The sequence below is a fragment of the Tinamus guttatus genome, unplaced genomic scaffold (genome assembly GCF_059628265.1).
Source record: "Tinamus guttatus ecotype Peru unplaced genomic scaffold, ASM5962826v1 Tinamus_guttatus_pri_ptg000286l, whole genome shotgun sequence".
Classification (NCBI taxonomy): domain Eukaryota; kingdom Metazoa; phylum Chordata; class Aves; order Tinamiformes; family Tinamidae; genus Tinamus; species Tinamus guttatus.
This window is the reverse complement of record NW_028288820.1, coordinates 1,415,230-1,703,587: the sequence shown is the minus strand read 5'-3', so window position 1 is coordinate 1,703,587 and position 288,358 is coordinate 1,415,230.

Sequence of the window (288,358 nt, the reverse complement as noted above, 5' to 3'; positions counted from 1 at the left end):
GCATCTAAAAGTGTGTGTGGGGGATAGATTTTGTGTGTGTGTGTGGTTTTTTTTTTTTTTTTTTTTTTTCTCCTGTTTTTTTGAACTGTGTTTTACTCTTCAGGCTTGTGCTTCTGTGGAAAAATAAAAGTGTTCTTACTGCTTTCTTTCTTAATTTTCTCTTGATCCCTTGGGATAGGGTAGTGAAGTGGTGTATCTTGTTTACTTGTTTTCTTCCCTTGAGCTGTATCTGTAGTTGAGGAGGAGGGGAAGGAGAGAGATGTTAACTCTTCCAGGATCATGTTATAAAACAGTTTTCTGTAGTGCAATAGAAATGACAGGGCATTTTGGACAGTTTGGGCAAATTTAACTTGTCTACAGTTTTTATGTAAGGAAGCTCAGCAAGGAAAGAACAGGTTACACTGTAGGGACAGGTAAATGTAGTTTCTATCTTGAGGTAGGGAGTCCTGTACATAACCCTGCAGCTGGGTAACATGCTAGATTGCAACAGTTAGACCCTTAATGCTTTATATATACACTAGCCTGATATTGCTAGTAGTACCATCAAGCCTAATATGTTGTTTTCCCATCTTGTATCTTTTACCTTATCCAAAGTTTAGCCCCATAGTTGAATTTGAAGTCTGGAAATACAGACCTAGAAGTTTATTTGGACTTTACAAAACTTTTCTCATTAAGTTAGAATTGATAGCGAAGGATATTCTCTCGGCGTATAGTTTTGTTATGGCCTTTTTTATGCAACTATGCTGCATTAGTATGTATACACCCTGATACTCAGGTTAACTTATCTTTTAAATCCGAATTGTGTATAGGAATTCAACATAAACACTTGTTGAAAAAGATTTCATCCAAGCAATGGATGAATCTCAATCTCTTAGAGAGCAAGAAAGTCCATTTTTCCCTATTCTTTATTCTCATTCATAAATCGCTTCGACCCAACTTGCTGTATCAGTCTACATTAATTTCAATATTCTTGCCTTCCATCAAGAAACAATACAGAATGGTATTGCAGTTTTGTGGGCTTGAACACACCAATAATTTATTTCCTTTAGTGGTCAGAATGACATTCAGCTCTGTGCTATGCTTAGTGCAATGTAAGGAAAGTAACAAGATGCCATTTCTATGGGAAGAACCCCAAGTCTTTCGAACGACTGCACATGTAGACAGGACTAAGCAAGACCCAACTTTCAGAATCTTTGAAGATCTGAGGCCTTTCATGTTGCTTTCACAGAGCTTTTTGTTTTTTTGGTGGCTTGGTGTAGTTCAATGCCAGCTTTACACACTTGAAATTAGGAGAAGAATCTGCTTAAGTGCATGAAGTTGATGTAGTCTGGACACACCTTTGTTTGCACAGGGATTTTATAGGGATTTGACTTGCTAGTACAAAGTATTGTAGTATGGCCCCCAGACTGGCTCAGGGTGTTAATGTGTGTAAGTTGCTACTCTTGCTGTTGCCAACGGCCCCAGTAGTTCTTCCTTGTTGTCCAGCCACTACCTCAGTTGAGCTGTTTCTGCAGCTGGACCGTAACATTTGCCCAGGTTGAACCGGGTGCAAAAGGACTGAGCTGGCCGGGATCTTCCCATGCCAGCCTTGCTGCCGGGTAAATTTAGTTGTTGCGTCAAGGAATCTCCCTGCTGGTGTTGTGGGGCTGGGACTCGTTTAACAGCCTGTAGTTGCAGGTGACTGCAAATGGGTCCAGTTGCTCACTAGTGAAGTCCTGCAGGGGAAAACTGAGGAAGGGGGGTGGGAAGCTCTTAAACCTCCACCCTATTTGGAGTTCAAGCAAAACAGTGGCTCTTTTGTTTCTGTTGCTGCTTTTCTCTGTTTGAAGGACTAATATTCTTACTTCAGGTAGATAATAATCCTGGCATTTTGTGTTTGCTAGACTCACAGAAGAAAAACACCAACTCTGCTTCATTTTTTGTTTTTCCTTTACAGATGAGAACTGAGAAGCTTTTCTTTGCCGTTCTCATGCTGATACGTTTTGCAAGTTAACGCTTGTGCCGTAATCCCCGGCAGTTTGCTTGGTTTGTAAATCACGACCACACCTTGCTTGAGATCCTGCCCCTGTCCAAAAGCAAAACAGGATCCTCTTTGGGAGGGCAGTTCCTCGCCAAGCTGCAGCTTGCCCCGCTGCCGCAAGCGTCGTGGGGCACGCGAGGGAGCCAAGCGGCCCGGGCCTGGGAGCAGCCGCAGCACCAGGCCTCGCTCCGTAGCAACGGCAGCGCGGTCGCTACGGAGCGGATAATTAGAGGAGTCTGTTAATCTCCAAGTGCCTACAGCTAGGCCTGTTCAAAGCGAGCAGCCTTTTGAAGCTCGTACCTCAAACTGTAGCGAAGGTGCTTAGCTGGAAATGTGTGAGCAGAGCTGCTTCTACACCTTGTCTCGGGGCTGTTATCTAGTGCAAAGAAGTTTGCCTTGTTGTGTAGGGTTAATGTGGAGGCTCGTCATCCAAGGCAAGTGATGGCAAGAAGGTAGCAGCGGCAGTGCAAAGTTGAAATCCAATGGAAAGCGACAGCAAGCACTCTCAACACAAAGTCGTGTGATTGCCTGTTTCCAGTTATGGAAAGAGACGCAACATCTGATTTGACCATAACTTTTATTGTCAGTAAACCTTAATCCAGCTCTTCATTACTTCAGTGAGTTTACAGTGAGCTTAGTGCAGCTGGGATGCGTTAGAATACTTTTACTGGAATCCCTACAGCCCAATTTACTCTAAGCTATAACTCTTCCTTCTCTTCTCGCTTCTTACAACTTGTGGCATGGAAGCAGACTTGCTGCGTTTATTCATCTAGGTCCATGGAGCTGTTTATCAAGACAATAGAGTAAGTCGATCTGCAGGTTACACAATATGAACCATAAAAGCTGATTTCATTAGCCTAGCGGCTGGCTACCTAGAGGATCAGTGGGCGGAAGTCTGATCGCAATCTAACAAAGCTGCTGTGGAATTGTTAGACAATAGAAAATGAAGGTTAAAGGTATTAAAGACCATGGAAACAATTTCAGAGATGAGTTTGGGAAGAATATAAAATAACAAAAAGCATTCTGTGTGATAAGACATTTCTATATCTGATCATATTATGAAATAGACAAAAAATGCCCTACCAGCGAGGGAAAGTAAAGCCAGAAATGGCTCAGATGGAAGGGAGAAAAACTCCCTAATTGAAACTACTCACAAGAAAAACTCTTTTTAGTCACCATATTTCTAGAGGGATAAAAGCTCCAGATAAATGAAAAACTTTTCCTCTCTGGTCTCTCAGTAAGCAGTAGAAGCTTGAAAGTCAAGGGCCAAAACTGGGGATCAGAATTAGAGATTTCAGGGCTTTCCAAGAGGAGCTTAGCTAAGCATGGGTTTCATTATCTGAATAATAAAACAAAATCTTGTAAATTGGAGACCCAAATCCATATATATATATATATATATATATATTTGCCATATGCAGTCTGATTTCTCCCTTTCTAAGGTAAGGCGATGTACGAAGTGACCATATACTTAAAAAAAAAAAAAAAACCTGCAACTATGAATAAATAAGTATCTACTTCCACAGAGAAGTAAAGCCCATATACTGCAGCATAGCCCCAAAGAAAGAAAGGAAAAAAAAAAAAAAGTGATGCAGAGAGTTGATGTCATTTTCCTGTAAAGGTTTTAGTCAAAGTATCAACTTTTTTTTTGTTTTTGTATTATTACTATATCAAGATGGGTTTTTATTTATTTATTGATTTAAGTGAAGTGGACACTTATTGCCGATGGGCTGCAGTTAAGTGTTGCTGTTTCTGAATACCCAATAGGCTGCATTACTAGGTGTTTGATGGGTGAGAACAACCTGGTTTCATGGAGAGTGTGAAAATTAGTTAGAATAATCACCCCAATGATTTTTAGCTCTGCTCTAATGCAGTGAGGGAACCTAACAAATGCAGAACAAATCTGTGGTATCACTTCTGTGTGTGTGTAATCAGTAGTTGTGTGTAATTTCTTTTCCTGTTTTCAGTTCCAACTCATAGGCAAGTTATGATACTCCAAGTACTTATTTTGAATGTGGTGTTGAGACCAACTCTTTATTTGGTCACTCTGTCTATATATTCCTGTTGTTTATCACTTCTAAGGAATCTCCATAGAAAAGCCTGAACATGCAAAAATACTCAAATTCTAATTAAAAATAAATCTATATTCATTAGTAGTGAGACTGAGCAAGTGTTCCTTTAGAAATGGAAACAAAAACACATAGCTGCATATCTAAAATGGTACTGTTTTGAATCTAGGCTTGAAAACAAATATTCAGACATTTTGCACTCAGGCAGTTATCCTGATATTTGTTCTGTTGCTGACAAAACCAAAAATCATTATCCAAAGAAGAAAAAGTTCACCAGGAGGTGTTCAGAGTAGTCTTTGGAAAAGTTCTCTAGTTTGGTCAAGGCACTTGCCAAATTTCATTTTTTGTTTGCATTTAAGAAGCAGAACTCAGTAAACAAGTGTCCAAGTACCTGTGATTGACATTAGAACAGAGAGCAATGGAAGACATGATATATATCTATATATATATTTCCCCCATGATGGAAAAGGCTGACTAATATTATGGCCCTCTACAGTAAAAGAAGGAAATGTAATTCCCTGATGAAAATCAGCTTATTCTTTTTTTCCTCTCTACAATATTAGGAAAACAAATGTTGCATTTAAATGCCACTGTACAGATGAACTCTGAAGAAAACTTAAGTTTTCTTAAGCATTATTAGGAATACAAATATGGGGAGTTGTCAGTAGTAAATGTTAGAAATAATAGAAATTATTGGCAATGTTTACCTATCTAATATCGTTTTCCTTGGAACATTATTTGTTTTCTTTATGAAAACTTATGAAAACTGTAATACTATTATCAAATTGTAGTACCATTTTTGAGGAAGATACTCCTTAAATGTGAAGTCCCAACTATATTCTTTTTTCCACACCAGTGCTGGTATAATATTGTGTGTGTGTGGTTATCTTGTGAAAGAAAACTGGTGAATATATTTGGCTGTGAATGAGCTTGTGTGTGTTTGAATGTATGGAGTGCCCATTTTGTTTTACTTTTTTCTTTAGACAGACCTGTGTCCCGAGTACCTTGTAGGGTGACCACACAGCTTTGCTGCAAAGCTGAGGAAGGCAGACCAAGCAACTTCACTTAGAGAAACAGGAGGATCTTGAGCATTCCTGCCGTTGGATGTAGAACTTTATTTTCAACCTTCCTGGCATTCTCCTTCTGAAGAAAGATGCATGGATTAATTCCAACATGATTCTGCTGTGTATTAAAATTGAAAAGTAGCAGTATCTGCATCTGGGTGTTATTGACAGACTTGTGGCCATTCATCTTAAAGAAGGATTTTTGCTTGCTTTTGGTTGAAAATATACTTCTTTACCACATTCATGGTGCTTCAGGATTTGATGGAGACATGAATGTTGCTCCAACTGAGCTCTAAGACTTGAGAAGAAACATGCAAGCTATAAAGCTCTTAAAGACAAGTCAAGTAAGACACGGGGCAAGAAACCCTGTGTGTGTGTGTGTGTGTGTGTGTGTGACAAAATCGACAATCACCTTTTTTTTTTTTTTTTAAGAGAAAATGTCTATAGTCAGCTTGCTTAGCTGAGGATCAAGTGGTAAATGGCTGTATTGGGACTAATACAGCAGGGACAATTTGATAGAGGTCTTACCAAGATGTTCCTATGGAGAGAGAGAATTGGCGGTGGACAAGTTTGGCCTTCAAAATTAATAGTGTCTCTTTGGGGTGGATCCATGAGAAAGGAGAGATCTTTTGGCAGACTAGCCAATGGCCATGACTACTGGGATAATCTGTCTGTGGTGGCTGGGAAGTGTCATGAGCTTTACTCTGAAAAGAACAGGCCTGAGCAATCATAGACTTTGCAAATATTGTTCTTTGTGGATCTTGGCTAAAGAGGTGTTTTTTTTTTTTTTTTTTTTTTTTGAAGGATAGATGTACATATTAGAAACACTTTGGCTATTCAAATGCTGTCCAGATGGTGAAATTGTTCTTAGTTTTCTCTCCTTTATGATTGTCCCTTAAAACAATCAGTTCTGCCCAGGCAACTAGGCATCAATAATACTGTTTTTCTTGCCTCTTGACGGATTCCTGATGGGAACATGGGTGACGCAGTAATGAACTTCTCTCCAAAAATCCAGTAGAGAGCAAGAGAGGAGTGTGGATGAAGTCTGTTTGGCTTCAACTTGGGCTATCTGATGTTGATGTAATTTGCTTTCTAGATTGTTCCAGAGATTAAGTCAAGTTATGTTTATGACAGCTGGTCAGTCTTGGCAGTGTGTGATTTATTTATTTATTTTTTTATTTCAAATCTCATAACCCTGTGAAACTATTTCTGTGCTGTGGTTATTTATCACTTGCTGTTGGCTTCATTTTGATTCACAGGAGGTTGTGCTGGGATCACAGTCATCCCCACCAGCTTTCAAGGCTGTGCAGTTTCTTATCGTTACATAAATGAATGTATGCGACTCCAAAGCGCATATAGCTTGGACACACCTGTAGTTTCTAAGCACTGAAGTAGTAATTCAGTGATCATGATAATGCCCTGTGAGCTGGACCTGTACCAAGAGTGGAGGTCTCTGAATTCCTAAACATGGCAGAAGGTCATACGGGGAGTGCAGAGTACCTGTAAGCTGGTAGTAAATCCTTCTATTGCCCTTGAAGTTGTCCTGTCTGGAGGAGGTACCTCACAGAAAGGAGTAATGCTGTCTGGTGTGGGAGACGACCACAGAAAAGCCATTGTAATATTTCTTTCTAGCTTTTATATATATATATATGTGTGTGTATATATATATACACACACACACACACACATATATTTTAAAAAACTAGCTTACTACCAAACCATAACTTGATCAGATACAGCTTGTCCTTCACAGATGGTTTTAGAAGAGACCTTAACTAAAAAGCTGTTCCGGCTTAGAGCATGACTTCATAAAGCCACTTTTTGTCATAGTTTTATTTCTTTTTAATACCAGCTTTTGTTTTTAATTTTATTTTTTAATTCCCCACTCTTCTAAGATTGAGGAATTATTTAGAATAAATCGCTATTTTTATAGAGCAATGTTAACTTCATTTTCACAGCTTAAAAATCTAGACTTTTCTAAATATGAAGGAAATAAAATGACTTAACTATGAATAATAAAAAAAAAAATCAGGAGCTCTGGCTATGGTTCAGGTGCTTTGCCAAGTGACCTAGCTTGAAAAAATATGGCTTTATTGCCAAGGAAAAAGCAGCTCATTTATGAAGATGAAATGAAAAGGCTTCTAAAAACCCAATATTAAAGGATGGTGCCAAATACAGTTTTGGCCAGCATGTAAATAACACCCTGAAATCTGGTCTGAGACCAGTTTTGGACTTCTGCTGCTGTCACTTGCTACCTTGATCACAAACTGTATGTCTTGGACTTTTTTCTGTTTGTTCCATTTCCTCTTCTCTGCATTCCCTCTCATTGCAAAAATAAACGTGTACATTTATATATATATACATATATATATATATACACACACACACACACACATCATCAATTATATAATGTTTAGATAGCCAAATTAATTTTCATATTATATCCTGAAGGTGGAAAATGTAGAGTTGTGCTTCTTATTTATTTGAAATACTCTGTAGATTTTTCTCGTTAAGACAAAATTTTAATATATGGACAGTATTTGTAACACATTTCCTACTCATAATTACTAATTAAGTCAGCACTCTAGTAGCAAACAAGTTACATATTTTTTTTTCTTTTTTCATTTGGATGCGTAGTTTTGAAAATGGAGTCTAAAAATTTTAAGATCATTTTTAAAATCTTAAAATCATGAGCAGTATTACTCTGTGCATTTAAACTTAAAAGGAGGAAGCTTTTATTGACTGAAATTATGAGAGGAATTAGCTTTAAAATTTAAGCAGCATATACAAGAATCCTTAAGGTATAAATAAGAATGTGAATGCTTACATATTTGGTGATAACACTTTGGTTGAAAACTTGGCCCACCAATATACTGGTGAGGAAATGGAGCCTTGTGTTAAAGTGCTGCATTTTATCTTTAGTGGGACTGGTGTGTAGCAGTGATTTAACTCCACCTGACTGCAAAACTGACATCAGTGTCTGCCTGAAGAGATTTTTCGGAAGTGCTTCCATGCATTTGCATGTAGGGTGAAATGCAAACTAATACACTAATATATCTACTACTTTCAGCTGAAAGGTTTTTACATTGTTATATAATCCTAACTTTGTTTTTCGAAATACTGGAGGTGACTATTTAAAGGATTGTCATCACTTAAAAAAACAATCAAAAAACCTATACACACACATACCCCCTGAAGGAAAAAGTTTAAGGACAAGGCGGTTCTTCTGTATGAGGTTAGGAAGCTCATCACAATGATGCAGAAGTAGCAACTGATTTCTTTCTTTCTTTCTTTCTTTCTTTTTTTCTTTTTTTTTTAAATCAAGATTTGGAGCAAGTTTATAAGGCATATAAGTAAAAGGATTGAATTGGAAAAAACAACTTGGTTCAGATCAAAGGATTTTTTTTTCTTGTGGAAACCAAGTCCTATAAGTGTTTTAATATGAATTTTTTTATTTGTTTTGAGATGTTTTGGAACAAGGGTACCTTGGATTTCTCATGGGAGAGCGAGCTGGTTGTGCTGCTTGACTGCATGGAAGCTCCACTATGATTTTTCAAAACATAGAGGAGGTCAACCAGTGCTTCAGACATTTTTGTCCAGGAGCCTTACCATCAATTTCTATAATATTATTGCCTCATTTGGCGTTTTCAACAATCTTCAACAGAAATGAGTTAATTGGCCTTCTCCTGTTCTAATTTTAAGACTAACTGGGGATTTGGGTTATTCAGAGTGGATTTGGTGTATCCACTATTTAGCCTGGCAAAATGTTCCCTGAAGATATAGGGCTGCATGGCCAAAAAGGATCATCTTCAAGCAGAAACTAGAAAAAAAATAGCCAAGAAATGAAATTCTAAAATAGTACTCCAAATATTGCAGCGGAAGTGAGGAACTTGGCTTATTTGAAGTTGGCGTAGTTGGTGAAAAGAATTACAGGACAGAAGTAGCATAATTTTAGGCTCAGAAATACTTGAATATCCCCAAGGAAAGTCCCCAAGATACAGCGGATTGACCTGCCAGAAGTTATTCCTTTGCTGCTCTCCGAGTTGTGTCAGTTTAACTTCGTACTTGAGATGTTTTGCCTATCACCTGAGGAGAGCAGGAAGAGGAGGATTCCCTGTCCTCCTGGTGCTTGGCTAAGCTCTGAGTTCTGCTGGTTGAAGTTTTTGGCTTCTCTTAAGTGTGGGCTGCAGCTAGATGGGGAATTTCAGTAGCATGAAGGAAGGAGCAAGTTCTGAAATGTCTGACTGACGTAAGGAAGAAAGGGCTAAACTGACTTTAGAAATGACTTTCTTCCAATTCAGATTGAAGCTGTGTCTTGTAGTAATATTTTTTTCCCCCTTCATCATTGGCCTTCAGTAGATTTGTGGTGGTTTGCTTTGTTTTTGTTTGGCTAATTTTCTGGATCCTACAAATAGCAATCTCTTCCATTTATACTTCTGCTTCCTTGAGAATTCCTGCTGTCTTTGAGGCTTTTTGCATTCATGTATAAAGTCGTAAACTAGGTGAATTTTATTTGTTTGTTGTCTTCCAGGAGATGGAAATATTCTGTGGTGGTTTTGGAATAGCTTCTGAGGACTCTTTTTGGAATAAGCATCATGTTCCACAGGTGTTGGGTTTAATCCGGGTGATTTTTGGACTACTTTAAGTCCCTGAGTGTTAAGGATTGTTCAGCTCATTTTGCAGTGTCTTAATGATTGAGCTTATTGATTGAGATGTGTTCTTAATTCTCATGAAATTATTCTACTCAATATGAAATGCTGCAAACTGTCATCAAGGCAAACTTCAATTTTCTTGCAAATGATGATGCAAGTCGTTATCTGAGAGACTAATCTAGCTTCTAAAAGCCAATGAATATCAAAGCACTGATTTGGAATAGTTTAAGAATTGCTTATGATTTTTGATTTATAAAGAAATATCCCTCCCAAATTTATTTTACAAATCAAAATGGATTTAAATCTTTTTTTTTTATCAAATCAGGTAATTGCTTTATCTTTTTCAAGACCTAGTCATTTGCTGAGTTTTCCTTCTTTTGTAATACCTGACCATGCATAGACCATTCTTTCTTTTTGTGTAATTCTTGAGTGATATAAAATATAAAATGATACCACTATTTTTAGTTACAGCTGTAATTAATTATGAGTAAAATGGGCATTTCTGATGTTGCCAAACTTTTAGAACACTTTTAGTGGTAGAAATAATAACTAAGCATATTCAAATCCACACCTTCTGACCAAGGTGTGTGGTGTATGTTGTTTTTTCTTTTTTTAATATATGAATAGATGTGTCCAGGTTTGAAATTGTCTTCTCTGAAATCACTTATTGTTTGATAGGAGGTATAATAAACTTGGAGTGAGTTACACTGAAGTCTGAGGATGCCAGTACCAATTATTTGATATCTACACTTATTCTTTTGTTAAAGTTTTTTCATGATGATTTTGGAGTTTGTAAAAACAAATGACCACATATTGCTATTTATATATATATATGTGTGTGTGTGTGTGTATATATATATTTACTGCTTAATGCCCCTACTATTTCACAAGAATTTGACTTTTTTTAGTATTTGGGTTGTCCAGTAAGCGCATAGCCCAAATTAAGGGCAGTTCCGATGATGTACTGGGAAGCCTGTTTTTGCAAAGAAGGTTATAGGAAGCCTGCTGGTCTCACTCCCTGCCTTTTACTGTAGGATCCAATAACGCACCCTCTTAACTCACAGCTGATCCATCACGCACTTGAGAAGGCAGGGTGAACAAGTGAGCCCCTGATAGACTTGACATGCGTTGCTTGATTTTATTGTTACTTGTGTTTATTTTTTACTCTCATCCAGAAGTTATACTTGTGTTGGAGTTTCTCTCCATGTACTAAAATGGCCTGTAGTCAAATTCTCTCTTGTGCACCTGTGATCCAGGTGAATGGAGCATGTGCAGAAAGGTGCACAAGGACTTAACTGTGCAATCCATCCTCAAAGGGAGGTAATGTGCTCTCTGAGATGTGTCTATGGATCCCTGCTGCGTGTTTAATAATTGGGTTTAAACCTGTATAGGTGCTACTGACTTTACACATCTCTCTTCCTTTGCAGGGGAGCCTTCCCTTCAGTTTCCCTGGAAGTGTTTGGTGATCTGGAGGATATTCCTCAAAAGTCTAATATTTGGCCAGTGTACTGAACAGCATAAAATAGGTTCCACTTTCTAGGAAGAAAGAATTCTAATTCTACTCCAGAGTGTTCTTCAAAGAAAGTAAATGTTCTTTGGTAGCAGCTATTTATTTAAATGCTGTCTATTTAAATGACTGCAACTGTTGTTGCTGGGGAGGGAAGGACTTTCCGCATGTTTCTGCGGGCAGATGAGGGTTCAGGTGCCCTAGAGAGGGAATTCTGACACGTGAGTGGGAATGCTTTTACTTTGGCCTCTGATAACCAGCACAAAAATCTGAGAGACCATCCAGATACAAACTAAGATAGTAAAGAGAACAGACCATTAGAAAAGAGGAAGTGCTTGATACTAGGCAGTACTGAAAAGAGATCTGTGCTTAAGTATCTAAGAGTAAGTAAATGCCTGGGTTGCTGGTGATAAAAATGTGCTGTTACCTCTTGTATTCATTCTTGTGCTTTATTTCTAAATTCGTTAAAACTCTAAGGAACACTTTGTATTTTCTGGTGAACCCTTCCTGTGGTATCTGTACAATGGGGCAGGAGGAGGAGAAAGGAAGGGGTATCTGAGACCCTTGTGAACGATGCTGCTTGTGAGCTTAGTCCTGAGTGCACCTGTAATCTGGTATGGAGATACAGAGTACTCCCAGCTGCATGCAGTCGTAGTAGATAAACCAGGCTTAACATAAGCAAGTGCTGAATTCCTTACATCTGTCTGGGGCTTTTGCCTCTGATATTGATGTACTAGTGTCCTACATCTAGGAGCCTAAGGTTTCTCACCTTCTGGCATTTTATCACATAGGTTCAGACCAAGGAACACACTTAAGTCCCACATCCTCTTTGCAGTCTCCCTGCTAAATTTGCATTGTTTCCCACTGGTTATAAATGGCTTTTCATTCAAAGACTGATTACATAAAAATGTGAGGCAGTCTGACACCACAGTTCTCTCGGCCATTGCAGCCTTATAATCTGTCAGCCCGTCTCAGTTTTGACATGATTTGCCATAAGAAGATGGACTTGAAAGAAGGCTGAAGGCAAGGAGTAAATTTATTTCTGCTTTTTAGCAGAAAGCTCCTTAGGATTTCTGATGCTGGAGGGAGATGGTAACAAGGTGATTTGCTGATGTGCCTTGGTAGAAGAGCCTGAAGTTTCTCTTTGTGGAAGAGTGTCTAGTGCTAGGAGAGTCTCTCAGCTTGTAGGACGTCAAACACTTCAATAAAAATGAAAATTAGCTGCAGAAACCTGGGCTTGTGTTCTCTGACAATGATGCTGGGTTCCTGAACTTCTATGAGGAGTAAAGGGTGGTATTGGATACTGCTGGAGAAAATGTTATTAAAATCCTTTGATTTTTAAATTGAGTGCATGCTTTATTTGATTAGTGTCAACTCCAGAAAAAATATTCATAACTTCATTCAACCTCTTAGCTTCTAAGGGCAAAATGACTTACTTCTAGCATCCATGCATGACAATTAACTTTAAAATCTGAATAGATGGCATTTCCTAGTAGTGTGTGTCCTCATGGGATGCAGCAAGAATTTTCCTTCTCCTGTTGATCTCTTCCTCTGTGCTCAGCTACAGTGTTCATGCAGACAGATATTATGAGGTTTGATTAAAAGATGAAGCTCCATGAGGTGAATTGGAAAACCTGTGCCTGGGAGAAGCCTGAGCCCTTTGAAGGCTGGTGTTAAATGGTGTTAAATGCCCTCTTACTCTAACCTCTGCAAAAACTGAGCAACTCCAGGATGCAACAGCATCGTGAGCATCTTGCTGTCATGTCAGTGCAAAAAGACTGGTTAATTTTCTGTCATATGAGCAAATACACGGTGCTGGCTTTTGTTTTGGGAGCTTGGCAGCTTTAGTGCGCACAGCCTAAACTTTAGGATCTGAATTGGTTTTATATTTTCATTTCAATAGCTCTAGTGGAGCTATTCCTCGCTTAGACCGGTGCAAGTGAGTACTATAAAACTTTATAACAACTAGCATATATTTTACAGAGAGAAAACAACAGAATATCATTAAATGACATAATGCAGAGGCTGTAATGTTAAAAGGAGCTGTGCGACAATATAAATATAAAATTTAAAGTTGTACTGGCAGTTACTTTTAGAGGATTTTCTTTCTGACACTTCATATAAATCACATGGAAAAAAAATCTGGCATTTAAAATGATAGTAAATATTAGTCTTCTAAAACTTCCCACTTATTTCATCATATAGGTTTTTTCCACCCTGTCAAAATAAATTGTAATAGCTACAAGTCTGAAAAATCTTCAAAGTGAAAATGGAAAAACAAGCTCAACCAGCCAACCTTCCTTTCTTTCCTCCCTCCACTCCCAAGCACAACAGAGCTAAGCAATTTTTCAAAAGGCAGAGGATGTTTCTGGAACTATACCATGGACGCATATTATAAATAGCTGTGTCTCTTCCAGCAATCACACTTCTGGCCTGCTGAAGCTGCAGCACAGCCTTGCCGAAGGAGCAGACAGTTGCAAAAATGACCTTTAATTGTACAGGAATAAAATAGCTCTGCAACAATTAATAAAAATGCACAAATGAAGAGCGTGGCAGCAGGGGGTGAAAAGAAAGCAGTGTTTAAGTTAATTATTTCAGCCTCAGAACATCTCCTGGTCAGTCATTAGGATAAGAATAAGACTGGCTAGGCAGACACCTTTTATGCAAAACTATCCTCTAAGTTTGTAGTATGTTTAATGCTGTCTATATCTTTGTGCTTGTATTTGAGTTTGCCGAGCTTTCAGATATGTGTAAAGGGTTCTTATGTTTGCATACACTGCATTTAACAGTGCTATCAGCAAGTCTTCACATGAAAGTAAAATCTTTCAAATTCAGCAGTTGCGTTTTCCCATTCAAGAGATGCTGTTATTTTAGCCTTGTGTTTGTAATGCCTGGAGGAGCTTTGTGCCAACACCTCTATTGTAACCTGCCCCACCTACTGTGTGTTTTATAACTTGGCTCTAAAATGCTCCTCTGAGTTGAAACTTGTCATGGAAAACCTCAGCTTAAAAAAAGAAAAAAAACCTTCTATTTTCCCATTGAAGGATTCCTTTGACTTCTAGGAGAATTTTTATTTTATTTTTTATTTCTAATTCAAGAATATCAAGCAGTTGGCCTGTGGAATGGACATGGTGTCTATGACGTTGTGGCCTATAAGCATTCGCTAAATGCAGAATCTAAATGGAATAAAAGGAAATCTGTTGCAACCGCAGTGACCAGAGAGAATGTAAAAGTGAAGATGTGTTTCAATTTGCAACAGTATAAAAGCACTGAAAAAGTCTGAATGTGCTAATAACAATTTATTTATAATAAACCTGGGCAGTTTGTTTAGAAGGCAGATATCATTTAAATGGTGTAATAAGTTATTCTGTTTAGTTTTGGGTGAATTTCTATGAAGCTAAACTGAATCTCAGAAGGCAATGAAGAAAAAGTAGAAATCTGAGTCTGGAATAAGAGGAGAAATAGGGAGATGACAGAGGAAGTGGAGGGAAATGGGGAACCCTGCAGTATTTCATTTGTCCTTTCGTGCCAAATGCCGTGTTTGCTCCAGCTGCCGCTTACTGCGTGCGTGGGGATTCTCCTCTCCACAGCCCTGGCCTGCGGCTGGGAGGGGAGCTCTCTGATAGGAGTGTGACCGAGGAGGGTGTCTGCAGCTCCGGGGCGCTTGCGCTGGCCCCTTACATTGTGGCTTTAGGCCCTGAGGTGGTGGATGTAGTACTGGCACTTCCCTGGCATATAGAAACGTTCTCTTCCTTTCTGGAGTTGCAGTTGACAAGAACGTAAAATAACGTTGGGGCAGGGTTGGCTCACGGGCAGAGTTACGACCTACCCGCCTTGCATCCCTGCACAGAGAAAGATCTGAACTTGAGTGTCTAGCTGGAATATTGTCTCCTGAATCCCAATGCCCCATATTCCATAACAATGGAATACCTTTTCTTTTTTTTTTTTTTGACCTAATTTCAGTTCTGCTCTGGGTTTAGTAAATTAGTTGACTCAATGTTTAAGCTAATCATAACTTGCCTGTAAGCTCTGCTTTCCTGTGAGATACCTGAGTGACGCTTTTAAAAGTTTTAAGAGGCACTTTTTCACTTGGCACATCTTTAGCTTCTGTTTTTATGTGTGGTTTTCAACTGTGTTCTAGAACATACAAATGGAAATTGGTTATTTCATAGCTCCTGTAATTTCCAAGTTAATACTTTATTGTTGCACAATGACCTGACCTCATTCTCTCCTTGCAAGTGCAGTGCGAACCAGAAGTTACTCCCTACGTTTCTCTCTTGACAGTATCTGTGACCAAGTGCAGCATTGTCTGGGGAAGCTCATGCTTTTGCACTATGCAGCTCTCTGACTTAGTTTTTAAACAACCTAAAGCAATAGGAAGAGAGGAAAAAGAGAAAACGGGACAGTCCAGAGAAAATTGTTGGTACAGTGGCCAACAGTTATTATCACTTTTTTATGGGCACTAATGAGCGTGAAGATGCAGTTTCTAGGACATATGTTACTCATGGCTCATGTATGGCATAAGTGTTAAGTAAAGTCACAAATAGTTCAGGTTTACTTTTGTTTCCTTGCATTGGGCGTGACTTTATATCTAGCTACTCCATAGGTGTGCCATAGAAATGGAAAACAGGCTTTTTATTTTGGGAAGAATGCATGTACCTAACTCTAGCATTTTCCACCCCCCCTTTTAAAGCTGAAATCCATGTCCATCGCAAAAGCAGAGCTCTACTGTCTTCAGAAGTGTGAATGTGTGTGTGGCATCAGCAGTCAGTTCTGTTTCCTGAATATTTGGAAGCCAAATAAATCTCTATTACCCAAGTAGCTGTTGCCTATATATATTGTTTTATAGATCTGAAGGAGTGGATGTATCCAGTGACGTGTTGAGAGCACCTAGGGTAGTCAATCCCATTTTAAAGAAAAAGGCACAAGGGCATGGAAGGTATCAACACCTTTTGAAAGACTTCAGTAAGACCTGGGATCTTGTAGGTGGTGATGTGAAGGAACAAAATCCGCAATGCCAAATGATCTTTGCCGTGATCATGCATTTTCCCTTTCCCTTATTCTCTTCCTTCCTAACTTTAAAATGCTTAAATGCTTCAGAGAGTCGCTGAAAAAGAGGGGCACATGGCTTATATTGTCTTCAGGGTGCCAAACCTTACGCAGTTATTTACACTTTTGAGGTGCCCTTCTCACCCTTTCCTTGTGTTGCCAGCACTGAGGTTACTCTGAACGTGTGGTGGATTAGTACGAGTTCATACCGTGCGCGTTTGTCTGCTAGAATAACATGTTGCTCTACTTACCAGAAGGGAGGAATTAGATGAGCTCTGATGATAAAGGCATCTGATGCTGTCAGAGTAATTAGTTGTCTGTCTTCTGGTGCGCTGTTCAGTATTTGTCAGTGGTTCAGGCATCTCTCCCACTTTCTTGGGTCCCAATGAAAAGTAAGAACAAGGAAAGTGTGGTATTTTGTTCCTACTCTCCTTTCAGTCTCCAATGTCTTCAGCTTATTTTCACTTTCTAAATCTACTATAATTTATCTAGTTAGAGAATATAACAGTCCTCTCTTCCACATACCTGTGCACTCTCCCCTATAACCCACATAAACCTTTTGTGCACACCCTATCCTTTGGCAGGGCATTCCACAGATCTCTTATCTGTTGCTTAAGGAACCCCTTCCTTATGTTTCTTTAACCCGATGCCTGTTTAGCATCATTTGCCACCCGTGACTCATACTGGAACAGAAGTAAACTATCAATCTTGCTTTATTAGACTTGTGAATTTTGTGGATCTCCATCGTATCTCACAGTAAGTTACCTCTCTTCCATGGTGAAATACCCCAGGCTACACATTTGCCCCTCTGTTTCATCTTGTTGCTCTTCCACGAACATTTCCTGGTACTAATATATTTGGAAAGAGGACCAAAAAGGCTTATGATACAGTTGAGATTTTTTTTTTTTTGATTTCAAATTTACAGCTTAAAGCATAATAGTTTTGTTCTCCGTTCTTTTACTAGAGTTTCCTAATGTTTAATTTGGTATATTTATTAAAGCCTTGAGATCAGGCCTTTAAAATTTGAGTTGATGTTTTCATTAAACACAATTCAGTGAACTTTTCCTGCCAGTGGTCTGTAGATTGATTGTTTTATTTATTTATTTTTTTAAAAAGAAAACTACTTTTCACTATTTCTTTTTTTCTTGGTGCCATTTTACTGCCCAGACACCTATTCTTTCTGCAGCTACTCACTTTGTGTGCATACTCGTATTGCCAGCAGTTTTGTCACTTTACTGCTCACTCCTTTTTCCAAGTCACCTACAAATAGATTGTAGGAACTGGACTGTTCAGTTCAACACAGATCTCTGGCTAATTCTATGCTCTTTTTCTTGTTTTAGGAAAAACGTATAATATTGACCAATTTGTTAAATTTCTTTAGAAGACTTTGAGAAAGATGTTAAATGTCTTTGTAAGGTCAAATAGGTGTAAATTTGCTGTATTTTTCATCAGTTGTGTGTTTGCCCCTTTGGCCACCTTCAGTAAGTTTGTAAGGCAGTCTTTCCCTCTTTAGGAAAACTATATAAGCTTTTACTGAATGAAGAAGGATGAGTGGACACTTCTTTGTCCAATACTAATATATGCCCAAACATTGACTCTGCCTAATACAAATAACTGCAGGCTTACAGATCTTTATTTACCATTCTGATCTCACACTTGCTTTTTACTTCTAGGGTTTCACTCCCATTCCCCCTTTTCTTAGACATGTTCAAGAGTAGTTTAAGAAACTGGAATATAAAGAGTATCATTTTTGTCAAGGGCAAAAATTACACAAATAATGCCCTGGAGGCTTGACGGCTTGCCAAAATCTGAGCTGAGAATGTACTGGAATCATTCATGTCATATGCAAAAACACAAACATTGTCACCCTGTTTTTCTTGCCATCTTCAGCAGCAGGAAATTTTATACTAACATTATAGACTCGTTATAGCCTGTCTTCTCCCTCACTGTGCTTATTTTACTGTTTTTAAAGCTCATTCTTTAGGTATGCCAAATAGCATTCGCACCAGCATGTGTATTTTGATAAAGGGGCACTTTACAAATTGCTAGGGCTGCCAGTCACATGTAACAGTTGGAACAACTTTTCTTGTTCAACTGCAGTGACCGTATGCCTTTGGAAGTCAGCTTACTGTTCTGTTCCATGCAAGGAAGTGAGTATTTTTCATTTAATTGAACTACTAGGAGTGACAGAAAGAACAAGGGTAGATTAGTAATTCTGGTTGCTTTCCATAGCAGGAGTCTGGTAGAACTTCTTGAAAATGTGGCTTACTGTATCAGCTGGTGGGCAGGAAAGGAGATGGTGATAAAACTTATTAGGGGAGGATTTCTTTTTCAGAACTGGGCTAGGACCACAGCAGCTACGTAGAAGTGGTCAGGATGGGCATGTGACTGTAATAGCCCAAACCTTTATTAACAAAAGATATGCTGAAGGTTTCACAGCTTGAAGCTTTTCTTGAAGAAAGGCAAAGAAAAAAAACATATGAAGAAGAGACTATGAAATTATTCCGTTTTTTCTTTCATTTTGTCTTTAACAAAAAAGCATTAGTTGTAGGACAATCCTTAATAGAATGAAGCGATAGAAGCGAAAGCTGGAGTAAGGAAAGAGTTGTTTTCTAACAATATGCATTGTTATTGTTGTTGTGGTGTCTTTTGATGGTTGCTTTTAAGGAGCTGTGTGGGAGATGGAGGGGAAGTAAGGCAGACCTGTGGAACTGTTATTTACAAAAGGACGCTGGAACAAATTATTGCTCTGTGTTTGCAAAGTAACAGTTTTGGAAATAGTGACTGACACTGTTCTTCCCCACCCCCAAATATACTGTATAATGGACAAAGTGAAGCTATTAGCTGTTGTGAAATATTTTAAATTTGACAATCCTATCCTTACACGACCATATTCTCCTCACCAAATTAAGGAAATACGGATGCTAGTATCTGTATCTGCATCTATTGGGGGAAGGGTGAGATGGGGTCCCTAAAACAACTTCTAGTGCTTAAGCTCTCAGCCTGAGACAGTAGGTTAGACCTCACCTATTCTGAACTCTGATTTAATAAATGATCTAGGTGGTTGGAATGAAGAAGATATGAGCTAACTGGATGGCAACTCTTGGACCAGGATGGTTGGTCTTGAAAACTCAGAATGGTTGGTCTTGAAAAATCAGAGTAGAAGTCTGAAATGAGATGAAACTCTAACAGAGATGCACAGCTATTTCTGCTTAGGGTGAGATGGGTGAAAGGAGAAATGGGAGACTAGCTTTTCCATAACAGCAATATGAAAAAAAAGAACGGCAGAAGAGGATCTGTGGTTTATGTTTGATGTTAAGTGTGAGTTAACAATAAGGGCTGTGGAAACATGACAAATATACATGACGGAAAAATAACAGGGTACCATATGTGAGATGAGGAATTGATTATCTCTCTTATAGTGCTGGCTACAAAATCTCAGCTGGAGCCAGTATTTTAAGATTTGTAGACCAATTGCCAAGAGTCTAGAGATGAAGATCAGTAATGAACGCACTGGAAAACATGAGCAATGAGGAAAGACTGAGGCCTAGAAAAGATCAAGACTAAACAAATTGTCAGGGATGGATTAGCATTGTGCTTAAGTGAAAGAGCAGAGGTAGGTGGTTTCTCCATGTATTTGTAGCTCTGCATTTCAATAATGATAACTTTTGGACTTGTGATAGGCCCTTATTGCAGGAGCTGCTTGAACAGAACAACAGGTTCCATATAAGAAGAAAGAGGAGGAGGAGGGACAAAAATCAAGTAGTCAACACTGATTTTACTGCATAACCTTGAATAAGAAGTAGGAATGAGACTCATTTAACTTCTCAGGCACAAAAAAAAATTTCTTTTTGTGCCCAAAATCCCCTAAATAAGGGATGATAAGTGTCTATTAGGTCTTGCAGTTGATGTTAAAATGGCAACTTGAAAACACAGATACACTGTGCAGGACCTTCCCTCCCCCCATTTAAAACTAGACCTTAGTGTTAGTTTCTTCCTCGGCCACCATCACCATCAACCATCCTCTCTGCTGCCCACAGCAATTTTGGAAAGTCCTGCATGCAGGATGTAATTCCAGATGGTCCCATGCAAACAGTCTGTTCAAATGTGTGAATTTCTAGTGTTGAAATAAAAATGCGAAGCAAACACTCCCAAGTATATTACACTTTTACATCTCCTCAATTGCATTATTGGTCTTTGTCCTTTGAAGTAATATGCAGATTCTTTTGGTAGCACCACATAGTAAAGAATAAACTTGGCCCCACTGTAATAAGTATCAAATTCTTCCATAATTGTTTCTAATAAAATGTAAAGATGAGGAAGTTCTAAAAATGAGACTTCTAAATCGCTGAACATCACGCACTGTTTTATATATAGATAGATGTGAAACTGAGGATGAGGCATGTTTTGTCTTAACTCCTACTGTTCCTCCTCATCCCTGTATGTCTTTGTGTAAATAGAAATAGCACAAGATACAGAAATATTTTAGAATTTCTCCACAAGTATGTAAAAATCTCAGTAAACTTAATATTCTGAGACCAAGTGGGCTATTTTTGCAGCTGGAGTGCGAGATTTCCTGAAATGTTGCTGGAATGTCACTTTGCGGAGGCCTGACTCTCAGACTAAATACCACATCAGTGAGCTATGGCAGAAGTGAAGTGTAGCTCCCAAGGTGCGAGTGGTTGAGAGTTGCTTGAGAATTTTTATGTTTGGAAGTAGTTATGGAAAACGGTTATATTCATGGGGGGAAGGGGAGAGTAGGGAAATGTCATTGCTGAAGGACTGAAGATGGGATACATGGATAATGGGCAGAGCCCCAAATCCATGATACAGGCCCTTGTGCATCTTGTATATCCTCGCTTTCCCTGATGCATTTGCAGCAGTCATCTTAAAAGCAAGTGAACTTTCAGTACAAATATGCTGCGACTTGAGCATGAAGCCTGAATGTAGGCAAGGTCTGTGCCTCTAATGATGTTGTCTTTGAGCAGGATTAACGGCCAGGTGGCAAGGAAAAATAAAATATATTGGATGCAACACATGTTCCTCAAACCAACAGCCAGAAAACTGCAAATCAGGGGACAATAATTGGGAATATGTGATGAACCAATTTAATGCTCGGACCAAGACACTCTACTTGTTTTACTGAGCAAAACAATGAAACAGCTGCAGCTTTAACTGCAGGCCAGAAGTTGAGGGGAAACAAATCAGCAAAACTTCTAAGTTTTTTGATGACCTACAGAAGATCTCCTCAACCATCTAGTGAAGGGTGGAGTAGATATTTTGGAGTTCTACTTCACTTAATGAAACTTGTCAATGAGAAACAAGCACTCAGAAATTAGCAGAAGAAGCCTTATCCCTGACCTACAGCTTTGCTTTATTTTAAATTCTTAACATAGTTTTGTTACTGTAATTATTAAATAGTGGAGGTGAAAAAATTCGTAGCAATAATAAATTGCAGAGGAAAAAGGACTGTATTTTGAGTAATCATGCTTTTTTTTTTTTTTTTTTAATTAAAATAGCAAAGCCAAGTTAAGGGGCTTGAGCACAGGAATTTGCATGCACCGAACAAATCCACATAAGGATCCTGGAAATGTTTTACAGCTGTAAGTTCAATTCAATACTGTACCATTTCTCTATATAGAGAATTATTCTTCCTGATTCTCAGATGGTGTCATCTTCAGTTCCTTAGCTCCCAGATTAGTGACTGGAAGTTCTTAGGCATGTTATTCATGTGGATTCCAGTGCCTTAAGTCCTTAAGGGGACACATGTGCAGAAATGCAAGATCTCAGTAGAAACTTGCTGTAGAGAAGGGGGAGGGAAAAAAGGAAAACAAAAACAAAAGAACAATAACAAAAACACTACCCTTCAAACTCAAAAGCTACCGCTCCAGTCAACACTCCTTAGATCTAAGATGCAGGTCTTGTTCCTTTTCCTGTAATACCTGCAAAATCATAATTTTTTCTTTCTTTTTTTAGGAGCATGAATGTATTTACAAAGGCTGGTATGTAGGTGGTGCTTAAGATAAAATTGTTGTGCTATCCAGCACTAATTCTCTTGTCTGGCATAATCTTTTGATCTTTGAAAGCAATGTTCCCTGGTCATTTTACCTTGGATTTTCAAAGATTCAGAGTTCCCTTGTTAGTGCATAGAATGAGGATTAAAATGTTCCCAAACATCAATGTGTTTAGGTAACAATTTTTTATTTGTGTAACCTTAATTACCATTATTTTTGCCTTTCTTTTATATTGTTTTCCACTGTCTCTGGTGTATGAGTCAGAATTAGATTAGATGTTTGATCTGTTTTATGCCTTTCAGGGCATATAGTGAAAAAGATGAATGCAACTTTTATATGTATTTATTTGGTTTTCTTGAAAGATTTACTAAGAGGTATTTTAAGTAGGAAGTTTTTCACTTATTGGTAGGAAAGAATGTGATGGGAATTTTAAATAGGTTTTAAAACCAGTTGGGGAACTCGTGGAATCCATCTGTTGCATCTAGTAAGTTTGAGATACGCCAACTGGATGTTCTTGAAAGGTTCAAGATGGCTCATCTCTCTAGGCTGGGAGAGAGTGACCTCATAAATGAAAGATGTTTTTGCTATATAATGGATTTCTGAAGTGTATAGGATTGCTCATGAATTATCGCTTTGTAGAAGACTGCATGTAATCCTTCCAAAATCTTATTTTCTGAAGTCTTCTGCCATTTGGAATCCTTACTTATGTTTATAGAAAGTTTAGGCTTTTTATCATAGAAATAATTTCCTGTCTTACCCACTACTGTTTGTACACATGCATCCATAAGCATGAATGCTAAAGACATTGGAATAGAAACATACGCTTTTTTCTCTATTTCTGGTGGAGTATTTGGACAGGGGAAAGTAAGGAAATTCCTTAACCATTTCAAAGCCTTCTCAGTGTATGTGTGCAAGCTTTGGTCTACTGCTTTCCTAGAACTGGAACCATTCAAGGGGCTGCAGTCAACAGGAACAACTAAGGGCAGCTTTAACAAGAACTGTTACTCAGTGCTCAAGTTAGATTATACTTCATTACAGAAGAAGTTTCTTTCAGATGTTTTAAAATCCTTTGTTTAGGTTCCGAGAAGAACTAGAAGTTAAACACTGGATCTATTTTGCCCTAGGAATTGCGTTATGAAATTTTGGGGTCTGTGAAAAGCATTTAAAATGACGTTTGAATTTTTGTAGGGTGCAGATCCTAAGTTCCATCTGTGACACTACTCAGTGTGTTTCCTGGCTTACAAAGTTCTCCTTGGCAATGAGTTTCTAGTGAATTTCTCTTCTGAATTTTCAATGCGTAGTTGTCTTGCATTTATACTCCTGAAGGCCCCTTTTTTTTTTTTTTTTTTTTTTAAACATCACCTCGTGACTCTCTGGATACTGGCCAATTTCCTTTCACTTATATACTAGATCTATACAGGGGCGTTTGTCTCAATGCTGGGCATCCTGCATTTTTGGCCTGATTCCCCAAACTGGTATTAAGGCTATCTATGCAAGACTATTCTTGTAAACATGAAAAATGAAACTGTCTGTGTCTGTCACGTAATGAAACAAATGCTTTTTTTTTTTTTTTTTTCTTCTGCCTGGGTAGCATGTTTGCCCTCTCTTTGGAAATAGCTGCTGTGTTAATGGCTGCCTAAAATTCCCATGTTCTTTCTAACGACGGGGTAATTCTCCCTTACTGCTCCTATGCTTTGCAATCCAAATGCTGTTTTAAAACCATACTAATCTCACCAGAGTTTACATTAAACTGGAGGGATCCTTATTTAGATGTTAACATGCAACATATGGGTGAAGAGAAGATTTGTCTTGATCCAGTTCTGTTTGGGTATTGAAATTTATTCAGTATGTGACTGCAGTTCATAAGGCTTTTATTTAGGCTTTAAAAACCCTCTGTATAAACAGAGTGTTGTTTACTCTTAAAAAGCATTTCAAGCATGTTAGGTGAGACTGTCTTGTTGACCTGTATTCATCTGGCTCATTAGGTTCCCATAACAATATATCAGACATCAATTAAGTCAGTAAGTGTGCCTACAGCATTTTACCTTGGAAACATGTTAAGTGCTGTATAAGCTGTGGGTCTTCCTTAAATAGTGGAATTAATAAAACTACAAAGAACTCTTTTAATTGTAGGTAAGACATTGCCTTCAGGTTATTCAGTCTTCCCTCTTGCCCATCTCCCCCTACCTCTTATCTTTGTGACTCACACTTCTATAAAACTTTGATTCCTTTTATTTGTTCTTTTGAATATAAACATGCACACAAGTGCTTAATTTGTTAAAAGCCCTTGAAGTTCATACTGTTTGCTCAAAACTAGGAAACTGGCTGAAAAAATAGAAAAATGAAATTAGAGTCCAGCAGCGATTATGCTTCAATACTCATGTTTATGATTGCTCTTAGAATACCTAGTGAATTTGCATATTGTGATTTATGACTAAAATGCTTTTCTAGGACAAGGCAGTGATGTATGTAAATACAGAGATGCTTGAGAGAGAAGAAACTGCAGCAAATGTAGTTAGGCTTATAACTCCATCCAAAAGATCCGGTCTGGATTGCAAAACCATGACTTTGGGTTGGGGAGGACTGTTCTTTCCTGTTAGCAGTAAGCAATCAGCAATTGGTCTGATTTCAAGAAATCTGCTTGGTATCATTTGTGCAACAGATTGCTTTCTGAAGACTTGGGAACAGAACAGCAAAGATCCCTTCTAAAAACAGAAGCGGGGAGATGCAGCTCAGAGGTGGATGGTGCTAGGTGTAGGGTTGAAGCATACCAAGGGCTCTAGCAGGGGAACACAACTACTAGTCCATAAAACTGTAACCTGCACTGTGGAGGTGACAAGATAAAGTCCATAGAGAAAAATACAAGGCAACTTTTCTGTTAACAAGCTCAGGAGGAACCTGAAACCGTGTGTGTGTCCAGGACAGTGGGATAAGAGCTGTCCTTCACCAGCGTGCACAAATGTCGCTGACCTGACTCAGCAATAGCATTTTCTGAGGCTTACACTCTTCCTTCTCCTCGCTACCATTGCTCCAAAGTTGTCGTTGTACAACGGATTTCGGTACTTGCATGGCTAACACGCTGGTTTCTAATGGTGATGTAGGGGGAGAGCCAAATGCTAAGTGCAAGCTGGATTTGAATTTTCAGAAAGCTTTTCCACAGAAATGAGTGCAGCGTGTTTGCTACCAGTTCCTCATGGGCGGTTACACCTGGATAATCTGTGCACGCTGATGTGTTTACCAGCTGGTGTTGATCAACATGTTTGCAACCCCAATCTGTGGGAACATCTGATACCGTGATTCCATCTGTGCAACAGTGAGGTAACCATCCTGCATAACACATTTTCTTTTAGGAGAAATGAGTGTTATAAAAGATAAGAGGTTAGTTCAATTAAACAAAAGTTGAAATTAAATGCTAGTTACATTTCTTCCTTGTGGACATGGAAAATGGCTGCAATTTCCCCTTTGTGCAACTCTAGCTTACAGGGTTAAGATTTCTTTTTCCCTCCAATCATTCTTTAAAATCCAAACTTAAACAGCTAAAACTTACCTCTCTACACCAAAACAAACTTATTTTTTCTTTTGTTTGCTTGTTTTCTGAAAGTGATTAAAGAACAAGGTATTAAAAAAACCTGAATGATTGAGAAGGTTGAATGCCTTAGAATGCACTTACACCATGAGGAAGATGCAAAGAAAGGCAGGTTACTGGCTGGATGGCAGAGCTCAGAGGGTGGTGATCAGCGGCACAGCCTAGTTGGAGGCCTGGAGCTAGCGGGGTCCCCCAGGGGTCAGTCCTTGGTCCAGTCCTGTTCAATTTATTCATCAATGACCTGGATGAGGGCACAGAGTGCTCCCTCAGCAAGTTTGCTGATGATACCAAACTGGGAGGAGTAGCTGATACCCTAGAGGGCTGCGCTGCCATCCAGAGGGACCTGGACAGACTGGACAACTGGGCGGTGAAAAACCTCATGCAATTCAACAAGGCCAAGTGCAAGGCTCTGCACCTGGGAAGGAATAACCCCAGACACCAGTACAGGCTGGGGACCAACCTTCTGGAGAGCAGCTCTGCAGAGAAAGACCTGGGTGTCATGGTGGATGACAAGTTGACCATGAGGCAGCAGTGTGCCCTCGTGGCCAAGAAGGCCAATGGGATCCTGGGCTGCATTAAGAAGAGAGTCTCCAGCAGGTCGAGGGAGGTGATCCTGCCCCTCTACTCAGCCCTGGTGAGGCCACATCTGGAGTATTGTGTCCAGTTCTGGGCTCCACAGTACAAGAGGGATGTGGAGCTGCTGGAGAGAGTCCAGCACAGGGCCACAAGGATGATCAGGGGCCTGGAACATCTGCCCTATGAGGAGAGGCTGAGGGAGCTGGGCCTGTTCAGCCTGGAGAAGAGAAGGCTGAGAGGGGATCTGATCAGGGTATATAAGTACCTCAAGGGAGGCAGTGAGGAGGATGGTGCTGGTCTCTTTTCAGTGGTGGCCACTGACAGAACTAGAGGTAATGGCCACAAACTGAAGCACCAAAAGTTCCACAGGAACTTAAGGAAAAATTTCTTGACAGTGAGGGTGACAGAGCCCTGGAACAGGCTGCCCAGAGAGGTTGTGGAGTCTCCTTCTCTGGAGATCTTCCAAACCCGCTTGGACGCAGTCCTGTGCCACGTGCTCTAGGTGACCCTGTGTGTGCAGGTGGGTTGGACTAGATGACCTCTAGAGGTCCCTTCCAACCTTAAGCATTCTATGATTCTATGATCTATATTATGCTGTAACAATAGGGAGAAATTTTCTTGTAGAGACTATGCAAACACAAGCAATGTTAGCCTGCTTTCATATAGAGAACTCTTGAGCTTTATGTGGGCAGCAGGGTTTAAAATAAGAAAAAAATCCATCTTGAAGATTTAAGTTCACTTTGCTCTAGATGTTTTTCAGAAGTAAGCATATACATGAATATATTTGTAATGCAGTTCTGGAACAGTAAGCAGACACTAAAGGTGAAATTTAGCGTAGTTATGCAGTTGGGTGTCTGGACCAGACATCTGTTTCAGCGAAGCTCTGAGTGGCATTGGCGTGCCTGAGTCTTCAGCAGCTGTTATTGGAGCAGACTGAACTTTGCTTTAGCTCATACTAATTGCTTTGGTGTAAAAACCTTGAAAACGCAGGCAAAGATTTGAAAACCTAGGAGGCCCATTAACCAAGTTGTTCTTCCTGTGTCTTCCCCTGCAACTTTTGTAAGTCAAACCATGTCTAGTCATTCTTTACAACTAGAGTTTAATCTTTGTAGTCTTCTCAGGACAACACAAGCTCCCTTCTGTGGTCAGGCTATACGACTAATACAGTGAAAAACCTGCTCTGAGGGACTTGAAGATCTGACACTTTAATTGGGAGTATTTTTCCCTGCAGCAAGTGTTTTGGTCATTAAATAAAGGTGTAAATAAAACACTTTTAATCCAAAATCAGAATTTCATATTTGCTTGCTTTTGTTGGAAAATATAAGCTTTGATCAGAAAAGTCAACAATGACTTCTATGTGTTGCAGTTGGGGTGTTTGATGTGCTTGTTTTTATGCTTGTTCATCATCCCTAGCTGGGTTAAGTTTCTTAAAATTAAAAACAGTCATTCCATTCTGCATAATAGATCATAGTAGATGTATTCCCCTGTAAGAAACTGATTTGTTATCACTTCACAAGAACTTCCGTTGAGTGTGTTGGAGTTGGGATAAATGCATTTTTTCCCCCTGCATACTTTGCATGATTTTGGGGGAGGTGGAGGAGTGTGAGGAGGTAGCTGCTGTATGAAAATAAGAATCACTGAAACACAGTTTTCCTGTTAAATCTCATCCCCTTCTGCTCCAGTGCCGCACTGTTGGAAAACTTTTCTCAAGATGTAGGTTTGATGTAATTAGTCTAATTGGCTTTCCTTAGGTCCTGCTGTAGTATAACTATGCAAAGACTTTGTGAAAGGCTCCCCAGCAGGACTGCACCCTTGCTTTGATAGGTTTGTCAAAGGATATGCTGAAAAGCAAGTGTTGGTCGAACCTTTCTGAAGCAGAGATGGCCTCATAATTGAAGACTTTGCCTTATTGCTTGCAGAAGTTGTTGGTGATTTAAGCATAGTCCGTTGGGCTAATTAGTAGTCTTTGGACAGAAAAATGATGACTTTTTCAGTGCTTGAAGCGTTGAATGAGTGAAAAAAGTTGTCCTGGAGAAGCAGAAAGAGAAATTTCTTTGGCTCAGGGGAGCACAGTCTTTTTTCCTACTGACCAATTAAAGTCTCATGTGTTTTGAGAATAATGGTTAAATGTGGATTTTAGTGGCATGAGGAAGTGACCTCATATATATGTCAAGTGCGTGAATTAAGATACTCATAATGGTCTAGGTATATTAAAAGCAGCACCTAGTCTGAAAGAAAACAGTAACATAGCCACTAAATTATCTCTCCAAATTTATGTCTAAACATATCTAAATACAACACCAGCACATACCCCAAATAAGACTCGAAAGTCTTTTGCTTTTCTTCTCAAGAAGTAACTTATGCAAAGCTATTGGTATAACTGGTATCTTTTGAAAGCGTAGTTAGTGTTTAGCTGCAGAAAGTCATTTGATTTCTGCTATAGAGCAAATTATTTAACTAAAATATCAAGTCAGTGAATCATAATCAAATTTCAGATCCTTACAAAGTAATGCAATTAGAAGAGGGAAAGCTGAAAAATCTGTGGAGATCATCAACATGTTTGGATTCTTTAGGCTGGTGATTTGGGGAAGCTTTGCCAAAGGGTAAAGAGATGACCTTAAGCAAGGTGTAATCAGTGGGGATATTTTATCCTAAACATAGCCCTATTTTATCATGACCATAGAGCTTAATGAGAGTTGGAGGTTGTAGGAAAATAAGGCAATATAAGACAGAAATGACATACTAGAGGACAAGCATTGCAATATCTTGAAAGCTAAGAGTACAGAAGATGATCACTGTTCTGGCAATGCTGTTAAAAGAACAAAAATGAAGTAGAAATGTGGGAAAGAAAAGATTTCGTAAGGGAAGCTGAGAGAGCAGCAGAACAGATTCAGTTAGTTGCTTCTTCAGGAATCTCTTCTACCTGTATTAAGAATGAATCAATATTTTTGCTTAAAATTCTGCTGAGATTAATTTTGGCTGGAATGGAGCAATTACTTTTGCAAGGGAGGAGGGAACAGATGGACCCAGAGAGTGTCTCATCTTTCATGCCTGTACAGCATCTTTTTTATTTTTGTTTGCTGAAAGCATTAAAAAAAATACCTCTGGCAGTTTCTCCATTTCCTTTGGCTTTCAAGTCTATAGACATATTCAAACTGCAAGAGGGGATGGGGAACCTAGCCAGGTGGAAAGTCTATTCATCACCTAGTCAGTGGTGGAAAATATTGAATGATCAAATGAAAGTGTCTTAAAATAACATGAACACAGAGACAGAAAAATCTGCCAAAGGAAGGAATTTGTGTTAAATAAAACTTACAGTTTCCCTGTCCAGTCCCACTAAGCCTCCAACCTTCAGTAGAAGGCAGTATAAGTATGACCCACAGCTATAATTTTTTTTACTATTACCTTTTATAGTAGTTAGATATTTTGAAATAATTTTATCTGAAAATAATTCACTTTGGATAATTATGGAAAAAACCTTTTTTTGTGTATGTATGTTTGTCTTCATGTAGGTTAATATAGACTGAAGTTTCCAAGTTTCATACTCAGGGAGAAAAATTGTTTGCTTTCATTCTTGTAAATAAAAATAAGCTCTGTAAATTACTGAATAAGATATGAGTCCTATCAACTTCACGAGCCAAAATAACAGTGGGAAAATTTTGTCATTAAAATAAAGAAACTTCAGATCCAAGTGGATATTGCAAGTGATGTGTCAACTATGAAGCTTTATAAATCTGCAGGAATAAAGGGAATATGATCAGTCTTACTATGATCTCGTTTCTTCCCCTGGCCCACCCTTCCTTATAACCTGGAAAAGACCAGGTGGGTTCTTAAGTGCAACTTCCACATAGGAATCTCTCTCATAATCTTCCTTGTCTACTGTACATTCATGAACTGAGAAATAGTGCCTGCTAATAAAGACTTCTGTGTTTTAAACCATCCTGGGGTTTTGAAAAGTGTTCCAAACATATCTGCTAGAAGCTTCTAATATTTTGCTGGCAGTTGATGTGTTTAATTATTTTTTATTTTATTTAACTAAATTTATATGCTAGGTAACCATGCCTTGTTTGATAAGTGCCAAAAGTTGAATCCAAGGTGCCTTAATCACTAGGGGGCTAGGTCCCAGCATTAGTTAAAAATGATTAATTGGTTTACAGGAATGTTTATACAAACATAAAACTCGTAATAAATTTAGATAACATTTCCATATGGGCAAACTAACAGTGGCTTCAACAGATGCTGCTACATTCTGGGCAGTTGTCTTAGAGTGGTGATAACTGGCAATGTTCTTTAGGAGATGGTGGGGTTTAAGATATAATCCATTCTCAGAGAAGCAGGTACAGACAACAGACACAGACAAGAAAATGCTGTTGTGAACATGTAAATGCTACCTAATACTGTATTAGGATTTAAACTTAAGGCCCAGGCTTCAGTAAGAGCTTAACTTGTTGTGTTGTATTGCATTGTTTAGGTACTTAAATGCAAAATATTGGTGATGGCTGAGAGGAAAAGAATAAATCTAAAGTCTTGAAATCAATGAAGAGGGAGTATTTTGAATGACAGGTTTGGTTGGTGCACTCTGAATTGGAAAAACTTTTTTTTTCCTCCTTCTAAAGTAAAAAGACACTTTGACCAAATAGTGTTGTCAAAATATTTGAAAAGTTTCTCCCTTCATTCCAACACTAACCCACAAAAATCCAGAGTGAAAATGGAGGATAATCTGTAAAAGCTTTTAGGATCACTTAGCAGAACTCTTGTTCTCTGGCCAGTTCTCAAAATAAATAAAACTGCCTTTTAGCATCACTGTCTAATAGACTAAGTACATATAGAAATAATGCCACATGTTTGCATTTGTTAGTTGTACAGATGCCATTCATGAGCCAATTCTATTTGCAAACAAATAAGAATAGTGGTTTTGAACAATCCCAAGTGCTTAAATGAAAAACATATTTTTTCTTTTGCCTAGCCAAGGCAGGTTTGTTTTCTATGTGTGTGAACTCTTGAGAGCACGAACTGATCTGGAAAAGGTTGTACAATGCTGTCCTGCTTGGTTGCAAGGTTCTTAAGCACTGCTGTGATGATGCAAATAAAAATGTACTAGCAACACCCTGATATCACTTAGAGAAACAGAGGCTGTAAACTCTACAGACATCGCTGCCAATATAGAAATGGTTGCGTGACTATTCTCTGTAAGGAGAAGAGCTCACTGTTTTCAAATGTTCTTGCCTGTTCGCAATGTCTAATGACATATATACTCTGAATCTGGAACTTAACAGTTGTAACTGAGCTCAAACTCAAATGACTTCATCAGTTTCATGTCAGATACCTCTTGACCTTGTACCCAGGCAGAGACACTTTTATCTGACTTTACTGTTTAGCTACCTGAGGATCTTTCTCATAATGTTCTCAGTCTTGAGTCCAACAAGTGTACTTGAATTATTTGCCTTCCTTGATGAAAAGCAAGAGTGTTGATTGGAAGAGCAGAGAGCTGATTGGAACAAGCAATATAGAAAAATTGTTTTCTGCATACTTGAGGGAGAAATTTACACTTCCTGAAGTAGATCTGGTTTCTGTGTAGCCTGGAAAGCAGCACCTTGCAGCATTAGAGTAGTGTGAAAGTACCTTTTAGCTGATGAAGAAAAAAGTGAAGAAAGTGCTACTGTAATTTGCTGAATTAGCAGGAAGTGGTTTAAAACAGATAAGTGTCACTTGAATAATGACTTATTATGAGTAGTAGTATATTGTAAGAATATACATTATGTGATATTGATACAGCTTTTTCTTTCTTTTTTGTTGGTTTTATTTTGTTTGTTTCTGCCAAATCTTGCTTTGCATTTATATCAGAATTTTGACCCTTAAAAATACAAAAAATAGAGATTTTAGTTTAAAAATCCTCTCTTTCTAGAAATATGCAAGATGACTAGGCCCCTCTGGCAGTCCACAAGTCCACAAGTTGCAGTCTTCACAATTTCCTGTAATGTGGTGGTGATATGACAGCAGGCAGCCTGGAGAATAGGCACAGCTTCCTGGAGAACAGACTCAGCTTCCCAGAGATAGGAAAAAAATCCAGCAGAGAGAAAAGAATTCAGGAGCAAATTCAATGAGATGGATTATAAAAAGCAAGAGTCTTAATAGAATTATGCCTGTTTGCTTAATTCCTAGCTAACCAAGGTTGGATGGTTGAGGGTAAACTCAAATGAATGAGAGTTAAACACTGCTGCTAGTCCATTTTTGAACTTCAGGATCAGATCCACCACAACATAATGGGTTTATCCTCTCATGTCTGAGATGTTGTGTACTAAACAGTAATTACTGAATAAATGAAGTCTAGCAGATTTGTTGAACATAATGCAAACAAAGTGTGTGGCTGTAGATGCTCTGCTAGGGTTTGGAAAGTCTTGTGAGTTCTGTATGTTAAACGGACTAATCGGCAAGGTACTTGTATCTTGCTAGTATTCTAGGAGTATTCTGCAGAATTTGGGCAGAATATAACTATCAGCTCTTCAGATGAACAAAATTACAATATTGGCTAATGTCCAGCTGCAGAATTGATATGCAGCAAAGGCTTGGGAAGCTGGCCTTGGCAGTAGCTTAGTAGGATGGTGAATCAAAACAAGGATCCTGTAAATCTTAACGTGAAGAGCTGAAGGATTAGGGTAGGACATAGTGATTCGTGATTTCGCAGGTTGTTATTGTGTGCTTGGGGTTTTCAAATGCCTTGCATACTGTATGGATTGCAATTTGGCCTATTGTTAGGGGGAAGAGTGTTCCTAACTTTGGTAATGGCAAACTAAGAAAACCCTAGCAGTGTTTGCAAGAGGAAAACAGAAATGGAGCCCAGTGGTTGCACTTGACAAAAGAGGGTATGACTACCACGCTTGCCAAGAGCTTTGAGTACACACAGACTTCCTTGTGGGTGTCCCAGCTCGCCAAAATACAGTTGTTAGCATCAGAAGTCATAATGTTCACCATTAACGTTAGCTTTCTCCAGTGCCACAAGCGAAGGCAGCTTTATTTCTGTTAGGATGGTTGCTCATGTATATGGTAATCAAATCATGCGATGGTTTTATTGATCATCTGAACAACTTTTAAAAAGTGCTACATGGATGACTTGCCTGCTCCTGCACAATATACCTCAAGTATGGACAGCTCGGTTGTGTCCTTGTGTGTCCAAGGATCATCCAAGTCCAGTATTGTGCTCCAAGCAATGATCAATAATGTGTGCCTCAAAGGGCAAAAATACAGCGGAGACATATGGTCACGCTGACCTAATGGTGTTTCTGAAAGCAGTGAGCTTTGACTCAAACTCTTCAACCAGGAAGTCATTACTTTGTGTTGCCAACAGCCACTGATAATTTTTTTTTTATACATTGGTTTTTGAACAAATGAATGTATTTATGGTAAGGAGAGATCCACACCTTAATTACATGTCTTGTGGAAGAAGTACTTTTGTCTTCATTCTAGCCTGGTCATTGCCACATTTACCAGATTCTGTAATTCTTGTAATGGAAAAAACACAGCGAATATTCATTCTCTGTTAAGGTTGATTCAGTTAGTTAGTGTACACTTTTAGTAACAGAGTACACCTCTCAGTTTATCTTTGCTAGTCCTATTAGATCTTTTTTGAAATGAAGTAATCAAAAGCTATACTTTTCTCTTATAAGTATAGAGCCACAAATTAACATATGTATACTTCTCAAGTTGTGCTGTTTGTCCTCACAGACTACTAAATGCTCAAAAGTGTGAGTATTCTTTAAATATAAAGACATTGTGCATAAGCAAGAGTGTTTTCGCAGTCTATTTTGTTATTGCTGTTGGTTCTACAGACGCTCTCCCAAAAAAAAGCAGAATTTTGAGTTCTGTATCCCGTGGGCAAAAGCAGATCTCTGATTTTAGAGGACGTAGCTCTGAATTTAATATGACTTGTAGCTAGCAGAGTACAGGCAGGCCAAGCTTTTGCTACTTTGTTGGGTGGCAGTGGATTTGCTTCTACTGAAGCTGATGAGTATTTCATAAATATTTCAAAATGAGGAAGACTGGATGTAAGCTTCAGAATATGAGTCTTTCTAATAGAACTTTTTTGTTCTATAAAATCATCTTCTGTGTCCTTCTCTTTTCTCAGTTTAAGACAATAGGTATCTTTTACAGTCAGGTAGGTTCTCACAGGAATATATAGTCCCTCTTACACTCCTAGCACTAGTGCAGGCAACTTTTACCAAAGATTGTGGTGAGCTTGGCAGCATGTGTGTTTGCAGTGTGTGTGTTTTTTTATTATTTTTTTTATTGTGTTTCTCTGCAACCCTAGTTGTGCTACATTTTGGTAGTAAATGAGAGTTTGCAAAAGATTAGTATGAACTTTATTAAACTATCTGAAAAATCAAATGATGTACTGGAAGTTGATAAAGTGGGCTCTCCCTCTTCAATAAGCATGAAATACTAGGCCTCTTCAGAGAAGTGGTCATCCTGCACGAAGATGAGTGGCTAAGGTGGAAAGACTTCTTTAGGGGTTGTCCATATTCTTATTTGATGATAGGGAGAAAGAGCAGCCAATACTTGCTTCGAGGAAACCGGTATTTGAGAGTATTGTTGTTTGTATTCTGGATGATCTGTGAGTTGTGATGTGTTTTAAGCAGCTCACTTTTCGAGAACTTTTCATGGATTCTAATAGATTTCCTGTTAAATAAGGTTCACATAGACTAAGATCAAGGTCCATGTATAGCCAGTACCCTTTTGAACAAGAGACATAACTAGTTTCTATTCTCCCCTAAATTTGAAAAATAGGGCTTGTGTTTCTAAAGAAATGATACATGAGCTGCAAGCTCAGAATAAGATGCTATGATTTCTATATTTGCAGATATCCTGTTTTCCTCTTGGTTTACAAAGAAAACTCAGTGTTGCAGGAACTGCACACTGGGATGTACTGGGCTAATACAAATTTAACTGAAGCCAAGAATGTACCGGTTTGGCTCTAAAGAGAGCAGTAGGCAGCCAAGGACATTTGGAAGGCCAAATTGAAACTAATACATTGAGCTTACTATATGGTACAAAATACAGTAATAATTATAGATGGAAATTTTATTATGCCTATCCTGTCTTCGTATCTTCTTCTAACAGGCTGCTTTTTAGGTGTCAGAAAAGGGTGACAATAACTTAGTGTGACACAAAATATACATTCTGCTTTTCTAGAAACAGCTTTAATTTCCTGTCATTGCTTCCCTGTCTTTTAGCCAGAATTGACTGTATGGCTCTGGTTTGCCCTGGTCAGGATGTGGGCAGAGCTAAATCCAACATACAGATTGACCTAAAAAAGTTATATTGGCATTAAGAGAGAGTAAATAAGCAGTCTATTTTGCAGCCTCGGTAGGAATTAGATTTTTTTTTTTTAAGTTGTTTATCTGCTTTTGTAATAACACAGCATACCTTGATTTCTTCAGAAGATGATTATTTCTAATATGGCTGTTTTGGTAATATCTCACTTGTTGTCATCATCACTGTTAGCCTCTCACCTTAAGGGCAACAAAATCTACCTCCAAAAGGGGTGTGTGTGTGGTTTTTTTTTTTTTTTTTAATAAAAAAAAAGTTCAGCTAAAATGTTTGCATTAACACAGTCTGGCTTCAAAATTTCATCTGACTCTTTAAAGTTATATTCTATAAGGTGCTAAAAATCTTACTTGCTGCCAGTATTGCATTCTAGAATACAAAAGATCTTCAAAGTCCATAATGGTCCCCCAAAAGGTGTTTGTTTAATTTACTTGATGCTCCCTATTTTGAAGCATGTACAGTCATGCAGAAATGAGTACTTAGCTTACTCTTGAATAACTCCATTTATATTTTCACCAAACTACTTAGTCTACCTCATTCAATTTCATTTTTTTCTTTTTCTGTCCTTTGGAAGATCCTTGTGTTCTTACTATTTTTTTCTTCCTCTCTTACCTATTCTTTTTCTCTTTATGCTTGCTTCTTGTCATGCCCGATTTAAAAACATCTGACTTAAATGTTCAAGTTTTGATAGCAAGTCTGTCTTTAATTTTTCTTTTTTTGTGGAATGCTGTAACTACTTTTTTATGTTTAGCATCCAAGAAAAGTTGTGTTGAAAGCTTTCATGAGAAACTATTTTTTATGGAATATGAGTTTTGATCAGGATTTTTTTTTTTTTTGATATAAGGTTTCTACTTTGGAATGTCAGCTTTTCATTGCAGATATGAAAGGGAGAAAAAAAGTGCTTAATGTGGAGCTTGGAAGTCTCTTAGTTTGAAAAATGAAAATTTCCATGTAGTTGTGATGACGTGGGTAATGACCTTCCTGCTCTGCTGGCATGCACTTTGCCAGCACATCCTCCAAGGTGAAGTGCTCCCAAAGAAGCATGAGGAGGGTGTGCAGCAATGTAGGAATTGTACAGTGGTGACTTGTTAACAAAGCACTTCTCTCCCAGTGCAGCAAAAAGCATACAGAAATCTCATTAGGTGCTATGTATTGGGAGGAAAGTCCTTTGCTATCAAAACAAGGTACCACTGGAGGAAAAAGAAAGCGAGTGTAGACCGCTCTAGCCAAGGAGTTCTCCTTTCCTTTTCATTTCTTGCCAGTCCAACTATGTTGTGACCTGCCTAGAACCAAGGAACACCAGGAAAAAGCTTGTTATGATAGGTCCAATGTTACCACTTGAAAATAGATTATGCAGATGTGTAACCTCAAACTCTGCACACAATTTGCAATGGTAAGGTGGAAAATTCAAGTTAGGACAGCTGCTCTTCAAGCTGCAACAGTTGTTACGGAGGGGGGGAAAAAAATACAAACAAGCCTCCATGGGAGGCTTGGGAGGTATTTGCTATTTGTTTGCTAATATCGCATTTTTAAATCTAATTGTTATTTAAATCAAAAATATTGTTTAAATCTACCAAGTTTGGGTTTTTTGAAAGTTTCTTCATTGCTGATTTGTTAGGAGCCGATAAGAACGATGCTAAGTGTTTCTGAAAATCCTATTAGCAGTCTAGGGTTCTGTGTCTTCACTAATTCTGTGTCTCCTAATTCTGCTCAAATAGAGCTGCAAAATGTATTTCCCTGTGGACTTTGGGAAACCGGAACTGCAGTGTTCGAACTTCACAAAGCTGATTCAGTGTGTAATCAGAATATTTTTATAGGAATTTTGAGCAGTGATGCTCGTCCATGAACAACAACAACATGCTGCAGTTGGACTAAATTCCTGATCATGTCTTATTTGCTCCTTCGTTCACATGGAACTTCTGTGAATCTGCAGAACCCAAAAATGTCAGCGAATCGGCCAGGAGTAACTGCATGTATTTTCACTAGAAATTCTAATACACATTAACCCTTAATTACCTTGCTCTCCCTTAAAGACAAAAATTAGGTGATATGCAAGCATAGTTGTATCCCACAGCTTCATGCGTGTTTTGGTGATTGACATTTCCAGTGAAATTGGGAGCAGAGCTGCTTCAGCGATAAGCTGTGCCTGTCAGGATTTGCAGGTGCACGATAAATGGCTGACTCCCAAACATTCAATGCAGATTGCCCCTGCTTTCTCAAGAGGGTAATTACGGATTAATACATTTCCTTTAAGAAATGTAAGTACTTAAAAACAACCCTATTTCCTATGCTTCTTTATTAGGCATCAAACAAACAAACAAACAAAAACCCCCAAAACCCAAGATACTACCTTGCTTAAGAAGATGCCTATTTTGCTTAAAAGTGTATACCTTGCTTAAGACTTCAGTCTAGTTCTTGGGCCTGGACCATGCAGGAATATGGGGCAACTCTTGGGATCAGTGTTTTGGTGCTCAGCACAATGCTCTGCAGTGAGGGCTTGGGTGCTCGCTAAGCCCATCTCCGAATTAAGTTCTGCTCACATGAAAGTCAGTCAATCAAATAGTTTCTGCCATTTGACTTCTCACAGGCAGAGTTGATCTGCTTTTAATTAGTCCTCTGCCCTTTCAATCCATGTCCCCACTAAGTCTCCTGGAGACCTGGAATGGTGCATGCTGTGAGTAACAGGGTTTTCCAAATAGTGCAGTATCACATTGATTCCAGGCTTCTGTAGCTGTGTTGCAAACTCACTTTTCCCATGAACTGATTTGAAAATCCTTCATATACTTGTCTTCTTTCCTGCCTTCACCTTTCAAAGTGAAAGGTTTTTGGAGATTTGCTGTTTGTGTGGAAGGATGAGGAGCGAAGATTAACGCTAGAATATTGCTTGCTTTCATAATATGCAATAGAATGTAAACTTGCAATGCAAATTTTGTGGTGTTTGTTTCCAGAGCTCAAGCGAACTCATTTTAAAAGGGTGTCTGTTCAGATCTGGCATGCCTGGATTTATTTAGCTCATGTAATTACTTTAAACAGGAACTATATGGATAATCATCCTGTGATATTCAGTGATAAGAAATTCGAGTTGCGTATAGCACAGTGTATATTTATGCATGTATGCGTAGCAAAGTGTGTGTATATTATCTGTAGATGTGGAATAAACTCTAGAGAACTGAACTAATAGGTACCAACTGTGAGATTTTGTTAAACATGCACTTAACACATGTAAATGCTCTGTCTGGCAATCATGCCAATTGCCACAGTAACGTGCAATGAGTAGAGAAGGATTCTGTGGTAACTGCAACCCACAGTGCTTTGATGAAACTTCTAGTATGAATTTGCTTTCATGTCAGAAAATTCTGTACTGACAGAAATTCCTGAAATATCAGTAGGAACGTAGCCCTTAATGAATCTTTGTAAACTCCTTCCCCCCCACCCCACTTTCCTTCGTATCTTCTTATCTCCTTTGATTATGCGTATAGGAGCCAGGTGCATTAAACTTGTGCAGGTTTGTGTACTCACAGAGAAGGTCTTGCTTGTTGCTGTTGCTAAACTCATGGTTTTCAAGGTTAAGATTTGTCCAAAATTGCTTTTTTTTTTTTTTTTTTTTTTTAAAAAGCAGGCCCTGTAAGAATCCTGTCAAGGGACTGTCACATACAGAACCCTTTTAAAGCTTTGTATATAAATGAAGCATATAGTGTGTTTTCTTTCTATTGAATTTTTCTGATTTCATAAAATTGAGGCAACTATATCCTTAGCATCCTTGGGCTTCTCTGAAAACTCCTGTAAGCAAAAAATATGAAAACCCTGCATTTGTAAGCAGAAAATAGATAGCAAGTGCCTGAAATTTTTCCTCCAAAAGCTGCAAATGGGGAAAAAAAAAGTTTGCTTTCCTTTTTCCCAAGAAAAGTAATAAGAGCTCAGAAAAATGCCTATTGTTCATATGCGGCTATTTAAACGTAGCTCCTGTCTTTAGGGGAAGTCTGTGCTAAATTGTTAACAACAGTTTTGGAAGTCACGTTGGAGTCTGTGAAATCACCCTGCAGGGTAGGGGAAGGGATTGGAGATGCCTCCTTCTCCTGTGCTTTGCAGACAGACTAGTAAATATTTCTGTTTTGAGCTGGCTCAGTGCCTGCCCTAACAAGAGGAGGATGTGAAGGGGAGGGCAACATAGAGGAGCTTTCCCTTCATGTCTTTCCAAATAGGTCTGCGCCCAAGTGAAGATTTGTCTTTTCCTAAATATTTTGCTTGTCTGTTTCAATGGTGTCTCTCTATTGGTCCAGACAATTTTAAAATATAAAGCCAGAAAGGGTACAGTCTGTCTTTTCTAATGGTATCTTAGCTTTGGTGCTAGCAAATAAGATACAAGGATGAACATTTCTGGGATCAAGTGTTTGTCAAACCAATGTTTTGCTTTATTATTACTTATAATGCATCTAATCAAATGTATGGTCATAAAAGTGGGAGGAAATGCTTTTTTTTTTTTTTTTTTTCTTCCTGGCTCTCATATTGAACTCTGTGCTGATGAAGGGAAAAGCACAATATTTAAGTTCTGTTTTGAAGTTTTAAGGCAGTGTCTTAGCCTAAATTCCCAAAAATGTATATGCAATTTTTTTTTTATGACAAAAGAAAACTTCATGTTCTTGCAGATGTTATGAAAGTGGAACATGGCTTTTTCTCTTTGCCTTTTTTCTTGCAATGCTGTGCTTTCAAATGAGTATATTCTGCTTTTGTGATAACTTCAAATCAAAAATATGGTTCTGATTTTTACTGTCAATTCTATCCATTTTTAGCAGCAGTCTGGTAAATAACATTGGCTGCCAAGCTTAGGTGGAGCCCTCTGAACTGCTCCCTGGCACTCCGAAGAACTCCTTAAGCCTCCGTTATCTGTTGCTGACAGCTGAAAGAGGAAAAAACTGCAGCCCTCACATTCTTACTGAGGCTGCAGTACTAAATCTTTTGGAGGCCTAATTTAGCATGCCTGAGCTTGGAGACGCTGCTCTGGAACTTGCATTAATGTGCTGTGGAGGAAGAAGTGATGCTGTCACTTCTCAATATAGTGGGGTTCTCTAGCAGGGTGTTGGTTTTGTTCTGTGGGGGTGCGTGTGTTCTGTGTGTGTGTGCTGTGTATTTTCTTTTCCCCTTGATTAGTTTTAGTTTCTCCTCTCCCCTCCTCCTTTTGACCTAAGTTTTAGCAGTAGGAGTCTGCTTACTCCTCTGAAGGAGAACGTAACTGCTGCCTCTGGGTCAGGAGGCTGGAAGTAGCTGTATCAATCAGCTCCTCTAACTTCTTGTAGGACATGGGGCACAAAATTTTGCTAAGCATAAAACCCACCTGGCTGAAGGACCCATCATTCACCACTTCCTGGACAGCCTGTTCCAATGCTTCTGCACTCTTCCTGCCTAGAAATTCTTCCTAATGTCTAACCCGAACCTCCCCTGGTGCAGCCTGAGGCCATTTCCACTATTACCTAGCAGACAATAAATGGGAATTATCTGGCCAAAACTAGAAATGTGTGACTGCAACAAGAACTCTGCGTATGTACGTGTATTGTGTGTGTGTGCATATATACGGGGGTGGTATGTATGTATATATATATAGAGAGAAAGAGACAGCCAGATATATGGGGAGGAAGAGAGATTGCATCGCGTGTGTTATATAAGCACACAGAGGTGGTGTCTCCCTGACACGGGACTATTTTTCTGTATGATTTTTTTCCATGCACATTAATGACGTGCAACATGGTATTGTATATGGAGAACAAAAGCTAATAACTGGTTATTTTGAAGTGGCTGTTTTTCTGAAAATTCTCTTGCCATGGGAATTGGATGTAGTTGTGGAAAAGAGATTAGACTGCAGTGAGGCACTGTGCAAAGCTTTATGTGTAGAAACTGTAGCGTTTAATGAATCATATAGTTTCATAATAGTATTGTGTGTGTGAGAATAAACCCCAAATGGCGGGAGATCCATAACTGCCATTGAGTGCAGCAAATGTTTGCTGTCCATATAAACCTCAAGCTGGAACAAACCATTCAAACACATGAGTCTTATTCAGCTCTGATGCTTCTAACTGGCTGTTTATGCAAAATCGAGCAACTGCAGCCAGATTGTATACAATATTCACGGAGTTTTATTATCAGAGGCAAATACTACAAAGCTTCCTCCCCTACAAAGTCTCTGGCTAGTAAGATGTCCTCCAAAATACCTTGCAAATTTCAACCAGTTGCTACAAGATTATGAAAGCCTTGAGGCAGTGAACAAAGTTGTAAGTGAGCACCTTCTGCAGTTGGTTCACTCAAACCCTGTGAAGTGCAATATCTGGGGAAGAATATTGGGTTATCTGTTTTCTGTTGATAGCTCATCCATCATCATGAAGAGGTTTAACAAGATGGGGGAAAAATCATATTTGACTAGTATGCATATATGCGAGGAAGGGGGTGGATTAAGTTTTGAGTGAGACTTTCTTTTTGTCTCTTACCATAAATGTCTATATTGTTGTTCTGGAAATTTCTTAATTGTTATAGCGTAAGTAACCCGTAAAACTAACTGTTTTACACAGTGTTTAGTGTATTCCTGAAAATCAGCTCTAGTCCCTGAGATATTATATGAATTTCTCTAGGGGCTAAAAACTTGAAAGTTGCTGGTTTAGAGACTTTGCTCAGGATACCCAGAAAAGTGAGAAGTTGCATGGAAGAATTGAAATAAAAAGATAAAAGCATAGCTCCCTAGACTCTGGAAGACCTCATAAGGCAGTTGATGTCTGCCTAAAAGTCCTGTTTCAGCCAGTATTGTCGTATCAGCTAAAATGTGCCGTGGGTCAGTAAGTTACCTGTCTCTTCCAAAGTCAGCAAGGTAAAACATCTTCCTTTGGATAGTACCTTCTGCCTTTCACAAGATTACAATGATTTCTGTGTATTCCTGCTCCAAAGTGTTAAGTCATGTCTCATGATTGTATTGCATGATGAAAACATCACCAGTGATCAATAATTCTCTAACTTGTGCTCTCATCTTAGTAGTCCCTCGAGGGAGTATGGCCCCAAGGATGAAATATGTGTCCCAGAATTGAACCTTGCTTTAAAAAAGGCAATCCTTAGTATGGTATACGTGAATTCAAAATATTGGAGAAGCTTGAATTTCCTTAAGGTGGCATGGTGACGTCCTGTCCTGGGAAGGAGAATAAAACCTCTACTGATCTCAGTAAATAACCCAGTTTTACATGTGGGCCACAAATGAGAGTGTAGGATGAAGATTGCTTGAATTCTATAAACTAGAAAGGACAACTCTCTTTTGGGTTAGCTTTCTTTACTGACTTGAAATTGTCATAGAGAATTTTAAGTAATCATGATATAGTTTAGCTACAATAATTGGGATAGATGTAAGCCAAGTCCTGTAAGGCATCTGATTTCCTTTAGCTGTTGTCCTTTAGATATTTGTGCACATTGATGTTTTGTTTGCAAAGCTACAAATAAATATGACTAGAGAAGCTTGTGTGTGTGTTTTTTTGTTTTGTTTTGTTTTGTTTTTTTCTCTTTTTTGAAGTCTTTCATTTACTTGCATTGCAAAGAAAGGGACTCGCTGCTTATGTGTTTGAAGATTGATACGCTGTTTGGATTCTGCCACTCAAAGAAGATATATGATAACTTAGGGAAAGTGTAAATAAAACAGAAATCTTTCAACACAGAGATAAGTAAAAGCAGATGTGGAGAAGACCAGCAGTCAAGACTGAATTTACAAGCTGCTCATTACTGATGTACAGAAAACTGTTGTGGGTTGAGCAGCGTAGGCAAAATGCTTTGAGTCAATCTGGGACTAATGGGATGCATGGAATAAATTATGCTGCTTCAAAGGATCCATGGCACCTATGACTGCAAGGCCCCCTCGGGATGGAAGGATTGGTAGCACTGCAGGTATCTCCATAAACGGATGATGTTGGCTCATCGCTGAGAAGTGGCGTGCACTGGTAGGGCATTTCTGCTTGTCGTTTTAGCATAGTGCCCTTGAAATGGATTTCACGTGAACAGCAGTAGTTGGATAGCACTTCTTTTGTATCCAGTGGCTACACAGCCCTTTTTTTTTTTTTCAGTTGCTGTACTGTTTTATGCAGTCATTAAAGTAAACCTGACCTAGAAGCTGTAGAAAAACAAAGCTGGAAGTGTTGTTGGATCTGATTCTTTACTATTGTTTACAACATAAAGTATACTACTTGATGTAGCTCCTCCTTACAAGTTAAATTTCTCCAGGTAGGTTTTGGAAAGGTCTGAAGAAAGACAAATTCTTCTTTGTAAAACTTACTTCCAGCCTGAGCTTACATATGGACAGTCTTTACCCATTTGTTCTTGAGCGACTACTGTTCATCTTAGACTACTTCCCCCAACCCTGATTGTCCCCCTCTCCACAATGAGTTTATAGTTAGTAATCATGGTTCTTCCAAGTCTCTGTTTTGCCACCATTAGCACACCAAGCTCTCTAAGCCTTTTTGCATGAAACACTCTTACTTCCTAAAGCATCCAATTAAATATTTTTCTAAAATAGTCCCATTCTGAAGTAGTTGCTCTTGAACATGACACTGTTATTTGGCTGCCTTGATGAGTCTTGTGGGTGTTTTGTAATATAACAATACATTCTATCTCTATTATGAAATCATTACAATTCTTGTTTCTTGCACTGTGATACAGATTTCCATACCTATCTGATCACAAACCATTACCTTTGCCTCCTTCTAATGCACTATATAAATAGATGCTTTTAGATACAGGCATTCTGTAACTCCATGGCTTTGAATACTGAGCCACTGGAGTTAATCTGTTAATCTTTACAGCCAGTTTTCCTCTATGAAACCATCACCTTCTACGATACCTTTAAATTTATATCAACAACATATTTCTTTGATGCATCTCCAGTGTTTAGAGTCCTTAGATAATTTGAAAGGTTGAGGAATTCTGCTACTGATATCTTTCAATGCTTTCTGGGTCCACATATTCTTTAGCCTTGTTCTAAAGCTGGAGTACTGTCAAAGTGATTAGCAGGTCAGATGACGTCTGCCCTTCTCTAAACATGAGTTTGCTATTCTCTCTTTTGCCACTGCTGGCTGAAAGACTTGATACGTATCCTAGCTATTGAACTTCTGATTTAACGAACTAATGCTATTTTCAGATACCCGTCTTCTCCCTATCTGTCTCTGGATTACTACTTTGAGTACCTCTTCAACATAAAAAAACCTCATTTCTGTTAGTATCACCGTATGATTTGGTTGCAATGTCCAGCAGAATTTTAGTAGGATGACACTTGTGCACATTGCATAGGTTCTTCCATTTGATCTGAGCATTTTGCTTGATTTGTGTGCAAGAAACTTATACTTTTCTGTAACATGGAGCTGTAGCACCTGCATTGAAGTACTGTCCCCTGATCACGTTCCATGGCCATGACGGTCTTCAAAACCCATCCAGAAAAAGTGTTTGTGGTAAAGATGAAGCAACCCTTTCCTTCCCTCTTGTAAGGTGGATAGAAGAAAAGAAACATCTCTTAGAGGGCTTCAGGGGCAGCTGTGAACAGAACAGAGTGAAGCAGCATCAAAGGGATTTAAAGTAAATGGCTGTTCTCTCTCTTACTATCATGCATGAACCATTTTTGACCTGACCAGTTTCTTCATACAATAATTTAAATGCATGTACATAAAAAGAAATGGGTTATCCATTCTCATACAGTAGTAATATCTATTTGGAGCTTTGTCTGTAATTTGATACTTCTTGTAGTGATTGTTGTTGAAAGCAAGTTAGAGATGATTATATAGGCCCTAACTTCTGCATGTGTACATCAGTTATATACATTGTATTGTGAATAGCTCATGGGTTCATGTGGGTAGAGGGATGTTTATCCATAGTCATCAGTGCTTTTATTAAATGAAGTCCTTTTGCTTCATGCAATACTTTTTTGAATGTTCTTTTTCACTAAAGATTCCTGGTTTTGCCTTTTGACTATTTGCCGTTTTAAGGAATGTGGCTGGGGCTGTGGAATACCGTTATAGTATATTTGGTAGCTTAACTGCAATCTTCCACTTGTGTTTTTGTTTTCGTTTGGAGAGAAAAAACCCTTTCCTCACTGAATAGAGACTTCCACTCCAGGCCTCTTTGCTTTGAAAAGTGGGAGAGTGTGTTTTATTTTTGCCTTGAGGAGGAGGGGGTGGGGTATGAAAGATAACGAAGCTGTGTTGTAGCCTACTAGTTCCAAAAATGATAAAATGTGAAAAAATAGCAGGCTTGTTCCAGGGTTGTGCAATCAAAATAGGTTTTTGTGCTGGAAAAATAAAAAGAGACTATGCAAAACATTCCTGAAATAATTTATGCTGAGTTCAAGTCTAAAACCAGAGGTATAATAGCATATTATGTGTACTTCTGGCATTCTGTTTTTAAATCAACAAAATAAGCTTAACTTTTGTACTCCACTCAGAGTGCACTTTGCTGTCAAATTTATGGATCTACCAGTCTTCCTGTGTCCCATTTTTAAATTTGTAAGGCTTTTTATTTTTTTATTTTTTATTTAGTGTCACCTACTCAGTAGTAATCATATACCCGTATTAGTGGTATGCTATGACTTATTAGCATTTACTCATTGACCTATCAGGTTCTTTTATATGTATTTCTCTGGTTGTGGAGGAGTTGTCTGGGTGCCACACTCACAAATACAAGCATTCACAAGCCTCCCCTTTTCTTGCTAATTAATGTTTTTCAGTTTATGCTTATTTATGACAACTACTTTACCTTGTGGTAACCTAGCCAAGAGATGCTTTGGATAAGGAAACTTATTGCTGTACTCTTTTTTTCCTCTGTTCTTACCCTCTACACTGAATCCAGAAGTATTTTGTTGTTGTAAAAGATATTCTATCATACTCTATTTGAAGTAATCGCATTGTGACTTCCTGCTTCCTTCAAATAATTAAACAAAAAAAAAAGTGAGAGAAGGTTTTACGTTCAGGTTTTGGGTTTCTTCATTCCGTTTCATTTACAAATAAAGAAAAAGAGCTGCCCATAATCCGAGACAATTTCCCGAATGACCTGTTCGTTATCAAATGTTCAACACTTTTTTTTCCTTAACTTTGGAAAACAACTTCCACAGTTTTGCTGCCTTGATCAATAATTAGTCCATATATGCTAAATTCCATATCTAAGTTATAGTTTAAAAAAGTCTCTGAATTAAATCTAATTGGCTAAAATTAGAAGCAACTGAAGTCTTTACTGTTATCACAAAGGCCTTTTTTATTATTAATCACAGCAAACAGTTTGCCTTGGTACAGCATGCTGAGCAATGCCATGCACAAGGCTACTTCTTCACCCAGAGAGTCTGCGAGAGGTTACAAATACATGGTGTTGAGGAGAGTATTGAAAACCTTCAGAAAGACAGCTAGATCCATGGGAGATCAAGCTGGATTTCTCTGCTTCAAAATTTACAAATAAAGACTTGCAAGTGAGCTACGCTACACAGGGCAGACCAGGCTTTTGTCAAGACCATGAATTCTTTTATGGGCTTTCTGTAAAATATATTACTCTAGCTATATAGATTAAAATAAAGCAATATGGTTTTAAAAATAGAGAATGAATCCCTAAAAGCTTGGGAGAACTTGATATCTTCACTGAGTCAAGCCAATAAAAATCCACGTGATAAGGAGTTTTTGTTATAATCATTAAAAAAGTACTTAGATATTTGTTATCACATTGAGTTTACAAAATAATATTAAAATAGGTCATTATTATTATTCCTCATTCTACATACGAATGAAAACTGAAGCACAAGGTATAAAACTAGTTCAGTATATAGATAAAACAGCAAGAAATATAAATATATTTGTGTATATAAGTGCATGCCTATAATGGAGATGACAAAAAGGAAAAATGAAAAGCATCTTTCATGTGCAAATGATGATACTTTGACTAGTCATTAGATAATTGGGATATTGACAAATTATAACTTGTCCAAAGCCCTTAACCGGCACAAAAATAGATCTGTATTATTATTTCTGTGTTTTTTTTTTTATATATATATATATGGATGCATGTAAATATTCCACATATCTTTTTAATGTGGAAGCTTGCTGAAAATGCCACCGAATCATACTATACACTAACTCATTCTCTGGAAAAGAATGTGTCACCAGTACCTAAAATGAGTACAGTGCTGTAGTGAGCCCGGTTTATTCCCACTCTGACTAATAGAAGATTCATGATTCCTGTTTTGTTTTTGATATATTCTTTTATGTTAGAATGAATTACTGTTTCTTGAAAAACATGCACACAGAATGTGCATTAGTATATGCTTTAGACCTCAAAATCTATTAGTGTTGTGAGAGGGAAGCCTGGAAGACTGGCACCAATAATAGGCATAAAAACATTGGTGTTTAGGCCTGGGCCAAAATGTCATGTGTGACTTGTGAGAGATATAACGTGTGATATCTCTTTCATGCATTAAATGATCACTGACTATTCCTGATATACCAGGCAGTGACACAAGAATGTCTTTCTATGCTTATTTTCATTGGCATCTATCACATTATCATATTAAATTTTAACTCTGTTTCCGATGGGCAAATGTGAAAACATTAAAAAAAAAAAATCTTGAGGTGTAGTGGTGTGGAGAGAGAAGGAACCTGGTGTATTAAAGTTAAACATCAAGATACAAAACTGACTAAATGATTTTGTGCAAGATCACGGCTGCGGGAGGGTACCAAGGTGGCCATTTACCTCCTCGTGTTTCGGAGTTTGGAAATGTTCCTGCTGCACACGAGGGAGGGGGAAGAAGTGTCGAGAGACAGAGAGGGTTGTTAGAGAGGAAGAAAGGATGAAACTTTTGTTCTTTTCTCCCCAACTTCGTTCTTTCCCTCTCGATGCAGTGGACAAAATGCTGTTAAGAATGGCACACAGTAAACTGGTCTTTGGAAGGGGCCTTTAGTTATATCTTGACTCTAGGAGAATGAGCGTAGAAAAATAGTGGTGGGATTTTTGCAGATTCTTGTGGCTGTAATTTGTCCTTTGCTATGGTCTGCTTAATTCTTTCAGTTTATTTAAACACCGCATATGCTGACGTTTATTAAAAGATCAGATGTTGCTGTTGTGATCAATCTTGTGATTGCACCACGTTTGCTGTCTTGGGACCGTTGCTTTACAGTTAAGCAGTGTGTGGTAAATTGCATTAGTTGCTGAGGTCTGAATCACTGTTTGACTTCGATGAGCAACCATTAGCATTAATAGGGAGTGTTTCATATATTCCTAGGAATTAGAAATAATATGTTGCTATTTTTTTGTGCGTGTATGAGTAGCTTTTTAGGTTACACGGGGCAGTGGCACTGGAAATAGATTATCTACTGTTGTTGGCACTTGATATCAGTGGAACTTGTCCTGGGCGAACTGATACTCTGAGACAATTCTGGATAAAGGTTGAGTTATGGGCAAGACAATTTAGGTGTTGCAATCCCCTTTTAAAGGGTTTATAGTAGGTGTGTGGCCTGGCTATGCCAGTTAGCCTCAGGGCCAGAAGATGGGCCATGGTACTGCTGAGGTTCCTGATGCAGATACAACTGTAGAACCATAGAATGGTTAAGGTTGGAAGGGACCTCTAGAGGTCATCTAGTCCAACCCCCCTGCACACACATACACGGGGTCTCCTAGAGCACGTGGCACAGGACTGTGTCCAAGCGGATAAAGGTCATGCATGACATCTTCTAAGAAGTAGTATTTTTATATTATGAAGGCATTTTTTCTTCTTTTCTCTAGCCTATCAGTTTCCTTATTGTTTCTAGATATTTTGCCATCTTATTTCAAGGCGTTTTTTTGAGTTTTGTTTGTTTGTTTTTCTTTTTATTTTCCCCCTTTTTAAGCTATGGGTTTTTTTTTTTTGTCAGTAAAATATCCAGGAGTGAGCGTATAAGGAAAGACTTTAAACATGAGCTGAGTAACTAAACATGTACAAAACAGTCTGCCAAAGACTTCAGATAAGAAGTCTAAATTCCTGTAATAAAATTTACTAATTTGGAAAGTTAATAAAAATTTTTGAATAGTGTGCACACAAACAACTTTGAAGTATGTAGTGTTCCAGATTTGGAAAAAAAAAAAAAATCTATGCATGGAAATTAGAGCCTAGTTCAATTTTGCTAGCTGTTTTACTTGAATTTAGACTTGGCTTCCAAAAGCAACCTTTTTAGGTCAAAAGCATTATAATCAAGGTGAAACTACATTCTAATTCTGTATTCTGAGAAGTCAGGCCCTCAAAATATTGCAGAATTAAAACTTCATCAAAGTGTTATGCGTTTGAAATTCCCTTTACTTCTGCAAAGAAATAAAATAAAAATGTAGGGAAGACATACAAGGCAAACAGTCTGGGTTTTCTTTAGAGCCACTTAAAGACAAAAATATTATTTTTGAGTTCTAAGAGTCCACGTAATGGAAAGAATATTGTACGTCTTGACAAAGCAATGTTTGTGTAGCATGCCAAAGAGGAGATTGTGTTGCGAGCTCAGTGCGCATTTGAAGGGCCAAGTCTACTGGGAGCTTTGGGAAGCCTTATCTAGGCTGGACAGAGGTTGTGGTATGGCTAGTTCCAACCTCTGCTTTCAGTGGACCATCTGAGCATCCAGATACCAGGAATTGAACCACGTTCCACGTTTTCTCCTTGAGGCTAGCTTTAGAAGGCAGGTTAGAGAAGTATATGTGGTGTGAGCAAATGGAGGCCAATTGAATGAGTGAGTGAAATTATTCAACTGTGTAGATGGATGGACTGCATGGACTGCGGAGCTCAGAAAACCTGGATCAACTCTCAAATAATAACATAATATATGAAACTGCCTGGAACTTTTTTGAAACTCAGATTTGTTTTCCTTCAAAAAAGGCATAGTAAAAGCTATATGCTTTTGTGTATCTATGGGAAGAAGGTAAAGACTGAAACCTAATCTTTGGAAAACTTTTCTGCCACAACCCCAATGTAGGCTGGTTGTACACTAAGTGGGGAACTCAGCAAGTGATTATTAGGGTATTAATATTGTGTTGGGGTAGTACTTACGTAAGACTGAGAGGTGTCAGTGACAAGAGCACGCACATGTTAAGATTACTGGTCTGAGTTCATTCTACATTTATTGAGTTACATGATTATATTTCAGTAGAAGGATAACTTATCTTTTTTTTTAAAAAAAAAAAGAAAAAAGAAAAAGAAAATGTCAACTTACTGCCACATTCACATATTTATGATACTGTGGGTGAGACTTAGCTAGAGTTAGATCAGGAAAAAGTAAATTGATATTTTGCACTGAAAGTTGTAGTTCCTTTTAGAAAGTGAAGGTAGGTAGACTAGTGAAGTAAGCTTCAGTTATGGTGAATGAAGCAATTATGTTTTTAACAATTTGCAAGCCACTTATTGATCCATTATTTAGATTCTACTCTGGATTTGCTGTGTAGCATCTCCCTCAATGTGTAATTTATATACTCTACACTATTACAGCATTTCTATGTACTTGGAGTAGGAACTTGCAAGCACTCTTTCTTCTGATGTGTTTCCTTTAGTTTTATACAGCCAACCTATGCATGACAGCAAGAGATGATTACTTACAAACAGTGGAGAAGCAAGATTTAATGAATAGCAGGAAAGTGTTCTTTTTGCTATTAAAAAAAAAAAAATTCATGTTAGAGGCCTAACACTGGAATGATGGAAAATATACAGCATCCTGCCTGTATCACATTGTTCTCAGATGTTCCTTATTAGTAGAATCATTTTCCATATCCAAACTTTCTTCTATCCAATGGGGCAAAAAAAAAACAGTATTTCTGCCTTTGTCTTTATGCTCTGAAAAAACTTACTGGCGTGCAGTGATGAATGTATGAATAAGATTTTCAGGATTAAGTCTTTACCACAATGGTCAGAGGAGAACATATATATGTTTTTCTTCGCTATACAACTGTTAGAAAATGGTGATCCTCCTCACGCCCATATGTTAAAACAATTTGGTAAAGTATTATACAGATATTGCAAAATATTTTTTTGAACTTGCACCATGTTTTAGTCTATACAACATATGAGAGATTGAATTATTAGTTGATCTTAGACTTCTGGCTCTTATTTTCCGTATTTTTTTTTCTCACAGTTTTCTTAGTTATTCACTGGCAGTAGAAAAAACAAATGCATACTCATTTAATAATTAAAATGTAATCTGTTTAATCTATTTAAGACTGAATATAGATTAGGTAAAGCATAGAGATTTAAAAACTGCTAAAAAGCCTTGGGTGATACCTTATTTGAGAACTTGCTCAACTCAGTAAAAGATATGTGTCTGATGCTAAATAGGTATGATTTTTTTTTTCTCCCAGACCAGCTAACATATCTTTGAAGTTTTGGATCAGATTTTGCCTTCAGATTAAATTGGTGCAACTCTCTTGCCAGCTTTCTTGAACATTAGTTACTTGGCAGATGCTAGAGTTATTCTGTCTTTTATTTGTGAAGTACCTGGCAAGTTGAGATCTTAATCTGACTGCTGCTCTTAGGCATTGCCACAGTGCAAATACATAAACAGTGACAGAGAAAGTGGTAATGACTCTCCAAAACTGGCTCCCCAGGCATTTGAGAACCATAACTGATCTTAGCTTTATATAAAGGAGTTTATAATATTTTATTTGTCCAAATTGCACTGTAAATCAATCACTGTAAATCAGTAAAACAGTAGCTTCCATTGCTGCTAAGGCCTAGACAAGATGCAGAGATGAAATATGTTACAAGACTTGAAAAACTTGGTTTTTAATGTGATTTTATTTTTAATGTAACTTCGAATATCTTACAAATACCTGTAATGTAGACTTACCAGGTACAGACCTCAAATATGCAAATAGCTTGAGGATATTAAGGAAAAAAGCAAACATATTTTGACAGGGCACTTCTTGTTGGTTATTACTATATATCAGTCATTCAAACTGCACTGTTAATATGGATGTGAATATTACATAATTTGTTAAAAGCTATATAACATCAACCAAATATATCTCTAGTATTGTGATTAAAAAAGTATGTGCTGCTTAAACCCAACTGTGTATTCTTTTTTTTCCCCCTTCATTTAAAAGGGGCTGTAATGTTTATAACTCATAGCACTGTTTATTTGCTAATTTATTGTGTTAATTCTCATTAAATTCTGATATCAAAATGTGTAATATCAAAATAGACTCATGGGCTCTAGATGTCAGTGCTGGAAATTTTGCTTTACCTTAAAAGTAGCGTTAAAATGGAGGTTGTAACGGGAATGTAGACAGTCTTTGGCTGAGTACAGATACCACTGTAATGTGTCAAAAAGTAGAATTTGGAGCATGAGTAACAGAGCTAGAAAGAGGAGATTCCACTCCCTTAGAATGGCATTTGTATGGGTTATCTGTACAGTACAATAGGTGCAGTGTCTTTGCAAGTATTAAATGTGGGAATTGAGTTTTTTTTAAAAAAAAAACATATCAATTTCTGCTTTAGCAATGAAATTTAAGTCAGTTCTGTCCTTAGCAGGCAGCCTTTTTTCTGGCATCCTGAATGATGAGGGCAATTAAGTCCAAGGTATTTGCTAAAACAACAACTTTCCGTCATAAATTGTTGGTCTCCATTTTGCATAGTGACTTGGATCAGTGATGACGCTTGAAATGACAAGTCTGGAAGAATTTGGCCCTGTATGTTTTCTGCAAGAAATACTTGCAGCAAAGGTTGGTGTGGTGCAGTCTGCCTTTCTGATATGTTAGCAGTGGGAGAGGAGGAGAGCCCTGCCTCTGATGTTCTGCTTTGATAGTCTGCCCAAGGCAGGCAAGAGGAGAAACGCATGCACGAGGGAGGACAACCCCTGTGTTGATAAGTAACCAAAACAGATAATAAATTCACATCCAGAGGACCATTCATGACGTGAATATATTCTTAAATCTGTTCTCTCAAGGTATGGTAGTGTATTAAAAGAATCACCCTTGAATAAAGACTATCCAATTGACACGTCATGCCAAGGGTCAGATGACTACAGAAAGAGGGAGGGAGAGAGAAATCAATAATAAAAATGGAACAATGACAAAAGAGGAGAAGGAAGAAAAAAGGGGGGGAAAACTTTTCATAATAAATTGTCAGAAAGTCTTGCTCAGCATACATTGTTTAATAATCCTTTCAAATCATTTACTACTTCATTTAGATATCTTTTAATGACTGTCTCTTGTTAATTATAATTTGTGACAATTGCCACAAGGCAGGTAGCAGTTTAATTAAAACTACAGTTCATTACAGATATCTGTGTGGAATTCAATTTGCCTTGGATTTAACCAGGGGAAAGTACCCAACACCATTTTCGTTAATATGACTTTTGGCTAAAAAAAAAAAAAAAAAAAAAAAAAAAAGTAGCTGTTATTTGAGAAATGTGTCCATCTGTATGTGACATTTTCATATTCACAGTGTGAGTGAAAGACAAGAAGTTAACAGTTTATAAACATCTTATTGATTGAAAATTGAATTATTTTAGTGATTCTTTAAAAATTACCAAAAGAGCAATTGGTGTCAGAAGGCAGACTATTTTCATTTTGTATTTTAAACAATATTTGTAAATAAAAGGTATGGTCCTAATTTCAGACTTACTGTGAAAATATTATCTTTAAAATGTTGGCACTTTGAATCGAATTATTGTTTGACAGCTAACTAAATTTTTAACAGCCATATCATGGTTACTCACAGAAACATCTATAATATTCCTGAATATCAGAAACATACTTGTACTGATGCTGAGACTTACTGTTTGGAAACAGCGGACCAACCTTTCTCCCCCGTGTGACTGGTGGGTATCCCTGCATGCCCCGAGTTAAGCAACATAAGCACTCGTGTTTCGAATATGTAATGCCAAACTAAGTAAACTGGTCTAGGTCCACAGGTAAGCAGTGGACATGACTTGGTGTTCTGTCATGCAGATATGGCACTACTCACAAAGTAATATAGTAAAAACAGATGGAAATATTTTAAGGTGTTTTGCCTTAAATGCACTTACAGCAAAAGAAGAAGGATAATTAGAAAAACTTCCGTATCTAGCAGTGATTAATGAGACTAAACAATCATGTTAGGCGTTCAGCTACTGTTAACATTAGAGCCACAGCTGTTAACATCACAAAAGAATCTACTATAGAGAGACCTGTGGTAAAATCATGATAGTTGGCAGCACTAGCTGATCTTGCTAGTACCATATTTGGAGAGTTTTAGAAAAGCACTGTCTTTTCATTATCAGACTGGCTTTATCCCCTATAAAGCCAATCTAGTACAACTGTTTTTGGAGTTTCACTAGTGAACTAGAGCAAAGAGGCCATGTTTTAAAAATAATAATAAAAAGTAAAATAGACATCTGTGGTACTGCAGTCAAATATAGATCAACAACAAGTACTTAAATTCAAAGATGCTAGTAAGGTTCTATCTTTTTTGAGGTTTTCCTTCCTTCCTGAATGGTTATCTACCTATTTGCTGGGGAAAAGTTGTCTTGGATTTCAGAACCAATTTAATGGTAAATGTGTGAGGTTCAGAATCCCCCGCATTAGATGGAGACTTGGCTTTTATTAGATAGGATGCTCCTTGTACCTTGTATTAAAAAAAAACTCCTGAGGTATGTCAGACTGGCCAAGTAAAAGCTGATACACTTGGTATTACTTGGCTCCCTTTTGAAAATTTGATTCCAGAAATTTATGGAGATGGAAGTTACTGGCCAGGAGTGAAGAAATGATGTGTGTGAAGAGCTCTGGTTCTGTTTGGAGCTACAAGTGGGAATTTTGGAGAATAGGAAAGATGTTGACTGAAGTTGCTGGACCTTAATAGATCAATAAATAGTGTTTAGGAATTGATATTGCTGTTATTTCAAGCTCTTGTTCATTTTGTTGCATATTTTCCGCCCCGCCTCCAATCCCTAAAAACCCACTAAAATGGAGAGAGTGCTTATAAGTAGAGAGTTCAGGTCTACACGACGACCAAAGCTGAGTGTGAGAAGGGAATATGCTGGAGTAGGAAGGATGAATTCCCCATGGATGGTGGCAGCCATCAGGAATGTGGGATCGGTATAGAACTGTACTGAAAGACTTCTTATCTATGAGGTTCTTGGTAGGATAGTAGACATTTTAGGGGGTTGCTTTTCTTACTGAATGTCATAATTGAGTCACAAAATTTTACAATTTCACACTCTGTACTGTGAATCATTACTGATGATTTTTTACTAACGATTTTTTCACTTCTTTCTCATTGAAAAAAAAAACAAATACTAGAAATACTGACAAGCACTTTTCAGCTTTGTATTGTATCTAATTTTGCTCTTATTGCAAGTTTCTTAATCTTCGGTAAGATCAGATTTGGCCAATTAATATGGTAATATAATGTAAAATAACCAGTCTTGGGTGCTTTTTGAAATGATTTCAAAGGAACCTGAGTGGCTTAGAGACTGACTTTCTTTGAATGCTTTTAGAAATATGTAGCATCAATCATGTAATTACATCAGTCAAATAGCTCTTTAAATTATAAAGGAAGCTTCTTAAGTCTATTTTGAGATATACAGAAGTCTGAATATTATGTCTTTTTGAAATTAAAGAGAAATCTCTGGTCAATTATTTGTGCTTAAGGGCCAGACAGGCACAAATAAATGTTAAATTAAAATTTGTATAAATTGTGTTGTGATTTGTCATGAATCAGCTGAGTAATACATAAAATAATGAAAACAAAGCAAATTATCACTTGCTGCTGACCTTTGATCTTGTGTTTTCACTTCATACTCTTATGTCGTGTTAGTTAAAACATGGTTGAATAGTACGTTGTTCGTGAATACTTCCATACTTGATTCGCATTGCAGCACTCCATAATGGCTCACATAATTAAAATAGTTGTTCGGAGCCCATGGATGAGTTGCAGTTCACATGTGATTTTGTTTTCAGGAGCTAATGCCCCAAAGGGGTTACCAGCTGCCTTAGAACCATTTCAAATCAGTTTAATTTGGGATGGAAACAGCTGTGTGCTTTTGACACAGCTTCGATTTCATCCTTTTTCTGCTCACCCTCAGAGCTGTTGGGAGCTTGTTGTCAGTGTCCTAACCGGGGTCTAGTCTCACGGTTTCATTTTGTAATTTCCCAATTGTGTGCCACCAGGCTTTCCTTATCAAGCATGGGCACGTTGCTACCACCCTTGCCCCCAGCTAAATATATGTTAAAAGTTGAGTGGAAATTTTCAAAATAAAGATCTCCGCTTAAAATCTCTTAATGGAGTCCGAAAGGAAAGAGCAGTCCGTCAAACGGGGGTGAGGATGCCTTGGTTCCCTGTCCACGTATGGCAAACTGAGCAACGGCTCGTGCGGCTGCTGCCCTGAACCTTGCCTTTGGGCTCGGACCTGCGCTTAAGCAGACTTGCCCTGCGGCCGAGCACGGGAAACGACAAACTTCAACACAGAATCCCCAAGTATTGAGCTACCTTGAACGGTGTGCGTTTCAGAATATTTTACAGTATATGCAGCTTCAAGGGCTTTTTAGATTGTCGGTTTGGTTTTTCCGTGTTTAGCCATTTCAGAAGTCTGTGAATCCTTTTCTCATAAATGAGAGCAGGGTGCAGATGTTAGATTTGAGGCTGAACACTGGATTTTGTGTTTTTTCCAAGGTCTGTTTGCTCCTGACCCATAGTCTTTAATTTTTCTATTAAACCAAAAAGAACTTTTCTTTGGAAGTGAAATGTTTACTGGAACGTTAAATAAAATGGATCTCTGCATTTTTCCTAGGAAAATATATTTTCAATCCTAAGATTAGCCATAAATTATTCTTTTAAGTTTTCTTTAAAGGCTTATTTAAGCATTAAATTTTAATCCTGACTCTTTGGACAATAATAAAAGCCAGTTTTAGAAAATAAGCAAAATACTATATGTGGCTTATGGCTTTATCATGAAGGAGACTGAATACTCTCTAAGTAGTATCCATTACATTTTGGAAATGGCGTGTCACTGTCAGAATAAGTCAGTATTAGCAAAAATGAAATATTGGGAATGCTGGTCCTTAATTAAATAACTTCTGGAATATCACGTGATTTACGTAATCAGGTAAATCCTTTAATTTTGGATCTGTCATTTGAAAATATCTGTCTGCGCATAAATAGACCTACTTTTTATTTATTTATTTACCCTCTCTCTAGAAACTATAAATTTGCTTCTAAATAGGCTATAACTCGTATTTTATGTTACCAGTTCTGAAGGGTAGAATACATAGTCTTTCAAAGTAGTATTTGCTTCTGCAGCTGATGTTGCCTCGGTTGGAGGATGTGGAATGGGAGGAAAATCAAAACTCAGGCTGGGGAGCATCTCAAGTCAGCCTCTCTGGAGAGGTTGACCTGCCTCAGATTCCCTGTGTGTAAAACATGAACGATTCAGCCCGACTGTGCAAGACTCTTAGATTTCTGTGTGTCCGTGACTTAAAGGTTCTTGCCCAGCACGCTCTGCATGAGCGCCCGTCAGTGGTGTCTTTTACTTCTTGGATCTTTTACTTCTGCCATGGTTAGTTGTTCCATGTGTTCTTGTTTGGATGTCTTTGGTTAAGTGTGGTCTCTCCTCCTGGACTATCTTTAGGATCTCTGTTGTGCAACAACGCATGAAACTGCAAACACCTGGGAAGATTTTCCATGGAACAAGTGTTAGTGCATCAGTGGCCAAACATCTGAATCTCATTGTGAGATTCCCAATGGTCCCTTCAAATGCTGATTAAGGACTTTTTGTGGGGGGGGGGGGGGGGGGGGGGGGGCGGGGGGGATGGATGCATATCTCTCTTGATTATGAAACCTGAGAGGAAAATGGAAGGGAAAGTTTCTGACTGGCAAATAGAACTACCTGCAACCTGGAACTCTTAAAAATGTAAAATATCCACATATATGCACATATTTTTTGAAGAAATATATTCAACTGAAATAACATGTCATTTGTTATAGCAACCAAATAACAGGATTCTGGATATCAGGTTGTCTGTAAATAAATTTGAAATATGAGATAAGGAGTTTGACCCAAGTGACATGCCTTTCAAAGAGCTAACCCAGGTCTCAACATGCGAAAAGCAAAACTGACTTGTGCTGATTCTCCTAAAGTACCACCTTGTCCTACTTTGTTTGCCACAGGAAAGGGATAAACTAGGAGTCTGTCTCTGAAGAGAGATGAAGCAGCCCCAGTTATGTCTGTTCTTTCCCATTCATCACCCTTTCCTCCTTCCTGATCTTTCCCATGTGAGTCCTTGCTGCAACCTATTGCTAGGATCTGGCAATGTAATTGCCACACTTGCCTTACTCTTCTGGAGACATCTGACACATTCGGGCTTCATTACTTCTGGAACATGGTAAATGACTTTGCCCAAAGTGATGTGATTTTTGAAGTGTATGATGGCATATAGAGGAACTGCCTGTCTGTACATTTATTAATTTTCTTAAACTATTTTATTATTTTGACTTTTCCTGAATCAAAATAGGGTTGCATCCTGGGATGTCTTGGTGCTACTCAGCATAGGGAATGTACTGATTTCTTTCTATTTTTTTTCTCTTTTCTTCTAGCTCCATGTAGAGAAATTGGGAGATATAACATATGAGAAATACTTCGCCTGTTTGCTGCTGAGGACTGTCTCCGGTAAGGAGGTAACTCATATAGCTGCCAACCACTGCTATGTCCCACTGGAGTGTCAGACAGCAGCTGGAGCCAATCATGGGTTTTAGCCTTCACTGAAACAGTAATGCTTGAAAGTTTCCATCTGCATATTTTGTTTGCTTAAGTTACAGGAATATATCTTTTTGTTTTTAATAATATTAACACAAGTGTTTGAGCTGGTGAAGCTGAGTATCTAAAGGATTTTTCAAGCCTCTCTAATACAATGTATTAATGTTGAGTTTTCACATTTCAGTCCAAAATAACAAGCAGGATTTTCAATAGTCACTTATGTAATTCATTTATCTGTTAAATGACTTTCTTCAGAAGAACAAATACTTCAGGCATTACTGAGTGCAGATAGGAAATACAGACACCCAAACTTCTATGAAAACGTAAAATACAACCACTTTTCCTTCCTGTTTTTGTCATTACCTGAAAAATGTGTGTGTGTGTGTGTGTATATATATAATAGTTATATAATAGATATATTTAGTGGGGATTATTTAGGAGAGAAATGCTTGCAGAAAGGTTTATGAATATAAATTATAGTTCTTCATGAAGTTAAAGAAAGACCGGAAAAAGGCCTCCCCCTGACACTCCCACCAGTGCTATCTCTGTGTTTTAAACGTATATGCAACTGTTCAAAGCAGAGGAAAAATATATGCAGGTCATAAACTATGCTTTCTATTGACTTTTTTAGGAGCAAAGCCTTAAAGTCTCTCATTGCTGAGGTTTTTGTTAGGAAGTACCGAGGACCAGAAGTGGCCCTGTAGAGTGGAAGAGCGCTGAGGATAGAGTGTGGGTTTCAAGATGTGGCCCTTCAGACTGCCTGCCACGAGGCCCCATGGACCGAGTGGGCCCTGGGCGGCCAAAGGTCTGTCCAGTCCATCTTCCAGTTTAGCTTCAGGTAAAACAGATCGTCTTCATATACTCTTCATATACTCCTCTTCAGAACTCGGTCACAGTATGCAGGGACAGTAGGGAGGTTTGCTTCAAAAGTGTGCTGCTGATCTAAGCTGAAACAGCTATTAGTCTTGGCCATTCAGTGAGAAATAAAAATTCTCTCTGAAACATGAACATTTCATTGCAATATAAATTTTAACTAGCTGAAAAGCTGAAATATAAGAAGGTTTTCTCAGAGGCTTGTGAATTATAATCAGCTAATTGAACTGCAGAATATCCTGACACAGCTGATGTGCAGAAGTTTGGTATATGCTGTAACTTGATTAGAAAATGACTGATTAAAAAAAAAGATACCTAGGTATCCAGAGGTGACTTCTGGGAATTTGGAGCATGCAACTAATAAACCAATTTCACTGAATGAGTCCCGACTTATTAACAGCAGAGTCTCCAGTGTAATTTTGAGTGTGTAGCAAAGTTGTTATTGTTTATAATCCTCTATTATCTTTGCTGGGGTAGAAGAAAGCTGCATTCTTTCTAGAGAAGCTAGAGTAACAGGATAAACTTAAGTAGATTTAGGATGTCACAGCTGAATTGAGTCTTGCCATAGATAGAAGTCAATGGGATATGCTGAGCATGTGACTGGCCCAGGGTGTGAGGGACTTCTCCGAACTTGCACAAGACTTTTTGGGGCAAACATAGAAGTTAGATCCAGATTTTCTGAATCCAAGTCCAGTTTTCAAATCAGAGGAACATCTGTCCTCCCTGTGTTCATGATCCTTCTGGATTTTTGATCTTTTCTTGCATCAGAGACAAGATGGTAGGTCTAGGTACATCTCTGTAGTGCGAGAGCTCTGCATCTGTAATCAGTGTGATGTAGTTTGCAGGGTGAGATGATCCTTACTACAAAGAAAGTTGTAATGCTAGGTTCTTGGTCTGCAGTGTGCACCTTTCCTGATCACCTCCCCAGATTTGCTAAACATGTCAATGTGTATATTGCAATAGGCTTTATGGAGAAATACTAACTTATTGCAGGAGTAAGCTGCATCAACTGTAACACAGTTTAATGATAAAAGAGCCATTGAAATATTTTGCTGGAAAGCCAGACTACTACTGCTTTCAAGCACGTGTTTATAAACTCTTAGTTCTAAGTACAATGGCTGCATTATGAACGTGAACTCAGAAATCGGCAGCTTTCCAAATGGGGTCAGTAGTGAAAAAGGAGCAGCAGCTGAGTCCTGTTTATCAGAGCAGCTTGAGCAGGATGTGCTTTCACATATCTAAATATTTATGTAAACAGATGCACATTAAGCCACTTAGAAATAAATAAGCCTTTCTGAAAATAGAACTCCACAATGACATCAGGAGCTGTTTATCTTCAAGAACTGTGGGAATGGGTTTGAATAACCAAATATTTCATTGAAAAAAATGCAATTAAATTGGCTTCAGATGTAATTCTTTAAGTTTATATGACAGAGACCATCTGACTCTGCTGAGCCTACAGATTTAATAGTAGTATTTTTCCAAAATAAGCCAACATTACCTTATTTTCCAATCTCACAGGCTGTTTGATAGCCTGCCTGCCCTTCAGCATCCCAAGTTGGAGACAGCTGTGTCGGAGCCCAGCTCTGAGGGAGCCAAGGGGTAGACACCGGGGACGGGTTGTGTCCTGCCCCGGCAGCAGTGACTGCAGCGAGGACGTAGCAGGAGCTCCTCTCTCGCTGCCCTGCATATCCGGACAGTGACTCCTTAGGCAAGGGGTGCTTTTGGTACAGCCGTGTAGGAGTGAGGAACTAGAAGACTCTTCCCTACAAGGGCTTTTCTATGGTGTGCTACTTCCATCTCCTTCAGTGCCACTACTAGTAAGACAGTACATCAGACTCAGGGTTTTAGTTGTTTACTCCGTGTTCTTGTACTTAATTTTTTGTGGTGTCTACTTGTGTGTTTTAGTCTATTTTGGCCACCTGTGGGGTTTTTTTGTTACAGTTGGTTGATGCCACAGTTGTACCTCCTGCTACTAGTGCACAACCTTGCACAAGCTCTTAGTGTTTTTGATGAAGAATGATTTGTTTTTTGTTTTGTTATTTATCTATACAGTTTGCCAAACTCCCAAGTTTCAGATATTACCATGGACATCCTTTTGTCCTTCCTCTTCTCTCTGCCCTTCTCCAAAATGCAACACAACCTATCTTCAGATTTCTGTTCCCTCAAGGATCTGCCCATGTTTTCAGATGAAAAGTTAAGACCTATTTATTATAAGCTTGCTCTTCTGTAGTACATAAACAAGATGATTCCAACTCAGACTAAACTCCTTGGAGAGGAGGAGGGTCTGATTTCTTTGGATTTTAATTACATTTTCAGTATGTGATTTCTCCTATTCAACAGCCTTAGTTAAGATTTTTGGTAGGTTTCTGTTCTATTACTGTGATTACAAATCCTGAGGAGTTTTGAACACTTCTAACCCTCTAAAACTTCTTGATTACTCTTATCTCTGAAAACTGCATGTTACAAATGCTAGTAAAAGAAACACTCAGTGGAGCTGCTTGCTGCAAATCTGGGACAAATCTACTCTAGTGGATGCAATAACTGTAAAGCTCCATTAACAGGCTTTTGTGATCTTTCTACGTCAGTAAATGCCAGTTCTTGTTCTGTGTGCTCTGTGAGAAATCTGGTCAAATGGTTAGAGAGTTTGTGGTTGGAAAAGTAGATTAGTTCTGCCCACCCTTGAATAGAAGTTGCCTTGAATAGATTTTCTTTTTCTTTTTCTTTCCTCCTCCATGAAGTTCCATGTTCCTAAAACAAAGTGGGACAATATCTTTGGCTTAGTCTTCTTGCGTCCGATAAATGCATGATGCAGATGCTGCAGTTAGTCAAGTTTGTGTTCTGTGATTATGAAATCCTTGCAGAGATTGGCTCTGGGAGCTTCATTTTGTGACTATGACAAACCTGACAATAGTTCTTTTGGCCAGTATATGGTCATAGAGATTAACTTGTTAAATATTTTATAGCCACTCTGTCTACAGCTGTCTGCAGCTACAGTTCTTATTGAACTTCGTAAGTTTTTGTTTCACTAAGTCTCAGATTCCTCAAGGTCTCTCTGGCTAGAAGCTCTTTCCCAGTTTCTGCTGGTGTTTGAATTCCTGATGGAAAGTCTTACCTTTGTAGTTCAAGAGAATCAAAACAGTTGGTATCCTTTATGTAGGGTTTCTGTTCTAGACAAAAAGTAATCAGTTTCAGAGATGCTCTTTTGTGTCTGTATCCAAGTGATACTTTTCATTGCCATTAAACACCTTTTAGATACATTTTGGAGCTCATGCCAAAGGCTTCTTGAGGAGAGATTCCAAATATTTAGTTATCCGCAGGGACATAGTTGTTTCCCAGGAGAAAGTGATTAAACTTGATGCTCGCAAAAGTGAGAGCTAGATGTTCCTCCTTTTTGATGAAGTTTTCTTACATACCTTCATCCTCATGCTGGTCCCACAAGCATCCTGTGCTGCAGGAATCTGAATCTTTAGAAACATTGCATGCTTTCTGAATGACATTATGTGTTGCAGATAGTTAGGGAACGGCGGCCGGAAGATATCGTGCTGTACGGAAAGATAGGGCCCCTAATAGCCAATAGTGTTTAGTCTATGGTGTAAGCAGACGGATGTGACGTTGTAAACCTAGCTATATAACACCTGGTTACCCATCAATAAACGCCATTTGCCGTCCACCACATTGGTGTCAACTAGCTGATGGCCCGAGTGGTTTGGGGGTGCTCGCCGTGCCATCCCTGAACCAGGTCGCTGCAGCCATTTGAACTGCAACAATTATGCCCACATCCCTCAGAATTTTTTATTCCCTTTTAAATTCTTAAGTGTGTCAGTGTGAACGCTAAATAGATTCCTGGGTGTTGGCTTTTGTTGTTGTTGAACTAGGAAATACTGCACAATATTACGAATTTAAGGTTTAAGACAGCCATTAGGTTTTTCATGGTCATTCAGGAAACTAAAGCCTAAAATGTGTTCTGTAGTTGCATCATCCTCCTGAAATCCTTCTCTTTTGCTGTGTCGACATCTCTGTTTATCTTTTGTTCAGTTTCTTTCAGAACTCTTTGTATCTGCCAATACATCTGGCAAATTCATAGCTTTATCATGTGGGGTGTTTTACCTGCCAAAAGGCGAACAAACATGGGGAAAAATCATTCCAGAGTTTATACTAGATGTCTTCAACTGTAGATAAAAAAGGCAGAAGGGGTTTTTGTAGATTTTGAGGTGTTATTGCTTGTGCTGATTTTTTTTTTTTTTGGTGCTATTTTAGTAGTGACCATTTTGTTTGGTCTGCCTGTTCGTGATGTAGGCTTAAAACATTCATAATAACAAGACTGTTGATCTGTTGTTTAATAGATATTGTGTTTTTGTGTCCTCCACAGAAATCTCTCCAGAGGTCTGATTTGCAAGTCGTGCTACAGGAAAAGATCCAAAGGCCTTTAGAAACATTCCCATAATGACAGTGTAGCTGTCCCCTTGTGCTTCCTTGCCCTCAGGAAGAGGAGTGTGATGTATTTCCATAAAATTTATCCCTTTTGTGCTGCCTTTGATGAACTTGATTTTGCTACTGGGGAGCAAGGAGAAAAGTCTGTGCCCTGGCTTCCTTTTGCTAGTCTCCTCCTCTGTGTAAGGATCTGTGGTCCCAGTGATCTCTTAAAAACTAAACAACAAAAAATACAGTAGGTCAGCCTGGTGCATTTACTGAAATACCTGATGTTATCTGGGGACAATGGTCTTGGAACACCATCCATCCTTCAATCCAGAACACTTAATAAGTGTATATTCTCAGTCTTGCTGCGCTTAGGAAAGGACATGACAATGCTGGACTGCATTTTTGCATTCCAGAATTGTATGCAAGTACTTAAGTATTTAGAAAGTACTGTGCTATTTTTTTGTTAAACACTCAACCAGCTGTACCTTGAGTGAACTTGCTCTGAACCTGCTAACCTTGGCTTCAGAAATGCCTTCCTGTGTGTGGAAATCTTTGCGTTTGAAGGATAAAATACATAAACTGTTTAAGTGGTGTTCGATTTCTTTGAAATGGTTTCTAAGAAACAATTATGGCAGAGAAAATAATTTCTGAGCAATTTTTCTCCTGCTCTCTTTTCATTCGGGCTGCCAGGCACTGCTCATGCTTTGGTTGAGTCCTGTTGGCTTGTGGATTTTTTCATTTTGTGTCCTAATTTCCCGGGTTATATAACGCTCGACTGTGGAACACTAGCCTGCTCATGTAAACCTAAAGGTGTTAGTATCATTTTTGGATACCAGAGCATTTCATCACAAGAGAAATTCCTGGTAAATCATTTTAAAAAATTGGGTGGAGATTTATTGCTCTATTCATTTTTATAGCGTCTTGATCTGGCTTGAGTCACTGGGAAGGAAGCCATAGGTTCTTTGGTACAGAAGCTGTTGAGCAGCCTGTGTGTCGTTGTGCTGAATAACAGCCCTGCACCAACCTAAACAAACCATTTCTCAAGCCCCTGGTGATTTTAGACTTATGAATAGTAATTTCCGCGTCCATCCAATGTAATTATAATAAATGCATGAAATATTTTGAAATAGATGCATTTTCATCTGCTTATGTGCAGTCTGAGCATAATTAAATTACACCTGATGTTTATGATTCATTCTGTGAAGATTTACAAATGATGTTTTTGTGGTATGAGAAATATTTTGAATGTTGCAGTGCTCTCTGAGATGCATTTTGATTATTATTTCCATATGCACAACCCTGGGAGTTTTATTATGCATTTAACTTCCATAGATCATCAGGAATTACTGAAAAACTGTTGCTTGGGCCAGATCTCATTTTCCATAGTCTCATTAAAATATTTTCTGTGGGGCCTTTTTTAATTTTCTATTCTTGCTCTCCTATGGCTTGTTCATGTTGTATGACTCTCACCGCTATTACCTGACAAATTGTGAAAATAAACAGAACCTGAGAAGGGAGATGGAGGAGGTACAGGGTCTTTCTGTCAAACCGATTCATATTTCCTGTGTGAATTTGGGTGAATCACCCAACCTCTGCGTCTGTTTCCACATCTGTACAGCAGGAGGAAATTTCCCAAGGGCTTTATAAAAAAAAGTAATTCGTCTTTGGAAGGTACCCTGGAGTTTTGAAAAGGAAGGGCCTATAGATTCCCAAATCTTATGTATTACTTTGTGATGGCATCAATTAACTTTAGACTTTCCTTGGTCCAAAGTAAGTGCAGGTTACTTTGGACCAAGCTACGTTTGTGCACTGGTACCTTTGTGTCAGTAGCTGTCAATGCTGTTAATTTATGTTTCATTGGACTATGCTATAATCACAAGTCCTCTGCCTCCTCAAAAATGCGAAATGTTATCCACATTATTAATAGAAAGCTTAACTACCAATAAAAAAGTTGTAGAGTAGGGCAAGGAATCTGGATATAGAATAAAAACTGTACAAACATTTACTGTCAAGGTAAATGCTCTCAAGCCTCTTTGGCATTGTTGTCGCTGTGGCTCTACTTCTGGTCATAACTTATTTTTTTCCTATTATTGCTCAATATTTAACTTTTTCCTTTGGGGCCTTTAAGAATAAAAAGAGTCTAATGTTTTCAGAGCAATTCTTAAAGCCTTCTGGATGTCTCTGCCTTTGGCTTCTTTCTGCGTATTTTCCTGGTAATTGTAGTGATGGTTCTGCTTGACCTTATGATCAATAGAAGTCCAGACGTTATCTATGCTGATTATTATTTTCGATCTTTTAGGATCAGTAATTAGAGGAACAAAATGCATTTGCGATTTCTTTCAGCTACATCTGGGAGGTTAGCTAACTCCAAACTTAGCAGAGTGATGACAGAGGGAAGGCTCAGAAGGACTCGACCGTTTTTCAGCATTTAAGATGTGACAAGGCGTTTGTGCTTGTGTGTTGCCTCTAATGTTTCTCTCCATCTAGACCCTAGAAGCTGTCAGTCTGTCATGCTGGAAAAGCATGATTTTCAGTTTTGGGAGACTTCTGCTTTTGGCCTTGGAAATAATCGGTTCTTTGCCTAATTTTAATCGCTAGGTTTGGGAGTGGGTTTTGTGATTTCCAAAGGGAAAGGTGGTTCATTTAAATAATAATATAATACAATATTTATTCATTTACTCTTGTGCTATTTTCAATTGTCTATCAAGTGTCTCTTTCCTTTATTTATGTTTAGATTAATGGGAATTTAAAAAACAGTCTCTGCCGACCCTACCACATTACAGCCTGATGAGAGTTGTTCAATAGCAAGAACCATCACCTGGGGCCCTGTAAACGCAAGGCAAAGTAGGATTCTTGATGGATGGAAGTAGCAACAAAAAGAGAAGCTGCTAATAATTAGCTGCGTAATTACTTTAGGCTAGAATTCTGGAAAAGCCATTTTCCCCGCACCCTTTTTTTCCTCCCCCCTTTGCAAATTAGCCCTCGCCAAATCTGAACTTAAAGCATTTGGCAGACGTAACTAGTCATCTCTGTATAAAGTACCCTCCATGTGAGGCACACATATAGAGAAAGTTTGGGTAATGGTTGGCTTGCAAAGCGATTTTTTTTGGATGGATAAAAATTCCCAAGGCCTCTGTTTATTTATATAGTTCTTGGAATAACCCTGGTTTCAAAAGGCTGCTGGCCAGCTGCTGAGACAGCGTTCCAGCTAATATATTCCCAGCGCAATCACCACACTTTGCTTTTCCCATCATGATATCCCCAAAGCTGTTTTTGGTTAAATCTCATGACTGGAATATAGGAAAGTTCACATTAAGTCAAAGCTCACAATGCCACAATGTTTCTTTTTAACCAAGCCTCTTTAAATGGAAAGATGCCGGCTCTCAGCTGCTCTACGCCAGACTCTTTCTGTATCTGTGGGGAGGATAATGCAGCTGTAATGTAGTGTTTAACCAAAATATATAATGCCAAGAATAAATGGATCACTTGTGGATCTCAAAAGGTATAGGGGAAGAGGTTGCTTTTACTAAGCAGATTAAACATTCCATTTCAGTGACTAAGACCAAAGCAGAGCCAGAGCTAAGGATTTCTGTGGTATAAATGCCCTTTTAACATTTCATTGTTTTTAGCAACCAAACCACTGAGGCTATGTGCCAGGACAACAAACTACATTTTTTTTTCCTGTTTGTTTTTATTTGGTTTTCTTTTTTCTTTCTTTCTTCTTTTTTCTTTTTGGTAAGTCAGAAAGTTAGTGAGGCTCATGTCTCACAGTCACAGCACACAGTGGGCTTAAGGGACTCAGAAATGTGTGCCAGATTTTTTTTTTTTCTTTTTTCTCCCCTGATTGGGTGAATGAATGTTACTGCAGAAAAGTCTTGCCCACTTCTATCCTTCTACCTGTGGTAATTCTTGCTCATAGTAAGTGAAAGTAAGTGAAATCATTAATTCATGGTGCCCATCTAGTTACGTAAGAGAGGCAGGAAGAAAAGTTTCCCTGGGCAGGATCAATTAATTGATGCTTGCACACCTCAGCCTGTTGCTCTGTGGTGATACGTGAGCTGGGGACAGTCTTGGTCTGAGTCTATGTAAGTGTGAAGGAAGGGAGACCATTTTCAGCAGAGGCTGAATGCAAGCAGGGAATGTGGCTTAGCAGATCTTACAACTTTATTTAAAATAATAGAAGTATATGATGTTCTTCCAGCATTTCCTGACTACACCAAGCAGTCATTAGTATGCAGGATTCTTTTTTTCTCTACATATATCCTTTTTGATTCTTATATCCAACTTTTCATTAACTGTTTTGGTCGGTTCCTGTGTGTCGTTTATCCTCAATTCCTTTAGCTGTTTCAGAGCCCTCACTGGGCAGGACTAACTCTTTCTCCACCACAAGCCCATATGCCTGGGGACAACGCAATTTACACTTATTTCACATATTACACATTGCACATATTTCACTTTTCTCCTTCCCTTGGCCTAAGAAGGGCTCATCTTTAATAAGCAGTGATGCGGTTTCATGCTTCCAGTGACCACAGGTCTGTTTTTATGCTATAGAACTAGAACAGACTGTGGGTAGTTCAGTATTTAGCTTTCGCTAAGACAGTGCTTTTGAGTAGAAGTAGCTTGGCCTCCCTGAGGAGGCCACTGAAAGAGGGAGGCTCAGAACGCAGGGATATTTCATGCTCAGTATTGGATACCCGGCACTGTAGATGATAATCTCAGGCTTTTATCTTACTCACTTTAGATATGAAATGCATACCTTGTTGGTAGACACCTACATGTCTTCAGAGCTCCATTAATTTTACTTAGACTCTTAAAACAGAGGCATTTATTTTTTTATTAACCTTTTTACTTTTTTCTAGATGAGGGGACAAAAATTAGAGGAGGAGGGAGAAGAAAGAAAAAAAAAATTCTCCAAGATGGTACACTAGAGAGGCACCTTTTTGATATTAATGTGTTTGTTTATATATTTGTGCCTTTGTTACACTTACTGTCAATTTCTCACAGTTTCTGGTTGAAGAAATGCTGAGATATGAAAGAGAACAATTATGTTTAGAAAACATAACATGATTTTCATATCATCATGTTTATGCAGCGAAACTAAAATTACTGTAGATAAGTGGGGAGAGTAGGTGGCAGACAACAGAAGATATTTAAGCCTTTTATACACAGCAACATAACATGGGTTGAGCTCCGCGCTTCAATATCCGGATGGGCTTATGAATCCTGCCGTTGAGATGCAGAAAGAAGGGAGAATTCAGCTTCTGTAGAAGTCACTCTACAAATAAAAGTTATTAAGCTTTGTGTTCATTTGGTGTGTGTGTGGGGGGGAATGTTGTTGCCTCTTGGAGGTGTTTATGCCCCTTATTCTGTTCTAGTTCCTCCTCGCTTCTTATTCTTCTTTTTAAAAAATGTTGGTTTAAAGCTATCTATTTAAGCTGTCCCTTCTGAGGAGTGAAGTTCACTGAGCATTAGAGGTGGATTTTATTTTCCTAAATAAATATCTACATAAGAGCCTAAAGATGCTTGAAGTTGCCCTTCACAGGCAGAAGGTTGCAAGATCAGGAGCTCCTGGCAACAGAACTCAGGGGAACGAACTCTTTACATACGAGTCCCACTGCATTGTATAGATAGCATTATTAAAAAGAGCTGAACGGTTTTCCTGATGTTCCCTTAAGTACACACAGGAAAGCAGTATTTGATGTGAAAAGGAGCCCAGCGCACGTTTACAGTCCAGTTGGTGTCATCATCACTTACATCTTTTGTGCTGAGAGGATTTTACACTTCTAAAATCTCTTTTCCAAGTCATATTACATACTACATTTCTATATCTATACATTACATATTACATTTTCTATAAAAGTTTACTTTTTCTGTAGAAGATTTTTCTATATAAGGTTTTTCTACAAAAGGACAGAAAAATGTTCCGCCTTGCTTTTCCAAGATGCTCTTTGAAAAATATAAACCAAAGGATAACTAGGTTATTTTAGTGTCTTTCAGAAGTCATAATTTACAGTCAAGTAAGACTAAAAATGAAACAAAACAACCCTTAGACTTTATAGCTATGGCTTATTAGTTGCTCCCCCAAAATTTATTGCCCCGCAACAGGGAAGGAGCCTAAATCGACACCAATTCAGGCATAACTGGAACAAAAAATTATTACCCACAGGAATGTGGGTAACTAAGACTTTATACAGATGCATATATATGTATTTAATTAAATGGTTATGAACACAATGTTTTTATAGCTCTATATAGTTATGTATCAAAAATGTTTTTAAAATTTTGTACAATTGATTTTTCCAAAAATTTGTTGAAAAATAACATTTCTGCTCTGTAAATTGTGTGCTAAGACTATACTAGCTTCTATGCTTCTTCTGCATATTCGTATGCTTACTCTAATCCATACATCTAGCTAAATATTTCAATATGAATAGTTGGTTGGAGAGTGAAGGGTTGGTCAGGTATAATATAGATAGATGTGATTATTCATTTAAAAGCTACTGGCTGGGCTACTGGCTTGGTCAGTTATATCTGATTTCCACATGTGTTTCCTGTTTTTCTTCTAAACTCTATACTGCTCAGGGACCTGGGGAATGAGAGTCCAGGATTTTCCTGAAAGGAAGGACTGCTTTTTTCATTACTGCCCTGGGAATGTGTTCAATTTCAGCATATGCAGCACAGGTCTCTACAGTGTTTCTCCACTAGTAGATTCAGCTTAGTTCATTATAAATGACTAGAGAAAATTCAGGCTAGACAAAAAGGAATAGCGGATGATTCTTTTCTTTTTTTCCTTTTATTTTTTTTTCCTTGGGTGGCAAAGAGGGGAATATATATACACTGTTTACTATAATCATTACTTGTTATCTGTCAAAGGCAGTTCTAGTAAATTAAAACAGCTACTCTGAAGTATGTAACTAAAGTAGCTCTGGCTTTTAGCCTTGTATAAACAATTTAAAATACATCAGTAGTCTTGGACCATCAGGAAGAGATAAAACATCCTGAGCAGAAAACCTGGGAACATATCAAAAATGTGTTTGTTTAAAATCTGTGACAAGGCACAATTGTGTTTTTCTCCCTTTGGACAATATTGTTTTAATTAGGGGTAGATCTGTCTCTTATTATGGTAATCCACCGTAATTCCCTAGAAATTGTTTATTAAGAATTAGGTTGCATCCATTCAACTATGATGATGATGATACTAAACCTGTTGCAGCCAGGTCATTTATTGACTTTTTCTAAAATGTTTCATGGGTCTGTTTAGACTAAATACTAGTTAATTAATTGTAAAGGAGAAATGAAATGCATCCCAGTCTGTGCAGATTATGCTAAGTAGCATAATACTCCCCAAAGAAGGCATTTGCACAGTCTGCTGCAGGTCTCTGGCTTTGATGGATAAGCCAGGGCCTGTTTTCTCTAGGTTATGCTTACAGTCCATAGGGCAGACGCACTATTGCAGAAGGAAAAGCTGCTTTTCCCATCAAGTCCCAAATAATTCCATGTTCAAAAGCAGTCATCCCTAGTTTGTGTAACCTCCACCTCTCCTGCACTCTGAGTGTTTCACAGGTGCTCCTGGCGAGCAGGGCCTAGCACAGCTCTGAAGTTCTTCTTGCTTGGTTGCTCCCAAACAACTAACTCTTGGGATAGTTGGTTGTGTGCTGGGTGCTTTTTGGCTCTCCAAGACACTAGAGGAGGAATTAACAATTTCCTTGCACACCCTTCTTCCATGCCAGTTCAGAATTTGTTTCCTTGGATTAGCTGGAAGCTTTTAGGTGACTTGGTTTCTTGCCTATCTGCCTAGGGCATGGTGCATGTCATCTGGGCTAACCCAGGGCTCTGTTGCCTCTGAGCTTCAGCAACTTGGCTAGTATCTAGGCAGGCAGAAAGACTGACTCTTTCTGAAGCGACAAGTCTTAACTGAACATGAGGTATCATTTTTCCACAGACTTTAATCTTCTGCTCCAAAACGTGAGCCTGAATCCATATGTATGAGTGAAGGGGCTGCAGTGTGTCCCGATCCAGTGTCAGGGGAGGTTTCGATATGATCCCCAGGGCAAGATTAAGACACAAACGGCGTCAAATGCCATACAACCTTGTTAGCTTTATCCTCATAAGCGCAACAGGACAGAGAGAAGAAAAAGGGAAAAAGAAAGATAAGCAAGTGGGAGAGATGCAACAAGATTATAGTTAGCATCATCAGTCTGGCCGAGTGTTGTTGGCTCTGCTTCGGTGCAGGTGCAGGTGCCTCGGTGCAGGTGATGTTCAGGGAAAGCAGCTGTGGCATCTCGGTGCAGGTGATGACCCACAGGCAGAAGGCCGCGCGCGCCAGTGCAGATGATGTTCAGAAGCAGAAGGCCACGCACCCCAGGGGAGGAATACGTAGTCCTTTCATGTCCCCCTTCTCAAAGAGTCTGCCCACTTTCTTGAAGTTTTCTGGTACGTGTTGTTCGTGTCATACGTGCCGTGTGCTTTTGGTGTTCCTCTCTACCCGATTCGAATGCAAGTTACTGTGGTGGGGACTGCTGAGAATGTAATTGTTCAGGTCTTGAGCTGATCTTCCAAGGCCAAGTAAATAGCTGATATTACAGTCTCCCCAGAGACAAGATGGTTATGAGGTACAAATGGTGAGAGATAATGTCCTTGTCTGGGTCTTGAGCTGGTCTTCCTAGAGACAAGATGCCAGGGTTAAGAGGTGCAAATGGTGAGAGATCTTCCCAGAGACAAGATGCCAGGGTATGTTGTTGTTCAGGTAAATGGTGTGTCAACAATGTCCAGACAAACACAATCCATAACAGTCTCCATAACAGTCTCTTACACAATGATTTATGCTGGACTAGGAAAAAAAAGATGTAAAGTCAAGCTGGTGCTGGAGCTTCCATGTATTATCCAGGTGGCATAAAGAGGAGGAGCCCAAAGGGTCAGTCAGGTGCATTAATGAAGTGCCAACCTATAGGGAGAGGAGAGGAGGAAGAATTCTTAATAATATTTTAAATGGATTACATTTTTGTTCAGTTGATTGTGGAAAATCGCACCCAGTAAGGTGACATATCAGATCTTAAAGGAAAAAAAAAAATGGCTTAAAAAAAAAAGGCTTAAGGATGTTTCAAAATATCAAGAATTTGTTTGGGATTTCCATTATGCCTTTTTTTTTTCCCTTCTTCAGAGAATCACTAATATTATTTTTAGGAAACTGAAACTTTTTGAAAGGTATGTTTTGTGCTAGCATATAGTTAAATCATCCTTTTGCTCAGAATATTCTGCAGGATGCTAAAACTTTCTTGGAAGTCTGTGCATGTATTGCATCAAACCTCCTAGAATGATTTTAAGTAAAAAAAATATTGTCAAAGTAAGTGGTTTGGAGGGTGAGAAGAAAATTTAATTACCCCGATAAATGACGAAAAGATTGAGACTAGTACTAGGGAATAACAAATCTGGGAAAGCAGAATTTTGTTCCTCCTTTAAAGAAGCAATGGGATACAGAAATACCCTGGGAAATGAGTTAGGATTGGTATTTAGTACTTTTTAGAACAGCAAGATCAGGTGCTTCTGAGGTAGGAAAAGTTGTATAACCAACTTCTAAGTCTCTGAAGGAAATCAGTGTTGTTTTCTGATGACAGGCCATATCCAAGGCACTGCGGAGAGGAAACCTCTGCTATTATTCAGACAGGAGCCAAGAAATCACCTCAGTTGTTACCGTAATCATAAGGTTGTTGTTCTGCTATGAAGGAAGCAGCAGTAGTTACATGATTGGATTACCCTTGCCAAATTATAGTGTAAACAGATGTGCACCAAACAGAAAGACAGAGGAGTTACTTTGGCAACGGTGCGTTACCAACCTTAGTCAGATCTTATTTTCTTCTGCTTTTACCCAGCGGGTTTGAGCCCTCTCCAGGTAGCAGCAGACTCTTTTATTTTTATTCAGTTCTAGTGGTCATAGGAACTTGCCTTTGGAAGTAGCCTGTTTCCCACCGACCGCTGTAGGATTCTTCAAGCGGCGCCGCTTGAGGCTCCTTCCCTGTCGCGTTTTGCTGAGCTCGCGCCAAGACGTGTTACGGGCGAGCACGAGTCCTGCCGGCCTCTTACCCTCGTGCTGCGTCTGAATCCCATAGTCGCGTTCCTCCTACCTGATTTCCAGAAGTGGTGCAATACTTCAGTTATGAACCTGTCTTAGATTTCCCTTCTCTGTGGAGAAGTCCTGACTTGTCATAGACTCCAGATGAAAAGCACTGGTTCAAATCGGGCACTCTTTATTTCGATTTCTGGATCTCCCCAGTTCAGTCCTCCTTTCTGTTGGCTGAGAAGGTTTTTTATTATTATTATTTTGGTTTTGGTCCCCAAATGACATGTTAGTGGTTACAGCTTCATGGGAAAATCTTTCTTTGAGCTGAAAAAGTGAAGTTTACTAGCAAGTGTATACAACAGGTCATTCTGTGCACCATCATAAGAGATGGGGTTTGCCGTAATTCCTTCTCTCAGAGCTTTTTCTTTTCCAACATCTTGTTGATCAAGATGTTCTCTGTCATACAAGCTTATAAAACTGGTGCTACATTCAGGGCCATAATGAGGACACAAAGTATTTGAATACATTTTGTGCAAGTAATAAGTTTTTGAGCCTCATGCTTACTCAAAATGAGAGTACAAGCCTATGGAACCACGGAGGTAGTTTGCATAAAATCTGAAAACATTTGCTAGATAAAGCTTTATGTAAAGGCTACTATAGGCAGTGGATTTTTGATGTATCAGTTTGTGCAACTGACACCATTGCCAAAACCTGAATTATCACTTCTGATTAGTGGTCTCGCTTCTGATTAGTGGTATCATTCCAGGTTTGGTGAACATAACCACAAAATTGCATGTGAGGGGGTAGAGGATGTTATTTATTTATTTATTTTTATTGACTGATGTGAAATCAATTTGACAAGTAGTTGTCATTGATTTGATTTTTAAAAGTTGATGCTCAAAAATCCTAGCAGCACATCATTTTGGCTTTTAATGTCAGAGCAACTCTATATAGAAAACCCCCACTAGAAATTCTAGGAAAATAATTTTAGGTTTCCTGCAGGTCTCTTAATCTACTGTGTGGGCTTATATATACTGTAAACTTACTGTAAACTCTGTAGAAAATTTTCTCATAAACTAGATTTGAAATTTTAAAGTTTCTTAGGGTAATAGCAACAGGCCTTGCTTTTGGTGACTTAAGATTACTTGCCCTGTTTCACTGAACGAATGCTTTTCAAAATCAGGTTGTCATAAACTGGTGAATATTAATTTCATTCTTTAGGCTTATGCCAATATAATAGTGGCATACACCCATATATGGATCTAATATTTGAAAACAGGGCACTTAACCTGGAAGTCTAAAGACAATCAGACTGGCCCAATATGGCCCAGTTCTGTTCTTGGTGTGATTAGTGTTGTTGACTTTTTCTCTAACCTGACCTAAGGAATTCAGTACATAATCCAGGGAGCTTTCAGTTAAGTCACAGAATTATTGCTGTCACTGTGTCAAGAAGCATGTATATTACCAGAAGCAAAAAGAAATGTAAAATGACATTTCTTCTTTTGAACTGGTGCTGAAATACCATGAGGCAAGTTAATTGAGTCAAACTCTTCAGAGAATATTGCATGCACAAGCAACTTGAAATAAGCTGGCATTCCTAATGGAACAGTACATATTTGTACTATTATTATTTTTCTCTTGGTGTGTATTTTCCCCTTGAATGGGGAAAAAGCATGTTTTTTTGTAATTTATGCACCTATATGAAGATGGCTAGCATCTCTCTTCTGTCTACTTTTTAAATTTCCAGTGAAAGTGTTGGTCTTCCATCCTTTTCATTATTTCAGTAAAATGTCAGTCAGTGCTTATTAACAGTCTTAAATCTCCAGAAAGAAGGTAGATAATTGTCTGTATCCCAGTTCCCCAGCAGCTGTGTAGTCAAGATGTAGTAGCTGAAATAAGCTGCTTAATTCTAAAATGCACTGCACCTTTTTTCTTGCAAGTTTTTATTTGTTTAATAATCAGTGTGCACAAAAATTGCTTTGCAAAAGGAAATTTAGGGTCTAATGGTAGCTAATAGATATGTTTTCCCTCATAATTGACTGGTCTTAGATGGATCCTGGGAGAGGTTGTGGAATTCTCTCTGCACCTGCTGTAGGCTGCATCTCAAAGCAGTCTTCGATTAAAGGTTATATGCTAGACATGATGTCTGCTACCAAAACCCAAATTGGATAAGAAAGTGCTAGGTATAGGGTGTGGAGAACAGTGCAGCTATAGGTAGACTTTTCAGATTAAAACAAAAAAGTCATTCAAAACAGTGACTGGTATGTTTGGAGTTCAGTGACTCTTGTAGATTCTTTAATTTGGTCATTGCATCCATAACTTAAATTCCCTTGTCACCTTAAGCTGCTTATTTCTCTTCCCTGATTTTCATTAGGGATTTAGTGTTTAGGGATTTTCCTAGGGATTTAGAGTGTTGGGAACTCTACAGTTTATGGCCTGACAGAGAACTACAACTGGAATGAGGAAAGTATAATGTAAAAACTTTTGGGGATATCTCTGCCTAAAAGGATTTTCCAAGTAAATCTAAAATTTTTCCTCTATTAAATATGCTAAAATCCTGTCATGTTACTGTGAACCAGTGTGTTTCTGATTAAGCAATGTTGACACCTCATTTACTTCTGCTGTATTTGCCATTAGCTCTGTTATAAAGTATTATAAAGTATACTTAGGTTTTTTTTTTTTTTTTCCTTCTGTTGATTATTGAAATGGCAGTGCTCCAAGATACTTTTGGAACTCTTTAGATGTTGCATCTCTCTGTGTAGCTTATATTTTTCCCCTGGGAATCTGACAATTCATACAATGTGCGGAGGGTTTGGTGTTTTGTTTAGAGTATATGGAAAAAAAAAAAGGCCCTTCTTCCTTTTGGAATCATTTTTTTCTTATTTTAGTCTTGATGCCTAATTACAAAGAGTTCAAGGACCATCTGTGATGGAGCAGATTAGTTGTTGGCTTCTACACACCACCTTGAATAGAGAAAATAATGAGTCTGGACAGAGTCCTAGACATGAAATGTGTTGAAGGATGGGTTGCATCGCTGAATTGGTTTTTGATGGAGGAAAACCTTTTCTCTGCTTTCTGATTTACGCTGGAAGAGAAAGAAAAAGAAAGGTCTCTCCAGTAACTTCAGGGTGTGATCCTAGACAATGTTGCATGGACTCAGTAATACATTAGGATAGTGGTAGGATAGGTAAGGGATTAATTTAAGAAAAAAATCAATTCTTGAATGGGAAGCAGAGTTAGAAGTTACACACAAACCCAGTAAAAATGAGCATAATTAAAAATCTCAGGAAGATTTTAAAGCCATCAGATCCAGGCAGTACAAAGGATATTCACATATAGATAACAAAAGGACAGCTGCAACAAAAGGAAAATCCTAGAAAACTGGAGAAAAGATGCGGATGTTTGCAGTAGAATGGAAGCCGGATCATAAGGACCTTGGGTTCTCGCTCCCTTTGTATGCATGTTAGTCAAGCAACACACATGCCTATAATCTCTATGCACGGAATAATGCATGTGTGTATGTGTCTATATAAGATGTGTACATGTAGTTTAGATTCATGTGTATAAATACTAAATACGTCAAGCTTATATCACATAACAATAAATTAAGTCTTACTAATACATAGAACAAAGCTTAATGATTGAGAGCTAGTCTCATACAATTGCTCACATTTCTGATTCATTAGCAAGTGTCACAATTATTTTTTCTTGTCTCATGTTACAAATTCCAAGTAATTTTGCTTCATCCTCTAGGTCTATATTTTCCTTCAAAATTAACTCTGCCTAAAATTTGCAGTGGGTGTAACCTAATGCAATGGGTCAAATATGTGCTTTGCGTAAGGTGTTGTGTCCATGAAAAAATAATTTTTCTAAAAAGTGACAAAGTTTGGCAAAGATGTATGAATCTCTGGACTGTAAAGTTCGCTTTCTTTATGTTATCCTGTAAATCCTATTAGACTACACACACTTCATTTTTAAACGTTATCAGCTAGTAATATTGCCTGATTGTTCCTTGCCTGTAATAGTTGTGGTGCAAATGCTCAGATTGATGTGGGATAGGTTGTTTTATAAATCTACTTGAAGAAAGAAAAAAAAATAATGAAAGAAAAAAAGAAGTCTCTGCTTATTTGAGTTCTTCAGAAAGTGCCTGTACTCTGCAGCTGCAGACTGCAAGTGCTTGGAAGGTGGTGTAATCTTCCATTAAGGAAGATTATTAAGAACTTAATATCATAATTAAGCAAGCTAAGTTACTTCGAAAAACAGACACTAATAGTGTCTTAGTTGCTGATATAACTATTCACAACATGGTGGTAATCACGTTGTATTGTGCTAAAAGGTGTTTCTGCCAATATATTAGCAGAGGTTACTTCCCAACATAATCAGACAGCTGCTCTGGGCCAACAGTGTTGGGACTGTTGTATTTCTGTTGCTATGTGTGTCTTGTATACTGTCTGCTGGACGGCCCTCGTAGGATATTCTTTGGAATAAACAGAAGATGAGATAAATCTGTTTTCTTTATTATTGTATTTTATTTTTGAACATTAGCCTTGCAAGTCATGAAATTGGCTTCCTTTAAGCAACTACTAATAAAATAACAAGTCCCTGGATTTCTGGGGATTTTTCAGGGATGTCTGTATTCTCACACTTCCATCATCTTGACAGGCAACCTAGAAAACTGAAAGTGGGACGTGAACTTTGCAGATACGGTTCTCTCTAAACCTGTGTAGTCTTGTTAGTCTGTCACGGTTCAGGCATAGCAGTTTCTGCAGCCAGCATCAGGCATGAATGTACTGTGTTCACTTCCATGCCTGTGGGCTTTTTCCCACCTTACTTGGGTTGACAGTGGGAAGGCTTAAGCACATGTCCAGAGCAAGCCTGAAACTAAGTTCTGGACCCATAGCAAAGAGATTTAAACCTTCCAGGCCGGGGTTAGGAAAAGGCAAAATCCTGCTGTAGTCCCCTTTCTACTGTGGGTCACAGAAGTGTGCAGCTTGCCCCTGCTATGCTGGGCTTCTTGCTTCATTTCTGTTCATTCTGTGAGTGCCCAGGTGGCACCTGGCACCCTGCAGACCTTTCGGTCCCAGGCTGAGCGTGGATGGGAGACTGCACACAAAAAACCATGTTCTTGCACAACAAATCATGTTCATTAACGCAACACCAAGCTCAGCGTAGAGTGCCGAATTATTCTTGGATGTAACTCTCCTAAGTTATACGTCAAGACTAAAAGATCTTACATAAGATGATAGAGATGCAAAAATATTTGAAGTAATACGTGATGCCATAAAATTATGTAAGCTCAATTTTGCAAAAAGTTTACAGGCTGCTGCTGCCATGTATTTTAACCTATCATCTTCCCCTACACCTAGCAATTGGCTCTAGATCCACCAACTGCAGCAACCATGTGACTGCAGGAGTACTTGGAATAAATTACTGTTTTTCTGTTTTCGTGAATCATGCAAGTATTACATAGTAACCTTATAAAACAAGATTTCTGACAAGTACTCCATCTCAGGAGGTGTAAAATAGTTTAGTCCTGTTCAGTGATAACTGTCAGTCATCTCCTGTGGTTTTGGTTTGGGATACTTGACCTGTTATGTAAGAAATTGGACTTAAAATAACTTAAACTCAAGTTATTTAAGTTTAAATAACTTAAAATATTTCATTTAAAATCATATTAGTAGTTCTTGCTTAAGATTTAAATCTATTTCTTAGTGTTATTTTAGTAATAGGATCATAGCCCTTTCACTGTTGTCCTTGTCAAGGAATGAAGGGAGATAGTGATGATAGGATTTTTCTTTCTTTCTTTTTCCTTATATTTTTAGGAAGGAGAGGTAGATTCTGTAAATACGGTGTTGTCAGTAAGGACAGGCATTTCTTCTATATAGTCTTGCAAATTATTTTAGCTTAATTATTTATGACAGCTGTCCATTAGGCTGTCCAATAGACCTCCATTAAGTAATGAAAAACAGCTTTTCTTTGTCCCGAGAGAGGTCAGGAATGAAATAAATGTTTTACACTGAAAAAAAATTTAAAGGTTCTGTTGTAATTGAAAGGTAAAATAAAAAAATCTGTAGCTGTAAAGCAAAGTATAAAAAGACAGTTTTTATATAAGCTCTCTGATGATCTATCTGTTATTGATTTATTGTGGGGACTAGAAAGCAGAAAATAGCACCAACAGTAAAATATCACTCAAAAAAAAAAGTTCTTGGCAGCAAGTTTTCTTAGGCAGCTTGCCAGTATCCTGATTCAGTGTTTATGGGAACATCTTGAAATGACTCCCAAATTAATGACTCTATCTTCCATCACTCCAGCCTGATGTCTGAACATGAGGAGAAATAAACAATAGTTAATGATCTGGAAGCTGCTGGCAGTTACTGTATTAGTTCTGGTTCTTATTTTCACTTACTAACAGCAAACTGTTCTGATCAGATGTTTATCTTTGAAAAAAAACATATGCAATGGAAAATTGCACCTCAGGTTGCTATCTATTTCACAGCTTCTTTCACTGGGACAGTTTCACACAGACCCAAATGATTTCATTTTGGTTTCATAGCGAGCTGCGAACTATGATTAAAATGTCTGCTTTAAAATAGATGAGGTTTTTCATTCTTTTTTTTTTTCTTTCTCCAGTGAGTGACCCAGGGCACCTCAACACCCTGCAGTCTCCAGGCTTCCCATTCAGACTGGGCAGGGACCCGCACGTGTGTGCCAGGAGGCTGCTGAGCTGTGCAGAAGGGGCAGTTTGTGCAGAGCAGGCACATGCTGGATCTCAACCTCTTGCTTCACATTCATTCTGCTGCACGTTAAGGGATTCTGTTACAACCTCAGTTGTAAAGGCATAATCGGGCTTTTTATTTTTGTACCTTCTGCTTATTTGGAGATGAAGGTATTTTGTCTGATTGGGTAACATCAAGGGTTTTTTTTTGTCACTTTAAAAACTTTTACATTCCTGCACATATCGTATGCAGAGTTCAAATCCACAAAACAAATTCTGCTGTCACATGACAAATGTTTCCAAACCCACTTCTGAATTACTCAATTCTGATGTTAAAACCAAGTCTTTCCATGCCCCTTAGTTCATAGGTTTACATGATTTTGTGTGTGCACACATATATATGTGTATATACATATGTGCAAGCACACATAGGTATGTAAATATATTTTATCATTTTGCAGAGGAATATTCTGTAGCAACTCGGCATGCAAGACTGGAAGGATGCCTTGATTCAGCAAGGCTAGGCCGCTTCTATTACAGGTTTCATGTTACATATCCACTTTCCTCTAAGTACAGCGCTGCTGTTTAAAAGCTCATTTTCTCCCTTTCCTGCCTCCCTTAATGCAGAGTTCTTCCCCATTCTTTTACATCAAGGGAAGTCATTCATTTTGCTATGCATAAATATGTTTTCTAATATCCTTATGTTTATATTGTCCCTATCTTGCAAATAGTCCAGTCCTTGAAGAAAGACCTAGGATAATGCAAATCAGCATTATAATATTTGGCAAATTTGATTGAAATTGATGTTAGGCAGATCTAAAAATATTTGGACACAATTTTATATATATTAATCTTAAAAAATATATGAAATGGATACATAAATAATGTACATTTATATATATATTATGCATAATATACATATACTATATTTAATATGTATTCAGTTTACTATAAAAATATCTGAAGGTATTGCCTATCTTAATTTTAGTATTTTTTTTCTGCTGTGTGCAGTTCATTATGATTCATGTTTACTGAGAGAATAGAACTTAGTCATATTGGGAAATACAGTATTTATGTTGTTGGGATATTTCTATTATGGTCTGTTAGACAAGTTCTGAAACCTTCATTTGGGTTGATTTGCAAAATGTATCAGTGCTATGTGTAACTTAGAGCTCTGTTCATGCTAGTGAAAACATTTCTTTCACTACGTCTACAACCTCCTTGTAGAGGATATACTTCTAAGTCTTAAATCTGCTTGCTGGCTCCCTCCTGACTGCTCTCATTCCAGCTCTAATAACTTTCCTTCTCACCCATGAACAGTTGCTGTTTTTCTAGTTACATTATGAGGAACAACATCTCATGATACGCTTCAGGTATTGCTTGGGTGTTTGGAGGAACTACTGAATGATTTGGAAGAAGGTGAATTTTTGTTTTAATTATTGTTTTTGCTTCTTTGAATACTGTTTTTCAAAACAGCTATGTTAAATGGCATCCTCAGCTTCTGATTCCTTAGTTTGAGATACTTACGGGGACCTTTACTTCCAAACACTGCTGACCTACCCAGATCATCTGAAGTTCAGGATCTCAGAACCATGCCAGGTATTATGTCTAGTCACGCAAGAAAGTATAGACCATTTAGAGAAAGTTTCTGAAGTAACAAAATGATTTTTCTTATATTGGCTGCTGAATTTCTAGTGAAGGTGAATTATTAAATGCGGCTCAAAACATAGTATTAGAAATAAGAGTTGTGTTCCACTGGAGACACAAATTTAGTAATTCTGGCCTGAGTCTGGATGAAGATTTACCCTTTTTTGTGAATTTTGGGTAATATAAAACTATTTTTTCAAACGAATGAACCTAAATCTTGATGTGAAGGAAACTTGCTTGGATCTACACGTGGATGCAAAATATCTTCTTAAGAAAAGGGCACTTAACAAAATGAACTACTTTAACAAAAATGAAACTGAATCCCTAGGACTCAATCATTATAATGTCAGATATTGAATAATACTCATAATTGCCAGACTCGCAGACTTTCTCTATTCTACTGTTCTCTGTATTAAACACATAAGTAGTAGTAGGATATAGCCTCAACCGAAGTTCCATTTGAGGGAGAACTCCCTTAGAGGTTTGGTAAATTTGTGTTAGTCTCAATCACCTCAGTCGTATTCTGTACCTTTGCAGTGCTGTTTTTTTGTGGATTAAAGGAATAGAAGTGATACTCTAGATGGATGTTCTCCACAACAGAAATACTGGATTTTATAGCCTTAAATACATGCTAGATTGCAATTCTTTCTTTCATCTAGATTAGCTTTATCACGTTTTTTCAGTTTATGCTTATAAATAAATCTGACATTAATCTCAAAAGCAAGTGGGAATATGTGCAGTTTGCTGTTTGACTACAGTAAGCCAACCAGAGAAATTAGATAAACGGTTTTCATGAAATCACTTTGCAGGCATAGACACAGACGTTTTGCCCTGCATAGTAAAGATTTACAAGCAAAAGATGTTGAGGGCATTGGAGCAAAGTATTCTGCTCTGGAGCTAGTGGTTTGCATTTCAGCTTTTGTCTGGATTTGCACCAGCAGTTATTTTCAGTTGGTTCAGCTGTGCAAATAAGGGTATACAGTGACTTGAGGGATTGGTGGGAAGGGAAGAAGCAAGGACGCCTGGATGTACTTTGCAGAGGAGCAACACGGTCTTTGAAAATGGTAATGATCAGAGTAAAGACAACACTGCATAAGTCTCATGTGAAAACAATGGTGGACATAAGATGTGTACTCAGTTTGAACATGAGGTATGTTGTTCTCTATAAGACACATGCAAAATGCTCCCCCAAAAGAATAATGTGCAAACAAAAGTGATTTTTATAAATTGAGTACTGCTATTTCCTATTTCCAGCTTCCTCCTTCCCCCTCTACTTAGCTGGATTGTCTCTCTTTTATTTATTAGATAAAAGCTGGATGTCTAACCAAAAGTCAAACACAATTTAGAAATAAGAAATTTTTGATACCAAATGTGATGTTGTATGTAAACACTATAATTTCTATTAGTATGTGATACATAGAAGTATTTAGGCCAAATAGCACTAGCAGTGAAGTATCCAGCATGTGTGTGAATATACTCTACCATATGATGACCATAATGGAAATACCATTGGCAGTTAGAATATTAAATATTTAGTGTTTCAAAAGAAATATATGATTCAATAATGATATTAAAACTTTTAAATTGAAAAATTAATCAAGAAAAAGAAAAATCAAAAAGTAAAAATCATGGCTTACTGAAAGAAATATTTATTTTCACTTCCTAATAGCTAGAAACTGTACTTGGATCAGTGGATAAGTATAGGCTATCACCAATCCATCCACTTCCATGTTATGGCTCCAGAAATATTATCTAAATTAGATAACTAGTCCTCATTTTAATGTAGAACATGACTTGGTATCATCTATCCTGATGCCTAATGGAGGAAACATCTTGCCAAGTCACTGACACGAGGAGCCCAGGCTTTCTATTTAAACTGTAACATGTCTATGAGATGCTGAACCTCAGTTTGAAGATACAGTTGATGGAGGTTTTTAGCTATGCAGTTTTAGACAGGTTAAGTAGCCACGCTGTTGTACCTCATTTCTGGTTTTGGTTTAACAATCCAGTCTCATTAGTCCTTTCCTAGCTGCCTTGCAAAGCTGTGACCTATTAGAAATTTCCTCTTTGTGAATGTTTGTCTTGTTACTGCTTTTGGGTTCTGGTTTTCTGTATGTTTTGCAATTTGGACAGTGCCAGAGTGCCCCCCACCTAGTAGGTGCTTCACTGTGCCCAGGAGGTATTCGCCAGGCACCTCTCCACCTTCCTGCTGAGGTGTGGTTTTAAGGGAAAATTAGAATTTTGTTAATAAGCAGGACCTTGAACTTAGCATTGGCTTAATTTTGGCTACAAAAATCCCATTCTGTATTAGAAAAGCCCAAGAAAATGTGCAAGCATTAAAGAGTATTTTTTGCATCCTATAATTATTCAATTATTTAAGTAATAAAGGTTTAGGCTAGTACACGCCTACTTCTTCTGTTAAGACAAAATGCCCTTAAGCATTTCACTTTGTTTTATATTAATTTCATTTCCCAGCATAGTTAAGATTTAGTCATTCTTCATAACATTACACAGGTAGGAACATAGGCCTGGTAGGGCCAAATAGCACTTTCAGACTGTTTTTTTTTTTTTTCTTTTAAGAGTTCTCAGCAAAGAAATTTCTGCATCATGTAATACAAGAAATGGAAATTTCAGTGCAAGAACATCTGAGGTCACATTTGTGCTTGATTAAAAAGAACTATAACTCCATTGATTTGGGGGGCAAAAATGCGTTTACACCAGCTAAGCATCTGGGCCTATGCGTCAGAGCACTTTCTAGACAGCACTATACCACCTAAAATTGAGGAAGGCCAGGACAGTTTAGCTGGGTTGCATTATTTCCCTTTTCTGTGACCAGAATTTTGAAACACTAATTAATGTTTGCAAGCAATACCTGAGCGCCCATGGTAGGGTTTACACTGATATTTACAGATCTGCTCCCATGAATGTGTGTTGGGCTTTGGTTCATCCTGGCCCAGCTTTCCAGTTATGCTGACCTATTTTGATCTTTCAAGGTTCCTTCTTACATTGTACAAGTATCCAGTACAGATCTGTGCTGTTTAGGTGACATTGCTTTTATCTGAGAGCTCCTAATTTTTGATTAGTGTGTGCCATTCATAACTAAATAGCTGCTGCTCTGCATCGTTCCTCTAATTAATGGCTGTTGATTGCTTTGACTTGCTGCACATTGCAGCCAGGCGTGATCAAAGAAAATCCAAGATTAATCTGCTAAACTAGATGTCAGATTAGCAAATTCCTCTGTGCTATTACGAAGATTTTTCTTCCTCAGTAAAAGCCTGTCAACGGGTGATGGCTTGGCTGTACCTCTGACAGGTCAGTCCAAAGGTCGGCCCCTGAAAACATGCACCATTAATGCAGCTAAGCGTGATGACTCGCTTAAATCCCGTTTATAAGTCCAAGGGCTCTCTTCACGAGTTTTAGTCAGGCTGTGCTGAGGAAAATACAATTTAACTTGAGTGTTTAGCTGAACTCTGCATTATTCGCTAGTTTGATTTGATTTTTTTTTCCCCTCCTAAATTCCCCATGCAAAACAACGAAAACAAAACCTACTAGGCAGACACATAAACTTAAGAATATTTACACATAGCTTATTTCTAACAGTGGTCTGTGGACCAGGCCTCCTGGTTTCCCTTGGCAGTTCCTTATCTTCTGCAGGAAGAGCCTGCAAGCGGGGCTGTTGGAGCCCAGGTAGCAAGGCTGCGTTTCAGCTCTGCCGACGCTCTGCTGCAAGCAGCTTTCCCCTGCTCCTGTTAAGTAGTGACAAGATGTTTAAACGAACCTCCTGTTTTCATCTTTTCTTTCCTTGCTAATATCTGTATGCCAGGGCTGGGAGATACTGATTGAGATGAAGGATTGAAATTGTTCCCTGCAGCCACATAGATGTAGTGACTGGGCTTCTAACACTCTTCCACTTTATGCTTCCCTATTGCCAGAAATACTTTTTTTAAAAGAACGCAGTAAGCATCTCCCAGGCCTGCCAGCTGGTCCCTTTTTCTTAAATTCCCCCAGACCCTTTTGCCACTTGGGCCTCTTGGCCAGCGCAGAACATCAGTTGTGGCAGCGTTGAAGATTGTGGGTTGCTTTTGCTTGCAGAACTCAATCTCAAAGCTTGCACCTTTCTCTCTTCTTCCTCTCAAAGATCTTTTTGCTCACATTGCTCTCACAGTTCTTGTTCCAAGCCTTTTCTAATTGTTCCTCTGGTTTGCCATAGTCATTTTTCCAGACTTTATGATATCTTTCCATAAAATGGTATTGTGGGCTGTTCCTATCTCACTACATCTATATTTTAGTGAACTTTAAATCTCTTACCCAATTTTGTTCAAGCGTAGGACTGTCTTAGGACTTTTATGTAAGAGGCTGATAATCACAAACAGATATTGCTATTTAAAGGATATTTTCACAGTTCATCTGTGCCACTGTACCTTTTCAGTTAACAAGATGTTTGGATAGGGAAAGTTGTATTAACTCTGTGAATAATTAAGTATTTGAAGTACTCTAATGTTCCTCTCTATTTTTTTATTAGTTCATCCCATTACCATTATTTCTGCTAAACTTTTAAAAAATATTACACTTTAATTTGAAGGTCAAAGAGAAGAAACAGTGTTAGATCTCTCAAGCTACAGACTAACTCAAGTTGCCTTTTAAATTTCTATAACATTATTCATTTTTCTTCCTACTCCTTGAGGAGTTTCTAGATAAGTTCATTTTTGCAAGCCTGATTGTTTTTCTACCATGAATAAAAGATGTTTTCTGAAACTTTAGAGCAGGCAGTGTGTATGCAAAGTGCCAAAATACTTAAAACACGTAATTTTTCTTCGTTGGGGAATGTGTGGTCCAGCAAAGCACTGCTGTATTTCCTTAATGTGCAAGGCTGATATTGAAGGAACATCCTAACAGTTAAGTGGAAAAGAAATGACTGCTTCTTTCATATATTTAAGTGATGGAAATGAGTCATTTAACAATAGAAATGCTTCTTTCATGAGGTGATTGTTGATTTTCAGGTGGCAGAGCCTCGTTACTTGTGGTTTTGGTTTTTTTGTATTGGTCCATAATCTGTGACACAGAATTTTTTTTCATCCTAAATTTAGGAAAAGAGCAGTATCATCTCCTGATTTATATTTTTCTAGGTCATAATATTTCTATAGGCCATAGTACTTAAATACTCCAAGGATCGTAGATGGTTTCCTGTAAATGTGCAAACTGAACTGAGGTCATTTTGCACCTGAACTTTTCCATGCATGTCAGCAGATTGCTGCAGTTTCCTTAAGACAAAAGAAAAAGGAGACCAGCTGAAAATAATTAATATTGAACTTGACACATCAAAAATGTAATTTGTCACTTGTGATTAAAGCCTTTATCTTTGGTTCTATTTTTATATCCATCATGGGTCTCCCTTAGCTATCATTAGGCTCCACATGGTTGGAGTTAGTCTGACCTTTGATCCATCATCATAGACAAAGAGATCTGTTGCTGCAAAAGTGGAGCCCAAGCTGGTCAGCAACGGCGCAGATCAACAAACGTAAGCTCGGTTAACAAAACTAATGATTGATTTAGCCACTGATTAATTTTAAGTCTGTGTGGCTAATATAGAGACTTTTTAATGGCAAGCCGCAACAGCAAAATTAGATGCAGAACAAAATACTATGTTAGGAATTTATATCATGGTAAGTTAATCTGATGTGAAAGGACAGCAGAAGTGATACGTTTTCAGGATATTCCCGTGCTGCTGCTCAGTTGAGGATATAGAGCAATGGTTCTACAGAGTCTATTGTTTTCCCTTTGTCCTTGAAGCTTTACAGAAGTTTTCCAACTGCCACAGGCACTGCGGTTGCTTGATTTTTAAGCATAAGGAACTGAAATGTTTGACATATCACTGTACTACCACATCATTGTCCTACCACCTCACTGCCCTCTTTCTTATCATTCTAAACCTAATCTCTCACACTGTACTACAGAAACTGAAGTAATGCAGAAGGTATGATAAATGGATGTTTTCGTATCAGCCATGCCCTTTTTTTAGTGCAGGCATGTGCAGCTGCAAAGGGCCTATATTTTTATGAGTGACCATAAGTAGCATCTTTTCAAAAGGAAACCATTATTTAGTGTTTTATCATGGCGCAGGGCCCAGTCTGCAGCAGTCAGTCAGTCCTGTTTCCTGTTCCTTAAGCTCATTTCAGTATCTCAGTTAAACCCAGGCGATATGTTCGGTGGTGGGGCTTTGCTGTGTGCGTGTGGTATGAAAGTCTAGTTTCTGTCCCTGCGTGCTTACCGAGTATGTCCTGTCACTTTCCACAATAATAAAATCCAAAGCCAAGTCTTAGCTTTGTTTCTGTTAAGTAAAACTCCTTGGGGAACCGAGTGAAGAGTAGCATATTTATAGTGCTGTTATTAAGTACTTTTGTGGTAACAGCTTCATTATTTTCAGGAGGTCATTAATGCGCTTCCCCTCTTACTGCAACTGATTATGGGTTGAAGCCTTTGTTTTAGGCCTCTGTTTTGATTATCAACATCCAGCCATAAACAGCTTGCTGTTTTGGAAAGTCCAGGCCACCAGTTAGCAGAGGTTCCTATCACTCAGAAGACCAGATTCCCATCTCGAACCCCCTTCAGCAAACACCTCATTGAATGAGGCCTTTGAATCTTCACATTTAGGGACTGAAGTGCCAATCTATTTCCTTAATGTTCCTATACACAGATGCTGTTTTTCAGGAGTTACCCCTGTGTTCAGCCACATAATTTGCCCTCTGTGGAGTTGTGTCCTTGTTCAGCTAACATATTTCTCCACTAACACACCAACCTTGATCTTAGGGCTTCAGGGTATGGTCACCATGTCCTTCGGCTCCAACAGTTACAGAATTCCCATTTTAGGTTTGTTTTGGTGTTTTGTAAACAGGTTTCAGTTTCAAATTTATCTGACTTATGTGAATTTTGAATTCTTCATATTCACAAAGCAGATGTAGACAACTGATGTATGAAGAAGTAAAAAAACTTTTTTTTAAATGGCTTGCTGGTTCTGAGTTTATACAGTGTGCACCTGCTTTTCCCCTTTTCTTGTGCTTTATTTTCTTTGGGAACATTACTACAAGCTCATTAGAGAATAAATCAACAATTGTTAGATATATTTCTCGTATGTAGCTAAATAACTGGAGTGAGTTGGGAAGGTCTAGTTTAACCTTGGAACATCCGAAAGGGCAAGAGTGCAGGTATATGACATATAGTACTGTGACAGCATTTTAAGCTGCTACTAGTAGTTTTGATTGAAATAGAATTTTTGTCATAACTGTATTGCGCCAGGTTCTTTCTGCTTTTAAGTATGGAAGGACTCTCTATTCTCTGTCCCACATCTCTCATAAAACCACGGAGTTTCTCCAGAAACCTTTTCCTGCTTGCAGAAGTGTGGCTGGAGTGTTTTAGCCATTTCTTAGCAGTGCCACACGATGTAGGAGTAATGAGAAGAGGTTACAGTATGAGGCAGTTTCTCCTTCGGTGATGACAAGGGTGTCCATTTGGCTGGAGTGTGCTCTTAGAGCATCTTCTGTATCACACTCCAGTTCCACCCCATTTGTTTTCCATGCTGCTGCTGCTCTAGTTTTCTGGGGTCTGTTCTTACATTTCTTTCATGAAAAGTCAGTAGTCTTAGCCATTTGACATTTTTTTTTTGCCCTTTTAGGTCTCAGGTGCTAATGCTTCCATTTCCATTTATCTGTTTTCTTTTAGGTCTTCTGCTGAGCCTATTCCCCTATATGAGGATGGTCCTGATACTGGTCATGATTTGAGAGGTAAGATATTTTCTGCTGTATATATACACACACACACATATATATATATATTTACTTTCTGATGGATGGTGTAGTTTATTATTATTTTGTATTGCTTAACAAGCAAGTCTTAAGCAAGTTAGTAATGAGAAAAAGATCCAACCACTAAAGGAGTGGTCATAGGATATAATTTTTATCCTTTCCAATTTTGTCAACATTAGGCCTCATACAAAGATATTATTTGCCAGATTTTCTGCTCTTAAACTTTATGGTTGCAAGAAAATGTATGCAGAGAAGTATTTGAAGAACGGTAAAGCCACCTAAGCAATTTGTTTTTACTGGTTTCATTATATTCTTATTATTCAGGTATAATCAGAAGTCCAAACAAACCTAAGAGTTTCCATTTTAAAAACTTTTTTCCCTGCCTTTTTTTTTTTTTTTTAGTGGTAACAATTTTCCTTGGAAAAAACTTGTCATACTTTTTAAGCAATAAAGCATGAGGCTTTTCTCTTATAACCAGGATAATTTGTTTGAACTCACATATGGTTACACTCCGCTTGTGCAAATGTGCTTAACACTTATTCAGCTTTGGAAGCCTGGTTCCAGTTTCTTACCAATAAAACTGATCATTGCTCACTGGTGATTTTTAAAACGGACACATTTCAGTTCGATTCATTTTGTTCTCTACTTGCTGCAATGTGAATGTCACCATTTTGTTCTCTTTACTTCTGAAAAGAAGGCATTAATGTGTTGCTTTGGCAACTGGCTCAGCTAACTAAATACAATCTGTGTTTTCACAGTGGGATTGCCAAAGCTATAAAAATCAAATGGGCTTGTCAGTCTGGGTTTAGTTATATAGGCTATGCATTGGAGTAGTTCATAATGTAGGCAAAAATAAACTGGTCTTCCACGTCCTCCACATCTTTGGTAGTCTCATTGCTGTCTTCACTGCAGTGGATTTAGCCTTTTATTTTAGAATATATGACCAGCTAGAGAGTGGACCAGCTTAGGATATACTTGGATAGCATTTGAGTCTGAAGATGAGGGTAAGACTGTCAGGCCCCTACCCTACTGCAAGGAGCAGTTCATGCTGGGCTTGAAGGGATGCCTATGTGGACAGCCACAACTTGTCAGTTTGGCTTCAGGCTGGCCGGGCGAGGCCGATGAGAAAGGCATGAGGCCACTTTGCTGTCTAGCCAGACTTGGTCACCTCCTGTCAGTTACAGGACATCTGTGCAGCAAATACAGACTGGAGGAAAAATCTCTCTCTCTCCAAAACTCTCTGTGACCGGGCCATTTAGGTGCAGTACATTTTAAATGGGTTGGGAGGCATGAAGGTTTTTATATCTCTAGATGGCCACGTGGGAGACTTTAGCTGAACTTTAGTGTGTTCACAGCTGACCTTGGGAGATGGATGTGTATGTAGCTGCCAGCTCTCATTCCTTGATGAGCTGCAAAAACTTGTTGCAGTGTTTCCTTCTTCACTACCATTCAAATCAGAACAATACTAACATCATGGACAGAAATATACGGTAGCAAATACACAAAGACTTCTATGCTGACTTGGTAGCATCGAGGAGAAGGGATCATAGAACTGGGTAGAAATCATTCACAGTTGTGTGGCTGCTCTGCGTGATAAGGAGCAGACAGCATTTCCAACAGGGCACAGGATCTGACCAGTGATTTGGTGTGTTAACTGTTCAGCTGAAAAGTAATTTCAGTGGTAAGGTGCAGATGTGAAATTCTCCGAAATGTGATACTGGAAAGCAAACAAATAATGTGAATTCTCTTCGGATTCAACATGAGCCTGACTCTGTAAATACACACCTAAAAGGTACCCATGGCTTGCAGTTCCTCAATCCAGCTTTGAAAATTCTTATTGATTATAGTGAGGAGAGAAGGATGGATCTGAATAAACGAGCTAGAAGATTTTATGGCCTTAGATATTTCTGCTACTTCTTGCAATGATTGCAAGTGCTTTTTATTGTGCTTTAGAGACAGCCTGAAGTTGAGTATCACCTCGGATTAATAGAATACATTAAGACATTGTGGGTTTTTTTTTTCCTATGCCCTCTCTTCTGCCTATGATTTTACTGTTTCTTTTTATTATTATTATTACAAATAGCTTTGTTTTGATTGCAAAATTACAGAACAAAACTTTAATTATGCAGGTTGTACAGAAAGCAATTAAGAGACTAAATGTTTTTCCCTTGCTAGCTGAATAGTTATGTCTTGTCTGGTGAAACACCAGTTGCAGTGTGTTTTTGTGTAGGAGGTGTAATCTGGTGTCGGTGCTTTGCAACTTGCAGTTGCAATCTATTCCTAGGCAGTTATAGCGTCGTTAAGAAAAAAAGATTTTGCTGTAAAACCTCTCAGTGGATTAGGGTGTATTTTAAATCTCCTAATAGGCAGAATACCTGGTACTAGCATTTTGTATTAAAGTGACTGATGGTCTTTCAGAAAAAAAGAGCACTGATTTGATCCATGACCATTTATTATAAAAGGAATAAAAAATATATAAATTGCTTCCATATAGCCTGCCTCAAGTGAGGAAACCTCTAACTCACGTCACCCTGATTTAGGAGACTGAATATTCTGGAGGTTAAAGTAGGAGCTTGGGGTTGCTGGGACTTTTGAAATCTTATTATGGGTCTTTCATAGCTTTACAGAAATGTGCTCGTTCAGATGACTCTTGATTTCTTGGAGGGAAAAAAATATATCCTTTGTCACTGATACTTTTTTTTTCTTGTTTATACTCAGTGTTCAGTAAGAAGGTTCAGAGCTGTAAGTGAGCAGTAAAAAAGGGTGAAGAAAACTGTATCTCTGGGTGATCCTCGCATGAAAACAAAGCATACTCATGCTAGCAGGCATCTTTATTACAGCAAGTTCTGACCTGATCCAACTATTCTGCCATGGAAGTGACTAAGAGCATCCCATGGTCTTCTAAACTGTGAACTCTAATTCTGTGTCTTTTTTTTATAGCCCCTCTTTATGTGGATATCTCTTCTTCATATGAACAATTGCTCACATTGAGCCTTCTTCCACGGCTCCTGTGTGGTAATTAAGTAACTGGTGTGGGACTAGGTCTGCAAAACGAAGCCTGCTGAGCATGCTTGGCTTTGGCTTGGCTCCCACTATGGCAAATACATTCATAAACTTCTTGGAGAATGCATAGGGAAATTTAAGAGGCTGAACAAAATTCACACAGACCAAACAAAAACCTATACAAACTGACATGGGGAAGGCTGAAAAAAGCCATCTGTCTGTCTTTGTCACCTTCCTAGGGCTTTGGTACCTACTTCTAGGCTGTAGAAAGGTGCCTTTGTCAGATAAGATCCACCATATGGAGCTGCTGTATACCTTGGCACCATCCTTGAGATCTGTTTTATTTCTATTGTAGTTAAGGGTTCTACTCTTAAGAAAGTACTACTAAGTTGCTACTATGCTCCTAATTGTGCAGAGTCTAGGAATGTGGAGTAATTGGAGTGCCCATTGGTTAGGACTGAGAAAGCTGGAGGTAGGAGGAACATGGCTGGGTGCAGATATTGCATCTCCTTGCAGTGAATTGGAACTGCCACACTCAAATGTTTTACTAAGCAATGCCTCTTGCTGTATTAATTGAATTATAAGAGTGTTGTTCAAGACTTTCAACTTCCTATAATGGCTAGGCTGAACTCCCCCTGATTCATTTGTCATTTAAAGAGGGAACAAGAGCAACTTTCTTAGAAGCTAGACAACAAACCAAGTCATCCACTGTTGTTATCACTTAGAGAATTAACTGAAATGTAATTGTTTTTAATGAGAAAATCTTAATATTTGTCAGTGTGTCACAGGCATTCCAAATTACAGTGGTTCCATATATAAAAATAGTATAATTGAAGATGGTGTAAATCAAATCAGTGAATAGTGGTTTTTTTTTTTTTTTTTGGTATGTTTGACAGCCAATTAAGGACAAGACGGATATTTGCTTTAATTCGCTCTGGGAAGCAGCATTTGTCTCAACAAGTTTGTCAGGCAACATCTGTTAATTCATGATTTCAAACAACTAATGGAAGGAGCAATTATGTCTCGCCACAAGAAAACAAACATGCACACATAATAGGTACCTGGTAATTTTGCTAGGAATTGCAGACAGGCGAGGTAAAACAGAACGCAAAATAGGAAATAAGACATGGAAATCCCCTGAGCTGAAACCAGGAATTCAAAAAGGAGTAGGAAAATAATGTTCACATGAGAACATAATGTATATCCAACCATATGAGTGATAAACATCTACAGTCATATAAGGAATAGGTGTCGCTGTTGAGCTTTCATTTGTCAGACTGATTATTTTTATTCCATTGTGCCTTTATGGTGTTTGCCAAGGAGCAAAGTTTAGAGGAAAATAAAGATGAGTTTTCCTCAGGAAGTGGCTTCTTCTTTCTCTTGCAGATTTTTTTTTTCCTGTTTTGAAACTGTATACAATAAAGGTCTGCGCCTTGCTATTTGTGATTGAGGGAGAAAAAGATTAATGAGTCAGAAATAGTGGAAAGATTAAGGTTGTTCTGGCTGGAGGTTGTGCAGTCCTTTTAAAAAGGCTGTGAGAAGGGAAATCCCAACTTTGCTGAGGTCAATGGCAAAACTACCCCAGACTGTGTTAGGATAAGCACCTCCTAGAGGGGAGCAGAGAGTTAGGCAAAGGGAGATAAGAAAAAGACTGATTTTATTATTATTTGATTGTTTGTTTGTTTGTTTTTAAGGACTGTCAGATAGAGACTCTCTGAGCCTGTTGATTTAGGAATGGTTTGTCCTAGCAGCGTGTCACTGCTTTCTTGAAGGATATTCAGAACAGTTAATGTATTTCAGTTACTCCTGTTGCCTTTAACTGAATGAGAAGATCTATGTGCAGACTAAGAATTTCCCTTGATTTGTCAAGGCTTATGGCTGTTTTTTTTTTTTTTTTTTTTTTTTTTTTTTGCTATGGATGTATAAGTATTTCTGTGTTATGCTACCATGTCATATTATTGAATATTTGCTCTTGGACTTCATTTTAAGATTAAGTACATTTTTATTTTTTCTCCTATTCTGATTTGGTTTCTTTTTTCTTTCTGAACCTTCGCAAAAATAGAGGGTCTCATGGGGAATAGTTGTAATTTAATTGCCTTGCAATTTAATTCTCATCCCATTATTTTTTTAATTTTTACTTACTGTTTAAAAAAGCATTTCTTTTCAATGATGACAGATATGCTTTCCGCTCTGTAGAATACCTTTGTGTGTGATATACTAGCATAGGAGAAACAGTATACAATTCTTATTTACAGCAATAAAGGCCAGTATGTACTGGCATAGGTGCTCTATCTGGTTAAAAACCTGGAATTTATGTTTTCAAACTCACGGGTTATTTTATTTCGGCATACATGACATACAGTACTACTGATTGTTCTCCTGAAATAGAAAAGCTACAGATAGATGGCTTCCTTATCAGTTGTTAGAAGTTTTACTTGCTGGTGTTTTGTTAATGCATGCACCAATTTCTTGGTATGTGGCCCCCCAAAACAATAATAACTTAAATATATCACTTGTCCAAGCACCTTAGACATTTTAAATTTGCTTGTATAAATAAAAGAAAATGAACAAAACTTTTTCTGCGTGTATTCTTGGTCATAAATGACCAAGGATCAAAAAACAAACAAATGAAAAAGCAAAGAAAAACAAAACAAAAAGAAACTTCTATATGGCCTTGTCAGTAGCAAGCCTGAAGAATTTGTTCAACTTTGCACAAGTGTTCATTTTAATGACGTAGATAAGATTTTAAGTAAACACTCTGGATGTTTCAGAAAAACCTTCCAATGAGAGAGCCTATCAATATGATTTTACCTAAATGCTCTTCTCCTGAGCTGAGTAGGAACTAAGTTATATTGCTCTTGTTTGTAGGTGGCTATTTTTTAAAGAAATCATGACATTTCATATATAATGATAATAAACTAGTAAAAAGGCCTGGTGCTTACCATGAAGATAAATATCCAGATGTAATACTAGCTGTCAATGCTGTCTTAATTATTTTAGGCAGGAATATACAGGAAGGCATAACTTTAGAAGCACTTGATGCCAGTTTCTGAATCACACGAGTGGAACCATGCGTGTGAGGTGGAAGAGTTGTGGCACTGGAGTCCCCTTCTAGGTCTCTCAGATTCAGTGATTCAGTCCTACCATCTTCCTGATGGGCTCAGTCGTCAAGCCCCACAGTACCGTGTGAGAAGCCTAAGAGGTTGACTGTAACCCTTGGTAATCCCTTCTGTGACCATTAGGATATTATGCAACCATTATAATTGTTTTTTGAGTTCTGCAGGAGAAAAATGGACTGTTTTCATTTTCTTTTTCTTTTCTTTTTTTTTTCTTTTTCTTATGAATAATAGATTTAAAATCATTTCCTCCTGAGGAGAGGATGAAGAGAGCAATGTAAAGGCATTGGGATCAGGGATCCCATTTTGTCAGGGATCTCTGACAAAATGTGGATCCAGCTGTTTTAGGATGTGGGCTAAGTACAATACATGCTCTTAGAAAAGCACTTGCTAGAAAATATTAAAAGGGAATACTGGGAAGAAAAAATCTGTTATTGCTGTGGAACTAATGGCCATTTTCCTCCTAGATGTTCGTCTTTCTCCAGTTATATATTAACACTGAATGGAAGCGTTACATTTTTCTAGTCACCCTTCCCTATGTTATATTTGTTCTAAATTAATAAAAGATGAGGAAAATCTAAATGCACATACCCACAGCACTGTGGGTATCTTAGCATAATTCTTTGGGGTTCTCATACCTGTCAAGCTTTGCTGGGGTGAACATCTGGTTTTTGTTTGTTTGTTTTGTTTTCCTGGTAGTTGCATTTAAAAAATGGCGTGGACTTTCCCACTATTGCAGGGGAAAATCTTAGCTTAGTACCTACAGTCTGGGAAATAATAACTTGACACAGGTTTAGATTGCTGATAATTCTTTTTTCTTTTTATAGTATGCAAGAAAATATTCTCCTTTAATCACCCTTTGTGGATTCTTAGATAAAGCAAAGGCTTTTCCAGCTAGCACACAGGTAATAATGACTTTTAAAGTCTCATTAGTTTCCTGTTTTCAAGGAGCTTGTAGGTACTGTGCTTCTGAAAAAGCTGATTAAAGTGGCTAATAAGTTTAAAAGTAGTTGACAGGTAAGCATTTAGGATGACTGTGTATGTCTTGCTCTCAGAACAAATTGACTGCTAATTAAAATCCTAAGTGCAGACTTCAGAAAAGCAACGGGGGACTACAAAACACTAGGCATATATCGGTTCCACTTAGTTACTTTCTTATTGAATTTTTTTTCTGAATAAATAATTTCATTATTCTATATTGCTAGGCCAGAATCAAAATACAGGAAACTTCGCTGACATAAAAAATTCTTACTTTACCAGAACTATGTAGGTTCATGTATGTTAGAACCCTGTGATGTTTTCTTTCACAAATATCTTCCTATATTTTTACTGCGGGTAATTTCAAACTCAACTAATCAGGCAACTTTTTACATTAGAACATCAAGGAAAATATTTTTAATGGTGAAAATTCCCTCTTCTGCAGCTTTTTATTAATTTGATATCAGACATTGATATCTTTCAAGTGAATTTCTTTTGGAGAACAGTATTTGCGTAATAGGTTTAAGAAGTATTTTTGGATGTATGTGAACCTGTTATTTTCATTTGTCTTTAAAATCAATTAAATACTTGAAATAGTTTTCAAAAGGATTTTAGTTTTGGAGATGTTTCCCTTTTTTTCTTTTATTCCTCTCTGTTCTCTTCCCTAGCAGAAAAGAGAGAGAGAGAGTAAATAAATGTAGAATGAAAGATTTACAACAATTTGTCTTATGTCTGAAGTAAAAATATTAGGTATTCTTCTAGAGTAGGTTACAGAATGTTTCTAGCGAGAGGGGAGCTCTGTATTCTGAAATAGGAAGACTTTACCTTCCTCAATCCAACAGGAATTCAAAACACAGTCTGTTATGAAAAACTCTGATAGATACTGAAATAAACTGCAATAATTGTTTGAAGGGAGAGAGGAGCGACCTCTTGCTGGAGCAAATAACGACAGAGTTGATGCCTTCTGGTGAGCTTGGCCCTACCAGTACGATGTAGTGTTTCCATTACAGCTGAAATGGGCTCCATCCCCTTTTCCTCAGTCTAATGCGATTGAAGCACAACATGTTAGCAGGCTGTGCTTTTTGTGTTAGAACACCAAATTCCGGGTCATAAACCCTCTTCTGCACTTGTATTCTGTTTGTGTCTTCACCGTCAGTAGTGTTTCCACACTCTCAGTTGTGAGGAGAAGTATGACCTCTACTTCAGACCTATATAGACAAGAACAGCAATGATTCTTTAATTTATCTTTATGTTTAGGAGCCAGTTTCGAAGTGGGAGATGACTGTAGAAAGCAGATAAGAAATAGTTTTTTTCCAGTGGGGAGGGATTTGCAAATTCAGCTTTTAGAGCTGCTATAAGTGGATGCAAATCTCCACTTACATCACAACTATATTGGGAGCTTGATCCTTCTTCCCTTTGTGGTTCATATAAACTTTTCCTCATTCTCTGAGCTTACACAATTGTTGTCATCAAACTATCACTTCTTATTCCTTACTAACCAAAAACACCGAGTAGCATTGGAGAGACTAGTCATTACCCAGGCTGAAAATCTTCATATTTGTAGTTTGTTCAGCAACATAGCTAAGTGATAACACTGTTGTGATGTAACACTGGTAAAAGTTATGACTGCTTTCAATGATAACAATAAACAACAACCTCTTTGCAGAAGCATGTATCGTACCAGAGGGGAAATTTCAGATTTCTTCTTAAAAACACAAATGTAACTTTCCGATTACTTCTGAAGGACTTTTACTAGACATTGGGTGGTAATCATAGATATTAAGATAATAGAAAACACTCGTGGGACAGTTCACTTCTTTTTGTCAGCAAGCAAATTAATTATTAGGTGTCTCCAAGTGTGTGTTTTCCTCCAGTACACCACACAAGTTATGCATTAAAATGCCCCAAATTCTGAACCCCAGGGTATCTTCTGTGATATGCTGTATCTCAAGACTTTCCTTAACCATCCCATTTCAGTATCTTGGTCAGGATTTAACATTTGTGATTTTGCTAGCACTTCCTTTACAGCTTTGGGGTGATGGTAGTGGTGTTTCTGCATCTGCTGTTATGCAGCGGTGTAATGTTCTAGCCAATCATATTTTGCATACTATTTCTATATATGAGCTGCTCAGTGCATTAAATATACCTAGCCATAAAAAATAATGTCTGCATATACTTTTCATCAGTCAAAGAAAATGAAGTGAATGGAGAGAGTGAATTTACTACTTATATACGTGTTTTAATTGGATTGTGGCTTGGGTCAAATGGTTTTTTAAAAGTGATGTGTGGGGTGGGGAACAGGAGAAGAGTGAAACACCCACAGCAGAAGTAGTGCCAATACATAGGAAATATTCATAAATAAGCTCATTGTAGAGTTGAAAATCCAAGTTTTTGGTGAGAGCATTGCTCTTTATAAGATGCTTGAAGTCTTACTCTGAAGATCCAGTAATATGAAATATATTTTGTGTATTTATTTTCCAAAGTGAATATTAGTGTCTGTATTATTGTCTATACTTACCAGATAGAAAGACCTTTTACTTACCACTATATTTAGCCATTCTGCAAGCATGTAATGGCAGTTCTGCTTCCACAGAAGCAAAAAAATATCTTGCAATTTTGGAATGGTAATTTGTGTACTGTGTTCAATGCCTGAAGCTTCAATTATACCTTCTATATAGTACATTAATAATAAACCACCCTACAGCTAGAAGGAAGCATTATCTTTATCCACTGTAACATTCCGTAGGTAGAGTATGTGTAGGTAAAGAAATTTACCTCATCATTTGTTTCCTAGATAGGTACAGATTTCTGGCACATTTCAGTATGCCAAATTACACTGAAATGAGAACTGTAGGATAAGTAGCATTGCAATGAAAACACAAATAAGGCCGAGCTGCATACGAGCCAGGGTTTAAGAAAAGCCTCTCCATTTCTTCAACATTGTTTATCTTCTTGAGTCTCTTCCCTGGATGTCTAAAGCTGATAAATGCGAAAAACCCATTTCCATCTGCAGCAGCCTGTTCCATAACTCACAGTGTTTTTGCCTTTTCCAAGAATACTTTTTAAAACATAGCGTTTTTGTCTTTGCGATGAGCAGATAGCTAAAGAAGGAAATATTCTAGACTTTGAAAGCAACATCTGTTATAACATAAAAACAAACCTTTGAACTGCAACAGTACATTTATTATAAACTTTTGATAATTTTGCTTCAGTGTTTTAAACCTATGACTTTCAAAACATTTTTGTTACTAAAACTCATTAAAGGAATGTCATTAAACTCTTGCTTTGGGGCAATTCTTTCTGAAGGAAAAACTTGCAGCAGAACTTTCCTGCAAAGCTCAGGAAGTTGTTCACTGTTAATTTTTATCAAGAATTTTACAAACACATGGAGTAACCCTTTGCCTGGGAGAGGAAGGGGAGATTTGCTATTGCTGTGCAGTCTCTCTCCCTTGAGTTTTTTTTATTTAAAAATGACAACAAGTAAGCTTTTCAGTCAAGAGTGTTTATCAATCCTTTGTTCCCCTAAAGAAGTAATTTCACAGAGTTATATTAAAAATAATCCCAATGATAGCTCACAACTAGACCCAAAAGTATTTGTTTCTTTTCAAATTATTTACAGTTGCAACTAACAGCTGTTAAAAATCACAACAGTTGTATTGAATGGAAATAACTTGCAGCTCAGGGATTCGAAGAGCTAAAAAGACTGAATGAATATTTTAGCCCAGGGTTTTACTTGAGATTCTTGAACATGGCCAAGTATTTACCAAGGACACCTATCGCTGTCTCCTATCAGGCGCCTGGGAGCACTGAGTACACTGGAATGGTACAGGCTGTAACAAGCCAAGGCACTGGGACAAGTTTCAGATGCACTTTAAGGTCAGGTTCAGTGACAATGAATACTGTGAGATTTCACCCATTTTAGTAGAGTATCTTGTAGTTCTGAAGAGGATTTTGTGTATGTGTGTGTGATTGCAAACCACAGTTTGAGATTTTTGCCTTTGAGAATGACAACTACATTGTCATTTGAGAATAATTTCATAGGTACAGGCTGTCACTGTCAGATTTCAGCCCCATTTAAACTGTGAGGGAAAACATATGCCTTTGTTTTTGGTTCTCTTAGAAAACAAATCTTATGGGGCCTGAAACTGATATCTCTATGAGTGTTATGGATTTCCATGTTTCTGTTTTGTCCCTTTTCTGGAGGTTTTGGGATCCTAATGTTCCCACACTGGCGAAGATGTAACATTTATTTTGCCAACAACCACTAACTGAACTACGAGGTTGAGCAGATAGATAGAAGCAGTCCTTTCTTCAGTCCCTCATCTCAGTAAAGCCACGTTCTAAATTCCTATTTCTCTCGAATGGGCATCGCTTTCTGTTGTCATCTATGATAATTATGTTTACCAAATATAGCAAGGAATAAAATTCCAAGGTGAGATTGGAGCTGTAAGATCTACATTGTAAGTTCCAGAGAACATCTAGTTCTTTCTTACATTGAAACTAAAATCTTGCAAAGAGAGAGATTTAAAAGGTCATCTGCTATGTAGGGAGAGGCTGAAATGCTTGAAATGAAAAAGGGAAGGCCTGAGTTAAGCTATATCCCCTGCGTTGGCAGTTTCCTTGGACGCCGCACACGCGTTGTGTAGAGCAAGCGTGTTCTCCTGCAAGCGTTCAGGTCTCGAGCTGTTCTGCAGAGTTGCTGCAGTGTCTGTGGAAATAGTTACGCTCTCCAACCTCAGCCAGGCACAGCGTGTTCTTCTCTCCCAGTAAACTCAGCACCTTGCAGCATCAGGCTCTTTAACGATCTGCCTCTATATTTTGGCATGGCATATCACTAAAGGTAACCATCCTGCGGTCCCTTGGACGTCACAGTTGTTCAGCCAGTCAGCACACTCTGACCACAAGGCCTGAATAGCAGCGAGTTGAAAATTTCTGCTTTAAAACCACACAGTTCCTACTGCTTTAGTCAAAAGACAGCTTGAATAACATTTAGTATTACAGCTCCCTGGTTCTATGTGCTTGGGAATGCTTTTTATTTTGCTTTTGGGCTGGTCTAATGTATGCCATATGGACCAAAAAAAAAAAAAGGCACGTTTACGGACCAGCTCTTATCCTTTCATTGAGCGAACTTTTAACATTTCGGTATTTATCATCCAGTAACTATATTAATTACTCAAAAAAATTAATTGTATTTGAAGAAATTGGAGACTGTACAATTACCATGTTCTCCTTGAATGTGTAGTTTCAAAATTATACCATTTTTTTTCTAATGAAAACTTAAACTCCTTCCAAATCTGCCATGCAAGCTAAGAATATTTCCCAATAAATGTTTCTTGTTCATTTTTAAAATAAAACATTTTTTAAAGAAAACCTTAAAATCTATAAAATGTCAAGTGAGTATAGGTGCTGACTGGTCACAAATGTTTCTGTCTATGTGCAATAAATACAAATATTATTTCTATGAACGATTAAATGACATAAATGACATGTAATTTAGTGATATATTCTAATACAACTAGAGTCGATCACAGCTTTCTGGATTTTATTTGTTTCTTATAATAACAGCTTATACTAAATTTGACTGGAGAATTTTTAAAAAGTCATGATGATCAATTTGCTTAACACTGAAGTCTTTTTAAAACATTCCTATATGTTTAAAAGTTTTATGCAGAGCTCCACGGAATGTTTCCTTAGAGCCATTCATGCTGCTTCTCTGCAGAGTGCTCGCACTCGCTGTCTGAGACAAACTTCTGCCTGTTTTGTAAGCGCTTCTGTTCCCAAGTAAATATTTATCCTGGCAGTTACCCCATTTGTTTACCAGTCATTCACGGATTGGACTGCGTTTGGAGAATTAACTGCCTTACATAAAGATGCTGTTTATTCTTTGACAGCATTGCCCCACTAGATGGCATTTCTAAAAACAATTCCAGATGGAAACATGCAAGATATTTCTGTATTCCTCAATAGCTTTAAAAATAGATGTCTCCACATGAATCATAGGGATCTCTATGTGCATCTGAGCTGGCCCGGACTATAAACACTTTATAAATAAAGCACACTGAAACAGTAGATCCTTTCTTTTTTTTTTTTTTTTTTAATTGTCTTTTTTGGAATTTTTCTGTTATTTTTTTCCTCAGATATGTTAAAAAGGAAAAAAAAAAGTGCTTATCTGGAATTAGATTTTTTTTTAAAGATAATATTTTATGAAGCTTCACAGATTTTTTTTTTCTTTTCTTTTCTAAGGGCTTGCAAGAAAGTTTTTATCAGAAGACATTCATGAATCAACTCCCCAGCTGGCAAACTATAGCTCTGAATTTATTTTGCCTGAAGATTTAACTCTGTGCTTTAAGGTAAAACATCCTCTCAGACACAGAGGAAGGACTTGTTCAAACCTGCAAATGCCATGGCATGGAAAGAAAAGCTTTTTTTGTGGTGCAGAGCCATGGAGAAACACTCCAGCCAGTACTGTATCCTGTGGGCTACAGGAGATCAAGCCTATTCCTGCTGGCTTCCACAAGCTCTGAACTACTAGATAAAAAATATGTGTATATATATACACCTTTTATATGTATTCATGTCTATATATAACTAGATATAGATATTTCTTTAATGGTTGTGTCCCAGGAATGCAAATGGGAAGTAAGTCTCTCCTCTATGGCTTATATCTGTAGGTAAATCTGGGTAGAATTATTTTGATGTGTATCCTGCACAGCTTCTAAATGTGCTTTAAAATCTCTGGCTTTCTCAAGTGAAGTGATCATCAGTTCTAAAATCATCATTGGTTAATGATTTCTTAAAATTTCCTGTTGAAGGGGTAATCAGAGAGTCAGTTTTGGCATCAAAGCTAATAATTTCTGCCCGTAAGGAATTTTTTAGCTTGATATCCTGTTCCTGTCAAGGTAATAACATCAGCCCTGTTCTTTCATTCTTGACATGCTAGATAACCTTGGTGTTTTGTTCTTTTTTTTTTTCCAAAATATTTACTTAGCAAAAGTAACTGTTGCTTATCGAAATATTTCATGCCTCTTGAATATCATCATAGTGGCCAGGAACTAAATATTTCCTGAGCTTTTAAAGTACAGTGTTATATAACGTGGTTTATTTTCTCAGTGGAGGGTAACCACCCTAACGTACAATATTGCCCAACTGATCAAAGCCTGTAAAGCTGTAAAGTGTTGGCAGTGCTTAACTTCTCTGCTGGAGTAAAGCAAATTGGAAAGAGCATACATTATAAAATGAATCAAACTCCTCCTGGCTTTAGCAGCCCTATAGTTACAGATGTGTAGGTATTTCCCAAAGTCACCCAAGCTGAGAAATACTGAGTTAAAGTTCCTAGCGGGGCTTGAACCAGCCTTGAATTTACGACTTTTTATGAAAAGAGGATAAAACCATGGTCTGTGCATTTCAAAATAACAGAATGGAAGAGAAGCAAAATGACACATTATGAGAAGAGGAAGGGTGCTCTTGTATTGCTTTGATCGTACTAATACTGCCACCATGGAAGTCTTCCCTTTTGATCTGGCTGAGGCTAAATCTCAACTAGCAGAGATTATGGTGCAGGAATTTGTTCCTCCAGGAGAACTTTCCAGCATGGGAACCTTTTGTTGTATGAGAGCAAACCGTCTCATAGGAAGACCTAAGTTAATTCCAGTTTAGTACATTATTTAGGACATTAGAATGTATCAGTACATCCTGGAAAACAAACAAAGAAAAATTTATGTTAGGAGATATCAGTGAAGAGATCAGATCAGGAGATACATCAGATCTGGTTCCTTTCTGAGATGAAAGTGTGCTGTGGTTAAGAGAGTAAGACCAAGAAACAAACGGCATTCAAAAACAGTAGGAGGAAAAGGGAAGATTTTCTGAGATCTGCTTTCTTGGGTAACCTTTGGATTTACGAGTGAAGGAGTAAAACTTCTGGGAAAACAGATCTCATGTTGCAGAGAACTATAATATTCAGTTATGAAGCAATTCCTTATTCTCTGCTGTTTTTGACACTGTTCTTTTACTTTTGTTCCTGAATACTGTCTACAGTTTACAATGTAAAAAGTAAAATGACCAAATTTTGCTTACTGAAATTTGATTTCTCTGAATGGCTATTTCATTTTGAGCAAGTGAAGTGCTTGTCAGAAAACTAGGCATTTGCCTTCACAAAGATTTAAGAGGTGAGGTTAGCATTGTAAGCATCTGCTGCTTTATGCATACCTTGTTTTGCACAATGCCTTGCCATAAAAGAAAGATACATGCAGTGTTACTTCCAAAGGAAGAAATACTTCTGCTTTATCTTTCTAGGTCTGTAAAAGTAACCAGCAATATTTTTAAAAATATAGTATGTCGCAGTGCAGACTTCAAATGCAGTTAACAGATGGCATACTGTGGTGGTGGAATTGGCTCTGCGTGCAATAGCGTTTGAGTTTCATGCTAGGGTTCTCTGTCCCTGATATTCCATAGTCAGTGCTGAAGAAGATGGAAATTTCTCTTCGGGTACACAGAGCAGAAAATGTGGAGGGTGATGAATCCTTTTAATTCACTACCGCTAACTGCTAATGTTGAGGGAGAAAGGCTAGATTAGATTTGATTGTAAAAAGTGAATTAGTCAAATAGGCATTTAAATGCATAAGTAACAGAAATGAGTGAGTGCTGCAGAGTAAATAGCTGCTTTTGAGAAAGTTGCTGCTTGGTATTCAGAGAATTATATATATATATATTCAGTGTTACTCAGTAGGATTTTCCCCACAGCCTGAAAAATGACCTGTCAGAAATCATGAAATGAGTTCTGGAATCCCCCAAAGTGGAAGTAAGGAGGTCTAAAATTATGGAAAGAACTAGATCTATCTTTAAAGGCAAGCTTTCTATTCCCAGCCCATTCTAAGAGGAATTTAAAGGTTGCTTGGACTTGGATATCACTTTGTCATATATCAAAGCAATCAGAAGAACAATTCTTGCTTCCTCTTCGTTGCACCTTGAGATCTCAAATACCATTTGTATGCTTGGTTGTTTATCAACACTGTGAAAATACCCGTCTTCCTCCCCTCAGCATTCCTGATATGCTCCTTATAGCCCAGATGCCTAGACTTAGTCCCAGGCAACCTGAAACCAACTGAAAAAATTGTATTCATTACAGTGGGATTTGGATCAAGCCCAGCAACAAGAACATTGCAAATTAGGAATGATTTGGAAAAGTGGGTGTCACGGTAGAAATATGTGCGTGGGCGCGTATATAAAACCTGTACACAATATGCTTGTGCTGTGCTTTTTTAACTGTTATTTTATTTAACTGCTAGTTTAAAAAGATTTAAAACCTTTAATTTGAATTTTATTCATATTTTCATACTAAAGAAAATAGGGAGAATCTGTATAAATATTTTTTTCTGTTATTCTGCAAAAACAAACAGCATATGAAGGCAGGAAGCAATTTGATTGAAGTACTCTTGAGATGCCCACAAGAATAAAATCTTCCTTTTCAGAGAAATACTGAAATGTAAAACTAGGTTGTGTCATTTTGAAAAAGACTCGTACTAAATTGCTCAGTACATGCCATATGTAATTTGTACACACCGGCTGAGGGACTGTTTGGAAAATAAATCAAATTTTGGCTAAACAAATCTCTCTCTATGTTGCCAATATGCTTTGGCAGCATTTTTTTCCTGCCTCATCCTTAACTCCCCCTCCTCTGAACCTCCTGTTTTCTCTTTTCTCCAAGGACTTCCAAATGCCTCCATGTGTGCTGGCAGCGCCAGGCGATGGTCACCGGGAGACTCTCTGCCAGGACAGTGAAACTGTGCAGGTCAGGACGGGGTTGTCACCATCTTCTACAGAGTCTGCCTTCAATGTGGGAAAAGTTTCTGAAGCGACGTCTATCCTGGCTCCCCCTCAGGTTGTTGTGACCTTTTGTTTTTGTGAAACTGGAGCTTCATTAGTTTGTTGCTGCATGCACAATTTCCAACGGCTGCTTTGAAGACATGTTAATTATAGTAATAATTTCCAACTCATTTACTAGTCATAGCCTATTTTCTTGCAGGGCAAAAGTGGAAATAAGATCTTGCCCAAACCACTCCCCATTGAACAGTAATGCCTTAAGTCAAATCTGAATCTGGATTTTTTTTTTCTCCAGTGAATTTTGCCAGAAGTCATCATTTTTCCAGGGTCTGTGCAAGTAACTGCTTAATGCAAACACTAATACCCTAGACCATTTCACACGTTAGTAATAGGGGAAGCATTTAGCCACCAGAGGAAGAAAAAAAAAATCTATTAGAACACTTCATTTGCTGGAAGCTAAATAAGCTGTTATGCTGCTTCAAGTTCACACTTACAGTACTTTTTCTTTAAGGTTGTGAACAAGCCTTTGGGCTGCACTGCTTATTTGATCATTATAACATCAGTAGCTTCACTGTAGAAACTCCAACAAGAACTCGCTGTTTTAGAGTTTGATTCTGCGAGGAACTAAGCACCACCTGGAAAGTATTTTATGTCCACAGTTTCTGTCAAAGTTGGTTCCAACTGGCCTAGGCCTTTAGCCAGGATTTATCAAGAGAAATAGAGATTTATTTTCAAAAGGAGCCAAAAATAGTCATGTGTGAGCATAATTGGTAAATGTGCATTTGCACATGCAAATTTGCTAATGTAAATACAGACTTGCATGTGTATCCGCATATTTTATGGACTCCATCTTCGTACCTGCTTGAATGTAGACCTCAGTATTGCTAGCTTCTATGATTGAGTCGTTGATCTGGACACGATGAAACCAGGTCTTCTGCCTGCTGGTTCGCTTTGGTGTGGTGGGTTGTTAAGTGTGTTCCTTGAAGCTCGTTAGAACCATTTCCCTTGAACCCTTGACGATAAAGAAAAGTGAGCCTATGCCATCGTCCCTTTGCTCCTCTCTTGTATTTGCCTCTTGAAAAGAAAGGCCAGCAATGTGTTTCTTGTGGCTGAGCTCTTCACGGACCAAGCAGCCGACCTTCTGTGTTGGTTGCTGCTGTACATGCTTGAAAACAGTAATGCAGTAGAGCGGCTGCTGCTGGGTCAAGCTGATCACGTTTTGTGCTTGCTTTGTTTCCTGCCATCCCTGGAATGGGAACCATCATGTTGGCAACACGGCAGCACATTAGTCATATGGTAGTACTAAAAACTTTATTGTCAAGGGCAACCACATTTTGAACAATTCTAATGATGGTCAGCCCGCTGCCAGGACGTTGGGGAGAGCCCCTGGTCAGGTTGTTGAAAGAGGAGAGCGCTTTGTGTTGGGTGCTTGGGGTAATTTCAGTTTGACAAAAGACATTATACTTCATAAGCAAAGTATACTCTAAATGTTCATGCAGGGAAAGGAGCCTTTGCTTTGGAATTTCTCAAGGAATACTAGCGAGCCATTACTTTGACACACTACAGGTCTCGCACTTAATAGAATATAACATTTGCTTAGGCACCCTCTCAAACGAAAGGGAGTGCTCAGTGAGGCAGACCATATATAATGCATTTCAGTGACAGTTCATGGGTCACAGATACAGTAACTGAGTGAATGTTACAGCTTTCTTCAGAAATCTAGGTTATTTTACCCGTTTTAAAGAAGTTGTTTCCAGTATACGCAAAAAAATCCCATTAAGAGTTTTGTTCAGGAGAAGTACTGAGAAGTCCGATTACTTGCTTGAATACCTTTATTTCAAAATTATACAGTCGATTGTGGTTTTTTTTTTTTAAAAAAAAAAAAACCTCTAGTAGTTCCTGGTCCAAACGTTTCAAACACTATTTTTTTTTTTGAGATTTTGATGTTTCTACTTTTGATGGCAAACAGGAGCTAAAGAGGGCTTGAGTAGCAGTTACTGAAAACTACAATTCTAGATGAAATTGGTACTAGGAGTACAACCATTTATTATTTTGAATGGTGGGCTGGAGTTACGGTTTGTGAACAGAAGGAGAAATATGCATGAAAGACAAATTTTAAAAAGTGTAGAAATTATGAATTATCTGAATTGTTTTTTTATATAGTAATGATAATTGTGTCAACAGAATCCTTGTCTCTTCAAATATGATTTTGTATTTCTTTCTATGGGGTATTAGCCCACTTCTGGAACGTGAATGCGGGAATGGAATCCAGATTTTCCTCTTCCACATCCTTCCCTCCAAAAGTGAATCAACATTGCTCAATAATGGTATGGAAGGTGTGTTGATATAGCTGGATGCACGCCTGGTGTCAAATGCTTCTGCTGAGCTGCAGAGGGCCCAGCAGCACCTCTCCTCTCCGGCTGCGCAGCAGGGAGCTGCTAAAGGCCCTTCCTTGCTAGGTGAAAGGAGGGCAGCGTTAAAGGGGTGAGAACAGTTTGTGTTTGTGGACGCGTGGCCCAGTGTCCTACCGACGTGGCAGTAGATGTTGCCACTGATTGGAGCTGTGTTTTATCAAAGCGGGGTTTCACCTCCATTTTCCCAGAATTATCCGAGTGCTCTAGCCAGTTGCTGTTAGACTAGATCTAAAAACCTACTGTTTCAAATCCTACCTACTGTTTCAAATCCTAGTCGTAAGCATCTGGGGTGTGTGTTTGTGAAGGGGGACGTACTTCGACTTCTTCATGACTCCATGGGAATATATTTGAGGATCTGATACATGGTGTATTATGAATACAACTATCTTCTTTATCAGAAAATTAGAATAATGAGAGAAACCTAATAGCACTGAATTTTGCTTTCAAAAAAAAAAAAGGCACAAGTAGCATAAAACGCACAAATAATTCATTTGAACTTTATAGATATTTTATTTTGTTGACAGACTTTTTTTTAATGTATCTAAGTGCCAAGTCTTCTGAAATCCCAAAGCAATACACTGTGAATTTCTTCATAGTGTTGTTCCTTGAGAACCCTGAATAGAGTGCTTGTTGCCTGATTTCACTATAGAGACATGCACACAAAGACAAAATATTAAATGCATCATCTTTTGTGTGTGTGTGTAAAAATGCATATTTTATTTTCCCTCTACACAACATATTTCATTGCTGTCTCAGAGAACAATGAATCCATATAAATGATAAAAAAAAAAATTCTGTAGTCATCCCCAAAAAGTTCCCACCTGTAGTAAAATTCTGGCACAGCTGTGCCAAGCTGTGCAGTTTGACAGGGGACAGATTTAAGTTTTGTGCATAGCTAAAAAAAGAAAGAAAGAAAAAAAGAAAAGAAACCAGGTGGAACAACTGAGCGCTGACATTTGAATAGGAGTAATAAATCAAACTGATGGGTGGGGAAAAAGGAATGTTCCTGTCTTCAAAAAAGGAGCCTTGTTTTTTTCCAAGTGAAAATAAAATGTGTTTGTAAAAGGCGTCTTATTTACCCCCCATATCGTATATAGTAAAGAAAAGACCGGGGTGGGGGGAGCGCGCTAAAAAAAAAAAAGTTTAATTATGGCCTCTTGGTAAACTCAGTAGTTTAGCAGTGTCATGAATACAAACTCATTAGAAGAATGACTTGGAAATATTTAACACAGTAATAATATTTTTACTTTGTTGTGGCAGTAATCTCTACACTTGTACTCCTATCAAGGCTATCTTCTAGTGCTTACACTTATCTATAAGAGCTTTCATTGAAAGCCAAATTGATTGATACTCTAAAAAGTAATTGTTAACTGGGCGCTATCACTAAGTCAACACTAACTTCATCCACACTTGTTTGTAGAATAAAAAGCATGGTGAGAGTGGTGAGATTCCGTCTTTGCACGAACTAGCAAAAGGCAGGTTGAGGAGTGAGGGGCAAAAAGTTGTATTAATTTTGGACTGGTTCACATAGCATCATAGCTAATAAGGGAATTTGCATTGTACAACAAATGGTTTTGTTAAGTTTCTATTTGTGCCCATCTGTGCTCATCACCTATGAGTTCTTTGTTCACTTCTTTCTTATTAGGCTAAAGATTACTCTTACACACCTGTAATGATTCTAGAATTTCTCCTTAGGGAGCTAATTCTGTCACAGTGCAGAAGCAAGCAGAGATACAATTTTTTTCTGGGCAAAATGAATTCTTTGCTAGTCATACGCAGTACATGCAGATTATCCCTTCCTTTTATTTCCTCTCATAATTCTTCTCATGCCTTAGGAAATACAGCTAACCAGGTATGTTTTCCATATTCTGATCCACTAAATGCTGTACTAAAATTTTAGACTCTTTACATGGATATCTAAAGCAAACTTGTATGGAAGTAGAAAGGAATAATGATTTCTTTTACAAAATATACTAGTTCACGCATGGAAAAAATACAGCAACAAGAACAAATCCTTTCTGATGCATTATGGAATATCTGAGCCTAGATATGCATCTCCTTGACATGACTGATAGCCTGACTGAGCATTTCTTCTCAAGTAATGTATTTTTAAAGAGTGACTTCTATGTGTTGAGTTTGCAAAACTTCTGTGCAACTTGGGCACTATAACACACAAATGTGTTATCAGAATGACACACACAACACATCTCAACACATTTTCATTCCAAATGGTCTTGCATGTGTATTATCAACTATCTTAAATTATGCTATATGAAAATGCTTTTGAGCTTGTCTTATATTTGTTAATCTGTAGGTTTCATGGGAGCACTTTTTCTGTGCTAGCTGACCCAACATATTTAGTTGCTGGCTCGTAGGAGGATTTCCAGCTCACTGCTCCTCTAAGGAAAGAATTGTTGCCACCGAATCTGTATAATACAAGATAGCAGGGTTGGAATTATGCCTCTTGCGCTGCCTGGAAAGATCAGCCTTTTTCAGTGAGGGCATTTCAAGGGCTGAAATGAATCATCGTAGCATTAAGTCATGTTTATTTTTGCACAGGGATGAGCGTATGTAAGACTTCAGTGGACTGTATGTGTATATATACATTGGGGAAGAGTCCAGTAACAAATGGGTTAGAGGATTACTTGAAAGTATAGCTGAATGCCATTAGCTAGAGTTGCAGGCTGATATTACATCCATCTGGTCCTTTAAGGAAATCCTTAGTTGTTTTTCTTTTTTTTTTTTTTCCCCTCCATCCTCTATGTTTCAGTGGCTGGTCCAAGTGGTATGTGCATTGTAGTTCTTAGACTGATATTTATTTGATATTTATTTATTTATTTATTGAAATATCTGGGTGTGTTATACTTCTTGGTTAGAAATGAAAAAAGGAAAAAAAAATATTTTACAGAAGGCTGCCATTTTTTTTAATATTTCCTGTCCCAGGAATAGTATAATAATGCTCTACTCTGGTGAGTAACCCAGGAGATGCTCTGGTACCACAGCTGTTGCAACTGCAGTTTCAGCCATGCTTAACACTAGCTCTTCCCACTTGGGCTGTTCCACAGGGTTTTTGGTTTACAGAGGGCAAAGGTCTGCTGACAAGATACCCTGAAACTGTTTTGTGTCCTGGTTCTGAACCTGACCTGATAGAGACCTAGAATTTGCTCATGTATATAGAAAGTCATAATGAAAGGTGAAGATGATTGGTGTCTCCTGTTCTATAACAAGATCTTTATCTGAGAGTTTTAAACAATGTTTTTGTACAGCACCTTCTTCAAATACCATTTAAAGATGATTCAATTAAAAAATAAAAAGAAAGAAAAAAGGTCACCTGCCATTTTAAGACTGATACCATAGTATGCACTCATAGAGGTGACCAATTATATGGCAATTATATGGCAATTTTTGTGCTGCTGACTTAATATATTTATTAGCATAGCTGCTGTTTTGAAAGCTATATTCCTGCCTGGCTAATACTTGTGCATGCAGGTAAGTTTTCCACACAATTATTTACCTGTGCATTATGCATTGCATAACGATGTTGTGACTCACTGCATCCCTTGGATAACCATGTTAAAGGTGTGTGACTGAAGTTCATGGTAATTCTACCATCTGGAAGTCTGAATTCGTCAGTATGAGCACACATGCCCAGTGTGTTGAAGGATAAAGTTTCTGAGAATTAGAGAGTTTATGTAGAGCATTTGGGCAGAACTACCCTAGGTAGTTTCTACCCTAGGTCTTTTCTAGGCTTCCTAAGTGCTTCTCATCTAACCTGTGGAATTGGAATCATGGTTTACTTGGTAACTACTACTGATTTCTATGTGTTCTTCTGGCAAACTTTTTATTTTCTATTTTAATTGAAGGAGGAATAGCCAAGTATCATAATGGGATGGCTTTTATCTGACACAAACGTGAGGATAAAGGGCAAATAGAAAAACATAGATATACTAAATTAATTATCCTACTTTCTGGAATTGCCGTGTTGTTTAGCAAGTTTCATTTAACACAGCACTTTTCATCGCAGTGTTGGTTCCATCACAGTAGCAGACTTTTTTTCCCCTGTTGAAAAAAGTATTTGGCAGACTATAAACTTTAGCTGTATATGCAACTCTTAAAGAAAAAAAAAAAAGAGAGAGAAAGAGAAAAGAAAAATGGGGAAAAAAGAAACCTTTGTTTTCTTTTTTAATGGCTAACCATTAGTGATTCTGAAAATAGAATGCATTTGGAAAGTACTTTAAGAGCTGCTTTCATCAATCTTTATTATTTATTGGTTGACTCTCAGATGACAGGTCTGAGCTACTTTATAGTTGGAGGTGTGGCTGATGAGTTGCCTGCCCTTCTTGACCTTGTCAAGGGCAAACGTAGTTTAACGTTGTTTATAAACTATAAATTTCATGGTAAAGAATGATGTGAAAATAAATCCAATGTACTTCTGAAATAATTAGAGGTAGTACATTGTGTAAACAGGATCCTACAGGGGGTTAGTCCCTGAAAAGTGTGATTCTACCCCTAAGACTACCCCTAACGGATATGTACTACAAGAGGATCATTAAAGAAGATTTCTGTCCCTAGGTGAGAATGGTGATAATTTTGTATAGCTAGATACAACGATACAAATACTGTGAGATATTGATGCTCACTATTTTAAAGGTCGATAAATACAAGTTGCATTAATTATTTGAAGAAACCAGTCCACAATGATCAAAATGTTTTGTTCTTAACCTCCCGAGGGCTTAGAAGCATATGGTTTCCCTTTAGCCAGGCTGGCCTGGAATGGCTAGGAGGACACTCACTTGAATTGCATGCCTTTGGCTGTGAGACTTTAGCCGTTTAATTATCTTGATTCTCAGAACTCTCTTGTCTCTGGGCAAATTTCTTCATTCTGTAATACTCCAAACACCTGCTCAATAAAGGGCAGATTTGCACTTTAGGGTGCATTATACTATTGGAATGTAATCAGCTATAAATAGTATGTTACTGATTGCTACTTCATGCATAACTGAATAAGATGGGGCAATAAATAAATAAAAACAACATTAGAATATGTGGGATAATTATCTGTTGTGCTTTTCCAAAGCAAAAACTAGCAATCTTGGGACTTCTGCAGATTTAGAAAAACAAGCACTACATGATAGTAAATAGACCCACCATGACAGGTGGATGATTAGTGAGTTTATTGTATTCATGGTTCACAATATTATACAAACCGTTGTGAAGTTATTAAAAAGTTTTGGCCCTAGAGAGCTTAAAATGGTTGTTAAATGGCTTAAAACCATTCGACATAAAGCTCTGTTTTCATTTGAACATTACAGAGAATTTGCTTCTGTGCTTTCTGTCCATTATCAATTTCTGGAATGTTTAGATAGGAAAATTCAGTTCTAATCATGTTTCTCTTTCGCATGGAAAAATAAAAACCCTTATAAACGTTTATACTACAAACCCTGTACGGAATAAGCTTTATCAAAATTGAAGAGCACAAACACTTTTGTTTCCACATGAACAGTGTTTTTCAAGAGGTGTTCTCAAAAAAGGTGGAACAAGACAGTGCTAGACTATAAAAACCAAAACTCATGAAGACACTAACATGTTTTAGCATGAGTAAGGCCTGGACTGGGCCTAGCATGATGTTCCAATGTCATCAGCTCCTCCTTTACTGCTATTTGTGCCTAGAGATGGGTGGGGGAATTGTGAACCATGATGGATAATGGACACATCTTTGACATGTAGTGACTTGCTAAGAGATTTTGATGATATGCCTAAGACTGTTTTTAATTTCCGAGGAAGTGATAGTACATATGAGTAGCGCTAGCTAGAAATTGAGGTATATTCACACCACACAAAAAGAATGAGAAATTTGAGCTACTGTCAGCCAAACCAGAACTATATGATCAAGCACTATAGTCTTTTATAGTGTATGGTGGGTTTCAGAGTATGTATGTATGTCCAGACTAAAATTTTGTGGCTGGGTCATTTTTTGAGTTCAAATTACTGTATTGCTGTTTATTCCAAATATTATGCCAGTGTAAAAGCAGTCCATTGGCTCTTACAGATGTAACATCCCTTTTCTGCTGAATGTTATCAGTCAAATCTGCCCGTGTTTTAGAAGCAGTAATGTAATTTGTGTAGGCATCTAACGTGACTTTAGCAGATATTATCAAGCTGTTAGGTGCTGCACTTCTGAACTCTGGGGGGCAAGAATGAATATTAAAAGCAGAAAACCACAAGAGGATGTAATTGATATCTTTATAGCTTAACAGTTCCAAAACATTTTTCACAAATGCATAATCCAAGAACCACCCACACGGATGCTGATTTGAGTAAATGAAGCAGCATTACTACAGGAAAAAGCATTACCATTTAATTTTATATGGTTAAGAGAGTTGCCAATTTAATAATAATAATAATAATAAAATCTTTTATATCTTCTCTGGAATTACCATGTGTTTCTATAAGTTAACAGTATTGTGTGGGTGACATTTTTTCTATAAGAAGAAATTGCAAATCTTCCCAGATAGCTGTTGGTGAAGTTTGCCCTTACCTCAACCCTCTTTTAAGAGCTCCTTGCTAAATCCTTGTTACTTTTGGTCATTAGAATAATACATACTTGAGAGTACCCCGAGTGTGTTATCAAGATGTACATGTTATTTTCTTTATATGAACAATTCTATAATGATAAAACATTGTCATCGTTATGGAAAAATGTATAACACTGCTAATTTTCAAGTTATTTGAAGAAAAGCACTTTATAGATATACTTTGTAGATGGGCAAATTTTGCAGTGGATGTATCCGAGGCACAGAGTTTAAATGTATTGACTGAAGTTAAACTCAACCCTGCAGTTGTCAGGGGTTTTCAAAACGATTGCTTTTCTAACTATAGTTAAGGTCTGTTTCTTTCGGCGAAGATTTGTTTACCATAATCAACAGTGGTCTAAGTGACAGACTTCTTAGTACTCTGTTAAGAGCTGTGACTGGCATAAAATCCCATGAGAAATTTGAACAGCCTCTTGGACACTTTCTATCAATTATATTCCTGCTAGCTTAAGAATGTGGGACCCATCTAGGCAATGGTTTTGCCTAGAGGGCAAAGATTTTTGGACTCCAGCATGGGGTCTTTGTTTTGCTTTGTTGCTGTTCAATTAAAAATAAAGACATGATGCATAGACACTTTCCCGACGATGAAAGCATTTGAATAGTTTGATAATTTTCAAAATTCTAGTTGTCTGGCAGTAACAGAAGTAATAATGTAATAGCAGTCTATCCTTCAACAAAACCTGTTGAAGGCCCTTACATTTCTTACCAGGCTAAGCGAATAGTAAATTCATCATTTTACCTGGAAGACTTGGTATTTTAGATTGGGAGCTTACAAACTTTGCAATGGCTGGGATGAGGTATGATTAAGTTCTTAATGAAGGTCTGAGAAGAGTGCAAAACCATATTTCTAACAAAATAATGGCGTGTTCAATGCGTACACATGCAGTTGATTGGCTCTGGATGGAGCTGTAGCTTTCTCTCAAGTTATATTTTCAAACAGGTGACTGTTTCAAAGGGGAATTTAATTGTTGATTCTACCCTTCTCTATATTCTTTCCCAGTAATAAATATATGTTATATTATTTACTGGACTGCCTACCATTTTAAAGATGATAACCTCTTCTAAAGCCTGCGTGACATCAATCTTTTCTGAGCCAGGCTAATGAAGTAATTTATTCAAATACTCTTTTTTTTTTTTTTTAGCAAGTTACAAATCAGGCCTTATATTTTTAATCTGTGATGCTTCTGTAAGATAGTAAAAAGATCAAATTCTGCAAGAATTCTGGTAAAAATAAACAGCCCTGTTGGAATTAACAGAATAGTCTTGATCCTCTTTGAGAAATTTCAACATGGTTTTGAAGTAGCTCTGGCACAGCATGAGTCCCATATCAGAGCGGCCCAAAACTAGACATGAGATTCTACATGTGGTCAACTAATGATCAATTGTGCACTGCCCCTTTTGCTCATCTGCTAGAGCAATTTCAACCATTCTTCTTCATTGCCCCAGTCGCTCAGAGCTACCCAGGTGGTACTGAGCAGAATCAGAGTGTTACGGTCACATGCACAAATGAGAACACTGCCTATTTTTATTACAAGTAAAACTAATAACTCTAATTTTCCCCAAGAACCACCGTTTTAGGATTTTTACAGTGCTATAAATTCCAAGAGTTCTTTGATATAAGTAAGGACTGTCCAAAAATTCCATAAAGCTGTTTTTAGGAGTTGCTATATTAGATATTTAAAAAGTGCTGATTTCGCTCATTTCGCAAGGGAGATTTTTTGACTCTGAACTTTTTCATTAAACTTATTTTCCTTTTTTTTACAAACAGTGAGCTAGAAAAGGATTGAAATACTTCAAGCAGATCTCTGATACTTTTTGACCTTTAATACACACAAGTGCTGTTAGTTTTAAAATAAAAATGTTCAAAATGTTAGTGTAAAAGACACATGAAGTCCATTAGATATTTAAAAGTATGACAAAATAGCCAAGGTCATAATAAAAATTAGTTGCTACCATATGTGAAGTAATTCTGAAACAGTCTTAATATGCATGTCTGTGTATTACCATTGTTTAAGTTCCACTATATGGAAACTTTACTCCTGTTGATTCTCATTAGGGGTATTTACATATGGATGCTGAAACCCAATAGCCCTCCTTTGGGTGCTGTGTGACAGGGTGTCTTGACAGCTTCAAAATCAATCTAAAATTGTGTAGAATTGCTGTAGTTCATACAAGTAACTGAAAGGCCATGCTGAAACTGGAATTACAGCATAGGAAAGTTTCAATAAAGGGTTTAAAGTTCAAATGAAATTGAGTTATATCAGAAGTAAAAATAATAGAGTTAACATGGTAGAGGCATCTTAATGAATGATTCATTAATTTGAGCTGAATGTTGCATAATAAAGACTTAGTCTTACAAATAGAGTAGGATTTGGTTTCTACAGACAACATAGCTTATACAAATAAACAGTGGTAATGATTGCTAATAATAGACAGTCCCAAATATTCAATACATGGTCCATGTCCCCAAATTTGACACTGAATTTGGGTTTCTGTATGGGTTACTAAAAGGAAACAACCAAGCAAAAGGTTTATTTTCATTCCACTGCTTTTTTAATCTTTGGCATTCGTTATTACTTAGAAGAAACCATGAAGCCTACTTCAAATATGAAATTCCTATGTAGTCTCATAATTTAAGTAAAATAAAAAATACAGGAGATGCGTCAGACAATTGCAATTAACATCAGCAACAGCGTGGGAGTTTTCTGTGTTCCTCTCACCTCCCCAAGTTACTGTGTAGAGTAAATGTTATGCAAAACTTTGACCCGCATCTTTAAAAGTAACTAGCATTTTTCACTGTTCATCCTGACATACTGCAATTAGAGTTGTAACTACTGCTGTCTTTCAGTCATCATTTCTTTGAGGGACTTATATTTTGCCAAAAGGTTAAATTTTACTGTTTTGTTTTTTAAGTTGGTATGATTCTAGAGATAATTTCATGATTTTGATTGAGTAAATCACAAATGCTATTTTGCTAAATAGTATGTATTTGTTATTAGGGAACGATCAACAAAAGTATCCATAATAAGCCAAAGCTATGAATATGTTAAGTAGCTTATTTCCTAGGGTGTGACAGTAAAATCATTTAAATAATGGAAAAAAAAATCTGTCCTTGGGCAGTCTTTGGATATGTTTTAATATTTATTAAATGTACATTTCTTGTATTTTGATGGTCATAGCTATTTTACTGTTCATATTCAATGGTGCATGTCTTATACTACTAGATAATACATATATTCAATAATATTTATATTTTTTGTCATTTATTACAAGTCAATTGAAGTTCATTAGACCCAAGTGCAATGATTTCAATGATAGTACTTGTGCATTCTTGGGATTAAATTAAAATGTCAAACTTCCTGGAAATGAAACATCCTAGAGTATGAAATAGTTCTTAGAGAATAATGTCACACTTATTCTTTATGTTTTAAAAATAAGAAACACCAAGAGAATCACCAAAACCAAGCAGCAGCAACAAAACATATCAGAAAAAGAAAGCAATGTTCAGTGGATTTGAAAATGATTTCATGTTGGCAGTCTTGGCAGGATTTTCAGTGGGACAATGGGAAGCTTCCCATGGGACCAGAATAGAATCCTGGGAAACTCTTTCCAATTTCAATAGGCTCTTGTCATCCTAGTAAGTACTTTGCATCTCTTGAAGTCTTGACTGGGCTCCTCAAATGAAAACATCGGAATGACTCTCCTGGCAGACTGGCCTCAGAAAGTCTTTACTTACGTGATGTGCCAGAATCTAAGGACAGCATAAAAACATTATTCCTTCCTCCCATTACTGTGATCACAGGCCAATCAGTCAGTCAAACACCCCCACAGCGTGCCCTACAAGCCAGGCAGAGCTTCTGAAACTTGGACTCTAATTGCTCTCTACTTACGTCTTCCACTGAAAATGAACCAAGGCTCTGGATATCGTTTACAGCCCACTGCAGTGGATGCAGGGCTCCTATTAGTGGTTCAAATCTTTTGGAAAATATATCGCAAAATACATGGGAGGTTGTTATTTTCTAGAGTTACTATACTTTCTCACATTATCCTCTTGTTCCATAGACTTCTCCAAGAGAAAAAGGTAGGTTTTCAGTTAAAAGAGCAGAAATATTTTAACTTGGACATTCTGAAAGTTGCTTTTGCATTTCGTACAGTAATAAACTTAGTCAAATACACCAAGAAAACCTTTGAGGAGGAACTGCACTACCTCAAAAGAGTTTTAAATGAGTGAAAATCAGAATACCCCCTCGCCCAAAGTTTTACTGTACATGCATACTTTAGAGAGTCTTAACTTTGTAAAATTTTATATTCCTATAAATTGAGATTACTTTCTTTCTTCGGCGTACTAAATAAGGTCTGTGGTGCAAAACTTGAAGAAGGAGGAGCTTTCTGTGGCTACCTTTTCGTGAACCCTGGAGAGATGGCAACTCTAAGAGGTGCCTATTGACAGAAACTCTTTACAGAGGAGAAAGCTTGCCTTCATTTACTGGTGAATAAGCAGAAATGACAGAATAGGTCAGACCTTGTTGAATTTTGATATGTTACAGCTTGGCATTTTAGTCAGATGCTGTTAAGATTCAAGTTTGCAGATAAAATGCAGTTGCTGCTGAGTAATGAGAGAGCAAAGGCATGGTCCTAACTCCCTTCGTCTCTGCTGTCCCACTCCCCACAATCAATCTTTTTTTTACTCAAGGGACAACGGCAGAGTCAAAGTGTGCCCGTTTAGCCAGGAGCCCAACATAATATCTTGTTCTTCAAGATTTCTGCGTGGGGCTCTAACCTGATGTTGTTGAATTTATTTTGGGAAGGAATTCCTAGTTAATCAGACACCACCTCCTGAAAAGCTGCAAGGGAACTGTACTAGAAAGCTGAAATCATCGACAGGACCGGCTTTTTATTAATTAAGCGCAATAAAACAAACATTACAAAGGAGTCTAGGGCTGCATCATCTCTAAAACTGACAGATAACAATATTTTAAGGCAAGAGCTTATGTTCATTATCAAGGAAAACTGGCCAATAAAATCAGAAGTGGTTTAGCTGGAGCCGAACTCCTCTGGGATGCCATGTGGTATTTTAACAATTGCAGTCCTACACTGTTACGTGCCTTACATTTTATTTCAATAGATGTTGGCCAAAACTACCATGTTCATATTTATACAGGATTTGCATGGAAACTAAATTTGAATATGTCAGAGTCTAGGGTTTTACATTGGCCCATCTCTTATTTTTACAATCCCCTATATACAGGTCAGGTTTTCAGACACTAGAGAGGGAGAAAAAAAGAAAATTACTGCTAAGGAAGATAAATAGAGAATGGTTATAATGTTAGAGCCGTTTGAGACGTAGCATATTGCCACTTGTAAAAACATGCTGAAGTGGAAAAAAATTTACATCATTGAACAAATATGTTCGATACGGTTTTGGAGGGCCTCACTTTAAAATAACATTGGTAGAAATCACCAATATGGCAGACAAGGCTTAAAAAATATTCAAGGTTACTGATGGCGAGAAGATCTCTTAAAAAGATGTTGTACAACATACCATTTTCTAATGCATGTGGCATTGATGCTTATTACTTATCCATCATATTATGATGGATAATAAGGATACACATAATTTTATGGATAGCTAGGATTCCATGGAAATTAATAAGAGAAGAGGTATAAATTCAAATGCTAATTTCTCTAACAAGGTGTCCTCATTCATAATATGTTTTAAATTAAATTTGGGGTGTTATTTGAAAGAGGTGTATGTTGCTGTACACTGATTTTCTTGCATAAATGGTGCTGTGGTTAAGCATAGTGCCACAGTAGACTCTTTTAAAATTATTTTGGTATACGAAATGTATTGCTGGTGCAAACTTAAGGAGCTAGGCAAAGTAAGATAAAGGAGCATATAACTGTGAGGCTGAAAACTCTGCGAAATAAGATGAAAGAACACCACCACCACCAAAAGCAACCAAGGTGGTATCAGTTGTATCTCCAGTATTAACAGCTGTGAAAAAACAGGAGCCCTCTCCCTTTTTGATTGAATGAGAAGGAATTAATATGCGATACTAGCCAAAAAGGAAAAGGCTTTCAGAATCAGATAGTTTCCTTTTTGTGTTTCTTGTCCAGGACTTGCTCTCATGCATGAGTTAATATTTCATGTGTGAAAAACACAGCTTATAGTAACATTTGTCTGGAAGCTGACTAAGTTTGTTTAAGTGTGAGAGAAAAGGTAAACTTGCTTTTACCTTTTTTTTAAAAATCAGCCCCTTGCAAAGATTAAATTATACAGTGAAGCTTAAGTAAGTGCATACTTGCTGTCTCAGTCTTGATCAGAAGCACTTAAGTAACTGCAGTTGAAGCAGCTGCTGCTCTGGAGACGGAGCCGTGGCAGTGCCCAACGCCTGGTCCCGCCGTGTGTGCCCATGACATCCGCTGCAATCAATCAAGGCTGCGGTGTAAGCAAGGCAAAAAGGTCACGCCGGCTGCAGCAAGGAGAGCTTTCAGCAAGGCCTGGGTGCTGGAGGAAGGGAGAGCGGGAGATAATCCTTTAAAGCAAACAGACTTGGTTAAATAAGGCCATGAAACTTCCAGTTCTCAGCAATGGTCAGAGATCAAGCTGTGTTTGGATATGCGGGGTTGAAGGTTAACCAGTAACTAAAGTCCTCCCTGATTGCCACAGGTTTACATTTTCTCTGTCGCTGATGTTTGCCAAGTGGGATTTTGTGAGATTAGAAGGAATACAGCTGGTCAATGGGTATATTATGGGGTTTACCCAAAGCGAGTTAAAAAGGAGACCACATGGATACGATGCACATTGTGAGTTCAGGCCGAGTAGAGAGCCCTGATGGATCGTATGCCTAGTAAGAACTGAATTAATTCAGTCAATCTTAAACGGCACGCTCAAGCTGAATACCACCTCCCCTCTCATTTCATATTCTAAAGACATTGCAGCAGTGTATAAGAATAATACTATTAAAAGAAGATATAAAGGGATTTTTTTTCTTCCATATATCCTCTTTGCTACTTGACAGCCCTTACCAGAAAGCTAATTTCACTCTTTGCATTCTTCAGTATTCATGTTACTTGCTGAAAAGATCCTGATAATCAAAAAGGGTAAACATGTTCTCCTGATAAATAATAGTGATAATAAGCATCACATGATATATGCTCGCAAGAGTTTTGCTCTGTTATTTTCAAGTAATTGATAGTAGGATAGAAGATTATTTCCTTTATAGAAGTTCTCTCCTTTGGCACTATTATTTTCCTTGTCTTTCAGCCAAGCAGAATTGGGTGATTTTTTTTTTCTGATTTTTTGATGCTTCTGCAATGCATACAAGCTCTAAAGACAAGGAATGTTCATGATGAGATATGTGATCTTGTTGCCATCGCATATGATGGTTGAACTTAACTTCGTTGTTGTTTACAGAAAGAGTTATTGCCATTAAGCTAAATTACATGGAGGTGGAACTGGTATCTGTTACTAGTAAATGGCCTGGCAGCAAAAACAAAGAACACTATTGATATGTATAAGCCCATTTTCTGTCCCAGCGTGTGCATTCATCCAATACCAGGTACAAGGTGCTTCTAGTTTAGCGTTGTGGTGTGGTGTAGTGTGGTTTGTTTTGCTACAGTTTATAAGTAGCAAAAAGGATTGGTGTGAAGGAGTGAACTTTGGCTGGCATTTCTTGCTCAGAAACTTGATGCTCAGCAGACACTGAAAGTAAACACAGTTTTTCATGTCTAGTAGTATGAGTTATGAAAGTTTGCATCATTGTGGTTAGTATATCAGCAGGATAGCTTTTAAGACAGGCTTCTGCTAAGGGGAATTATTTTGCATGTATAATATTTTTCTCAAGCTTGTTCTGCACAAACACCACCTTTTATGACAATAAAAAGTTTTGCCCAAGATCCATTATACACTGGAATAGAATGTGTTTACCTTTTAAAGCATATCTTATAACTCTGAGTAAACTAAATTTCCTAAACACAGCTACATTATAAATATAATAAAGGCAGAGAAATACAATAAAAGTCAATAACTTAATTATAAAATATAAGCCGAAATCCTGAAGAATAGTTGTCCTCTTTCAAATGTTGTAGAACATTTCTAAAGACCAAGGTCCTCCATCTATACCCCTGTGGAATGGTACTTTATTTTGTACTCTAGGAGAACATCACTCAATGTAAGAAAGAAAAGCAGAACATAGCTCTCAAAGGATCGTGAAATTTATTAGAAGTGCTTTTTCACAGACTAAGACTGAGTTCTAGAATGAGGAAAATCTTCTGTATTGGCAGTCATGGTGAATTTTCTTTCTCAAGCCAGACAAACTCCCCTTCTGTTTTGAGGTACACACCTTTGTACTTCCTAGCTGCTGTAGAAATAACTTGAGGAGAACTAGTTGGGTAGTACAGAAAGGGCTCATATTTAGTCAAAGATGAGAATTTTCACATGTTTTTTCTGAACCAAACTCCCAGTCATTTTTTGATGCTTTCTTGCTTTTCCTTAACTCAAGAATATTTTAGTTATTCCTAAGCATCTGCGTTTCTGTTCTTAATTAAATGTGGAAAATAGTTATTGTTTTTAGTTGCTAATGTTATGTAGAAGGAGGAGATCTTGCCAGTTACTGAATACCCCAGCCAGGTGCTTAAATCCTTGGACTTCTGTAAAAATAGAAGCAATTGGGACCTTATGAGGCTGAAAGAAAATTATCTGTGTGTTTGGGGTTTTATGTACCACTTCCACGGAGTAAAAGATCTAACTACATATATCTAATGTTTTATATGCTAAAAAGTCTTTATAAAGCAGGAACTGTCTCATAGTTTTTTCACTTAAATCCTGTTTTGTTAAAGCAGAAAAAAATCAGAACCTATGAACAAAAGGTCAAACTCCACCTTTCATCTACTGACACTCACATAATAGAAAGAGATAAGTAAGAAATTAAGACTTCTTTTAAAAAATAAGGTGGTTAAACACTAATTATATCTTTCATCTAAACAGCCTAATGCATAGTCAGCAAAACAAAAGACCTCTAAAATTACTTAGTAAATATATGCTTGTGCACAAAGGACTAAACAAAGATAATATTAAGGCTTTAGTTAGCATCACTTTGCTTACTAATGAAAGTTAACAGGCTGGCTTAGAAAGCAGTTTGTAGAACTCTTCAAAATTACTTCTGCCTTGTCAAGAACCAAATACATTTTCTTTAGATTCTCTTATCTTAGTAGCGACAGAGTCATAGGTTTCCAGTGCTAACAAAGTTGGGCAGAGTTGGGCTAACAGTTATTCATCAGTTAAACTTTTACAAAGAACAATTAAATATTTGAGGAACTGAGACCACTGAGAAGACTTCCATATTTTTCTTTAGTGTATGGTTTTAAATTTTTAAGCATATTTAGCTGTAATTTTGTTGAAACTGTATTAGTGGCATCTTCACAGATTGTATCACTCCATATTTGTGTATTTTTGAATAAATTCTACAGAATGGGATTTTTTTAATTAGCTGTTCTCTAATCCCTTTTTATGTGAGAAAAAGTTGGCTCAGATCTTTAATGCAGCCCAAGGTGGGTTTATTGGTAGTACTTGGCTAAATGCTGACCACCTACTGAGAAAAAAATGTCTCAGCAGATTTCACTGTTATGTTTTTGTTATAAAATATGAAGTTTATATGAAAAAAATGTTGTTTTGGAGATTTTAGTATTGTTGTAACTCATATAAGAATACTTTGGTATATGAAAATCTGTTGTTTAGCACTTTATTCAAGGCACTTGAGTTGTTGAGGAAGTTCAGTGTAAACACACAGTTTACCCATATGCTTTTACAATGGTCTCTCTATATTTTGTAAAACTACAAAAGAATTTTAAGCCTATTCATTCTAATCCAATTTACAAAATGATCCTATAATTCCTTAAAACATGACCCATTTCTTTTAATGTAGACCATTTCATAAGGGAATAGAAACCTGATTGCACAGTGGAGAGAGGACAGTGGCTGGTTTCAGCTATTTGTGAATCCAGAAGCATGTTTAAAATATAATTTACAGACTCTAAATAGTAGAAGATATTACATACAACAACAAATAATTCCTAGATTATTCTGAGGAACTGCTTGTAAGGTTACTGCTGCATCTTACAAACTATTCACAGAAATAATCCCATTGCCTCTAATAAAAAAGCCCGTAAGAATAAAGCTTCTCACTTACTAATGCTTTGCAGAAATATGTCCATGCACCCTAGTTAATTCCTGTTTCTGTGATTTGAATAGATAAAGGGGAGGGCATATATGCAAGAGCCAGAACACATGAACAGCTACAGAAATCTCATGGCGCTGAAACCTCTTGATTGTAGTCTCCATCTCCTGCTTTCTCATTCATCTTTAAAGTTTGGTTAGTTAGTACTGCACTTCACTTAGTACTTCAGATACTTTCAGGTAAATCTGTGTTCATTTTGTAGTGAGTACCAGAAACAGAAAGAAGTTCACTCATTCTTTTCCCATTTATGATTAGTTAGCAACACTTATTTTTAATCAATTTTATGTAACCAGACCAAGTACTCAAGAAGTCTGCAGAGCAGTGTATCATTCACATGTATTATGGAGTCCACCCATTATAGATTAGATCTTCTGCTGTGATATGTTTGTCTGTAGAGGCCATCCATTCAGTCTGTGCAGCTGTAATTAGCAGAAGCAGCGATCGGAACTATTGCATATGCCTATATTGTGTCCTGTGAATACAATTGTGTAAATAAAAGTATTCAAGACCTTTGAAATGTTAGCAAATAAGTTAAAATTGAAATACATGGTTAGGGGTATCTTCTTGAGATAACAGGCAGGTGTTAACCTCTTGCAAAACTATAAAATTTACCTTTGGAGAAATTGGGCTAGAGGGCTTTGGACTGTTTCAGGTTTTTCACAGTCCTGGCTTTACATGAAATGAGTTAAAACTCAGAATGTAATTTTAGTATTTCCTTCCTCTTTAGAAACATCAACTCTATATAGTTGAAGGTCACTCTTGAACTCTTTCAACATATCAATGCCGTCAGCTGAATAGTTTTTATGGAACGCTCTTCTTCATGGGGACAGCATCATTCAGTACCAGTGAAGAATTCCACTTCCCGTTCAATCAGTGAAAACAGATGCTTTTAAATTATGAAATCTAGAAGAGGATGAAGCAGGCATGGTACCTGTCAAATGTAAGGAAAGGATTCTGTGCAAATCAAGAGTAGTCTCCATGAACTGACAAGTTCATGAACTGGCAGGTCATCAGTATGGAAATTAGTTTCTATAGACTATGAACACTTCGGATAAAATTCTCTGTTTCAGTGTGGTTGTTTAAGGAAATAATTTGACTCAACAATTTTGTCTTGATGTAGTTGTTCATTTTGAAGGGAGTAGGATAAAGCAAGCTAGTTTATTTACCCTCTCAAAGATAAGGAGGTCTCCCACAAAGGCACTTTGTTTTCTTTGCCTGGCTTTGATATGTTTGATTTGTTGTTAGTTGTGTATTTCTGTGATCTACTTCATGATGCTTTTTCCTTCTCACTGTTACCTCAGGACAGACTGATCCTAATAAGATTATTTGAAAAATGTAATTCCTTAAAACAGTATACTTATTTTTGGAAAGCTCTCACTGATTCCAACAAGTTGGGATTGGCATCTTCAAAATTCCTGCCATAGTGCTGCATAGCATCTTTCCAGTGCTGTTGTAAAGCATCATTCTGTGCATTTTCTCAGGCAAAAAGTACTAGTGACTGATGAAAGCTGTATGGTCTGTGTGCTTCTGATTGCAGGTAATTAACTTTTTTTGTCATCTCTGCAGAGCATACCCGAGCAGCTCAAAGTCTCTCCTCTGCATGCACGCTATTGGCACCTTTACTTTTACTTTTTTTACGTGAGTCATTGTATCACAGTATGGCATGACATATCATGAATTTTATTAATTTATTTTTGTTTATTAGTGTTAATAAAATAATGAAAACTCAGTAGCCTGCACTGGAACTTTTATGAAAAAATAATGAGAAATGTGGTGGTAATTTCAGGCTAGCACCTCTGAGGAGGGAGATTTTGCTAGCAGGATGGAAATAAAGTTTTCTCATGTATGATCTTCAAGTTGGAATGTTTCTAAAAGAGTAAACAGACTTGCTGAAATATAATATCAATTTGAAGACATAAAATAATCATTTCTGTGGAAAACATGTTTTGGTAGGTCATGCAGTAGAGTGCAGAAGCCAAAGTTCTACTTCAAAAAATAAATAATTTACCACAAAGTTGGTGTAAACTTTTAAAATAATTTCTGCCTTTCATGCTTCTACCTTAGGCAGTGAGCAAAATGGATATAAATAAGATACAGGAAAGGAAGATATAGTAATGATGCTGGCAGCTATGAGTTAAGCATATCTTTGTGCAATTAAATTACCTAAGATGTTTTACAACAGAAGAAAGAACTTATAGTTCTTCTATGGAAGTTTTCATGCTGCTTTCATTTTTGTATCACTTGGACTGTTTTATGCACAGATATTACATGTTGTGCCCAAAATGTGTATTTTGTTTTTTCTTTCATCCTGTCCCAAGGCTAAAAACTGAGTGGATAATGCAATGTTTGGTTTTTGGTAAAATTTATTTTTTAGAATAATAAATCCTTTTTTAAAATGGATGAGCTAGTGTTAGAGAAAGTCAGTAAAAGAAGGAGGTCATGCATTTGGAGGGAAAGGTGGAAATGCTTAGATTGACTCAGTTTCTGATGGAGCTTATTCCTCATTTTGGGACTGGCCTCTGAAGAAAGTTTATCTTCTGCACAAACAAGCTATACCCTTGCATTAGAAGGTATCGTGATAGAAAGCTCCTGACTGTTTTCTGTCAATCACTGTTTTTTATTCCCATTCTGTAAGTGGTTTCTCGAATTATCTTTGTCACAGGTCACTGAGTGCTTTGAAGATACAGTTAATGAAGTTTCAAGCAGAAAGCCAATGTAGGGTGTGGAGAGCAGGTGTGATAGGTTTTTTGCAATCTATGCTGGTGAGATGCTATACTGCGAAATATTTTTAAGGAGCATTATGTGTTGTTGAAGTGCAAGGCAAGAGGTAACAACACTGTTCTAACTGTGGAGAAACTAAGAATTTTTTTCTCAGCTGAGGCTAATAAAAATAGAATGAATAGATGCTGCTATGTAAGTGTTAGTAAGAACAAGAAATCCAGAAGCAGTGCTAAACTGTGTACTCAGATATCACTCATAGTGCCAACTATGCCATTTTCTTAGTTCATATAGATGTTGAAAGTACCTAGAGAGAGAATGGGATTTTTTGGTAGTGCAGGTAAGGAGTATAGGGATGGATGTGCTGTTTCCTCTTACTGTTCTTTGGATGAAATAATTTAAATCATGCCAGTGCATTTCTTCTGGATCTCCACCATATCTTAGGGCTGATGGTACTGGATTATGCTGGAAGAACACGAAGATGAGAACAGATATCTGATCACTGACAGCAGTCAATGACATCAATCTCTCTAAAGTTCCTCCTGTCCTTTTGTCTGGCCTTGACCCCAAGTGTGATGGATCAAGCATTTTGGCTTCAACTGAATGAGTACTGTTGCTCTCTGGCTGCCATTTCAGACCTATTCGGAGTTGGTATACAGAATGCTAAAAGAGAATCTTTCACTTTCAGGATATTTTTTAAGTGTTGATCCAAATACTGCATGCCATAGGAAAGAGAGGAAGATAGCTTCCATAACTCAAACATTAGTTATTGGAGTCATGAGTGGCTCCATTTCCTTGGGACATTCTTTTGCCTCTTAGGCATCTTATCCACCTGTTAAAGCTTTCAAGAAAGGCCCTATACAATGTGTAGTATTCCCTGAGCATCGAGTGTGTGAACGCTGAACGCAGATCCGTTACCTGTTGACTGACACAGAAGGAACTGGAATTTCTTAAAAGGTTTTGTTAAGTGTATGTGGTCATGTCACCAAAATAGGTTGATGGCTATGATTTGGTCTTGACAGCTTTGAAACAAGGCTTTTCACTGACCTCACTGGACTTTGTAGTCCAGTCTAAGATCCTCAGGTAGCAGCGATTTCATATACTATGTAAATGAAGCTACTCTTAGTGCACTCCTAGGAGGGCACAGCAATTTATACCAGTTTAATGAAACAAAGTAGATGTTGCAGCAAATTGCAATTATGAAACTAATTTATGTAGGAAACAGTGCTTTTCAATGCTGGCAGTTAGCTAAGGATTTGGAATTAACACGTTGCTCTTAAAAAAAGGAATATAATTACAAGATGATAAAGCAACAGAGTGGCTCGCATTAAAATTTTGCTTTGTATTAGAATAAAGTCATTATCTGAATCACCAGTGGTAATTTTCTTATCACCTCGAGGTCTTTGGATGTCTTCTAGTCAAGCTCCAAGACCACTACAGTCTTTTGCTACTTAGAAGACTCAGAGCATGAGAAACAATTGGTCTAAAATGGGCAGAGACAGACTTAGCTATTCAGTCCCTATTAGCAGCTGGTCAGATGCTGGTCAGCTTTGGTCTGGAGGGCATGTGGCAGAAGTAGATGTTGTGCTTCATTGAACGAGCTCTCTCATCCAGGGCTTCTGAGCTCACCTGCTGTGACACATGAATGTGATTTACAGCCAGACAAAGGCTGTTGGCTAAAGTGTTAGTAGTATGGAAGTATTGCTATAGTTAATCATATAGACATTATCAGCATCAAGACGACTTTTTTTTTTGTTTTTATTAATAAGGCTCCTCTGCTTCTAACATTAGTGCCTACTGAATGAAGCTGCTACTTTCCCTTCTGGTGCTTTGCTGGTTAATATAAGAGGTTCTGTCTCAGCCTGGCAGTGACCACCAAGAGAAACAAATATGTCCTAATAACATAACGATAAACCCCAAATGTTTCCTCATGTATTTACTAAGCTTTCCTCTATGCCTCAAAAACATGTAAGGATTATGTTGTGTACTAGTCCCATCACCTGCAAATGTTTTAGGCAATCTACATATTAGGTTACATTTTGTTTTTACATTCCTTGCAGTATTTGCAATACATTTTTTAAATAATAATAATAAACTTGTTTTCCTCCATTAAAGCCAAATGTCTCCCTTCAGGAAGTTTGTTTACTGTTTTCAATACTCATCATTATATTCAGTTCTCTTTCCAGAGTACACACAGTATGTCTGCAAAATGTTCCCTAACCAAGTGGAAATAGATTATTTTAACAAACGGGGCTTTACTGAGTAAAAACAACAGCTCGTATCCCCTGTAAACTAAACATAAGTTTGTTCCGCTGCTCTGTCACCCTCACAAGGAGTTGTTCTTCAAGAACTTCCTTTGTTCGGAGAGACGCGCAACCAGGCTCCTCCCCAAGGTGGGCCTCCTTTCCCCGAGGCAGACCCCGTCCTGGTGGCGAGGCCCGTAGCCGCTGCAGGTGCTGCTAGTGCCAGCAGCAGAGCAGTGTGTTACCCTGCTCTGAGGGCTGCAACTGGACATGGCCTGTTATGGGTGTTACTGAATCATTATGGTTGGGAAAGACCTTTGAGATCATCGAGTCCAACCATAAGGCCCTCAACACTGTAGCTGTTAGACCGTGTCCCTAAGTGCCTCATCTAGAACTGAAACACCTGCTGGGTCAGAGTACTAAGTTCCCTCCTTCCTGCTCTTGTTCTGTAGTGGTGAACAGCTGTGAGGGACCTACTTAGGAGACCATTTGTGCTTGCGTACTTCTTGTATTGCCCTGTGGACTGCATCTACGACAACATACTTTTGAGCAGAAAGTAGTAATTGTTAGTAATATGTTTGTGTGCTATTGTGAGTGTTGATTTGATTCTTCTCTCTCTGCCCGTTGTCTCCTCTCCCTGTCGACTGTGAGCTGTAGATCCATTTTAAACCATGACAACCCCTTGCTTTGTCTTTCCTCTTCTCTCCCTGGTGGTCCTTGAGGCTGGACATAGCTAACGACAGTCATTCAGAGGCATTTTCACAAGCCTGCAGGAAAGCTTCTTGTTGTGACCCATAATATGCAGCAAACCTTTAAAATGCAGGAAGGACACAGCCTTATTGCTTCTTAACCTAAAAGCGGTTTTTAACGCTGCAGAAGAGAAATACCTAGACTGCCTGCATTAGTCCTTAAAAAAGCATGACTTCTCCTGAGAATTTCATCCTCTAATGCAAGTCTACGTAGACAATACTGAACCTTAGTAACATGATCTTCCACATGAAGGGTATTGCTAATAAACTGTTAGATGAAGAGAAAAATTGAATATACTTGTGGGTATATAATGACGATTATTTCATACCAGAAAGTCATTTAGCTTTTAAATACATGTGTATCTATAAGAAATGTAGGCACCCTCCCCTGTTTGCTGAGGTGACTGTTCATATTTAAACTGCCAGAAAAGGGACTTTACATAGGTGTGTAAACAGGAGAGGTTTTTTTATTTCCAGACATGTTTGAGGCACATTCTTTTGATCCAGTTAAAACAGTGAAGAAAAGGTGAAGACAGCTTTACTCACTTGTATTGTTTGCTTTGTCTCTATATTTTTCTGGAAAGGAACAGGCAAACATGATTTATAATACCTGAAATATTCTGATTCTGAAAATGTTAACTAGCTCCTGTTCGCAAACAGACCCATCACATACCTCACATCTGAATGCAGCTGACAGCTCAGACATGGGCATACGACAGGATTGAAATAGCACGCAAAGCACAGAAAGGGATCATGTTAAGACTAATAAGTATATTTTTGCCTGTTTGGTAGCTTAGGTCTTACAGCTAGATATTCATTGCACTATATAGATCATATAGTGGAAAATACTGCTGGAAATGAAGCAGGGAAATTTATGTACCCAGGAGTCAGAAGGAAACTCAAACATGCTTTTCACATTAATGCTTTAGCAATAATTGTCTCGCAGTTTGAGTTTGATAGGGGCAGCTTATGCGTTAGCGGAACAGAACTGAAGCAGGCAGCGGATCAGAGGGAAATGCAAGTGTGCACATAAGGGAGGCAGTGCTGCAGAAGGATTCTGGATGATGAAGGATGGGAAGACATGAGCTATTGTGTGGATCAGGAGCTTGTGCTGGTGTGAGAAAAGGTGAATTTCCAAAATTGTGTTATTTTTAAATACAGCTATTGTTTGTCTAGTGTATGGGTAGGTGGTCTAAACGAGATGTAGATGCAGTCTTTAGTAGGATTTTGCGTTTCGAATATTGAATCATAAGTATATATGCAGTTTTTTTAAATAAAATCTTTCCACATTCAAGGCATTCCAAGACTTCATGTCAACACTGAATTTATAACTTCCGATGTTACCCAGCTGCAGTATTACAAAAGCCCAGGAACAAACTCTTCCAAGTAATGCTATATTTTGGGTCAGTGTAGCAGAAGGGATTGAGCAACTGCTTTCCATGAAAGATTAAACTGCCTGTTGATATGGTTCAGTAATAGGAATGGAAGGGACAGTTACTGCTCATTGCCAAGGCTGCATTTGTTCACGCAACATTACTTTTTGTAATGGAGCACTAAAGAAATATAAAATATCAAGGGAGCATGGAAGGGGGGGGGATTATCTTAATTTTAAGTATGGTAATTACCTTTTCTCCATGGCTTGAAAGACATCAGCCTATTCTCTTATTGATTACCAAGAATTTAACATCTCTGAGTTGGTGGTGATCAGGTACATCCTGTTTCTGTTTCATTCTTAGAGGAGCACCTGCAATCCTGTAGATTCCATGCACAATGATGAAGTTGCATAGGAGGATAGGGAAAGTGAAGAAAACAGTTGCTTTTTTTAAAAAAAAATTCTCCACCACACCAAGAGCCCTTGTTTCACTATAGTTCTGAGGAGTCAAGGGAGGATTGTGCCCCAATACTTCTGGGCCAGAGAATTAAAAGAGCAATTTTGCAATATTATTCTTATGATACATTTTCTGAGAATTACAACATTTAGGTCATTTTCTATCTGCTCGCAAGTAATAAACCTACCCCTTCATATAATTAATAAAATATTTGACTAAGTAAACGGGAGTTCAGTTCTGTGTACCACAGCATACATCATCTCAATTAGGGAAGAGGATTAGCAAGGTGTTCTCCCATAACATTTAAATTGAAGAAAAGGAATTTGTGTTAAAGAACAGAATTTCACAGTTCTCAGAATGACTTTCCTTTGGTATTTTGCATTTATTTTCTTTTGCCTAATTTAGAACATTTTGATTCTATTTTTTTTTGTTTAAATTGGAGCCTGTTTTTAATCATATTAGTGATTTATGAATTGTATTGCTTCCTTTTGGACTTACATCTCAAAGCCTAAGATTCTTGGAGAGTTCAGTGGTATGTAAGTAAGAATTTCAGCAAGAGAACATAGAGTTTTAGACACATAGTAAGCTTACTTCTAAAAGAAATTTCCTTTTATCTATTGATTTCAATCAAGTTGGCAATCAAGAAATTATTGTTTTTATTTTGCAATTAGCATAAAGAGGTTACATGATCATAAACATTTCAAATGGCTCACTAAGGAATTAATTTCCTGGATGAAATTGCTTCTTATTAGAATTCAGCAGCGTTTTCTGCCATACCACAAGTGTAACTACTAATAGTTTTATGTCAAGACATTTTCACATACCTCTTGACTTCTATTCTGTAATGGCAATCTAAGATTTCTGCAGACTTCTTTATATGGGCAATGCCTGTTGCTTGTTTGACATTCTGAATATTTCACTTCCCATGCAGTTCTCATCATGATGTGGACCTGAGTGCAGATATTGTCATAGAAGCAACAGCTGTCAAAACTGAATGCAAAAATCATTCACGTAGCTATATATGAGGAGAGAGTAAGCATAAAGAGCAAACTCTTTTGTTGAAATGATTGACTCTGATACCATGTGTTAAAACAAATGTACTCTTTGGTCCCTCTTTAGCCCCTTGTTTTCTTGGCTTGTAAGTTGAGTTCACATAATCAGTTCTTTTTAAAGCTCTTAAATATGGCTCACAAATTAAATTGCACCGTACGATGGATACAGAGTTTCAAGACCTATTTGATGATTTCTCTCTCCACTTGAGATTATTTTTCCCACCTTTTATATGGCATATGCCTGTGTTCGAAGATTTTGATGAACTGATGAAACATATTTCTGCTGTATCACAGAAATATTGAATACATTTTTGCATGTTCTTTTAGACAAACTGGTCCTTCTCACACACACACAAAAAAGTCTAGCTTAAAGTATCTAATCCTTTCTGTATACTTTTATCATTCAGAAGTTTGGGCTGTGCTTCAAGGTCTAAGTGGAAATATGGGGTGCCCAGAGTTAGATCTTGCCCCTCGTGAATCATGGGCTGTCAGTGGGTGTGAGGGGACAAGATCCTTAATCCTTTCAGTTGCCAGGTGCACTGTTGCTGATAGTGATGCAGTCAGCCTGTACAGAAAACACCATCCTGCCCTTCCTTATGTCCATAACTGTTTGCTTCTTTTTAATAAGTAAAACCTATTTGAGGGAAAATCTTGTCCCAGACTATGTGAAGTGTTTTGCAGTTTTTACATATCTCCAAGGATGGAGGCTCTTCTCTGGACAACCTGTTTGACTACTAGGGAGAAAAAAAGAAGAAGAAGAAAAAGAGAGATTGCAGCAAGCAATTTTTATTAGTTTATTTGCTTTGTGTATGGTTTTATTGTGTTTGGGACCAAGATGTAAGGGCCAAGGTGAGGCAGTGTTGCTTTTTAGCTAAAAATGGTCTTGTCTCTAAAACTCTTTCCCCAAAATTGTGACAAAGATTATGGCAATTAAAACTGAAACTTCATGGTAATCTTTAAATCAGCATATGTTCTTCAGTATATTATTCTTTTAGTACTGCTTTTATTAATGTCATTTCAGAAAGTTGATAAAATGACACTTTATTTTGATTTGTGATCAGTTTTCTGGTGTGACCTTATCTACATGTTTATATTCTGTGATTTCACATTCTTTACTGCCTGTCTTTAGTGTAATTCCTAGAAGACAAAAAGGCCATGCTGGCAGCAGATAGGCAACCAAGGAATGTCAAATCTTTGTTTGGTATTTTAACTGCCCTATATGATTTACCCTATATTAAAAATCAGAGTAGGACTTTGCATATTTATTTATACATTGTATTATCAAGGATGTGACCTATTTTTGATAGCACATTTCATATAAAGCTTTCTTTTTCAGTATTATGGTAACGATACAAATTCCTCCTAAATGCTGAATTTAAAAAAAAAATTAAAGGACAAAATGGAAGATTTGACTTCTCCAATTGATCAGTAAGAAAACATTCTTTACTATGTGGGAGCTGTATCTTCTGAGGAATCAGCTCAGAACTTGGCTTTACTGAGCCATCAATCGGCTTTTATGTTTGTGTGTTTCCCGAATGCTTCATTGACTGGAAGATGAGTGGGATTTTTTATGAAAATGTTCGTCGTCTTCCTTAAAAAGGACACTCCAAAAACCCCTAAAGTTTCCCAGGCTCTGGAGCTGATTTTTATTAGAGCAAAACATATTCAGCCTGAGCCAATTTTTTAAACGGAGGAACTTTAGACTTCCTGAACAAGAAAGAATCAATCAAAGCCTTTGAACACACTTGCCCTCACCGTCCGGTGCCCTTGCAAGGGGACTCAGAGAGCAGCCTTGCCTCCTGGCCTGGTACCTTCCGAAAGCTTCTTGAATCCAACAAGCTGCACGTGCTCTGCGCTGGCTCCCTGCACTCCCAGCACGTTCCCCAGCGTGCAGGCTCCGTGGCCCGTGGGGAAGTGACAAGGCCGTGTAAACAGGAGCCTTCATTTCTGCTGCATCATGTACAGTAAACTGAGAGCAAACAGCATAGGCAGACCTGCTGTACATCAAAATACTGCTGGGTTCCTTATGTCACCTCAGGCTCGCCGTTCTTCCCCATGAATAGTTGAACAAACTCCGTCACTGGCCTAATCTGCTTAACTCCGGTGCCATATGATCAGTGCATCATCGGCTGCCAGCTGTTTGCTTGGTATTGAGAACGAAAAGGTTAGCTATGGTTTCACAGGTCAGCTTGCAGGACTCATTGGTTTGTTACACTGAATTTTGTGAAACATGACGCTGGACACCATTTGCTTCGTGATGGAAAACCCATGCTATAAGTAGAAGCTCGGGGATATAATCTTGTACAATCTAAAAGAAGTTCTGAAGTCTTCTGAACTGAAACTATGGTGCTAGTTATGAATTTAATTCCAGTAACCTCTATTACATATGTTTTCCATGTAAGAAAATGCAGGAAATTGCATGCATTGTTCTTAAAAGTGTTTTCTTAAATACCGTAGTTGTCTTTCCTGGTGACCAAAGGAGATAGATTTAATCTGCCTGTAGACATCAGTACATTCTTGCTGCAACAAATCAACAATGCTAAATAAAGCACTGTATTAGGAAGCTCTTCTGTTTTTCTTCTCATATAAGCCCTCATGAAAAGTCATGTCTTGTATTATTTATTTTAACCTGTTCATTGAAAATACTTACTGAACCAAGGATAAAACCTAAAATCAATTTTAAGTGCGAGTGATATATATCCAACTTTATTTAATGTTTGCAAAGGTTTAGTCCTAAGGGAAGAAATAGTACTGACATCATTTTCATTTACCTGAGCAGCTCATGCTGGGACAGGAGAAAATTCCCTTTCCCCATATCTCATTAATATGTATTGCTAGTTAAAGCAGGTGTGTATTTTTAAATACTTTTTTTCTTTATAACTTGCCAGAATGGCTTTAGTGAAGTTCCAGGCTGACTAATAAACCCTGCTTAGTCGACAGTCAGAAAGCTGAAAGGAAAAACAATCATATTCTGTTTTGCACGTTCCTAACAAATATTCTGAAGGTTTATTGTGCCTCTAATAATGCCTGTACATCTCCACAGCCTTCATCTTGTTTATGTGCTAGTATCTGTGTGGATCCACTGCCTTGCAAAAATAATTCACAGTGTACTTAATATGGAATTTGGCTGATGGTTTTGGATCTAATTGGACCCTTTTCTAGTGTGCTCTATGATTATCAACAACCACAGAAATGTAAGATGGGGCTGAATAAATGGCATAGATGCTGAGAAGCTATATCCTTTCTTGTCTCTATAGTGGAAATTGTGCTTCCTCATTTATACACTTGAGTCTCCTGCATTGTGTAGGGGCCTCAAGGCCGAATCCGAACAAGTTGCAGCCAGATTAGGGAGTGTAAAACAGTTATCCAAAAAGAGTCTGTGGCCAACGATGTATCAGCAAATGCAGTTTTGCTAGGAATTCAGTAAGTACTATATGGTACTGCGTGACTACTTTAGACTTCCAATTTAAATTTGTTACGGTAGAGCTTGATGTAGCTGTAAGTAATTCCTAGTGGTTCATAAGCTGACTTGCTTAAAGCTAGTTTAGGTATCTCTGAACTGCACCACATTTTGGAGAACAGACATCTTGGAGCCCAGTGGATGGCTCCTTTGCAAGGAAGGCTTTTCTCCCAGAGGAAAAGCAGCCCTCACTTTTGTGTCTTTTGGAGTGCAGCTGGAAGAGAAGGCAGAGCTGTTGATGACTTAGTAGTTAGGACTGTCTCCTTGGAGGTTTGAATCCCGTCTGTTGGATGTGAATGCATAAATCCTCATGACCCATGTAAAACAGGTTATGAAACATCATGCTGTCCCTTGCTTGCTCTTTATGGCCCAATTAATTTTGGATTTTGGTACAATAACATAGCAGCGATGGGACTGGAGAGTGTGCCCAGCCTAAAAGGCTGGTGGTTAAGGCGTTCTCCTGGGAAGAGAGACATTAGTCTTGATTCTCTGTTTAGGAGGCTATTGGATCCAGCTCTCTCACTTGATGAGTCCTGTAAATGTTAAGCTCTTTAATATAAAGGCTGAGATTCCCATCCATCCTTTTAAATGAAAGTGAACAAAACTGCATTTTGTGAGGAACGTCAGCTTGTCAGATTTTCGTATTCTTAGTATTATTCAGTAATGATTAATGTTTTGAATGCCTCAAGGGATCTACATGTTTCTTTGCCAGATTTCTAGATCCTATCTTGGGAGGGAGGTGAGAAACAGGTACCGAGCTATTTAGACTGGGGCAATTCTAAGCACGTACAAAAGCAAGCACCTTAAAACTTTGAAGTCTAATGAGGAGGACTGTGGTAAGTTTAGGCACCCTCTGGAGTAAGAAAATCTCACTCAGGTGTTTCGGATTTTAGTTTTGGACTCACTTCTAAGTTGATTGTAGGAGTTGGTGTCCTTTATTGAATCCAACTAATTGTCTATGAAGACTGTTGTAAATACTCTAAATATGCACAGAAAACAAAAACATGAACAAGAGCAAAGATAACATTTTGTTTCCATTTGAATTATGCTTAGGTTTTGGCTCCTGTTTTATTGCAGGTGATATTTACAAAATGTTCTAGGCCTTCAAACTTCAGGTGGGTTAGGCTTCAGCCAGGAAATACTGGGGAGCTTAAGAGTGTAAGCTAGTTCTGAAAAAAAGTTGAAAAAATTCTAGCATTTTCAGGTATCTGTGTTAGCAAATCCAGCAGAAGACATGGTTTATATTTTCTCATTTGATTTCTCCTAATAATTTCCTAATTATTGCTTTGCAATGAGAGATTTTACACAACTGCATATCTTTACACTTTGCAGAGAAAGAAAGTCTTAAGAACCTGGGACAGGTGAGAAGAGTGCTGTATCAGGAAAGTTTCACTTGGTCAGATCAGCATTTACATTACGGAGACAGAAGCCTTGATTTTCAATGTAATCTGGATATTTATTTCAGAAGTTGTTTCCCATGAATTCATACCCGTTCACATGACCTCACTGCATGAAATCTCTTACCTTTGGAAAGGAAAGTTCAAAGTTGGGCAAAGTTTCCTGAGTGGAATTATTTTCAGTTCACTTTCCCTATGTTGCTAGATGTAATATCACGCACTTGCCTGTTTCCCACTATTTCAAAGGTGTCTAAAGTCTGTGTTTTTTAAAAAGTGTTTTTTTTTCTTTCTCCTGACACTGCCTTTGGTCAGTGGAAAGCAGGTGCTATTTATTCAATTTCTGCAACACCCACTTCATGGGAATGTGTACATCATTAGCTTTGCCCTTGGTTTGAGGAAAACAAATCTATTCTGCTTTGGGAATGCCAAATGAGATTAGCTCGGGTCAAACATAAAGGAAGCAGGAAGAGAACAACAGTGAACAAGGAAACATTAGTATGAAAACACATTTATGAATCATAGAGCCTTTGGTGAAATTAAATAGATGGTTTTGTCCTGAGTACCATTCAGAGAATGAGTTCAAAGACAAAACATCTCTATGAAGGTGAAATAAGTTCATACTACTACTTGAAATTTTCATGGGAGTGTCTCATGCATACACAAGGAAAGTAGGAAAATGTGAAGGTTGGTCAGGGTTTGCAGGGAGACCTAGCATATTTTATTAAATTGTTACGGCAGAAGAAATCAGTCATGATTTTAAGGATTGTGTAGGGGTAGAAAGGCCACCCCTTGGGTCTGGTGTGTACAGAGAGTACCAGGAGCTTTTCCTTGTTTTCCTGCTGTACCTGCAAGGAGGTCCTGCTTGCGATGACTTTTGGCAACCTCTTGCTTGCAACCTTAGAGCCTTGCAACTACAGTGACATGTTTGCAAATGTGAAAAAGAGCTTCCATCCTTTCCAGTCATAGTTACATTTCACTGTAATACTTCCGTTTCGAAAATTCTGAAAAAGTAAATAGTATTCAACAAAACTACCCCCTGAATATGCTAGTCTGTATCATCATCTTTCTAGGCTAAGGAAAAGAAATCTGAATGAAAATAATACACTTCAGTAGAATTATTTACAATTTCTACAGTTTGTTTAATTATCTTTCTACAGAAAAAAAAGTAATGCATCCTGAGTGTTATCACGTAGATTTTTGTCATTGTCAAATGTAACTTCTTCTCTTCTTGTAATCTTTTGGTTCGGCTTTTCTGTTTTTGATGCAAGTTTCTATTTATTGCACTGTAAAATAGACCCAAGGGGTTCTCTGTATCTTTTTTCCCAGTTTTTTTTCTCCCAGTACAAAAGTCTTGTTTAAGCCAGAAGCTTTTATCCATTATTTATCCATGTGCATTCTTGCCAAACTTTAATGAATGTATTAAGGCTAATGTTAAAAGAAAAAAAAAAACAAGCAAAATCATATTCTGAAATATCTTGTTCCAGCCTGTGCTGGTTTGCATGTAAATTTTAGGCAGGGTTCTTTCTGCCTGATCTCTGAATAACTCGCTCTAACCAATGGAGGATGTTTTTACTTCTCATTCAATAAAGGAACCATAGGCCAGTCCCACGTTTCAACATTTTCAGGGAAAACAAACAAACAAAAACAAGTGTTCGAACATGGCACGAATAGCTATTATGTCACTCACATATATACATCTCACAGCGGACAGAGCAAAGGGAAGGAAGAGCAGAGCAAGGGGGAAGTGGGAGACAAGACGAACGCAGCAGAAAGACAATTCTCTCCTGGTGTAATAAACTGGGACAGTATTGTGTTTTACTCCACTTAGTGCACTGATGTGTCAAGTATTAGCAAATGCTTTGGGTGCAGGTGTTTCCATAGGACACTGTAAAACAGTCTTCCAGCTTTGTTAGAATTTGATACCCAGTTTCAGGACATCCCTTTTAACTGTCCCACTAGTAGAAGGGAGTGTTAAAATAAAGATAGCTTACAGAATAGTTTACTAGGTTAGAAGCTTTCCAGTGCCATTAAAGCTTTATTGAAAAATGCTTATTTATTAAACTCAAAACATTTTACTTGAAACGTTTGGATTTGATGAACTCCCATCAATTCTAAGGCATGTTCCTAAGAGAAAGCTTCCTGGATTCTTGGTTGTTTTATCCTAGAGTCAGTGACACTGAGTGTCTTGGGTTACTTTAATCTTTGGGGGCAGATGCATCTGGTGAGCGAAATGGCCGTTCAGTTGGTATTAGTGCAGAAATTGATAAGTAAAAGAGCACTTGAGTAAATTAAATTGATGCAGCAATGGTGGTTGATTAGTTAGGCTGAAATTAAAGACCATATTTTTCAAACTTGGGCTCTTCAATTTGTTGCTTGTTTTTGCAGTGGTCTGATTACATCCATGAGAACAGCTTTCATTGAGCAATTAAAATCAAGTGTCAGAATTTCTTGCAGACTTGCTGGTTTTAGATTAGATATGTAATTTACTTGAATACTGTATTTCTTCTGGCAGAGCAGCATGAAGAGGTCTCTCTATAAGAATAAAGTTTTTTTTTATTGTTGTATGTATACAAATGTGAATTGCATAAACTTGAATCCATGAATCAATTGTAAGTTCGCAGTTGCAAAGTTTTTACTAGATAATTGTTATAGAACAGAACCAGGATGTTTTCTTGATCATAGAAGCAGGAATAATAATTTTATTTTGATTTGAGACTTTCTCATTTGGGGCTCTGAGTTTGCATTTGGGCCATCGTATAAATACTTCAAATTTTAATTTTGATCTTAGCACCTGAACCCAAACTTTCTTAAAGTCTTTAGTTGCTGATGGAGAATATTATTGTTACTATAGACCAGTCACATCTGTAAGTCACGAGCAGGAAATGAAAATTTCAAGGAATGATTTTCAGGAAATATTTTTGTAGGAATGTATTTGCCTTTTTTATTATTTTTTTCCCGTAACTACTCTGTAAGAAGAAAACTTACTCTGTTTTCACTGTCTTAAAAAAAACTCATGTGAGGGCTTTGAGAAGGCTTCAATATATACCGAATGTAGAACAAACATAAATGAAGGTTTTGTTTGTTTGTTTGTTTGTTTTTTTGAGGGCAGTATGTTTGAAAGCTGGATCATCCAAAGTCAGCAACTGGGACAAAACCAGAACAAATGATTGAATCAAGTCTTATGACCTTAAATAATTAAAAAAAATAAATAAACCTGGAAGAATGCCAGCATGCCTGTACTTGAAGGAGACTGTTTGCAACCCCTTTGTTCCTATTCCTTGTTCTGATAACTTCCAGCTGTGTGGAATATTTAAGCTGGGATAATAATAGTCTGCCACTATGCTATGTACTCTACAACAGGCCTCATTCTATCAGTTGCTTCCTTTAAAGAGTTCTGGTTAGAGAGAAAGGTAAAATCTAGTTTTTATAATTTTTAATTAAAGTTAAAAAGTAAAGAGACCTTTCAAGTTTCAGAAGCTGGTGGGTAAAAAAAAGCCCCTGGATCATCTGCCCGACGTTTTCCTTTGCAGTCTCCTAAAGATGGTCTGTAGTAGTTTATCTTATCTGCTAACTTATCAGCACTTAAGATTTGCTCTTTAAAGTATCTGTCAGTTATTTCTCTTAACAGAAATTGCCCTTGAAGTTTTAGGCTGCTCCTCAAAAAAATCTATATTTATAGTCAAAAGCCATTTCAAAAGTCTAAGTATGTCCTGAGGTTCTAATGTAAACTGTGACATACTGGGAGCCTGCTTGGAATTCCTTTCAAAGCTTTAAATTCCCTCTGCTTCCTTTTATCCTTCAGCAAAAGACATTATATTAAATTACATTTTATTTTTTTGAGATAGAACCCAAGTGATTTTTGAGTTTGTTGTTGTTTCACCTAAGTTAATCAGTGCAGGAAGCACCTAAATTTTAGAGATAGTGTTTGATTGCCAATCTTAGTCTCAAATAGCTCATTAGATGGCAAGTAGGAATATATGTATGTACGTGCATATATAGCTATTTCTCTTAGTCTGTGCTTGTGTATATGTATATTTAAACATATATGTTTTAGACTTTATGTATATTACATTTCAAATCAGTATAAAAAGTGTACAATTTCAGTGAACCAGCATCTGAAAAAAATATTTTGATTTTAGGCAATCCAAACATTTCACGTTCATTGGACTTAATATTTTTTATGCCTTAAATTTCAAATGAAAAAACAATTTCAAATATACAAATGGGATTTTTTGTTTTGAAAATGTCAAAAGGGATCACTTCAGCAACTCTAGGAACTTTCTAACTGAATAAGACATTAATTAAAACTGTCTTTTCCTCCTTTCATTTCAGCCAGCTGATGTTTTCTAGAAAAATAAATGTGTTTAAAAAAATAAATGATGGATGGGCATGCTTTCCAGAAGGAATTCTGCAGTGTTTCATTAACTGAGGGCTAAAACAGTTTATACAGATTAGTTAAAGCTGTCAAGTATATTGGAGGGGCTAATTTAATTTTCTATCTTAAATACATGTGTTTGCAATGTGATACATGTATTTAAGATAGAAAATGAAAAATACACATCCACTTTAGGTAAATATTTCCATTTTAAAGGATTTAAACAAAGTCCAATGATGTATGCATAGTCAATATATTACTTCTACACTTAAACCTATGAGCTATGGAAAAAATGTAAATATACGGTCAAAATCTTTTGTGGTGAGTTTCAGTCCTGACTACCACATTATATTGTATTTATGTAGCAAGCATGCTTCAATCTTCTGGTAGAGAAAAAACTCAAAATTATAGAATAATGTCTAAAAAAGTTCCAAAACTTTGGGAGTGATTTTATATTTAGGCACATACTTAAAGAAATGTTGGGCCCGTGCTGAGTAAACTAGGTTACAATAATAGTTGGGGATGCTTTAGATTTAGATTAGCTCCCACTCATAACTGCTTCTCTTTTGATGAATACTTTAGAAAAAGTTTACGCAACTTGTGAATAAAAAAAAGCAACTTAGGCAACCTGTAAATAGCAACCCAAATAACTGCAGCAATCACAGGATCACAACGTGGGCCTGGCCTCAGCAGCATGTTAGAGAAAACTTTCATGAGTGGTCTTCTGCTGCTTGCTATTTCTTTAATGCTAAAGGCTGTTTCTTTATTTAACATAAACAGTTCTTTAAAATATATCAAACTCGTGCACCAAAAGAAGTACTTCCGAGAGATGTATTTCGGGTTTCTATCAGCACATGCAGAAATGCATGGCTCTTTTTTTCTCTGAAGCTTCTTTAATCAAAACATTTTATTGCTTTCTATTTTTACCCATGCAGCTGTTCCAGTAGGTCCCATAGGCTTTCCTGTTAGGAGGAAAACATGATGATAAAGTCCAGTGTTCTTAATACATCCCTGCTTATTTTCAAAGATTATCCAAAGGCTGTTGTCTCTGAACCATAGTGGAAGCAAAAGGAAGGAAAGAAAGAAAGAAAAGCAATTTTGTTGCTCCCAGTATCAAGGCTCTTTAAGTCTACTAGCACACATGTATTCCAAATTTCCCATAGCTCCAAAAAAGCATATTCTCCAGACCTTCCTCAAAAGAAACAAGGCATTGGTTTCTCCTCAGAATAAGTTGGAACATTTCTGTCTTTCTGTTACTTCTGTGACCTCCTGGAGCAGCTGCCTGGTTGAGTTGTGCCAGGCAGCAGAGTAGGGTCACCAGGCCAAGCCCAGGTTTGATGGTCTCTCACCAGCAAAGCTGGTGGTGACATTATCCCCGTGTCCTACTAGGAGAGCGCGGAGGATTGACCTTCCCAAGCTGGGTTTGCAGCAGGGGACACAGCGACGTAGAGGGAAGGAGGCACGGGTAGATTGGAGGAGAGCAAGGGCAGTAAACATTGCCTAATGCTTTCTGCCTTGAGTGCTCTGTTCTCATTTGCTTTCAGCCAGCTAATCAAAGTAACTTAGGCTGAGATTTTCCATAAATTGTTCCTTTATCACACTAGATTTTTTTTCTGAAAGTGTCAACAAAAGTAGGTCATCTGTTTCCAAGAAGAGTTAGTGAAGAGCAGGTGTTTTTTCCAGTGTTGGTTTCCGTCAGTCGGTTTTCTGAACAGCTGTGTATCCTCTGTGGTTTGGAGATATATGCTGAAGTTTGGCAGGGAGATGCTTCTCATTGTTCTCACGAATTTCACCCTGCTTCAGCCAAGTCAAAAGCAGAGGGGAAAATTGCCATTTTCATACATGCAGCAGGATTTTACTTCAATGTATTTTTTGTTGATGATATTATTAAGTTTTAGGCATCCAAAACAAAAAACAAACAAACAAAAACTTTGTCCTAGCAAACTAGTATGATTTTGTGCTAACTTCACTCTGAATGAAGACTAACTAGCTGATATATGGAGTAAAAAATCATTTAGAAATACCAAAATATTTCATTTTGGCTCTGTTCATCTCTAAGTCCACCAGAGATATGGGGATTATGACTAGATGATCCCTAGAGATCCCTTCTAACCTCAACCATTCTGTGATTCAGTGTGGTTATTCATGAGAACAGAAGTATTGTGATGTGCCACCAGAGTTTAGCAGGAGGCAGCTGTGGTGCACCATGAGAAACTACTCTAAAAGAAGGCCAGGGAAATGAGATTTCTGAACTAAAACCACCATCCTGCCATTTCATCTATATTCTTGTTACTGGTTAACTGAATACATTTGTTTTGAGAAATACTTTTCTGTGGAAATTTTTGAGTTTTATATGTTTCCGTATAAATCTGTCTGAGCGAGGTTGCACTCTTCAGATAGAGACAGCTTTGCTAGGAAGGATATCTATTTGTCAAAACTGACTCTGAATGGGTATTGAAAGAATTAATTCTGTAATGCTTTTAATTCCTTGAACATAATAACGTTAATAAAGAAGAATGTTGATGTATTGCTCTAGGAATGGAATTAAGAGAGAAGGAACTCCGAGGTGTGAGAACTGATCCAAAGAACTTGAAGAAATCGTGAAAATCTATGTAAAATTAATTGCTCTGTTTTTCAGGCCTCCTTGCTGTTTTTAGCCTTTTAATGGAGCAAACAAATCAAGAACCAGTCTTGCTGAGAAATTTCAGACATCTGTTTCAAGTTAAAATGCCTCCATTCTTTCTCTTTCACCAAGTTTCTTGGAGGAAAGAGCTTCTAAGCCAGATTGCCTTGTATTGTGATCTACATGAAATAATCAATGGCAGTATTTGATATGCTGCAGTTTGATCTATTGGTAAATGCAGTTTTTGATGACAAAACTAAGCAGAGTATAAATCTCATTTCTATAAATGTTTTATGTATGCCATTTTAAATTAAAGTTACGGAGACCTTATAGACATGTATCTGCAAAAGTAACAGTTCTGGATTTCAATTCTCTTATCAAAATCCAGAAATCTATTTGGTCTGTAGGCTCTCAAATGCTTTATATGTGAAGTACATAGTCCGTGATTCTGACTTTTTCTAGGGTTTTTCTTCTCGTTCTTGATTTCAGGTGCTTTAAAACAAGCTACATAGCTGGTATTAATCAACACCAACCATGTTTCTACTGAGGTATTTGGGTCATAAATGCTGAGGAGATGGGTTGTGCAGGAGTTGGAGAGAAGATTGTCTAAGTGGGCTATTTTAGCTTGTCCGTATGTGTGAGTATACATAAAAGTATATATAATACTTTTGCTGTATTTGAATGAACAAGGCCATACACAATTTTAGACCCAATTTTACAAGAATGCTACATAGCTAAAGCATACTAAAAAGGCTTTATCCAGCGGGACAGTTCTCATGCTACTTTTTATCTGATAAATCGTATAATCACTGAAATGTTTTACTGGTACTGTAATAACAAGCCAATCTAAAAAGTAGATTTTGCGATTTTTTTTTCCCCAAATTTATTTCCAAAGGTGACAGGATCACCTTGATCCATACTCGTGCTGAAAGGGGGCATCTCATGTTCTCCTTGGCACTTTGCTGCATTTTCTAGTGCTAGTACTGAGCTAGAACTGATGAAGAAGGGGAGGGGCTTTTTGGGGGGGAAGGGGAGAACATGTGAGATTTCATTTGGATCAGTTCAAAGAACTGATCCACTACATCACTGTCCACATACTAGTGCTGGCACAATGTTGAAGGCTGGAATGGGCATGGGAGATGACTGTTACTTTGGCAGCAACATAACTTTAGGATAAAATAATCATGTCATGATGGCCTATGTGTCTTTTATCTTCTGCATATATGATTTCTGTCTTAAAATCAGCTTGACTACCATCACATTTAAAAATTAATCATTCCCTGGGCTATTTTACTCAGCTGGTTTTGAAAATGTATATTGCAAAAAGGTACTTGTCAAGACACAAACTGTACACATGAAAACTGAATACATAAGTTTTTTAAATAATGGTTTGAAATAATGCACTGGACATATGCAGCTTTCTTCATTCTATTTGATGAAACAGTATGCAAATATTTCATTACACTTTGCCTAAATGTAAACCTAATCAGGGTGAAACATAGATAATAGGTTAAATGGTGTGAATGAGAAATGAATTCGAATCAAGTAGGTGGGTACGGTAAGTAAAATTACACAACAGTGCTAGTATGAATGTTAAGAGCTGTTGCATTTGATGCCTTGGTTACTGACTTGGACACAGGAGTTAGCTACTCAGTAAATTAATAGTCCCCAAATTGCTAGGAGTCTGAAGTTCAGTCTAGACAATGACATAAACAAGAGCTCATAGTAGAAAGGAAAGCCGAGAAATAAAGAGGAAAATGAAATTAATATTTTGAAAACAGGCAGTTAGGAAAGCCCACGCTGAAACATTTTGTTCTCTGAAGAAATATGATTCTTAGGAAACAGGAATGGTAGAAGACATCAGGTGATGTCAAGCAGTGTGGATAGGGAAAGGCTTATGGAGTTCTGGGCTGCATGTGAGAAGTCATCTCATCGCCAAAGTCACTGTGATAAGCCAGTTCTGGACTTCTGGACACTGTCTTAAGAGAAAGATGCGGCTATGCTGGAAGAAGTTTAACCAACATTATTACGACTAAGTATTGATTTATGAAGTCCAAAAGCTAAATGCATGCAATTTAGCCCAACTTAAGTTAGTGGAGACTTCAGAGCTTAAACATCTGGAGAAGATCTTCATTTCCTGTCAGTTGTAGTTCCATTGACTTAAGTAAGTTGCAATGTCCAGGGCCAAGATGGAATGACTTAGCAAGGCATGGCTAGAAGAAGTGAGGTAGAGTAAAATATAGAATAAGTTTCGGTGAGCATACACACGTGATTCCTTCAGCATGATAAAATTGGCTGTGGAATAGCCTACCTAGGGAAAGTATAATTCACATTGTTTGGAGCTTTTAAAGTGATTCTGAACAAAGCCTAGTGTAGCTTGCTGAAGTGGAGTGATCTGTTGGCTGGAAAATGGGCAGTATTCCCCAGACTTTCCAGCTGCTGTTATCCCTTGCAAGGAGAATCAGATTTAAATGTTCCTTATGTATGAAATAAGTCACAGAGATTTGAAATTACTGTCACATTTATGAATTACTGTTGCTGCATTGTCTTGATAGTTACTTTGCACACTATTTGTGCCCAGATTTTGTTACCCAGGTGGTGTTCTGCTTTTTTATAGAGAGACTGGAAGTGTAATACTAGCAAACCTGAGTTTTCTGGTCGTCTTCTATTCTTTCGTAAGATTTAACTAATACAGTGGCTCAATGTATCTTAAAAAGCATTTTGCCCTAACAAAGGACTCATGTTGAAGATACTTTTATAAATTTGAGTTCCTTCTGCCCTAAACAAGTACCAGCTAAAGATCTGACGTTTTCTCTCACCTATTTCTCTCTCTTTTTTTCTGAGAAAGAGCCGACTAATGTTTTTTAAATCTAAATAGTCTGTCTCCAGTGACATCAGTAGTTGTGCCCCAAAGTTGTTTGCAGTCTCAAAAATATGTAAGCTCTGATTTCGAGGTTCCTTTTCAATACAAGAAAAGAGAGATAGTCACTACAACAAAATGTTCTGCACACCCACATATGGTAGCCAAAACTAAAACAGAAAGAGGAAAACATGCCACTTTCTTGGCAGAGATATGAGGTAACTTACATAAGCAAAAGCCATCCTTGTAGCCACCATAAAAAAACTTAATCTTCATGCTAAGATTCCTGTGTTTCAGTTTGTTCAGCACAGAAGCTAAAAGACAAACACTGTTAATAGCAATATATCTATGATCACTGGAAAAGGGAAGAAATTGGATAGAAACATTTTTGTGACTGTTCTTTTGCTTGTATTTGGCTTTGAGAAAGAAGCTTCGCTTTCTTGGTTTGAGGAGAATTTCTAGAACTTTGAATTACAGAGTGCCACTAATACTAACCTTTAAAACCACCAGCATTGCTGCGGGTCATGTGGAGTCAGTGCTGGGCTAGTGCCAGCGTTCTTCTGTGTCCAACTAATGCCGAGTGAATCAATTGATATATGTTGTGATTAGGTATAAAATTCTTTAGTCAGATATTTAGGTGCAGAGAGATTACCTTTGAAATTGAGGAGAAATTCCACTTTTTACTCTAGCAATAGTAGTGAACAGGATGTCAAAGCTTGAAAGAGGTGTCTGACCCTATCATGGCTGCTCACATTTCTTCATTCCGTCCTTGAAAAGGGAGAGGGGCTGCTGATAACCACTTGAAAACAAAGATGTATGATCAGATGGAGAGTTACAATGAAATACATCTATATTAGGGCCTGTGTTTCACTACAATTTAAGCAACAACATTTTTCTGTTTCAGTGCTAGAGAAAACTATGTACAAAGAGACAACTTAAGAGCTTGTAATAGGGACAGTGCTGTGCATTGGAGATAAAATATAGAAGGCCAGAAAAAACCTATCAGTTGCTTGATTCCCCATAACCATTAAGATCAAGTGCTAATAAGCCTTAGAGTGCATGTAAGATTTCTGGCCTCTCTCTTCAGAAAAGAAGTTTTTATGTGTGGGTCTGCAGATAGAATACAGACGGGTGTAGTCTAATTGTATCTGCTAAGTTCCAGTTAATTCCTGCAATAGTACATCAGTTTTCCTAGTTGAACATCGGAGAGATTTAGTGAGGGAACAGGCAGCCTTTTTTGCCTGCTGGAGAAGTCTCCATCATGCAGATTACCATGCTTTTGTAAGCCTCACTTTCCAACAGATAGGATTAACTTGCTGTTCCCAGAGCAGCATCTCTATGTGGTATCAAAAGGCCTCCAAATGCAACTTGTGTGTCTAAGGGAATGCTCCCTTCCACCCCCAAAAGTACTTACTGGCTTCTCACAAAGCAGATAGAACCACATGGCAGCGAGCAGAGCCATGCAGATAGTTGTAGTTATAAAATGAAAGCATTTCAGTGTCATGTGGTGTTACTGGGGTACCAGGAACACCCTCCCAGTGTTCCCTGCTTTTTATTTTGCATGCTTCTGGTCCTGTGGCTCTGTGTTGACACCTAAAACGTTGTGCTGTGCAGTTCTACCTGCTGATGCACTATCCTGGCAGAGAGTGAGAACTTAAAAGCAGTTGAATCTAGATAACCAGTAACTCGCTGGAGGCAACCCAGTTACTGCTATGTGAAGGTGTATCGTCAACCCACAGCTAATTCTCTTGCTTCTCATTGTAGTGAGTTGGGAGCCAAAACCTCTCTCTGTCATTGCTGAAAACTGTTGAGAGCTTCTTGTGCCCTTTGCTGAGGAAGAACACTGGTGTGGCTGCGTGGAGCTGTTCAGGTGTCCAGCAGGGCCTGCCCTGGTTTTGTGCGGAATAGCAAGAGCTTCCCCACCCCAGCTTGCTGTTTTGCTTGTGATCCGGATCATAGGAACTGAAATGCACATTTGGACTGGCTGGGATATTCAGCAAATCTCTGGCTATGCTGCTTTTGCTGGTTATTCATCCTTTGTGGACATCTGGCTGGGTCATGGGACACATTCTTTCTGGAGGTTGGATTTCTGTCTTCTGTTAGCAAATCAAAAACTGTCTGAGAGGTCTGCCTGCAAGTCATGTGTGCAATGGCTTTTTGGAGGATGCTGCCTTGTCCGGAAAGGAGAGCCGTGCCTTGAGCAGCATAAAGGTTTCACTTCTTGATTGCTCATTTAATTTCTTGTAACAAGATAAATTTGAAAGCTAACATGCGCCTGTTTTTACTTACGGTTAAGAGAAAATAAAGTATAAAAACTCCCAAGCAATTCTGAGCGCTGTCCCCCCTGCCTGAATCTTGTTAGGGACTGGTCCATTAACCTGCAGTATAACAGGGTGTTTGCTGAAGGAGTCCAAGTTACTTCCCTCTGAAAATTAACTCATTTCTTTTAGCTTGCACAGCTGTCTCTTGCTGTCTTGACATAGCTACTTGACGATTAAAATTCTTGGCATAGGACAGCCTTACTTTATGCGTGCACCATCATTTTGATTATTTCTGCTGCTCAGGGGAACTGAAATCTCTGATTTGTAAAGCAGTTTTGTTAAAGGTATCTTATTTGTGGGTTTTAAAATAAGCACGTATTTGGTAAAATACTCTGCTTTTTAGTCAGGTGGCTACTGAGTGGTTGTAGCTGAAGACAAAGCACATATATGTTATATGCTAACTCCATTTCTTCTGCCCACACCTTTCTTTTGCCTTTGCTGTTCCTTTTTAAAGCACTCTCTTGCCCTCTCCCCACTCTTACAGTTTGTAGTTACTCACTAAAGACTGTTTAATGTACCTTGATCACAACTAGGCATCACAGATTTCTTTCAAAATGTGCATCTTGGCCACAAAAAAACATTTCAACCCATTGCTCTTTCAGCAGAACACTGATGGCTACAGACTAGTTTGCATCCCAGCAAGTGAAGCTGCTTTTTTAAGGAGCTTAACTGAGGAGCTCACAAGTTTTAAGACAGCTGTCATTACTGTTACATGGCTACGTTGTCAGCCAAAAGACTGAATAGGTAGAGTTTGCCCTTTATTTAATCGAGAACTTTAGAGTTACCTGTGAATTAAATCAACTCTAGAGTGAAACCCAAATTATGCATGTTTAAGTGCTAAGGTATTTGTTTTAACCATTTAAGGTTAAAATGGCATGCTATAGCTGGCATAAAATTAAATAAGGAAGTTACCAGATTTATCAATTCAAACAAAGCCGTAACACATCATTTAAGAGGAGGGGAAAAAACAGCATGGAAAATTCATATTCATTCAAAAATGTTGTTTTGTTGAAATAAAAGTGTTTTACAGAAAGATTTTGGGTTAGACATAGAGTGTTTATTAAAAGCCAAGCAAAAATAACAACATTTTTTTTTCTTAACACTAAACACAACATTGTTTTTTATACTAAGACACTTTTTGATTAAGGTTTAGTAAATGTTTACATGCCATTAAAGCAAAAATGTTTGCCTGGCCCAAATTAATTTTTCCCAGTTTAACATCAAGAGCAGTGTATTTTCTGCTCCAAAAAGAATTCTAAAGGAACAGAAATATGGTTCTTATAAGTAATTTTCCTCATTAAATTGTATAGCACTAAACCACTCCAGTCTTAATGCCTGCATTAAATCCAAGTTCATTAATAGCTGAGTTTAGACTACTGTGCTGTAAAAATCATAGTTGGTGGTGTTGAGTTAAAATTTGTGTGTGTGTGTGTGAAACCAACAACTCTTGTATGAAAAAAAAAAAAGTTGACTGCTTTTGGTTTGCTTACCAAAGTAAGTAGACTAATGTTAATAGGTATTGTGAAATAAATGGTCTTGTACAGCCACTTGTACAGCTACTAATTTGGTAGTTCTGTCACCTATAAAATAGCAAAACCAAATAACCCACAGCATTCTATCATTCCATTATCACATGCAAATGTTTAGAGTAAGAAAAAACACTAGTGTTATCACACAATTAAAGGAAGATGAAAGTATCTGCTGGTGTGATTATAGCAAACGATCACTTACAAATATATAAAATAAATGTATATCCACATATATATAATATACATGTGTCCGCATGTAATAGTGATACATATATAGACACAGGTGGTTGGAGAAATTGAACAGTTTATTACTAGTATATTCTAAATGTTCTCAGAATTATTTTCTTTATTAAATTAGTGATGAACTAATCAGTCAATCACCTTTCTAAATATTGTTGTTATTTTGAAACATATTAAAACACAGCACAACAGAATTTGCTGTGTGGAAACTAAAAGAAACCACATTATGCCTGGTACAAATTCATTACTATAATTAGCTAATTTTGGATTTGCATGCATGCAACAAAGTTCATTTGAGTTCTTAGTTATAGATGTATATAAGTATCACAAATATGCACTATTTCTTTAATCAGATTATTTTTTGTCTCTTTTGAAACATCACCAACTAGAGCGATTGATATTTATGAAGATAATAATAAGAAAGATGACGTGAAGTCCGTGAGCGCACACAAGGTACGACACAACACAGCATTCAAGGCCACCTCCTCATGAAGCATTGCAAATATTCCCGTGCACGTCGCTCCAGGCTGTCCGTGTGCAGATGGATTGCTAGAAAGGCTGGGACTCATTTTCACATGTCAGGGCTGATCTGCATACACAGCTGGATGTGGCTGTATATTTTAAGTGTATTTAGATATTTAAAAATGTGATTCACAGAGCATATTCTACACAGCTCATGCTCTCTATGCTAGTTTACAGTTATTCCTGTGAATATTTTAATGAGGAAATTCTGCTTGTTCTCATTATAAAGTTAAGTTTACATTTCTTTAGAATTCCCTGTTTTCCTCATCCCTGTTTAGTCTCATGTACAAAACATCTGCAAAGTTATTCTCCAGATGAATTTCCCTGAGGTGCACTTAATTAAATCTGGTGTGCAGTAGTTTAAACATTTGGCAAATAGGTAAATGGTTCAGATACTTACCTACAAAAGTTCTTTTTGGGAGGGAAATTAAAGTTCAGTGGACTAACTTCATAAAGTGTTTATTTTACCAACCACAGTCAAATAGATAACATTAGTGGCTTCATCATATAATTAGCTGGATCCCATCTGTGGCTCTGGAAACTCTTTTTTCTCACTTGCTCTTTTGTTTTAGAAGGAAATGTTTCATTGTGCAAAGTTCTACTATTGTTTTATCGAGGAGAGGAATGTGTAAGGAACAGTGAGGAGACGTCCTTCACCTCATACAGATTTTAAAGCGAAGCTAATGTTCTGAAGTGAAAAATAAATGATAATCTCAAACAGTCTGGAGAAATAAAGGAAGGGATTGAATTTGGTAGTTATTCAAGGGTAGTATACTATTCTAGGGTATTCTAGGGTAGTATACTATAAATGTTCAGGGCCCAGTTTTCATTCATATCATCCTGACAGCCTAAAAGAGGCTAGTATTTCATGTATTTCTTTATATCCTGCTAGAAACATTAAAAAGGCCTTGCCACAGCCTGAATCATAGTCAAGTCTTGCAGGTATTTTCTGTTATCTCTTCAGAACCACGTGTTGCTGCTATTGATGTCAGCAAGAGTTTCATGATTAAAAACATGTTTGCAGTGATAACATCCCCTTGCTCTCTTACTAATCAAAATCAATTCAAACAGCTAATCTCTCTAAAAGACCCCTCTAATGTCTATCACGTCCTCACCTGTTGAACATTTTACTTAAATGAAGGAAGGGCTAACTGCTTTGTATTCCTAGTGCTTGATATTCTTGATCTCAGAGTAGGGTTTAAAAAGTACTTATTTTCTGTCTATGGTGTACAGTACTGTAGATCTCTCTTTCACTGTCTGTTTTTTTCATTTACCTTTGTTTTCATACTATCTTTTAAATATAATGCAGGAATGACTGGATTTACAGACTACAGTTTATGCTGGTGTATGGAACTTACTGAACAAATTTAATTTTCAAGCAAGATTTTTCACTTGTCAATATACACCTGAAAGACTGAAGCAGTTTTTGTCCCATGGCATGCCATGACAGACACTGTGGTCCAATGCAGACACATCGGGGTCATCTGGTTTTGCCCAAGCCAGGCAGGCCCAGGCCAGCATGGCAACATGGAGCTCCAGAAAGTGGAGAACGTCCATCCATGGGATGCTCTGCAATTGAGCTGTGGTAATGAAAGGTTTCTAGTTTTAAAGACAACCTTGGTGCCTTTTCCTGACATGAAAATCATTTGCGTGTGGATGCAGTAAATATAATTTGCTTTCCTCTGTCTGGTTTACGTTTAAAGCTTGCTGCTTTTTAAATAGCTCTCCATTTTGTCTCTTAGAGGCGTTCGCTACTTTTGCTTTCCTTTCCCAAAGGAGCATCCTCGTCCTGCATCCTTAGTAAGGCAATGACTCAAAATCCAGTGAAGTTTAAAGTTAGAATCAATCTCAGTTTTATTTAAATACCTTTAAAGATTTCTTATTACTTTACCCCTGACTGCATTAGGTCAGGGAAAAAAACATATTGTAGCTCCTTTGTGGAGGCGGGGTTGGGGGGGAAAAAAAAAACAAATCACATACCAAGTAAACGTTACAGGGAAAAAAAAAAAAGACTTCTGAAATGTATTAGCTGCCTACAGTGACAGGCCAGGTCCTAGTTCAAAGAAAGTTGTCCTGAGCATCACAGACACTTTGGAATATGTTCTTCCCACATTCCTCTCTGAAGCCAAGGACAAGGCATAATAACAAGAGTCTGTGAGTTGTTAGGAGCAAGGGAAGAATGGCATAAAAAATGGGGGAGAGAAGTTACGCTTGACCAAGGAAATATCAGAGCTTTCAGCTATATTTCATACTACCAAACTGACACCTGAACAGTTTAAAAAGGGCTCATTCCTGTTTTCCACATCCACTGAAATATATTTCGAATGGTGTGATACTGTAATAGGTTAATCTGTGTTGTTTCTTTCCAGAGAGAACAGTGTTGGCTATGCTTTTACCTTGACTGGGCTCCTGAACCTTTTTCATGAGATCTTGGAATAAACCAAGCCCCTAGGAATAAAACTTATGGAAAAAAATTTAACACTTTTGGCAAATACATAAACATATATAATTTATTTACAGTTTTTTCAGTCACAAAATGGAAATTAATAATTAATGCTGCTAAATTCTCTTTCAAAAATGCTGTGAGGGCACAGTGCTACTAGGGTACAGAGATCTTTTCTAATAAGAAATAGGATTTTTCTGGACATTTTGTACTCTGCTCACTTTTTATGTATTTAAAGAAAAGGGCAGATCGGAGGCTTTGGAAATGTCTGTGGAGAAGTGTCCAAACGCAGTCCTGCTTTGTCTGCTGAATGGCAGCTGTCTGTGGGTGCTATTTACTTTAAACGCAGAGTCCGGAAAGGCCCCATCGTTAAACTACATATTTTTGAGGTGGTATTTTCCATGTGCATGAACTTCACCACCTAGGAAATACATGAGTATTTCATACTTTCATGTGAGCAAATCTGCTTGTTTTTCATTATTCAGGTTGCCTGCTATATTCACTACAAATTTGTTACGTATTTAATGTTCATTCAGAAAAAGGAATATTCTTCTTTCTTCCATAGAAGGATTAAGTAATTAAAAACGTAACCACTCAAAAAAATGGACAGCAGCTAAGTAAGAGTTTTAATAAGGAGAATCTTTTATAAAGCAACACAAATATTTCTGATTGCGTTCTCATTCATTTTTTTCTTGAAGTTTACCTGTGAGTCTAGTTTTCGCTTTCAAAAGCAGATTTGTCCACACCCGTGCTGCAGGATAGTCTCTACTGCCCTTAATGCCAAAAGACTTTACGATAGCAGCACAGACAGAAGCCCTCTGACAGAATATTCCACCAAATGAAAACAAAGCTGTTTAATTTCAGCAGAGTCTGGTTCTTTTCTCATAATGAGTGAAGACTTTTTTTTGGCAACTATGCTGCTTTTCCTGTGATTTGTGGTATTGTTTATTATGAAAACAAATTGGCTATCTGTTGGAGGACATCGGGCCAAATCTGCTGATGTCAGTGAAGATGCCCTTAGGATGAAATGAGGCTGCTGTGATCTGAGAGGGAAATCAAAGGGCTGATGAGGAGAAATCCCCTACTGACTCACCTGTTGGGGGTTGGCACGTCCTGAAGCCAACCTTGGACTAGTATCTATCTCATCTGTTGGCACCAGCGTCAGTCAGCACCGGTTGTGAACACTGCTGAGAGAAACGCTTCCTTGGGTGGACGGGAGCGTCTGCCTCGTCTGAGCCTTTGGCTCCAGCAAAGGCAGAGGAGTGATGAGAGGGGAGCAGCACGGGGCTCTTCTTATGAACCATTGCTAAATGTTGACGGGGGCACCAATAGACAGCATCCTTTCTTCTCATCACAGTATAGCAAAGCAGGCTTCTGAAAACCTGATGGCAGAAGTGCTGAGCCCTAGGAGAACTCTCCCAAGTGCTGCAAGCATCAGAAAAGGCACGGCCAGGAAAAATGAGATGCAGTTTCATTGAGCTCTTGTATGTAGCCCATGTTATTTTGTAGGGGCTGCCAGCAAGGGGCTGCTTCCCAGCAGCTTGCTGGGTGCAGTTCTGTCATTTGGCTGGCTAGGTAATAGGATGAGGAAGAAGGGCTGATGAGCACCAGCAGTAAAATACCATGCTGTCCTTATTTGTGAGAAATGTGATTTCTCAAACTTTGTCCATGAACTGGTATTTATAATGGCCATGTATCATTTTGGGGGACTGAATTGATCACCACCGCTGTGATCCAGCATCATGGTTAGACTGTGGAAGGAGAATTTTCATACTGAACATAAGCTTGTTTGAAATGGAGTTTCTTGTACTGTGGCGGTATACTTTCACAGCAATTAGTTTGGTCATTTCAAATTTATTTAATGTATTTAAATACGACATGATGCAAGCCTTTCAACTTCACTCTTTTTGAGAGTCAGACTCTCTGACTCAAAAGATTGACAGTGTGATAAGCAGACAAATGTCCTCTTTCACTTTGGAATATGGAAATATAGGAATAATACAGACAGTCTGTACTTCATGTCTTATTAAGATGTGTATCTTCTAAACACACCCTAACCATGGCGTATATGTAATCTGTGGATGTAATGTATTTTGTTGTTAAAACTTCTCACATGCTGGCCCAATGTGAAGTGCTTCTGAGCCACAGAGCTTCACCGGATTGCTGCTTGCTAGCTTCACGTAAACCTTAATCAAAATGACTTTTTTAATAGAAATGAGCTTGGAGCTGTAAAACAGCTTTAATTTCATGAATGGACACTCCTTTGGAGATTGGATTAGATCTTAGTTTCCCTCTCTCTTTAAGGGGAAAAATATTTTTGCTGAAAATTGCATAATTATGTTTCTCTTACCTAAGGCAAGTTCTGCCAGCGAACCACCATCAAAGGTATGTATTTAAGCAGGAAACCGGCATTTCTGGCTGGAAAGAAAAGCACCATTATCTCTGCTTTGTTTACTTTAAGCTGGACCAGCAACACTTGAACACGAACAGGGGAGTTTTGCCTGCACAGAGCTGAGGGGAGGGAAGTGCCGAGGCGAGGGCGAGATGAAGTCCATATGTTGGCTGCGGGTGCCTTCATGCCTTGCTCAGGCGGTTCAGTAGACGTCGCTGAGCAAGGCCGTGAGATGTTATCTCAGTGCCAGCGCCTCGGCCTGTTTTCCTTGGATGGAAATCGACCCCTTTCAGAAAGCCAAGTCATTTATCAGAATAAAAGACCCCGAACTATCCGCAAGAGGCCGAGCACTCGGTTGGTGAGGGAGCCTGTGCTGGAATGATCCTATATCTGTGGGCTTCGTGCAGGGGAGGTAGAATGCAGCCGCTCTTGGCACTTTTCTCTGGATTCCCAAATTAAAATTTGTCCTGTGAAATAAACTTGACTAGATAACTTCAGAGCGACAAGAAAGGAAGTGATACTGAATGCACTAGGAGACCTCTGTGTAGTAACACTGGGGAGGAGTTCTCATGTTTCTGCATTTACAACTACTGTAAACAGGTTAAGCCTTTTTTTGTTACTGAAACCATATGGAAAGTAAATTATTTCTCAAAGAAACTGATACTTTACTCTGCAGGCTGTTACAGCTTAAACAATTTTAAAGTGAAAATTGAGAAGGCTTGAAAAATCATCTTGTTCTATATATTTAGAATGCAGATGATTTCACCACAGAAGTAAAATATATGAAAGATATTGTGAAAAGTATTTTCTACCCGCTGCCACATTTATTTTTATGTTATTGGCATACTATTAAATGCGGTGTTGCTTTCATGTATAATGTAGGCCTGATCCAGATCTCAGTGAAAATGATGGAAAGACTCCCATTGACTTCAAAGACCTTGGAATAAAGCCCTTACATAAACTGTTAATTAAAGTTGATTAATAAATAAGATTGGCCAATGGAAAAAAAGTTTTAACAGATTTATAGCCTACTTGAATAATAGGTAGTGGAATTAGCAAAGGTCTTGAAATTTTATTACTGGAGTTCTGTTTAACCACAGCACAGCAGGAGCTATGGGCCTGTATTGCTTTTCTTAATATTAATGCTCTGGTTTGTAGAAGCAAGGCAAATGTTTCTTTATAGCATGAATTTTTATTGTTTACATAAGGCAGGCTTCCTTTTCATTAAAACTTTTGTTATGTTTCCTTTGAAACACAATGATGTAAATTAAGGGAAAGGGAGTATAGCTTGTATTAATGGGTTGAAATTAAAAAAAAGGAAGACTCATGCAAAATGTCAGGGGAAACATCCTGACAGCAAGATCTATTAGAGTAGTGAATTGTCTCTTGCAGGAAGCAGAGGAAGCCACATGGCTCAAGACAATTCAAAGCTAATTTGGATGAACCACAGAAAAGTACAGCTTTTTGAGCTAGGTAAATGGCTGCATCACTCAGTAGACCTTCGGTGCCTCTGATGTCTAGAAGAATTTTAAAATTGTTTAAAAAACTTTTTAAATTGTGCTCTTTTAGTTAAACGTTAGGGATCCACTGTGGCACTGATTATACTGAACAGCTTATATTAGGCAGTGATGTTTTCATCGAGTCACGTTCAATGCTAACCAAGAAAATCCTCAAGGAAAAAAAATCAAAATAAGATGAATATCTGCAACTCTGAAAAGGGACTTAATGTGTCTGTACCTTGTGATAGTATCTTCCCTGTTCATTTGGTTGAGGGGTAGCAGTTACACTGTACAAATGGTGGGTGAGATTCTGACCTGCTGGTATGAACAGAGCTTGAGAGAGGTCAGAATTTCGTGCTTGTGGCATAAACCTAACTTCCTGTTTGTGAATGCCGTGGTAGCTTAAACGTATTGTGTCTGCACTTACAGGGTACTAACAAAAATCCACTATACATTTATGGATAACTGTAATTCACTAATAGGTGGCACTTCTACTGATGTAGTTACCTGTGTTAATTTATTTTGTTACACTTTTGTTACACACTCTGCTATGTGCATTTTTCCTCTTTGAATGGGGCATGGGTGCAATAAATTAAATATGGGATAGAGAAAGCTCCCCTAATATGCCGTAGAAATATTTTTTTCATTAATATGAAAAATACATTTTCAGAATATATCTTGGAAGGGGGGAAAAGAAAACTTTTCCTCATAGCTTACTTTAAAATTATTAAGGTGCTCTTTGGAGAGCATCACGGTATGGTTTAGAATTAATCGACAAATTGTTCTTAACAGGCATATTTTCAACACTCTTGAAACATTTTAGAGGATTAAAAGTCACAGTGTGAAGAGGAAAATGAAATCCTAAATCTCTCTCCCTGCACTCAGACAAGCAGACAGCCACATCATGAGCAGCTGAATCAGATTTTAGGAGCTGCTTGCACAAACTATGAAATGTCTGGCGAGATAAAATGTACCCTCAGCTTGAAGAAAATGATTCAGTGGTCACATGGTGTCCCATGGCCAGAGCTTTAAAACAAACTTTCGGAAACATATTCAACATGTGTTGATGATCACACAGATGAAAGCATGCATTGTACAGATGGGAATTCCAGTATCTTGCTCAGAGACTTCAAGACTTATGAAAGAGAGTATTTACAGTGTACTTTTAGGACAACCAGTGAAAAAAATGCCTCCATCAGCCGGTACAGTAGTTATGAAAGTCTTGTTTTCTTGGACATACTGAAGTATTCACATGTACACATATGGTATTGCAGATTAATTCATATGTCCCTTGATGCATTCCTCATCACTGAAATAGAAAAAAAAATCAAAACAGAAGAAAATAGAAAACACTGCTGTGGAAACAAAAGCCCCATTTTATTCAGTCTTAAGCATGACAAGAGAAAAAAAAATCAGGGTCTTTCTTTGAATTATTTTTTGCACGGACTATGGACTTAACTCCCCTCAGGTGTTTTACCAAGCTTAATGACTGGGTTGAATATCCCTAGATGTTTACTTGATAAATCATGGAGGGAGTATAAAAAAACATATGAAAGTCATGGGGAAAAAAAAAAACACTTTTTCTGGCATATTTATTTTTAAAAAATCAGGACTGGGGTAATCTTTTTAACAATCTCAGTCCTAGAGATTGCTTTATTTTTTTCTGAATTTGTATATCTAAGGTACTTCCTTTAGGAGAGGTCAGTTGAGCCTCAAAGCAGACAAGCAATTTTGTTGAGATGGACTGTAGCTAGAGATTGACATTCCTTAATTAACCTAAACCCCAAATCCTGCCTTGCCGAAAGCAGTCGAGGTTTACCAAGGTTGCTAATCTTTCAGTTAAATTTTTAGATGCGTAACAAACCCTCAGACCAGGCAAGAAGTCAAAATAAGCACAGATCTTTCTGGACTTCTTCAGTGTGTTCCCTGGAAGTGTATAAATCACTGTGTAGGTTTTATCAGACATATTTCACTTGGATTCAACTTAGCCTCCTGATTTTTCTCATGAAGTGCCATATTTTTGTGAAGACACAGACATTTGTGTGCATATACTTGTACATTCATTAAGTGCACAAAAATTTGGCATAGACTGGGCAGAGATAGACTTTTAGATTTGGATCATAGATATGAACATAAAAATAGGATGGAATAGGATGTTTTGCATTTAGGCACCTCTATATGTAACTGTTAATTTGAAGAAATGTAACATTATGAAATTCGTTAGCACTGCAGGTATGATTTTCAACTGTGTTTATCTGTGTTAATTACAGTCTGTGTGAGTCTTAGCGAAACTGTGAACTATATCTTTATAATTTAAAGTTACAGCTAGGACTCCCTTTCTTTGTAAATATTCTGTTCTTTTCTAGAAAACCAGACCAAGAGCACATGTATCTATCCATTTCCAGGATGAATTAATCAGTTGATTATGCTCATAAAGCTACTTAAATGCTTTTAAAAAGATCGGTCCGATTTGAGACTGGATGGACTGTCAACTGAGATAGGTGGAATTGAAGAATAGCTGTTAAAATGATTAATCGTGGCCCAAAGACCAAAATTCTTCCTCAGATCTAATTCAGTCAAAATTTCCATTGACCTTTCTCAAGTTTTTGCTTGCAGAGAACTGATTAAAAAATGAGACTTTTTGGCTCCACAAGCTGTATGCTATTAAAATAAAATTGTTGACCTTTTTCTTAGATGATCACAGTGGCCATGTAAGATTTCTTGCCAGGTTCCTTGGCTATAAAATTAAGCTGTTAAGATTTATAATTATAGTCTAAATTAGTTCTTCCATAACATCGGCACTAGGAGGTAAAGCAGTTTAAGATGAATGCTTTCGATAGGTGCAGTCATTCTTCAGAGATCAGATTTCCTTTGCGCTCTCTTTTCTATACCCTGTAGCTAGTAAATTCCAGCTGCAATGACAGCAGTAGAGGTGTTCAATGTCCCAAGCAGCCACCCGAGGTATTCCCTTTCCTCTAAAATACATATCTTGATCTACGCTTCTTGGACAATGCCATCACAAATTACAACTGGCTGTTTCATTTTGCAATTCCATTGATCAGATTTACCCTTCTTGTCTTTGTTGCTAATACTTGTAATTATGTTTGGACTAAACATAAAGACCACAGCAAAATGCCTGAGGAGCCCTCTAACCTGGTTTTCCACATTCCTGGCCTTTTGTTTGTTCGAGGATTTGTAGTGCAGTAATTGATAATAATAGGCGGTAGATGAGATAAGTGGTTTTACGGTCATGCCAGGAAATTAGTTTACTTGCACTCATGGCTAGAGGTGTATTTCATCCAACTTTTTTATAAATGTTTGCTATGGAATAAAAAGCGCAGGAGCGAAACTTTGTGGCGCTAATCTCTGCAAGATTTCATTTTTACTTCTTTAATTCCTGCTTTAGCAAATTGCTTAATAGTACATAAGCTAAGATAGTTAAGTGGCAGAAGGACAAAACCTGAGGTAGATAAACTGCTAGAACAATTTAGCATTATTTTTTTTGTCAGTGCTGCTGTTTCTACCTAAGTATTACTTCTACCCTTTTAGTTACACTTCTATTATTAATGTTTGTATTAATGTGGTGATGCTGAGTTTTCATGTTGTTTGCAACATTTCTAAGATATGCTACAAGGTTGAAGCATAAATTACATATCTGTGGTAAGCAGTGTGATGAACAGTGTGATAAGCAGTGAAGGCAGAGAGGAGAGCAGTTAGAAGACATTTCTCATCCATTTGGTTTCAGTGATATATAACATTGTCTCACCAAATAGCAATCTAGCATGATCTTGGGTCATAATTTATATCATATTCTCCTGAAAGAGGATCAAATTCCCGTTTAGTTCTGGATTTTGCTAAAATCTTGAGTGAAGCTGAAAATTCTGAAGCTTGAGTATTATCAAAAAGATCACAGAATGTTCATTTTGAATGTAACTTTTTCATATTATTGAGAAAGTATCAGTGTTATGGCTCTGGGAAAAGAGAATTTTCTAGGAAGTCACTAAAAGAGGGTCCAAATGAGATGGAAGGCTAGTACTTATAAAGATGAAGGTCTTGTGAAAGTAATTGGAGTGTCAGTGTTTCCCATTTCGAAGAAGCACTTAAATCTGTCAGCAAGACTTGTGGCAACATCTGCTGAGCACATCTTGGTGCCATTCCTTACACCTCCTGATTTTTACAAACCGAACCTTCTGTTCCTGGTGCGCTTGTAGCCTTTCCCTGATTTTTGCTGGTTAGTTTTCATCAGGGTTAATTGACACATGGAGAGGCCCAGTCAGCATTAGATATTTTTGTGTATGTGCCCAGTAGCAAAATGGATGGAGATGGAGTGGAATCTCTTCCTTTGAGCCAAGATGTGTTATTAGATTAACTAACTGTATTTTCTGGATCCTAAGAGACGGTGGTAACAAAAAACAGTGGATATTCTGGGTCTCTCACAGACATGCAGTTTTAAGATGAGCTCTAGGGGAAAAATGCTGACCTGCATCTAAATTCTATCTGTGCCACGATATCCTGGATTTATGCATGCAGTTATCGCAACTGTCCACTTAGTGGATGACATTCAATATGCAAATGATATGTTTATATGCTAACCAAAGGGCATGTTTTGAAACCCCAGAAGATACATCCAGAAATCTGTTTTTTCTCATTGAAGTGCCTTGCACTGGAGCATTGGTGTAAGATGGGGATGGGTAACCACTGAATTGTTCCAGGAAAATTGGCAAAGCTGGAAATACCTAGGACACTGAAGATCCAAAGGATTCTTTGGTTTAAAATGTAATATTATTGGGGAAAAAAAATGGTAATTTTAATATGCGATGATACTGATTACAGACCATACTGGTCTGTAATCCTCCTTATCCCCATCATTTTCATAGAGGTCTTCCTGAAATCATACAAGGTAGCATAACAGATGCACAACAGTTTCAAGAGAATATTATTCTGGGAATAATTCTTCTGCGCTGAAATTTTATGATCAGACTTCCAAATAAATTTTTTAAGACATCTTCTCAAAAACATTGGAAGGATCTTAGGAAATGAGTAATTCTCAGGGAGACAAAAAAAAAAACAGGAATTTACTTAGGAACTTATTAATTGCTGGATGTTGGAGAAGTTCTGGTATGTCCATTATCCTTGGACATTGGCATTACTCAGTAAATGTCCATGTGATTAATGGAATGAGCCCATTCCAGAGAACAAATAGTGTTAACAAGACCTTTACAAAACTTGTGGAAGGGTCCAATGATTGGCATTACACGGTGGAGGAATTCGAAGAATTCTTGTAGCTGTTGGGATTCTTTGGGAGATCTCCATACAAAACATTGGAGATGTAGCACAGGAGATGTCTGACACGTTCATTTACAGAGCAGGCCTGTAGGTCACTGTCATTGGAGGAAAAATTTGGGCAATAAATGACAGACAGTCGTTCAGTGTGTGAATAAATCACGTTCATTTTAGAACTAGCTTGCAACTTGTGAAATGCTTGCGTTGCTGTCAAACCAGTGAATGCATGTGCTTTAGTAATGGACTGCAGTAAGCTGTGTGCAAAAGCCTGTATCAACCAAAAAAGCCTATATCAAGGAACTAGTCACTGAGGAAAGCAGTTAAATATATTAATATCCAAGAATTCAGTATGAGGAAGAGACAGGAAAAAGCTAATTCTAATATTGCTAATATATTTTATCTTTTTACTTTGTTTTAAATCTATTTTATGATAGATGTATTATAGTACAAAAATACGTATCTCACTATGTTGAGATGGAAGTATCCATCCATATGGTGCTATGCATACCAGTATGGTACTATGGATGGGAAGTGCTATATGGTGTGATCTGTCATATCTAAACTAAGTCAAGTCTATTGACAGATGTCTTCAAAATGCTTTGCTAAGTTTCTGCTCTCTGAAGTCACATTCTTAACGTTTTTTTTTTTTAATCTTGGTCTCCTGAATATTACCTAGGAACTACTCTTTCTAGTATATTAATCAGGCTGTTCATTTAACATGTTTAATTGGATGCTAAGGTCTTTGTAAAGAAAACTTGGAAAAAAATGGGAATATTCTATCACTTGCTAACAATCCGTATATGTCTCTGAAGAACCAGGATCAGCTAATCTTAGAGGGAACTGATTTAAGGAATGGGTTTCAATACATCTTATGCTTCTTGCAGTACTGAAAGTCAGGGGACTGGAATTTTAGTCCTGCCGATCACTTTTTTTTCTTTCTTTTTCATGTCTTTAGATTGGAACAGATAGAGGGATGGACAGAATATATAATATTTCACTGTTTAGAAACTATCATTATTTTAAGATATGAAACCTATGAATAAAGATATCACAACAAACTTTCAGACCACCCTTTAAAGCATGCATGCACAAAATTTCCAATCATAAATTTCTGCATATGCAAAACTTCATGGAGCCATGGCCAATATATGTTCTCTTTGCATTTTTTTCTAAAAGTTTTGCAAAGTTTTGCCCATTAGCTAAGTTTCATTTTTCTTTAAAGATGGCGACTTTTGTTTAGAAAACTATTCAAAAAGAAATCCAGGGCAAATTGCAAAAGGATGCACTGCTTTTAAAGAACAGTCAGTTTGCAAGAAGCATCTTAGCTTTCTTAAAGTTTTGAATTGTTTTTTCTTCTATAGTTACGTTCTTAAAGAACTAAGATTTACAACCCTCCTTAATGTAATTTATAAGACTACATGACAAGCATACTAAAGTAGGTATAACTGATCCAGTCAACAACATCCAGATAACTCAGATTTGACCAACCTGGTCCTGTCAAGTCAAGCAAAACAAAATCAATCACTGAACAGAAGGAGTGGGAGTACTTGAACTGAAAAAGAGAGTCTGTCTCTCGCTAGGGCAGGGACTGGGTAATCTGCGTCCATCTTGCATTTCAGAGAAAATACTCCAGGAGTCTTTTTTTTTTTTTTTTTTTTTTAATGTGTGTGTGTGTGTGTGTGTGTGTAGAAAACCAAATGACATTTTCTGAGAATTCCTTCTTGCTTTTTTCTGTGGTAGCCTGAAAAGAGGCATGATGGCAATGCTCAGGAACAGCTTGCTCAAAGACTGTCCAAGTCAGAAAATTGCTATTTGCAAGAGAATCGAATTTCCATCTTGCTGCCACTAATAATAACGCAGAAAAGTATTCACTCTCTGTTTTAAATGACCTCTTGTGCTTGCTGCTGCCACTTAAGCTGACGGTCAGTCAACACAAACGGTGTTTTTCCTTCAGCTGAGAGCAAGCTATGAGTGTGAGGCACATGTGCCCTAGCTGAGAGGAAGGTCGCCCAGCAGCCTGAATAGAGGACCTGATCACCCGGGCTGTGGAGTCTGCCCCATCTCTACTTCCTATTCGGTTGTACATGTCTCACCCCCCCAAAAAAATAGCTCAACTTGGGTTGATCAGGAGTGTGCAGAAACTTGCTTCTGTTACTACAATATCAGTGTTTATCTGTGCACTTCACAGAAGATGGCCTGCTTGTTAACATTCTACCATGGAGCTTGTAAAGAACATAAAAACTTCATGTCTGGCAAGAGACATCTGTTAAGAGCTAATGAAAATGGTCCTTTTACTGAAAGGAGCAGGAAGCAACAACTCTAGACTTTCTGTATCACATTTCTTTAAGATCATAGCTGTGATAGGATACCTATAAATGCACCTAGTGCCATGAACCAGTCACACACACATGAGCTTGTTTGAAAACAGTTCATTAGAAAAGGAACTGGTGTTTGCTTTATCGGTCTGGTTTTCATGTTCATCTCCAATGAGATGTTTCCAGCTGAGGAATTTTGAACTCTTTTAGTAACCAAAGCTAATTTGTTTTGGGTAAAAGCAATATTCACATCATTCAATGTAGCAGACAGAAGTAGTACAATATAATTTACATGTTGGGTCACAAACATTAAAAAAACAAATCCCAAATACATTTACTTCCTGGCACAGCGACGCGAAGTAGAAAGGACTACAGTATGTTGGTGGCCATGCATTTGGCTCCCTTTGCCGGTGGCTCATTAGAATGCAGAATAACCAGACTCTACACAGGTGGACAGCTAAGGGCCAATATCTTTAATTAGCAATTTTTTAGGTCTGTGTATCCAAGGACCCCTAGGAGTCTGACCTTGGGCCAGAAACCAGTCTAATGCTCTAAGTCACTGCGGGGATGCTAAGATTCTGGTCTTGCTAGTGACTAATTTATGAATCATTCTCTCCACAGTTAGTCATAGTATTGCATGTTTCCATGGTGTGAAGTTACAAAAAAAAGGATGTGGAACTAGGGCAGAGAAAAAGCTAACGAAGAAAACTAAAATGAGGAAAGATTTATGATGATACAATATGGCCTGCAAGGAAAAAGAAATAAACTAATCAGACTTGTTTATAGTCAAATGTAAAGGTCTACAAGGCACTGTTTGGGTTCCATGGACACACAGAGCATTTCTAAATGAATCTTTAATATTTAGGGAGAAATGGAAAAAGAAAAAAAAAGTGTGTTTTCATGAACACCTCACTGCTGCTGAGTCTTTGTTCAGTATATTGCAGGTCAGACTGCAAACTGTCTCTGGGTAGTCCTAGTCTTGTTCTGTGACCTAGTGATGAATCTTTACCTGCGTAAGTCCGTCTTGTTTTGGTAATGGTCTTACCAAAAGATTTGGGAGAATGAGAGAAAGTCTCATGGGACCTAATGTAAATCTTTGGACTGATAGCCATATGAGGAGGGATTTTGCAAGGGTAAAGAACAGAGTGCAGCATGAGAGTGCTGTGCAAAACATTTAAAAATACTGAGCTGTAAAATTATGCTTTATCCTAACACATGATGAAAGGATAAAAATTGAGGAGTTTCATATTTGAAACTGATCTAAAATGCTTCATAAGGCATTCACAATTTTCTATTTGTACTCCACAACCGTGGACAAGACCATGGGCATCATTTAGTAACAGAATATTTAATCCAAGCCTTGCCTTGTTAGGCGTGCTGCCTTGGGCTATGCTTCTCAGGGAGAACAGTGTGTCATATTAAGACATTCACTACTTTATTTAGATATATCCTAGAATCCAATTAAAAACAAACAAATAAAAACTCAAATACTAGAGCAGAAAAAAACATCCTTTCTTACTGTAGGGCAAGAAATTCATAAAGAGCCCAGGGCTATGAAACAGCTCTGTAACTGATTTGTGTCCGTCCACCTTCAGCGTATCAGCCACAATGATAGCTTCTTCTGAGGAGAAAGGACACTTCCCGTAGACTCATTGAATCCTCTTCTTTTTGGAATCTCAAGCAGCTTTTTGCAGCTTGAGGGAAACTTTCTGGTGAAATGATGGTAAAGACTAGAAAGGTGACCTAAATCCATTTTAGAATTTGAAAGGATTATAAAATTGATCTTCCTGCTATCACAGCTTCTTTGTAGCAGATTTTATGGCATTTGAGAAACAGGCCTGGATTTTTCAATTGTCTGAGTGAAGGAAGGCTTGAGAAGTTAGAGCAGGTTTCATCTGAAGAAACTATTGCTACCTTTCTTTTTATTTTTAAGTCAGAAGAAGGCTTGTTTCAGTGCTCACAATTCATGAGCATGCACTGGCAACACAGCAGAATAAGCAGCAAGCATTTTGGATAAGAGTTTCTTGTTGATTATACGTATAAGTGCCAACAGCTCTTTAGATGGATAGAAACCAATGCTGAACTTGAAAAAACTCAGACTGTTCAGCTCATATAAGCATCCAAAAATCAGTCTGCTCAACTAAACCTGTCCAAACCTCTTTGGTCTGGAAATCAAGCTGGAAATGTTACTTGATCAGACTTTCTTATGAGATTTCCAGTTCTCATTTCCTTCTGCCAGCACAGAGATATCCTGAGAACAGTTTCTTACAGTGTGGTGCATCGGCACTCAGGTTTCCCATGGCTCGAAAAGAAAAAAAAAAAAGGAAAAAAAAAGGAAAAAAAAAAGAATTAACCAAGCCTTTTTTGAACTTCTGAAGGGAATGGATTTGATGCAAAACCCATCCCTAATAATTATATAGGCCATATAAACCATGTACTCTTACGCAATGAGATATGCATGGTATTAATTCCTTTGCAAGATTTTCAAGCCACTTCCTTTCTTCTTATGATAACAAATCCAATAGTTTCATTTTATAACCTAACCTGGACTGAAAATGAGTTCACTCAGAAGTGAACTTCAGACTAAGTCTACCACTAAAAAAAATAAAAAGGTAACAGAAGAAACAATTCTATTGCATTAGCATTCTTTCTAATGCAAAAGAATTGTTTCTTCTGTTACCCTTTTAATGCCTTTTTGTGCACAATCACATTTCAGTCTGTATTCCTTTTTATGAAAATTAAAAACAGAACTTTTGTTCTCTTTTTAAGCTCGAAGCTCAAATGGATCAGGCTGGGGGAGCTAACCAATGTTTAGGAGAATATTATTGAGAGACTTAAAAGAAGCAGCACACCAGATCCTGAGGTCAGTGATGCTGCTGGCTGTGTTGTCTGTTTAGAGTTAAGATGAAGTATTAGAATTCTTAGTTTTAGTCTTAGAGTCTGCTCCTGTGCATCCTCTTCTTTTGGACTGAAACATTTCAAATAACAGGAAATGAAGAGACAAACTGTAAACTAAATTGTTGCCATCACTGCAATTGCCAGTGGCTATAATAACTGATGTAGCTGCTAGCAATTTTATGATGGCCAGTGGTAGTCCTACAGGATCTTGAAACTTCAGTGAGGTTTAAAATTAAAGTGTTGACTTTTCCACTGACTAAAAAAGGAAACTGTCATATGGATATGAAAATGAATAAGTAAGGGTTATTTCTTAATGTATAACAGTATGAAAATTGAGCTTCAAGAATGGAAAACAGGAGTAAGTAAAGAACTACAAGTAGCAATAGTGCTAAATCAGAGTAAAAATACTGTTTTTTTTACACTCGAGTGTCAAATAACTCATCTGTGACTTTATGTAACAAGGAGAATTGTTCTTTAACTGTCAATAGTATTTCCTATACAAACTTGCATACCTTCAGTTCGACTTTCAGTGTAAATTAACAGGGCTTCCACACACAGTCTGTGTAATGCTTTTGCAGTCAAAAAGGCATTATTGGCAAAATGGAAGAGATTGTCCAAAAGTCATGAGGTAGGTTAGGAGCCATCTGCAGTATAAACTGTAGCATAAAAATGCCATAAATCTCCTTGAAGTTTAGTTTGTTTGAAAATTGGATGTCAGCTCCTAATTGACTTTTCTAAGAATTATACCTTTTTTTTTTTTTTTTGCTAAGTAGTTGTTCTGCTTTCTGTCTAAACTTCGATTTTCATGTGTTCAAGTCTAGATCTTATTTTTCTTTGTTGCTTCATTTCAATCTCACATATTTCTAAAAATGCACATAAGTTTTATTGTAGTCAGTGTAGGTCTCACCAGCTGTTCCATGTTTCCCATAACTTTATGCAAAAGGGAAACATCTGAGTTTTCCTCTGAAGCATTCCTTACAGTAGCATGAGGTGCTTTTGCCTTGGAAGCAAAAACCATCCCCAAATGATCAAAGCTCCTTAAAAGAAGAGTTAATAATCCAAAGTAGACTAAATATTCAGGATATTGCACTTGATGGAAGAGAGTGTTTCCCTAACTAGTTGCTGATCTCTGAATAAAATTGCTGGGTTTGTATTAATAGAATGTCAAGTCCTGACTTTATTCTTCACCTTCACTGTTCCTGAGTAGATGTCATATACAGAGAGAAAAGTAAGAATTCATTTTAACCCTTTATTTTCTCCCAAATAAGGTGTGGTAATAACCTTCTTAACAAAAAAAATCACTAGTTAGTCTAGTCAGTATGCATGGCATATGTCTCTGTGAATATGCTTACCTAACAGCTTATTTCAATGTGTATGGCAATCTAAAATCCTGGGGAAACACTACAAGAAATTGTTTCAGAGAAAAGCATTGATGTGCATTCGAAAATGACATCAGGCAGCAGTAATAATTTCAAATAATTCTGGGAAAGTACATCAAAGGACAGGGGCACCGTTCTCTTGTGCCATTTCCTTCAATAACAAAGGAAGGGCTGACCCTAGGCATTTGGATGATGAAAGCCAAAATTAAAAAAAAAAAAAAAGTTAATCAGCTCAGAATCTTGACATAGCTCTTTTTCCCTCTAAACAAACTCTGAATAAGAAAGAGATAGGAAACCGAATATGAGAATGGTTAAAATGCAACTGATTGGGCTGAACATCCTTTGCAGGCACATAAAAGAAATTTCTTTGAACTTTCGAATTTCACTCGGAAGAGTGTACAGACTGTAAACTCTTTCACTATGGGTCTAATCTCACTCTCACAGGAAGCTGGTACATCAGGAATATAAATAGTCTGCCAGCGTCTGGTAATAACATCTTGAAGTGGATGAGACAATGAGGGAAAAAGACGCAGGCAACTGAGCTAATGGTAATTTCATCATTGCTCATCCCAGTTCTGATGGCTGTATAAATTAATGTCAGTAACATAACTCACCCTTAAATAGATTGTAGCATTCCATGCCTCATCTTTCTATTATTATTATTTACCTTTTTTTTTTCTAAAGAAGTACTTAATATGCAGACCACATTTCTGTATGCCTTAGGCAAAGCTTAGTGTAGACTGAACCCCACCAAACTTGCTGAAGTTTAGAAACGGTTAAGAATCAGCATAGCATAGAACAGTCCCATCATACAAAATATCGTGTCTTTGCTATTAGACACAAGTGAAATTAACACTACAGATTACTCCTTGTATCTATACAGTCCGATTTGGTCAACTATATGCACCAGAGTAATTTAAACAGACTTAATTTGGCTTAGTTTATGTGAATGAAGACAGCACTGATTTCAGGAAACTTCTCCTTGGTTGGTTGGTTGGTCGAGTTATTTTGGTGGTTTCTTTTTAGTCCTGATTACGTTTTTTTATTAGGTCCCAGGCTTCTTGTAAGGCTTGGGAGAAGGGGACAATACTCAGAAGTATTTCAAAGATGGAGCTGAGTCAGTTTATGAAAGGAAATATGGGGTGTAGTTGCTGGCAGTGTAAGTATACTAGACCCTAATGCACAGGAATCACTTCCCGGTTTCTCCCAAACACCCATTTATTGTTGCCACAGAATAGAAAGGCATTTATTTTCCTTATTCTGACTTCACTCTGGCGTGTTCAAGGAGGAATATTTTTACTTAAGCCCTTGCTTTGTCGTGAGTCAGCAGAAATACCTGAGTTCACTTCTGAGATAGAGATAAGAATGTCTAGTATGTGTGGATGATGTTTTAGATACATGCAGAAATTTTAGTGGATGACTTCTTTCCACCGTAGAAGTTAACAATACTGCAATTAGAGGAGAGGAGGTTAAACGACATTCCTTCCTCGGAATTATAGTTTTCAAATTACACATACTATCTTGCAAGAGAGGATAGAGAATTTCATAATGATAAACATTGAACAAGTATTGAAGAAAAGAATCTTCCTTGCCTAAAAAGACTATTTGGTTTAATTAATTCCTTTCTGTTAAGAATTTAAAATACAGTATTTTTACTTTCCTTGGCAGATTCTGCAATATGGGGAAAGAGCGCAACTTTGAAAATATTTGGTCTTGGAGGGGGATAGTGAAACTTTCTGGTAGGATATCTGAGACAGGCCTGTGACTTACCCTATCATTGTGACATCCACCTTCAGGACTGCAAGTTATAACTAAATGATTTTGACATGACAGGCGAGTTCTGGGGATAAAAACATCCTTATGACAGTATGAACATTCAGTAGTTCCTGAAATGCAGCTTGATATTTAGAAATTCATGTTTCTCACATAAGTATGAGTGAAGTCTGGTAGAATTTGTAGGATTTGATTTCCTTTTCTTCTATAATATAGTATTACTGATTACTATAACAGCATTTTTTATTTTGATCAAGGAAGTGAGATCTTATTACAATGTTTTACAAATGCATGATGTACAAACACATCAACAAAAAGTAGTCTCTGTTGCAGACATTATTTTTTACATGTTATCTGTTTTTCATGTTTATTAATAATGATGGTCTCCTGGATGAGCAAGCCAGCAAGAACCCAAGTTGAAAACTTCCCTGGCAGTGAGAATCCTATTGGAGCCCACCTGGAGTCTGTCAGAATGTCTTTGAAATTAAACCATGTCTGTGAAAAGTTCTAGATTTTCCAAAGCATCAGTGTCCAGTGAAAGCTATTTGGGAAGAAGTTTTCTTGCCCACTCCAATTAAAAGGAAGCCAAATCATCACATTCACTGTTGTGCCTATTCAGATTTCCAGCAGTAGTTGTTCCCAGTGTTCCAGGTTGAAGTGATGTGTAGACCCACAATATATTTCTCAACCCAGGAAATTCCCCTGTCAAGAATAAAAGAAAAGGAGTGGTGGTTGTGGCAGTGTCCATGACCAGACAGTTTATAAGTCTCTTACCTCATGGTTTTTCTCTTAGGATTTTTTTTTTTTCTGAACAAAAGTATTTCTCTCTACACAATTTATGTCTAAGGGATGAAGAGTTTCATAAAGGTCATGCAAATTGTACTATTTGGGCTGCCTAAAAGAGATTGCTATTCAATATTCTTTAAACTTAATATTCCCTGGAATATTAACTGCCTTAAATGACATTTTGACAGATTATTTTAGCTACAAGGCTGTATGTGTGTGTGCTAAATTTTAAAGTCTACCTGTTAACTCTCAAGGTGAACTAAGTAATTTATTTTGTTGGTATTTAGTACCTGATGTCATTTGTGAAATAAGTAGATCTGGGGATTAGGAAAGATATTGTAAAACCAGCAGGGTTTAAAAGTCCACACACAGCCACTCCCGTTGGACTGGGATATGAAAAGAAACTCCTAAAATACATATATAGTTCTTAAAAACGAGAATAGCCTGTTGATCCTGAGTTCTTTATAAAATCTACATGTATTTGGTTACAGCAGATTTTGATCAAGATTGATGGGTGCCAGTTTGTAAGTCACTTTTGTTATATCTTTATACTATTATTACTTTCTATTTGTAAACAGAGATTTTTTGAGAGGCTTGTTCACTGTACCACTACCACTGTTGTGGCAAGATCTAGAACAGCAACAAAAATTCCCTGCTGCAACCATGGAGGGCCTGGTCCTACTCTAGATGTAGACTAATGAAACAGGAAGAGGTAACTCAACAGGAGGACAAGGATGGTCATTGAAGCAATACTGGTTTCCACAATTGGTGACTGGCCCTCTTCCAGGTTCCCGGAGTTAGTTTTAGTGGCTTTGGGGACTTTGTTTTCTGCTGAAGACCTCAGGGAAAATGACCTTACAAACCTTTGTTTTTCTAGGCTTAAATACTGTGTTGTTTTAATGAAAACTCTTGACTTTTTTTCTGGCTTCTCTCTACTGGACTCCTCCATATGTAACACAGGAAAGAGGCTCCTCTGAGAGCCCCTTTTTTCACAAAATGTCCTGGGGGAGATTATTCTCTGTCTGATGTCGTAAGGACAGGCTGAGTGACAGAAACGACCCGTTCCAGGTCACGCGTCTCTGCTCAGCAGTGGCTGAGGAGCGCACAGCTGGTGCACATGGGAAGGGCTGGCCTCTCTCCTGATTATTCAGTGTGAGAAAGAAACAGCCACTGGGATTTGCCCAAGTCTCTCTTTCTCCACGATGAGCCTTAATACGAACCATTTTAAGTAAATCCCTACCAAACCAGTTTCCTTTTTTATTGAGGCTCTTTTAATAAGCTTCTAGTTTTCTGTTTTCTTATTTAGTTTCATACATTCTAAAAATGCAATGGGAATGTTTATGATATTGAAGAAGATTGTATGTATAGAAGTGTAAAAAAGGGAGAATCTTCATGCACCAAGTACTCCATTTTAGGAAGGACGTGAATTCCATGAGTCTGAAACTGCTCTTGTGTTCTTGCTTGTGGCTTAGATCCACTCTTGGACATGGTCTATTGCTTCTGGTTCAGATACATGTGAAAAATAGCAGAAGTTCTGGGCACTGAAAGAGATCCTCAGCATCTTATGAATGGTCCACTTTATGTAAATGTCTATAAACAGCTTTATTTTATTTATCTTGTGGATTAAACCTCAGTCTTAATCTGTTGTCCTTTTGGCTTTGAGGAGGCATCCATGGCAGCCTAAGGAAGCTGTAGACAAGGAATGAAAAGGCAGTTTTTGTAGTCATTCCAACATGCCAGGATGAGAACGCTTAAAACTAGCCATATGTGGTGCCGATGCAAAGAAACTGAGACTGTATGTTCTTGGCAATGTAAAATGAGCAGAAAGAGAAATCAAGCAGAAAAAATGACAACTAAGACCATAATTACAAAATGTAAGCTCTATGGGTGAACTTTTGCTAGGAAAGATGAAATGCAATCAGCCACATATTGTGGGACAAACCCACATATGAACAAGACAAGTCTCTTTCTTTATTGTCCCCACGTCACACACAAAACTGGGGAATAAGATACTTGAATAACAGCCTCCAGATTGTACCAAATGAATTAGAGCATTGACTTAATTTTTCTGAAAGCCAATGAAGGGACTTAAATACAAGGTCATCCTTTCTCTCAAATAGAATTTAATACAAATATTGTACTGGCCAACATTTAAAAGGCTTTCAGGTATACTGTTTCAAGCTTCAACAAAGCTCAATTGGTGTTTAAGATTTGCAACCAATCTACCAAAACTGCCCAACTACTATAGAAGATTTCTTCACAGATATGTCAGTATAGCAGTCCTAAATCTCACACTCAAACTGAATTTTATATGAATTTTTGACCAAGTGTTTCATCCTTAAGCCTTCATACTCCTTCTCCTGACCTGCCTAGTGCCACTGGATCAGACCACTGGTTTGAACTTTGTAGTGAAGTGGGGAAAATTTCATCATTATTGCCAGCTTTGTAGCATAAGGAAATATCCCCTTTTTCCATTTTCTTTCGTGCAGAGGCACGAACATGGTAACGCATAACTGAAAATGTTCTTGGATGTACCACTCAGGATTTATTTCTTCCCATAGGCATTAGCGTCTCAGTCCAGCAGCGCTAATGTCTTCTGTATGGCCAAGCTCAGCATCGTCATTGCTCCAGAATCATTGCTGACAGGCAGAATAACAGATTGTAATCAGCCTCAAAAATATAGCTTTCCAGCTCCATAGCCGCTGTTTATATTTTGTTAGCAATCCAATTCTACACTTGAGTTTTAACTCTCATTTCTCCTTCACTTCAAATCGGACCGAAGTTATGGCTTTTTGTTTCGCTGACTCCAGTGAGGTAACATGGACTGCAATAGAATATGTTTTTTAGATTTGCATATATAATAGAGGGTCCTGAACTGCCTGGGAATGCTCAAGAGGGAGACCATGCTCAGGAGCATCAAAATATTAGCTCAGAGCTTAGCAGCAGTTAAGCAAGCAAACAAAATGTTAGGTGCTTTTAGGAAAGGAAAAAAAGCACAAAATGAAAAACACCGTTACGCCACATATGTGCGAAACACTCTTTTACCATTATGACACAGTTTGAATCAGTATAGGTAGGTTTGTTTTTATATCCTCACAAATCCTAACATTTGGTATCACCGTGAAACAAATCCTTAGCCTCCTGCTTCGAGGAAAAAAATGTTTTATTCCCTGGGCTAGACAGTGATGGGGTCTGCAGTGTGAGCAAGGTGATCAGAGCTCTTTATAGCTCTCAGTACAAACTGTTCCAGAATCTGCTGACTCAGACAGGCATTAATTATTCTTACACTAGTGTATGGTATACTATAAGCTCATTTAAATAATAGCTCTAAAATGAAGGTCTGTGATGAGAGCTTAATTTTGCAGTACATTTCGTTCTCACAGAGTCATAAACTATATGAAGCCCTGATTTTATTGTTTCACTTGCTTTACAGGCATTCTGAAAGGCACTGTGAGTGTTTGGAGTACCCTCCTTTGTATGAAAATAGGGAAAGACAAGTATTATTAGAAAACCTATTTTCATCTAGTTACAAACTGAATATTCTTCCTGGCAGTGAAATCAACATCTAAAATTATCATTTGGAGAGGGGGGGAAATGGGTTCCATATGAGGATAATTATGTGGTCATCTTTTCTTGAAGTAAAACAAAAATCACTATCCTGATGAAAGACCCAGGAATAACTTGTTTATCTAGCATTTATTTGAACATTTATTTGGGCATCACGACACTGAAATGGGTCAGAAGGAATCCAACCCAGATATTTCCTGTCTTGATCACTGGTTAGCTATGTGAACAGTGACTTTCAGCTCTTTCAGCTAGGAGAAGCTTAACACAAGTTATATGAACCTTTTTGTTTTGTTTTGTTTTTGTTTGGTGAGGTACCACCTCTTACGGTGAAAGGATTGTTCTATCTCTGTGCTCAACTCAAAATTTCACTTCTTTAGTGAAATCTCTAGTAAAGCTAGTTGCAGAGGTTTCAGCTGTGTGGATTCCTGTCTGTGAGATCACCAGCTCGTTGACTAGCCATGAGGTGATCACTTGGGAAAGGGCCTACACTGGTTTTGAACTAGTGACCTTAATGCAGAAGACTCTCTATGCCCCTTCTAATCTCTGCAGGATATAATTTCTGTTTCTTTATTCTAACATAAACTTTGTTCAACTTCAGTCTACTTCTTCCTTAGGAGATATCAACAATCTCCTCTCCTTTACCTTGAATTCCTTTGTATCTTTAACATCATGTATCTTTTTCATCATTTCATTAAGAAATTATCTTGATATATATTTGATTCATATGACCTGAGAAAAAGGTATTACCCTAATCAGCTAACATTTATGGGAACGAAGATAAAGGATTTTAACAGCTGTATTTAGTACCCTTGAGAAAACATCATGTCCTGTAGCATGGGAACAGCTGTATGTTCCTTACTGCAGCAAAAGCATAAGTCATAAAGACTTATGCCTGAGGCACTGCTGCAGAACTAGTCCAAATATTTTGACATTTCTATTAACAGAGAAGTACATAAGAACAAGAAGGAATTAAAACCATTCCATGTTTCAGAAAATTCGTCTGGAGGTTGTTTATGTAGTGTTTAAAAAAATCACTATTCATTCCATAGATTAAATTGTTATTCCATATGATTAAATTGTGTAGCCCTAACTGAGCCCAACTTTGGATCAGGTATACAGATTAAAATCTCACAATGGCACAGTTATTTGGAAACATGCTGTAAAAGTCACTGTTGAGTTTGGGTATTTTAAGTTGCATTTATTTATTTCATTTAATGCAATTATCTTCTTCTTTTTTTTTTTTTAACTGAAATCTTTCTGTCTTCCTCCTTGGTAAGACAGTTCTTCAGATATGGATGTGACAGTGCAGATTTAAAACTAAAATTAGCAAAATGCATGGAATTTTATGAATCTTGCATTGATATGCCAGATTGATGTGCATTCTTGAGAATTTTTCTGATTCTTGGCTTAGGGGCAAATATTTTACAATTAAATCCTTTTTCATTATTAAATGGCTTATATGTCCAGACACAAAAATTAAAAAGATAAATAAGCAACCTTCCATGGAACATAAAACTTGATCAGAGTGAATAAATCAGACATTCCTGTTCAAATAATGATGCAGAATAACTCATTATCTCATATTGAGTTAAATGAAAAAAAATGTCAGTGAGTGATTTTTTCTCAGATGTCTGCTAATTTGTTAAATACATTAAGAAGCTGGACATATAACCCTTCTCCTGTGTAAATTGCAACATGGATATTCTGACTTCCCAGAGATTCTAATACTGCTGTATTTTGTTACTGCTTTTTCTTTTTCTCTTTGATCAAAATGACCAGTGTTTAGCATCTGTTCAAGTACTTAATGTATTTTGTATAGCATAGCCAGGAAAATACATTTTTAATTACAGCTCCATAAAGCCCCTGTGGTTAAGAAGGAAAAAAAACCAGAAAGTTTCATTTGAACTCGAACTGGCATATTGATGAAGAGAAGTCAGATAGGAAATGAGCAAACATACATATTCTATATTTTCTATACAAAACTTGAGACCAATTTGGGATGGCTCTTGGCCCTGATTTGCAAGACTGAGCAAATCTGGCAGTGTGATGGACATAGCCTGAGTTTCCTTTTCCAATGTAAAGTCTAGGCATTTTCCCTACAAACCAAAATATCTAGCTTATGACTTCCGTGTTTTCAGAAACACTTTTTGCATCATACATCTGCTGTATAACCTTAAACCAAGGCTACTATACAATTGTAGGAAAGCATGTTGAAATCTTAATTTAAGACATTTTCAAGAAAAATTGAATATTAGTTTTTCAATAAGTTTTTTTTTTCAGTAAAATGTCAACTTTTAAAAACAAACTTCAGGGTTTTTTTAAGGAAATTACTTAAGGAGAATATGGCCCTTCACAAAAACATTTCTGCTGCTCTTCTCCAGAATCTCTCAAGAACTTTTATGATAAATTTAAAACAAAATTAATTTACTAATTTTCTTTCTTTCCAATTTCTCATGAAAATTGGTTTTGACCTATTTCAGTGTGGTAGTTTCTGTTTAATTTAGCTTGGAGCCAGTTACTTTCTGAACCAACAGAGAAGCTTCCCGGATGGAGGTGGTGGGGAAGGGACTCCCGTCCTTTGCATTCAGCTGGATAGCATAAAAGACTTTCCAAAGACTTCTTTACTGAACCGAGCAGTGACAGAAAAGCCCTTTATGGCTTGATACCTATAAACAGTGATATAATTCGGATGACTACATGCTAAATAAAATGTCTGTCTGATGTCTTTCCTCCTATAGGCTTTTTTCCATTATACTCTCACAAGCTATTGCAATAATTAGTATCTGCTGACAATTATATACAGCATAATTTTATATAGCATTCTTCTAAACAGACTGTTGCTTTCACAGCGTGTAAAACAGATTCATCATACAACTTTGTCAATTAACTTTCAGGTTACATCTATTTATGTACACACATCTATTTTTCTTAAGGTTTTATAGAAAAGCTTTTAGTGTGCATACAGACTTTTAGACTATCTTATTACATTCTCAAAAAGTGTGAGGAAGGGGACTCATTGAAAAGAAAATATTTGAAGTGCTCGTGGTTTATTCTTCAGGCACTACTCGACTCAAAGTATTTTTGGCAAGACGTTCTTTAGGGTCTGGTTGCACCACAGCTCAGAAGCTTAGGCACGTCGCTTTTTCTCTCATAGGGGTGTATCTTAGCAATCTGTGGCAATATCGCTCCAGTGAGCCTCTGTCCATAGGCTACTGGGCAGTATGCTCCCCTAACATCAGCTTTTCACACACTTGGGATTTAGCAATCTTGATAAGACGCACCAGGCCAAGGGAGAGCACGAGGCCCTCTCAAAAGGCTCCACGATTTGAAATCGGTCACCAGCAGCAGGAAGCTTCGTCACCTCCCTGCCTGCCCACCCGCCTCCCTCCTCTTCGTGGGCACAGAGTCATCACCACCAGCAGCGTTTGGGTTAGTGGTTGGGCAGTGCTGGCGCACAGTTTCATGTGAGGCCCTGTCATGGCCTGCAATGGAATTTGCTTTATGATTACCCCTATTGAAGTAACCCTACTTTTTTCTCCTCCCAGCTTTGGCCCAAGTGCGGCCAAAGTGGTTTATTGCAATTAAAGACTATATTTAGGGCCTTGAATAGGCCACGAGATCGCAACTGAGAGTGCTGTTTTCCTTCAGTGGTAGAAATGAGAGAATAAGGGCTTGAATTGGTGCTTGCATAATTGCTCGCTAGAGGCCTGAGAAGAGCGAGTGGCAGATGTGGTTCCTTGCTGTGTCCTGGCTTGCGCAGGTATGGAGGACAAGCCTCCAGGGAGGTCTATTTGAAGATGGTACAACACAGAGCAACCCTGTTATTGTTACAAGCTGTGTCCGTGGCTGACATCCAAGCTGAGAGTCAGCAGAAGTAGCTGAAAACAGCGAACACTGTTTCCTCTATGCCCGTTCTTGCACTACCGCTCCTTTTAAATCTCTGTGAAACTGTTCCTCATCTATAACTTGCAAATGAAAAAATAATTTGGTCTGTCTAGCTTTTGCATATATCCTCTTTTTTAGGATACTGTGTTGCCAGGCCAATTCTAAACCATCACAGTATAAAAAGATTATTCTCAACAGTTCTTTTATGCTGTTGATTTGAAACACTTTGAAACCCGTTAGATTGTTCCAGACTTACCGGGACATTTCCATAAAAATAAGCGGCATGCCAAAGAATCTGAGATTCATATATTACAGGATATGGTCTCCTCACACCCTCCGCCTACTCATTTGGAAGTGTCTCATGGTTTTCCTGCATCACTTGACACATCTGTAGTCATTTAATTGTTCTAGCCTTTCAGACTGTATTGTGAAACAATTGCTTACAGGACTCGTTAAAAGAAAATATAACAAAAATTCCCATGCGTTGTACCTCCTCCACAGTAACATAAGCCTTGGAAACTTGCAGTGTATCCAAAAATGAATTTTTTTTTTCAAACAGGACGTTTAGATCTGTATTGGAATAGACAGTATGCAGCATGAGTATTTGGACAATGTTTCCATATGTCTAAACAAGTCATGAGTGGAATGAGAGTATATTATACACTGCATGGAGTTTTATAATTGTTATTTGTTTATGACGGTTTTGGCCTTGACTCAAAAAAGTACTTAACCGCTTGTTTATGTCATCCCTCAACTAGAAAAGCCTTTTCTTAAGTTCTATTGAATGAGTGCAAGCTAAAGGTAGGCTTAGAGGTAAGCATTAACTTGAAACTTTTTGCTGACTTGAGATATTCTCTTAAAATAGTCTTTGGAAGTTGACCTGGCGAGAGATGTTATTGCAGTGCATCTGTTTATCTCAATTAGTATTGTGTCATACAGAACAAAACACGCTGCCAAATGCCTGAAATTCCACTGCTCCCTATTTCACTCCTTAGTGGAGAACTCCCTGCATCTCAGGCTGAGATACCAAACATCTGGCAGACCTCTAAATTCCCATCTGACTCAAGATCATAGAACAAGACACTTGATATTGATGTTGAACTATGCTTCTGAGATGTAATGGATGTACCTACTTGCAAATATACAAAACTGGTTACAAAAAAATATGTTAAACAGTTTCAGTTGAAACATGCGTTATTTTAGAGACCTACAGTCTGATGAGAGCCTCTGCAGAGAGTGTCACAGAGAGTATATAACAATGTTATTCAGTTTTTGAGGTGAATGTCACATCTCTTAATTATGCACTCACAAAGCTTGATAATCAGAAGCTTTTTGATGGAATTTGGCAGTAAGACTGAGAGAGCTACCGACAGGGAAATTGGAGGTTTTAATATGAAAATGATTTAGCAATGGGAAAGTACAAACTAACTTTTCTTTGCTTTTTACCTTCTTCTTGTGAGCTCATTTAGTACAACCATTTTCCCTGAGGTGATATTGTTATTGATTTGAATATGTCAGTATGCTGAAAAGCCAAGATGGGTTACACCGACTTTATAATGAGATGCCTATTAGTAGAATCTATCATGTAGTACTTCAAACAAAGGAGAGTATGTGTTTCTTCCAGCTTACTAAGTAGTTTCCAAGTAATAAACAGGCTTCTGCAACGAAGTATTTTACCATATGTAAAAAAGACGTAAAAACACAGTATACGGTTTCTCAGATTCAGGGGTAAGTCCCCCTTTATTCCAGGATGTCCACACTTTTACATCACATTACTCACTGTTACATCTGATTGCCTGAGGATTTGAATCTTCAATTCAGCTTTTCAGGCACACAGATACAATAGTGATGAGCACTATGGAATAAGTTTTACTTCAAGCACAGGCTTTCAGAACTCAAGATCTTCTCAGATGTTCTGATATGACTAGCTGCCTTGACAGCCTGGGATCTCAAATGCTGGCCTTGAAACAACCTGCTTAGGCAGGAGGAATAATAGGACTCACTCTCAAAATAGGAAGGCCAGATGTGATATGTCCGGAGTCAGATGCCATAAGATCCCATGAGAGTTAGGAGGGATGTCTTGCTTTTCCCATTCTCCATCCCTGATCACTTTCTAGTTATTGCTATCATTATTTCATCTACTTCGGACTTCCTCAGAGCATATGTTGGATTTGGCATCTGAGCAGTTCTAGTGAAAGACAGTGTGTTCCAGAAGTGATCTTTTCCAAGACAGCTTTATTTCACTGACCTTCTTTGGATACAGTCCTTGCCCTGGGGAATGGGATGCACAATTCTCTATAATTCTGTAATTCGCTACAGTCTTGTTTGAATGCCCTGTTGCCAGAGGTGCAAGTCCATCTTACCTGGGGATAAAATATTTGGTGCTCTTTATTACTAAGGAAAATGTTAATTTATTTAGCATGGGAATAACTTTTGTGATGAACATGAGCAGCTTCAGGTAAGCAGCAATTTGATAAATACCTCACAAAATGGTAGCAGTGTTTAATAACACAGGTATTCCCTTAGCACCATTATGCAGTATGTCCTATAAACTGTACCTCAGCATTTCACTCTTTTCATTGCAAGGTCTAATTCAGAGTGTCAGACCTCACAGGGGAATTGTTGTATACATCATGGACTTCATCATGCTTCCTGTTTCAGCTGGCTTTCTAAAAGAAATGTGATGTAAATACTCTGAGGAGCAATCTAGTTACATACAGCAAGCAGATTTTTCTATAGATTTGCTGAAAGGTCTCCAATTTGTTTTTAATTGGTGTATTATAATAGAGACAACATTAAATAGGCATTGTATAGCTACAAATAGATCTATTCAGATCTACATACTTAGATCATACATACTTCATACATCATACATACTTAGGTGCATATATGTTTATAATAAACACATGTAGGTGTACATATATTTATGGCAGCATGCAGATATCATGTAAATATATATATTTCTGTGTATTTGGGATCTCACAGAAAAGTTTGAGATAACTATAGAATCTATTTGGAGGACTGCATATGTACTCTTTATTAAGTGTGTTTTTGGATTAAGCAAGTTTAGTGCTCTCCTGCAGCACTGCAGAATTCTGTACAGAAGTACAGAATTGTATTGAGTGTATCTAAAACAAGAAGAGTTAACAAAATCCAATGTGCATGTATGCAGCAAATTTCACAGAGGATATGCAGCCTTTATCATCATCTTTCTCCCTTAGCCAGCTTTTCGAGCTAATGGAAAGAGAATGCCATTGACCTCATATTTACTCCACCCTCATTCCATCAGGTCCCATTTCTGAGTTGGGTAAATCCCAGTCCAAAACTCCAGGATGAGGACACACATGTTTAAAACATATCACTTAAGTAATGCTTTTGAATCACCCATGTATTTGTAAAATTTTCATTCTCCCTCGAATTCTTTGTCAAAACAATTCATTGCTCTGCTTACATTTTTTTACAAATAAAATATCTATGTATGTTTGTATATGCATATATATATGCACATATATAGGTATAAACCCATTTTTTCCCATAGACCTCCAGAAGGTGGTGCTTCCAGCTCTTTAAAGTGAGCTGTGAAGAGAAATTTCATTTTGTATATACAGTGACAGGAAATGAGATGTACCAGCTCACATCTGGTAGCCATTAAACTTTGAAATAACAACAACAACAATAATAAAATATTATTTTATTGAGACTGACAAGAACAGACATCAGTCATAGAAAAGTGATGGTGAGTCAAAAGAGGGCCCATATCCAGCTGATTTCTGCAAAGGCCAAATACTATGTGCTCTTTCCTGGTTTTCTACAAATACCACCTTTTTGGATTCTCATAACATGCCATCAGAATGAGTGGGTTTGAGGATTTCCTGTAGAAAACTATGGAAGCATTCATTTTTTTTTTCAGCAGTGTTGTGAGATGAACAAGCATGGGCCTCAGGGAGATTTTGGGATTCAGAAGAGCTGCACTCTTCTTACTCTTCTTGCGTAGCTTCTACATTTCTGCTTGCTGATTTCTTTCCCAGGAAACTGCTAAATGATTCTAAACTGCATTAATTAAAAATGCATGACATTTTTAATGAAGATTACCTGAGTAATTTTCAAAGGTTTTCCTAGTAGCTTTCACATGATGTTGTATTGCATCACTAGAGAGAACGTGAGGATTATCTTCAGTGATATTTATAAAGTCAGTGAGAGTAAAAGAGGTTTCAGAGGATCATGCCTCGGAAGATTGTGATAAAAAAATACATTAAGTTTAGAAAGAGAGATTGCACCATTGATGGTGTGATAGTTGTTACCAGGTAGCAGCTGCCGCAGCAGCAAACTCCGGCAAGTCAATGGAACATCGTTACTAATTGGGGAATGGGTTTCACAGAAAAATGGCCAGCTGCCAATGAACTGCAAAAGTAAATAGCATCAATTAACTCAACATAGCTAATTTTCTCCTGAACTAGTAATTACACTGTGTGCACAATGACCTCTTTATTAAAATAATGGAGTACTGTAGAAAGTGTGAGTGTTATTCCAGCTATTTCTTGATGGTTTAATAAAAGATAGGCACTGATTTTTGCCCTCTTGGGTCACCTTGGCAGATGCCATTATTTCTGCCCAAGCTCTCTATTTTTACTGCTTCTTTTTCACAGATTTTCACAGATCTATTTTCTTGTAAATACAGAGGTAAATACTTGGTGGAGTGTTTTATAAACACCAATGCGGAAATGTTTGGTATAAGTTTGGATCATGGTTTTAGGCTGTTTGTTTCATTTTTAGAAGTGCTTCCCAAGTTTGAAGTTGGGGATCATGTGATGGTGAGTCAATGGTCCTGTGTCTCTGGACATCTTTCCCAGGAAGAGGGATGGCACTGAGCTTGCCCTCGTGGGTCGAGTGTTCACGTCCACGTATGCAGAGGGCCAGGACAAAAGGTTTCTAGGACAGGCTGTTCCAGGCTCGAAGGACATGTTGATGCAGGCAGACTGGCTAGAAAGTCTTTACAAACCTCTGCTATTTCAGTGGATATCTCAGGGCTCAGTGACTCAAAAGCCCCTCCAGGGCTGGATTGTACTCACCCCATCGAGCAGGAAATGGTAGGAGAAACGGATATATGGAGCTCTTAAGTGCTGAGCTCCAAATATAATGTGGTGTTGGCTGTTCCCTGAAGGAAAAGCAAATGACCCCAATGACAAGAGCAGCGCTGTGTTCTGCAGGTGAGAAGGGAGCGGTCTCGCTGTGTTTGCACGGTGCAATTAGGTGGTAACCATGCAGATGTGTACATCCAATATTTTAACCGTCTCAGAGAGAAAGTCGGCAATTACCTGAACCCTGGCCAAGCTTAAAAAGTTCAGAGGTTTGATTCAGCAAAAGCTGCAGTCACTGATCCAAAGTTTATAAAAGCTCTCCAGATTTTCTGAGACTGTAAAACTGGGCTGGAGCAGCATTTTTCCTGTAGCTTTCAGCACTTCTGTTTCCTATCCGAGCTGGACAGTGGAATTGCAAAAACACTCCTTCAGAAATTCCAAGAGCTTAAGAACATTTGGTCCCAGTCTGGTTCTAAAAATGAGGAAAGGTCTGGGAGGCTGTCTGGTGGGGTCATAGCTAACTGAACTAGTCTGCTCCGTTTTATCTGCGACTCCCTTTAAACTGAGTGGTACTTTTGTAGCTAGAAGGCGGTGTGACACTGAACATGTGCCCTGGCAAAGCAGCTTGTCTCCTTCTCCCAGCTAACTGCTTAGAGATGCCTCTTAATACTAATGCCTCGATTCAGGAGCAGACTATGTTTATTCTTTAGTAATTACTACTGTATTCTGGTAAAGAAAGAGCATAGCATTTTGACAGCTGCAATATTGCAATGTCAGCTGGGAGTCTTAAATTACAGAATTGTAGAAAGCATGATCCTAAAACGTGGGTGTTTAAGATAGGAAAATGTTGTCTGTAATATCACATGACCGAGGCGTGGGCTAGTCAAGTCTTGGGAAGAAATATATTTCAGCTCTACAGTTAACTCTTTCACAAAAGCGCTTTGGGATTTTGCCAAAAGGACTTGATAGTCACATTTTTTTTTTCCCCTGCCTGGAAAATGCTTGTGTTTTCCAGAGGACAGTTAAAAGAGTGCTGGACCACCATAACAAGTGGATCAGTCACAGGATGCTTAGGACATGCCAGCAATTACTGTTATGGGGCAACAGCCTTAGTTCTTCTGAAAGAGAATGTCAGGCTTGAAATTGATTTTGCATTTTGTCAGGCTGAGTAAATACGTAAGGAAGCCCCCCATTCTTACTTAAACCTAGGAGCTTTTTAATTGTTCAGTTCATCAGGAACATAAGGTTACTCAGAACTTTTTTTGAAGTCCTAAGTAGGAAGGATTAGTGCTAGTAAAGTATTAGTTTCTGTCATCAGTGAGAAACAACCAGCTCGCGTATCCTCGCCTGAAATGTCAAGGATGTGGAACTGGCCTGCCTTTTGCAAAGGTACCTCAAGCCACAGAGTCTAGTTCTGCCTTTCAAGCGTAAAGCTACTGGAGCACAGAAGTGTCTGCATTAAGAGAACAGAAAGAGAGATTAGTCCTATGACTGAGAGGTTCAGAGATTCGATTCTGGATCCAGGCTCATATACTAGGAGTTTAGAAGACTTTGTATCTATCTGACGCTTGATCATCTCTGTTGCGAGTACAACAACAAATGTTCTGCAGCTGTGTTCACACCTTGCATGAGGAACTGGTGCTCTCTGAGGCTCCTAGAGCCCTAAGCAGGAAAAGGCCATGGCTGTAGCCTCTGACTCCTTTGGGGTGTGCCAGGTTGTTTATCCCAAATGAGAGAACTCCGAGCGACATTTATTCTTGCCAAGGGAGAAACCATCTGGTAATTTCCTAAGGGTCTGAGTGCAACAGGAGACTAAATGAATAAGAATGAATGAAAATACTATGATTTATTCCCCAAGGACTTTGGATAAAATCAATCAAACCTTCTCTGCAACTTTGAAACATTTACTACCTGTCTTATCATCCTCCTCAAAATTAAGTTTTCTCAACTGTGTTTAAAGTCCAAGGTATTTAGGTTTACATCACTGTAATAGTAACTTCCTTGTATTTTACTTTATCTGCCTTTAAATAATGATAGAAATCCCCTACAAGTAAACCAAGCCTAAGTCATATTTATGTAATGCTTAGAAGTGTGTTAATAAAAGTAATCTAAAATGTGGCTTCCCGATCACAAGGATTTCTTCCTTTTTTAAAAAACAAACAAAACAAACAAAATTATTTGCACTAGGAAAGTAGCAAACAAAGTAACAAAGTGTCTGGAATTATGATAGCTTCTTGTAGAGATGAATTTGAACTTTACTGATCTTTAGTCTTTCACTTTTATTCTATGCTGCAGTTTAGTTTAAGCCTTCTGAGGTGCTGGGTTAAGATTCTCGTGGAATTTGTGCAACAATGAAGCTGAAAAATTCTGCAAGATTCCCCAATGAATATATTGTACGTGTACTACATGCACAAGTCCACATTAAAAGAACAAACATTATGTAGGTTGCTGAGGCAAGTAATTAAAATTATGAAAATGAAATTTGAAACTGCATGTACAATTTTTGTTCAGGTTCCCTGAACATTTGTGTTTTAATCATACTCTGTTTTTAAACTGCAAATCTCATGCATTATTCAGCACATAAGATATATCTGCTGTTAGGATGCACCAGGGCTGTGAAGTCAAGAAAGCTACTGCCTTTTGGACTTGGATTCAGAGATTATACAGTTGTATTAAAAGAATACAGATGAAACAAAAGGATGTTCTCTTTCCATCTCTCTTGCAGAATTCCTATGAGATGACACCAGGCAAGTCATTAAAACCAGCCTTTCAAATGTGATAGAGAATTCACATTGCTTATTTCTGGGTGCCCTGTTCAAAGTTGCAGCTGAGGACAATAGGCCCTGTTCTTTGGACATGTAAGTACTGTGAAAAGTTAAGTCCCAGATGCCACAAACTAGAAAAACGAAATTGGTACAATCATTTCAGCCTGAAAAATAGGGATTATACTGTGAGGATAATTAATATATATGAAACACTCAAATACTATTGTACTGAATATAACACCGAAAGCCTTGAGGAAATTAATAAAGCTATCTTGAGAACTGCTTTTAAATAAAGTGCAGTAAGTGAAAGCCATAATCACACACTCAAGAATGCCAGTATAACTATCTCAACACTATTTTTGTGTGCACTTTTTATTCTATTCATGAAATAAGACAAGAACTCAAAAAAAAAAAAGTAATCATATTATAAATGCACAGGGAGACCAACGCAAGGTCAACTATATTGTCATTTTTGACTTTCTGGGTATTTGACTTGGCAAATCTAAAAATTTTATGTGTCACATATATGATGGGAGAAAAGTGCTATAAATCGGCGGTCAGGGTTTTTTTTTCTCTCCCTTTTTTTCCTCTCCCTTTTTTTCTTTTTTTTTGTATTAGTTTTTATTGTCCTGTAATAACCAAGTGCTGCCTAGTTTCATCTCACCTTGAAAAGAAATACAGTATTACAGATGTGGTTTTGTAGTTAGCGGAGAATGTAAAATTGACATAAAAGAACATTATTCTTTTCAGGGAAGGGTTCGTGCTAGCATTTCTCAGAAATAACTCTCTTTTTCTCATCAGAAGTTAAGTAAACACGAGCTACATTTGGAAATGCAGTTGGCGAAGATAGGAGCATGGTTTCTTTAACTTTTAAAATAATGTTGGGAAGTCAGGCAGGAGAAAATGGGAGTAGGGAAAGATCTAGGCAAAAGTTCTTCTTGATGAAGCAGGGTGTGAGCAGCAGCCCACTTCTACAGGAGTGCTTTTTCCTCAACCTTTCTTGATTCTTTGCCATTTTCATATGCCATCACCAAGGAAACAAGGAGGAAGAAATAAGACCATGGGCCAGGGGGAGACCTGTCCTTAGAGAGGAGATAACTTCAGCAGCTCTCAGAAACTCCCACACATCCCCATGTGTATATTGGGTGCAGGTACAGCCACTTGGAGTATCCTGCTGGGCTTTCAGCCACAGTCCTGTTCCCCTCAAAGAAGACAAAGAGGTCCTCAAATTGCTTCTCAGGTACCAGTATTACCTCCTTTTCCTCTTGAGCTGAACACCACTGCTCTCATCTACACAATCTTACACTGAACTGCTAAGGGAGAAAGTATCTGCTGAGGTTAAATAAAGACAGTATCGTTACAGAAATATTTAGACTCTGTTTAAGATCAAATAGAAGGCAGAAGCTTGAATTCTAGTTGTAGTCTTGCAAATTATTCAGGAAGTAGCATTTATACCAGAAGCTGTCAGGATGAGGCCGCCGTGTGCACAGGCCTTAAGCTCTTCAGCCTACTGCATTGCCATTCCTCTTTGGTGAGAAACAGCGATGGCAGCACGTATGTACGTACCAAGTATGCAGGGCCCAATACTAGTCAGCAGAGGTGAGGACTAGTTATCCTTACAGATATGCCACACATCAGCTGATCAGTGGGCTCTGCAGCTCCTGGATTTACCTCAGGCCAAAGCATATGAGGAACCAGGAGAAACAGAAGGAGGGTGAGGGAGACTAGAAAATCAGTTTTCTTACTCTCTGATAGATGTTTTATGAAATATTTCTGTGACTTTTTTCCTTTTCTTTTTCATGTACTTAACATCCTAATTTGGGAATGAAAAATAATAGATCTAGGGTGTCTTTCCATGGCGTTAAGGATAGAAAGTTTAACAGGAGTGTAACAGAAATATGGACAGGTGTATATCTTTGTGCTTCTTCCAGGTATTGTACCTGTGACTACATACTGTTGTGTTAGGAAAATATGCATATTACAGTGTTATATTGGGAATAACTGGATGAAACGGCTACACATGGTTTCATAAACTTTCTCTAAGCTTGAGAAAAACTTCTTCAGACTCAATGACTGGGAAGATTCTCTAAAGGTTTTCTGACCATCTCCGTTCAACCATTCATAGTAAGAAAACGTCTAAACTTACCATTGCTGAATCCTGGCAGAAAACTAACCTAGAAAACAACTACAATCAACATACCGTGATCCATGATCAACCCAGTCTTGATCCAATCTGTAAGTCTCATGGAGAACGGATGCTAATGGCTGTATGAAAAGTCTGAATACCTTTACAAATACCAATCATAATTAACAACTATCTTGTTGGCAAAGAACAGGTAAATGTTCTGCACCAAGATTCAGGGTCTTCATACCTATTAGCTGCGATTTCATCTTCCTGGTAACACTTGAACCATGTTTCTGTGTAGCCATTTCTCTTACGTATTCCATCCATTCAGCAGTTCCATTTCCTTATTCTGTCTGCTTTGGGTTTATTTTTGGTGGTTGTATAAGCTGTTGAAGCACAGGACCTTAGATCAACAGTGTTTCAAATTTGTCTCTCAATATTGCGTGTTTATCTTGACTAGGAAAGTCTGGGGTAAACATTACACATGTTAGTAGAGAAATTTGCTACAGATCGTCTCTTCAACAACTCACACAGTGTATTTTAGAAAAATAGAAAAAATAAATACATTGGGCAGACAACAAAATTGCTTATAGCAACGAGTTGGAATTTACAAACTGACTAAAAAGCTTTGATTCGTTCTCTAGTAGTGTTCTCTAGTAGTACTAAATACCAAAAGATAGTATCACAACATGATAAAAATGAAAACACTGAAGGCAAGTCTTTTGTCCTTTGCTGTTTTGTTTAAATCTATGAATATACATGTTCTGCTCTGGAAGCTTATAGAATTGCATAAATATGGCTTTGCCTGGATAGGTTTCTCTTTTATTTTGTTTTTGGAGCCACAGATTATAATGTTTATCATGCTGATGAAGCAATAGTTGGGGTACAAATATGACCTTAAAAATAGACTTGGGTTTCCCAATCATCCGAAGTGCTGGCTTGCATGCCCATGCAGCAATGTTGATTTGTGAGTGGTTAATTTTCTTGGCCATTGTTTTTCTACTGTGTGATGCTGTGAGGTTATTTCTAGGCAAAATGAAATATATAGTTATACATAGTAAGAGAATTGTATAGTAGAAAATGTTCTTGGCACACACATACCACTCCGAATGAGTACATAAAGTGCACTTGAATGGACTAGCTGTTTTTTGTTTGTTTTTCCATTGGCAAGCCAAGAAATAAAGCACAATCCATTTTGAAGTTAATTTTCCATTTTTTTTCAAGATTAAGATTCAAAATCCTATTTTCCTTTGGGCCCACTCCCAAGACTCTGGACCAAAAGCTTACTTAAGTGGTATTTCCATCACTTTACAGATGTTACTCATTCACTTTTCAACCAGTTCAAAAGTTTTAAAAGATCCGGATATTTGAGAAAGCAAAAAATGATTTCCTCCCAGCAGTGCTGAGTTTAAGTTTTGATCCTGATATAAATATTGGGGTAAAATTCACCCAAGGAGAGAGGTCAGCAGAAGACCCTGCACAGAAACTCTGTTTTGCAGCGTTTGCATGGGGATAGCTCAGTAGCTCCACCATCACATTACAGGGATTTTCACTTCAGGTTGCATCACATAGAGCTAAGACAGCATATGGCTTAGCCAGAACACTGGCACAAAGCTGGTGCTATACATAATGTTAGAGGTTTGGTTCAAGGCTAACTGAAACAGAAAGGAGGTTTTACTTTTATTTTTATTTGGTCTTTGGACCAGCCTCAGTCAGATTATCTGGCCAGAAGAGCTATAATTTACTCCTTGGTTGGTTGGTTTATTTTATTTTTTCAGAACATCTGCTTATCTTATGTGCACAAGAAATCATATTATCTGAGCTTTTAGAAGATGGGACTAATTCACCCTCAGCAAGTAAAAGACAGAATTTAAGCTCTCCCAGTAGTATGGCAAAGCCTAGTTTGCAGGGCTTGGTAAGCATCCCCTTGCTAAAAAAAAAATTGTGACACAGCCTCACTATGAGCATATAACTTATCCTTCCAGGAATATACTTAATTATTATTCAGAAAGGTCTGTCTTGCGATGGAAGTACTGGGAGAGGGGTACAGAAGTATTTGGTCCGTTACTTCCAAGTAAATAATGTCAGTTCTTGGAAGCGATGAATGATAATTTTATTTATAAAGAAGGAATAGTTGAAATGATTCAAGCATGTTTGACGTGTACTTTCTGCCCTTTTCATCCCCACTTAGATCCTTAAAAGTGGACATCCTCTTTTACCTTAGAATTTTGCATTTAGGGTAGTGCCCAGCAGTGCCGAGTCTATTTGGAGGCCTGTGGCTAGCAGTGTCCCCCAGGGGTCAGTCCTTGGTCCAGTCCTGTTCAATTTATTCATCAATGACCTGGATGAAGGCACAGAGTGCTCCCTCAGCAAGTTTGCTGATGACACAAAACTGGGGGGAGTAGCCGATACCCCAGAGGGCTGCGCTGCCATCCAGAGGGACCTGGACAGACTGGACAACTGGGCGGTGAAAAACCTCATGCAATTCAACAAGGCCAAGTGCAAGGTTCTGCACCTGGGGAGGAATAACCCCAGGCACCAGTACAGGCTGGGGACCGACCTTCTGGAGAGCAGCTCTGCGGAGAGGGACCTGGGTGTCATGGTGGATGACAAGTTGACCATGAGGCAGCAGTGTGCCCTCGTGGTCAAGAAGACCAATGGGATCCTGGGGTGCATTAAGAAGAGCGTCTCCAGCAGGTCGAGGGAGGTGATCCTGCCCCTCTACTCAGCCCTGGTGAGGCCACATCTGGAGTATTGTGTCCAGTTCTGGGCTCCACAGTACAAGAGGGATGTGGAGCTGCTGGAGAGAGTCCAGCGCAGGGCCACAAGGATGATAAGGGGCCTGGAACATCTGCCCTATGAGGAGAGGCTGAGGGAGCTGGGCCTGTTCAGCCTGGAGAAGAGAAGGCTGAGAGGGGACCTGATCAGTGTCTATGAGTACCTCAAGGGAGGCAGTGAGGAGGATGGTGCTGGCCTCTTTTCACGGGTGGCCAGTGATAAGGCTAGAGGAAATGGCCACAAACTGAAGCACTGGAAGTTCCACTGGAACAGGCTGCCCAGAGAGGTTGTGGAGTCTCCTTCTCTGGAGATCTTCAAAACCCGCTTGGACGCAGTCCTGCGCCACGTGCTCTAGGTGACCCTGCGTGTGCAGGGAGGTTGGACTAGATGACCTCTAGAGGTCCCTTCCAACCTTAAGCAGTCTATGATTCTATGATTTCTTCTATCTAGACAATTTTTAAAACAATTCAACTTGAATAACTGTCCTCCTCTGTCAAGAACAGAGTTTCTTTGACATAGATGAGAATGGAGTCCTACTGGTCAGGAAGATTCTTTCTATCTTTTGGACTCATGCCTTGGACTGATTAAAAAAAAAATGTTAGCAAACTGCTGAAAACAGATCAGTTCTGTTCTTGTAACACAGCAGTTGCAGAGTTCAGTCAGCCTCCGCTCAAGCTGTCTGATGTTCCTAGAATCATCACTTAAGCAACCTGGTGGCAGGGGGAAAGGTAAAAAAAAAAAAATAAAAGAAAATAGTGAAAAAAGGAGGAGTAAGGTCGGCAATCCAGAGTAGATAACCTAAAGAAAAATGTCATTGCCTCTCTTCATTTGTACTTCTTGTAGAAAGATGATGTGGGAAATCATCCATTTGGTATCATAAAACCAGACTCTGTTAGTAATTTTGTAAATTCCAGGGTTCTTTTCTTCCTCCCTGTTGTCCCCAGCAGTGCTTCAAAATTAGCTGTAATTTTCATGGTTCAGTTATTAAAGTATGAAATGCATAAGGTTTGGCGGTAGCAGTAGTGAACCCTAAAATTAAGCCTGTTTCTTATTGAAATGTCTATATTATCTTGGATAAATATGCTTATATTTATTTTGGAAGGCTTCAAGAAAGCAAAACAGGCTGGGAAAAACTAAAATCTACTCAGACTAACTAGGTGAGGGGAGAGAAAAGCAGTTGCTTGACTCTGTGGTTGGGGAAAGGGAGAGTAAAGAGAGGAAAACTGAACAAGACACTTGAGAGATGCCTTAATAGGGTTAAAATATCAGACTAATATCGGAGAGTTAATAGATGGAATTGCTTATTCTGTTTGTTTTTCACCTTACCTTGGTGCACATTCGTATTTTTTGACGATATTTCCCTTTTCCTTTTTTTTTTTTTTTTTTTCTTTTTCTTACCAACAATCTCACTGGAATACAGACATATTCTCTGCACAACTTACAGCAGCCTTTGCTCCCAGATTAAACTTGCATATTTCTCTGTACATTACCACAAAAGAGTTCAGCTTGTGTTGAAGGCCATAACTATTCAGAGAAACACTTGTGCTAAATTTCAGGTGCACACGGAGGTCCCCTGTGGAGACCTAAGGTATTTACTGCCAGACAGGAATATGAATAAGGGTTTTGTGAATATGGAAGGCATGCTGAATGGCAGCCCAAATAAATGCCTCCAGCAGGCCTCATTCTGGGAATCCCTTTAGGCTGAGTGCTGGGCTGGTGGTTCTGTCTCTATTATTGTGGTGTTCTCACTGAGAACAATTGCATGAGATAATGCCTTATGCAAGCTATGCAATAGCTTGTGGCTGCCTGCCAGAAACCTCCTTCCTAGACTTTTTCTATTTCAGCCTTGGCCTCCCCGTACTGGGTAGTTCAGCTCCTCTCCAGAGTGCTCACAGATACTTCCACTTGCAGATGTCAAAATGCATGAAGGAGCTCTCCTTCATCCACACTTTGTTCTCTACCATCTACCTCTTTCATTTGTCTTTTGTCTTCTTCAGAGGCTGAGAAAAAAAGGAAGAATTCCCTGTCCTAACCGTGCTTCTGTGGTGGTGGGAGATTCTAACCATTTTTCTTCTCATACTCATCACCTCCGATTTCTTCACATTTTCTTGTTTTGGATATGAAGTGCTCCTCAGAATAGTGCATTAAATTTATCCTCAGCATTTTGAGCTGATATCATACCATAGGACTGGATCCTTTGGTGATTTATTTCACTCTTCAGGGTATAAGACTGGGTCCTGTCACCTTTCTTCTTATATAACAAAACAACAGATTCTTGCTGATCCAGGCTGGCTAAAAAGAGGCTGCAACAGAGTAAGTTCCACATGCTGCTTGCAAATGACCTACCAAAGTTGGTGCTGCTGTGGAAAATTGCAGCAGAAATGTTAAAATTACTGTCTTAGGAGAATAAATTGAAATGTTTGACTGGAAACCCTAGTAAGAATAAATAGCTGGAGAAAGGCTACAAGAATGGCGAATTATGTCGAATGCAGCAAGATTAGCAGGTCATCAGGATCCTAGCACATCTGTGTGCAGCTCTTCAAATCACTCAAAGTAAGAGACCAAGTACACTTGAGACAATCTTGATGACTCAGAGGTGGAACATGACAGAGTGATTAATCTTTGTCATCTCCTAGAGTGTACTAAAGGGCACATCCAAAACTGGCACATGGCTGCCAACTGCAGAAGAACAGGAGACATGAGGAGTCAGTAACCACTGCCCCTCTGTGTCACTGCAAGGAATCCCACAGAGGTCAACCAGATGCAAGTGTCCAGGTGCCTGTATGCTGCGCAGATCAGCTGGGCACACCAAGTATCCTGATCCCTGAAAGTATGTCAGTATGAGAGTGTGTGTGAAATCAGTTTTCTTTACAAAAAAAACACCCTCCTCCTATATGTTTTGCCTGAAGAATTGCTACACCTCATTACGTTGTGCAAGTGGAGCAGCTTTGCCATCTCAGGGCTGGCAGGGAGCTGAACTTCCACCAGAGACAGATCTTGCTCTAACCAAGAAGGGGGTGGAGGAAAGAGTAGCCACCATCCACATCACAGCCCTGCAGGCCTTGGTTCTCCATGTGATATGCAGGGCTTTGAAACCTCTTCTATGCCTGTCTGGAGGACCCTTCCTAATCTTGGAAGAAGTAGGAGCATCCTTTTTTTTTTTTTTTTTTTGTTCAGTGTGTACTACTGCTTCTAGCTAGGGTACAACCCTTGGATAAAGCAGAGAGAAGAAGAGACTAGTGTTTTGCGTAGGTGAGAAACATGTCTCCTGTTGACAGATGTGTCTTTAATGCTGGAACGTACAGTACTTGGCACAAGCTACACGGCATTTAGTGGGTCTGGACTTCCTGAAGTTAGCTATTTGCAAGGTGTTGCTAAGGTGTTTTATGTCGGTGGTCTAAAGAGTTAGAAATGATGTTATTTTGTAAGGTCCTGCAGCAAAATTGGAAATGCCCAAGAAAGTGACTGTAGTCACCATATCATCTGAGGAAATGGCCATACAATCTCCTCCTCTAAAGCATAAGGCCATAAATGAGCCTTGTTTTCTGTGCAGACAAAATGCTTGGTGATACCAAAGTGATTTAGAAGCAGGAGTCTTCTTACCGAAGGAGGAACAGGCACCTAAATAAGCACTGGGTGACCTAGAGATCCTAAATTCTATATGCTGAGCACCAAAATATCAAAGTGCTTTCCTTATAAAGGGACTTTCAGTGTACTGAGCAAGGAATCCCTTAGCACAACAGCTTATATAGTCAGCTGATAAAAACAGCCGAGTTCTTCAATCTAAACTCAAGTCTATAGAAAATTGTTTACCTCTGCTGTGAAACCACAGTCTCAAGTCTTCTTTTAAATGTAGATTTTCTGATATGGGAAGACAAATATTTTAGCTTGAGTTCTGGTTCCCAAGACAAATATATCGTTTAGTTATAGGTTGGTTGTAGGAATAGTTATTTTATGTTCAAGGCCAGTGCAATCCTAAACTGCATTTTTTTACTTGAAGAGCTCGTAATTGGCATTTCACTAATCTGTAAATTTGCAGAAAATAGATCTCTTATGAAATGTCTATTACACATTAGCTCACTTTCATGGCACTCTAACAGGTTAGTTAAAGTTTAAGTCCCATTAAGAAACATTAGAATGAGTCACAAATGTCATGACATGTCCAAGGCCACTTATTTGTTGGAACGGAATAACTGTTAACAACAAGGAATGAGATAGTCTGGCTGTCTTCTGTATTCATCTCATGCTTCTTTTCTTCCCACTGTCCCATAGAAGATTGTATGCGAGTTCAAACCTGCAAGCACTTTTACCCAATTAACAGCCCCTAAGTCAATGGTCTCATTCATCTGTCAATGATGGCTTTTACCAGGTTCCTTTGCCCGTTTGGATTCAATAGAATATTTATATAAGTGAGAACTGGTGATGTTAGTGAGGGAATAGCAGGACTCACTTGGGTTGATATTCTATTTTATCCCTTTAAAATTGATTTTTTAAATATTTGCTTCTCAGAAAGGCTGAGATCTCTCCCACTCCTCCCCTTTTTTTTAAGCTGGTGTTCTCAGTTAATAATTCTGTGTTATCTAAAGGTAATGGCAAATGAGTGCTATTTTATAGGGTCTTTGTTTTGTAAATGGAGAGCTGGTAAATCAGCTGATTTCTGTTGTCATACCACTCTTTAATTTTAATTTTATCACATGCCCATCTGTTACATACACAATTCTGTAGTTTTAAATTTGTCATTTCTTTCTCTGTGATACAAGATGAGTTGTGCTCCTATCTCAAGACTCCTTTCTCGCTGCAGCCATCTGACTGCAGCAAGTTTAGAATTGTTATTTTATAAACCTGAAAGATATAAAGCTGCAAGGGGGGAGAATGCTTTAAATATAACTGTGCATTAATTATGGTTACTGAGTCATTGTTTCGGTTTTATACAGTGCATATTTCTGGCTAGTGTAAAATGCAGTAAGAACCAAAGTAAAAAACCATCTGCACCTCCTGTTTCCGTCTAAGATGTTATTTATGTTTTTGGCTTTGTACCCTGAGCTAAATACAGAATGTGTAAAGACTTCTAATTAACCCTTTGAGACATAAGTTTCCCATCAATGCATGAACAGGAATATGTTTTTAATTAAGTAGTAAAACTCTCAGGACTTACATTGGTTCAAAATTTACTCCATAATGAAACTAAAGGGAATACATGTTAAATGAATTGAAAGAAAGGAGGAAAAAAAAAAAAAGTTGTCTCTATGATTAAATAAAGCTAAATGTATATCACATTCCCACAAAAGTTAGGAAACTCAAATTTAAGGCCTGTGGTCAATTATTAATCAAAGGTATTTTAGTAAAAATGATCAGTTGTATATGCATTTTTCCTTTTTGAAAAGACAGTATCTCAGTCTTTACTTTTCCTCTAACATATTTTAATAAGATCTGCCTCTGCCCATTGGAGTTCACCGGGATTCCCAGTATTCTCCCGATATCGGATCAGACTGTCAGTTAAAGGGGTTCTGTTTAAAGCTGAGCTTGGCTCAAGTTCAGTGAAGTGTTTGAGCACTTGTCCAATATAAAGCAAGTGAACAGTCCTGTTGAAACCAGTGGAATTACTTGCATACCTGAAGTTTGCCACACACTTAAATAAATCATGGCCCAAAGAAATACTCTGGTTGTTTAGTGATAAAATTGAACATTAGCCTTGTGATGTGCCATAACCTGTAAAATGTAACCTTACCTGTAGTATTATTTCAGTCGTCAGTTAAACTTTATGGGGAGATTTTAATATTGATACATGCATGAAAACATGCTATAAACAATAAGTTATTATCAAAGCACAAGGTTCGCTTTCTGATTCTGGTGTGTGTATCGCTTGGTCATTTTAAAATCAGGAATTCCAGAAATGGCTATTTCAAGCAAAGGTCTTAAGGGTCTGGAAAATATCATGATTTAAATAAAAGCTTAAGTTGCATAAGCAGAAGAGAGAGGGAGAGGGGGAAAAAAAAAGTTTAGACAGGGAAGCCGATTTGTTTTTCTTTGTGTATGTTTATCTTAAAATTAAACACAACAGATATTTATATATAGGATTTTGATGAAACCCTTACCACTCCTATGTCATATCTTTAAGTGCCAGGTTTCAGTTTAAGTGAATTTTTATGGACAAGAGAGAAAACCCTAAAAACAGTAGTTCAAATGAAATGTCTCCAATATGACTGAAAAGAGCTTTAGCAGAGTAACTGTTAGCCCAGAGAAGCTCTGTGCACTTTATATTTCATACAATGCCATAGATAAATTTTACTTTTCCCTGAAGAAAATTGCCTCTGCGTGTCCTTTGTAGCAGTAGCAACTTTGAAATACGATTCAGAGATCCTGGTCAGAAGTCCTGGTCAGTCATTGCTTTAAAAGCTTTGCAAGCACAGAGCCATAAAGATTTCAAGAACAAAACTTGAAACTCATTGAATCAGATTTTCCATTATCTTGTTCATCCTGGAGTCCTTTGCTAACTGGGTGCAAATTGGTGACCTTCAAGTTCTGTTTAAGCTCGTATTTCATCCAAGCGCTGATGTAACTGAGATGAAAAACGATGGATAACCAGGTTCCTGGTGTAGGTCATGAGTATCTTCAAAAGATGACTACCCCGTGAGATTTCAACTACAGTTTCAAATAGACTTCAGACTGGAATAAGGTAGCTTGGCTTTCCAAAGAAGCAGTGTGTCGTTTGCTCAGCCTGCCTTTTGCCAAGGTGTTACCACCAAAGCTGCTCACAACAGCCAAGGTGGCACAAAGGACCCAGTGGTGGGGGAAGCAGCCAGGGACCCGGTGGGCTGCGACCACCTCTTTCAGCGGAAATGTTAGCATAGAAACACCACCCAAAGCAGGTGAAAGAAGGTGAAACTGCCACAGCACTGATTGACAACAGAAGCGCAGCTTTGGACAAATTAAGATCTTAAAACCCAACCTGCACAAGTTGCCATTTAGGCTGTGTTCAGCAGGTACATTTCTTATGCCTTCATATTCAGAAATACTATTGATTATATTTTTATTTTGTATAAGAGCCCTACATTTTAATTAAAAAACATTCATATAGCTGTGTACATGCCTGATTCAGACCTCTAGATCCCTCAATATGTTTTTCTTTTATACATCACCCAAGATATGCACAGTGCACAGAACTAGTGCTAAACTTGAGAAGTGAGAGACCTGCATCTCTGAACTTGGGTTATGAATAAATAAGTCCCAGGTTGGAAATCTGGGATAAAACCATTGCTCTACCAGCAGAATTGCCTACTGCGACGCCTTCAGCACCCCAGTGCTCCTTTTTATTCTGCTTTCTGGTTCCCCACCTCTTACTTTTTCCCTTGTACGGCAGGAGCGCTTTGAAACAGCAGATCTCTGAGTGACTCCATCTGCACTTTTCCCCTTTGGCAACCCTTGTTGCTGCTTAGCCTTGTATTCCCATTCTCTTGCTCTGGATTCCCTCTGGTCCTTCTGCAGTCACAGAAGAAAATTATGTGCCTTTTTTTTTTGTGGGGAGAGGGAGATGAAGAGGAGGAGGATGAAGAGAGAGGGAGATAAGATGTTTTTTTCTGCTAATTTAATGTCCTGGGCTGTTTTTAAAGATTGGATGAATATCAGAGTCAATGCAAGGGAAATGATAGAACCATAAAACAGAAGAAGAGTGGGCAGGATTTACCATTTTATAGCACTGAGCATTTAGAGATCAGCCCATCTCATCCAAACATGACATCAGCTTGCAGGCTGCTTAGAGCAGGAACCAACTTCTCTGAGGCAGGGATCATCTTTTTTTGGCTCCTTTTTCAGATTCCAGTGCTATTTTATAGAGGCATTAGGACTCCTAGGTACTATGCTAATAAAGACAAGATTTTAGTGTGCCTTTTAATAAATATTTCTCTGCTGGTTAGTACTTCAAAATCTGTGTGTTACAGATCATGTCTAATCTGTGTTAAAATATCAAAACTGTTTTTAAATAATTGTAATCCTTTAGGAACAGCTGAATTTTAGTAGCATAGTAACTTAGCTTCGGAAACACCTTGAGCCTCTTCCTCGAGTATATTCTACCTTGCTTAATCATTTGCACTTGTTTAAAGTGAGTGTAAAGTAGGTGCTAAATGCTACCTCATCAACTGACAAGGTTTACAAAGGTGTAAATGACTGTACAAGCTGTACCACAGGAAAAAAAAAAATCAAGTGTCTTATCTTAGTTATTTGGGGAAAATCCATTACATGTTTTTAAAAAGGCCTCTTACAGACTGTAGCATCTGTTCCTTCTTCCAGTTCAAGAGGTCCTTTTCTGCTTTAGTGCTTAGGGAAGGTATTGACCATGCCAGAGGGCTCGGTTTTATACTTGGAGTAACTGAGAATTCCTGAAAAAAGCTACAGTATAGAAAAGAGGATTATGAAACAAGACTCTTCACAGTGCCTCTATGTATTACTCTAGTTCCTATGCTTAGTGCCTAAAGCCCCTTGCTATGTGTCGTGAGGTACAGGGAAAAGGGCCACACTGCTGCTACCAGCCAAAGCACGTTGCTTATTTTCCCCTCTCTTACCTCTGACATTGGAAAAGCAGAGGTAGCTGTGGAACTGAAAACTGATGGTTTGTGGCTTTCAGCTTTCAGCTCCTGGCAACTGCTAAACAGAGAGGGTAATGTTGCCCTTTTGTTGACAAATCTGATATCAGCACAGAAGTGCACAATCCCGTTTCCAGAGTGTCTCTTTGGAGTTAGTTCAGCTCAGTTCAGTTGTTAGTAACAGTTCTCAGTTCGATATGTGAATAGACACCACCAGTATATTGCCGTGCCTGGCCCTGTGGCCAATAGAGTGTCCCGAGTTTATTCTCTACTTCTACCTTACAGTACACCTGTGGTTTTATACATTTCATTTTTATCACACAATTAACTAACTCCTTGCTCTCAATTTGTTAGCCTCCAAACATAGGAATATAATTCAAATACTGGTTGTTAGAAATACAAGGAGACAATAATTCTAGACTCAGGTCATGATGAAAAACCATATCTACAGAAGATATCTGGAAAAATCTTGTGAAAAAGGATCATTTTGGAACGTTGTGGGTTTATCAGAAATTCTGAGGCTTGGTAGAGATTAAGCAAGTAGGATAAGTGGGATTTAAGAGGGTGGTTAAGGATTGAAGCAGTTGCCCAGATAAACGGTGAAATCTTGATCCTTGCAAGTCTTTAAAACTTGAGTGGTTCCCTAGCAAGTTGATCTACATTTGAAGCTGGTCCTGCTTTGACAAGAGGACCCTCCCAGCCCAAACAGCTCTGATGCTGTGATTGCTAAGAGGTCCACTGCCTCGGAAGTCAAAGGGCATCTTGTGGCCCACAGGAGGACAGTTCAAAAGGAAACGAAAGGAAAGATCACTTCTTTTGGATCTGGAACACTGGACCTGTTCAAAAAATATTTGTTGTGGAGAAACTAAAGCTGATTGATAGACTGTGTTATTTTGTAGCAGCTGAATCAGTATGTGGTTTAAAACATTATGTCCAAGAAAAAATAATTATTGTAACGATCTCTCAGGCAACATGCTATTCACTACTGTTTTCATGTATTTTATCTCTTGGCATCTGTACCGCAGATGAACCTCAAAACAGCAGGATGTGAAGTTAGAATTCCAGAAAAGTGATCACAGGCATTTGAGCTACTTCAGATGCAGAGATATCTAAGAGCAGGCGACACTTTCTATAGAGCTCCAAGTATAGCATACTGCGTCATGCTATTTTATTTATTGCAGTGGTGCACAAAAAGCTAAGCCTGTACCAGGGCACTAAACAAGTCCTGCCCGTAGCCTTGAGCACTCTTTTGCAGGTGCCCCATGTTGTTTTAATTGTTAGCATGATTCCTGGCATGACTTTGATCCATGGAAACTGGCGGTCTCCTTGGCAAGCTTCAAGGAACAGCATAGGCCAGGGCCTGGACCCAACAGACCGTGAGACCGGGACACACATTTTGGAGGGGAGGAAAGTGTAGCTATAAAGAAAGTGGGCCATGCCCTGTCTTTTGCCCCTGGGACCTTCAGTAGACTTGAGGCTACTTTAGTAGAATAAAGTTAGACAGAACAGTTTGGATTTTCCTTTTTGAAATCACTTTGTACTTTAAACTGTTCGGCATGAACCAAATTTTCCTCTTACTTGTCCTCATCTCCTTTGAGACCAGCGCTGTGCCGCAGATGTCTGCCAGCATAACTTCACTGGTCTGCATACAAATAGATGTCATTCCTGACCAGAACAGCAAGCCCAGAAGTACCAAATAGCGATATAGTTGTACTGTCAAATTATTATTTTATTATTATTAAATATATAGCTTGCTTAGTTTTATCAGAACAGTACTATGAGCAGTGTCAGGTTTCTATAGCAGTAGAGTTGGGCAGCTCAGGATACGGCCTTGGTCAGAGTATGATCCAAGGATTAAAAAAATACGACTGACCTACTAGGTAGATTGCAGGTGAGCCCTGTTATGCCACTATTCACCCCCCTGACAGATTCTACAAGCAAACATTTATTACCCCTACAAGCTCTCGTTGTGCCTTTATGCATGCTTATTTCTCCTGTACAAGCGGGAGCATGTTGTATGTTGACTCAATTGCTGGAGTGAAACTCTGTTTGAACTTTCTTCCAATCCAAATGTGAAAACATAACTAGCTGGAAATTCGGTTCTCGGTTTAAAGGAAAAGCAGCTGCAGTTACGCCTTTTTTTTTTTCCCCCTCTCTCTCTCTCCAATGTCATGCCAAAAAGGTCTGCAAAGACCTGTGTGGAAGAGGAACTGTAAAGTTTCCCATTTAATCATTAATAGGACCTGCTTTTATTGGTAGCCAGTACACCACTGAAAACAGGATAGCAAATTTATTTTTGCACTTTGGGAACCAAATTCAGTTCTGGGGTAAGGAAGCTGAAACTACTAAAAGCTGTAAGAATGGGACTCACTTGTATTAAGTGGGGTTTTTTTTCCCTAACCATAGGGGAGAGAAAGATGCATGTGTTGCCCAAACCTTAGCCCGCAAGCAGGGGTATCTTAAGACTGAAAGTGAGTGTCTCTTATGTTGAAGTTGATTAATCAAAGCAATTCTTCTTTGCCAAGGGCCACAACAAATCTTTCTTGGGATCTTTGTGCTAAAGGACTTAGCAGGAAGGTCAGAGCTGATGAGGTTATTGAGCCATCTGATTCTCTACATGTGCTCCACAGCACAAGCAACCAGTCTGTTTACTTTCTATCAGTGGCTTATAAATGTGGGCACTCAGAAGGGAGTCCAATAATGAAAATCTGGTGACCTTGCTGAGTACGTCTAAGGACTTGAAAGTATAGAAATGCATTTAGGTGACCCGACCACAAAGAATATCAAAGATGTGTTATAGACCAACCTTTCGACCCTTTAGTATCGCCTAGTCCCTATGCCTCTATGGAAAGAGGTGTAGTGAAGTAGTGTTAGCGTAACCTTTCACAACTGGAAGCTGTTCATATACAAGGAAAATCTGCTGCTGCCCCTGACAGCATAAAGCATCTGGAACAGCATCTATTGAAGCAGATCTGCAGAGGAGTGTCCATTGCAACAAGGGTAATAGGCTTTGCTTTCCTCGGCTGTGTCACTCTCCTCTGAAAAAAATGCATTTTCCTCCTGCATGAGTGTGGATCTAAATAGGTGTGTTCAGGGACCTCAGGAAGCAATCCAGCTGGTCTGAGTCTGCATTTGCACACCTTCCACGTACTCACAGGATATCATGATCCATCTTTAAATATCAGTAGCCTTTTCTGTGGAGAGGGGAGGTAATATGACATGGGATGGGATCATGTGCATGTAGGTGGGAAGTTCAGGATTGGGCAGGACGTGACAACAGCTGAGACTTAGTTATTTCATTGCACCTTCAGTTTGCTGCCAGCACCTAGCAGCACTAAAGAAAGGCCGGCATAGCTGCAGCCTCTCATCCTATGACTTTTTTAATGGCAGGAAGCACATTTATGAAAGCAAGTTATTCTCAGACAAGCAAATTGATTACAGAAAACTGCAGTAGCCCATGACATGAAGTTAAACCCCCCAGATTCTGCAGTATTTGGATCTAGTTTTTCACTCTCGACAAACGTTTGTCTTTAGTGGTTTGGATCTGAAAAAAAAAAAAAAAAAGATAGCAGAGAGAGAGCGAGCCAGCTCTGAATGTGCAGTCTGGCTAGATTGCTGGAATAAGGAGCAGCATATAATCCAGTAGCAAAAACATTGCACTGGAGTTGTTCTTTAACTTGTTTTAGAGGAAGCATCATTGTGCACAAAGATCTCGAGGGCAAGACTTTTCATTTTGCTTTCTCTTCTTTATATGTCTTTTTCTCCTCTGGGTGGCAGCACTACTTAGTTGTATCTTTAAGTGTCTTCTATTTATGTAAATTTATATTATATCAAAATGTGTATATATGAGAGGTATAATGATATGTTAAAATATATTTAACATTTATGCAGATCATCTTATAGAACCAAATCATAGATCTTTTTACATAGTAGAGTATATAAAGCACAGTCCTAAATGGGTTCTTTACGTCTGCAATGTGATAAAATAGAAAAAAATGTAAACATAAAATACATGTTTTGAATCTGTGAAAGTAAACAGAACTTTCTAGTGAGAGCTCTCAAAAGGCATGTACAGATGAAAATGCAGATGAACTTGGACCGTACCGTGCCCACTCTTTTATCACCCTGCTTTTCTTTGACATGAGCCAAAAATAACATAACATTTTCCATGAGTCTGAAAGCAGAAATTTTTGCTGGAGTTATGATTCATTTATAGCCATAGTTAGATGTCAGGAAAGGCTGTCTGTGAGCCACATGCTCGATGTGTTGGTTTTCTATACAGGCATATATATGTTTTTACATTCTCTATATAAAGGTGCATTTGTAAAATGTGTGGATAGTGTGTGTATACCTATACACCTATAACAACTGATGTAATACTTGCTTTGGGGGTGGATAGAGACAACATAATGGAACAATATTCTAGGTTCAGTTTTATTCCAGCTTTTAGTCTGTCCGTGTAATAAAACTGCAAGAATTTGAACTTGGAGGACGATACTGAATGGATTCTCCATTGCTGCTGCTTCCCCTTCAATTAGCAGCCCTCATTGTCACCACTGTTCCTATTAGACCTCAAAAGTCCTAAGGGACAAATCCACTGCCAAATTGTTGCTAATTGCAGGACTGGTATGAAGCCAATGAACACAGAGATTGTAAGGGTCGAGTAAGAGAAAAATAATGGCATAAGGTGCCATTTTTGTGTTTTTCAGACCAAGATCCCCAACTGTGCTCTGTTTGCACAGACCTGCAAAAGTGGCCATGGCAGAAAGATATAGCTTAGGTTAGAGGAAACTTATTTTTAAATCAGTAATGTAAGTAAATCATGTTACCCATAGGTGAAAAATCGCTCCATTTAATCTGGTGAAAAATGACATTGAGATATGTGAAGCTTGAGAGAGGGAAAATAAGCTTGAAGACTGGAGAATACTAAAAGTTGTTTTCTGTGGTTCAGTCTTCACAGGTGAACTGCATTTCACATAATATACTATGTCTGTAGGAATTCCATGTTTCCCTACTTTCAATTTAGCTAAAGGGGAGACTTTGGAGGTCACTAGAGGTGAAATGTAGTATTGGAGGCAGCCCAGAGAGAAGAACAGAAAGAGACATCCAACCTATAGTTTTCCATGAATCATTGTGGCATCTCAGTCAGGCACAAATTATTTCTGAACTGACCCCAAATAAATTGTTGCTTCTTGACAGCTGAAATATTTTGACTTGTGTTCACTTAAAACCAAATATGCTGTTAAAATTTTCCCAGTGGATAGTCAAAAACATAATATTCCCCATAAATAATAATGGTTTGAATGGAAAACTGAGGGCTGTATCTGACTCTAGGGTAATGCCATTTTATACTTATTCTATCCAGTTCTTCTTGCATAGCGTATATAAATTGCTGAATATTTTAACTAATAGCAAGTATATTAAAATAATGGTAGAAGAGATTAAAGCTTTTTTTTCTTCTTCTTCTCTTTTTCATTGATTGTACCTTTCTAATCCTTTTTAGATCTTCTTTACTGTCCTACTCACATAGCAGCAACTGGTTGCTTGGCATTTTAAAGGCATGATAGACATACTGATGAGGACACAAGTACTAATGTATACACTTGTGAGGATATTTTTTCCTCCAGATTTCTCTGCTATGCAGCGTGTAGGCCAAACTGTGTATCATTTATTCAGTGTTGCGTACTTACTAAAAAAAAAAGTTTTAGTGAGGTTGCTCCTGTAATTAACAGCCATCATAGCATAGCTTCTTAAATTTCTCTTCCCTGCTCTTTGTTCCTTCTTTATTAACTGTAATCTAAGTACAAATCCTGAATGGCAGTGCTTGCTTTCACCCTTGAAGGATGAAGTTGACTCTGTGAGCCAAGGAACATATTTCTCTTTTTTTTTTTTTTTTTTGAAAATGGCTTAAATTTATTAAACTTTTTGTTTCTCTATGTTTAGAGTGGTTACAGAATGAGGGGTATTCTTGTAATTTCAATTTTGTGTTTTCTGAAGACCAACTCTGGCATCAAATCTCTGCTTTCAAAAGAAGTTCAATTGTTATAGTTTGGCAAACCTTAAACAGGTCTGTTTTGGAAGCAAATAGCTTTTATTTTCAGCAAGGAAATGAGCTGAAGTAAGATGAATATAAATAAGTTTGTATATAAAAATAGAGCTATTGTTGGTCCGCGTCTGGACGGTACTCTCATTTGGACACTTAATCTCTCTGGCCACTTTTTGATGGCTCACTTCTTCGAACTACCCTAGGGTGAAAAAGACCAAGTGGCCAGGTCATTTGAATGCATAACCTCAGCTTGATTCTTTGAAAAATAGGACCTGTATGAGTCATGTCTCCTTGTTCAAAAGCCGCTGGAGCTCCCATATGCAGGCACCTAATTCTTGTTAACTTGAGACACCTAGAGAATCTCGATGCTGCAGAGAGGTAGGCAACATGCCTTTTTATTTTATTTGGATCTGGCCATAAATGACTTTGGAACATAGACTGAACTGATCTGTGCTCTTCACTTCCAAAAAAAAATCCCAGCCCCAATGAAGAATTTTCAGAGTTAACCTTATAATGTGACTGCAAAGATTCTCAGTCCAGCTTAGGTATCTTTAATTCTTTAACCTTGATAAGATTTTCTGGTGAAATCTTCTCTGTAATAGAATCTGAAGAATCTTTGCAAACATTTCTTTTTACAACAAGCAACATTTTCACAGAGAAGGAAAGAAAGTTGGGAGGATAAAGACTGTTCCTTTTAAACACACTTATCATATTAGTGATGTGTTAATCAAGGAGGTGATGCTACTTCAGGGTCTTCAGAAAAGCTTGGTGGATATTTTCTGTTACTTCCCATGGCCCCGATACAACTTTTGCCAAAGTCAATAGGAGTTCTCACACTGTCCTGCAATGGCTGCTTGGGCTGGGCCCAAGTGAGCAAGGCAATAACCATGGGGAAATGGTGCAAATGGTGAAATTTCTCTCCCTCTCAAAAAAAAATCAAACAGCTTCTTACAAATACTAGTGAGAATGCCCTTCATGGCCACTGCATAAAGTCTAAGCCGTGTTTTTATGCCTGCAGTTCATTTAAAAATACAGAGTTCCCTGGATTTTGGAATTCATGATGAGTCAAGCTTAGTACAAGTAGCTCTCAGGAAACCTTTTCTTCCCTCGGCTGCACGCTGGTTTGAGAGCGAACCCTGACCGCCAGCGCCGGGGTTGCTCAGCGCACGCTGGGCTTTTATCTCCCGCTTTCAGCCCTCCTCATTGTGCCCCGTCGCCAAAACGCCGCTCTCCCTCTCAAAGCGCATTCAGCGGCCTTGACAAGAGCGCGGTTCATGTGGTCTGGCCCTGCCACCATACTTCTTAAATCAGTGGCCATTCTTCTTTGTGGCGGCGGACAATATGCTCTCAGAAGGATGGGGGGAAAAAGGGGGAAAAAAGAAAAAAAAAAAAAAAAAGTCAGCAAATTTCTTCAGAGGTGCTTTGTGTGAGGGCCTGTGTTCCCCTCACGTAGCCTCGCACAAAAGGGCACTCACATCGCTCCGAGAGGAAAGTGACCTTCTGATCTGCAGCCCTGGCCAAAAAATAAATGAGAACTAGCCCCAAGGCAGTCCCTCGGCGGGTGCTAAGCGAACCTCCACTCTGTCCTTTCTGCAGTTTATTTATAGATAGCCCTTATTTGTTTGTATTGTCAAGAAGCAATAATTCCTAGATTATTTCTTAAGTGCCTGGAGAATAGAGATCAAATACTGCCAAGTGTACACATGACAGATAAATGAGAGTCTAACACCAGAATCCTCCTTTGTCATGGAAATTGTGTTGGTTTCCTGTTAAGAAAATGAAAAGCAGATGTTGAAAAGCATAGCCAGTTGTGTGCATAGTTATGCCGCATTGGGACAGCTCGGAGTATAAAATGGTGAATAGTCAGGGGAGGGAGGGTGTTTTTAATTTTGCTTAAAAAAAAAAAAGTAAAAATGAAATAGAGCTGCTATTCAGATGTTTCTGCTAAATTGGAATCTGTCACCTTCAGCTGGTTTACGCGGTAGGGAGAGCTTACTTGGGGTCTTTTTTAGATGAGAGCACTCACAGTGATACTGCAAACGGAGATATTTTATCTCCCTACCACGTACTTTTGTCCCGAACAAGCGCTCCAGTTGGTCAGAGCTTTTTTCCTTTTTTTTTTTTTTTTCCCCTGGCTTACCTCTAGCTGGCAGCCTAGCCTTATGATTCCACATCAGCTTCTTGAGAAATGAATCAGCGGTGACTTTCCTGCTAATGTCATTTCAAGGTGCGAGGCAGGGAGCGGGATGAAACTGAAGCCTTGGAGCAGAGGAAAACAGATTGGGAATTGCAGGATGCCTCTGCAATGGAAAGATTCCTGACAAATAAGAGAATGCTTGAAACTACTTTGTGAATGGGCTCTCTTCAGACCCCGCTGCTCTCCCCACCCTTCCTAAGCATTTTCTGTGTTGACGAGCGAGCAAAAGCGTAAGCAATTAAGTGATAGGGAGGGTGTTATAGGAAAAGGCGGTGTGAAAATATGTGATTATTTATAATGCTGCTCGCTCAGGTAGTTCCATGAAACACACATCGCCTTTTAGCGAGAGCACAAAACTATGCGAGATTTAGGATATGCCAACCATGGTGGAAAAGGTCTTTTTTTCTTTTTCTTTCCATTTTTCAGCTGACTCTCCTAATTCTTGGTTGGTCTGCAGGCTTTTTAATGACCTGTTGCTGCAGTGCTGCTTCCTGTTTGTATAATCTGTTGACACATTTAAAATTTGAAAGACTGCCCTGTTTTCCCGGTAGGTGATGTTAAATCTATATGCATTAAACACCCTTACATACACATGGTGTGTATGCATACATATATATATACCCATGCAGATACACATGTGCATTGCCATCCATGCCCATTCACACGCTCCTAGCAGGAAATGGGCAGGGTGAGGCAGGCTGCAGCTTTGGCCATTGGAGCCATGGCCCAGCAGGAGCCAGAGTTCCCTGGTGCTGTACTGCTTCCAGGGATGTCACCCGGAGACCTGGAAATGGCAGCTTGGAATGAGCAGGGAGCGGCCAGGAAGGAGCCTTTCCCTAGCGCTCAGCCTGCCATTCCAGTCGTGCGGGAACGCCGGTGCCGCGATCTGCTTTCTAAGTAACCCTGCGCCTCGTGATGACATTACAGTTTGCACCATACGAATTTACTTTGGCCATCGGGTTGTGACTACTCCTAGTCCGCATTACGCAAGCAGTCAGTTGCTGAGTATTCCCAGCAAAGGCATTTGTTACCGCTTGGTTGGGAGCTTCAATTTTTGTTTCTGCTTTAGCAGCTAAGTGTGTTAGGGCTGAATGTTTTGGGGGTGGAGGCAATGGATGTGAAATACAGTCATATTTCTGTTTTGAACACAAATAATTGACATTCTCCGGAGTTTTTGACAGATGAAAATGTTCATTTCTTACTTGACAAATTCTCATGCTGTTTTTGTTTTTGTCTGTTTTTTGACTTTCCATGTTTTATTTTCTCTCCCTATAGTTCACAGCTGGTTACAAGTCACTTTTACTCTAGCAGCGTTGCTGAGTTCAATTAAGTCATAGGGGCACTGTGTGAGTTGAATAGGTGAGATAGATACACACTTCAATATCACCTCTGCTCTCCAATACAATACAAACTCCTTTATCCTGGGCAATGTATTTGTGTGTGTATGTACAAGGATGGGTCAGCTAGGCATGCAAGTTCTTTCCAATTCTGCTGCTTCCCTTCCTCACTAGTCCCTTGTCTTTAATCCATGCAGTGAGGACAGGCAAGTTTCAGATTCCTGTATGCAATTAAAAGGTCACATCCTTTTTTAGTTGTTGCTATTGCATTTCTAACCTCAGGATTGCAAGGGAGAACAAGTCTTAAAAGTTTCAGGGGATTATTTTTTTGATGACTATTCAGCAATATTAATTTTGAACATCTGATGCTCTGTTGCCTGCAAAACTGTATTGGAAAAGGAATATCTTCAGAATATGTAGCTTTGTTAGAATTACACTCGAAGTAAAAATATTTCATGATTTGTTTTGGGACTTTGTTGTTTCCACATCCATGCCCAGTAAAAATTAGAAAAAAAAAGCAGAGATGTATGAAATATGTAGACTATTACTTATGCTACCTGGTGCCTGATGTGAACATATGGTGGCATATGGAATAAATTACTCCTGTAAGGGCCTAAACCTCTGGTTCATTGGACTAGATTTGTTATTGCAGGTGGCGTCATAAGATCCCCTTGGTGACAGTTGCTTCAGAGAAGCAAACTGAAGACTCTCAGAATTTATTCTCACACCCAAAGTAGTATGTGTCTTTTTGTGTCATATTTAAGGCATACTGAGACAATAAAACAGGCTCTTTCTCTGTTGGTTATTGCTCTGTACTGTGTCTAACTAGAACATTTTACCCCCAAAGACATCAGTTTGGCACAAAATTTTTAGAAGGATGCAATTTTTATGTGTTGCTGGTTCATTTCACCCAGACAAAATCACCAATCACAGCCTTGAGTTTTGCAGCGCAGGAAGGAGAGATGGGTTTCCCGTTGGACTCGTGCCAGGCGTGTTCCTTGGTGGATCGAAGGGTTCATTAGTGAGGAGCTTTGCCTCTCCTTCAGCAGGTTGATGGCTGTTTTACCCGTCCCCTCGGTGATTTAGCATTGAGTTGATGATTCTGGGGGGAGAAGATTATAAAATTTTAAATCCCCCAAATGTGACATTCTGCCACATCTCAGTATGCCCAAAAATCTTTTTAGTGCCTACTAAAGTCTTGTTTTTCAAAGTTTTGCTGTAGAAATATTTACTTGTGGAAAAATTACTTGTATGTGAGAAACATTTTTCTTCTGATTGAACAACATTACTGGGAAAATAAATTTCCTCACATCAGAGACAACAACAGAAGTAAACTTTTTTTCCCTAGTAGAAAAAGCAAGGCCATCTTAAAACATGAAGTAAAATAACACTCTTTTAAAAAGGCAGGTGGGTGAAATAAAATTTCAAGTGATTCCCCATGAGCTATAAAGGGCTTTCTTTGTCAAATCTTCTCTTTTTTTCTGATATTTTGCCTGTTGTTGGCTGAGGCGCCGCAGGCCCTGGGCCTTGGGCAAGCTGCTCTCGGCACCTTGGCCTTGCCCAGCGCCACGCGGGCCGCGCTGCCAGGCGCCGTGGGGGACCCGGCCCTGCAAACTGGGTGTCTTCTGTGCAAGCAGCCAAAAACCCGTGCTGGTTCAGACCCTGCTGCAGACACTGGGCATCGTTGTTCCATGGCAGCGTCTCCCGATGCTGCGATTGCCTCCTTGGCAAGGAGGTGGCGCTGGAGCTCTGAGGTTGGGATTTTCGCGCCCTGGTGACTGCAGGGGCACTTTTAAAAGAACCTCTACAAGCCGCATCAGGTGAAAAACAACTTCCCTGCAGCTGTTGTACTTTGTGATGTTGTTGTTTTGTTCCGATTTTTTTCTTTTTTTTTTTTTTTCTTTCCCCCCCCCGCAACGCTTGGTGCTTAGCAATCTCTCTGCCTCACAGAAGGGCTCCTCTCTCCTCCTGGCCGCCCAACGCTGCCTCAGCAGCGCTCCCCTCACGCCGCCCTCGTCGCGTCCCGCCACGAAGCCGCTGGGGAAGCTGCAGGTTACAATGCGCCGCTTTGTGCGCGGCCGCGGCGGTGACCCCGGCACGGTGGTTCCCTTCGGCCGAGAGCAGGCCGGGCCTGCGGCTGGGGCACCCCTGGGCGCCCAGCAGCACTTGGCTTCTCGGTTTTGCTGATTAACGAGCTCAGCGCGCAACTCCAAACGTCACTTTGTCCCCAGGCCCTTTTTCTCTGCACGTAACTCTTGCATCCTTACATCCAGACTGGTGTGTTAGGCACCTTTACTGAGCTGAGGTGCCCTTTCTTTTCCAGGCTGCCTATAACACTTCTAGGTGTTGATGAGTTGGAATCACTTTAATCTTGAGCTTTAAAGCAAAAAAATGCAATGTCCATTACTCCCCCACCCTCCGAGTTGTTTGCACGCAATAGGTTGGGTGAGTGTTGTCCGTGTGTTTTGCAGTGCAAATGATTGTCCCTTTCATTTTCAGTGTGCCTTAGGTGCGTGTGGTGTATTTCAAACTAATAAAACACATCCTTTCACTTGCAAGGAGCTCCAGTGTGTCAAGTATTTCTCCTCTGAAGAGGACTGTTTGCACACCCTGCCACAAATGCTGACTATGGTTTGTGTGCACCATAAATGAAGTATAAGAGATGAAAGAGTTAAAGCCTATTAATAGTCAGAGGCCATGCAAATGGTTTATGTGTACATATCTGTTTTTTTTTTCTAAGCAGACTTTTTTGTAATTTAACTAGAGCATTAAAAATTCAAAGTCAGTTTAAATTCTAGGTTTATTTTACAAAGGCAGTCATTTAATAACAATTTAAAGTGTTATCCTATTCACAAATTAGTCCCCATTACCTAATTCACATTAATTTCTCTTTAAAATAAGTGGGGGAGGGGTGGGAGAACTGGGGAAAAAGAAGACGTTTTGTGAGCACAAATCTGCATTTTGCAGTTCAGCCAAGCACTCCTGCCAGTGCGATGGTTACCCCAGTATGCAATTTGTGCAAAACGAGTAGATGATTTTCTTCATAGGTGTTAAGTACAAAGGTACTCCATGATGTCCTCTAATTGCTTAATCCACAGTAAGTTCTTCAGGCATTTATTTAGCACTAATTGCATGTGTAAATGTTCTTAATTTACAGCCTGTGAAAGTTGCAGTGAATGCACACAACAGAGGATGTCAAAGTGACACTTCATGGAAAGATGCAGCTAGGGCAGCATTAAGTTACTTTTACATAGGACTGATCATTTATTAAAGCTCAAAGCTCATCAGAGCACAAATAAGTAAATGGTGGCTTGTTGTTGTTCAGAAGTAACTTGCACCTCTCTAAAATTTCCATGCTATAGCTTAATACGTCGCGGGAAGCGAAGAGCTTAAGAAAAGCCAAGCGAGGCAAAGGATTGAGCACAAGGCAAAAAGCTTGGCTTGGCAGCCAGCGCACAAAGCCTGCTCGGGCTCTTAATTAGTGCTTGTATTGTAACAGAGCCATGGAGACCCGGGCGCCTTGCAGAGCTCTGGTTAGGGAGGTCCCTGACCTAGAACTCGGGCCATTTCAGCATACGCGGCCTGAGAACAAATGAGGCTTGCAGGGTGTAGTGTGTCCTTAAAGGTCCTAGGATGGGCAAGCGGTAGAACTGGGAAAGGAGCCTGGTGCCCTCATGCCCAGTGCCCTGTCAGCTATTTCCTACTAGTGGAGTCAAAGTCTGGATCTTGGATATCACTGCAAAACTGCACATAGGAGCACAAATAACAGCTGGCATCAGAGCACTCAGAGAAGCTCTGAAGTCATAGGTTCTCTCTGTATTGAATTTCACGGGGAAAAGTAACTCAGCAAATCATACAATTAAGAAAATTATACTTTTTGTTACATGATTATACGTGCTGGAAGCATGTTTACGCACAAGCCCTACTTTATGGTATGTATTTCTCGGGCATGCAGGAGTAGCTTTGGAGAGGAAAACCTGATGTTTTATGGTGTCTGCTAGCAGGAGCAGAGCTCAGAAAGGCAATGTTCAGTCCTAACTCATAAATACCTTTACCCTGGGTAAGGTATACAAGCTCTGAGACTTGTCTGGTTCTTCAGTTGATACGAGTATTAGCATTTTCATAGAGGGAGTAAGTCCACAGGGACTAACCTCTGAGGGTTCATGTGGAGATGAAATTCAGGTAGAATTTGACAGAATGAGTGCGAACGATGAAGGCTTGTGTGCGAATTTCTTCAGTTTGTGCATTGTATTCAGTGCTTATTTGCTGTAAGAAATATACCTATAGAGACTATTGGCTTGCACATTCATTCTTTTTATTTTCATTCATGAAATTAGACGCTTTTTTTTAAGAAGGTCAGTCTTGATTATCCTCGGGCCAATGAGGAATAGCATGTGAACATCTCTTCTCCAGCTCTGCAACAGTTGTGAAGGTTTTACTTTCAGACAGGGGAGAAACAGAGTTTAATTGTCTGATTTACCACAGATTTTCAGGATACCAACCAGATATGCAAAAGGAGCTAATCATTCTGTCACTTGTATCTAGTTTTTGTGCCGCATAATAGAAACCCTAGCCTAGAAGTTGGTGTCTGTAATGCAGAGACAGACTTAGATGCATCAGAACAGGATCTAGCAGTATTACTTTATAGGGGAAAGAGTCATCTACAATTTCTGGTAGGACACACTGAAGAAAAGCATGCGTTTCAAGTATCGCCCCTCTTCTGAACTTAAAACTGAAAGTGTTTTTTTCAGCCCTTCATCAAGGAGAAGCGTATAAAAAAATGAACTTAAGAAGAGCTCATCAAACATATCTAAACCCCCAAAACATAAATTAGCATGTATGTGAATTCTGGTCCAGGATTCACGCCAGTTCTTTTGTTAGAATGAATGTCTTCATCCATTCTTAGGTAAAACTTTGCTGAATGGAGATGGAGATGGCTGAATATGCAAAATGAGGAAAATCTAAGCCCTTATGCATCAATTCTGGGCTCTTTGTGATTAATGGAAAGAGTCTGTTGATTCCAGCATATGCTTGTTTTCTTTAGGGGAAAAAAGTGGTCAAATCACCCTGTACTCATGGTTTAATTTCCTCCTCCTCCTATTAGATGACACCCAAAACTGAAAGAGGTATAGATGAACCATTTCAATTTAAAATACAAGAGGAGAGTGGCCACAAATCTTGGTATGGCCTTTACACTGAACTGACTTGGAAGGCTTTGGTGCTCTGTGAAGGGTTAGTTTGTCTCCTCGCTAGCTGCTTGCCTTTTGGCAGGAGAGGAGCGTACTGAGCTCAGTGTTATCCGCAGCTTCCGGAGTAATGAGACCGCAGAGGGAAAAGCCCACGTCTCACATAGTGAACTGCGCAGTCTGCACTGAGGAAGCGCCATAGGTGTGAAATTCCAGATAAGAGCAGAAGCCAATGCCTCCTACAAGGCAGGCCCTGAAAGCGGGAGGAGAGAATGGCAGATTCCCAGGGAAGGCTGCCATGGTGGGAAGACACAGCAGGGACAGTTTTGCTGCTCTGGAAGAAAAGAAAACAGTCAGTAAATTCTGGCTGCCTTCAAGCTAGGCTGGTTATGGATGAACAGCACCACTGTGACCACCAAGCCAAGGGAACTGCGCCAAGGAGCATCAGGACCACAGTACTCACAGAGTTTAGATGAAGTCCATTTGGGTGCTATGTTTAAACTGCTTAATCAAGCTGTACCCAAACTCTTAACAGAGCAGCAGTCCCAGCATGGCCCTGGCCACCTCTGTCCCAAAGGGGACTACGGTGAGGGAGAAGGTGCAAGATGGCCTCAGAGGGGAGGGAAAAGAGCCGTCCGGGAGCCAGCAGGAAGCGGGCACTGGCACCGCTCAGGAAACACGTGGCCTATGGGATGTGTCTAAGCAAGCCCCTAAGGCCTCCCCTGCATGGACAGGGCATTTGAGGGAAGACCTGTGTGTAAAATCTTCCTTTTCTGTTCTGCCCGATCAATGTATTTCTAAGGGGTTTTGCTTAAAGAGTTAACTTTCTAGTTTTTATTCTAATAAATTCTGGCCCTTTTGTGAGTTCAGTAGTCTTTCAGTCTCTTTTGGGAATCTACCTACAAGAGAAAACCTAAATAGATCCAGCTCATAACTGGCTGATGTCTTTATGTGAGTTAATAGAACGTGAATATAATGCATTTTATGTGAGTTAATAGAATATCCCTTTTTGTACCCTTTAAAGCCCCATTGTGCTCCAAAGTGTTTATTGTGCAAAACCAAACCTTTTGAACCCAGAGATCCATAAAAATGGATCCTACAATTAAAATAAAAAATGTCATTGTAAAATAAGATATTTTAGTAAGGATGAATCCATACCTCATTGGGGCTACTTATAACCCAAACAGTTTGGAGAACCTGAAAAAAGAAATTGCCATTGTCCAAGCTAAAAGGAAAGCCAAACATAAAAAGGAGACAGTTTGCGATTGGAACGCTGATTATTTTAATTCCTCTTGCTTATAAAAAGCTGTGCCATTAGTAATATAAGCAAACGATCCATCTTGTCATTTGAGTACCTTATTAAAGACTGCTCTTATTGATTGGACTGGGGTTATGCCTGAGGCAAAATATTATTCAAGACAAGGAGGAATAACTAAACTTTCTGGTTAGTTTCTAAAATTTCATCATTACAGTGTATGCACTCTTATAATGACACCACTGACAGCCTTTAAATGTCTCTTGTAAAATGTGATACAAGCTTTTAACCTTCCCCAAACGAACGTCTGAATGAAACCATGATGTAGAAACTGTTTTTTTTTTATATATATATAAAAAGTGTGTGTTTAGGGGAGGTTCCAAAGAGAAGCCTGCTTATCCCTGATTTTACCGATAGCGGCCCAGATTCCGAAGCCGTTTTTGCTGGGATAAGGGGTGTCCGTCCCCGCGGCGGAGCTTAGGCCGGGTGCAGGTGTGCACGTCCAGCCCGGAGGGAGCGGGGAGCAGGGCAGGAGACCCGCAGCGCCCTGCCTTCCCCCACACCTCGTCCCCCTGCTTGCCCCAGAGGGAAAGAGTCGCGTTTCAGATGCGAGGAAGTCACACTCGCCCTGTTTGTTCTCTGACACAGGCCTATAAACAGAGACATGCAGTCTGTAAACAAGTCAACCTTACAGAGTGCCTGGAAGATAACAGTGCTGCATCTGAGAGCGGGAGAGGAGGGGGGAGGAATGATAGAAAGGCTGCAATAAAAACAGGAAGATCTCTGTTGGTCCTCTTGAAGTCAGTGGTTAAAACATCAAAGCGGGACTTTTTTTTCCAGCCCAGACTGCTGTGTCACTTTATAATTCTTCATAAAGTAACCATCCAGCCACTAACATACTGCAACTGTTAGTGTGAGCTGTGCTTTGATTTACAGAAACTGCATCCAGCTCCAGGCATGTTGAGTTAAGGAATCTCTTGTACGTTTACTTGGCATGCTGTGTGCCATTGAAGAAACTATAACTTTTCAGAGCTGCTAATTACAAGCTGTTTGGGATTTTTCCCCCTTTTCATTACAAAAAAAATCACAAACAAATTGCAATCCCATTTTCTCTTTCTCACTCCAAGAACACCAATCATTTTTCCAGACTCTCAAGTGTTTTTAATATTTTTCAAAATTTCCTACCTCAAAACTTTAAGCGAATACCAAGATGGCATTGGAAAGGAAGGGAAAACAACTGTACCGTATACACCCAAGTGAAAATGTACATACGCTCAGCTCAGTTCTAAGAAATATAAATTATTCAACAGCTACTTTGGTAGAGATATTTTTGAGGTTGCAAGCCAGCAGAGTGCACCAGACCTCTTAGAGAGGGGGGAGGGTATTTTGCTCCCTGAAAATAAGAGATTTGGAGAATTGCACAGAGTTCTTATCTGCCTTTGGAAAAGCAGCCTAATAAAGATAGGCGGGAAGAGAAGCAGAGAAGGGCAGGAGCCTGGGAAGTGGGAAAGGGCACCGCGTTGTTCACAGAAGGGGAATCGTGGATTTTCACGGAAGCAGTGCTAGAAGCTCTCCTGTGTACTGTACAGGCAAACCAGCCTGATTTACTGCCATTCGAGAGCTGGCCTAGGCTGAGCAGCAGTTGGTTTTAGCTTTAGAGACTTTTATTTGCAGAGCAATGGCAACTGTATGGAGGAGCCTTCGGCGCTGCAGAGCAGTCCGATCAGCGCTCCAGCATTGCAGAAATACGTTTTGAGGTCAGAGCCTTGACTTCTAGCAGCTTTCCTCTAGGAAATATCCCCTTTTCCCTGTGGTTGTGAGAAGGGGTGGAGGCAAATGTGAGGGAAAGAGCGGGGCTAGGTGGTTGGTGCTGATGTGCTCCATTACCAGGCACAATAAGTAGAAGTTTGCAGCTGGATGATGATTTAAATTCCCTCCACCTGTGACTCAGGATTTTGCTTGGATGCTTCCCTACAAACAGGAAACCCATCAGGCCTAAGGAACGCTCTCAGCAGTGCTGAGCCTGAGGCATAGATTAGAAATGGAGGTCAGTAGAGCAGAGCTCACTCAGGCAGCCTTGTTTTCCGGGGGTTTCCATTTACAAGCAGAGTTTGAACAGACACAAATGTTATCCACAAAGTGAAACACACCTGCCTCTGTCTTTCTTGCTGTATTTCCTAATGATAAACATGCAGCCAACTATTCAGCCAGCTAATAACAATTTTGCCTTTTTTTTTTTTTTTTTTTTTGTAAGCATGTCTGTGTGGTTGCATCCATATCAATATAAAATGTTCATTAGTGCAATAAAGAGGATTTTTCATTGCTGACCAGTCCAGTGACAGGAACTCTTTGAATCTGGAGAAATCAAGAAAATCTCTCGGGCACAAGTCTAATTTCGGAATGCGTGCAGTTATCTTTTGGGAACTTGTTGCCCAAAAAGGGTAGTGGAAACAGAACTGGGGTTGCTTGGCAATTGGGCGCTTGTTCCTCTGTAGAGGTTTGCTGACGGTGTGAGAAACTTGAATGAATGATGAAACAAAGTATTCACATGCATCTCTCTGATAAAAGCCACCGAGCTACTTCAAAGATATTACTGCATCTTTTTATTTGCTTTTCATGCAAATTCATATGCATGTCATTGTGTTTGGAAGACGGTCCATGAACAGAGAAATTCCAGAATGCTTGCATGAATCAATACAAGCAAATGCTCATCAGATGTTCGTACCACAAGTGCCTTGCTTGGTGCTTTTGCCTGTTTTTGCAAGTTTGTCATCCATTTGGAGCTGATACAATACTGTGTGAATTTGAGGATTTTCTTTTTTGTTAATAAACCCTGAAGTATAAGTTGCAAGGTTTGGTTTGTTTCGGTGAAAAATACACATTCCAAAATATATCTCTGGGAAATGTTCATAGAAATAACATGAATAACAACTAAGTTTATTCATGAATTGAAAAGTTTGTTGGCTCCTGGTAGTTCATGCCGCTATACTGGATCATAATTAACTGTTGGATTAAGAGTTGGCTGGAAGTACCCTAGAAGCCTCAGAAATCTGCCATATTTCAGGTAGCTGGATTCTATGATCCTTATTTTGTCCTATATGTCAGTTCAGTCTTTTAATCCTTCTGAGGTAAATGGTTGATTCCCATGAAAATTAACTTCAAGGGGGACTGTAAAAGTAAATGGCACTAAGTGAAATGATCTAAACCTTAATTGCTACAGTTCCTCTGGCAGTATGGATGCCATCCAAACCACCGAAATCAGGAGGAACCCTTCCAGCGACTTAAGTCGCTGCGGATCAGACTACACATGTCTTACTGATGCAACATCCCGCTTTTTCCAGCGTATGGCATACCGCGGAACCTGTATCCTTTCCATCCTGGTGGATGCATTTTGGTGCAGCTGAGCAGTGCTGCAAGCGAAGGCACTCCTACCACAAAGCTTGCTAGGAAATCCACTAGATTCCTAGGATGCTGAGAGGCTGCAGCTCAAATACACTAAAGGGCTGTGGAACTGGTAGAAAATTTGGAAAAGCTGTAGCCTGTAGGTTGTTGTACGAGAGCAAGATCCTGCATATTGTTACTCAGTAAAGAGTTTTTAGTCCAACAAAAGTTTAGGACGCCCCCATAAAACTTACATCTTGCTAAGAAACTTGCATTATTATGCATCTTTTTCCCTTCCTTACCGCTCTCATACATTGAAAATAAATATGAATATTTCTTGTTGTCACTATTTTTATTTGACTGAAATAATTAGCAGTGGTTAAATACGAGCTGTTTGACTAGTATATGTTTTTCTTGGTTGGGAGCCTGAAGTTTCCAAGATGGCATCATCTGTAAGAGCAAAATAATAATAACAATAATAATGTCATTGCAGAAGGGTGAGCTGATTTCTAAGGGAGTGCAGAGGAGAACAGAGAGGGCTCTATGGTTTGAGTTCAGCTCGCTGCAAGTCTGGGAAACTGTGAGTTTTATGTGACTGGAGCTCAGCAGAACAGAGTTTTGTCTTGATAACTCAAAATGACTAGATCATGCCTGGTAGCTGGTCCTGGAAACCTGACCCTTGTCACAGGCTGACTAGATCAATTTGCAGTAGATTGATGATGTATAGACGTCGGATGCCCCAGGGGAGGCCTAAGAAAGGCCTAAGAAACTTTGTATTGTTAATCCATACCCCTCATTAGCTTCTGCTGTGCTGGATTTAAACTAACTGGCAGGGCTAGATGAATTGGAGGCAGAATGTGGTGTTGTCTGCCCTGGTTATTGTTACTTGCCTTTTGAATGCAAGTGCCTTAAAATACCTCCTTTCTCCAAAGTTTAATACATCAGAAATAGAAGGGCTCTCTATTTTCCTCTCTCTCTGTCAAATGTCTGAAATTCCTCGATTTTATTTGTATATTGATTTAGCATTCTCCCTGTGACAGCCTGAGCTTTATGTCTTCTCGATAACAGTCTTTCTCTATCCTTTTCCAAGAAGTGGCAGGCATGCTATACATGCTGTAATCAATTTAATTTTCACTACTATTCATCAGCCCTTGCTCTGCCTATGAATGCTATAACCCTGCATTCACTGTTTCTTTATGTACCTCCAGAAATGTTGCTTAACCGTTTCTTCTCAGGGCACTGCAAGGTTTTGATTTGAAGTAGGCTGCAGTTTTAAACATGGTTTCCATCTAACAGTAACATCTTTGTCAAACTTCAACAGAATTAACCTTAACTGCCAAGGAAGTTTTGACTGCCATCATAAAAATGTTTGATTAGTGTTAATAATTTATTAAATTGGTTTGTCCTGACACTGCCAACATGTTGGAAATCTCTCAACCATTAAAACATTAACAGAGGCTGTAATACAATGCTCCTTCTGTTCTACATTTTATTTCAGGACTGCATTCTTACGAGCATGGTTCTGTGGTCTTCCAATATGCTCTCATTAGGACTGCATTAAAAGATAAAATATGATGAATATTAAAAAGCGTGGGAATAAGGAGTAGACCGTGATGGTTGTACTTGTGAGCAACTTTGCAGCGATTAAATTTTGTAAAGTAAACCTGTTGTTGCAATATGGGGAAATAAAATTGCTAGGTGAGTATTTAACTAAAACAGGCCTAATGTGGTTGATAACTTACAAGTTTTAGGAGGGTGGGCAAGGCATTCTTGGCAGTTCTGCTGAGCCGTGAAAGTTGATATTAGACCTACTTATGTAGAAGCAAGCCATTCAATTGTGCAGGAAGCAAAGCCCTACTTAAGAATTGCTTTGATGCCTTGAGAATAACTTGATCAACTTTTGCTCTGATCATTTACATCTGCACTTCAGTTTCCAGTGGCAGGAGCTCCCTTATACTCTGCCAGGACACCTGTTTTTGCACATACTTAAGTATTGCATGTAATGTATTCTCTATAAAAGGGCATTTAAACAATAACAGGAGTTGTGTGGTTTTTTTTTTTTTTTTAGTAACTACATTAAAGTCATTGAAACAGAGGCTCATTTTATCCTTTGTGAATTGTGAATTTTGTTTTTTTGTACTCTTCAGTTCTCATATGTGAGCACCAACATTATATATAAGATATATTGACCAAGGGTAAAGATTCTGTTAAAGAAGCAAAGAGATGTTAACTAGTGAAAACAAAACCTTCACCTTTTTATCACCATCACGAATACATGTTGAGAACAGTGTCAGTACCTATCTTTGAAATTTAACCCAAGGCTGTTGAATTTTGGGGGTGAACTATCCCAAAATTATTCATACCAGGTGGATTGGTCCCATCTCAACTTTTCTCTCTGGTGGCTGAAAAAATATGATGAATGTATTGTGAGAAGGTGAGGAAGTAATCTAGCCTGCGCATGTCTGTATATCCATGCATTTTTGGATTGAGAAGGACAGATCCTTAAAGCAGCATTAGCTTAGTTTCTGTATTTTCTGGTTCTCAAGTACATAGCTGCATGGAGCGTAGACTTGAAGTAGCTGACCCCAGTGATAGTAGAACTTGGCTCTTCTGTTTAGCCTTCAGAGTTTGCCTCATCCTGTTATGGAAGGGAGACTTCTATGGAAATCAGCACATAGATAATCTTTTTGACATTCTCTAAACTTTAAAAAGTCATTTTTGCTAGCTAACAACACTGAAAAAGTTAATTTGTTTTGGTATGTACAATGCCTTATTAGCTAATGGCAAAATTGTGTAGTAGTAGTGCATTCTGTGGAGAAAATAATCGGTTGTTTCAACTTCAGAAAGTAATAATTCATCAGCTTGATAAATTCTCAATAGATATGTCAAGTACATGAGTGTTCTGGGAACAGACTGAGGGTAAACATTAAAATCATGGCTTTGGAATTGGCAGCAGCACTCCTGCTCTTTTATGTTGTTGTTTGCTTTTGTAATTGTTTCCTAATTACTTGCTGTGCTAACAATGAAAAATGTTGAACATTCTGAAACCTCAAAACAATCCTACATTTATTAATTTAACAGGAAGATAAGCAGAGCACCTGACTACAGTGTGATATGTAATTATTTTAATTTGAGTCTTAAAATGTGCTTTTGTGCTCAGCAAAGTCACCAACAATCAAATTATTTCCTTATGGTTCATGAGCCTAAATGTTGTTATTAGGAACATCAGTCTTTAGATCTTGAGATTTTTAACATGGTTCTTGGCTTCAGTGAGATAAGCAAAGACAAGGACTCTTAAGTAGTGCTAAGAAATTCCTATCTGATTAAGAGCTTCCTCAGCTCTTCTTCGTAATATACTGTCACTAAACAATCCAGAAGTCCTTTCCAAAACTCTAAACCGAACTGTTTTACCTGCATAGAAAGGGCAAGATGAGGGATCAACTATTCATGATTAGCACATGCCAATATATCCTTTCTTCCAAATAGAGATGGTTAAATAAGGTTCATAAACTATAATTATTTTCGATTCTGATGTTCTTTCTTTTGTAACAAAACTCCTGACTCAGTGATTTTGTAAATGTCCTGTAGTTACATGCCCCTGAGTGTAGCCTAATGAGGGTTGCAGAGTTCCTCTTTGACCATGTTGGGAAATTAAAGGGACATTATTTCTACAGCTTTTCAAACTAATTCTTTTCTTTTTCTTTCTTTTTTTTTTTTTAAATATGAGAACAATCCTTATATATAGTTGAAATCCTCTGCAATGGCACCATTTCCCTGTCCACAGCTTTGATGTACTGCACATATGTACAAAAAGGCAATGTTTCTAGGACAGCAGCCAATAGATCCCATCATGTTTAATGGTGAATTCTTATATGGTAATGTCAATGAACTGATATTAACTGAGGGAAAAAAATGTGTTTTGTACTTCAAAGCATAAACATGTTTTCTACTTTTCCATTTATTTATACACATCTTTTAACTATATTTCCTTCTTTTAAAGACTGTATAGTTAATGAATAAACGTACCACAAATGCTTCTGACCCAGTTCTCTGCTTGATACTGTAATGGCTGTAAACATATTGACTATTACCCCTATCTCTGGTCATAATTCCTGCATGTCTGGTGACTTTGTTTATCATCATCTTACACTGGTTAACTCACTAACACTCTCTAAAATAAAGTGTAAACAAGACTGCACAGTTTGTTGTTTTCACTGCCTTTCTCTAATACATACAAACTCTTCATCTTCTAACATTTCTAATCTAGCCATAATACTTACAAGGTATTTGTAAGGATTTCCCAAAGACCTAGTAGTATAAAAAGGGTGTTAATACAGTACTTTCTAATACTGACCCTCACTCCAGCACTAACCTGTAGTATTATAAAGTATCATTGAATTTTTGGATGCAGTCTTGCAATCGCTGAATCTGTGTAGGAGGGGCAAACCCTCAGCATACTCCAGTATGTAGCTCTGATAAAATTTCTGACAGAAGGGTTTTTTTTTCCCAGAGTTGTCTGATTAATAAATATGTATTGTACTGTCATTTCAATGATTTGTACCACGGCTGAAGTCAAAGAAAATATTGTGTGCAAACAGCAAAAACGAACACTGAAGATGAAATTCATTACTCACAGCTAGATAGGTTTTTGACTGTCAGTTTGTATTTATTTTTCATGGTAAGGCAAAACAGAGAGATCCAGTATGGAAACCACAGTCCTGCACATGGCAGGCCAAGAAGACACAAAGCATAGGGTGGCTCTATGATAACCATGAAGTGATAAATAAAAGCAAGTCAAAAATAAGTGTCAAGTGATAAAAATGTAAATGTAGATGAAAAAAAATCAGCAGAAGTGGCCTGTATGTGGATAATAAATGAGTACTGAATGGCAGTTACAGAGAAGCTCTAATCTCAAACAGTTTTGAAAATCAGGACAGCAGGCATCGTGAAGTGCAATGAGAAAACGAGGCTGGCAAATTAAGAGATAAGAAACAGACAACACCAGCTAAAGATCTTACTGTTTGTAACTGGGATCTGAAAGAGCAATACTCAGTGTGCCATGTTTATTTTGATTCTTAGGGCAATAAGGTTATATGTTTTAACTTATTTTAAATCTAGATTCATTTTTTTGTTTGTTTTTCTAGCTTCATATCTTTCCACATGTGAATTTAACTTAATGATCAGCACAAGATCAGACGGAAGACAAGGTCAAGGGAATTAATGGTGACATCTAAATAAATCACAGATCCTCCCTCAGCCAGTCAGGAATTTACCATCTGTAAAGGTAAGTATCAGTTGTTTTATTTCTCACAAAGCCTTTCAGTTGCTTGGGTCAGCCTTTTGTGTTTCCTTGTCTTTTGCCCTACCTAGATAGTTAGTAAGTTAATTTATGTCAGGAACTAGTCAGGAAAAATACAAATGTAGCTGCTGATTGTTTTCTTACCCACATACATGCAATCTCTCATCAGAATATTGATTGATTGATTGATTGATTGAACTTTTCCTTGTAACAGAGGTAGAGAAAGTCATAACAGACGAAGACTCATCACTTTATCCCATTTCTGCATAAAGACTTGTGTCTGGCAGCTGGTGCCGCAGACATGTATAATCTGAATACCTGAAGTGCAGAGTTCAAGAATGAAAGCAGTTCCACAAATAGCCAATATTTAGCTATGATTATTTAAATTGCACTAGTATTGCATGGGCATCTATAGCAGGAAATGAAGGACTTTGTTCCTTTCCAGTAAAGATTTTATCTTTGCTAAAACATGAGTCAGGACTGCAGTGCACCTGTTCTTTTATATGCAGCTGAATTTGACCTGCTACAAATCTTTGTAGCATCAGCAAATAATTAATGTTGTTCCCTGGTAAAAAGGACAGTACTTTACGTTCCTCCCCTTTACTCCATCTCCGAAACCGAAAGCACTTCCCGCTGCCCCAGTTAGAGAAATTTCTTCAGAGATACAGCATCAGGTGATTTATGCATTTCAGTCTGGTGTAATAAAGATAGGGAACCTTTCAGCATAATTACCTAACTAGCCAAATATTTACCTTAAATATATTGTAGCTTGTATTGCTCCACAGAACATTAGACAAAGTGTATATTGTGTGTGTGGGTGGAACTTGGCGGCTACCTTCATTCATCCTGACCTCAGACTTTTATCAATAACTACTCCAGGGAGGCAAGACTTATCACTCCCATGGGAACCTGCAGAAAACTTTTTACTTTTGCTCTGGCAAGAGTCTAATGGAGGGTGGGTTTTCACTGGGGTAGGCGTTGACAGTAGTGCCTCCTGCATCCTTTCTGGAGCAGCTGATTGCACTGGAGAGCACTTGTTGTGGGATTAAGTCTGTTATAAGCACTGGGGAGTCTGATTTGCAGCACATTTGTATTACTGCAACGCACTATCCACAGGCAAACCGTGCTCATAAGCAGTAAGGATCCTCTGTCAGGTAGAAAACCCAAAAGGCAAGAGAGGACCCAATGAATGAACAGAGCAGCCCATGGAGGTTTCTGTATCTTCCTCTTCGGATGTGTCTGCAAGGAGAATACTTGTGGGTGTCACAAAATTGTAAAGAAAACTTGACAGAAATCTGAAAGCAGTGTTTTGTTTTGTTTTTTTTCCCATGCAGAAATCCTTTCCTTCAAGAGGAACGGCCAGCACTCTGCAAACTTTGCAGTATTATAGTCAAATTTATCTACAGTAGTGATATTTTTGTGTGAACTTATTGCAGAGGACAAGTGGGAGAAGCTGGAATGAAATCCAAGTCTCCTGATCTTTCTGCTGCTTTCAGGAGCATCCAAGTCCAAAGAATGCATTGTTCAAATTGGTTTCAGTGGAAACACCCAATTGCTAAAAGTTAAGCAGGTACTTGAATACATTCCTGTATATAGGTGTCAACATGCATGCCATTATAGCCCAGCTTTTAATATTTCTAGGAAAGAAACATGAGATTATTTATGCATATACAAGATATTTTTTCTCCTCTTGTTTTGTATTCTGTTGAGAAGTGGGTGGGGGGTGGGAGAAGGATTAACAGAGTGGGGTGGGAAATGTATTTTAGCAGAAGAATGAACATGCCTAGCTATAGTTGCACAGCAAGAAATAAACTCTGTAATCATAAACAAATGTAACCTCGAACACAGAAGACAGTGATTTTATTGTATTGACATATGGCACTTGGGCAACAATGGAGGATTTGTTCTTCCACATTAGTCAGGACACGTTGGCAAGCAGGCCCTTTCGGTGGCCACTGCTTCCAGAGAGCATGTGTCACAGCTCGGATTATAAAACATCTACAAATGTACAGACAAAAGTAAGGGAAAAGCTTCCTTTAAAAGGGGGCAGGGAAATCTCTTCACCTTAAGGACTGAATATTCTGAGGGATAACACTGAGATGAAACAATATTAAGAAAATTCTTTCAATTTATGAAGTTCCTGCTCTATCTTTCACCTTGCAAAACTAACCATTTAATTGGTTAATTTTACATTTTGCAAAGAGTGTCTTTATATGGTATCTTAAGGCATTCCTCACCATAGGTATTATTGTTATATACATTAAAAAAAAAAAAAAAGCTTTGCAGACCTATGTAAACTGTAAAGAGGGTTTTTTTTTTTTTTTTCCAAACAGGTGCTGTGGCTCTGCACAATACCATGCCCTGTCCGAATGTGTCAGATTTCTGCTCTCAGTGCTGCTAGCTTAGATTGCATCAGGTTCCCGACACAGATCATATGATGCCATGTTTCTATATCTGGACCTTAGTGAGAGAGAGAAATTATTATTTGTGATAACAGAAACCAGAAGCTGTCTTGAAGGAGGGAGAGACCTTTTTGTGTGCTGAAGGCACAAATAACAGAAAGACAGTGCTGCAGAAGAATATAAGAAAAGTCATGTCTGTCCAAAAGCCACTTTTCAATTAAGCAAAATCAAGAAAATACTTGCAAAAGAATACTTGATCCTTTCATTTCCTTTTGTTTCTGTTCGCTATACACTAGCACTACTTTCAAGTTTTTGAAAAATTAACTGTGTCAGGGTTCATACTGTAATATTTTACAGCTTCTGTGGCTGTAAGCTTCTGTGGCAAAATTTCTCTTGTGGAAGGGGAGAACTGAGTCAAGTGAAATGACTTGACAAAGGTCCTGCAGGATCTCTGTGCAAACCTGGGTGTTAAAGGAGAATTTCCACATCCAGTCTACTGCTTATTTAATGCATTGTTTGTATTTGCTTTAAAAGTATCTTCTAATTCATCACTTCTTTTTCTAGAATTCAAATTAATTTTAGCTGAAAGCCATATTTTGCGGAGATCAGTTTTCAAGTGTTGGATGCAAATATAACATGATGTTAAAATCCTGGGTTTATTTATTTATTTTGACAGGGGGCACATCTACAATGCTTATTAAAGCCCCATGACATAAGGGGCCCAGAGAGAATCATCTGGATGTTGATACTGCTGTAGTTAGGATCAGTCCCTCCTCTTGCAGGGACACTTTTCTGCGATGAGAGCCTCACAGCAGCGCTTTTAAACAGTCGTGCATAACTGAGCCTGGAAGGGGCCCTGGAGATTGCCGTTGGATCGGTCAGCTGAGGGTCATGCTTAGAGCAGCGCTAGCTTTGAAGACAGATCCAACTTCCAAGGTAACTTACGTTGCTCAGGCCTGTGTCAGGCTGAGTTTTGAATATCTCCAAAGATGGAGGCTGCGCAAGGTGTCTGAGTGCCTGTTGCAGTCTGTGACCAGCAGGCACTGTGTGGTGATTTTTTTTCCTAACATCTAATTGGAATTTCCTTTTCTGCAGCTTGTGCCTATTTAAAGCAACCCTTTAGGTACGTGAAGAAAATCATAAGATCGCCCTTTACTTTCTCTTCTTTAGACTGAACAAATGCAGTTCCCTCAGCCTCTCCACTTGTGTTATGTTCTCCATATCCCATCAAGTTAGCAGACTAGTGCCTTCATCCAAAGCAAAAACTCAAATTACTTTGCAACAGATATGTCTCAGCTTTCAAGACCTCAGGGAAGGCCAGACACGTGGGGTAAATTATTTCTAAGTTGAAGGGAAACGTATTGGCAAAGATACAAGATACCTTGTTGTTAATGTAATTTTTGGCAGGTATGTTCATTCAGACAAGTTTGTTAGATGCCAAAAGCAAAGTGTAGTGTAACTTACAGTTCTCAGATGTGGCACCATAAACAGGCCTGTGTTCAAACCTTCAGTCAGCCTGCGTTGTCTTGGCTCTTCTCCTGACACATGGCAATGTGTAGCAGAGAAGAGTTCAATAAATAACAAGAGAAATAATTTTTGAGTACTCTGGTGACTTATGACTAGAATTTCAGTTGTATGAATGCCCAAGTTTATTCCCTTTTAATAAACTTTCAAAATGTTTGAAAAATATACATATGGCTTTAATTATTTTTTGGTGTGATTCTTCACTGATTTTCTAGATAAAATTGAGTCCAGCTTATAAAAATCCTTTCTGGACCTTGTCTGTCACCAGCTTTTATTTACTTGCTCCATTATAACCTGCCTTCATTGTAAACAGGGTTGCAAAGATGTTGTAAGGACAGATTGAATGTCCAAACAGAGAAAACTCCTAGTTATGTAGCAAGGTTTTTTCCTTACAGATTGAAGTGGGCCTTTCTTGAACAAATTTAAGTGTTATGAAAAAGCTTGATTTCTACATGCCCTGCTGGTTATCTCAGTTATCTGTCTTTATTCCATGGTTTTATGGTGGGTGGGGAGGGAGATGGAATGGAAAAGTGCTTTCTAAGCCAATATGTGAACATTGCACTTTGTTAAGGAGGACAGGAGATATCTTGATGCTGTGCTCCTAGCTGAGCTATGGGAGGCCAACAGGCTGCCAATATTATATATGTCACTTACTTATTTGTAAATAGCATTAGCACCATTACTTATAGCTATCAGTAGGGATAAAGATGTTTTACTGTCTCTCTTTCTGACTGGTTGTTGTGCAGTTAAAAACCTAGTTGCCTACAGAGTCAGTGATGCCCTAAAATGCAAGCACAGATGGCTCTCTAGGGAGGAGAAATGAGGAAGTAATTAATATGAGGAAGCATGTGATTTTTATTATTCTGCCAACTCCAATAGCTTCTGCCTCCATGATGAAAAGTAGTGGCTTGTAATTCTGATGGCTCAGCTTGAGCAGAGGTAGCAAGAGCTGTTTTTGGCATGATAGGTACTGTGTAAAGAATATTAGATAAAAGGTGTTGGTTTTCAGTCAATTAAGAACTCTCTAGTGTTTGCATTTCAATAGTTTCTTTATTTGGCCTGAAGTACGTCCACCACTTTACTGTTACCTACTAAGCCTATTTCCCTTCAAAGAAGGAAATTCAACTGATTTGGCTTGGCTTGTTTTAGCTACTTTTTATCACTATTATATTCCTATACTTGAAAATCAGTTGTTTAATAATTTGTTCCAGATTTGTTCTGGTTTCCTCAGTCACTTTGTGGTTCCAATACACCCTTCTCCTCTTCTGTCCTTCCCCTCCTGCTCCTACTTTTTCTCCCTCTTCTCCATAAGTTCTCAAAGATGACTGACAAATACTCAAAGGCTATTTTGAGTAGTTCCTGAAGGAGTCAAGAAAAGATTTCATTGATTTGGAGTCTGTTTTATTTTAAAAATCTGGTTTTTTCCTCTGTCTTTGTTAGTGTATTAGTGTATGTTTTTCTTGGCATTCACAGAGAAGGAAAAGTGTTTCTGTTAATATCAGAATTCACTACTTCAGTCCAGCTACTTCACAGGTCCAACATGTGGCGTATCAAAGAATTCTAATTAATTAGCGTTACTGAAAGACATGGTGGAATTGGTCCTATTTTCAAAGGAGAAATGAAGTAACTTGACTGATTCCTTAAAGCAAATAATTGGCAAAGGAATAACATACAGAAGTTTTTGATTCTGAATTATGTTTTTTAACACTTAGATCCCTCATCGTGGGTTAGGACTCAGTTACGCTAATCACTGTATAAGCAAGATAGTCCTGACCCAGTGCAGCTTATAGTCAAAACATATGACAAGAGGCAGGCGATAGTAACAGACAGATGAGAAAGCACAGGAAAACCCAGAAGTCAACAGCAGTCTGTAAGATACGCAACAAATCAGAACTTGGCCCTAAATTCTGTTCTCAACAGCACGCTATTTCCTAAAAGGACATCCCATAAGTATATGAGATCAAAGGTTTTCTTGGTGGTGTTGACTCTTCTTGAGATGAAGAAGCCTGAGCAAATTCATGCCAATTTAAGTGCAGTTACTGCATTTGACTCATTGCGGTTTTCCTCCAATCATCCCTATAAACAAAATGAGTGTCTAAGGTCCCACTGTAAGGTCTCCCTGGCCCCACTGTATACAACTTAAAAGCTAGGTATCCCATCATACTTTCAAAGACAAATAGAAATGTAGTAATACCCCATTGTATTTGGAAAGGATTCACAGGCGAAAATATTAAATATTAGTAAAACATCTAAAAATATTATATATTAGTAAAACATCCTTAGTCTCTGTATATATTTTAGCTTTCAATTCATAACAAGATCACAAAGCTTTATAACACCTGCTGCATACTTCTGCAGGCTACTTTGTTAACTTTATGTATATTTCTGTTTTAGTTGTGCACTTTTTCTAGTCTAGATTTACAGATCTGAGAGGAATGTGTTGAGCTTGTATGTGCACAGTGACGACACACCCAGTGTTACTGTTCAGCCTCCATTCTGTGACGTGTATTTAAAAAATAATGACCTGTTTTGTGATTGTGTGGCATGATCCACAAGGTGAAGAACTCCTGAGATAAATAAGAACACAAATATTTTACTGTTAACTTGCAGGGTTAGCACATAACAATTATCATGCCTTTACTGTCATTTAAAACTGATAGTGAAAACAGCTTTTTGCAAGGATTTATTTTTCCATTCCCGCTATACAGAAGTAAATAGAAGGAATCATAAGCTGGATTTAAAGAGCCATCCTATCTCTTATAGCTTTTTCACCTTAGTGGGGACACGGAAGCTGTCTCACATTTGGGATATAGGACTGAAAGGTGAAAAGCTTCCTACTTATTGCTAGGAAGACAGATTAAGATACTTGGAGACACAGTTTTTCATCATTTTAGGGATGTATATATAAGCCAAAGATGCCTGGATAACATGGATGAATAAAATTCTTGGACAAGCAGGAGAGTTTGAAATAAATATCGTGCTATGGTCTCTCTAACACCTGAGAGTCCGGAAGGGATCTTACAGAGAAGCTAAGGATGTAAACAGCCATATGCAAGTTGTTTTCCAAAAGAAAATCTTAGAATATATTACTCAGAATAATGCTCATATTTTAAAGCAATCAGTAAGACTTGAATATGTACAAAATGCACAGATACTAGACCAGAAAGTAAGCATGCTTACATGATTTTTAGTTGATGTTTAGGCATTCTAGCTATAAGTGTGCTTTATGTATATGTACACATTACAGTGGTGTGAAACTTTGCTTTAGCTGTGGATCAATTTAATCTTTAAATTCACTATAACTATGTTATTCCATGAAAGCAGGTGAGGCAAAAGATTTGATGTAAATACTGACTTTTCTAACAGTCATTTTTAAGCTTTTCTGTGTGTGGCATAGCTATGATTCATATTAAATGCACAACCTCACAAAGCTGAGTAACTCACTAGTTAGGAACATCAGCTCTGCACCAGATTGACTGATCATGTGACTTGTAGTAATTCTCAGCCTGGTAGTCTCGATCTTAAGACTCAAATGTAGACTTGTGCTTTGAGCTATAACGTTCCTGGCAGTGTTAATGAGCACTTCGGTGACCACACATGGACATATGTAATCATCCCATTTAAATATGTTCATAAGAGGTTGCAATACCTTATATGATCAAAGAAGTTATCCAGATCTCAAACTCGTACTTCCATTCAAGCACACATAAAACCTTCAACATTCTCAGGTGTGTTTTAATTAGCCATTGAAAGCAGTAAGTATTTAGCTCTGAAACTGATTATATATTTAAAAATTACTTGGGCTACTTAAATATTTTAGTTTCTACTCATGTTCCATTGACTATTTCTTTCTCTCTTCTTATGAGGGATCACTGAAATCATCTTCAGTGTAAGTAAGTGCAAGCCCACAGACTTTGCTCTTAATCTTGCATGTTACTTCCAACTCAGACCTAATTAACATTGTATGTTCTTTATTGAAATCAGAGTATTTCTGTGTATTACATGTCAAAACAGTTATTTGTTGTGTGCTATCATTTTCAGAATATTGTTCTTGCCCATGTCTCCACAATCCTTAATTTTAGGAGGCTTCAAATTACACTAAAGACTGTTCTGACATCACAGAAAGCAGAGCCTTAATTTTCTCCTCTTTTCTGTCTAGTATAATTATACTGCTTTAAAAACTGTGTGTAATTGGTTGCTTGTGCTCCAGTTTCCTAGAAATATCCCTTTCAAAACCACTGATGACACTGTCAGCAAAGAGTCCAAGATGTGAATGGGCACAGGGATTAAATGCCCTTTCAATGTGAGGTGTGAGTCACAGTAATACAGCTGTACTGGGAAGGTGATCGCTCCCAATGGCTCAGCTTCTGTCACTAGCACAAGACAGAGGTATGTCAGGTCCTTTTCAGGTCAGCACAAGACATAGGTATGTGCTTAAATCCTCATTGCACTTACAGTGGAAAAAGACTGTGCTTAACTGCTTTATAGAAGAGGGCTTAGTTTAGTCATATGAGTGAAATTAAATATTTGCTAAAGTGTTTCAGTGAAGCAGGGCCCAAAACTACAACAAAAAATCAAACAAAAAAGTAAGTATTAAGTACTTAAGTAAGTATTTAGGCTTAAAATAAATTTAGAATAGGAATCCCATGTATAGCCATGTACAGCATCCCATGTATAGCCAAGATTCTGTTTAGATTCTGTAGATCATGATGATACTCAGAGAGGACCACCCACTTCACTGGAACTCAGAGAAATGATCCTACTGTTATCATTTTTATACCTGATTTGCTGAAGGCACAGGAAGGTCAAGAGTTTGGTATAGGCCACGGGAAGTATCTGAAACTAGATTTAAAAACCCGTTACTATTCTCAACACTTTTCAGTGGTTGTATCCTACAGTTTTAAGGCCCTGCAAATCTGTAGTAGAGAAGACATCAGAAGGACCACATGCAGTAGTGAGGAAGGCTGCTGGGATAATTTAATTTTAAATGCAGTTGTGTGCTACAAAATGAGCTTGCTTTTTTTTTTTTTTTTTTTACTCTTCTATTCAGCTTTTGTCATTTCAGTGAGATGACTGTGTTTCAGTGCTTTTAGCACTTCATTTATTAACTTATTGGGATAGAATTACGGTTGGAAGTCTAATTTCAAGTGAATCATAGTTTGTTGCTAATTTTTAGCAGAGGGAACACTATTTTGTGGTTTCACCCTTGCTCACTGACACTGAATGGATTCATCTGGAGTAATAAAGATGGTTCTGGTAAAATGACCACGTATCCTCCATGAAATTTCTCTTTCAGTGTGAGAGTCTTTCAGGCAGGTTGATTTTAGAAACTGCTTGTTTATAGACACCCATTATGGCACAGATTTATTTAGCATAGTTAGACTACGTAGTCTCTAGAATATATTTAAGGTAAGCAAATTATATATGGAGATTCTGAATGCACAGATGATACATGATTTTTAAGTGGGAGCAAATGGATCTTCTCTGCATAATTACAGTAAACCCAAAGCAGACTTCTGCAAGAGTTCTAGCCTTCAAGCTGCATTAGAAGTGCTATGGCTGGAAATGATTTTTATCTCAAGGGCACAGAGAATTTAATTCTCAAAAGCAAGTGCTGTTTTATGAAAAAAAAAAATAGGCTCTTTTCTGTCATTTCACATCTATCAGGCAAAACCAAAATTACCTTAGACCAGTGCTCCAAGTAAGTGTCAAGTCTATAGGGTTAAAAATAGGGTAACAAAAATAAGTTATCTGATTCTACTCAAGGTGTGCCTGAAGCAGCATGGACAACTGCTTGAACTACGTGAGGGACACCTGGGTTAGCCATTGATCTATTGACCTCAGGCAAGGTGCTTCCCCTGTCTGTTCTTCATTTCATAAAACAGAGATAACGCTCAAGGCCTTCTTTGTCACATGCTTTCAGATCTTCTGATGAAAGGAGATTCACAGAAACTAATAATAATCCTATTCCCTGGGAATTTCATATCATGGCAACTTATTTTCCAGGTTAATACAAATGGATCCTAAAGTTCTGGAACAAGTAAGTCCAATTTCTGCTTTAAGGATAGTTAGGTTTTAAGAGGAAACAAGCTTTAGCCGAAGTTTTCCTGTAAAGTAGACACATTGTAAGTCTCTTTCCTAAAAGAATTCTGAATGTTTGATGTATTATTTGCTTATTCTGACTCAAATAGTGACTCTATTCCTAGTTGGCTGCCTTTTTTATTTTTCACAGATCTCATAGAAATTTAGTCTTTGAACTCTTAATTTCTGTCAACTCAGGTTGAGATTGATCTCCATGTTCAAAAGTTGCTGTGGGTGTGGGATGAATGGACAGAAAGTCTTGTGTACCACAGTTATGTAGGACTTGTTCCTTTAGGAAACCAGGGCAAAGTCATGTGCTTTGAAGGTCAGCAAGTAGAACTACCAAGACAGTATCTCCAACTTGAAGATATCTTTCTCCTAGAAAACAGGATAGGATGCTGGCCAAAAGGAGTAAAATTCACAATGTGAATGGGACTGCTTTGGGCATACATATAGTAAGAAAGATAGTGGATAGAGTCTTCATCATTGCACAGTGTGATTCGGTATAACTGCTTGCTGCAAGAAAGCAAAGGAAAGTATTATATACCACTTCTAGGTTCAAGTAGACTTGAACTATCCAAAGAAGACTGAAACAATATATGGTAAGCCTTAGAGGGGGCCACAGAAAGGAGAGGAATTCTGTTTTCCATATTCATGGTGATTAAGACAAGTCTGAGGGTGCAACAACAAAGAGTTAAGGCAGACTTTTTAGGAGGAAGGAAACCTTTTTAATGCAAAGGTCCAATGGATTGTATGGGGAACACTTGGGGCCTTTGTCATTTCATGTTTTGAAGAACAGGATTACACAAACATCTTTCAGAAAGGGCATGGGAATATTTGATGGACTAAAAGACTTCTTGAGCTCCATTCATACAACCTTTTCTTGAAAGAGTGGTTCTTAAAACCATGATTATTTCATAAAGCCCATGTTGCCTTGTGAAGCACAGCTATGTAATGATATAAATAGCTGATTTTTTTACAATAGGCTGTTCCAGTTAAATTTTGTTCGACTGGAGACTGACTGACACTACAATATAGTTTCTGTAAAATTAAAAAGGAATGGAAGTGAAATGCCTCAAACAAGTTGTTCAGACCTCAGGAGAGGGAGAGCCTAACGCCTTGAAGATTTGTCAAAATTTGCCAATATGCAGGATTCAGAAGCAATATCAATATAATTCCTAAATGCTAAGGCAGTAAGAACAGACAAGTCCGATGTACTAGACGCTACAAAGACTTTTATCTCACTCACATGGCTCTCAAGCAGAGGTAAGTTTCCTTTCCTTGGCTCCTGTCATGGATCCTTGAACCCAATGCCATGCAAGATGACAGTGTGTCATGCACATCCTGTCCACAGTTAGATAAAATAAAGTATTATCTATTAGGGAAGAGAGCTATTATTCAGTATGAACTTGAATGAGAGAACATGGCTAGCTCTGAACATTTATAGTACTGGAGATCTATAGTCCAGATCCCAAACTCTCACTCATAATTTCAGTCCTTATTTAATCTGTTTTCTGGAGTCAGGTACTTGTTCAGTCACTTAATAATTTCCGGAGATAATGACAGGAGATTCTAGCAGTAGTTCAGAAGTTGGTTGCACCTTTTAAACATTCCTCAGTGGCACTGAATTTGTGCACTTAGACTGTGTGCTCAACTTAGCTCGCATAGCATTTCACTGTTGTTTCCCTGTCTCCCTGTGGATGTTACTGCATGCTTTTGCAGTGATTTTTAAGGGATAGCTATGGATAAATATCTAAACTGAAAGTTTTATGCAGAAAGAATTGTCTGAAAAGTAAGCCTTTAAGTAAGCAATATTGTGTTTATTTTCCTCAAGAACAATATATATCTTTTTGTGAGAAACCTGAAGATCGGAAAAATCTTAAATGATGTTTTATTGCATTTTCTGGTTTGTTTTCTAGTTAAGCTTACAGATTTTCCCGTGAAAGACTTAGAGTTTTCCAGTCACCACAAGTTACAGGCTTACAAAAGCAGTTCTGCTGCAAAGAAAAGCAATGATGTAAATGGTTGCTTATACTGAAAAACTAACTCGTCACATTAAAATTACTGAACCAAGAGGGAAAAGAAATCCCAACAAATCTACAAATGGAGATGCTTGCAGTCTGCCTTGAACTCAGCAAGTATTATGAACAGTGACACTGCTGTCTTAATGTATTGCTGACAGAGCTGCTGTACTCATTAACCTTTGATGAAACAAGATGTCACTTTGTTCACATCAAATGCTCCTTGATGCTAGTGCTCAGAGACTGGTTTTGTTGCTGATGTAGACATCAGCTATTGTTGAAAACATTCCCTCTCCCTTCCAGGGTTTTACTGCCCATCAGGATTTATGGGTACTGATCGTTATCAATTTGCAAATGCAATCTGAAGCCAGAGTGTATATTTAATATCTGGGGATTTTAACTATTTAGCTTAATATGTAATTATTTAGGTGTGTATAAATACCTGAATATGTTACATTTTTGACATGATGTGGTACATTTGGGTCCTCTCATGATCTCTACCGAGGCTACTAGCACGATTAAAGAAATATTTCTAGCATTTAAATTGGTATCTAGTACAAACAAACTGTACTGGGAAAAGAGACATTGAATTGTAAAGTAATTTGAACAATCTCATAACTAAGTAGTGGTGCAGCCTAGATTAGAATTGAGATCTGCTAACTCCTGATCCATTCTTTAGCCATTTATCTATATTGCCTTCTATTACCAGCATGAGGGACAGATCTTGCAATTCCACATGCACTACGTGCCACATTGCCTACCAAGCTGACTCTGACCTATCTTCTCTTGTCTGGAAATCATTAATGCCAATAAGCTTTTTCCTTGTTTACTCTGTCCTGTGATTAATAAATCCATTAGTTTTTTTATGTGATAGAGGAAGCAGAGAAGCAAAAGGAAGAATGTTGGCTTCCTAACAGAATATATAAATCGTTACTACCGGAAGAGCAAATCAGAGAAGTTAGTTTCATGATCTCACTGTTAATTTGAGTTTGTTATCTTTCTGTGTGTAAGATAATATTTACAGATGTCCTGATGACATTCTTTGCACTCAATAGTCCTCTCCTTTTTTTTCTTGTGATTCATTTGGAGTTTCTTTGCACGATGAGGATTGCAGTTGTTTGATTTATCATGCAATTGTAGTATCTTGGGAGGTGGCTGAAGGTAAGAATGGGTATTCTTTTAATTTGCAAGTGTGCAGGCAAGAAGCATCTGATCAGAAACAGGTACTGGAAATCTAGCCAGAGGCCATGTCATGTCTTGGGGATGTTGGGTTTCCAAAGCTCTGTGGGATAAAATACATCTCAAAGGGGTAGTCCTTAAGATTTGAAGGAAGGAAAATTAAGTCACTTTGGAAAGCTAGTTGTTTAAAGCATAGGAGCAGTTGCAGACCCTCAGTGAGAGAAGTCAGAGGTGTAAGTTCAAGGAAGGGATATTAAATGAGAGGCTGAAGTATTTTCCAAAGGATGTAGGAAATATTATTAGTTTGTCTAACACGGACATGCATCTGTCCCTCATTGAGTGATGAAAGCTCAGGAGATTGACCATCCAGAGACCAGCTTTACAGGATGAGCCTGTGAAACTCACCCAAGAGCGAACTTACATGAAATATGACCGTGCTGCTAAACAGCGACACAATGGAAAGTGCATCTGAGAACGCTCATGGAATACGACTGAGCAGAGCTGATACGGAGTCCTTGAAAGGTGGTAGTAAATACACTCATTTAAAGACTTTCACCTGTTGCTTTAAATCATTCGTTCCCCATGGCATGTCTGCCAGCACTATGACCCCTGGCGCAAAGTGAAGAACATCAAAGAGATATTGAGCAGATCAAGTCTCAGGTAGGCGTTGCACCCTTGTTATGGATAAAAGAAGTGTCAGTAAATTATAAAACAGGTGGAATTGGGGTATTGTAACCCTGACATGAGTGACCCAGCAAGCATAGGACTGAGCTATCCCTTCTTACAGAGTCATATAGATGGCTTAAAGAAAAGAACATATAAAATAATTTTTGTTCCACTACCCCAAAGCCATGTGAAAACATGTGGGCTGTCTTAACATGAGCTTACTCAGAGAAAATGTCTCTTGATTTCAGTTACTAGCTTTACAAGACAAAAAGAGCTTGCAAGTTCTGATACAGCTCAAAATCATAAATACAAATAAGTTTATTAGTTTAGTTTTTATGAATCAGATTAATTTTTATGAGATACACCACTGTGCCATATAACATCTCTGCTCTCTGCCACCAGGCTGCTTATGGTTAAGCATTCACTGTCAAGCACTGTTTACTGCTGAAATGGCAGTTTTTCTGGAAATGCACACATGCTATTTCACTAAATATTCTTCATTACTTTTAGGTACAACATGTACAGACTGATTTTAAAATGGTAGAAATTGCTCCCTGGAAGTGAACTGTAGTTAAAATGGAAGACAAGCATATTTAAAATCAGAGCCAAAAAGTCTGCAGACATGTGCTTCGGGTATCTAATATCAGGCCAATTTCAGTAATATTCATTTCACTATGAACTGTATAATGTGCAGTTATTGAACCAGAAAAGTCTGTTATAAAACACTGTATCATTTCTAGTCACTGCATCCTAACATATTAGGTACTCAAAATACTCTGTGAACATGGATTAAAGCATTTTCACAAGTCCTTTTCAGAGAAAACAGTTTGTAGGAGATTTTTTTCCAAAGTAAGGGATATTTTTAAAGTTAAACAGATCCACGATAATGTTGACAACAAGGCTGTGATGCTGGCCTCATGCCTTTCAATGTTGTGTTAGGCTCTACTGACTTCAGAGAGTTTTCTGTGTCATCCTTATACTAGGCCCAAAGAAAACCTTACTTTGTCAATAGTAACTGTAATTCTAAAACTTGGCGTATTTACATCTTGCTAACATTACCAGCACATTTCTTTGAGCTTTTAATACATCAATGTCCTCAGGATTAAAAGTCTGTTGAGCAGGAAGGTGTTTGGTTGGGGTGTTTTGTAGCAATTCAGTAATGACTTTGTTTTTAACTTTGGGTGGGGAGTTGGTTTGAAAAGCATTTTAGAAAAAACATTTTGCAGGCACCTCAGAATGATCAGGGCTGGTCGCACTGCCTTGGAAATGCTTTCTGTAGAGTTCCTATGCATGCTCTGGGGTTTGAGATCCAGTGCGTACCAACGGAGTTCAGATTTCATTGTGCCCTTGAGCAAAGTGTGCCTCTAAGACAAATAGCAGTCTGGTAGTTGCACTGAAATGTAACACTGCATAGTTGCACTGACATAAAGAAGCTGAATAAATGCCAGTGGCATGTGGGCCTGGTGGAGATGTAGTGGTCTCTGCTGGGGAGCAAGCAAAGGCATTTTCTAGCAGCAAAAGCATACATCATTTTCATATTCAGCTCCAGAGAGAGACAATTTCAGTAATCAATTAATGTTCAGGTGTCTGTGGCCAGTTGTTCATCTGACAAGAAGGGATGATGTTTTCTGGTAATTTAGAAGTTAGAAGTATATACCATAGACTTTAAGTTTATATGTGTTAAGATTGACAGGTTACTGTTCTAACAGAGAGTAATATGGCTCTCCATCATCTTTGAAAGATCCTGGAGAAAGGGGGAGGTGCCGGAGGACTGGAAGAAAGCCAATGTCACACCAGTCTTCAAATAAGGCAAGAAGGAGGATCCAGGCAACTACAGGCCAGTGAGCCTCACCTACGTCCCCAGAAAAGTGATGGAATGGCTCATACTGGCTGTTGTCTCCAGGCACATGGAGGACAAGAAGGTGCTCAAGAGTAGTCAGCATGGATTCACCAAGGGGAAATCTTGCTTGACTAACCTGATAGCCTTCTATGATGGAATGACCAGCTGGATAATTGAGGGGAGAGTGGGGGATGTCGTCTATCTCAACTTCACCAAGGTTTTTGACACCGTCCCTCACAACATCCTCCTGGGCAAGCTCCGAAGTGTGGGATAGATGAGTGCACAGTGAAGTGGATTAGGAACTGGCTGGATGGCAGAGCTCAGAGGGTGGTGATCAGTGGTGCAGAGTCTAGTTGGAGGCCTGTGGGTAGCGGTGTCCCCCAAGGGTCAGTCCTCAGTCCAGTCCTGTTCAATGACCTGGATGAAGGCACAGAGTGCTCCCTCAGCAAGTTTGCTGATGATACCAAACTGGGAGGAGTAGCTGATACCCCAGAGGGCTGCGCTGCCATCCAGAGGGACCTGGACAGACTGGACAACTGGGCGGTGAAAAACCTCATGAAAAAACCTCACAAGGCCAAGTGCAAGGTTCTGCACCTGGGGAGGAATAACCCCAGGCACCAGTACAGGCTGGGGACCGACCTTCTGGAGAGCAGCTCTGCAGAGAGGGACCTGGGTGTCACGGTGGATGACAAGTTGACCATGAGGCAGCAGTGTGCCCTCGTGGCCAAGAAGGCCAGTGGGATCCTGGGGTGCATTAAGAAGAGCGTCTCCAGCAGGTGGAAGGAGGTGATCCTGCCCCTCTACTCAGCCCTGGTGAGGCCACATCTGGAGTACTGTGCCCAGTTCTGGGCCCCACCGTACAAGAGGGATGTGGAGCTGCTGGAGAGAGTCCAGCGCAGGGCCACAAGGATGATCAGGGGCCTGGAACATCTGCCCTGTGAGGAGAGGCTGAGGGAGCTGGGCCTGTTCAGCCTGGAGAAGAGAAGGCTGAGAGGGGACCTGATCAGTGTCTATAAGTACCTCAAGGGAGGCAGTGAGGAGGATGGTGCTGGCCTCTTTTCAGTGGTGGCCACTGACAGAACTAGATGAAACGGCCAGAAACTGAAGCATCAAAAGTTCCACAGGAAGGTAAGGAAAAATTTCTTGACAGTGAGGGTGACTGAGCACTGGAACAGACTGCCCAGAGAGGTTGTGGAGTCTCCTTCTCTGGAGATCTTCCAAACCTGCTTGGATGCCACCCTGTGCCATGTGCTCTAGGTGACTCTGCGTGTGCAGGGGGGTTGGACTAGATGACCTCTAGAGGTCCTTTCCAACCTTAAGCATTCTGTGATTCTATGACCTTGAAATAAGCACAATCTTCATCATAGTAAATTAGCTTTACTATTCTCTGTCTGCCAACAGCAAAGCATAGTTTGCTATTTTCCTTTACCCTACTTCAGCCACCACTGTTCTAACCATCAAAATGATGGGAGGAAGGAAGAGGAAAGCACATAGATAGGAAGGGGAGAGGAGAAATCTGGTGGCCAAAATGTGGGCAGCTCTAAACTAGAGGTTTCCCTGAAGTAATCCTGTCTCAGACTTTCCCCAAACTTCATGGCTGTTTGGGTATGGGAAAAAGACATTTTAAATGAATCAGCGGTGACACTGGGACACAGGTTTCAAACCCATGCTCACATCTGAGGGCTCTAGTTGGGCCAGTTTCCACACTGAAGAAAGATTTGTTTAACATTGTGGAAGCTGGGAATATTGCCTACCACCAAAACTATGTTTGAAATGCCATCTTGTGTTTTTATGCATCTCTTTTCACATCACTGCTGATTATCATTGACACGGGCTTGGAAAAGGAGACACTCTCCTATATAATCAGCCAAACACCACAGCTTCCAAGCATCTCCAAGGCAACCTCTCTTCCTGCCATGCTCTGCACATTTTTGCAACGGGTGCTCTGTAACATAGGCAAGTTTTACTGGTTGGTCTTTGCTGGTTGGTGCCCAAGACCCAAACCCGTGGCAGGAATACTGAGGTTAATTATTTTCTGTTAAGGTGAAAATCCTGGCTCAGCGGGACTTTTCCCGGTGACTTCAACAAGCCTTGAATTTTACCCTTCAACCACCAGTGACAGTGTGCAACAAAAGAATGTGTGTTCTGCCAGTTTGTGAACTTTTCACTTTAGTTGCTGCTGTGCTACTTAGCACTGTGAGCTAACTTAGCTATGTTAGCATTCAAGCAGTCTTTGGCAACAGTTCTTTGAGCCTAACTAATTCCTGGGCTTAACTTCACTCTTCTACAGCTAATAAGCAGTGCATTATTTTATTTATTGACTGGCTTCATCTCTAGCTATACTGCATGATGTTACTGGACACTTTTCTGTGTTGTAGGAACTTCATATTTGATTTTGGAAACTTGGCTAGTGGCAATCTGACCGCGAAGGCTAGGAATAGAAATAGCAGCATATGTGCACTTCAGAGAATGGTTTGGTGAAATTACAACAAATTACTAAAATTCTGCATATCTCATGGAGGCAAGCAGTTTTTTTTTTTTTTTTTTTTTTTTTAAGGCCATGATTAGTTCTGTATATCTCAAAGCTATAATGAAAGCTATTTTAAGTAGTCCGTTCATAGCCACTTACATATCTTTTCTCTTTTTTTTTTTAAGGTTTTTTTTAGTTGTTTTGAAAGGTTTCTAAAGAAAATCTTTTCTTCTCTCTTCGATGATGAATTATCAGAGGCTCTTGACCTTAAGCTTTGTTCAAGGGTACAAAGAAAAGTTAAGACAACTCAAGATAGTCTCATTGACTTTAAGGACATCGTTCGGGTTACTAAGGAAATCATGTGCAGGGTTTTCAGCACTGGCTCTCAGTTAAACTTAAAATTCAGCAAAAGTATCCACTGAAGTCAACTGGAAAGTTTTCCCAAGCAGGGAGTGAACATAAAACTGAAGAAAGTCTTGAGGACCAGGCCCACATTAAATAGTTCTACTCCCTGAACACAAACAGCTGAAGGTTTCTGAATAAGCCAAGACAAATACCTTTCTTCTACTTTTTTTCTTCCTTTTCTGGCAAAATTTTTAGCAATTCATGTGATAAATACCACTAAGGCAGCATGGAAATGAAATGTATCTGAAAATGATATGTGACTTCAGTCTATAGTTGGTAGAGTCTGTTTCTCTTTGCAACATATTTAGTTCGTATCTACTCCCAAGTGCTGCTCAGCTTGTTCCAGTTTTTTCATTTGTAGTATGTAGAGACAATCAAGGCACTATGTTCTTTCCATAAAGTTTTTCCTTTCCTAGCGCAAGACTGGAATGGAACTAATATCAGAGGGAAAGTGTGCTTTGCAAATGCCAAAAATGAAAAGTATACAAAGTTAAAGCTTTTAAGTTAAAGACTATGAAGCTAAAGGTACAAATATCAAATGCAACTTTGTCTGATTTGAAATACCTGGGACCAGGTTCCAAAATCAGCTTTTTTTTTTCCTGATTGGAGAAACACACTCTCTATAGATGCAGTTTTAATGCACTCTTTTATTACCTTACTGTGATAGACCTCTCCTCCTCCTTTTTTTCTTTTTTACTCCTACTGACAAGTAATCCTAGCCTACTAATCCTGACCCTTAAACTCTACTGCATTATAATTAACTTTCAGTGTCTCATGACTCTGAGTTTTATGTATTAAGTGCATGCCTTGTTATCCACTCAGTACTGCATAAGACACCAGTTTGAAAAAGAATAAAATCCAGTGCTTGGGAGAGAGCTAGAAATATGTCCATAAACTGTATTTCCAGGATGTAATTGATTTTAAGGGTTAGTCTATATTGAGAAATTTAATCTGCTCAAATGTTTAAAAAATACTTTCCAACTAAATTCACAGACTTACTCTAAATCTCAGCTGATTTATGTTGTTAGGGTTTTTTTCTTCTTCTTCTTCTCTCTCTCTTTTTTTTTTTTTGGTTTGACTTGAATGGTGTTTAAAAAATTCACTTAAACAATTGTAATTTTAATCTCAGGATGTGAGTCAGCTGGCATGCAGTCCTTGCACGATCCATTTGTAAAGTGATGTTTTTCAAAAGAAAAATGGATGGCTTGTTTATCAAAAAGAAAAAAAAAAACCCTGAAGATCAGTGAGGCTACTTTTAACAGAGAAGCTGAATAATGTTTTGTGGACTGAGGTACTTTCGTCTTGTGAACACAGAATCAAATTCACCATCTTTAACACTGGAATTAAGCTTGCGTTTAAAATTAAAACCTGTGCGGCAGAGAGAGCAGGGAGGGCAGGATCTTACATTTCTTGAAGCATGAGCTTCAGAAACGAAGTGTTCTTTTCCCAAATAAGTCAGTTTATTGTTATTTTCCCAGGTTTGATGGCAGAGAAGAAGAGTGGGATATTTAATATCTTGTTTCTGTCGGAAATACCATGTTATCTTTACAACAGCAGATGTCTTTTTTTCAGATGAGAAAGGTGAATCTTAATTCACTTTTGCTAAATAGACTTATGGCTTTATTGGCAGGTTTTCAGGAAAATTAAGTGAAAATGACATTGTGTTGCCAAAGTAGAAAAGACTTGGATTTAAAATATCTCCATGAGAGATCTGCATTTCAAATCATTGGTCTGGTCAAAATGAAAAGCAGAGAACAGGGCCTAAAATTTGGAAGAGCTCGTTCCTTCTGGAAGAGCTCATTCGTGGTTGAGGTCTTAGGAATAAGTGTCTGGGTCTGTTTATTGCTAACACCCATATTCAAGGGCTCATGAGAAAGAGGGACCTCTTGAAAAACCTTCAGCCAAGCGTGGATGTTGGAAATCTAGGCTTTGCTACAATTAATGAAGTCTGAGATTCATATGGGGAGGAGGATAGGCAAAAAAGTAGTTCATTGTTTAATTTCAAGACTCAAACTCAGCAGTGATTGAAAGTGGGAAGTAAGAACACTTTTCATGGATTTTTTTTCTGTGGTTCTACTGGAGCATCTATCAGCAATCAAAGGATAGAGGAGCCTATTAATACAGATGTAGGCTAAGCTTGCATTTCCTTGAAAATAGGGTTGTTACTTTTTTGGAAGGAGCAAGAACTCTCGGAAAGCCGCAGGCATGAAGGAGAGTAAACAACCAGTGCGAGTGCTGGGCCGGTGGGAGAAGGGTGAAAGGTTGATCAGCTCTAAGCATCCAGGAGAGGACACACTGAGCAACGCAAAGTGTTGAGTGAGGTGGGGTGCAGCCAGGAGTTGGGGGCAGCCGCCAGGGCAGGGAAGGAACTGAGTGAATCGTCTTTCAGCAGGATCATTAACTCATAGATTCACAGTGTGCTGAGGCAAATCCAGAGCTTGCATTGAAGGGAAATTGCCCTGCTAAAATGTTAAAACAAAAAGAGCGGCTGAATGGCTGCTAGACAAAAGGGAAGGGAAGTTCTCCTTTCTACTGGCCTTCAGTGTCCAACTTCCCTTCCCTTTTCCATTCTTCTCTTCCAGGGTTCCTAATTGTGGCCACCTGCCCTAGCTCAGAAAGACTCAGCAGAAGCCTGTAGGTAAAGAAAGGCTGGCTGCAGAGGAAATGTCTCCACGCAGCCCTAGGTTGAGAGGGCACAATTCCCCCTCACAACAGTATGAAACTCTGGTGACTTCACTGACCTCGTGAGCATTATTTGTGAATAACAGCGGTGTGTGGGAAGCGAGGCTCTCGGGAGCCTCACAGCTTTGTGAGGCCAGCTGCAGAGCTGGGCAAAGCTCTCCCAATGCTCCCAGCCTGCCTTTCCTCCCCTTTCCACACTCTGCAGCAGGAGTTTGCCTGTGTGAAGGCTGCAGAAAAGAGCCCGCAAATACAGACTATCTGGGGAGATCTATCTATCCAAAACCAGTAAATTTTCTGAAAGAGAAAAAATGAAGTTAGTTTCCTGCTTGTTTATATCCCTGTGAATAAGAGCTTCTATGATAAATGCTTCAGACAGTTATTTCTCTCCAAAATGAAGGTGAACGCCCATGAGCTAGCTTCTTTAATTGAAAATGAGCTGGGTCTGAAAGAACTACAGCATTTGTAAGCATGATTAGTGCTTAAAATTGCTGTCATTTTGCCAGCAGACAATGCACGTAACAAGCACTTAGCTCTTGGAAAAAACAGGGATTTTTTCTGTTATTTTTTTTTCTTTTTTTTTTAACTGTAGCCTGACTTAAAAACAAGCAGTGGTGTGCACTATATGTTGTGTTGCTCCTGAAATAATTCACTCAGAAATTTTCAGAACAAATATTAACTCTGCTGCATTCTGTTTCATATGGGCAGATATGAGCAGAGTAAAGGAGACTGTAGCAGAATAGTTTTGTTTGAAGTTTAAAGCCTGTATCTCTGAATGTACCAAAAAAAAAAAAAAAAAAGGACGGGGGGAGGGATGTACTGTAGCAACAATTAACCATTTTTCTGTTCATATGAAATCAGAAAAGGACTTGGTATTGTTTTTTATCTTTTACCACTGAGAGCTTTTGCCAAAATGCTAAAGGTATCCCCGGTAATTACGTGTTTTGAGATAGAGCATTCCTTGGTTGTTTATATGGATTAAAACTGACTTAAAATGCTAGAAGGCATTCTAGCTATAATGGTAAACTAATTAGCAATTAATACTGTGCTGTGGTTTAAGAGTCATTGTTCTGTTATACTTCGTCATTAAAGTACAGATTTTCAAGTAAGCTTGGAATGATTATTCATGGAGTTTTATCTCATTTTTGTGAGACAAAAATCTTTGTTCCTTTATAAACAGACGAAAAGTGTCATGGGATGGTAATTAAGGCAAAACAGTGTTGAAACTGGCACTGTGTGGAACTTTGCTAAGTAATTTCATAAAAGTCACTACATTTTAAGCTGTGACAATAATTTAAAAAAGAGAAGGATTAGATCTTTATTCAGATTTCAATTGCCCCTATAAAAGCTCTTTATATGTATATATATAAATCGACCAACAGTTTGTTTTACAATAGCATATTTCTCTCTGTTAAGGTGTTGGAATCCTGGAACAGCTAGACAGATACCATAAAACAGTACTTCATCGGTTTATCCTTATATAGATCTATCCTGGCACTTTTTTCTTCTAATGATAGGTTAATATGTTTAGTTTACATCAGCTGCCAAGTACAAGTACTTCTCTGAACTGTATCCAAACTGAATACATCTAAACTAAGTTATAAGACCCTTTTTTTTTTTTTTTTTCATTTGCTTCAGTAGGGTTAGGATCAGGTAATTATTGAATCTTCAAAGTCAGTTTGGAAATATTGTCTAATCATACCTTCTTACATTCCTTGAGCTGATTCCACCCCTACAGGTGCGATATGGAGAGATACGTGAAAATGTTTGAAGTGATCCTGATGTGATTCTTTGAATTTGTTAATGCATCCAAGTAATTTGTTGATTTCTGAGAACCTAGAGAGTGAACTCCAATGATACATTTTATTCCTTTTGTTTTTTTTATTAGTGTTTTATTCCTTATATTAAATAGAGTGACTATTCTTTGGTCTTACACTGAAATGACAAAAAAAAAAAAAAAACACCACACATTTATGGGCAAATTTGGTAACTGTCTGACTGCGTTCTGATAGTCGCTGTTACATCCTGTCTGTTTTACTAGCAAGGACTATCCAACAGACAGAAGGAAGTCAAGAGCTTTGAAATCAGAAATATGTTCTTTTCCGTGCTCTATTTGCAGATATGACTTGGAAGACTGAAAGAAACAGATTAAAGAGAAGCCTTGAATTTCATTCCAAGCCTTGGCTGTCAGCTTAAGGTACAAATGTCTGTCTGTAAAATATTGCTAGTTAAAGTGCTTAAGAGTTCAAATAGAAAAGAAAACTTGCATAAAAAGTCTCTTTTTTTCCTAAGTGCACTCCTGCCTAACAAAAAATGGGTTCTATCAGATAAGATTTCTGTTCTTACAGCCCTGGATTGATGTTTTCTTAACGCGTTGGCTGGAGTCCCTGCACACCAGCCAACCTTCTGTAGATCCCAAAAGGACTTCTCGCAAGGGAAGTCGCTCTCTAAGCAAGCCACAGAAACCCTGCTGAAAACATCTGACATAAGAATTTGGGGTCTGGAGGCTTTTGGAGGAAGTCAAAGGAAAGGAGTGAGGTGGGAGAGTGCACAGGTGCTGTCTTCCGAGGTCTGAGATAATTGAACTTAGGCCTTCCAAGAAAAACAGACAGACCTGGGTTATTTCCAACTAATGTCATGCAAAATATTCCTAATGAAAGGCAAAACTTCTTACAATTAAATGTTTTCCACATTTCATTATAAGTTTGAAAATGGTCCAATTTTTATGGAGAAGAGGGAGGAGAACTGCTGAAGTACACAAATTTTTAACTGGAGATTGGCCAGCCTATGGTTTCCCCTCATGAAAATGCAAAAATGCACCTCACTGAAGTAAAAATAGTTTGTTTCCCCGCCACCCCATCTCCAATATTTAATGTGTTAGAAAATGTGGAGAGTACGAAACCACATCACCAAAAGGCAGCAGGTTAGCTCATAAACACGTATAACTTTCTCACTGCAGCTGTGAAAAAAAATGTATTTTGCAAATTGTGTTGCAAACTACGTTTTGCAAAAATATTCTGTGGAGTTTGTGCAAGTCCATGGTATCACTCTTCCTTTTCCTCATTTTCTCAGTTGTAGATAAAAAGGAGTTCTGCTCTGCATGGTTTGAGGGGCCATCTCTTCCTGCAAGGGTGCAAAGACCTTGGCCATAGAACTGCAGCAGTGCTTGTTTTGTGTGTGGGCAAGCTGCTGGGGCAAGCAGCAAACTGCCACATTAATGCATTGATTACTGTGCCATGGCATCACTGTCACTGTATCAGAAATGCTGTGGCCAGGAACCCCTGTGCTGCACCACAGCATGAGGGTTTGTGCCTGCAAACGTCTCTCTGTATCTCGCTTGATGGCTGGCTGTGGGGTAGGGCCTCAATATAGTTCAGAGAAATACCAGCTGAGCCCATTTATTCCAGTGGTCAGGAAGTATGGCTCATTCCTCTTCTCCTCTTCTCCTCTTCTCCTCTTCTCCTCTTCTCCTCCCCTCCCCTCCCCTCCCTTCCCCTCCCCTCCCCTCCCTTCCCTTCCCTTCCCTTCCCTTCCCTTCCCTTCCCTTCCCTTCCCTTCTTGTTTCTTAGCTCCTGCATGAGCTTGAGTGAATTTTATCTCAGGTTTTATCTGTTTTAATCACTTCGGTTTTGAAGACTGATATCTTGGAGTTATTTCAGCTTTGTTAGGTGTCAGGTTTACAGATGGTGGAGTTCTCAGAGGCAAGGATCTTACTTTCATTTTACTGAAGGTCTTCTGCTTGGTGCAATTGGTGCTATGCAAAAATAACGAGCTTGTTCTGAGGGAGCCTGCTTGGAGGCAAGAAGCTACTTGTCTGTTCCAGTGCATCAAGCTAGTGCATATGTTTTTTAGCATGGCTGGATAGGCCAAATAGTGCATTAAATTCATATACTTAGGGCACTATCCTCTGCAAATCTGCTCGAGTGTCTCTTGTAATGCTACACTGTGCCACATAGCCCTGCAAATAGAAGACTTTACCCAGTAAAGTCTCTTCCGTCTTGTCTAAGGCACAGATCTGTCATACAAATAGTAAAACACCACTGCATGATTTAAGTAATTCTATGGTGGGACCCTAACAGCTAACAAACTTTCCATTCAAGTTCTTAACCTGGAACTACTGAAGATTAAATTGAATCAAACCCTACTTTTCAGTTCAAGGTAGTTTAAGGTGCCTCTTGTTGCTAACCTGGATGTAAACTTTTGTGCTCAATTAGATTATCATTTAATTTGCTTCATTTAAGCAGTACAGGAAAATTATAAACAGGTGTTTCTTTTGTCAAGCATCTGTTGTTATACTCTCGCTTCTGAGTTACAGTCATAGCATTTTAAATAACTAATCAGGACCTCCTTTTTGTTTTCAGAAAGTCTAGTATACACTAGAGGAGTGGAATGAAGGAGGTTCTCCTACGTTTTAACTATCATAATGGATGAAGCTCTCCCATAAACAGAGTTAAAAATAAATAAATAAACAAACAAACAAAAAGCACCAAACTTTTATTTATCATTACTGTATCTTGGTGCTACTTGAAATTTCTTGCGGAAGCACAGAAGCATAGCAATGGTATCCTAATTAAACCTGGACTCTTCTCAGAAAGTTATAGGGCTCTCCTAGTTAACTGCATAGAACTGTGGAATGCAAGGAAGCTCGTTGCATCATTTGGCTGAATGGTGATTTGTTTCCCAGTTCAGCCATGATGACAGACTCCTGTTTGGATTCTATTTACATGCTATGTTAGTTTTTTATGAAGAGCTGTTCATCATGGACTGCAAAAACAAAAGCTTATAATGAATTTGAGATAGTTAAAAAGAAACTGCCAATTTAAATTGCTTCAAAATTATTCAGAGTTTGAAACGTGAAGTTTAAATAGCTTTAAGATATAGTCACCATAATTAAAACTTTGGGTATCTTAAGTGAAGAAAAGTTGGATTGGTTCTGTGGCACCTATCATAACCTGCAATCTTCCGAAGAAGTTATACAGATGCTCAATGTTTATGTAAAATCATTTCATTGTTCTGCATATATTTGAAACACAAGCATTAAAGACTCCTCTTGAAGAGCACTAATGGGTCCTAATACTGGAAGCTCCTTGTAACTGAGTGAGGAAAAAGTCTCTGGATTAGCCTTTTTTTTTTTTTTTTTTTGATTATTCCAAGTGGAGAGCAAAGAGTCAAGTCTAGAAAGTGTTTTCTGAGAATTCTTGCTCATTGAGGATTTGTTAGCCATGCCAAATATTTGATTAACACCGACTTAGGTTGATTTTCCACTAGCAATAAGTAAATTTAAAAGAGGTCAGTGGTTTCATTCATTTTAGTAAAGGATGTTTATCAAGACCTTCCCAAATTTCTATGAGATAGAAATCATCTGAGATTAGATACTTAGAAAACTCTTGCTTAAGCCACAGGAAATCAGGTGTGATCACTTCCTTATGAACCAATTTTATCACTGGCTATCTGTTTGTTTTTCAAGTGAAAATCTGGCAGAAGATTTACCAAATACTGCACTCAGTCCCATAATGTAATCCACTGATTTCAACTGAAACACAGCAAAATTGGGACCAGAATGTGGTCCATAATGCTCAGTTTCACTTCTTTGTGAGAAGATCTATTGGGTCGTACAACTACCACAATTGCATAGGTCTTTAGGGATGGGAAGTAGCAGTTGTAACTGATGAAATTCTGCTTGCCTTGCTAACATCAGTCATGCTTTAAAATGGTGGTTTTCTCAGCCTGCTGTGGTTTGAAACACTAGCTTACATTTCACAGCAGTTGACCTTCATCATGCAAAACAATGAGCAGTGGCACCATGGAAAAGTCCCAAAGTACGACTGTGTTTAAAAGAAGCAAAACAAAATCTGATCCACTGGTAATCTTAGAAGTTATTTAATCTAGCAAGACAGAAGACTGCTTCAGTAGCAGTGTTTAAAGACGTCAATCCCATATGTCAGTCCTCACGGTTTTGAAGTACAAATGAGAATTCAAAAATTAAATCTCCAAAGAGATTTTTTTTCCCTTTGAGTGCTTTACCTGATTAAAAAAAAAAAAAAAAGCTTTGTGTGTAGGTAAACACTGACTGCAGTTTTGCTGTGAGGCTTCCACTTTTTCAGGGTAGATTTATATCTGTGAACATTTTTATCACAGCACATGCATGAATAAGCACGAGGAAGGCTGTGCAAGCGCCACGTTGCTGTTCGACTTCTTTTTAAAGCATATTCCATGCTCAGGAAAGCTGCTAGGCTGATGAACAAGAAAGGCAAGACTGTTCTGTGCCCTTATCCATATGCTTTATAATGGCAGTTTAGGCCTTTTTCCCAACCCGCCTCACTAATATGTATCAATGAAAAGGGACTGCTTCTATAGCTGATAGTCTTTTCGGCCATCTCAGCGTTTGTGCTGAGACTGCCTGCACGTGGGTAATATTTGGGGTGAGGGGGAATGGGTTTGCTTGCTCCATCACCCAGTTTGTGTGTGCACAGGCCGCCACACTGAGACCTTTACTCCGCAAAGCTTCCTACGTGTATGCTTCAGTCTACCCATGGTAGTGAAACTGTTAAAAACATGCTTAACTGTAATCAGATGTTCAAATTCAAAAGGATTTAAACATCTGCTTCTCATTAAGCTCATGCTTAAGAGCTTTGCTGAATCAGGGCCTCAGCCGTTAGGAAATAAACAGAGACCACCAACTTATTTTACATATACTCTTGAAGAGTGTTCAGATAGGTAGTAATGACTTTCAGTCAGTACTGACCGGAGTTGGCTTTGAACTGCTGACCTGGAGGTGAAAGGCTTGTATCCTATTACCAGTCCCTGGGGCAAACCAGTCTTACTTGTTTTCAAATATTAATGAATTAAATCAAGTCAAAATGTAGCCCCATTGATTGCGTTTTCCCAGTAGTTTTCCTGCATCGGCATCAGTAACTGATGCTGCTGTAGAAAATCTTCTGGAATCAGTGCTGTCCACATGTCTGTGGTTTAAATCACTTGCATTGTAAGCAGAGACTTAGTGGCTGGAACAGTTGCCTACTTCTAAAGATATTTAGAAATGGACCTTTCCACAAATGTTGATAGTAGCTGTTCATCAAGGAAAACACACTTCTGTAGGGGTGTAATGAATTATTTAGATATCTGTTCTCCTTGTGATATGCAGACATAACTCTTGTTGACACTAATAGAAGATTCATATGCATGCCAGGAGCAGAGAAAATCCCTGGAGAGTATTTAGACAATATTCCTTGAAGGACTGGGGGAAGGAGAGGAAGTGTGGAGGAAAATCAGACGCAAACAATAATTTGTCATCTTTTTACAGAGGTTATGTGTATTTCTGTTTTAAAAATATCGTGGAGAGCATTAGCTAACAAATATTTAAAATTTCATTTGCATCTCTAAAGGTATAGCTTACATGCGGGCCACACACAGACCTCCCTCCGTAAATGGAGGCACACTCATATTGAGCAAAGCAGATACTCCTGGCAAGTGCTCGTTTGCTATTTGACTTTTGAGGACCTCTGTTGCTGACTAAGGAGGCTTACGGAAACAAGACTACTGTCTGAAATCTGAGGTTACTTCTTGGACACCGGATGAACATTCAGTTTGCTGGGCCAGGTGAGAATGGCATAGGTCAGCTATGGTCAGCTGTCAGGAGGACCTTTTCTTAGTAGGATTTGTTTGGTTCCTGGGCAATCTATGCACAGATGTAATGGGCCAGTAGGCCGGGGACATTGTGGAACTTAGGCCATGGCACGTATGAGCTCTCGGTTTCAAAACTTCCCAGAGAGCCATCCCTCTCCCAGTGCTATGTCAAAGGCAAACCAGTCTGCTTTGAGAGAAATGACCTCCAGAAATAATGGCAAGGTAATGCAACAGGCGTATACTGCGTTCCCTGCTTCTCCTCACCAGAGCTGTCCTGCCCATGCAGCTCAGGCAGGAGGTCTTCCAACTGTACCAGACGTGGATCCAAAAATCCTCAAACTCAGCTTTTCCACTGTGCTGTGTTCCTCAAACTGGTTATTTGGCAGCAGGGCAGAGCTGCTGTCTAAACAGGGCTTCCTGGGGCTTCCGTTTGTTTGTTTTACTTGTTTTTCCCCTGTTTTGTGTGTTCTGCTGTGGTATGAGTAGGGCCCGAGGAGGGGGTGATGCAAAGCAGTGTCTTAGCTGAGGCTGGTAGGATCCGTGCTTGTTGGATTTTATTTTTCTTAAAATTGAAGTTCCCTATCCCTCTGTACATTCCTGGTGCTTGCAGTATCTGAACTCTTCCTGTAAATTGTTTTCAGGCAGGATTATAGTTTAGAGGGGAAATTAAGATTGCATCGGTAAATGCTTCTGGCAAACGGCAGCAAATAATCCGCGACGCTGAGAAGGTTGTGGTGACCTCCTCCCTGTGCACACCTGGCAGGAGGGCAACACTGAATGAACTGTCACTCTGAGCTCATTTGGGATTTCCTGGCTCTGAAAGGAGTCTGATCCTTCCTAATCTGTAACTGTGGTAACACAAGGAAGCACATGACCGCCAGACCAAGAAGCATCTTGAAGTGGCCAGTATCTCCTTACCGTAAACACTTCTCATCAGTGCTGGAAAACCCCAAAATAACAATAATGCAAACCTGCTGGAAAGCGAAGCTGATTAGAATTTGACACAAAATGACTAGAAAATGATGCAAAATAAGATGAAGCAAAATGCGACACTTTTTTAGGAGGGAAAAAAGTGGGCAAACCAAAATCCTGGCAAAATATAAATTAGATTACTCAAAGATGATAACAGTAATTTATAAAAGGACAATTTGAAAATTTATTATCTTGTCAGCACGTCTGTTGCAGTTGAAAAATACCAGTGTGAGTGAAGAGGATAAGGACCCTCAACTATAAGCATGATGGCATGTCTAAGAGTGAGGTTTTCTAGCCTGAAGAGACTGCAGTTCGCTTTAGCTGAGCTTATTTTCCAAAAACATTTATAAAGTTGATAAATTCCTCTACCAGCTATTTTATTATATTTTATATACTGTTGAGGATATTTACTACTTTCCCCAGTGTTGGATTTTCAGGTTGATGTAAAAGAACATGAAGGAGATGTCAACACTTTTAAAAAGGTCTTTTTAATAAAGACTGAAAAATCTTTTTATGACATGTTAATTTAGTTGTACTGGATCACTAAATTCAGTTCTGGGTTCTGACTTGCATTTAATTTAATTGGCATGTCTTTTCACTGAAGTTCTGAGAAAAATGATCAGAGCCCATGTGAGGGAAAAAAATCACACATCAACAAAAATGAAACTTTTTTTGGCTTTTTTTATGAGTAACATTCTATGATTAACTGATATTTTTGTTGAAATGTTTTAAATTTTAGTAGGAAAATACGCCCCCTTCTTCTTCACCTGCCCGAGCCAATTTGCTTCCTATTTTTTGAGAAAGAATATACTGCTTTTATAGAGCTAAACTTAAATTCACATGGTTCTTTGGGCAAGTAGATATTTATCCAGTTACATTGTTTGCTTCTGGTTATAGCCTTTATGATACTTAGAACTATGAAAAATAAATTTTGAAATGATATGGTGTAACTAAACTGGAGACTCAAAGCATTACAACTTGCTTTATAGTTATCCATACACTTCATTGGCACTGGTGGCTGCAAAACAGAGGCAAATGCTGAAGGAGAAAATGCTGAAATATTTAAGTGCCTAACTGGAATGAATTTAGCTAGACTGGAACATTGATGTCTTTAAAGCTGGGTCAAAGGGAGATACAGCAATGTCAGGTAAAGTAGTACAGTCCATTAGCCCATTCGTTTTCACTTCATGAATAAAAGACATATATTTAGCTGTCAGTGAAGGTAATAGAAGCCATTTGTAACCAAAATGGTTTGTTTTCTCAAGGCTTATGGTAGACATCCAAGCAGGTCGACTGGGGCAATGTCTACAGTGCAGCACTTGCATGCATAAATATTGATGTCCTTTTAGCTCGAGTAACAAACCATTATATTATAAAGATGGAGGGAAGAGGGACAGGGCTAAATGTTTACAGGTAGTCTTGCTCAAAGATGCCAATAGGTCACCACCAATTCCAGCGGTCATAATCATCGCCCTCAGCCCCTTCCCTCTGCCCCACGGCTGATGGAGCAGCAAGCCTGGTGCTGCCCCAGCCTCTGCCTTCTCCCCTGCCCCTTCCCGTGATTAGACCTCTCTGGGCTTGTATCTCCATTCTGCAGCAGACAAAATCCAATTTTCCTTGTACTTCTGGAAGCTCCGTGTTTGGTGGGAAGGGAGCATAAGCCTTCCACAGATCTGCTGACTCTATAGCGCAGGACTGGGCTATGCAAAAACTTAGATGCAGGTAAATTCCCTCCAGCTTGCCATTTGTCTCTCCAAAAAGAAACTGAATTTACATCACTAAATTTGGTCAGAGGGGGCTTTTTTTTGTTCTTCCAGAGTGAGGGATTTACTCTTCTAGCTGAGGTTTCAATGGTTTGGTCTATGTCTCCTTAACAAAGATAGGTGCTAGGATTAAAGGATCTTTAGTTAACCTCCCCGGATTATTTAAAATGCACTCTTTGTAAAGTACACATCAAAAGTGTCATGAACTCTCTTTCACTCTGGGTGGTAAAGGAGGGTGGAGAAATGTTATAAACAAAGTAATACAGGGTAAATTGTAGTCTAAGAGGCAAATTTTTTCCTATACAAGGCAGCTGAACCAAAAATACACTCCCTAGCTGCAAAACCATACTAAAAAGGCCAATGCTTTATTATTATCATTGCTTTACTGTTATGCTGCTTCAAAGCAGTATTTCATTACTTTCTGGGAGAAAAGGTTTGGCAGAAATATACTTTATATGGAACTGAGGCTTGCTGAGCACTGCTGATTGCTTCTGCAAGAAGTTGCAGGTGGCTCACAGGTTGGCAAGAATGCTGTATTTAACTGCCCAGCTTCTGTAGTTTGGCCTTATGGATCAGGGATTCACTAACTTCTATTTACCTTCTGGCAGTTCCCAAGACACTCCCTTAAATACCAGGCTCTGGTTTTGTTTTCCTATGCTTGTCAAATAACAGATTTGGAACAAAATGTGTAGTGGTGCAAATGCAATGCATAATTAGCTACCTTGCTACCCAAAGACAATGATAATTATGTTTTTGTTTTAAATCATACAGTGGAGATGACTATCTTTCTTACAGTTTTAGTGTTTCTATGACCATAATAACACTCTAGGCTTCTAGTTCAGAAATGTGGTTTATTTTTTTTTTCCAAAGAAAATTTTAGCTTGAGAAGCATAAGGTAGTTAAAACCTTAGTTTACACATTGGCATTTGCAGTGCAACAGGACGCCAAGCAACAGTGGCACATATTTGAAAACTATATGTGTTTTTTAAGAAATGCTTAGGTAAGATGTGGGAAGTTTAAAAGTAAGGACTGAGGAATTAGTCTTACAACAACATCAGAATTTGTATTTAAATGTCCTGCATCACTCATGCACTGGAAAGTACTTCTTGCCTCAATCTCAAACTGCAGTGTTTGCATATTGAATACTCAGCAATATTTTAAGGGAAGAATACGGACAATATGGCAACTGCAGCTGTGAGACAAGAGGATATGAGCTGTCAGTTGTCCCAGCTAGTCCTTATGGCAAAGATGTCAAACTGTACTGCCTCTCGCCCTTTACACATGTCACACTATCTACTGTTGCTGTTTGTTTGTGGCAGTCTTGGTCAGAGCTTTGGGACCTTCATCCCACCTGCTCCTTTTCTCAGCACATCAGATGTGCTGCTGCATCTGTGGCCGTGTAATTTGTTTCTGCCTGCTAAGAACAGCTCTCCAGTCACCAGCGCAGCTTACTGGCCAAGAAGTCACCAGTGAGAGCAGATGGGATCAAACTGGTGTGGTTGTGTGTTTCCTAACAGAACACACTTTCTGCAGCCTGGTACTAACCTTGCTCTTCTTATGCAAACAAGTGCGAAACAGTCCTGTTTGTTAGGATAGATTTGTCAGAAAACAAAATAATTTTTGTTTCCCACTGACTGAAAGAATCCTTCCAATTGCTGAGAAAGAAGCAATGAGGAGTAAAGATGCCCCTCTGTTGGAAGGACAGGAGGGGAAGGAGCATGTGGGTAGGGGGAGCCACAGCCCCAAATTTGGTACCTCCTACACACCCACTGCTTGGAAGTTAGCACTGAGCAGTGAAGGGTGTGAAGTACAACTAAAAGCAATAATATTTTGGAATGTCAATAGTAAATTTGCTCACAGGAAAGTTGAGACTTATTGTAAGTTTGATAAGACTTATCGTAAGAATCCCGTAAGGTCACTGCTTCTTCTGGGAAATGAAGCTCTGATGTAAAGAGGCTGACGGTTTTCTGCAGTGATACTGTTCCCTTTGAGCCACACATATTTTATAATTTTTCCATCAGTCTCACCTGATAAAGGCCTGAATCTTTTATGTTTTCTAGAAATACTTTTTCTGTTTATAAGCCCACCTTTGTGGGCATGTTACACAACCCCACATAACTATTTGTAACTCTGTAAGGTCACATTTTAATAAGTGAATGCAGTCCTTTGCCATCTATACATGATGAACACCTGCATTAAGCAAGCCCTGAATTCTTTCAAGATATTCTTGAATAGACTTGTGAATAAAAATATCTGCTGCATCTCAAGACATGTGAAAACAATAGTCCCACAGAGTCAGAGGCAGTGTGTTATGAAATTTAAACGTGTTTTGCTTACATGAGTCTTAGGATAAATCCTTTCTTTCTTTCAGCTGTGAAATCCCTCTTTCAAGCTTTCAAATAACCCATCTGAAAGAAATCATTCCAGCAGAGCCATTACAATTAATTCTATTATGTAAACCTGTAGTTTCAGATTTTCATTAAACTGACAAATGGTTCCTCAGAGTCAATTTCTAAATTACAAAATACATCTCCACTGTTTTAAAAGGCCTGTTATCACACACGAAGCTGTAACATAGGACCATATTAGTGGGGTGAAATTTAGTCCTTAACCAGGATTTTTAAGGGAGTATGTTAGATGCTGAGACCATCTGTAGGTACGTAATCAGAGAACCTGCTTTCAGAATTACTGAGGATCCAATGGAGTTGATTAGTGCACAAGATTTCTGGAGGAAAAAAAAAAAGATCTTATTTTTCAATGTCCTACAAAAATACCAGCATTTTGGGGGGGGGCGGCGGGGGGGAAGAAAAGTGGCGCGAATTGCCAGGCAATATTAATGACATTAGGAGAGAGTTCCTGTGCCAGGATTTTCTGGCTGTGTTATGCACATCTTCACCCTCCAGTGAAGTTCCTCGTTCTTCTGGGTGAGCACTACGGGAAACTCATTACAGATCTTGGGGGAACTTTCCAGAAATGGTAGCAATGCCTTTATACTAGCAGGCATGGGAATTTAGCTGAATGGTCTCCTAAAAAAATCAATGATCAGATCATTTCAAAAGAATCATTCACCAAGACCTTGGATAAAATGACAGATTACTTACAACATTGGTTTAAAGCATTTATGCTTATAATTAAGAATAACAGACAAAAAGTATTAAGCAAAGGAGAATAAACATCCAGCCAGTCATTAAAAGAATGGAATTTTCTAATCCTCTTACAAAGATGCTGTTTTGGGTCAAAGTCCCTCTCTGCATAAAGCAGTCACACCACATTTTTTAAGTCAATGAAGAGCTGAGAGCCATAGTCCAGACCCTCAAAAATACTTTAACCAGACAACTCCCACTGAGAGACAAGCATCTAAATAAATCTGGGGACTTGGGCCCAAGAGATGAATAAAGAGGGTTTAGTGCTCACTGCTTTGCATAGTAAATAATTATGTAACCAAATTAATTTGATATACCAGAATTTTACTAATGCTTTATAGTCTGGGAGTTTCCATATTCTGTATTGCACATGTTTAATCTCAGGGTTAAGAAACTCTGAAAAGTGCTTTTTATTAGTTTAAACTGACAGGTTTTATTTCATACAGAGCCACATTTATAGACAACATCTGGTCTTTACGTTTTTTCTCCTTTGTGTTCACCAATGATTGTTTGTTACTGGGAAAAAGGGCATGTGATTATTTATATCTGCCTCACAAGTAACTGAATCTGCAAAATAGGGTTCAACTAATGTTTTTATTCCTTAGGTACCTATGAATCCCAGTCAAGCCTCATGGTCTGCTTGTGCTATTCCAACCATTAGTAAGTACTCTTAATTGCATTTGTCTTCCTTTGAGAAGAGTTTTCTTGAGCCCTTTTGACCCCTCATAGAACCTGCGAGCCAGTAAGGTCCAGTAGATGCTCCTTCAATACTAAGCTCAAATCTTATCCAATTAGGCCCCTTTCTAAGACATTGTTTAATGAATTGGAAGGACCCTGAGTTTTCCTTCTAGCCTATCAATCCCAATAAAAGCTTCCTAAGCTGCATAATTAACTCGGCAACTTTTTCCACCCTTACCTTCATGTCACTTTTTTGGAAGATTCCTCTGTCTGAAATGTCTTCATCACCATGTTTAACCCTCAGATCTGAAGTGAGTAGTCTCTTCCTCTATAAGGCCTATTAACTTCTCTTTACCAGGCGGTATAATAAAGCAATTGAGTAGGTGACACTGGATCTTATCCTGTTTTGGATGGTGCAAATGTAGCCTGTATAAACAGTAAGGTCCAAATACCCATGTTTCTAAGCTATTACTAGATGATGGAAACATCTGCCCTTCTGAGAAAGTTTCCTGATAAGGCTCATAACTATAAGAATATGCTGGCTAGTGGTGGCATAGGTCTATATTGTCTCGAGGTAATTCAGCAGACTTATTCTTACTTCAGAGGTCTCAGAAGCCTGGAGAGGACAAGACTAACATTTTCAAAACTCTTCTCTCATTACACCCATGTTTTAGGTACAGCCTGAGCCCTTGGTATTCAGAGGTGATGTGGATCTGCAGCCTAAGGTTCAACATCCCTGTTTAGATATGGATGTTTAAAAACAGAACTAACCAAAATTAGAGAGCAGTTTTCAGATTCTGAAAGTGAATTGCTCAAGATCATCTCCACTACAGAGAGTGATTCGAAAGACAAATATTCTCAGACAAATACACAGCCGTGAAGGCATAGATAAGAAAGTTGTGTTTAAATGGTATGGGATTTTGCTCTCTAGTAAAATAAATGGCAAACCCTACCTAGATCCCAATCAGAGAAATGGAATTGAGAAAGTCCATAGATAAAAATTAAAAAAAAAAAAACACTTTTTCTTTTTTTCTTTCCTAAAGAATTAATACCTTATGCTGTATTAATGAGTAAACAAGAGGCTGACCCATTTAGTATGAGGAATAGGAGAGAAAAGGGTGAGTCATTTCTTTCTAAGTTTACTTAAGAGTCCTGTGGGCTAAATCCTGCCCTATGGCATATTACATCTCCAGGAAAAGAGAATGGAAAGGAATCTCATCTGAATATAGCTAGTTCATGCCACAGAGAGTGCTGCAGCTCTTAATGCTACATTGCTCAGATAGACTATGGTATGTCCCATAAGTACATAGTTTTGCTGTGTATTGACTACCTGTTGTGCTGAATTCTGTGCCCATTATGTATTAATTAACACCTTTTGTACCCTCCACCTATTTCCTGAATTCGCTTTTGTGTTAAAGTAGGAGCTATTCCTAGTTGTTATTTTATTTTGACATTTACTTCTCCACCTCTTTCTTTTATTTGGATACTAGCTAATCCAAAAGTGACTTAGGTGATAATTTAAGATGAAGTTAGTGGTGCTAAGCTTTTTGCTCTGTTTTCATTTGTAGGCTCTGTAGACCAAGTTACAGTGCATTATCAATTATCGTATGTGGAAAAATGGCAGATTTGGATAGCAGATATATAGGAAATGGTACTGTAGTTCAGCATTCCTTGAACCCTCTGTGATTATTTCTATGCGCAGATGATTTGGTGTTTAGTAGAGGCATCTTTTGGAATCAACATGTGCACCAAATTGCATTTCTTATTAGATAACTCTTTTAAGAGCCCCTTAAAAGAGTATTTCTCTTCCTTTTTAAAAAAGCTGCAGGCGATATTCAATCCACTATTGACAGAAGTTAGATCAGAGGACAGTGCAGAGAGAAATAGCAGTATAGGAAGAAAACCACAACCTTTGAGGGAAAAAAATCTCATGAAATAATAATTTTAATATCATTACAATCATTTAAGTAGCAGTGGACAACTGTGTGAAGCGAGGTGCAACTAGGAATACAAGCTGACAATGACACATATCTACCAACTGCACATAAATGAAGTTTTAAAAACACTTTCTGCAATTGTTGTAGAGAAGTATTTCCAGTGACCTTCAGGTAAAGGTGGTTCTGCCACTGTTCAAACAAGACAAGGCACAAGTATTAATGAAGGGAATGATCAAACTAATTGCTCAGAACTCTTAAAACTATTGACAGATACATTAATGTTTAGCAAATGCTCAGCATCATTAGGTACCTTCATTTTCTTGTTTCATGAATATAACTCTCAGATTTCTGAAGGTCAGTTTTAAATTTCACTCTTTGGAGATGCCGATAAATTTTATTGATTTATTTTTAAAGGTCTGTAATTCCCACATTAAAATGGTCTATTTAGAGTGGAGAAGAGAAAAACATGTCCAAAAGTCTATGAACTGCCTAAATTAAGCCTATAGTACTTGCTGAATCTTGAGTAATGCTGCTCTGTGAAAGCATCTGGAGTCTTAAGGGATTACTAGAGTGGTTTGAAATTCCCCAGAAATGTCCCCAGAGCTCAAAGCATAGTTTAAACTGCATGAGCATTTAAACATGATGCTGGCTAATTATACTGACTGTTGGATATTCTGAAAACCACAGAGCACACTCTTTCTTATCACTTGATCATGGCAGGCAGCAGGGAAAAATCTTCACCTTGGTAATCTGGATGTCTAAACTCAGCCATTGACTGGAAATCGAAATTTTACCATGCACTGGAATTAAAACCACAAGGTGATAGAAGCCAGGTTTCTCCAAAACAAGCAGACCTGCTAAAAAGATATGAAGTAAGACTAGGTTGGAAATACATGCTGCTCCTTGTTTTTGCTGATCTTTTTCCTGTCTTTTTCCAGTGCAAACAATGCAGTCTGTTTAGATCGTGCATATATAATACATGCTAACTTTATAGTCCTGTATATAAATTGTTAGTGCAGTATTGTGGGAATATTTCTGTGCAATTGTCATCATTACCAGCACAGATCAAAACAACTATTTCTTTTAGCTTTCAAGTAATAAGTCCAATGTGTATATGTGTATGTGTATATGACATACTGATCCTCCATCTAAACTCGGCATGTGCATTTGGTTGCCATGTGTTAGAAATGCTGTTTTGTGACTAGAGTCTCATATAGAGCAATGTTGAAGTTTCTGAGAAGACTACACAGTTCAGCAAGTGTTGGATACTTATTAATTCAAATTCACGTAAGATCTGGTTTTGCTTTGCTCCTGATATTTTCAGATACTCTTAACAATAAATAAATAGGCTCTTATCCACTTTATATATTGGATCTTGATTTGGTCCCTGGTTTCAGAGAGGAGCTTCTAGGCCAGTACCCAAAATACCAGTACTGTTCATGCAATGGAAGGCATGATTTTAGGCCCTGACAGTCTGGTCCTACACTCTGAAAAACAACTTAACCAGACCTACTATGATGCCAATGCCATCAAATTAATTCCTGGAGGTACAGGTATTTGCACTATACATGCTGATAAAATGAGAACATTGCTCTGGATTTGGGGATTTACCTTCTGTTCCGCCAAGTGCAAAACAGAATTGAAAGAAATAGGAATTAAGTCAGTACAAATCCCTCTCCGCACAGAAAAACTTGCACCTCCACATTACCTAGTGAGTGTCAAGCAGGCCTGTGCTCTAGTGTTACAGCTTTGTTCACCCATGGGTTGTTTATCACATTTTTTCAGCTTGTTTCCCTTTATAATGTTTCTTGCTGAAAGGCCATCATTATGGGGCTGACCTGACTACTGGAGTTATGAAGAAGAAAAAACTTACGCTGATGGAGAATAGATAATGACAAAGAGTTTATTCTCCTTTCCAGGCCATCAGCTGAGAGGGACCTGCTATCAGCAGTAACTGAGCCTTGAATCGCACGTTTTCAGTGCTGCAGGCGGGAGATGGGCTTGAGTTACAAAGCTAAGTCTCACATCAATTAAAGTCTGTGTGTACAGCAGCTGCATTCAGAAAGGTGGAGGAGATTTAATCTTCACCTTTCACCTTGGGTCAAAATACAAGGTTACCAAGACAGACTCTTATTAAAAATGGATTGTTTCTGCCAACTTAATGTTAGAAGTTTGCATTTATTACTAAAGCACTTTATGACTTGCTCCCTTTGTTAAGGAAGCTTGTAGTTAAATAGTAAGGAAGTTATAAAACAGTTGAAAGGAACAAATAAATATTTATGCTAGACTTTAATATGCTATACTAGGTTTATTCTTTTTTTCTCAACAAACATTAGAGAATTATTCTTTGCTACATCTTATTAATGAGTAGTTGAATTATATTGGTCAAGTATAAAGAGAGATTTCCAGGACTGAACACTAAGTGTATACATAGCATGAATGGAGATGCAGAGAGTATAAGGAAGACTTTTATTAATAAGAAGATTATGAAACAAATCATACATGAGGCTCTAGCTTCTTGACTGCAACTCAGAAATCATGTGCCCAAATTCAGCTCATCGTTGGAGTCTGTGATTATCTTTCCACTGTTTTTCAGAGGAAGCTGAATAAAGCCCTAAGAGGAACAAATTGCTAATCTTTATTCCCTGGTCACATTAAAGATAAACAAAGTGGGATTGATCATATGGGTATCTCACTGCCTTTTAGATTTGGTTTGTGCTTTAAATTTGAGGCCAAGCATCTTTGCATTCAAAACACCAACCTTCAGCCCCATAGCCATACCCTTTGTGTATCGCTTCATCTAAAAGAAGAAATGTCCCAAAGAGACAGGTATTTTCTGTATTTTTATACAGCCTATTTTCCAGAGTTTTACGGAGAAGTATTTAACTGCAAGACTATATGTGCCCTTTAAAGATGGGGTCAAAAATCTGGATTTCAAATATGTAGAAGTCTGCCATTACTAAAGTCAATGGAATCTTTGTCATTGGCTTGGAAGCGTGTGAATGAACTGCCTGTGAACAAGGGAAACTCTTGCTGTCATTAATTTACAGAAATTTTGTCGTTCCAGTTTTACATCATTAACCTCAGGTAAAGTAAAGCTGTCATAACAGAAGAGAAAAAGCAAGCTGTGCTGGTAGCAACTCCTGCTCTTTAAGGATAACGTTCGGAAAGACAACTCAGCCAAGCAAGCTGAATTTAGGGAAAGAGTTTTCATCTTCTAACGTAGAAGTAAAATACACAATTTGCTGGGCCTATGCTGTATTCAGTGGCACTCACGCTTTGGAAAGCTGACTCAGAGTATGTGTTAGTTCTCTCTACAAAGAGTGTGTATTTTTTGACATGTGTGCATTGTTTGAGTTATAACTGAATATGACTTTTTAATGTATTCCAGATATATTAAGCAACAGCTGAAGAAGTATGTGGAGCTTATTCTAGTTTTGATTCTAAAACACATGTATTTTATTTATAGCATGGAAACTGTACAGTCATCATGTTAATTACACTTTGACATTTAGCTTTCTTTATCCAAAAAAATTATTCTATTATAATTGCAGCAGCATTTTTAGTTAATTTTCTATTTAATCACTTAGTGTTTAAATTAGTCTGTTTGGTATTTGAATGGTACCGTGTGAAACTGATTATCACTTGGCCATTGAAAAGGGCTCTGTAGAATAGCTGCAGGACTGGAGTAAAAGTCATGGGCAGCCTAGCCCTGGGGCAGCATGTGATGACTTTTGCTCAAATAGGCCATGATCTTGCATTAAAACACAAGGCTAAAAACATGAGCTGAATGTAACAGTCAAAGTGTCTTCCTGAGTCTCCTGAAAGCCTTAAATGGTTCCTCTGAGAGTTTCCTTTCCATCCCATTCCAGGGAAGAAATCCTTTATAAAAACCCTAGCAAAACATTTTGTCTGCAACAGGAGTCCAAAGATAAATATGAGCGCATGTTTACAGACAGCGCTGCATTTTTGGGAGAAAGGAGGCTTCATTGAGGAGAAAAGATGAACTATACTAGTATTCATATTCCTTTCAAAAGACAGGACGCTCAAGTTGTAGCAAGAAATAGTGAGAGAAAAGTGTCATACTGGGCAACAAAAGGTGTGGTTTCATGTTAAGAAACCACTGCAGCATTCAGATGTCTCTAGCTGGGCATTTCTGCATCAAATATTCAGGTAAAGATATGTGAGATACGAAGACTAGTTTTACCCTGTATTGCTGCTCTGTTCCCTGACAGGCACTAAAAAGTTTTACTTTGGGATAGTGTGGAAGAGAATATTTATTTTAAAGAATTCAAAAAGTGAGATAGCAAAATATTGTAAAAAGAAATGAAGGTTTTTAAAGCCCTGAGTGTATCATTTGTTAATTAAAAGTCACCATATAGTCTTTGTAGCTGAAGTCAGCTCTCAAAAAGCTTTCTAAACCAGCTGTTGACACAGAGAAAGAAAAAGTATTTGTACTTGGAGTATAATGGTTTCTCTATAGCGGTCTGAAATGAAAAGCTTTCAAAGTCTAGTGCAAAGAGAAGGGAAAAAAAAGAAAGATGAGAAGGAAAGGGGGAAAGGGAAAAGGAAAGGGAAACAGAAACAGACATGGAAAGGAAGGGAGGAATCACCTTGAAAATTAGAAACAAAACAAAAAAAGCAGTCATAGTTTCCCAAAACTCCACTTTCTGCCTACTCAGCGCTGTTACATTCACCTTGTAAAACAGAGGAAGAAGTCCAGGCTTGAAGACACAGAAGCCTCAATTTTGGAAGCGACTCCGTGAGCTGCGCTGACCCCGCGGCTTTGGCTCAGCTTTGCGGAGCACCTTTCTCCACATGCTTCCTCTTGGCTTTCGCACAGGTACCGGCATCGCTTGCACGGAGCCCCGTTCCCAAGTCACCTGAAATAATATTGGCAGTGCGGTTTGTAAAAACATCACCGTGTGCCACCTTATTAAACACAGATGTGGCTCTTATGAGGGCCTTGTTATCTGGAGGTAAGACCTTACTTTCACTTGCATGGGTACCAGCATCCTACAAAGAGAGCTCTGTTGTAGGGCATTAATGTAGAGGTGGCAGAACGAGCTACAGCTTCTCATAGGGGCTTTCTGTAGGGGCTGCACAGGCAGAGGGCAGAGGTTTCCTCCACTCCTGACCTCCTTGAGAGAAAAGGTCAGAAGGCCAGATTTTTTTTTTCTTTTTTTTTCTTTTTTTCCTTTTTTTTTTTTCTTTTTGCATATGTATGTTAACTGCCAGAGTTTGGGAAATCCTTCGTAAGCTAACAGTGTTTTGAAAAGTTCTCCACCAAAGTATAAAATACTTTAAAAATAACTTTTGAGAATGCAGCAGTTGATACCTGTTGATTTATTTAGGAAGTGAAAGATGTAGTTTACATCTTTAACATCAGAACAAGTATCAGAAATGCAAATAACAGATTTTTCTGTGTTCGAGTAGGATTTCTTTAGTATCACTGTTTTTAAACAAAGGGTTAATATGTGATTTGGTACATAAAAACTGCAATAGTTTGATAGAATTTTTTTTTTTTCATTACAGATTTTTACTCAAACTTGCTGATATTGAATAGACTTCTGCCAAGAAGAATTTTCTTCTCTTAGACAGAATTTCTGGGAAAAATCTCTATTACTGGCAAAGACTGCCAGAGATTTTAGTAGCCCTGTACTCGAAAATCTTCCCTGATAGGCAGGATAGGACTGATAGGAATTCAGTCATAAGCCCTTAGTCTGAATCAGACAGACAAGAGCTCTGACCATCAGGCTTTTAACAGGGACTGCATGGGCCTCTCCTGATTTTTTTTTTTTTTTTTTACATAAACTTCAAAAGAACTTGTTTTTCTTCCCAACAGGGAGCAGGAAAAGATTTTGCTTGAAGGCTGAAAAGGTTTCATGATACAGAAACGTCATTGCATATCCATATGTAATCCGGAATTGAGTTTGTCATACCAGTCTGAATTTTGTCTTTGATCTCTGAAAGGAAAAGGCAGCCCATGAAAATATTGCTGAACTAAACGAACATAAACAGGCTTAAAATACCACATTGTGATAAAGTATAAAAATACTACCTTCTGATACAGTATATCAGACAAAATCCAGGGTCCTGTGAATTCAGCAGAAAGACCTGCGTTGCAATAGTGGGACAGTTTCAAAGTTTTGAAATTTGTTTTCGCTTTGGATATTTGTTTAAAAGTTACCTGAATTTATGTCTAGTGTTGTTATCTGGTCTTTGATATTTTCCGTCCTACTAGGGCAGAAAAAATCACTTACTGGCAAAGAAAGTGCATACCAAGGGTCACTCTCCAGCATGGATCTTTCTGGGTTGTGTTCAACCCAGGCATGACCTCTTTTTGCCTTGCTCTTACTCTAGGACATGCTGCATGGGTAGCAACCTTGTACCCGGTTCATCCCTCATCACGGGAGCATCTGCACTGCCCAGATAGGCCAGAGCATTCGATCCGTACCTTGTTGGGTGAGTAAGCACCAGGCAATCTCATGTCAAGGGATTTTATGGCTTGAGATGTATTTTAAGGAGGGGATTGGAGAAAAGCGTCATGATTCCTCCCTCTCTGCAAGTCCTGATGAGCCAAACATGGGCCTTCCAAGAAGGGCTGGGCTACAGCAATGCAAAATGGCATTTTCAGTGCATGCTAACATATGCTAGTAAACCATATGCCTCCCTCCTCTCAGCTTTGGTGATGAACTCTGTAGGAAGAGACGTGTCAGTAAGGGAAATAAGTTCTATCTGTCTAGTATTTTTGCCAGAATACAAGGAAAGTTAAGCATAATTATTAAAAACAAAACAACAACAACAAAACATAAGAACACAAACTTTCTGTTAGATTGGCAAGGAGTAGTGGGGCTATGAATGACCTCAGATAGCTTAGTCATTATCTGACATTTACTCTAACTTTATTCATGGAAAACCTGTTTTCCCCTCTGTGCAGTACAAATAAGCAGTCACCTACAACATTAAATAATGAAATTCAGATGTACTGAGTTAATCACTGGAAAAGTGCTTCATTTGAAAACTCCACGGGGAATCACGTTTCGGAGCACAAGTGTCCGTGTACAGTATGCGTTTCCTCTTTGGTTCATGGGTTTGCTCATGCAGAGATTTGGAGTAATATTGAATTACTGCCTGAAGTCATGCCTGCCTATCTCTTCCATTAATTACCTTGCACGGCTTTGGGACAGATTAACTGATAAATATACAAATCCCTGGTGTAGTAACCTTCTGTGTACTTAGAATAACTGATAGGCATGTAATCTCAGAATCTGCAAAAACTTTTTTTCTTCTCACAGATTTCTACTATGCTCTTGCTATCTGTGTTGCCTTCCACCCAGTTATATTGTGGTTGCTAAAAATACTACTAACCTGACGACTAGAAACTCCACAACAAAATTCAAATATTCAGTCCAAAACAAAAGATTGATAAGGCTTTTCTTAGAATATATCGTCTTTGCTTTTAGCATGTTAATATTAAAAATGTTAGAAACTCCATAATGCCTTATATAATCTCTGGATAGCAGATGCTTCAGAGTAGGCTAAGAAAAGCAAATCAACCAACCAACTATTTTTCTGCATTTTTTCCTTTGGAAAAATATATTAGAAACTGGTTATTCTGGAAGAGCAATCATAATACTTTTTTTTAAGAAAAGTCTAGTTTTTGATTCAGCTGTGTTTTGTGTTTCTCTTCTCTGTTGTTCAGCAAACTAGTTGTTGCAAAGCAGTTGTTTGACCAGTGGAGCTCCTTTCCCTGTGTGCAATTTCATCATCTAGAGAACAGGTTAATTGTTTTGATTCTCTATTACTAGGTGTTCTTACTACACAATCCAGCTAGTGATCTAGGCTAGACAGTGTTACTGGATGGAAACTCTGTACCTTGAAATGTGTATTCTCATAAACTTTGCTTTAGGTCACTCCTGCCAGTCAAAAGAAATGGTTAATCATAGCCTGAGGAAAGAAAATAAAACCAGATATCAATATTTTTAACTATATATACAAATTTCTTTGAACTGATGTTTTTGAGCACTCTTTTCTTAGGCCATTGTATAGATATATGTAATCAAATCTAATAATTTATGGTAATTCACCAGGAAATGATCTCAACTGAACAAGTCATTTCACTAATGCCATTATATCAGGATGGGATTTGTGAATGCTTATGTTACCAATATATTAAAAATTGCTTTTGATTTCCCAGCCCTGCCAGATTATACACAGTGCTAAGGTTTCTATTAATATTTCTCCTATTTTTTCATGTAATCAATTAGTGTCTTTCTATTAGTACAGTATAGTTTAGATAAAGCTTTAATAGCTTTAAAGCTTTTCAAAGCTTTAGTAAAGTTAACTGTAAAGGGGAGGCGCTATTTTGATTGAAACACTAAAGGTCCAGTCTTAATAAACACTCCATGAGATAGAAAGCTATACTGAAAGTATGGGGAGAGCCAATTGCATATGCAAAGCTTTGAATAAGAAAGAGAACTATGGGGAGAGCTATCAACCTTGACATGCATATGAAATTCCCTTTGCTAGGAGTTATTTAGAAAATTACTAACAAGACTATGTAAGTCTATGAAGTGTAACACTGGTAATACTGTAGTTTGTAGTTCCTTGGGACGAGGAGAGCTTGGGTTGCACACCTGTGATAGAAGTCAGTCGATAACAGCATCTATCCTCTCGAGCCTGAACATTCCTATTGCTAAGCATCCATAGGATTTATGCCTATAGAAGTGCAATTCCTCGGAGTATTTTTTTTTTCCATCTGTTCAGCTTGAATGGAGAACATTTGTTAAACTGTATTTGGAGGGATGTTGGCAGTAAAATACATGCCCAGCCTGATGTGAGTCTAGTTAACTGGTCTGTCTAGGCACAAAGCTGATATTGTTAGGCGGGACAGCACTTGAACAACTACAAATGCAAGAGAGTACATTTGCTTCTCTTCTTACAAAATTTAAGTATTATTTGTCATTGTTCTTTTAAAAAGAATTAAGATAAATACCTAAATATCCACTTAGAATAATTAAAAGTGGTCACATCACAGTCTACCTGTCAATTGTATAAAATTAGATTAAGTTCAGTCATTGCAGTCTGGTACTTTTTCAGACTCAAAAGCTACAGCCATGTAAACATTGAAAGTAATTATGTCTCTTTCTCCCCTACTTCTGCCTTTTTTTTTCTTTCTAATGTTAGTTGTTACAGAAAAGAGTCAACTTGAGTTACAGAGAGTCTGCCAAAAAGCCTCTGGCATTCCCTGGGGGATTGAATTTTACATTCTTCAGCAAACAATGTCTGTCTCCAAAAATGCTGGAGGAAAACACTATTTTTCTTTTTCATCTAATATCAATGTCTAAGCCTAACGGAGCTCTGCATTTTTATTTTCAAGCCCAAGGAACATCTTGTGTTGATGTTAGCATGTGCCTTTTTTAAGCTTCATTTGTTATCTTTAAGCAGCTGTTAAAGCGTAAACAAGTTCTTTTTCTTTTCTGTGTTAAAAAGAAAGGCTTTTAGCTTATCCAAGAGCTTCACTGCTATTGTGCTTATTGGGCTATGCTCACAGCAATGGAAGAGCATTATTAAATGCAGCAAATGTTTGGTTTATTTCAAAGCCTTTTTAAACTATAAATCATCCACATTTCAGCCCTCTTCTCTTTTCCCCTACTAGTACAAAATCAAAGCAAATCAGTAAACCAGGAGATAGTTACATAGGAAGAGTTTCTCTCTGATTTTTTTCAAGTGTAATAAAGAAGGAATTTCATTTTTGTGTTAGCGATTTTACATATTTAACCCATATATGAGCCAGACTTTCAAAAGTGATGTGTATATGCATTTTAAAGGAGGCCTGAATTTTCAAAAAGCAGGAACACAACTTTGTTCCTTTTAAGGTAAATTGAGCTGAAATCTGACCTTTTGAGTTTATTTACATACAGCAGATATGCACATCTCCCTTTCTCCACATTACCCTACCTCTGTATTTCCCGATCAGACCACAAAGACTTTTAAAAGTTAAAAAATGAGAGAAAAAGGTGATTTGAGACATTTTGAACACTCACTTTGCTCATCATTGAGGAGCCCGAGTTTCAGAGGGCAGCCATGCAATGGAGCAGGCTGTGTGCATGTGTGTACAGGCAGCGTGCAACAAGTGACATCCCAACTGTCACTGTCTGGCATCTCCAGTGCCGGACACCCGCTCGTCCAGCAAGGTCACTACCACCAGATATGGTTAGATCGGTGAGCACCTTCAAGGTTACAGAGCATATAAATCGTCTAATCTTCAGGCTTTAATAAGGAAGCTTCCTGTGCGGATGAGGCATTTAGGGACATGGTTTAGCAGGCATGGTGGTGGTGGGTTTACAGTTGGACCTGAAGATCTTGAAGGTCTTTTCCAACCTTTATGATTTTATGATTCATAACTAAGAAACAGTCATACTGCCAAACTTTTTTTTTCCTCAACTAGAATTCTACTTGACATAAAAAGACAAGTAATGCTATTTGCTTAAAGCCCTATGGCGTGTACCCCAGGAAGCACTCACAGCTGTATTTTGGCATTGAACTACAGCTTGTGCATCCACTTTAATCAGCAGTACCTAATGTGTAGATGAGCAGTATTCTGCCAACCTGGAGCCAACAAATGGCTTGCTCGGCCTGTCATTATTCCAAACTGCCAAAGGAGGGGCAGAGCTACGGGTGGGTGATCTGCACCCCACCTGGCAGGCAGTGGTCTTGGAAGCACATTGTGCGTCTGGGTGCTTCCTCTCTACCTAGCGATGGGCTAAATAAACTCTTCTGTTTTACCCTCTGTGGATTGCTATTCTGCATGTGCCCCAGCTCCTTCTGCAGGGCTTTGGGCACAGCTGATGTTCACTGCAGCTTTGTCCTGCCCTTGTGCAGCTGGGCGTCTGGTTTGGCATGAATGCCGGTGTTGACATGCTTGCTTTATATTTACATTGGAAAAGAGAAGGGTTAAGGAAATATGCCTTGTGTGGAGCTAAAGGCTGTTTGTTTATGAAACAAGCTCCCTGAAGAAGCTTTGTTTCCTGCAGACTGCTGAAGGTGCCAGGGGAAAGCGTTGCACCAGCTGCAGACCTGTGAGGAACTCCGAGCTTTGGGGAGGCAATGTGTGTGTGTGGGTGCATGCACATGTACCTGTGTTTTGGGGGCTGATATAAAATCTGCTGGCAAGGTTTACTGCAGGAGAGAGGGGAAAAGAAACCACTGTAAGGCTCAAATTAGCCTCCCAAATAGAGGTGAGATTTGTCATAGGATCTGCCCTTTGCTACTGAACTAACTTTTCTGTCTTTCAGTCACCTGAGATGTTTCCTGTGCTAAAACCTTTCTGGGTCCCTAAAAGTACCCTACAGGAAACCCTGTAAGTTTCTACTCTTTTTTTAACTTACGGTGTTTTGACTGCATAGAATATATTCAGCAAGCATCAGGAGAGCACAGGAACATGTTGTAGTAGGATATGGAGTTTGGAAGCTACCTTAAATAGCAGAAGCACAAGTCATATTCTGTAATTTTAACTTGAATGCTCGGCAGCATCAGGGACATGTCCTGGACGATGACTTTTCTGTCTTAAAGTAGTGTTTTTTTTTCCTTTGCAGGGTCTAGCAGGTTTGGGGGATTGTTTGCCATTCAAAGGGGTAACAAACAATAGTTACGCTTTGTTCTGTGATTTTGCCTGTGCTGCAAACTGCTGTTGAGGCGGCTTGCAAACCGCAAAACTTGCAAAGCAGTTGATCATTCTTAGCTCACTTTTGCATTAAGGGCAGGCTGAAAATCTAAATAAAACAAGCCTAAGGGAATCACTCGCACTTTACTCCATGGCTCTAAGATAAAACCTCTAGAACTGTGCAACAGAAAGACACATTTAGAGGCGTCCGAGCTTTCATCCTACTGATTCTGTTTGCCGTGTTGGAAACAGTGACGTGGAGCAGATCCCCATGGGATCGCAATGGAGACGAGCGCTCCGGTCGGGGAGCGTGTGCCAGGGTGACGCTTTCGCCACCTGCGCTCTGAGCTCCTCTGGTTTTCCAGCCTCGGGCCGGCGCTGGCGGCGGCAGAGCGGTGCGATGCGCCGGTGTCCCCGCTCGGAGCCCCCGCGGACGCCGTACCGCGGCAGGGGGCACTGTGCCGTCGGAGTTCGGCATCCGCACGAGCGGCATCGGGATTCCAGGGCGCTCTTCAAAGTTACAATTTTAGCTCCAGTCTCTATGCTCATGGCTAATTAAGGTAGTTGTGTTTTACTCCAGTTCTTGCTTGGGTTTCCGATGGATTTTTGTCATGCCCTTTCTCGACGGCGCTGCTGTGCGTTGTTAAATAGCTGCGTGCTTCCATCCCAGATATGGCTGTATTTTAGTGGTCAGCAAGCAGATTGCTGTACTGAGGATTTAGTTAAATGCTTTGTGGATCTTTCCGTGTAAAAAGACCTCCACTGAGACTAAGAGGATATTATTATTCATAATGTGGTGACTAGTTTCACACATGGCTGAAGCCAAATAAATCATCACTGTTTTTAACAAAACAGTGAGTAGACCTCTTGTTGACCACAACATATTTGTGGTCAGCAAAGAAAGAGTCTTTTATAGCTATTAATATGCTGCCAAGGTACTTTAGCTGAGATTTTTGCCCTAGGGGAGGTGGGCTTCCAGGACCACATATTCATGTTTCTGTGCTAAGCCCATTTCCAGAGCCCTACCCTTACCCAATGGTTTGACATCAAAAACCTTTCCTAAAAAGAGATAACCAGTTATTGAAATCATTGACACACATGAGTATTGTCCTGGTGCTGAATCTACTAAAAAAATGAACACTCTTATGATTTTAAATTTTTGATCCTGAGCAGTTATTCACAAGACGACAGGTAAGTGAGCATTTCTGTTGCACATGCCAGCATAAAGCTATTTATCACTTATTCTGAAGGTTTTTAAGGAAATTATGAATGATACCAGAGTGTCTCACTGAGCCTCTGCTTGTTTACATTTCCAGTTTTGTGCAATTAAACTAGGGTTCAAAAATTATAGTATATAGGGTTCAAAACTAGGGTTCAAAAATTATAGGTATATAGGGTTCAAAAAATATAGGGTTCAAAACTAGGGTTCAAAAATTATAGTATATATTACACACTGGTAATGTTTAGTAATGTTGTCATGTTCTCATTTAGGACCCATACAATTCTTCAGGGCTCCCTGGAATGACTTGGGGTAGAACACAGCATTTTCTTCAGGTGAGAGTTCTGCTAAACAGACACTGATGGCAGCCAACACTGGTTCTTCAGTGCTTGCTGTCAGCACTTTACAGAAGTTAATGTGAACTTTTCAGCCTACATGCAGACATCTGCCCGACAGAAAGTCCCAAATAGAAATTCTGAATGATTTTCCAGTCCAAAAGCAGGATGTTTAAACCTATTAATATCCCATATAAAGAGGGCAAAAGAAATCAGTTTTGTAATGGGAATGGTAAGAAGGAAAGATTCAGAATGATATATAATGAGAAGAGTCATGGGTGGTATGAGAAGGAAGGAAAGAATATAAAATAGCAAAGCTATTCTACACAACATATCATTATGTAAACCAAAAGCAGAACCCTTACTTTAAAGGCTTACATTTGACTGAAACATGTTTCTTGACATACCGTATATTTACAAAAGATCTTATTCTGATCTCCTCCCAGCATAAAAAGGAGCAGCTCCACTGAACTCCATGAAAACTCCACGGACTTCTGGGAGGGAAACCTCATGTGAAGTAAGAAGCAGGGTCATCCTTACAGACTTATTTAAACCTTGGTGTAACTCTCTGCATAGACTCTTTGAGTTGTTTATTTACAAACATGAAAAATGAAAATAGTTTATTGAAGACATTTCCCAGATTTTGGTGTATTCATAGATAAACTTGGAGTAGTAAGGCATATAGAATGCATTCTCTGCTGTTTACACCACTGTCCAAATTTATGATTTCATGTAAAACAAATGGTTTTTGGACATCTCTAAACCACATTAAAAGCATCTGTTGTCTCTGTTTTTAAATATGTTAAATTATTCATGGCTGTTTGTCTTAAAGGTTTTTTTCAACCTGCCACATGCTGGAAGGGGGCCAAACAATGCATACGTATAGGGCTGTGTAACAGGGAAAATGAGATTTTTTTCAAGGTGCAAACTGAGACCACTACATGTTTAAATCTACATGTGCGTATCTACCTGTGCAAACTGAGACTAACTTGAGCATTTTCATTTACAAGGGTAAATTGCACTTAAAGGTGGTTTGTGGTGCAAAGTCTATCTGTGGAGACAGATCTGCAAATGCAGAAGTAACCTTACACTTACTTCTGCCTAAGCTCTGAGCTGGCCTGATATGATCCAGTTTCAGAAATACTATGACTGAATCATCATGAAGATGTATACTACTGGTGTATACTACCTCTTGCTAGATTAGTTATAACTTACAGAAAGTTTTTGATCAGGAAATGATTTTTGCCTGGGTAGATAAACATTGTAGATATACATTAGGTACTCTCAAAACGCTTCTTGCTAGGTGTACTTTTTCCACCAGCAGTTGTGTCCCCGGTGCCCAGGCACACCAGGTAAGGCGGTTAATATCACTGAGAATTTCCTGGAGAAATAGAAGCAGGGATTATTAGTTTGAAAAATGACCCAGTAGTTCACTTGAAAGATCTCAACAGATCTGATTTTCTATCTGAAATAGTTCTATCCGAAATAGTTCTTTTGGTTGCTGTGGACCAGGAATTATGAATGATAAGAAAAGGAAAGCAGATGATGTTTGATAATATTTTCCTGTGGGGAAAATTTCCTCCTCTTTGCTGTTTCAATACCAACTTCATGTAAATGTAATTAGCCATGGTATAAAATTCATGGGTTATACTTTTTGTATATAATTAGACACCAGGCACCAATTTGTGCCATTATCTGTCATGTTGTTTTCTGCTCACTTCTGTATTAAAATGGAAATCTGCACTTTTTTAGAAGCTGCTGTACTTTTTCACTGGCTAACAAGGATAGAGTTGGAGAGTGCTGAAGTCATGCCTAGGGACTTGGATTCTGTTTCTGCCTCGGGATCTTTCTGCCCTGGGGCAAGCATTCTAGGCAGCTCTTCCATCACCACCTGCAAAATAAGGTATTGCTTTCTAATTTCATGAATGTTCTCTGCATAAGATATTCCTAATGGCTAAATGCTAAGGTTCTGTAACAGCCCTATAAATGCTTAGCAGAATTTTACTTCTCTTGCGTGCTCCAAAACGTTAACATTTTAGAAATATGCATTAGTTCGTTAGTTTCAGGGGAAAAACAGTAATGAAGGTCTCTAAGTTGTTATGACAGTTATGAAACTTGCTCACGATAACCGAAAGTGCCTTGTGAGGGCCATTTAGCTGAGTTAGGAAACTTCTAAAGTTTGCCAAACTCATTCCCTTTTATGACAATTTAGCTCCTCTCAGACAGCAGGGCTCTCTACAACAGTGATCCTGAACATCACCTTCCTCCTCCTCCCCTGCGCAGTCTGAGCACACCAGGCTGCCTTTGGCCTTAGGAAAAGCAATGTTGGCCACCGAGGCGATCTCGTTTTATCAATACAAGCAGGGTGAGAGGCCCTGCTAGCCTATAACAAACCTGACCTTTCTGTTTGGGGGTACCAGGCTGCTCAAGCTAGCCACAGATATTTTAGCTGGTATTTTTGTCTATGCCAAGCTGTTCTTGAGAAGTAAAGCTTGTTTATGAAACCTCCACTAAAAGCAGGTGTTGCAGACATCCCATTAGTAACCTTTGACTTACCTTCCCCTTTGAAACTTTTCATCCCAAAGGACTGACATTTCAAAGCCCTTTTTTTTTGTGCCTCCAAGTTTGCATATTGTAAACATTTTTCTTCTCCGCTCTGATGGAACAGAGCCAAAAATGTGCACAATGGGGGAACTAGATGTTAATGAGCAGAGATTGTGGGAAAATGTGTACCGGGCTGCCCTGCCTGACCTGCATGATAATGCTACATTTAGCACATTCTTTTCCACTGGTGTGGCAGGCCTTGAAATGGTAGCAAACAACACATATTGTGAAGGTTTGTTTTAAAGAAAACTTTCCTAGGAGAGTGGAAATAACAAATTATTTATTGTATACAGTTGGCAGACAGACAGCTGGCCCTGGAAATATTTGTGCACAAACAGCGGCGTGAAATTATATATTCTTCTGGATGTTTTCTGTAAAATTGCTCTGCATGAAGTTTTAAATTACATAAACTACAAGTGTTGCATATAGGCTCATACTGAGGCAAGGAAGTGTACAGTCACTCTATGGTATGTGGGGATTGATGAGAAAAAAATGGCTATTGGGTCTGCTAGGACAGAAAAATATTCCAACACTTCGGCATCTTCTAAACAGATTTTTACTCTGCCTGTGCTCACAACCCCTTTTTAATGTGTTTATGTCAGTGGAGTTTTGTTTGTACAAAAAGCTCCTGAAAAATTAATTTTGGCTCCTCAGAGCCAAGATTCGTTTAATCATAAAACAAAATTTATGTCTCAACCATATGAAAATCATTAAGGGCAAAAGGATTCTGAGAATATAAACAATACCATGTGACTCAGACACCCAATTGCACAGCTTGAACCTATCAAATGGTGAACATATTAAAATACTAAACTAAAGAGAACGCTTACAGTCAGCGTTTGGTGTGCAACGAATAGAGAGAAATTTGTTTGCACAAAACTTCTGACTAACAAAGAGGAGCACTGAAGGAATTCATAACAAAAGACTGATTGTAGATAATTGCTGAGCAGCGAAAAGGATTAAATCCATTAAGCTATTTCTTGCAAACTTTTTACCCAGCTATTTTTTAATCATACTTTTATATGTCCAACTTTGCTCTCTCAGCTTAAGGAAACAGTAATTCATGTAGTAAAAATTGCATACAAATGGGAGCTGTTTACAAATAACATTCCAAATCCTCATTGGGAAATGCTTATTTCTTCATAGTCAAAGATTCCTAAAGAGCTTTTCTATGGGGAAAGAGACTTCAGCTCATTACCTTAAAAACAACACTCTTATCTCCACCATGGAGTGGATATGGGCTCTGAGCCATATTTTGCAAAGGACAAAGCAAATTCTTTTGTGTAACATCTGCTAGATAAGAGCAGCATTCCTTAGAATAGGTTTTCTGATGAAAGAGATGCCAAAGCCTTGTTTCCAAAAGTACTTATATCCTGAAACAACTACTGTCTGTGCCATTTCTGTATCATGTTTTCAAGATTGATTTCAAACAAAAATACAGATATTGTTAAAAGTATATTTTGGGAGTACACAAATCAACTTACATAAAGTAGAAGAAAGGAATACAAAAGCATAATTCAATTTTCAGTAATTTTAAAATTGTGTAATGTGTCTATGTGATCTCCAAGCCAATCATCTAATTTTTCCACAAATACTGCATTTGCGCCATAGGCAGTCTGTGACTTCTGTTGCTGTAGACTCAGCCTAAAAGGCTGGGCCTTGCAGAGCAGACCCTGAAGTCTTCATGCGATGAGGGGAACATGTGGGTATGCTCATGCCATCACACTGCTGGGAACTCCTTGCTGCAACACACTGTAGCTGAGCATGGAGCACGAGAAGGAGCATTGAGGGCATTGAGCAAGGAAACAGGGCAAAGGCAACGGAGTGAAAGTTGATCACAGAAGCACATTGCTAGCAGTAGGATGAAGTGCGTTGCAGAGACCCTCTTTGAGAGGAAGAATCTGGCTAAGGCTGAGTCCTGGATCCAGGAGAGTGCATGGATAGCTTTGGTCTTTCTTCTGGGGAAATCTTAATGATTCAGACAAATATCTACTGCCAAGCTGAGCACTTTCAGTTCCCATTTATCACTCCCCTTCTTTCATGGCCATCACTAAGGTTCCAGGCTTCAGATGTCCCCTACTGCTGGGTGTAGCAATTGTAGAACATCCCAACATTGTCAAATGCTTCTTCTGGATAGTGATTCAAATCAAATCTTGACACATTTTTAGCACAAGCAATAACTCACTTTGCCATGGATGCCTCATACTCTGTCTTGGCTGAGCTTTGCCTTTCTCGAGGAGCTGTACCTTACACCCATTGTTATGTTTGTCTTCCTCTTCTTTCCAATTCTTCTTCTCTTGTGCCATGTGTTTTGGGAACAGCCCCAAGTGAAAGACTTGAGGAATTTCACTGTAGCTGGAAGCACTAAAGAAGGATTCTAGGATCTGTAGTGAAAGAAAGGAGAGGAAAAGTTGCTTATTCTTTTCATCCTCTTTCAGTTCCCACTGCCTGCTGGCTGCTATGTGGTCATGGTTATAATTTCTCAGCTGCAATGCTGTAACTTGTAAACCATCACTTTGCAGCTTGTACGCAGAAATTATGCCTGCACAACTGATGAGCACTCCCAGCCTGCTCCCTGCCGGTGCTGGTGTTCTCTTCAGCCTTGCTTTCAATGCCCTGCAGAAAGTGTTTTTGTGTTTGTTCTTTCTTCTTAAATGGGTTCCTCCAGCTTCACTCACTGGGAATTCCCATCTACTGTCTGTGAATGCCATAATGCTAATGACTAACGCACTTTAGGTTTGACTTCTCACAATGCTGCTAGCTTCCTCTTGAGAAAGCACCATCGGTCAGATTAAGTGTTGTAAGGTCTTCAGGTTCTCAGCCTTGAGGGCCTTCACTGGACTATCTCCATCGAGAAATAGAAAGTGTTCCTCTTATCTTATTTTCCTACAGACCTTTATTCACAGCACTCAAGCTTGGAAGAGTTAAGAATAGTTTCAGTAGCAATAGCCCACAGATATCTCTACTCCAAATAGGCAATGTTAGGAGAGTAATGGGATTATGTTATGTCTTAGATTCTTTCTAAAACTTTCAAGGCTCCTTTAATAACTGTGATACTTATTTGGAAAAGTATCACTGGTAAGAAAAGCATTTAAGCACAAGTTAAAGCATAATTTTGTATAGGAATTGACAAACAAGTTTTAAGGTGTTTTTAAAATCAGATCTTTGTAAAGAGGTGATCTCACATAATCTTTTTCTTTCTTACTATGCTGTTATTGGTGACACCTTAGTGTCATTTGCAATAAATTCTTCTCAATTATTTGAATGATCCATTACTGCTATCTTGCTACCTCTAGGTTTTTAATACAGTCTCCCAAACCTCTGATTTGAGGATAGTATCAGGATTCCCATTTTACAAATGATGTTCTGAGTTACAGAGAGATTGAATAACTTTTTCACTCTCAAAAAATGAAAACTGGGATTATCCAGTTCAATACTACCACTTGAAAGGTCTGAAATGAAGAAGATAGATAGATAATTTATTTTGAGTCAATAGAGCTTTACAGAATGGTTGCAACTCCACTCTCATGTTAAGAGATTTGAGTTTTTGGAAGCCCCCTCACTGCCAAAAGACTCTTCTCTTTCAAGTATTTTTTTCGCTATGGATAACTCCCTGTTTAAAATCTTGTACAGTTGTACTTTATAAATATCTCTTAATTGATAAATTAGTTATTTTCTTCAGTTAAGCACTTCATATTGCATTGTAGTCTTAGTAAATTCCTTTTTGCAGTAGTCTTATTAGTTTGCCAAATCAGTTGTATTATATTTTTATAGGTATGGTAGTTATGCCCTGTATATTTTTAACTTTCTGGCATCATTTTGACCCGGTTTGGTGAGGTGTTGTCAATCATTGTTACAAGACACAAGAAACAATGCTAGAAAATAGGATCTTGCCATTTTTCGTCTAACAAAACAGCACTGTTGCTGATCTTGTCTGGTTTTCTAACAGATGAGCTAGTGTCCCATGAGGAGACAGCCACTTCCTTGCATAATAAACAAAGGAGGAGAAGTTGTCTGCAAACCATTAGTGTATTGTAAAGTTAGATGCAATGTCTTGATATTGTCAGAATGGGTTCCTCAAGTACATTTCTTTGACATTCTGTCATAAGTCAAATACAAGACAGCATTAAAACAGAATTAAAACTTTTAACAGACTGCCAAGTGTTTAACCGTCTCCAGCAGAAGAGCCCGAGTAAAAATATCCTCCATTTTCTAAATGTTGATGACCAATTATTTGACAATACAGAATAGAGGATGGCTGTCTTTTATTTTGACAAAGGCAAGATTATTCAGCCCACGTGCCATGTTCCCAAGAGGTAGTGGAGGTTACCTTCTCATTTTTACCTTTTATACAAAAGGATGTTCTACATTTTTTGCTTGAAGTGAAGACTGGTTACTTTGTGCCTCATTATTTATGTGTGAAGTTTATGAAGTTTATGGCTGGTTGCTGCGCCAGAACTGACTTTTCATAAGGGACTCCCATCAAAAAGTAAAGATATGGCCCACAGAAATCAATAGAATTTCTTAAATAGGGTATTCTCCCCTAAATACAAAGGACAACAGATATAAATATATGCATGAATATATGTGTCTACAGCTTGCTTTCTTGCAGAAAGTACAACTGATGCACAAATAACTGACAAGCATTGTCATTTGCAGAGCAAAGAGGCTTTTTTGTGGTGAATCAAGTTTTAAAAAGCATTAAATTTGGCATTGCAATATTTAACTACAAATTATTATTCCTCTCTGGTTCTGCCAACAACAAAATACGTTTTTGTACAACTCTCAGCCTTTTCCTTTAACCAGTTACTTACAACTGTTTTGGCACAGTATGTTTAGAAAAGAGAAATAAAAAGAATGAAAAAAGTAATAATCAAATTCCAGATGTAGAATGCCATTGAGTCGGTAGAACATGGAGGTACTATTTACTTTGTTGCTCTGATAGTTCTTAAGACCTTCACAGTAAAATTCCTTGTTTGAGACAGAAATAAATCCAGTCATCTGAGAGAAAAAAAAAAAGAGAGAGAAAATGACCTGAGTAAATTGAGGTGAAAATCTACTTTTTATCCGTCTTAAAACTAAGCAGAGCTTAAGGCTAGAACTGAAACCTTCCACATATCCATTTGCTGAAGTTACTACTGTCAACTGAAGCATCAACAAAATACGAAGAAAATTTAAAAAATAATGCTGTAGACTGTTTCTGTTCAACTTTTATCATATCTTTCTATTATTTCTGTTTCTAGAATCAATTGTCAATAGAGAAAACTTCAGGAGAAGTCAAAATACTGAAATTAGTACTATTCTCCCTTTTTCTTTTTTTATCTTCCCTGGTTTTGAGTGGCTGAAATGAGCCTAATATGTTTTAAATGGGTGGAAAATAAAAGATTTTTGCCAAAGATCAGTCATGTCTGAGCTTTTACACTCATAAAATGTAGGAGAATATGTAGTAGATTGTATAATAAAACATCGCACATTTCCTGAAGTGACTTGACTTTTTGGATTGGCAGTTGGCCTGTCTACCTGTTCTCCTACATGTAGTTCACAGAAAAAAAGAAAAAAAAATGAATTTGTCCTCATTATCTCAAGAGTATAAAATTCTCCAGATTTGCAAAAAGTACAAAACTTGAAAAATTTACTGCATGTAACTAAATTTGCATTTTGTTTCACTACGTACGCATTTTTCAATTTCATTCTGCAGGTATAAGCAGCAAGGTATTAAACCATCATAAGTCAGATACA